General features: G+C 35.5%; 3 protein-coding genes across 4 annotated transcripts; 1 reads left to right on the top strand and 2 right to left on the bottom strand.

The window, feature by feature from the left end:
* Positions 1-20712: 20712 nt before the first annotated feature.
* On the bottom strand, positions 20713-75037 carry Gp93 (heat shock protein 90 Gp93). Of its 2 annotated transcripts, none has more exons than XM_089100450.1 (15): positions 74837-75037; positions 71130-71213; positions 67586-67746; positions 59743-59859; positions 57159-57357; positions 53972-54222; positions 48307-48473; positions 43449-43638; positions 36478-36716; positions 35074-35245; positions 32934-33173; positions 29409-29545; positions 25045-25178; positions 22964-23064; positions 20713-21066 (listed from the first exon to the last, which is right to left on the bottom strand). In XM_089100450.1, exons 1-15 carry the CDS (start codon positions 74889-74891, stop codon positions 20965-20967), a joined length of 2349 nt encoding a protein of 782 aa, XP_088956576.1. In that variant the 5' UTR covers positions 74892-75037; the 3' UTR covers positions 20713-20964. The 2 variants fall into 2 exon arrangements, with proteins under 2 accessions (XP_088956576.1, XP_088956575.1); XM_089100449.1 differs by lacking the exon at positions 29409-29545 and adding an exon at positions 28503-28639 and having other exon boundaries at positions 74837-75036.
* A 4406-nt stretch (positions 75038-79443) lies between these two features.
* JMJD6 (Bifunctional arginine demethylase and lysyl-hydroxylase PSR) lies at positions 79444-140874 on the bottom strand. The gene is made up of 7 exons (XM_089100789.1): positions 140695-140874; positions 113990-114198; positions 110254-110406; positions 107767-107963; positions 104286-104433; positions 88679-89049; positions 79444-83955 (listed from the first exon to the last, which is right to left on the bottom strand). The coding sequence occupies exons 1-7, from the start codon at positions 140765-140767 to the stop codon at positions 83916-83918; spliced, it is 1191 nt and encodes a 396-aa protein (XP_088956915.1). The 5' UTR covers positions 140768-140874; the 3' UTR covers positions 79444-83915.
* Positions 140875-141063: 189 nt separating this feature from the next.
* On the top strand, positions 141064-238766 carry LOC148944756 (uncharacterized). The gene is made up of 4 exons (XM_089099756.1): positions 141064-141200; positions 201157-202750; positions 235138-235376; positions 237082-238766. Exons 1-4 carry the CDS (start codon positions 141143-141145, stop codon positions 238050-238052), a joined length of 2862 nt encoding a protein of 953 aa, XP_088955882.1. The 5' UTR covers positions 141064-141142; the 3' UTR covers positions 238053-238766.
* Positions 238767-264292: the final 25526 nt, after the last annotated feature.

Below are 264292 nucleotides of genomic sequence, written 5' to 3'. Positions count from 1 at the left end.
CATTTCAACGAAAGAAATTCAAATGAACTTTGAAAAATCAAGAAAATGCAACTGTGACAAGGTAAACCATAAGCAAAAACTACTGAAATATTCCAACTCTTGCATTTCAACGAAAGAAATTCAAATGAACTTTGAAAAATCAAGAGAATGCAACTGTGACAAGGTAAACCATAAGCAAACACTTCTGAAATATTCCACCTCTTGCTTTTCAACAAAAGAAATTCAAAATGAGCTTTGAAAAATCAAGAAAATGTAACTGTGATAAGGAAAACCATAACCAAACACCACTGAAATAGACCAACTCTTGCATTTCAACGAAAGAAATTCGAAATGAACTTTGAAAAATCAAGAAAATGTAACTGTGACAAGGTAAACCAGAACCAAACACTACTGAAATATTACAACTCTTGCATTTCAACGAAAGAAATTAAAAATTATCTTTGAAAAATCAAGAAAATGTAAATGTTAAAAGGTAAACCAAAAGCACACAATACTTAAATATTAAAACTCTTTAAATACAAATACATAAATTACTAATTAGAATTTAATAATAAATAAAATTTAAATTTGACTAGTTAAACCACAACAAAAAACGACTGAAATATTCCAACTCTTGCATTTCAATGAAAGAAATTCAAATGATCTTTGAAAAATAAAGAAAATGTAACTGTGACAAGGTAAACCAAGACCAAACACTACTGAAATAGTCCAACTCTTGCATTAAAATTAAATAAATTAAAAAAGAACATATAATAAACATAACACTTTAAATTGGACATTTTAAACACAGCCACCACCATAATTAAATAGTCCAACACGTGCATTACATTGAAATAATTACAAATGATAATTGAAAAATCAATAACCTGGACATGAGAAAACATACTCAAACCCCACAAGCTACAGAAATGGAAAATAAATATAAAATATAAAAATAACATTCATAATGATATATAATAAATCAGGAAAATGTAACTTTGACAAGAAAAACCACAACCAAACACTACTGAAATATTCCAACTCTTGCATTTCAACGATAGAAATTCAAAATGAACTTTGAAAAATCAAGAAAATGTAACTGTGACAAGGTAAACCACAACCGAACGCGACTGAAATATTCCAACTCTTGCATTTCAACGAAAGAAATTCAAATGAACTTTGAAAAATCAAGAAAATGTAACTGTGACAAGGTAAACCACAAGCAAACACTACTGAAATATTCCAACTCTTGCATTTCAACGAAACAAATTAAAAATGAACTTTGAAAAATAAAGAAAATGTAACTGTGACAAGGTAAACCACAACAAAACACAGCTGAAATATTCCAACTCTTGCATTTCAACGAAAGAAATTCAAATTAACTTTTAAAAATCAATAAAATTTAACTGTGACAAGGTAAACCATAATAAAACACTACTGAAATATTCCAACTCTTGCTTTTCAACGAAATAAATTAAAAAATGAAATTTTAAAAATCAATAAAATGTAAATTTGACAAGTTAAACCACAACCAAACACTAGTGAAATATTCCAACTCTTTCATTTAAAATAATGTAATACAAAATGATAATAGATATAACATTAATATGTAACTTTGACAAGTTAAACCACAACCTTACACTACTGAAATATTCCAACTTTTGCATTTCAACGAAAGATATTCAAAATAAACTTTGAAAAATCAGGAAAATGTTACTGTGACAATGTAAACCACAACCAAACGCTACTGAAATATTCCAACTCTTGCATTTCAATGAAAGAAATTAAAAATGAACTTTTAAAAATCAATAAAATGTAACTGTGACAAGGTAAACCACCACCATACACTACTGAAATATTCCAGCTCTTGCATTTCAACGAAAGAAATTCAAAATGAACTTTGAAAAATCAAGAAAATGTAACTGTGACAAGGTAAACCATAACCAAACACTACTGAAATATTCCAACTCTTGCATTTCAACGAAAGCAATTCAAAATGAACATTGAAAAATCAAGAAAATGCAACTGTGACAAGGTAAACCACAACCAAACACTACTGAAATATTCCAAGTCTTGCTTTTCAAGGAAAGAAATTCAAAATGAAATTTTAAAAATCATTAAAATGTAACTGTGACAAAATAAACCACAACCAAACACTACTGAAATATTCCAACTCTTGCACTTCAACGAAAGAAATTCAAAATGAACTTTGAAAAATCAGGAAAATGTAACTGTGACAAGGTAAACCATAACCAAACACCACTGAAATATTCCAACTCTTGCATTTCAAAGAAAGAAATTCAAAATGAACTTTGAAAAATCAAGAAAATGTAACTGTGACAAGTAAAACAACAACCAAAAAATACTGAATTTTACAATCTACGTAATTAAAAATAAAGAATTAAAAATGAACATTGAAAAATCATGAAAATGTAACTTTGACAAGGTAAACCATAAGCAAACACTACTGAAATATTCCAATTCGTGCATTTCAACGAATTAAATTCTAAATGAACTTTGAAAAATCAAGGAAATGTAACTGTGACAAGGTAAACCACATCCAAACACTACTGAAATATTCCAACTCTTGCATTTCAAAGACTGAAATTCAAAATGAAATTTGAAAAATAACTAAAATGTAAATGTGAAAAGGTAAACCACGACCAAACACTACTGAAATATTCCAACTAGTGCATTTCAATGAAATAAATTCAAATGAACTTTGAAAAATCAAGAAAATTTAACTGTGACAAGGTAAACCACAACCAAACACTTCTGAAGTATTCCAACTCTTCCTTTTCAACTAAAGAAATTCAAATGAACTTTGAAAAATCAAGAAAATGTAACTGTGACAAGGTAAACAACAACCAAACACTACTGAAATATTCCAACTCTTGCATTTCAACAAAATAAATTCAAAATGAAATTCGAAAAATCAAGAAAATGTAACTGTGACTAGTTAAACCACAACCGAACGCTACTGAAATATTCCAACTCTTGCATTTCAACAAAAGAAATTCAAAATGAACTATGAAAAATCAAGAAAATGTAACTGTGACTAGTTAAACCACGACCAAACACTACTGAAATATTCCAACTCTTGCATTTCAACAAAAGAAATTCAAAATGAACTTTGAAAAATCAAGAAAATGTAACTGTGACAAGGTAAACCACGACCAAACACTACTGAAATATTCCAACTCTTGCATTTCAAAGAAAGAAATACAAAATGAACTTTGAAAATTCAAGAAAATGTACCTGTGACACGGTACTCCACAACCAAACACTGCTGAAATATTCAAAATCTTGCATTTAAAATAAATAAATTCAAAATGACCTTTGAAAAATCAAGAAAATGTAAATGTGACAAGGTAATTCACAACCAAACACTACTGAAATATTCCAACTCTTGCATTTCAACGAAAGAAATTCAAAATGAACTTTGAAAAATCAAGAAAATGTAACTGTGACAAGGTAAACCACAACCAAACACTACTGAAATATTCCAACTCTTGCATTTCAACGAAAGAAATTCAAAATGAACTTTGAAAAATCAAGAAAATGTAACTGTGACAAGGTAAACCACAACCAAACGCCACTGAAATAGTCCAACTCTTGCACTTCAACGAAAGAAATTCGAAATGAACTTTGAAAAATCAAGAAAATGTAACTGTGACAAGGTAATCCACAACCAAACACCCCTGAAATAGTCTAACTCTGGCATTTCAACTAAAGAAATTCTAAATCAGCTTTGAAAAATCAAGAAAATGTAACTGTGACAAGGTAAACCATAACCAAACACTACTGAAATATTCCAACTCTTGCATTTCAATGAAAGAAATTCGAAATGAGCTTTGAAAAATCAAGAAAATGTAACTGTGACAAGGTAAGCCATAACCAAACACTACTGAAATATTCCAACTCTTGCATTTCAACGAAAAAAATTCAAAATGAACTTTGAAAAATCATGAAAATTTAACTGTGACGAGGTAAACCACAACCAAACACTACTGAAATATTCCAACTCTTGCATTTCAATGAAAGACATTCAAATGAACTTTGAAAAATCATGAAAATGTAATTGTGACAAGGTAAACCACAACCAAACACTACAGAAATAGTCCAACTCTTGCATTTCAACAAAGTAAATTCAAAATGAACTTTGAAAAATCAAGAAAATGTAACTTTGACAAGGTAAACCACAACCAAACACTACTGAAATAGTCCAACTCTTGCATTTCAACAAAAGAAATTCAAATGTACTTTGGAAAATCAAGAAAATTTAAGTGTGACAAGGTAAACCACAACCAAACACTACTGAAATAGTCCAACTCTTGCATTTCAACGAAAGAAATTCAAAATGAACTTTGAAAAATCATGAAAATTTAACTGTGACAATGTAAACCACAACCAAACACTACTTAAATAGTCCAACTCTTGAATTTCAACGAAATAAATTAAAAATGAGCTTTTAAAAATCATGAAAATTTAACTGTGACAAGGTAAACCAAAACCAAACACTACTGAAATAGTCCAACTCTTGCATTTCAACAAAGGAAATTCAAAATGAGCGTTGAAAAATCAAGAAAATGTAACTTTGACAAGGTAAACCACAACCGAACGCTACTGAAATATTCCAACTCTTGCATTTCAACGAAAGAAATTCAATTGAACTTTGAAAAATCAAGAAAATGTAACTGTGACAAGGTAAACCACGAACAAACACTACTGAAATATTCCAACTCTTGCATTTCAACGAAATAAATTAAAAATTATCTTTGAAAAATAAATAAAATTTAAGTGTTACAATGTAAACCACCGCAACCCTCTACTGAAATATTCAAACTCTTTAATTTCAAATAAAGAAATTCAAAATGAACTTTGAAAAATCAATAAAATTTAAGTGTGACAAGATAAACCAAAAACAACCTAAACTTATAAATTACAACTATTTATTTTCAAATTATTAAATTAAATATTATCTTTTATATATAAAGTAAATTTAACAGTGACAAGGTAAACCACAAACTAACACTACTGAAATATTCCAACTCTTGCATTTCAACAAATGAAATTCAAAATGAGCGTTGAAAAATCAAGAAAATGTAAATTTGAAAATTTAAAACACAACATACCGATACTGAAATATTACAAAACTTGAATTAAAAAAAAAGAAATAAAAAATGATAATTTAAATATAAATAAAATGAACGTTTGACAATGTAAACCACGACCAAACAAGAATGAAATATACAAACTCTTGCATTTAAACTAAAGAAATTCAAAATGAACTTTGAAAAATCTAGAAAATGTAACTGTGACAAGGTAAAACACAACCAAACACTACTGAAATATTCCAACTCTTGCATGACAAAGAAATAAATTCAGAATGAACTTTGAAAAATCAATAAAATGTAACTGTGACAATGTAAGCCACAACCAGACACTATTGAAATAGTCTAACTCTTGCATTTCAATAATTGAAATTCAGAATGAACTTTGAAAAATTAAGAAAATGTAACTGTGACAAGGTAAACCACAAACAAACACTACTGGGCTGGGCTGTGGGGTCCGGAGATGGCCTTTGGGGGTCGGGGTGGGCCTTTGTGGCGCCGGGGGACCGGTGGATGGCCTTTGGGGCACCGGTGGTCCTTTGGGAGCCCGGGGGACCTTTGAGGACCAGGGGAGGGCCTTTTGGGCAGTTGGGGACCGGTGGAGGGCCTTTGGGACCCCGTTGGTCCTTTGAGCGCTCGATGGGCCTTTGGGGCCGGGTGGAGGACCTTTGGGGCACAGGGTGGGCGTTGGGGGGTCGGGGGGGCCTGTTGGGGGCCTGGGGGGCCTTTGGGGCACAGGGAGGGCCTTTGAGGGTCTGGGTGGGCCTTTGGGGGCGCCGGTGGAGGGCCTTTGGGAGCTTGGGGGGCTTTTGAGGACCGGGGGCTTCCTTCGGGGTTGGGGTAGGAGGATCGGAACCCTTTGGGGTTGGGTTAGAGGACCTCACAACACTGTTCAAATGAAGCTTGTGTATTATAACGACCACACTCAAAACCTCTTCCAAAATCTCTTCAAAAATCTTCTTTTAAAATGTCTCTATCTGTTTCGCCGAAATAGTTCCATAACCTGTCTAAAACGGTTTCGCCCAAATAATCACTAAACGTAAATTCAGCGTGTTCCTTTGTTATTGGCATCTCTGTGCTAACGCATTTCAAATTAATAGGAAACCTTCTCGTGCGCTAAAACAATTCATCGCTAAGATGTTTCTTGCCTAATTGTTTCCATGGCCTTTGGTTATTAATATCCTTTGGAGTTCGACCAAAAGAGTTGTTCCCGAGGCAATGAAATTAATGACTTGGATCTATTCCTGGAGAAATGTTTCTAGGCCGAAATTTTTAAAGTCTGACAGATGATGTCATTGATTGATTGATCTGTCAAGAAAGGGAAAAATAATTTGTTGTTTCTAAGGGGAATTATTGATTCACGATAGGTGAATTGAGGTCGACTGCACAGGTGTTCCAAATTCCGGGAAACTCATAACATTGCCTAGCGCAATAACAACAAATACTATTTCTGGACACCATGACATTCGCGATCGATTACGCAATCAAGTTCTCGGAAATTCACTTCCCCCTCGAGTCCCAGATCAATAACATTGTTCCCGTTAGAATTCAATGCGCATGTGCAACCTTCGTTCCGGAGTTATTACACATAGAAACACCAAATACATCGACCTTGGAAAAAGAGGTCATTGACCCCATTAACCACGTGTTCTTCCCAGGGACTCTATGCCCATATATGGTGTTCGCGTGGGAGTTTTAAAAAAAAGTGTCCGGATCGGGATTCGAAGGGGTGGTGTAATCGTCGGACCTTTACCCCCTCCTCTACTCATAAGAGCTATTTATTCTAATTAACGGCCTTTTTGATTAAGGGGTCATTTTTAAAGAATTGGATTAAAATTCGAACTTTCGCTTAAAGAGCAAGGTATTGACTAGGGGGCGAACCCCCTAATATACGTATTAAAAATATATGAATATAGAAGTTCGGTACGTAAGTTAATTCGTAAGTTACGCATATTTATTACTAATAAAAACGTTCGTAAATAAAATGAAACAAGTTTCGAGAAAGCCATTTAACGAAATAAAAGTAAATTAATATGAAAATTTTGTTTTAATTATTCATGTACTGTGAGCCAATATCAAAACATGCATTTATTCAAAAACGTACACAACTTAAATTAAAAAAAACAAGTTTGTTAAACTGAAAGTAAAGAGCGACATTAAAACTTAAAACGAACAGAAATTATTACGGATACGAAAGGGACTGTCCCCTCCTCAACGCTTCGCTCTTTACGCTAAAGTTTTCATTGTTTTAAAAAATAAAGTTGTGAGACAGAGTCAAACTTTAGCGTAAAGAGCGAGGCGTTGAGGAGGGGAAAGCCCCTTTCGTGTACGGAATAATTTCTGTTTGTTTTAAGTTTTAATGTCGCTCCTTACTTTCAGTTAAAAAAACTTGTTTTTTTTTATTTTTGTGAAAAAGAATTGAAGTAATCCCAAGCCATTTCAACTTTGAGACACACTTGAGTAGCATTGTACCCACATGTAAAGGAGGAGCAGGATTAGAAATATTAAAACACAGAAACTCGCATTTTGAAGCATTACAGAAAGCCCAATCTCATTCAAAGCATTAATCAGAACATTTAGGTTCTTTGTCAGGCTTAACCTAAAATGACTAACTAGCAGAACATCATCAGCATAGGCAATGTGACTAACAGCAGCATTTTCTAATAGCACAGAAGGAGACAGCATTCGCAAACAGTCCGCAAGCACAGTTTTAAAAATACAGCACACCAACTTGCCTGACTCCCTTCTTTACTGAGATTAATCAAAAAAAACTTTACTGAAATAGGCTCGGATATATCAGACATCCATTTTAACCAAACCAACGAATTGGAATACCAATATTGAAGAACTCTTACTACGGAAGAATTAACTCCTGCTTTGACTAAGTAATGAAGTGACGGCTAGTGAACAACGTTGTGAAATGTACCCGAGACGTTACCCTAGCAAAAATAAAATGGCCTTTTATAAATTTTGCTAAGACTTGAAACTGACTAATTATACATCTGAACTCACAGCACTGAACCTTAGATCTGCACCAAAACTGGTAGAAGGAACTATCACATTTGCTGAAAGTATCATGTCACACGACATGCTCGAACTGCTCCATCAAGGAGCAGTAAACTGTAATTGGTCGATAACTGGAACACTGATCAGCGTCCTTTTCCTTTTTCAAAACTGATGTTACGATTCCCGAAAGAAAACTATCTGGAACTAACGACTGGGCTAAACACATCTGAAATAGGAGCTGAATGTGTGTTAGCAATAGTGGACATTTAATGGTGAAGTGATTTTAACACAGACCATCCATATCAGGAGCACTTGATTTCTTAACATTCTTAAAAGCCCGATAGATATCAACACTAGATATTGACAATATATGGACTTGCCAAAGAACTCGAGGAACAGCATTATGCAATAAGTAAGAAAACATGGACTGGATAGAGTGATTAAATGTAGAAGAAACACGAGTAAAATGAACAACAAAATCACTGAAATTGATAATCGAAACGGTAGCAGGCACACACTTGCTGCTGTTAATTACATTGGACCAAGACTTCCGATCCGAGGGACCATCCAAACCAGTCAGGCAGGCTTAGCGCAAAGAAGATCTAAACTGACGTTTCAAAATATTAGTCATTACAAATTATTCACCAGTTTTGGGCTGACGACCAATAACCAAAATCTAGAATCAAAATTTTGTACGTTATTAAGCTTTTTTCAATATAGTGAATACATTCCATAATAGATCTTATTCGCCGGATCTGTCGCAGTAATCCAAAACTGCAGCTATAGCAGTTTATTTACAGAGCTATTCAAGGTATCACTAGTAGCACTAGAAAACATTTCTAGCATTCGGCGACCTTACAAATCTTTGTAAAAGACGAAAAGGCACTTTCAGGCTTCATAATAACGAGCAAAGAACATACAAATGAACCTCCGAATTTACTCGTTTCCAATTCGGTTTATCAAACCATTTCTTTATGTTTAATAAAAAAGAGAAAGGACTTGTACGACAATTATCTGAGTGATAGATCATTTGAAAACAAAAGGAATGTAAAGAAAGTGGAAAAAGCATTAAAATATGAACTAAGGAGGTGTGAGGCGGTGGCCATGTAAGAAATTGCCGATTGTCCGTAAGATACAGCTAGACGGCTTATTAGTCAAATATAGCACTGGTATGTTAATAAATTCATAGGTAGTGGTCAATCCGAAATGGGCCTGGTTAAAGATAGGAATTGGGCCGCAATTAGCGATAAGGAAAAAACTAAAGAGAGATGGGCCGAACATTTTCAGAATTTGCTTAACCAAGATAGAGTTGCAGGAAAAGATATAGAGGAAAATGAAAAAGTTTGTGATACTTTGGATGTGAAGGAAGATTTGTTTTTTGAGGAGGAATTAGCGACAGCACAAAAGGATTAAAAAATAATAAGGCTCCAGGTGCTGATAGGGTGGTAAATGATTTTCTTAAATATGGTGGCTCTGAGGTTAGAAGTAAGTTACTGAATATTATTAATATGATTTTTGAAAAAGGGAAAGTACCTAATGATTTTAGGAAAACTTTAATTAAGCCACTTTATAAGAAAGGTGATAAAAGTGAGTGTGGTAATTATCAAGGGATTAGTCTGGTCTCTGTAGGAAGTAAATTACTTAGTAATATGATACTTTTTAGACTGAGAGATGCCGTAGACAAAGTTTCAAGAGAAGAACAGTGCGGTTTTAGAAAAGGTACAGGATGTATCGACCAAATTTTCACTCTCAGGCTAATAATTGAGAAGCGCCTGAGTTTTCAAACACCTTTGGTCCTCAGTTTTATAGATTATGAGCAAGCATTTGATTCTGTTGACAGAAGAGCTTTAGTAAAGGTTTTATCCTTGTATGGTATACCAGACAAATACATTAAAGTGATTAGTGCTATGTACGAGAATACCACTGCTGCGGTTAAGGTAGGAAATGAGGTTAGCAGCTGGTGTTGTATTAAATCAGGAGTTAAGCAGGGTTGTCTTCTATCCCCCTTTATATGGATTATTTTTATGGACTTAGTCTTAAAGAGCGCAGGAAAGGCAATGGGAGACCACGGAATCAAATGGGGATGAAAAATTCCCCTGGACTTAGATTATGCTGACGATTTAAGCATCCTAGATGAAAGTGTGAGCGAAATGAATGAAGTTTTAGAGGTTTCGCGAGTTCAGGGTGCTAGAATAGGTTTGAAAATAAATGTTAAGAAGACTAAGTCACTAAGGCTAGAAATAAATGAAGATGAAAAGATGACGTTGGGTAATGAAAAGATTGATCAGGTGGGCAGCTTCGCTTACCTTGGTAGTATTATTAGTAAAGATGGTGGGAGTAGTGAAGATGTTAAAAGTCAAATAGACCAGACTCAAGGTGTTTTTTCACAGTTAAAAAAAGTTTGGAAGAATAGGAAGAAAAGTCTGCAAACCAAGATTTGAATGTTGGAAGCTATAGTAATGACAGTGGTCAAATATGGCTCTGAAGCATGGACGCTCCGAAAAGCGGATGATGATTTGCTAGATGTTTTCCAGAGTAATTGCTTAAGGATTGTTCTGGGTACCCGACTGACTGACAGTATTGGACAGGACTGAATGACAGAATTGGCATGTCATCACCTTCGTATTAGCTTAAGAAACAAAACAAGTCTTGTGACGTCAGCTCTTAAACATGCCCCTTTTCGACAAGAATTCATTTTTGTTTCTATGCGGCCATGCCGCATCAAACCTGTTTCAAACATGCCACAAAGCGGCTGATCCTGTTTTCGACCGACCCCAAAAAATAGGCTTTACGAAAAATGTGGTTCAATACCGCTCTCTAGGGCTATAATGAACGAGAGGTTGAGGTGGCTAGGGCGCGTTTTGGAGATAAAGGATGACAGATTGCCGAAGATTGTTCTTTTCGGCCAACTGTCTAGGGCTAAATGGAAAGCAGGTTGTCCTCGTCTGGGGTGGGAGGACGTCATAAAGAAAGATTTAAAGGAAATGGGAACTTCATGGATGGGTGTCAAAAGGGAGGCTTTGAATAGATTGGGATGGAGGAGGAACGTGCGTAGCTGTGATGACCTCAGACGGCTTGGTGCTGCGGTGAGTTGTTAGTAGTAGTAGTAGTATTAGGGGATTATGATTTATGGCTGCTATCAATACGACTCATATTACAGTGAATAGGTCTGATGGTAATTACTTAAATTATATTAAATTTGTTTATATTTAGTAATATCTTTATCAAAATAAGAACAATTTAGTTTTATACGGATCTGAGGACAAAGAGGGTCTAGGACTCATGGTGAATTTGGTGAATAGGTCCCCCCCCAGCCATCAGACTCCCTGTAGTCATTTTCTCTCTGTTGACAGGAAAGTAAGAATCAAACGAAGCTTTTGTCTGTCGACATTTTTCCAAATATGGCGTTGAATTCCTCGTTTCTGTCGAAGACGATGTTTAAAGGTTACATAAAACGTACGAGGTTGGACGCAACATACTCAGTTCTAGAAGTGTGAATTTCGATTTTGGACGGAATATCTCATTCGCATTACAAAATTAGAATAATATCCTTATAGGCCAAGAAGCATTTGTGGGGATGAGTGATTTTATTTATTGAATGGCTTTCGTTATTTTTTTTTTTAATTTATTTGTCTATCTGAAACATGACACAATTTTGAAATTTGACCGAGTGTGGTAGTTCAATTGACTTTTAGTTAATATTAACTATTAATTAAGCCCCAAACCTGGAAGACTTCTTGAAATTCAAATATGACCAGAAAAAATGTCGACTCAGTTGTTTAACATTTTCCGACCAAGTCAAACAGATACTTGGCCTACTTACATTTGAGAATTCGCGCATATGCTTTAACAAATGCGAAACTTGGACGTTCAAAAAGCTGATTTTTTTTTTTGCGGAAATTTTGATCAGTTGCTTTGAGTAAAAACAATTAGGTATTGGGATTATGCAGTTTGGGGCTGAAAATAAACCTTATAATCACTAGACTCTAAATTTTGGTCAAATTATGTCTGGTAAAACACGAGAAGAGATAGATTTCTCGTGGGTAGCATCTCGGTATAAAAAATCATTTTATTGAATACATACGAACAGTCTATACTACCTTGTCTTGTGTAAGCAAGGCCATTTACTTAGCTGCTTGCCACCCATAGTGAATATAAGCATGAAGATCGCTTAATGTAGTGTTTTCGGCCGTCTATAGTTTAACCTCGACACTGTCCAAATATATTTTTTCTTTTTAGAGGGATCATCAACAACAGAAAGTGAACATAGTTACAATAAGATTGACTCTGAGAGGACAATTTGTTTTGCATCCATTTTTCGACTCTTCTTGTCCACATGGCGTGATTTGAACGTTATATTTTTTTCAGAAAGTTGGATATTTAATTGTCTTAGGTTTTAGTTTGACTCTGTGATATTCCGAGTGCACATCTAAATTTGCATGACGATGGCTATCAGATCTTTATATATTTAGTACCTTATCTTTTATTGTGACCAGAACCACCACTGATCGGCATGAACATGTAAGGGCGTTTGACAATAAAATCGCTTGAGCCATAATAAGATTCAGCAGCTGAAAATAATTTTCGTTAATTTGAACGACATCATTTGGTTAGATTTCGTTTTGGATAATATCAATTTCGAGAAGTGTTTCTTCATATTTCCTTAGCCTTTAAGACAATGTCTGGACTAGTGGAAAGACTTCCTCCAAAGGAACGGTTCCATGAATCCAGGATTTTCTTTTGCAAGAAATATAGATCTCAACTAAGAATTGGAAACTGCTACAAAATGAACCAGGGGCCGATCTAGAGCAAAATCTTGGGGGGGGGGGGGCAATGTGACAAAGGTTCCAAAAATTTACCAAATTGACAAAATCATTCTAAAAAGAGTGAAAACAGAAAAAAATACAAGGAGAGAGGGCGCACAAAAACTCTTGGGAATCCCCACACCTCCGCCCCCTGGATCCACCAGTGAAATGAGCACTTGTGGAATTTCAAAACAACTAGACTGTGAAAATTTATCCATGTTTAAATGAAACATAATATTTTTAATTAATTTCATTTTTATGTTCCTGGCCACCCTCAGGCCACTCAGCGTGTCCCCAGGTGGCAATAGGGGAACGTCCTACAGATATGTAGGGTACCTCCATAGGAGGCATGGACCGAGGGAGGACCTTGTCCCTGGGGTCCATAATAGAAACTGGGGCACCCTCGACCAGGGTCATAAATACAGGCGGAGGAGGAAGAAGGCCCCTCAAATGTACACTCAAAAGGGCCCACTGGTTTGTCAACAAGTCCCATGAGTTACAAAACTTCTCCCAGTAATGGTTAAATTACATGGTGATGCAGAACACCATCGCCGGAGGATCCTCTATAGGAGGACAACTGCGGCAGGGCGTAAGATCCAGATCTATGGACAACAGCCTCTGCAAAGGGCTGCCTCGACCCTTTCGGGGTACCTGCAAGACTGGGAACCTTGCGGTCAACTCTATTCCCACTTGAGGAGTGGCACCCCTCGAGGAAATTATAGCCTAGTAAACGACACAGCATTTGCACGGAATTCTGACTAAAGGACAATTTTTCTGGGCTTGGTATGTTTTGACGGGCGTCTTGGGACTGAAAAACTTCTTCCTAGCTACTTTATCTATTGTGGGCGGCCTCCCCGTAGTAGCATAATATTTGTAGGCATGAATACATAATGAGTCGGAGGTAATAGGCTTGAGATTGTCTGTGCAGGATTTCAACTCTTGTTGGTAGAAGAGCATCGTCAAGTGCTGAAAACCGTGTTGTGACCTAGATGGACCCAGGATTGCAACAAAACCTCCATTCATGGAGGTCCCAGGGACTTATTGCTGTCCGGTTCTAAGCCGGCTTAAGCACTTCGGTGTAGACTTGAGAAGATATGTGATCCCCGTCCTGCACTGGCATCCGGGATCATTGCTTTTCCTGAGGCGAAAATAGTTTCAATCATTTAAAGAACATGAAAATTGGAACTTGGAATGTTACGACGTTATAAAATGACCGTCGTATCGACATTTTGACTGACGAATTCAGATGATTTGAGCTGGACTTATTAGGAGTCTTAGAAACTCATATCTCAGGGGTAGGAAGTATAAAATTAGGTGATATAGAATTTGTTTACTCAGACATGAAGGATGGGGTATATAGACAGGGAGTAGGGCTCATGATGAATAAGGAAGCTGCTAAGTCTTGTTTAGGCTGGGAAGGACTTAATAATAGAATACTAATTGCTCATTTTATGACTAAAAAGTTCAGAGTATCAGTTATAATAGTATACGGCCCTGTAGAACCAACCGACGGAGATACTAGTGACTCAGATGAATTTTACTTACAGTTACAAGAGCAAATAGACAGGGTCCCAGGTAGAAATATGATGTTGTTACTGGGAGATTTTAACGGCCAGGTCGGTAGAAATAGGGATAGACGGTATCCTAGCCTAGTTAAATTTTGTGTAGGAATAGAAAACCGTAATGGTTACAAGCTGTTGCAATTTTGTAGATATAACAATTTAGTTATAACCAATAAGGTGTTTGGTCATAAAATGGCTCATAAGTTAACATGGTATTCACGTGACGGTAAGACAGCAAACCTCATGGATTATTTTATTGTAAACTGAAGACTGGCAGGATCAATACAAGATACTAGGGTATATAGGAGTGCCGTTATTGATGTTAAAAGTAAAGATCACCATCTAGTAGTGTCAAGGGTTAATTTAAAGCTGAAATATCGGAAGGGTAACTACCTCTCGGGAAATTATGATGTTGGTAGACTCCAGGATGAGAATTTGAGAGAAACTTTCCAGGAACAGTTGAATACTAATCTTAAGAGTTCAAAATTCGATAATGTGGAAGATGGTTGGAATAATTTTAGAAAAATAAGTTGTGAAGTTGCTGAAGACGTATTAGGGAAGAAAGCTAGAACTGCAGCTAAGAATATTAGTGAAAAAGCTTTATCTTTAATGGAACGGAGAAAGGACTTGTACAAGAATTATCTGAGTGATAGATCATCTAAAACAAAATGAAAGTAAAAAAAGTGTAGAAAGTATTGAAACATGAGCTAAGGAGGTGTGAAGTGGAGGCCATGGACAAAACTACCGAGAATCCGGAAGATGCAGCTAGACGGCATAATAGTAAAATACTGTACCGGCATGTTAACAAATTGAGAGGAAGTAGTCAATCCGGAATTGGCCCAGTTAAAGATAGGAATGGGGCCGCAATTAGCAATAAGGAAAAAACAAAAGAGAGATGGGCCGAACATTTTGAGAATTTGCTTAACCAAGATAGAGTTGCAGGAAAAGATATAGAGGAAAATGAAAAAGTTTGTGACGCCTTGGATGTGAAGGAAGATTTGTTTTGTGAGGAGGAATTAGCAACAGTACTAAAAGGATTAAAAATAATAAGGCTCCGGGTGCTGATAGGGTGGTAAATGAGTTTCTTAAATCTGGTGGCTCGGAGGTTAGAAATAAGTTACTGAAAATTATGAATATGATTTTTGAAAAAAGGGAAGTACCTAATGATTTTAGGAAAACCTTAATTAAGCCACTTTATAAGAAAGGTGATAAAAGTGAGTGTCGCAATTATCGAGGCATTAGTCTGGTCTCTGTAGGTAGTAAATTTCTTAGTAATATGTATGTATGTATAAATTTATTGCCCATCATAAATTTAAAATACAACACTGATGGAGTATAAAGAAAGAAAATGGAAAAAAAACAAATACAAATAGGGGCAATTATATGTAAGAACAAACCTATTATCAAAGACGGACAATTTCAGAGGTGCTTTCACCAATAATCTGCCTCCGATAACTCTCATTTCTTTTCTGTACCGCGGACACTGGACTTGCAACTCCATACCGCAAGGATAGTGAGCTGTTATTAGTCCAGAGAGGCGGCCTTAGCAAATATTTCGCATACTTGTAGAAACACTTCCGTATACCCCTAATATCTGAAGCAGTAAGAAGAGACCAAAATGGTGCAAGGGCAAGTAGATGCGGAACAGCAAATGTATTATAAATGCTAGCTAAGATACGGCGGTTAAATTTAAACTTTAACGCAACTAGTAAACCATATGCATTCCTAGCTTTTCTGGCTAAAAAATCTTTAAAAAGTTAACGCGGGGCGCGAAGATTTAACCCAATTGGTACACCAAGATACGTCAGTGTATCTTGTGCTTTAATAACATGTTCACCTAACTCAATATTTGTCGGGCAGTCTGAACGGCGATTGAACACCAGGAACTCAGTCTTACTCTCATTAAATCGAAGACCAATGCGTTTATACTCCCTATCGAGAAGTCCGAAATTTTCCTCAATTCCAAAGGCTATTCTATTAGTATCCCGGATTTTATCAGCATAGTTAGCTAGTGAAATATCAAAACCATTAAATATACACGTGGTTAGAACTTTCTGTTGTGGCACAACGACAGTATTATTAAACAGGGGGGGGGAGAAGTAACAGTGCCCTGTCTAATGCCCTTTTTTACTGAATTGAAGGAGTGAGTTCCACCGTACCAGGTGAGATGGTAACCTTAACTTTGGCATTTAGCTTTTTATACATATCACGTATCGATTTGATGACAGAAATATTGACTCCGCGCTTATAAGCAGTCAAGAAGATATGTGGATGTATACCGGTGTCGAAAGCTCTAGATACGTCTAACCCGGTAAAATATACTACCTTATTATTTTCATGAGCATGTAGAAGTAAATTAGCAATCAAATGGTGAGCATGGTAAGGGCCTACTCCTTTCTTGAAGCCGAATCGGTTATCCGGTGTATAACAATTATCAGATATCTAGTCAATAATTAGTGACTAAAAAACTTTGCACAAAATTGGTGACATCGTAATTGGTCTAAAAGAAGAACATTGGTCCTTGGGGTTTCCGCTTTTTAATACCGGGTTTATTACTTCAGTACTAAACAAATCAGGAACTATACCACAACAGAATATCATCTGAAAGAGTAAGGTCAGATGCTCAATCGGGAGAGGGGACCCACATCTTAGATGCTAAGCACAGAGGCCATAAACACCACAAGAATTTTTCTTTTGTAGCTTAGCAATGCATTCAGTAACCGCAGATCGAGTAACAAAAAAATTGATCTCATCAGTTGATTGGCCTAAGCAACCATCAAGCTCCATTTCATATAGCTTTGACAATTAGGGATCAGACTCGGAAAATTCACTTTTAAGTAACCATACCACTGGTCACTGTTAATTTTGAAAGCATTATAGGCTTTTGAATTATCTCTTTTGAGCATTATGTACTTCTAAAAAAATATGATACTTTTAAGATAACATGATTAATATGATACTTTTTAGACTGAGAGATGCCGTTGACAAAGCTTTAAGAGAAGAGCAGTGCTGTTTTAGAAAAGGTGGACGACGCATCAAACAAATTTTTACTCGTAGGTTGAAAATTGAGAACTGTCTGAGTTGTCAAACCCCTATGGTACTTAATTTCATAGATTATGAGCAAGCGTTCTATGCTGTTGATAGAAGAGCTTTGGTAAAGGTTTTATCCTTGTATGGTATACCAGACAAATACATTAAAGTGATTACTGCTATGTACGAGAATAACACTGCTGTGGTAAAGGTAGGAAATGAGGTTAGCAGCTGATTTTGTATTTAATCAGGAGTTAAGCAGGGTTGTGTTCTATACCCTTTTGTATGGATCGATTTGATTGAACTTATCTTAAGGAGGATGGTAAAGGCATTGGGAGAATACAAAATCAAATGGGGAGGAAAAACTCTGGTGAACTTGAATGTATACTGATTATTTAAGCATCCAAGATGAAAGTGTGAGCAAAATGAAGGAAGTTGTAGAAGTTTTGCGAGTTCAGGGTGCTAGAATTGATTTGAAAATTAATGTTAAGAAGACTAAGTCACTAAGGCTAGGAATAAGGATGAAAATATGTCGTTGGGTAATGAAAAGATTGAGCAGGTGGACAGCTTCACATACCTTGGTAGTATTATTAGTAAAGATGGCGGGAGCAGAGAAGATGTTAAAATTAGAATAGCCAAGGCTCATGGTGTTTTTTCACAGTTAAAAAAAGTTTGGAAGAATAGGAAGATAAGTCTGCAAACCAAGATTAGAATATTAGAAGCTACAGTGATCAAAAAGTGGAAAAAAAAGCGGATGAGGATTTGCTAGATGTTTTCCAGAGAAATTGCTTAAGGATTATTCTGGGTACCCGACTGACTGACCGTATTTCAAACAATAGGGTATACGAAAAATTTGGTTCAATACCGCTCTCTAGGGCTATAATGAAAGAAAGGTTGAGGTAGTTAGGGCACGTTGTGCGTATGAAGGATGACAGATTGCCGAAGATTGTTCTTTTCGGCCAACCGTCTAGGGCTAAACGGAAAGCAGGTCGTCCCCGTCTGGGGTGGGTGGACGTCATAAAGAAAGATTTAAAGGAAATGGGAATTTCGTGGGAGGGTGTAAAAAGGGAGGCTTTGAATAGATTGGGATGGAGGAGCGTGCGTAGCTGTGTTGGCCTCAGGCGGCTTGGTGCTGCGGTGAGTTGTTAGTAGTAGTTTTTATTCCCTATTTAATTTCACAATAAATAAGTTTAATAGTTTATATTTTTACCTAAAATGCATTCTATTTTCTTTTATAATCTATTAAAGTAGTTTGAGGTATGGAGCCTTCAACATAAATTTTTTTTTTTTTTTTTTGTCGCAAGTTAATTCCTAGAACAGTCCTCTTAAACAAAGCTTATAGATAGAACTAAAACAAGAAGCCCAATATTGGCTAGTTTTTGCCATCACTATTATTGTTCCCGAATAGAAGCCAGATTCTGCCTAGTTTTCGCCTTTGATCCAATTGTTACCGAATGGAATCCGGATTCTTGCTAGTTTTCGCCATCGCTCCTATCATTCCGTTCTAAGAAAATAGCGCCACTTCCGGTTAGCATTGAAATTTCTCCGAATCTGACATCTCCCCTTTTTTCTATATCCATCGTAGAATTAAGGCAGCTAAATTGTCAATACGATCCTGGCAGACTCGAGACTAAAGCAGTAGTTCCTTGGAACATTCTTCACAACAACCAAGTTTCACCAGGATACTTGTGGATATGAATATTCATCCAAAAGCTTTATGCGATTATCAGTTGGACTGTGGAATAGTTTCAAGGTACTGGTGTTTGATTTTGTAGTATATTTTGAAGTGTTGCTTTCAACCAATAAATTGTTTTGACACCAGACTTCTCCATGGGCGCCCATAAGGAAGGGGGGGCAAGAGAGGGCGCCAGCCCCCTCCTGGCTGAATGATACTGCCTTATTTTTGTTCTGAGATTTCTATCATATAGCATTAAAAGTGTCAATTAGACCGGGTTTGCCCCCCCCTGGAATTCAGCTTATGGGCGGTCATGGATTTCTCCCACCTTGGAGTCTGGTTGATTTTTAAATTTGATCAACTTGGTGGAAGTGATGAAAGACTTGAGAGCCAAGCCATGATTAATTAGAGTAAAGCCAAGACAGATAGCCTCTATGAGAGGCAAAGCTGGCATAACTTTTTCAGAGTCACATAAAAATGTTTTATTTCCCTTATTAATGATAGTCTTTCATCCACCCTAGGGTAGAACTAAGGTAGATAGGCATAGAGTAAAGGTAATTCAAAAAATTTATCAGTTCTCTGAGACATTTAAAGGCAACTGGAAACACACAAATAATTCAAAGATTTATGACCGTCCATGTCCACAGGACCTGCAGGCAAGCGGGAGACTGAAACTGTTCATATTGTATAAGCTTTGCCTATTGGAAAAGCTCAGTTGAATCGCAATGGGACTGACTGAGATTTTTGGGTTGACTCTTGACGGGCAATGTCCACTGGACTTGTAGGCAAAACACTTTACTAAGGTTCTTTCAAACACCTTAAGTTTTGCTTATTGGGAAAGGCCAGCAGAATCGTAGCGGGACGACCGATATTTTTAGGTTGACTCATGACTGACAATATCCACTGGACTTGTAGGCAAAACTGGGGACTGAAATATTTTCATACACTTTGAGCTTTGCCTTTTGGAAAAGCCCACTGGATTTAATTGAAAACTTATGGTCACCAAGTTGCTTGAACTCGCAGGGCGAATGAGCGACCTTGATTTTTCATATTGTAATGGCTTTTCGAAGCTAAAAATTGTATAAAATTTGCCAGATCACAATGGGAAGATCTTTGATATCAACTAAAGTCTAAGGGTTCAAGGTTCTCAAGGCCCGTAGTTAATATAAGGAACATAAAAACTATTGCCAACAAATTATCACAGCACAAAGTCAACCAAGGCCAACATAGCTGTGCACGCTTCTCCTCTACTTTAATCTTTTCAAAGCTGAACTCTTTACCCCTTTCCATAATGTTCCAATTTCCTTCTAACCTTTCCTTATGACCTCTCCCCACATCATTCGGGGGCGTCCTGCTTTTCGCTTGGCACCAAGTGATTATTTAGGACGATAATGATCATTTGGATGGTGAAGTACTATATACACATAGCACCATACTCAAGGACCACTGTAGGACCATACTCAAGAGTATATTGGTTGGCTGACATTATCAGAAAAGTTAAATCCTATCCGAATAGCTAAACAAACAGGATCCAAACCAAGTTATTTTTATACAAGAAACCAGTTTATTACTAATTAACTTCGACAAAAACTTCGTAATGGTTCTTGACAAATAACTTTAAAAAATTTCTTGAAGTGAACACAGAATAGAAAAAATTCAATAATAAATATTAAATTTATCAGGAATGAAAACACAAACTCATTTTATAAAACATCCAGACACTCATCCACAAGATGGCGTTCATTCACCAATGAACAGTTATACAAAATTTGTTCTCCTAAGTCAACTGACTTTCACAATTCATCGTGATCTTCGGATTTGGATTCATCCTCTTCTGCATCCTCCTCTATCTCTTCTTTTCTTCCTTCAACTTCTTCTTCTTCCTCTTCTTCAATCTTAAAGTTAAACAAAACGAATAAGTGGGAGAAACAATTAAACAGATGGACATCAAGTTTTGCTCAAAGCTAATAACCCAAGCCAATCAGGACTATGAATTGGCCTGAATCGGTCGATATTATCTTATGAACTTAGAGTTTGAAACTTCATAATGTCTTCTATGGGTGGCATTTCATATGTTTTCCTCAACTTTATAGGCGATCTTTCGACTAAATTTACTTGCCCATAAAGTGAACCGTAGGATTTTAACTTATTCTTATCAAAGAAAGTGAGGGAGGGAGAGGGAGAGGGAGGGAGGGAGGGAGAGAGAGAGAGAGAGAGAGAGAGAGAGAGAGAGAGAGAGGGAGAGAGAGAGAGAGAGAGAGAGATAGAGAGAGAGAGAGAGAGAGAGAGAGAGAGGGGGGAGAAAGAGAGAGAGAGTGGAGACAGAGAGAGAGAGGGGAGAAAGAGAGAGAGAGAGAGGGGAGACAGACAGAGAGAGAGAGTCGGTGAGGATTAAGGGTTATTAGTTATTTTTATAATCTGAAATTACATAATCTAAATCTTGGTTCTATTTCAATTCAAAGAATATCTAGCACGTATTTATTAATATTTTGTAACTATAGACATAAAATCAACAATATGTTTCTGAAAACTAGTATACCCACAAAAAACAGACTAGGTCGAAATCTGACATTTAACTTTACTGCTTGTTTGATCCATTTTATCTTTATCTCACTTTCTTTGTTGTTTTGACAGATCAATAAAAGTTTATTTACAGCAACTCTTCTTTCATAAGTTGTCTCAGACTTAGACAAAGGTTTACCCAGACGATTGGATGTTCAGCCCAAATTGAAAGAACACAGGCTTTGTAGGTACAACTATAAACAAATTCTTAAGGCCACTTTGTCTGGATAAATATCTTTGATTGTACAAAAGCAGTGTAAAAGAGCCAAAAAGGCATACACAAACGAAGAGAAACGGAGCCAATGCATGGCAACCACCCAAAAAACCGAGCCTCGCGCGCACATCCTTGTGACATCTCCTTTCGTCAGTGACTAGTTGGCTACCGGTGGGCAACTCTTGCAAGTGGCTAATCGGTCGCATCGATGGCTACTACTTAGCCAACTCTCGCATATCATGACAGAAGTCTTGTCAAGAAACACAATGCGCTATCAAACACTACTACAAGACAAGCTCGTTCGATATCCTTTTTCAAGACTTGTTTCTTCGTCATTGGTACGTTTGGACTTAAATTGTACATCTGAAGTGACAGCTGGTTAGATTTTGCCAGCATTATTTAATAAATATCTATATCAACAAACCTACTTATTTTTTTTGCCTGATCTGATGCCATGAAATGCCCTTTGTCGGACTGTCAATTTTTTTTATCAGTCCTTTAAGGGGATTCGATATCTTTACGGATCATCCTATTTCGTCCATTATAAACTTTTTTTGTTTGTGGCCAAACTACTTAGAATGATTGGACGATCTTGCCATAACTTGTCGAGCTTGGATAAAAGATCTTTTTGACAGCTCTGGGAGCTCCCTATGTCGCTATTTGCTTCAATTGAAAACCTTATTGACATAGGGAAAATAAAATTTTGATGTGTTTTTAATCAAACTTCCTATTTAAATCAAAAATTCTCAATAGCTATCAATGACAGCTAGTCTCCTGGGAGAATTCGCTAATGGACCCGTTGTCTTTGAGACAGTCAACCGACGTTGAAACTCACAAAATGATTGTTAAGGTTTCGAACCCTCTTAAGTATTCTTTGACAAAACATTTCTTTTAGAACCATTAAGTCTTAAGCCTTGTTTCAGTCATAAGCTTCCATTGCAATTTTTTCTTTCTTCGATTGCATTTTTTAAATATTTATGCATATAAGCCCATAAAGAGATAGAGGAAAAGAATACCTGTTCCTCTGGTGATATTCCTAAGGTTTGCTTCATCATAGCCTCAATGGATTTGGCGAAATCAAGTGTGTCCTTCAGCATGTAACCAGAACGCAATGTGGCTACAGAGAAAAAAACAAATTAACACGGAACAAATCCCTTATTATAAAGATCCAAAAAAAGAAGAAAAATATATGAAATTACAGGGAGAATCGTACAAATCCTGAGATAAAGGGAGAGGGGGGCCGAGTCTCTTGATTTATCTACATAGTTGAAATTGTAATACAATTATAATAATTTGCATTCTGATCTGTGGACAATTTCAATCCTCAGTAAAAATGTGAAAAGGAGGGCAACGAGACTAATCATCATTCCTACACACATGGAGGGGGGGGGACCACACCAAAATTTAAGTCCTTGGTGGCACTAGACACAAATTTTAAAATGACTACAATTCTTGTCAGGGAATTTAGGTCTAGTAAAGACCCCTGACACGGAGCTAGATTCACCATAAAACCTGCACACAAAAGAGGGAGGAGCGATTACTCTGGAGATTTTGATTCTCCGTTGAAGTAGTTCAAAAAATCAAAAAAGCAGCCTAAAAACACTTTTTTGTTTTTCGGCTCTCTCCCCCCCCCCTCTCCATCCTCTACGAGAAAATAAAAATAGAATCAAGCTTTACCAGCAAAAATATTTCAAATCAAATTTGATAAGATAGTAAAAAAATATAACCTGTAGGTATTGCGAAAATACGACGAGTAAAAACAACAAAAATACGAGGACATATAAACTCACTTTAAATACCATAGACGATAGTTAAAAAGAAATGAGGAAAAAAATTAACTAAATACGAAAAATTATCATTAGCAGAAATTAGTCAAAGAAATATATTTCTCTCCTTTTTTACATGTCTGGCATAAAAACAATGCATGATCTTATGGGCCTATTTTACAATCTATCAAACTATATATTGTTCTAATCCCTTGTTTGTTTGAAGTAAAATAAATTTACTTCAATTTACAGCTAAGGGAAAAAAAATATACACCATGGCAAATTTAACTCGCCTTCTTCTGCACTAGCCCATACCGTAGTCTGATAAGATCTTCCCGAAAATGTACACAAATGCGAACACTTTTCAAAGTCTATCACAATAACTACTAGTCGATTTTTTGGAAAATTTTCGAAAATCGAAAAACTACTAGTCGATTTTCAGTAAAAAAAAGAAGCTTCTGTTGCACTTGCTTCTCCTGAAAATTTCCTAGTTGCACTCATAATGCCCCCTCTCCATTATTTTTGAAGTAGAGTAGCATTACCCAAGTAAAGGGCCAAGACCCTTCAAAGCATTATAGTTTTTTTTTACAATGAAAAGGAATTACAATATATTTTGACAGAAAATAACAAGGGTATGCCCTATGTTGGTAGTATTGTAGCCTACCAGCCCGTTTTTCTACCCCAGTAATGAGCTGTACTATCAATGTATACAAATGTGATCTTTTGTGTTACACGATTTTTTTTTCTGTAACAAGAAGGGACCTATCATCCTGCAGCACTATATAGGCTTATACCCAGGGACGGATCCAGGATTTTTTTAGGGGAGGGGGGGAGGGGGCGCAAAATAGGTTGATACAATAACAAAAATAGGGGGGGGGGGAGCGCAAAATAGGTTGATCCAATAAACTTGCGTTAGGAGCAAGTTTAATTAACGCAAACTTGAGTTAATTAAGTAAATTACTCTACTTTAGATTATGCTAGGGGGGGGGGGGGCTTGTATCCGCCACTGCTTATACCGCCACCCCCTTCCAAACCTTGTTCTATACCTAAACTTATTTAACTCATTAGTAAAATCGGCACATAATCTTTTCTTAATCTTTATCATATTCTTATCCTGATGTTAATTAACCTTAATTAGCACCTCAACCTTAATCACAATCCTTTACAAGTTAACTGAAAAAAAAAATCGGGGATTTTCGATAGTTTAACGTCGTTTTGCACTTAGTCCTAATATGTTTCGACTCTCACAGTAAGTTGGAAAGTTCCACCTTGAAAAGATCGTCTCAGACACCTTTGCCCATGCAAAAAAAAAACAAATGAAGCCAACTTACCTGTTCTGAACATCATCAGGGCAGAATCTTTAGCTACTGGATCACTTGGGTTATCTTCAACTCGCTTGAGTAGCTCTTTGATGAGAGGGTGTCTAGGATTGATTTCCAATGTCTTCTTCTGCGAGAGGTAATAGCTACGAAACAAAAGAATTAAATAAAGAATTGGACAGAGAAAGATATAGAAATTTTTTTCTTTCAATGGAACAGAGGAATTGAAATTTTTATATTTTTGATTTTAGTTGGTCCTTTAAAAAAAGTTTGGGGCCTCAAAAAGTGTATTTTTTTAGGTTCTGGTTTTCATAATGTCCACAAGAGCAACCTTGTGGGATGGTGGACTACCCATACTTCTCCTGTATGCATATGTGACCCAAGTCACCGGCAAGGCCGCACCCAGGATTTTTTCGGAGGGGTCTTACTCAAAGATTTTTTTCGGGGGGGGGGGGGGCTATATAAAAAAACGCATAAACAATTTGCTTATATCCATTTTTGTTACGTTTTTACGAGTCAAACAAAGATTTCGGGGGGGGGGGGGGGGAAAACCCCCCTAACACCCCCTCGGGATACCCCCTTGGGCCCCGGGGCAAAATTTTAAGACCCACCAAAAGGGTCTAAAACCTTATATAGTCACTTCAACCAGACAACTGATAACTTATCGTAGAACCAAGCCCATCTAAGCATACTCATCCTCCCTCCAATTTCCTGAGGACTTTAAAACTTTACTTCCTCGCATGATGTACTACTTTTTGCTTTACCCCAGATGGATTGAAACATTTAAACCAACCCCAAAAACGATGCGTTAGATCCAAATTTTTTGACAATTAGGCGAAAATATTGGCAAGTCTTTTCTTTATAGATGACTATAGATCGCAAAAACAGTAGCATCTATTGCAAACTGAAGCAAAATTCAAGAAAAATTAGATTTTCGGTTGAAGTATACAGTTCTTATTTTGTCTTCTTTAGTTTTACCCCAGGAATGCTTACTTGCGTCAGCTTTCTTTAAGTAATATTGTGGATATTTAGAATCTAGCAACACAAGCTCTTTCGGAGAGGATTATAAACATTTTTAGACCCGTATTTCGTCTAATTTTCTCAGAGCAGGACCTACAATCTTGCAAATAACTCCCTATATTGTATTATTTCTGCTCGAATCGTATCCAAATATCTAAACTATTCCCAAAAGATGCAGTATACTAATCATGTCCTAAGCTTAACTAATAAAAAAAAAGTGCTTTGTATCACATTTACCATCCTTCTTCTAATTCTGTACCTATCTTACTTTATATTTACAAAATGCGTTTTAATTTTCATTTACTATGAGCTAGAGGTCGCTCTTTACTATCTCACAGTAGCTGGTGCAACCAAAATATTTGTAACATAATTCGTTTTTAGTGAAGCGCCAATGACGGAGAAGGCTTTAGACTTTTACAGCTAAGGAAGGGGGCAGTATCCAAAGTCTTGTTTGCAGTGAAACTTACCCTCCCTATAGTCGGTGAGATACAAGCGGCCAATAGACCATCCGAAAAATAGGAAGGGATGTTATAAATTCTACCCAAAGATCAGTCAGTTGGTTTTTGGATGCTTACATGAGAGAATCGGTCTTCTTTATTTTATTTTGCCTAAAGGCAAACCATTATAACTAATTACAGAGATTGCACTCAGTCAATAGGTTTCATTAAAAAGTGATGTCCGTTTTTGCACGTTAAATATAGGTTTACGAGTCTCACAGTAAATAAAAATAACAAATATAAACAAATTCCAAACCCACGTAACATGGCAATGATATGGCCTAGTGACTACGTTAGTAAATGTGATTTTTGGGTAAAAAAAAGTTACTTGTGAGGCAAAAACATCCATGATTAAAAATGACATTATAGTAATTAAAAAATCATAAATTTTAACTACATATCGTAAAAAAAAGAAATGACCCACATTATTGTGAATCAAAAGCAAGAGAAAAATAAGGCAATAAAAATTAAAAAAAAACTTCAATTCAATGATTTGAAAACTGAACTCCAAAAACTAACAAACAAGTATGTGTCCAATAAGAGAGTCATACTTACTCCCGCCATTTACCCGTGCCGCAGCCATTTAAACAATTGCCTGGCAAATACTTGCACTATCTGCCTTGGCTTTTCTCTTTCTACAATTAGCCACATCTTGATGCAACCTAATGTAACATGACAATGATATGGCCTAGTGACTACGTTAGCAAATGTGATTTTTGGGTAAAAAAGTTACTTGTAAGGCAAAAACATCCACGATTGAAATTGACATTAAAGTAATTAAAAAAATACAAATCTTAACTACATATAATAAGAAAAAGATATGACCCATATTATTGTGAATCAAAAGCAAGTTAAAATAAGGCAATAAAAATTAAAAAAAAACTTCAATTCAATGAATATTTTCCCGACTTTCTAAAACCATTCGTTTTATACGACAAGACGGAAAAAACAAAAGATATTACTTTTTGGTAAGCCAACATATTGCATTGACTGTGACATCAGATGCTCCAATCCACTCACTATTGTGAGCATATAGCACATGAAAAATTAAAACGGTTATATTAAGAAAGCGTCATTCCTACAGCCAGTTCCTGCATTTGTATGTGGCAGTTCCTACAATAGTAGATGGTAGTAGTAGAGCAGTAAATACAACAGCTACATGAGCAAACCCCTATCATTCTTTAAGTTGAAAACAAAACAAGACAAAAAAAGAGAAACATCACTGCTTCCCATTCGAAAGTAATATTCCTTGTTGCTCAAAATGGGGGATCGTAATTCTCCTATGCGGGGTTTCCAACCATGATGATTCCAATCGTATAGCTTTCATTTTGATCTGACACCATTTTCAGGGGGTTTAAGGCACTTTTTCAAAATTCGGAAATATTTTCTTTCGAAATAAACTTTTACTATTAAAATTAGCCCAAATAAATTTGGTAAGGCCAAGAGATTTGGTAAGATTACTTATCAAATAACAGTTAATGTTACTTGAACTTGAATCAACTTCCAACAAAGATTCTTCTTCACTTTAAAATTTCTTTCAAAACACGTTTTAAATTTTCCGTTAATTTTCCTGTCAAATTTGGCTGGAGTTCGTTCTTTACTAGGTTGCAGCTAGTGCTGCAATCATGACGGAACAGGGAAGTAATCATTCCCTGTTAAAACAAGAAAAAATTTGCCTATTCCCCCTTGGTGAACTGAAGTTAACACCATTCCTTAATAAAACATATAAAGAGCAGGGGGCGTCGTTTGGAGGTGGCAGTGGGGGGGGGGCAATTCCCCCCCCCCCAATAACGTGGACAAAAACAATTATACATCCCATGCCCTTCGACCATCCAGATATGGACCCCTCTTGCCCCCCCCCCCCCCATAAAAATGCTGGATATTCGCCCCTGACAATGAGAGGAATGCTTTCTTAATAAAACAGGTCTTCAGACAACTCAAATTGAAACTCACTCTCTCTGAACGTCGTTAGTTTTTGAATGAGTCTGGGCTGTAATAATCCTCTGCATATTTGCCGTCCAACCATATTTAGAAGCAACTAAGGCGCATGGAGTAGAGGTCAAACGGTCGCCAATTTCAGCTTTTAAGATCTAAAGCAAAGACAACACAGTAAAGCTAAAAGCCCACACAATGAATAATAAAAAAACACGACAAATTAGGAAAAGAGACAAATGAATAAATAAGAAAACAATTAGCAACAAGTAATCTGATATGATGATGAACAGGCTTGAACAATTTCTAGTCTGCCTGATTACAAACTAGGCCAGTTTAGCATTATAGAAACTTAGCCCTTTTTTGACAAGATAGTTTTCCCTGTTGTCACACATGCTTTGAATTGTTCTGCCACCCTGCATTTATTATCCAGACGGCCAAATTTTCTACAAAGCTCCTGAAACTTAACTTTTTAGGGCTGCGATTAAAGAACTCCTCCCGCTACCCATCCAGGATATCCGTTTAATGTACTAATTCATAAAAACTGACAAACCAAGCACATGAATGCTAAGGATTTGCACAAAAACAGAGATGTTTTGTGTATCAGCCCTGAAAGAGAGTCTATAACTTATATATGTGTAGTTAATCTTTAATTTATTACCCTTTTAAATAATTAAGTAAAATTAAAAATACTGTTGGGAAGCGAGGTGGGACAGAAGGAAAGGGGAATAATTGACGAGAAAAAACAGAAGACTTAAGAAAGTAGAAGTGACGAAATTATGCCTTGTTTGGCTTCACATGTCTGTTCAAATAGTTCGCTTTCTTTTATATTTAAGGCTGAACAAGTGAAACAGCGACACTCATGGACAAAGCGAGGAGAGGACAAAACAAAACCAAGCATATCAAATCCCACTGAGCGATTCTTACTCTCTTTGCACATCGTTTTGTTTTTGATGCGCGTTTGATGTGGCAATTCGTTCCATGTTACCAGTCCAACCCCATCTGGAGGCAACAAGTGCACACGGGGAGTCACTAAGAACACTCGATAATGTTGCTCTCAATATCTACGAAACATTAATCAATGAAATAATTTGACAAGACTAAATTAAAAAAAAACACATCAAGTTTATTATGCAACGCTACTGTAACATTCCCCTCCTTTTTTGTCGTACTGATATCCCATGGACAGTTACTACTAAACAATATGTTATATGGCTTATAGAAATCATACACATCATCTTACTGCTTAAAAGTCGAAGAAACTCTGATTTAATCCCAATTATTTAACACTTTTTTCCCCCCCCTCCCGCCGCGCGTGTTTGCCATACTTACCATACTTTTTGTCCCGATGAAATAAAAGAAATGTTTGTTTTTCTTGCAGGGAAATAATAAAACAGCACACTCTAGACAGGTATTAAAAAATGATGTGTCAAACTATTGACAGAAATCATATAGCATATCATTAACAGATTCAAATTTAAAAATACACAATGTATAAGACCCAATTATAGAACCCTTCTCTAAACCCGTCCCCTCTCTATTTTTGGCCTACTGAAGCCAGAAAACTCACTTTCTTCGCTGGAACATAAGGATTTTTTTTTGCCCTTGAGAGACATCAGAAAATAACAAGTTCTGGGATAGCTACTAAAAATAATATGCTATAAAACTAGTTAAAATTATACACACTATTTTATTAATCAAATTTGAAAAGACCAAGAACCTTTTGTTCTATAGATACAAACCTTGTTACTAAAGAACATTTTTTACACCTTCCCCCATTTTTTTGTTCTGTTGAGATCTTAGAAAAAAAAATGTTCTACATGGCTACTAGTAAACAATGTGCCATATTGCTCGTAAGAATAATACAGGTCAATTTAAATGAAGTGAGTTTGAAGGCCTAGTTCATACAATTTAGTTATTACAAAACAACTTCTTCAACCTCCCCCCCCCCTACCTTTCCGTTTTCTTCTCCTCTACCGACATACAGAAAAATATAAAAGCTTCTTTTTTTACTTTTGTAGAATATTAACTATTCCAAAGCGTTTAGAGTTCAGCGAAGAAAACTCATTTGTGCTTTATTCACGGTGCATTCAAGTTCAGACGAACAAAGAAAACCAGCGTGACATCCTTAGGGAGTTGAACATTGTTCACGCCTTTGACAGGTAAAAAGACTCCGATTAAAGCAATTATTCTAAGAATAGGGCTTAAAGTCAAAGATTTACTCTCTTGCACTGGATCATCCAGTAGAGTTACAGTACATCCTTGATTTTTGTACTCCCCCCCCCTCATCGTGTCGGTAGTTACGATTTGTTTCGGGAGAATAACATATTATAGATGGCTACTATTAACAATGAGCTGTATGGTTTATAAAAATGCCACACCTCAATTTTCCAAAGCATCCCCTTTATTTTGTAGCATGGTGAACAAGGATTTCCTTAATGGCCTGCCACTAATTTTGAAAATTAAATGATTACCAACTGAATGGACGATTCACACATGCAAGACACAAGAAAGAACGCCAGAGGGAAGGAGGTGGGTACTTGAGACCCATTACCCCCATCCCCCTCAGGGAGTTCAGAGATTTAATTACAATTTTCAAGTAACTTTTCATTTTTCATGTGATTCACCTGCTTTTCAGAACTGCTTTTTAATTGTCCCTGCCCCCTCCCCTTCAAAGGGAATTGTGGATTACGTGCCTGTCTCAAAAACATTGCTTCATGAGATAAAGAGTGATCAAAAATTTTATTAATTATCATCATGAGAGGATTTGATAACCCTCAAAAGAGTCTGGATATGATTCTCTGCGGCACTTATCAGGAGTGGAGCCAATTTCCCAAAATGAAGTAAAAATGGCAGCAAAAACTGAAAAATTAGCTATTCGGTACCATAAAGGTACTATATAGTACTAGAAAAGTACTTGGCCTGGGGAGGGGCAAACCGAGGTCTGGGAGAGGCAGTCACCCTCCCTGCCCCAGAGCAAATCAAGCCACAGAAATAAATAATTGTTGACTAAAGATTTTTCTTATCGAAACTTATTTACAAGAAGAAACTAGAAAACATGCAGCCAAACCCTTATTTGAAAAAAAAAAAAAAATAAATAAAAAAATAAAAACTTGCGCAATGAGAGGTTGCGTTCGAGTCGGGATGTTTCAACCCATCTGATATAGCACACCTCATAAAAGGGGTTACCTTGGAAATTATTGAAGAAATTCCGACGGTTTTGTCACCTTTATTTGCGTTATGTTATCACTACTTATGAATTTCCGTTATAATGGACACGCAATAGTAAATCTAACAAAAAAAAATGAAGAGAAAATCTACCAAAATGTTTCAACTGTCAAAACCCTTTCTTTTTTCATTGGTTAGTGGAATAAATCCAAAAGCTTAATTAAGAATCGAATGCGTTCAACTCTGAGCAGAATTATTTTTAAAAAGGTATCTTACACCTAACATTTCACAATTAACTCCAGTCTTTAAAATAATTTTAATATAATAACTAAATAACTAAATAATTAATATACAACCAAACAATTAAAATAAATAAATAACTAAATAGCTAAATAATTAAAATAACTAAATAATTAATATATAACTAAATAATTAAAATAACTAAATATATAAATAACTAAATAATTTTAGTTTCTCCATAGGTCTTTTGTCAGATAGGATGTTTTCCAGCATCGTATACATTTTTTTGTTGTCAGTAGTTTTTTTTGAATGTATGAATAATTATTTAAAAATTTGATGCGTTTATAGTTGTGTTTTTTTTGCCAATTTCCTTTTTCCTCTTTCTAATTTTATTTTTCTTTATACTCCTCTATAGTGCCTTTTGTTATGCACAGAATATTACATCAACTTATTATTATTCTAAAAATAGCACAACCATGCGCTTTATCAATCAATCAGTCAAGATTTCTCTCGACATGACCGATAAGCTTTTTAATTAAACTCTGCATCTAAATCCGTTTCACCAAAAAAAAAACAAAAAAAAGCTAAATCATAACAACTTAAATGATCATGAAGTACTTCATCAAAAAGCCATTACTTTTTATTTATTTTATTATTATATTATATTTTATTTATTATATTATTTTATTTATTTATTTATTATACTTTTTTTTATTTATTATATTATTTATTTATACTTTTTATTAGCCATTTTTTTATTTAAATTAAACAAATAAATAAATCAACCACCAGAAGCAAACTTGTTTAGGCTATACACCCTTCAAAAAAAAACCTGATATATACATCGCTATCATCGCATCAAAAAGCCATATATCAGAAAGCCTTCAGATCTTTCAGTACTTCATCAGAAAGCCTTCATATCTTTCAGTACTTCATCAGAAAGCCTTCAGATCATTTAGTACTTCACCAGAGAGCATTTTTTGGATCAAACTGTCTGCATCTAAATGCAATGCACACAAAAAAAGTTAAACCGTAACAACTTACATGATCCTTAAGTACTTCATCAGAAAGCCATTTAGTCAACGGTTCAAACTTAGCTTTCAAAGCCTCTTGTTTTTCAGCTGATTCATCATCCAGAACAACACCTTCTTTGGCAACGTTCTGAAATTTCTTCCCTTCAAATTCAGGCAATGCACCAATGCAATATTCATCAACAGCTTCAGTCAAATACAGAACTTCATACCCCTTCTTAATAAGTCGCTCAACGAACGGACTTGTTTCGACCTAGAAGACGCAAGAATAAGCGTTGAATTAGATAAGATATTAATAGCAATCAAAATAATAATGAAAGACTCATTCCATTGTCGTGATTTTCTTGTTTAGTTTGTTGTTTTTTTAGCAGCCATTTTTACAGTTTTGCTTGCTCGTCTTTTTGTTTCATATAATTTTTTTTGCGCTATTACGGTAAAAAAAAAAAAAATTACTGTTTAACCAAAAAAGAGGAAATGCAAATAAAATATCAGCGATCAAACAAACGAATGTCAGTGATCGTCGCAAACCAAAAACAGAATAACTTTTAAACTAAAAAACTAAGATTAAAAGAAAAGAAAAAAAGTACTTTACAGATATCTGACAATCTTATGAGTAGAGTAACCCAGAAAAGTTCTAGATGCCTTGTTTCTTTGCAAATTTACTGTAGAGATATGCTTTTTAGGACATTTGGAAGCAGCAACTTAATATGGACTTTATGCGGAGAAAAAAGAAGTAAAAAATTACTAATGGAATAGTGCATTGACTTTTCCCGGGGAAAGGAGAGGAATAATAACCTAAAATGTACATTTTCAGTTTTGGATTTCAAACGGCTAAGAAGAGAGCCCCTTACACTTATCAGGGGAGGGGGGGGGGGGTATCCGTTTATCTTTTTCTCTTTGAGAGTAAGTATAAATTAACGTTACAACATTCCCAATTACGAACACTTATGTGAATACCAAACATCAGAAGTGGAATGACAATTCTGAATCTTAATATTCAGTTCTGAATATTTTTTGTCAACTTAATCACTTTCTACCGCTTTCCCTTATAAGTGAACTTTATAAAGTTGCTCATAAAATAGCACCAAAGGATGATATAAAACATTGTTAACACACAGTTAACAATTGTTATCAAAGTTTGTAACACAGTAACAATTGTGAAGTTAAAAATTAAGATTGTTAACTTCACAGTCCGGTAATTCCAAAGGTAAGATGAGAAGAGATGAAGCGTAAGATGATCGTAAGATGCCGAAAAATTGATGATTCGGTTTCGCCCACCCGCGGCATGTCGGTACCGACCCGGGTATCGAAGCACGGTAGATCTCTAATTTTGCAATATTGGGATATTCATCCACAGTTGTTCTAGGATAAGGAATTTCTCAAGCTAAGACTGAAAAACAAGACTTTCTGTTCGCTAGCAATTATTTCAACTTTTGAATAGATATAAATTTTAAAATAAAATTCATGAGCAATTTCATCATCCAATTGAAACGAAAGTAATTATTGGGATTATTTGTAACTTCGATTACAGAACTATTTTGTATATTATTTATTACAAAACGAGAAAACGAAGGATAATGAAGAAAAGAAAAACGACGTTATTCACAAGAAGAAAAGTGCAAATATTCCGAACCAGACCTCTCCCCAACTGTCCATAAGGCAAAAATAAAAATAAAACGGAGACTAAATTCCTAAGATAATATGAAAGGACAAAACTTAAAAAAACACATTAACATGCAGAAAAAAAAAAATCATACTTTAAAAACAACAACAACAACAAAAAAACACGATAACGTTTTTTTTTCTAAGTTTGAGCTGCAAAAACAATACAGAGCTGCCAACTATAGGGGAGGGGGGGAGGGACAAGAGTGGGAGGAGGGGGGACAATCCACCCCTAGATTCAGAAATTGCCTTATTTGGTAGTTTTATTGAATAATAACGAACAAACAACAAAATTGTCTCCCCCTTGTTATTGAAAAATATATTTTGTTGTATCTTTACTTAAAAAAAAAAAAAAAAATGCCTGGTTCATTTTTGGTTTAATGGAATTCTTTACTTTTATTTGAAAAACTTATTTTGTGGAAAAAGTTTTTTTTAATTAATTAACAAATTAAAAACGAGTTTAGCAACAAAATAACAACAAAGACATATACCTCATCAAGAGATCCTCCGGCAATGTAGTAGATAGCTTGTTGTTTTTCCTTCATTCTTTCAACATATTCAGCAAGTGAAACAAATTCACCCTTGGACGAGGATGAACGGAACATAAGGAGCTTGGCGAGACGAGAACGGTTTGATGAATCTTCGATGACTCCTAACTTGAGGCTAAAAATAAATTGATTAATTAAAGATTAGACTTTATCAGCCATTTTAGATGAATTAGATTTACATCTAATTAAATCTTAAATCTAAATAAATTAAATACTTAAATAAATATATTTTTTTAAATAAACGATCAATTTGGTTATTAAGGCATTTTTAATAAAGTAGTTAATTTAAATATTACTAAGTGCCCCTTCTCTGTCTCAGCTGTGGCCACAAAATCCCCTGGTCCAGGAAAATACAAATTTCGCTTCTTAGATCAAATTATTTTTCGTCAAAAAACCGCCATAAAAGGAGTTTACATCTGTTTAAAGAACATACTTATACAGATGAGACAAAGTACTTTCATAATTATAAATCATTACTGAAAATGTATATGAATTACCAAAATAACAATGAAACATTAAATAAGGAAGCTTATGAATTATTAGGTATGGCAAGGCCAGAGATGGTTTGACGGGGGGGGAGGGGGTTCAATGTCCAGCCCCCAAAAATCCCAAGATGCTTACCTTTTGATTACTTCGTATTTAAATTATTAAACATATTCTTGAATTATCAATACCCCCTCCCGGAAAATTTTTTTTCCGTAAGTGTATATGATGGACATTAAAGTGTAAAAAAATTCCCCTGGACAAATCTTCGGTTATTCATACCTAAAAACTGCAATTTGCTAATATTTTTCTTCCCATTGTTTCAAAAATAAAACTTTTAGGGCAGTATCATATTTTCGCCAGAGTTGTCACGTCGAATCGTGAAAATAAATAAGCAAAACTAATTAGTTAAATTTGACAACACTGTTCATCCGTAAACAAATTCAAATATTAACAACATGTTGATTACTGAGGACGACAACGCCTTCAAAGGAAATCTAAACCTTCTTCAGGTTTACCCGCCTACCATAACTGCATAACTGTATACGGAAGTCTTTTTCATTAAAAATTCCATTTCCATGATGATAAATAATCTATTAAGCTTTCAGTAAAGCACAAATGACACTTTAGGCTTTCGGGAGGGTTTAAAGGGGAGAAAATATTCTATTCGGGGTATGTGCACAAAGACCTTTTAAGACTTTTAAGACCTTTAAGACCTTTCGGCAATTAATAATAGTTGCCTCACCAGGACAAACCTAATTTTTTTCAGTTTCAAGCAGAGAAAAGCAGTAAGAAGTTGTATGGCAATGCGTCATGTGGCTGGGGGAGTTCTGTAAGTGGAGGAGATTGTGCGTTCAGACTTACTTGGTGGAATATTCAGCCCAAAACTTCTTATAGTCTTCCTTATCCATTTTCTTCATCATATCCAAAGCTTTCCTGATCAGCTTCTTTTTAATAACTTTGATTAGCTTGTGCTGTTGAAGAGTTTCACGGGAGACATTGAGTGGCAAATCATCAGAATCAACTATACCGCGGATGAAATTCAAATAATTGGGCATCATATCTTGAAAATCATCGGTAATGAAGACACGGCGCACAAATAGCTAAAAATAAAAGCCTCAAATTATAATCTTTTTTTCCTAGATTCACACGGTTGCGGCATCACGCAAAAACAGCCGTTGTCGTGTTTTCCACGAGAAATAGCCTTTTTAGCGTTTTCCAGGAGATTAAATTTGTTTTTACTGCAAGTTCATGCACCATGAGTGTTCAACAGCACCGTTGAAATATATCAACCTACGGGCTGAAAAACAAAAAACTTTTTCACATGCTGATCAATGGTTGCGCAGGTAAAAAGGATACCAACTAATCTGGCCAACACAGTAGATTTGCTGAGTGAATTCCACACTGGAACAATGCAATTGGTGAAGAAGATGAACTTGTCATGCTTTCTGCTAATTTTTTTATGCAGTTTTATGGGATTTCTTCATGTTTTTGGTGCATGTTTTGGTGCATGTTTTGGTACAAACACACCTACTTACAAACAAACCACTTACAACACCTCGGCTGATTCGATGCCCTCGGCCGGGGGTGTAATGCCTGGCTGAGGGCAAATAACCCGATGCTTCCCGTGTTTTGTCCCCAGATTTCTCCAGATACCCATTTACAGCTGGATCGACTCTGGCTTACAGGGTCTCACTGTTGAATTAAATTCTTGATTTTTCATAAAAAAGGCACTTCGCACAAACATACGCACATACTTGCCTTTGACATTTATGACCGTGTTGCAACTCAGAAATTATCTTTAAAAGTAGGATTATGTATGACAACAGTGCCAATAATTTATCCCTTGTACTTTTTCTATTTCTATGAAAGTGTAAAAAACAAAAAATAGTATCAACTAGACACGGCTAGGTGGAAAACTGGGGTATGAAGGGGGGAGGCAAACCAAACTGAGAGGGTCAAATTGCACGTTCGAGCATCATTTTTAATAGTCAAAAGAGATCCGAGGACAGCTAGTCCCCCCCACGCCTTGTTTTTCCAACAACCGAAAAAAACCAGACGTAGAAAAAGAAACGACATTCAGCGGCCTAAACATTGTTACATGCTTGCAAAAATATCAGTTTTTTCAATAGGTGAGCTTTTATATTTTGTGAAATCTTTTTTTCTATTTTTGACTAAAGAAGTCAGAGTCCAGGGTGGACTCTGGTTGAGCTTACAGGGTCACACCATTGACCCCCGTTTCAAACCAAATAACTAGCGACACAAGGACTGCCATCGGACTGCCATTGTGGACGACATAAGGCTGCCAAATCCTCCTTTGCCATGTTTTTACTAGTTGTGTAATATTTCCGCACTAGCATAAGTATCCTCTTTTGGATTACTTACACACGATTTGGTGCATTTGAAATGCGTAGTACAATTCAATATAATAGGTATACATTTTCCGAGTCGATTTAGTCTAAAATTAAATATAAAAACAAGTTGTTTTTTTTTTAACTGAAAGTAAGGAGCGACATTAAAACGAGCAGAAATTATTCCGTATATGAAACGGGCTGTCCCCTCCTCAGAGCATCGGTCTTTGCGCTAAAGTTTTTATTGTTATAAAAAGTAAAGTTGTGACAAAGAGTCAAACTTCAGCGTAAAGAGAGAGGGGACAGCCCTCCCTCCCAAACCCAATAACAAGCGACACCAGGACTCGAACCCCCGTCCTCAGGATTTCAAGTCTAGCGCGCTAACCACTCGGTTAGGACGGTTCAAAACACGCATTACAACGCCTAATGGTTGGATTTCAATAATATTGGGTTACTGATCTGTCTAGTTACTTAGGGGAAAATATTTTCTCATTTTTTGAGGAAAAGCAACGCTTAAGACACAATAAGTACTGACTGAGAAAGAACCGCATCGTACCATACTTACAAACACACCTCGGCCGAACCGGCCGAGGTGTTGTCGAGAAAATCCCATAATTGGAAGAAGTGTTTTGCTGTAACATTTCTTTTCTGGACAAGCTGTTAACCTGCTAGAGGTAAATGATGGAGTAAAATCATTTATGGTTCCAGGCGGCTCCGTAGGATGAGGAAGGTCCTCTGGTGGTGTTGCCAGACTCATCAATAGCACCCTAAACCTCTTTCTTTATAAAACCGAGGAATTCTTTGTTGCTGTTAAGGTACACAGAATGGTTGTCTATTCAGTGTATATGCCCACAGATTACAGAAATGAAATATCGGAAGAGCGATTCAGTGAGGCATGCAGCAAATTGTCAAGCTTGGTGAGCAGATGTCTTAGTCAAGATCTTGAGTGCATCATAGCAGGCGATCTAAACTGGTGACCTTCCTGAAAGGAATTATCCTCGTGCACCATTATCCTCTAGCTTTACCATTTGCGCATCAACAGACCGAATGGGCTAATTTTACACAGGTCCATCCTAATAACTGTGCATCTGTTGCGCGCAAGGCATTTTGCGTAAAAAAAAAAGTGCAACTGTGTAAACCCAGATACACCCTGTTTTCAATTCCTCCTGAATAAAAACTGATTGAACATATGACCAGAACAGAACAGACCAGAACATAATTTACACTTTATTGAAAAAATTTAAATGTTTTTACTTTTATAACTTAAATAAATCAAATAATATTAATATTTTGATTACTAAATATCAGTATATGTATATTAAACTGATAATGCACATTCATTTGTATTTTTTTTCAGTAAAGTGCAAATTATGTTCTGGCCTTGGGAAGGCATAGGGGTTCTGAGCCCAACTTATGTTAATTTCTGTTCGTTTGAGTTTGACTTGGTTATTTATTGTAATTTCTGTTCCTTTTGGGTTTCATTTATTTATCGATGCTGATTTGTGGTAGTTTCATGCTTGGTAGATTATTTTATTTTATTTTCGCTCATTTTTGGTTTAATGGAGTTCTTTACTTTTCTTTGAAAAACTTATTTTGTGGAAAAAGTTTTTTAAATTAATTTCTGTTCGTTTTATATTGACATAGTTATAGGTGCGATTCCCTTATAGGTGCGACGCCGGGGACTAGTGGTAATTGTAATAGAAGTGGTAGCATACAAATATTAAACCTTATAATAGAAACCTTATATGCCCCCAGGGCATAACTTACAACCCTTGCCCTGAGGCTTTTTTTGGGGGGGGGGGGGGCCTCAAATACCTAATTTCAAGAACTTGAAACAACGACAACGCTTTCTATAAAACCCTCATATGCCCCCAGAGCCTAGCTTACAACCCTTGCCCTGAGGGCTGTGGGGGGGGGGGGTGTCGTCCTTAGAGATCAAATTTCCAAAACTTTCAACTACGTTGAATAAAATGGCTATCTAAAAATTTTGATTGGATGTGTTTGGGGAAAAGGTGGTTGTGAGAGGGGGGTTAATTGCCTTCAAATCACTTTCGATACTATTAAGAAGGGCACTAGCCCTTTGAATTTCCAATGGAATGAGCCCTTTTTCAAGTTTCTACGACAAAGATTTCAATAAAAACTTATATACCCCCGGGGCATAACTTATGCTCCGGGTCTTATCTCAAAGGTCTGATTAGATATGTTTGAGGAAATGGTGGGTGTGGAAGGGGTGTTAGTTGCCTTCCAATAACTTTTGACTATTAAAAAGAGCAATGGCCATTTCGATTTCCAATCGAATGAGCCCTTTTTGAAGTTTCTAAGACAACCCGTTCATAAAAACATTACATCCCCCAAGGTATAACTCACAACCCTTGCCCTGAGACCTGTGGGGGAATGTCCTCTCAAAAACATAATTTCTATCAGGAAATCAACTACGCTGAACAAAACGGCTATCTAAAAATTTTGATTGGATGTGCTTGTGGAAAAGGTGGGCGAGAGAGGGGAGTTTGTTGTCCTCCAATCATATTCGAGACTATTCAACAGGGCACTAACCCTTTGAATTTTCAATTAAATGAGCCCTTATTGAAGTTTCTATGACACAGATTTCAATAAAAACTAATATGCCCCCAGGTTATAACTTATAACCCTTGCCCTGATGACTGTGGGGGGAGTGTTCGGCTCAAAGGTATAATTTCCTGAACTTTAAACTGCGTTGAACAAAATGGCTATCTCAAAACTTTGATTGGATGTGTTTCGGAAATGGTGGGCGTGGAAGGGGTGTTAGTTGCCTTCTATTCATTTTCGACTATTAAAAAGGACACAAGCCACTTCAATTTCCAATTGGATGAGCCCTTTTCGAAGTTTCTACGACAACTTCTTCGCTACGAAGTGCTCTGGTCTAAAGAAAAAAAAATAATAAATAATACATTGTGCCAACATCGTTGTTATACGCCCCCAGGATATAACTTAAAACCCTTGCCCTGAGGTTGTGGGGGAATGACCTCCTCAAAAACATATTTTCTATCTGGAAATCAACTATGCTGAACAAAATGGATATCTCAAAATTCTGATTGGATGCGTTTCGGGAATTGGTGGGCGTGGGAGGGGTGTTAGTTGCCTTCCAATCACTTTCGACTATTAAAAAGGGCACAAGCCACTCCAATTTCCAATTGAATGAGTCCTTTTCGAAGTTTCTACGACAACTTCTTCGATACGAAGTGCCCTGGTCTAAAGGAAAAAAAAAACAATAAATAATACATTGTTCCAACATCGTTGTTATATGCCTCCAGGGCATAACTTAAAACCCTTGCCTTGAGGGTTGTGGGGGAGTGACCTCCTCAAAAACATATTTTCTATCTGGAAATCAACTACGCTTAAAAAAATGTCTATCTCAAAATTTTAATTGGATATGTTAGGGGGAATGATGGACATGGAGGGGGGGGGCTAGTTGCCTTCCAATCACTTTTAACTTTTAAAAAGGGCACGAGCTACTCCGATTTCCAATCGAATAAGCCCTTTTCGAAGTTTCTACGGCAACTCATTTGATTCGAGGTGCCCTGTTCTAAAAGAAAAAAAAATAATACATTGTGCCAACATCGTTCTTTGCTTACGCAGCGCTACTGCACTGCCTATGATAGGGACACTTCTATTTGGTTGCCTATGGGGTTATACTGCTTTGTCCTAGAATAATGGAAGAGTAAGTAAGGTCAAGACTGTGTTTATCTCAATTGCTAAAGAAGGAAACAGATGTTTTCTTCTTCTTTTTTTTCTAACCCAATAATTACCTTTAATACATTATACACATAAATAGCTAATAGGCCTAAACTCTTATGTTTAGCGTAAAAACACATAACATAATTTTGTTCTTTTCTTACACTTTGGAGGTTCTATGAAGTTATTCCTATTAGAATAGTTATTTCTACCAGAATTCCTGCAAGCATTTTATTCCTTGTTAATTCCTAGAATTCCGAAGAGGCTGTTCCTATTAGGAGTTCCAAGCCTTTAGAATTAAATAGAGTAATTATATACATTATGAAAAAGAAAAATCTTGTACATAAATTTTCTAAAGAAAATTTATTCTAATTTTTTTTCTAATCTTTAGAAAAATTATTTTCTAAAAAAATAATTTTACAACTACTTAAGTTTTATTTGGTTTATAATAGCACTATTTTTGTAAAAATAAAGTGTCACATTTTTATCGACCATTTTCGATGTATTTATCAATATAAAAAATTTAAATTGCCTTAGTTTTGTTTTTGATTTAAGTTTCTTACAGAATTCATATTATTACTACTACTACTAACAATTCACCACAGCAAGAAGCCGCCTGAGGCTAACACAGCTACGCACGCTGCTCCTCCATCCCAATCTAATCAAAGCCTACCTTTATATCCCAGGAAGTTCCCATTCCCCTTAAATCTTTCTTTATCACATCCTCTCACCTCAACTGCGGACGACCTGCTTTCCATTTCGCCCTAGACGGTTGGTCGAAAAGGAGACAATCTTCGGCAATCTGTCATCTTTCATCCTCAAAACGGGCCCTAGCCATCTGAACCTTTCACTCATTATAGCCATAGAAAATAAGATTGAACCACACTTTTCATACAGCCTACTGTTTGAAATACGGTCAGTCAGCCGGGTACCCTGAACAATCCGTAGGCAATTTCTCTGGAAAACCTCTAGCAGATCTTCATTCAATTCATATTTGCATCTTCACCAGTTCATATTGGTTTCTTTGTTTTACATTACTTTTCGCTGACGAAGTCTTTTGGTCATATAGCCGAGATATTTGCTTGGGTTAAAATTTAATCACTGTCTTCAGAAAATCCCTCAGAATAAATTTTATTTTACAAAGGAATTATACAGAAACTTTTTATGTACTCCAGTTCTATAAAGAGAATCCCTTGATAGATCTTATTCTATAAAGAGAGTATACAGGGATTTTTTATATACTCCAGTCTGTTCCCTAATTATTCTTTCCCCCTCCCCATACTAACAATCTCAGTTTTATTAAATGCTTCATAGTATATCTGATTTTATAAAGGGATTATACAGAAACTTTTTACGTACTCCACTTAGTGTCCTCCCCATACTAGAATATGTTGGGTGTTCAGCCGATTCTTAAAAAGGGATCGGAAACTTTTGCAGGGGTGGAGCTAAAAGTAAAATAATTCAAGGAATTGTAAATTCATACAGATAGTGTATTGTTCACATTGCCATAGTACATGTGTATCGATTCAGTTAAACTAAGAGTGGGTTTATGACAAAGCTTATTTCAGATTATGAATTTAGTTCCATTTCAATGAAGACGGATATTAGTCATATGACCGGTATATTTGCTTATATTATATTTTAATCACTGTCTTCAGGAAATGTCTCATAGTAGATCTTATTTTATAAAGGATATAGAGGGTCTTTTTCAAATACTTCTCTAAGTTGAAATTGAGTCTATGGGAAGGTTTACCACAAAATGCTAAGGCTCACCTTAATGTTATCGGTACGTGTGCCATACTTGTTGAAACTCTCAGATGGCTGGACTTTGGGAATGTAAAGAATGGATTTGAATGTAACTTCCCCTTCAGCGACAAAGTGGATCTTGGCAAGAGGGGGACTTGTGTCTTTGGTCAAGGATTTGTAAAATTCTTCATATTCCTTCTCGTCAACTTCGGATGGCCTGCAAATGTAATACGTGTTCAAAATGGTATCCAAATTGCAGAAGAATGTTTATTCGGAAACAAACATGGTAGGGGGGGGGGGGGGGACTACGTATCGCCAAATTAAATGAAATTTCACACAAGGGAAAATACCAGGTAACAACTCTAAACTTATTTGACATTGGGACAAGCAACATACATCCTTTGTAAAATTTTGTTTACTAATCTTAAAATTCCAAACCAATCCCCTCCCGGTATTAGCCTGTCAGTTTTGTTTTATTTTCAAGGTTTTTTTTTCTAGATTTTCTACGAGAAAAGATAACGCTTTATTGTAAACTACAACCCACAGGGTTAACTAGTCTGGGGCCACAACCCAAAAGGGTCTTTAAAATAACAACGAAACTTGAATTTAGCACACGACCTTCATCAATAGGCGTTCAAAATAATATCTATTTTTTGCAGAAACAAATATATACCATCTGAATTTTGAAGCATTGGTTGTTATGTGCGCAATTAATCATAAATCCAATCAAAATAGATTTGACAAAGAGGCTCTTCGGCCCTGATATGCAAAACACAGCAATAAAACGTTTCTGAAAGCAAATTACAGGCTAAACTTATATATCATTTATCATACGCCTCCCATAAAAGAGCTAAATTGCAGGTTACATTGCTTTTTCGAAGACAATTGAGTGAAAAAAAGAATAATTCAACTTTTATTTATTATCTGGGGAAAAAAATTACAATAAAAAGTGGCAAGTAGACAACAAACTTGAGGAAATAGGTCACTGGTAGCTAGCTACAAATGAAGAACGGAAAGTCTTGTTCAATCAATGCTTGGTTACAGAATACTAGTTATAAAGCCACAAAACATGCAGGGAAAGAGAATGTGCCATGTTGTCATTATCAAAACCTAACCCCCAAATTTGCAGGATTTCACCATCTCCCTCTACTCGCCCTCATTCAGACCTTCGGACCAACGTAAAGCAAAAATAGAATGGAATAAGCAAATACAACTAGTATTTATTTTTATAAAGTTTTGTAATTTTTTTAGCAGTGGTAGATGGCGCTGGTGGTTTGTTTAGCGGAGACAAACTTCAGGGTCCTATATTATTCATTTTCCATATTTTTCGGCTGGGACCTCGAAGCTGTTCTCATAATTAATATTTTCAATTTGTTTTGAATAAGTTACCTAATTTAGACATAAAATAAACCATTTAAAGGCATTGACCGACTCTGAGCAACTATTTTTGAACATTATTTTAAAATTACAGATTTTATGTGCAATGGATAGTTTCTCCGTAATAATGCCTAACAAAGGACCAATTCTAGGTACACTTTTTTTATTTATTATATTTTTGTTATAAAAAGAGTAGATAATATACACAAATGATTATATTTTTAACAAGTTTTAAATGCATTTCACCTCAACTAAAAGACTAGACACAATTAAACAATGCACTATTCCCCAAACATTTCTTTAGTAAAAAGATATATTATGTGTTTTTTCTTCTTTTAGATATATTAATGTCTTTTATGGAAGAAGTATTTAATGTCTACTTTTTTCAGAAAAAACGAGCCTTTTTTATGCTTGTGTCTGCATGAAATTCTACCTTGATGATATTCTATTTAATCTAGATAGGATTTGTATCAATATGGTTATACTTTTTAAGTTAAGTTTTAAGTTTTTAAGTTCCCTTAATACTGAGTGTACTGAAGACAAACTATTCTTATTTTTGAAACTGGGTGCTTTATCCTGTGCTTTAAACACTGTCCTTTAAATCTTTATAGGCAGCCATATAACTGCCAGATGGCCTTAAAGTCCACTGTAATAAATATCATCCCTGGCTTCATTTGAGTATGTTTGGATAGCTTTAGAAATGGAGGCCGTAAAACATCTTTATACTAATAATAACTCGTCTTCCCAAACACACCTCAAATAGAAAATTTGTCATTACTCACTGGACTTCTAAATATTAAATATATATATATATATATATATATATATATATATATATATATATATATATATATATATATATATATATATATATATATATATATATATATATATATATATATATATATATATATATATATATATATATATATATATATATATATATATATATATATATATATATATATATATATATATATATATATATATATATATATATATATATATATGTATATATATATATGTATATATATATATATATATATATATATATATATATATATATATATATATATATATATATAAATACAAATATATATACATATATACAAATATATATATTATCCCTGGCTTCATTTGAGTATGTTTGGATAGCTTTAGAAATGGAGGCCGTAAAACATCTTTATACTAATAATAACTCGTCTTCCCAAACACACCTCAAGTAGAAAATTTGTCATTACTCACTGGACTTCTAAATATTAAATATATATATATATATATATATATATATATATATATATATATATATATAAATATATATATATATATATATATATATATATATATATATATATATATATATATATATATATATATATATATATATATATATATATATATATATATATATATATATATATATATATATATATATATATATATATATATATAATATATAATATATATATATATAAATATCTATATATATACCAAAATATATATATATATATATATATATATATATATATATATATATATATATATATATATATATATATATATATATATATATATATATATATATATATATATATATATATATATATATATATATATATATATATATATATATATATATATATATATATATATATATATATATATATATATATATATATATATATATATATATATATATACAAATATATATACATATATACAAATATTTATATATATATATATATATATATATATATATATATATATATATATATATATATATATATATATATATATATATATATATATATATATATATATATATAAAGATACATATATACATATAAATATCACTAATATATATTAATAACCCAAACATATATATATAAATAACGCTAAAATATTAAATAACGACTAAATACATAAATAAGAGCTATCTCACTAGATGGCTCTTAAACCATTTGGTTTTTGGGAAGGTGTTGTTCAGTTTTTTTATTGGACCATACACTGAAAAGTGAATATAGGGAAATATACGAAAATATACGGACTGAAGAGAAATAAGTGAGCATGGACTGAAAACTTCAAAGGTTTAAACTTTGCGGCCTTATTCTGATATCCTAATTGCTGCTTATGCCATCAATGGAATGATCCGACTGTCACTAGAGTAATTGAATAAATGATACAAGACAATTGGTTATTACAAAACTCGATTATTTGTGCGTATTAATGCCCCAAAGGAAAGTCAAATATCAAGCTCGACTGGCTCAGATGGTAGAACAGAAGACTCCCTGTCTCTAGGTCATGGATTTTGTCCTATCCTGATGTTTTGATCCTATCTTTTATTTTTATGATATATTATAATAATATTTAATGTTAAGGGAACTTGGCAAGTGATAAATGAGGCACTACGTGGTAATAACATTATAAACCCAGTGGATGAACTTGTAGTCGGTGAAAAACAAGTTAAAGGTAAGAAAGGTGTTAGTGATGATTTTTGTAAATATTTTTCAAATGTTGGAATTGATGTTAAAAATAATGTTGCTGATAAATTAGCACCTAATTATTATTGTGATGTTTTATCATCGAATTCTGCGTACCATTCTTATGATACAAGGAATTCTGCGGACCTAGTACATGAGAGACGACACACTGCTAGGTCTAGTTTTGTATTTAGGCATGTGGATGTTTCGGTATGGAACAGTCTTCCGGAAAGCACTAGAATGGCTGAGAGTGTGTCCTCTTTTAAAAATAGGATAAAGAATTTCTTAATGAATAAGGATGGGCGAGGGGGGGGGCTGTATTCTGTCTTCTATCTTGTGCAAGTATTAGTTCGCGGTTCCCATGAGGTTTATTTATTATTTATTTATATGATTGTATTTAGTAATGAGTAAAATAGTGAGTCCTGCCATAAACAAATCTGTATAGATTTTCACGTGGAAGCTCTGTTTGATATGATTTTTTTTGTGAATATTGGTCTTTAATAAAAATGAATTTCTCTCTCAAAATAGAATAATTTAAAAGAAATATCTTTTTTTGAATATTTGTTTTTAGAATATATTAATTTTTATTAAATATTACTAATTATTAATTTTCATATTAAGAATATATTAATTATTATTATTTTGGCAAAAGCTGCCATTTTGGAAAAATGCCCGACACTGAGATTATTTCACGCGTACAGATCTATCCCGCGTACATGCTATTTTTTTCCCAATAAATGATTATTTCCGAAGTCAACACTATGTTAAGCTTACCCTGTTATGTCTCTGTTTGGGGGTCGAGTTTAAACTTACAGTGACATTTTTGTTGGAGAGTAAGAGAACGACTCCAAAATTTGTGCTGGGAAAGGGAGCAACATAATTTTCTCCGATCCTATAAAAAGAGTACACTTTTTTTTTCTTTTTCAGAATATTTTTCTTTTGTATGCCTGTCTTATGACAGGGTTCGCTGTTAATAAAAGAAAAATACAAATATGAATTGGACAAAAAGACTTGCTAAAAACACGTACTTTCTAGTCCAGATTGGTTTGGCATCATTCAACAGTTCCCAGTCCCAGGTTGTCTTCTCGACCTTTCTTGTTTTTGGCTCCTTTTCTTCTTCAACAGCACCTTCTTCATCTTCCTCTTTCTTTTCTTCAGCAGCAACTTCTTCATCTTCATCTATCGGCTCTTCAACCTGAAACAATCAACAGACTGAATATTTTTTCACCCAAGGCCTTACACACCCAAGGCCATATTCACCCAAGGCCACACTTATATTACCAGTAAAATTATGTTGAAAAGCCCAACAAGATTTAAATCAGTGGTTCCCGGTTGATTTTGGGCCATGCCCCATTTAGGCATTTCTAAAATACCGATGAAATTCTCGTGATATACAAATTTTGTTATTCAAAATTCTACGTGTATCTACCTGAAGAAAGCTTAGAAGGGCATTAACTTTGTATCTTTTTTGGGTCGTCCTCTAGGCAAATGTTATACTAATTAAAAATATTGTCTGAAAACAACACCTTTTATACAATATTCCTTGAATATTAGAACTTAATATCCATAGTTTTTGCTTAGACATTGCAGACACAAACCCTTTTGACAACCTGGATGTTCTACTTCAACCTCCCCTAATCATTCCTTGAATGTTAGAACTTAATATCCATAGTTTTTTCTTAGACATTGCAGACACAAACCCTTTTGACAGCCTGGATGTTCCACTTCAACCTCCCCTTATCATTCCCTGAATGTTAGAACTTAATATCCATAGTTTTTGCTTAGACATTGCAGACACAAACCCTTTTGACAACCTGGATGTTCTACTTCAACCTCCCCTAATCATTCCTTGAATGTTAGAACTTAATATCCATAGTTTTTGCTTAGACATTGCAGACACAAACCCTTTTGACAATCTGGATGTTCTACTTCAACCTCCCCTACTCATTCCTTGAATGTTAGAACTTAATATCCATAGTTTTTGCTTAGACATTGCAGACACAAACCCTTTTGACAACCTGGATGTTCTGCTTCAACCTCCCCTAATCATTCCTTGAATGTTAGAACTTAATATCCATTCAGCTATATCCGATGAACTTTATGCTATAAGAGATCATAAAACAATTAATTACCTTTTATATATATCTCATATGGTCTAGTGGTTTAGGATAGTTGGCTTTCAATTAATTGGTTTGGGTTCAAATCCCGGTACGGAAATTATTTTTAAACGAAATTAGATGAAATTAATTAGCTAATTTGACAAGACATAGTAGGTAACTAAGGGCAAGAGGTCGTTCTTTACTATAAACCGCTCCAACCCGGATAATGTTATTTCAATGATCGTCCTTTAATGTAAAAACTTGACAAAACTTATAAATTTCAAATCAGCATAAAAATCAGATTCTTTTGATGTATCTATTGGTATCGAAATTTTATTCTTTAGAGTTTCAGTTGCTATTGAGACGAGTCGCGTTTCCTATACAATTCGTTAACACCAACTGTTTGACTTTAATGGAAAATTTAAAACAAAACAACTTCAATTCTCATATATATACTGAACTGAAAACAAAAATATAAAAAAATTGATTTTTTTTATGGAAATACACATTAAATTTCGCGTTTAGGACCTAATAAAAATTAGAGCTAATTTTAAAATTTTAAGGTATTTTTTTTAGTTTGAATTACAAGATTCAAATTATTGCTGAGATACCATAAACATTTTTCAGTTTACGTAACATATGTAACATATAAACATATTGTAACAGTAACCTTTTCAATATGATCATAATAACTTTATATTCGTTATATGTTATGATTTGATTACAAATAAGAAAAAGCCAATGGCTTTTTCTTCTTTGGAATAGGAAGAGACGAACCTCAAAGAACCAGGCAGCTAACTGAGTCCAATATGTGTAATGGTTTGACCTCCTAATGATCGTCTTTTAATATAATACTTAACAAAACTTAAATGTTTAAAATCAGCGTAAAAATCCGATTCTTTTGATGCATCTACTGGTATTAAAATTTCGTTTTTTAAAGTTGCGGTTACTATTGAGGCGATTCACTCTTACTATACAGTTTGTTATTACGAACTGTTTGATTGCTTCAAAAATCAAATATGTTTGAGAAGACTGCATTATGAAAGACAGCAAAAATGCAGTTTTTCTTGTAAAAAGTTATTTTTGTTTTTTAATTAAAAAGGGCACTAGAACTTTTAATGTACGTTCTAATGAGCCCTCTTGTGACATTATAGGATCACTGGCTCGATAGTTCGCTACCACGAACTGTTTGAAAACTTTTGGTTAGTGGGCTATGGTTCGTATTCCACTAGGTTGCAGCTACTGCTTCAACCATGATGTGTTACGTCAGCATGCATATAATGTCGTTCTTTAATATAATCTAGTGGTTTAGGATAGTTGGCTTTCAACCAATTGGCTTGGGTTCGAATCCCGGTGTGGGAATTATTTTTAAAACAAAATCAGGTGAAATTAATTAGCTAATTTGACAAGACATAGGTAACTAAGGGCAAGAGTTCGTTCTTTACTATAAAACAGGCTCGGGTTCGATTACCGGTGTGGGAAAATTTTTAACTCTATAATCTTCGAATATTTGAACCTTTTATAATTTATAATGATGTATAATATAAATACTGTAATCTTTATTATAATTTAAAATGAGAAATTACACAGCTCTTTACTATGACAGCGAACCGTTTGATTTAATACTTAAGTTACTATGAGTTAAAGTTCCTTATTGTAACATATCTTATATGTAACTTTTATTTTATAAGTCTCCGATAGTCTAATGGTAAGCATGCCCACTTGTTACCTGGGAGAAGGGGGTTCGATTCCCCGTCGGGGAGAACTTTTAATATGTTGAATTAAAAGCAATATCTTTTCAATTTAAAATTTAAAAAAGAAACTTGTTTATTGACATTCTAGCTAAAATAATGAAGATAATATGAATGAACCACAGGGTTCAGTTTCTTTGGACTTGAGTTCGTTTTTTCACTATAAATACAAACAGGAAAAAGCCTACGGCTTTTTCTTCTTTTAAATAGTAAGAGACGAAACTCAAACAATCAATTATCTAACTAAGTCCAATGTATGGAATGGTTTGTTATTTCAGTGATCGTCTTTTAATGTAAAAAATTTTCAGGTATTTTGTTAGTTTGAATGAAAAGATTAAAATTATTGCTCAGACATCATAAATATTTTTGCAGTTTACATAATAACTTTAGCGATTCTAAACTGAAATACTAACTCAGTCCAATATATGCAATGGTGTGCTTTTCTAATGATCGTCCTTTAATATAAAATTGGATATTTTAATATATCCTATATGGTCTAGAGGTTGGGATAGCTCTCACCCAGCAGGCTTGAGTTCAATTTCCGTATGGGAAATTTTTACTTATGATGATTTCTTAAGGAACATAATTAAAATTTCTTAATGTAATAAAAATAATTTGTTTTAATTAAAAAAGGTTTTTAACCCCATTAATTTCCTTTAAAATGAGCCATTGAACAACTCTCTACGATGTTCCAGTGCCATGCTATCTGTTGAATTACTAAACTATACTATAATTAAGTGGCGTATAAAATTTAGTATAGGCTAGAGGTCGTTCTTTATTATAAAAACTATGACGACATTCAATATTTATCTAGTAGGGTTTCAGACAAGGTAATTCTAATGATGTACTTTTGTTTTGATCTGACTCTATTTTTAGGAGTTTTGTTATATTTCTTAGCATTGGACTGATCGTCTCTTACTAGATTGCTAGCTACTGCTGCAACCCGGATTCACATATATATTATTTATGAGAGGCAACCTGGCCGAGTGGTCCAAGGCACTGGTGTTAGCCACCAGTCTCTTTGGAGGCGTGGGTTCAAATTTTACCGCTGGTAAACGATTATGTTTGAAAGACTGCAGTGTGAAAAGACATCGAAAATGCAGTTTTTGGTGGAAAAATTTATTCTCTTTTAGAAATAATTTATTTTAGTTACAAAAGGTTTTTAACCCAATTAATTTCCTTTAAAATGAGCTATTGAACAACCCTCTACGATGTTCCAGTGCCAAGCTATCTCTGGAAACAAAGAAAAAAAAAAAAGAAAAAAATATCCCGTTTAGGAAGAATGTTGTAGTAGCTGCCACTTTTCTTGATTTTCAAGCCAATATATTTCCCTTTCTGTTCAAGCCAAGGGACAGAAAGTTTCCTATACAGGGGTTTCGGACAAGGCGGTTCTAATGGTGTACTTTTTGTTTTGATCTGACTCCTTTTTTAGGAACTATGGGTTTTTATATTTCTTAACATTGGACGTGATCGTCTCTTACTAGGTTGCTAGCTACCGCTGCAACCCGGATATAAAGTCATTGCAGCACTATCATGTATCTTTTCTGCTCTTGAAATGCATTTGAGTGTGACGTCATTCAACTGAATTTTTTTTCAAAATAAGGTCTCTAAAGTTTAGTCAGCCAAAGGGTGCACTTCATGCCCATGCCCTACAAAAGTATTGCCATACCCCATCGGTGGGGTCTGCACCCCACGCTGGGAATCATGGATTTTGATGTTCCATGAGCAGAACGTTCAGAATGCACATGGACGGTAAATGTATCTAGTGTCCTTGACCCGCAAATTGTCCATCGGTAACAGGTAATACTTGGCACCAGTAACCTTTTAGGGCTCTAACTGGAAAGCCATAGATACCCATGGCTCTGAGTAACCAAATATACCAAAAACATGAATCCAGGACCGTGATTTGTCATAGGACAGGGAGAGGGGGGACCAAAAGATATGACGATTTTTGCGAACAACTGACAAACCAGGAAATGATTACCCATTTTGTCTCTAATGGTCAGAGCATGGGCCGAAGCATGAATACAGAAATCAACCGATAAACAAGTTTTAAATTAGATTTACCTAAAATAAAATTTTTGATTTCAAGTGTTTGTTTTCTTAAATAATTTCTTTTTGCATTAATCCTGAATATATTTTATACTTATCATTTAGAACGAATTTACATAGAAACTTCACTAAGGATCCCATTACCCTCTAAACTTACCATAAAGCAGGAAACTACACCGTTTTATTGCCTTTTTTGAGAATGAAAGACCGTTTAAACTGCCTGAATTATTCAAAAGATGGCGGTCTAAAAAGAATGAAAAAAAAGAAGCACGTTTTTAAAATGGACTAAAAAGTAAAAAAAAAAACGTGAGAATCTATGAATATAAGGGAAAACGAGGGGAGAAAAAAGGGATTGAACTTCGCATAACATAGATATCAAATTTTTAATACATAAATACATCAAATATAAATACATAAATGAAAAAGACGATGAGTTGAGCAAAACGAGTTAAAAAGATAAAGTTATGCAAAGCCCAATCCATTTTCAGAAAAAAAAGCCCAAAAAGAGATTCTGCTCCATTTTGCTGCTCCCTTCATGACCAAATGATTTCTTCTTCTTCAAATGTCTAAAAATTGGTAGATTTTTTTTTCATGCACAGATACGTTTATAAATTTAAGTTGCGAAGCAATTCTCAAACTACTTTAAGGGGTTGCAGTGTCTACAGGATTACGAATATATTCTAATGGGTGCGAGAAAGAGACAGAGAGAGAAAGAGAGAGAGAGAGAAAGAGAGAGAGAGAGATACAATTTTAAGGGGATACACAATAAAGAAAAGTAAAAGCAAGAGTACCTGCTCTGTTTTGCTGCTCCACAAATAGATATTGAAGTTGATAAACTGAGAGTATTTTTGAACTAGATTCCTAATTGTGTCTATTTCAAGGAAATCCCACGCCTCTTCTTTCAAATGAAGGCTGATTTGAGTGCCACGCTTCAGAGTAGGGCCACGAGGGTCTTCCACAATGGAATATTGGTTCGAATCCGATTCCCATATATATTGTTTGTCATCGTTATTCTTTGTTGTTACAACAACTCGATCAGCGACTAGAATAATTAACAATATTAGGAAATAATTACAACACTGACATCACGCGTATTTCAGAAACTTGTAACTATGGGGTAGTAGAAGGTGTGGAGGAGCTCCTCACAATGTTTCTTCCTTCTTCTTCAACTCTAGATCTCTTGATAAATCCCCGTATAGTAGAGTAGTATCTATAGAGTAGTAGAGGGCTTGAAGATCACAGTTCCTCCTGATGTTTCATCCTTCTTCTTCTTCGACACTAGATCTCTTGATAGAGCCGCGTACAGCAGAGCAGTATCTATAAAGCGGTAGAAATTTGGGTAGTATAGGTAGAGCAGTATCTATAGGGTAGTAGAAGGCCTGGAGATCAGAGCTTCTCATGGTACTTCTTCCTTTTCCTTCTTCAACTCTAGATCTCTTGGTGGAGCCGCGTATGGTATAGTAGCATCTATAGGGTAGTAGAAGGTTTGGAGATCAGAACTCCTAATGATATTTCTTTATTCTTCTTCTTCAACTCCGGATGTCTTGATGGAGCCCCATATGGTAGAGTAGGCATCATCTTTCTTTGAATACATAAAGAAAATTCATTTTTGAGGCTTAATTCTTTAAAAATTAAACTGAAAGGCTGATTTTTTTTTTTTAAAACTAGAGAAAAATTCAACAGTCTATGATACACCAACTTTTTTGCAGACCAAAGGCTACTAAGCATATAGGCCTCTAAAAAAACCGAAAAGCATCTTTTTTACTTGGGGTTCTTCAACACCAATTTAATTAGTAAATGGAAACACGAGCTTTTTCGCATTTTTTTGAAAAAACGTGTTCCCGGGTTCATTGGCCACTTCCTTTCAGTTTTGCCCCTACAATACCAGATGAAAACTGGCCTTAACTTAGGATAATGGGCATTTTAGTGAATGCATCCCCTACTCTCACTTCAGATCCTTGAAATTTAGTTAAAATTGCTTAGTTGGGACACAAGGAGACTTATAGTTTCATGCTTGGGGGAGGAGGACAAGCCATTTTTTCTCAGGTATTCACAAAAGAGCATACGCTATATTTTCACATCATGTCAGCCCGTCGTCAGACAAGCTCTGTGGCTAGTTGAACTATATTCAACAACGAATTCCAAGGCTACTGCTTGTCCTACAAACGTAACTAAACCTAGATATCCAAACTTATCATTTTAGAGGACGAAAGGTGTTGTAGACGACGATAGACGACTGTTTCCGCTATTCAAGACCTCATCCAATTTTAAAATAAAAGTGTGAAGAGCCATCTAATAAAAACCTCTAGCTCCTCTACAGGGCGTTGCCAATTGCTGGGTCTTTTCTACAGGGACAGGTAGCAAGTATGCCACTGAACCGTTCGGCAGATAGTATCGAACCCCAGGGCTCAAATTGCCCAAATTTTAAAAATTTCTAAAGATATGCAATACCTGAATGTGTTCCTGTAAAGGCAGGTCATTCGGATTTAGAATTATTTCATCTTAAATTGAAAAATTAGCATCACACTTTCTACAATACAATGTAGTTTTTCTCTTATTGTTTCTCTTCCTATGAGATTCTTTTAGTCCATCTTAGGAAACTCATAGCCCCAATTTGTTTATTTTAAGTAATGCATTTCCTTTCTGCCATTTTAGACCTTTCCTTCCCTTTCTGATCTTTCCTTCCTGCCATTTTACATAGGATTTTAGCAAAGTTTTTGAAAATAAAATCCTTATCTTGCGCTAAAGGATCATAAAAAGTATATCAATAAAAAATGTAACTTGTTTCATTCAAATCGATAGCTAGAGTGAAATTGTTAACTAGAGATTACACTCAAGAGTATCCTGCGGATCCGGTACGTACGTAGGATATGGGGCTATATCCTGTTCTAAACCCCCCCCCCAACCTCCCAAAAAGTCCGTATTGTATAGATTTTGCCGATTTTTTTTTTCAGAGAATTCATCCGTTTTCGGAAGCTTTAATGGACTATACTACCCTCTAGCCTAAGTATTTTTTTTCTTTTTAACCAAATGTGATTTGAAATTTAGTTTTTTTTTTCTTTTTGGGGCCATTTTCATGTGAACAGTCATGTTTTTTTTTTAAGAAATAATATCGATTTAGAGCTCGATTGACTTTCTGGACCTAAAGAGTGCACTTTAGAGACGTTTAATGTTTAGGAACTAAACATTCTAAATAACCTATCTCCTGCATTCACTATTTTGCAGTCTCTTTTTTCTCGCCTTTTAAATAATAATTGTCAAGTAAGGCACGATTCTTAATTAATTAATTAAAAGCCGTAACAGAATTAAACTAACTGTTTCGTTTTCTGCTACTGCTTTTTTTTGTATAATCGACCCTTTGTGATTTTTCATGAATAAGAAAACTGCTTCAAAGCTGTCCGAACACACGCAAACACAGGGGCGGATCCAGGATTTTTTTTAGGGGGGAGGGGCAAAATAGGTTGAACCGATAAACTTGCCTTAGGAGAAAGTTTAATTAACGCAATCTTGCGTTAATTAAGTAAATTACACTACTTTACGTTACGAAGGGGCGCCTCTCGCCCCCCTGGATCCTTCACTGCGCAAACAGAGCTCCAATAGCAACAATTACTGTCGTGAATGCAGACAAAGACCACTCTCCGTCTCGATTCCACGTCAACCACTCTGAGTCTTGACTGAATCTATGTGAGGGGATGAAGATGAGACTCTTTCGAGATTTATTTTATGATTATAGTTTTTAAATTTATTTTGTCAATGAGGTTTTTTTTAAGTAAGTTTGCTGCCTTTTTATTTGTTTATATTGTATTTCGCTGATGACGGTTGCATATATAGCTAAGATATCGACTTAATTTTCTGGCCAAGCTAATTTTTAGGAAAATTCAGAAAATATCCTAATGTCCCAATCTGACATATATTCTAATAGTAAATGTCTCTAACTTGGGTAATGATAAAATAAATTAAAATAAAGAGATATCTCACCTAAGAAAGTTGAGTAGAATCCAACGCCAAACTGACCAATCAAATCACTTGCTTCGGCATTATTTTCACCCGAGGCTAACTTGCTTAAAAATTCGGCAGTTCCTGATTTAGCTATAGTACCCAAATTGTTAACTAGATCGGTTTTTGTCATTCCAATACCTGTATCGGTTATATGGAGAATGTGATTATCTTTGTCAGCCTAAAATATACAAAATTTGAGTAACTATAACAAAACGGGAGTTGTAGTAAATAAGACCAAAACCGTAGAAATAAAATCGCTGATAAAAACAACAAAAATAATTATACACGTGACACAAAAATATCCGAAGATCTGTTTTTGGCAAAAAATAATTTAAGAATTTTGAAGCATATTTGATTATTTTTTTTCTTTTAAAGAGGAATAAGAAGAAAGCTGAAATACAGAAGAAAAGCTACTAAAATATCTATGATATTTTATAATTATTGCAAGTGGTATAGTGCATTAATGAAGAAAAAAGAAACAGAAAAGAAGAGAAAATAAAAACAAACCAGAGCAAGAAAAACTCTCCAGTGTGGAAAATTTACTTTACAGAAGAAAAGGTACTAAACTATCCACGATTCAAGTTAGAACCATAGCTCGTCTATGCAACTTATAAAAACTAAACTAAATTCTTTCCTATCTCCGTAATGTTGTAATTTACAAAAAATAATAATAATAATAAAAAATGCACAGCGAGAGAGAAACCGTCACATTCCAGCATGAATTTAATTAAGCATTTTACAAATTCTGCTTATATGGTATACATTCTATAGGTTATGTAGTTTTTTTTTCTTTTGTTTGTATTTTACGGTTTTATATACTTTATTATTTTTGCAAGTGCTAGTGAAGAAAAAAAGAAACTGAAGAAAAAGAAAAAAACCTAAAGCAAAAAAAAACTCTTGGATGTGGGCTGGGACTTTCATCCCCATCGAATAGAGTTTAAAGCTTTCACATTCAAAGACTCTTTTTCAGTTATTAGAACTGTTCTTGGCTAAATATTTATTCTTTCATTTCTCTTTCTTAATCATAGTCTTAACTTGAAAAGAACTGGAATTGAGAAACATCACATTCTAAAATTTCCTTGCATTTTTTTTTGTTACATTAAAATTTTATTAGAAACTGTATTAGACTTGTGTCATTAAGTCTCACTTCAATCTACATTACTCTTTCTATATAAGAAGATACATCTATGATTAATATAGGTATAAGAAAAAAAAATTTAATATATAAAAATACAGAAATTATCCACAAGGTGTATTAAAATTAGTGCATTAAAATTAAAACCAACCCAAATCTTCTTTTCAATTTTGCCCCCGAGTTTTTCATGGACTTGGTCAAACTTACCTCTGAAAGGTCCATGCATTAGTCAGGATTTGAATTTGAGCCATGGGCATCATAATGCTCTTTAAGACCCGTAGTTAATAATAAACCTTTTAGTATGCTGTACTCCGATTTCTTCTACGCAAATGATACTAGGAGCGGATCTGTTTTTTTTTTTTTTTTTTTTTTTTTTTTTTTTACAACTTTCAACTTCGTAACCTCCCCTCAGAATTGTCAAGATGAACTTCGAAAATTTCCCGTATATGATTCAACTTTCAAGAAATTACAGTTCAAATTCGAATCTGTTTTTTTTTAAAGTTCCCAATTCCACCCGTTTCCTAAAAACTAAATCTATAAGTATGAACCCTGTTGGGGAGGATTTCGTGAAGGGCGAAGCGTCTTCATACATTTTTTATTATTCCCCTCCCCCTCCCTCCGGCCACTTTGTACAGAAAGGGTGGTCATAGAAACTTAGGAAGGGGCTCATTGAGTTGGAAATTGAAAGTACTAATGTCCTTTCTAAGTAATTAGACTAAAAAAGATGCAATTTTTTCCCAAAAAACTACATTTTTTTTCTCAGCACATTTGAAAATAAAAAGACAAGTCTAGCTGAGAAGGCTCAAGTCTTTGGAGCCACCACGCCAAAGCCTCTTGGGAAAGCAGGACGGAAGCGAACACTTGTCAAAACCAACACAGGTGATAGACCTATGCCCACAGAACCTTCTCTAATTCTTATGATTAACGGAGTAAATAGAAAACACCTTACTAGTATTAATTTCATCCGTAGATCCATTCTGTAATTTCCATTGATCTAGAATAACTGGGTCACAACTACTCCAAAGTGGCGTCAATTAGGGGAGGGGCAGGGGGAGCCTGTGCCCCCCTAAGATTTTCAAAAAACACCTTTCTTGTGGTTTTTTCATTAAAATGTCCTTTTTTGGTATCTTCACTAAAAAAGTAAAAAAAACAACACAGATTTGCTCCCCCCCCCCGGGATAATAAAAAATATATTTTGCCCATCCCCCTAAAATTTCGTGAATTGACGCCACTGCTACAACGGAAGTCACTGGAAATAATATCACACATTTATAACAAATTATTCTCAGAAAATCCTTAGATAAGCACTATTTATTAGAAAATTTTAATCTACCAGAAATATATCATACACACTAAACACAATTTAGAATGCAATTAAAAAGAAAAGGAAAGCGAAAACAACGTCAGATAAAAAAAAATAGAAATTACCTTGATTCTAATACTTAATTCTTCTGTGGCTGATAGTACAGATTTGTCTGTCAGAGACAAAAGACGGATCTTGTCAAGTGCGTCTGAAGCATTTGAGATTAATTCACGCAAAAATATCTGAAATAAAATTCAATGTCAAATTGCATATTGCCTCTATTTATGCTCCACCTTAAACACACATTTAGAAGAAATAAGGAGCCACTGAGAGCAAAAATCAAGAGAGGAGAGGAATTTCTACTAATACTACTACTACTAACAACTCACTGCAACACTAAGCCGCCTGAGGCAACACAGCTACGCAAGCTCCTCCTCTATTCCAATATATTCCCTCTTTACACCCTACCAGGAACTTTTCATTTCCCTTAAGTCTTTCTTTATGACTTCATTCCACCCCAATCGCGGACGACCTGTTTTCCGATTTGCCCTACACAGTTGCCCGAAAAGGACAATCTTCGGCAATCTATCACCCTTCATCCGCAGAACGCGCCATAGCCATCTCAACCTTTCTTTTATTATAGCCCTAGAAAAGCAGGATTGAACCATACTTTTCGTACAGCCTACTGTTTGACATGCGGTCAGTCAAATATGTACCCAGAACAATCCGTAGGCAATTTTTGTGAAAGACATCTAGCAATCTTCATCCGATGTTCGGAGGACCCATGCTTCAGAACCATATTTGACCACATGGCAATGACAAGGATTACGGTAAACTTATAATTTGCATTACTCACATCAAGAACCATAGACTCAAATTTCATTTCATAATTTACCGCTAAAACCGACCTAATCTGTACAATAAATCCACTTTTTACATATATTGCTAAACCACCACTACTACTACTAACAACTCACCGCAGCACCAAACCGCCTGAGGCCAACGCAGCTACGCATGCTCCTCCTCCATCCCAATCTATTCAAAACCTCCCTTTTTACACCGTCCCACGAAGTTCCCATTTCTTTAAATCTTTCTTTATCACGTCCTCCCACCCCAGACGACGACGACCTGCTTTCCGTTTAGCCCTAGACGGTTGGCCGAAAAGAACAACCTTCGGCAATCTGTCATCCTTCATCCGCAGAACGCGACCTAGCCATCTCAACCTTTCTCTTATTATAGCCCTAGAAAAGCAGGATTGAACCACACTTTTCGTACAGCCTACTGTTTGACATGCGGTCAGTCAAATATGTACCCAGAACAATAAATAAAAGTTCAAATAGGGATAAAATCCTTTTAATAGACAGTAATGATAACAGTGATAGAAATTCACAAAAATACCAGATATTTCCGTCACATATACAGTGACCGAAATATCTGGTATTTTTGTGAATTTCTATCACTGTTATCATCATCACTGTCTATTAAAAGGATTTTATCCCTATTTGAACTTTTATTTATCGTCATGGAAAGGCAGTGTGGTCTTCGAAATTATGTACCCAGAACAATCCGTGAAATTCTGTGAAAGACATCTAGCAATCTTCATCCGATTTTCGGAGTGCCCATGCTTCAGAACCATATTTGACCACATGGCAATGACAAAGGATTACGGTATATGGTTTACAATACACGAGCAAAGCGACAGAGTTTACTAGTAAAAAGCGTTTATGGCAATGACAAGGATTACGGTATATAATTTACAGTGCAAGAACAGAGAAAGAGAAAATTTACTTATGATGTATTTACTTATTTATATGATGTAGTGCATTTATCGATTATGTTTAATTTATTTACTAGAAACCAAAAACCACTTTTGCAGTTATAACACTGCTTTCCATCTATCTTAAATACCCCCCTCCTCCACCCCCCCCCCCAAAAAAAATACAGACTCAATTTTACACTATGCAAAAAGATATAATTTACGGTGCAAGAACAGAGATCAATTTACGCTGCAAGAACAGAGAACAGAATTTACTTATGATGATTTTAGCTTAAGAAATTTTGTTCTTTTTACTGACTTATTTTTATTATTTTGAGAATTATTTGAAGTATGATTTGGGTTCTATGTATTGATTTTTCTTCTGATCTCTCCATGTAGAAACAGTTACTGTAGAAGCTTAGGTGAGGGCTTCGATTTGAAAATCGGAAGTTCTAGCACTCTTTCACCAACTACAGAAATATAAACTTTCAAAAGCAAATACGTCTACAACATCAAAATAAGAATATTCAAAAGGATTTTTGAATGTAGGTGTGACACAGCAAGGACAGTCGCTTGAGAAACCAGACTATTTCAGGGTTTCTTAAAGGTAGTTTCAATAAATGATAGATCTTAACAAAGAATTGAAAATACAAAAGAATACACATTTGTTGGTGAAAAAATGACAGAACTACAAGGCTGAAGTAATTATTACTAGAGAGCATGTTGCCAACTTTAACGAAAAAATACATGATACAACATTGCAGGACAACATCACATATAGAACCAGAAGCTACATCGGAACTGGCCCAACTAACTCTAAGAAAGGAGATAGTCGAAAAAGAAAATACTTGTTGTAGGCAAAAACTGGAAATTTAACCAAAACTCTTGCAGCAAGATCCTCGTTCAATGCCTCAGTCAAGTTGTATCAACAAATGAGCCCCGTAAAAGCACCCATAGACTAAAAAGAATCTGTGGGAAGCTATGATTGTGATATTTCTAGCAATGAGCCCATGTTGACCTGCAAAAATCAATTATCAAGGTTGCAGCTGTAGCTGTAAAAGCCGCAGCTGCAATCTAGTAAAAGGGGAATTAAAATCAAGTAGTTGCGGGCATGTATCAAGCCATTGCTATTTGTAGAAAAAGTCATGACAGATAGTCCGTGTGAGTGAGAGGCAACGAAAGGTTACGAAAAGTAACTATAGTAACGAAAAGTCAAAAAATATGTTTTGAAAACAAAAACTAACTAATGAGAAAAATCGGCATCTGATACTGATTCAGGAATGGTTTATAACGAAAAGTTTACTAAATGTCAACTAAATGAAGTTTGTGGTGATTTCGAAAATATCTGATCAAGAATCAGACACTATTGAAGCCAGACGATCACAAGCCCCTGGAAGATCAAGATTATTTTTGAATGCGGCAGCTATGCCTTATAGCGAGGAAAGCAGTGCTTGCAAGATGTCTGACAGCATACCGTAATCAAAAGAAAAAGCAGAACCGATAGTTTACTGCCAAGTTTAATTGGTTCTAATTTTTCTTTTGATGACGGTGCGTGTTCAAAAAGCGACTGAAGTCAAGTTATTAGAAACTAAAATTCAACTAAGTGAAAAGAATTCCAAGCCTCAGCTGAAGTCAGTAGATAACAACAAAACTAAAGATCATAATCGGTCATCTAGCTTGTCAATTGCGTCAACGAATGAGGAGAACAGTACCAATAAAACTTATGATAAGACACCTATGCTTAATGACAAATTTAATTTTCAACATGAAAGCAAACAAGTCGACTACGTCACTGCAACCAATTCCTACCCACTTCCTCGTGATGAAAAAAAAACCGAGGAAAACTGAATGCAAAAAGTGCACTATACGCAACATCAGACGAAAAACTTAAATCCTGGCTCAACTGCACACGAGATCATTGCCCAAAGTCATATAACCAGAATAGAACTGAAGGCGATAAAAAAAAAAACAAAGACGTAAGTAAACGAGAAAACACGTCGAACAATGCTACCAATGCGTATTTGTCTCCTAATAGATTAAAAGGTACCGAGGAAAGTCGAATTCTCAAAAGTGAAGAAGAGAACAAAGTAGTAATGCGAAAAACGGGAATCCTGGCACAATTATACACACGATCCAAACCGTCATATGTAAAATATATCTAAAGCAAAGTTAGTGGAAACTAGAAATAAGAAAAGTATAGAAGAATCAAAGATTCAACAGAAGTCAGAAGATTGCACGGCAATTAAAAATCAGGATCAGTCACCAAAGACGGCAGTTGGGCAGTCGTGTAGGAAAAATAGTACTAACAAAACGCATAGCAACAATCGTTTTCCAAAATGCAAAACAAATCAGCCATACCTAAATATGAAGGTAAACGATTAGACGCACCTAGTAATGTTGCCAACGTTTACCAACCTCTTCATGCATAAGAAATAGACAATTGGAGCACTCGATCAAGATAATATTCATACGGAAGACGTGAACTGTGTCGGTTCTATGAGCAAGACCGTTGCCACAACTTTGATGATGCTGCTTTAAAAACTGGGTCGGATCAATGGGGCACCTGAGTAGGATAAATAGTGCGTAGAGAATGTAGAAAAAACAATACTTTCCCAAAAGACAAAGACAAATCAGCTGAACCGAAATGATAAAAGTAAACGAGCAGACTCACTTAACAATGCTGTCAATTTTTATCCACCTCCTCAGACAGAAACTTTTACTTTTTTCAGTTCACCACTGAGCTCCTTTTCTTACCTCCTCCAGCCCCTTAGTCTTCTGAAGTCTATAAAATGATTACCATCTTTACAATTTTTCTTTGTTGTGCATGTGATTGATTTATTTTGAGTCTATTTAATTTATTTAATGTATCTACTTTTGTCTTCTATTCATTTTTTTGTGATTGCTGTTTTAATCTTTCTAAATTTTTTTTTTTCTTTTAATTTAGTATATAATTGAATTATACGTCTTCCAGCGCTTTTACCGGCCTATGAACCTTTGGGTGGTTACTATTACTACTACACCAAGCCGCCTGAGGCCAATATAGTTACGCACGCCCCTCCTCCATCCCAATCCATTCAAAGCCTCCCTCTGTACACCCTCGCAAGAATTTCCCATTTCCATTAAGTCTTTCCTTACGACTTCCTCCCACCCCAATCGAGGACGACCTGCTTTCCGTTTAGTCCTAGACGGTTGGCCGAAAAGGAAAATATTTGGCGATCTGTCATCCTCCATCTGCAGAACGTGCCCTAGCCATATCAACCTTTCTTTGAATATAGCCTTAGAAAGTGGGATTGAACCAGTTTTCGGACAACCTACTGTTTGAAATATGGTCAGGAAGCCGGGTACCCAGGACAATCCGTAGGCATATTCTCTGGAAGACATCTGGCTAATCTTCTTCCGTTTTTCGAAGCACCCATGCTTCAGAACCATATTTGACCACTGTCATCACTGTAGATTCCAATATTTTAACCTTGCTTCGCACACTTATCTTTCTATTCTTCCAAGCTTTTTTTAACTGTGATAGAACACCCTGAACCTTGGCAATTCTACTTTTAATATCTTCACTGCACCCACCATCTTTACTAATAGTACGACAAAGGTATGTGAAGCTGTCCACCTAATCAATCTTTTGGTTACCCAACGTCGCTTTTTCGTCTTACCTTATTCCTAGCCTTTGCGACTCAAGTCTTCTGAACATTAATTTTCAACCTGACTCTAGCACCTGAACTCACACAACCTCTAAAAGTTTATTCACTTTACTCACACTTCCATCTAGGATTCTTAGATCTAAGCCCAGGAACATTTTTCTTCCTCATTTGATTCTGTGTTCTCCCATTGCCTTTCCTGTGCTCCTTAAGACAAAGCCCATCAAAAATGATCTATATGCATGGGGAATGAACACAACCCTGCTTAACTCCTAGTTAAATACGAAACCAGCTACTAACCTCATTTCCTACCTTAACCACAGTAGCGCTATTCTCTTACATAGTACTAATCACTTTTACGTATTCGTCTGGTATACTAAGCAAGGATAAGACCTTCGCCAAAACTCTTCTATCAACAGAATCGAACGCTTGCTCATAATCTATAAAACTGAGAACTAAAGGTGTTTGATGACTCAGGCACTTCTCAATTATTAACCTAAGAAGGATGATTAGGTTGACAGATGCTCTACCCTTCCTAAAACCGCACTGCTCTTCTTTCAAAACTTTGTCTAAAGCATCTCCTAGTCTAATAAGTATCATCATACTAAGTAATTTCCTACCTACAGAAACCAGGCTAATGCCTCTATAATTACCACACTCACTCTTATCAACTTTCTTATACAGGTGTTTTCCAAAATCGCTAGATACTTCTCCCTTCTCAAAAATCATGTTCATAATCTTCAGTAGCTTATTTATAACCTCAGTGCCACCATATTTAAGAAACTCATTTACCACACTATCAGCACCTGGAGCCTTATTATTTTTTAATCCTTTTAGTACTGTCGCTAGTTCTTCCTCACAAAACAAACTTTCATTTTCCTCTATATCTTTTCCTGCAACTGTATCTCGTTTTAGCACATTCTCAAAATGTTCTGCCCATCTCTCTCTAACTCTTTCCTTATCACTAATTATGGGCCCGTTCCTATCTTAAATTGGGACAAGTTCAGATTGACTACTCCATCTCAATTTATTAACATGCCAGTACAATCATTTTATTAGACGGATTTAATCCCTATCTGAACTGTTAATTGTATGTCATGGAAAGACAATGGGGTCTTCGAAAATACCTTTATACAATATTTTACTGTTATACTGTCTAGCTGTATCTTCCATATCCTCAGCAATTTATCCATGGCCTCCGTTTCACACCTCCTTAGTTCATATTTTAATGCTTTCTCCACTTTCTTTACATTCCTCTTATCTCCACATGGTCTATCATTCAGATAATTCTTGTACAAGCCCCTTCGCCTCTCTATTGAACATAAAGCATTTTCACTAATGTTCCTAACTTTCTTCCCAAAGACATTTTGCTAAAATTATTCCATTCTCTTCAACATTGTCAAATTTCATCTCTAGTTTAGTATTTGGTTTTGAAAACAAGTGTTTTTTACTTCATATTTTTCAAACAAAAGAAAAGTATGTCACCCTGCCCCCCCCCATCCATTTCCACGAGTTGCCACCACCGCGAGCACAACTTTAAAATTAACACAGCAATATATAAGGAAAACATCGAGCAAAAATTTGTCCCCCGTCCCCCTTATTTCCATGAGTTGGCACCACTGCAAATACTATTTCAAGATTAACACAACAAGATATAAGGAAAACTTCAAAGAAGAAATCATCAGGCCATAATTTGCTCTCGCTCCACTACATTTCCGCGAGTTGGCACCATTGCAATTACTACTTCAAGGTCAACACAACAAGATATAAGGAAAACGTCAAGCAGCAAGATCAATGGTTCGGATGACGAATAAAATATTGCACAAAGTACAATTACTTTCTTTCCCAAGACACCATCATCAACTTCACAAATTATTTGCCTAAAATTATTCCATCCATCTTCTACATTGTCAAGTTTTAAACTCTCCAGTTTGGTGTTCAACTGTTCCTGGGAAGTTTCTCTCAAGTTTTCATCCTGGAGTCTATCGAAGTCATAGCTTCCAGGAAGGTACTTACCCTTCCAAAATTTCAACCTTAAATTAACCCTAGAAACTACTAGATGGTGATCTTCACTTTAAACATCAATAAGAGCTCTCCTATATAACCCTAGTATCTTGCATTCATTCTGCCGGTCTTTGGTTTACAATAACATGATCAATAAGGTTAGCTGTCATACCATCATGTGAATACCATGTTGATTTGTATGTTTCTGATGCTGAAGGAAGATTCTCTTGAACTTTCTTGAACTTCTAGTAAATGCCTACAGCCGCTCTTTCTAGTTAGTAGGATTGTATTTAGTTTCCAAGTTGTTTTACTAGGGAGAAAAAATGGGACAGTGAAAGTTGACAGAATCAATGGCATAACTGAATTGTGCTTTCAAAACCAGAATTCTTACTACTAAACTAAATGTAATATAGTAACAATTTCGTTATTACAGTTGTTAGTTAGCAAGGAGAATCAAACTTCAGGATAAGCATTGAATGCAGTAAAAGTGGAAATAATAAAGAAAAATAAACAGTAATGAAATATAAGAAACATAAAAGAAATGATAAAATTTGAATCACTTACATCTTTATTTCTGTATAGTGAATTAATAATCAGCTTCATCATCCTATTCACTTCAGCTTGAAAAGCAAATTTCTCTGCCTTGTCACGTAATTCTTTGACCTGAGCGACATTAAGGCCATCTATTTTGATTGCTTCTTCTTCTCTTTTTAAAAGTTCATCATCTGAAAATAAGAATAGACAATCCAATAAAACGTTAGGACTATTATTAACCCCATTTTCCCCCTAAAACTAAAGTTATCATCTTTAATTTTAAACTTAGTGTGAATGGTTATTGTCGTTTAACCCCCCCCCCCCGAAAAATACATCCTCGCTAGAAGAAAATTATTTCCAAAAACTAACACCCCACTGAAAATCCCCCCCCCCTGCAGAAAATTCCTCCGCGAAAAATGCTCGCATGTTTCCCAATAACAAATACTATCTGTAAGTAATGGACAAATTACAAATTTAAAAAGGCACTTAAACTTAAACTTCTACATTGGGTTTCTCTAATTGTTTTGTAGTTAGGGAGGAAGATACCTCAAAGGGTGCATTTTAGTGCCAAAACATCCCAGCTCTGATTGAACCATTAAATAAAAACAAAATTAGTTCTAAGCGAGAGACGGGGGGAAGTTGGAGGTAGAAACTGATGTATGATCCCCAGGACTGTAACCAGGATTTTGTTGGACCGGGGGGGGGGGGGGGTCAGGGCAGTTTGGTACAAAAGAAACTTTAAAAAACGTGAAATTGATATCTACTGCCTTATGATTCTGGGAATATTTCTGGTCTACGATAATATTATGAAAGTAAAGAGTAACACTGAACCCCAAAATTAGCAGAATATATTCCGTATGGGAGGGAACTGCCCCTTCCTCATCCACACCTCTTTCTCATGGTCGCAGAAACTTCAGAAAGTGCACATTAGATCAATAAAAATTGAGAGTTCAAGTCTTTTTTGCCAGCCAGCCGCGGGGGGGGGGGTATTTTCCAAAGATTTCCGCGGGGGGGGGGGGGGGGTAAGCACCGGCCACCACTGTGAATATCCTAAGGAAGAAGACGGCGTCATAGACCTTGTTTAATTCATACCAACCACAATAGCTGTCCTAAAGACCATTCCAAAGCAGTGAAAGGACCTTTATATTGGTTCATATACAAAACTGACCAAGAAGAACAGTAATAATAATTCTAATTATGGTAACTTAAGAGTTTGTTCCAGGTTTGACGAAAAGTTAATAGCATTCAATAAAAATTAAATTTTTCTTTCCAGGTGAGAGCAAACTAACAGCTGGAATAATCGAAAATTAACTTTGTACTAAATTTTATAATAAATTTCTGAAAATATGGTTAAATAGCTTCCTCAGCATATTAACTTCTGCACATACATCATCAAAATCATCATTCAAAAGTGCAGTGATAGAGTTCAGTTTTTTAATTTAATACAGAAAAACTTTGCGACTTTATAGTGTCAGGTTGTTTTTATCTTTCTTGATTTATTTTGGTAAGATGTAGCCGTTTAAATGACTGAAAATGTATTCTGCATGACAGATTTTCCTTTTCTTTGTAACAGGTAATGCGCCTAATTATGCCATAAGGCATTTGCATTTTCGTTGATTAACAGTTTTTATAATTTGATATAAATAAGTCACCCAAAAAAAAAAAAAAAAAAAAAGAAAAATGGAGGCAAATGACGGATCAGAGGAGAATTAATGAATATTAATGTATCAACAGTCATATCTTACTCTTTTAAATTATTCATTTTGTTTTAATAATCAATTATACTGTGCACAAAGACATTATACCCCCACTGAAAGTATCCTTATCAGGCTCAAATAAATCATGAACTTAAACAAGCTGATGTGCAAAAGAACATTTTTCATTTGATAGAGTAGGCTACATTTCTTAATGACACATCAAAGACAAAAAAAATTGAAATTTAATTTAATAGACATTTAAACTAGCATTATAACTGCAAAACAAAGAAGGCCTTTGCCAACAATTCTTTTTCCATGGCTGCAAAAAAGAAAAAAAAGGTGTTTTTTTCAATATCAATCAAACTGACTTTAATAAATGTTTCAATAAAAGGAATAAATCTTTTTATTAGATAAAGAACAAAACAATCAAAAAATATACTGGATAATTTGATCACATGTACAGTGATAATCATCAGCAAGACAATCACTGTAGGCCTACATGTGATCAAAATATCCAGTATATTTTTTATTGTTTTGTTCACTGCCTTATAAAAGGATTTATCCCTATTCAAACTATTATTTATCATAATAGTCTTAAATTAGATAGTAGCTTAAATAAACACTTTCGAAAAAATATTAAATTCTGTTTAACAATATACTATTATTACTTTTGCAAAAAATAAAAATACATTTTTTCCAATATCCAAGATTATGACAAATTCTTTTTTCAGCATTTTTGAAATTTTAACATTTTTTACTTAACTTCTTTTATACCTAATCATGCAAATTTGGCTCTTTTAATTTTCAAATAAACAAAATACATATTTAAAAATACATTGTGGGGGAGGGGGAGTAGTAAAGCATAGCATATATTAAATACATAACCTAACCTAGGTACCTTTTTTGCCCCTTCAACCCTGAAAAACTAAAGTTTAAACATAGTTCCCGGAGTGAGCAATACCTCACAAGCAGCAGAAACCACTTTTTTCATTAGGATTTCATTAGATTCTAGATGCAGTTCATTGCCTTGTTTCTGGATTCTTAACAAATATAACAATATATTTTGCATATATTGGAATTGGTTTCAAAAGCATTGAAAGCATTAACAATATATTCTGTATATTTAAATCTGTATTTTCTAAATATGTATTAAAAATGTATTTTAAAAAAATACATTTTTTCACAAATTCTTTTTTCAGCATTTTTGAAAATTTTAAAATTTTTTGTTGCTAATCATACAAACTTGGCTCTTTTAATTTTCAAATTAAAATTTCAAAATTGGATTTTAAATTTCAAATTGGCTTTTTAATTTTCAAATTTAATTTGAAATTTTAATTTTCAAATTTTCCAATTAATTTTCACAACCCAACTTCCAACTCTCATAGACTTAGGCATAAAGCTTGGAGCCCTGCTTCAAAAGTTTATAGTTCTCACAGTGTAAGTCTTAATGATTACAGTTAAACAAACATGGCTCTTGTTTCAAAATGCAGCAATACTAGTAATTGCAGCATTCTTCAATATACGTGAATATAAATTTTAACTGGATTTCTTAATCCAAATTTGATTGCAATTTCACTACATAGGTTCTAGACATTAATAAAAACATTGTTTAACCCTAGATGATGAAAATACCTTTTTTATACTTCCATTTTTAAGTGTTTGTTTGAAGTCTGAAAATACCTACATGTCTCCAAAGAAAGTATAAATTCCAACATGATGCAAAACTCAAAAGCATTGAAAATAAAAGGCTAAAAACACTACAGAAGTCAGAGCTTGATTATTTTCACCAATTCCAAAGTCTTAATTTCTAACAACTCTGACACTAATAGTAGTAAGTAAGAAATGAATTAAACCCCAAATCATTGTTGTGTTCTTACCAGTCCGAGATCCTTCTCTAGATGCACCTAGGTCTGCCTCAACAGTTGGTAGAGTGTCATCAATTTCATCAGCTCTGACAGAGCCTAAAATTAAAATCAAAATAAACTCATTAACTGTATAGCTGATAACAAATTCTTTTCATATAATACCTGAATTTGAATGAAAACGGGAAAGAATAGAGCTTTATTAAATCCCCAAGGACATCAAAACAAAAACATTTTTCTCCCTAGATTCATCTTACATCTGTTCATGCTTGAAAACTCCAATTTTCTCAAGTGTTTCTCTTGGTTGTTTCAAAATTATGATGTTTTCAGGGCAGTGTCACTTTTTCATCAGTGTTGCCATGTTAAAACCATGAAAATAAGCAAGTAAAACCAACTAGCCAAATTTGACAACCATTCTCATTTGTAAAAATTTTAACATTAGAAGCTTGTTGATTCCCAGACAAATTTTCATTTTCCCAAAAGATAAATTTTGCTAAATTTTCATTCATGTTTTGTTGCTCTCATGTCTCTTTTTACTCTTAAAAAGTGAACTAGAACTTTCAGCTTCTAATCAAATGAATCTTCTCTGAAATTTATGAGCCTCCCTTTCATAAGAACCATATATGCCCCATGGACATAACTTACAACAACTGCCTATTGGCCCTAAGGGGTTGTGTCAACACTGGAGTTTTTGTTATCTGACTTTTGAACTATTTAAAAAAAATGTCTACCTCAAAATTTGTATTGGATGGGCTTGGGGAAAAAGAGTGTAGGGGGGGGGGGGGGCTAGTGCATTTCATTATATACATGATATTCCACAGGAGGAATTTTTAAGCAAAGGGGAATTCTCCTATAAAAAATCTCCATGGGTGGGGGCATTCAGAAATAAAGGAATACAAAAACAGGTTTTAAACTGAAAGTATGGATTTGCATTGAAACTAAAAATGAACAGAGATTATTCCCTATGTAAGAGGGGCTGTCCCATCTACCCCTTGCTAATTACATTACAAAAAAAAAATGTTGGAAACGAAATTGTTCAAGCAATAAAGGATATTGTAATTTAATACCTTTTCAAGTTCAGGTTCTTTTATTCAATAAATATAAAAAACTCTACAATCCAGAAAAATCCCAAAGGGTCTAGAGGCCCATTAACTGGGGGAAAAAATCAACACTACATATGTATCATTTGCAGGTTACTGAACTAGGCCTAGGTAAAAATGAAGAAGAAGTACTACTTGCACAAAGACAACCAATCTCCACATTGCCTAAAAACAAAAACGAATCTCCACATTGCCTAACAACAAAAACAAATCTCACTTTTTCAGCAGAATCCAGGCCTTGCAAGTCCGGAAATCCCAGCTCCTCCACATACACATTAACAATAATTTTTTCAAAGTGTTCTACATAATTTTTATTAGGCTCTTTACCTATCAGGTTCTTCATAATTTCATTAAAATCTTCTCTTTTAATTTCAAGCTCATCTAATTGTCATTTTTACTATTAGTGTTGACCCTTGATAGATACTCGGGTTGAGATCAGGCGATAATTGAGTGAACAATGGTGATGCACAGACGATCATTAAAGTGCAATAAATAGGCAATGACACGAACTTGAAATCTGTATATTACAGTCAAAATTTTTGCTAAAATTTTAACCTCACCACTGTGCAAATGGGTGTTTTCAATAGATATCACATATCAAGTACATGATAAAATAGGTTCTTCTGGAGCTCCTCATAAACAGACATGTCACATAGACTGAAGTGTAACAATAGGCCAAGTTTGAAAACCATCAATTTACATATCAATATGTGGTCTTCTAAAAGTAAAATACCATTTGTTACTGTAGTTTGTCTCATTTATTTCTGGGTTAACAAATCATCAACTGTGGCCTGGTGTCAACAAGGCATTTCTAAACAAATGGTTGTTGATTGGAATAATTACCTCCATGAAGTGTGTGTGTTTTCTGTGCAACAGAAAAACTGGGAAAATTGGATGAATTGGTCATATAATGGAAATAGATGAACCCTTGTTTGCAAAAACAAAAAATAATGAAGAATCTTACCACAACAGTGGGTGTTTGGTGGAGTGTGCTGGGAAACCTGTAGAAGATTTTTAGTAAAATAAAGAATGATATTCCCCAACATTAATACTAGTTTCTACACACATAATAGGGCATTATAATTGAGGAAATATATAAAACTTAACCAGTTTGCATGCCTTTAAAGTACAGAATGGCTGCAATATAAATCAAATGTGCCAGAGGCAAACAGTGGCTATATTTCTTCAAAATCCTTGGACAGGGGTAAGGGGTCTGAAAGTTTGAGCCAATTTTCTCAAATGAAGTGAAAATGACAGTAAAAACTAAACAATACGCCGTTTGGTACCATAAAGGTACTTTTTAGTACTATAAAGGTAAATATGTACTAAAAAAACTGATCTGTTTCTGTTGATGCTTGAATTCTGCAGGTTTATCTTAGTTTTGACAAGATTTTGGGGAAAAACTAAATTTATGCTGGGGGGGGGACTGATTTCTGGGAGGGACAGTTGCAGATTGGATGTTGAGCCCAACCAAGGAGCAGAAACTTTACTTTAACAAATTAAGCTTAACATAGAGTCAGGATCAAGAATAATTTCAGATTGTTGGAAGGGCTACAACACAACTGAGCTGGAACAAGCAGGTTTCACTCATTTGAAAGTGAACCACAAAAATAATTTTGTTGACCCAGAAACTGGCAACTCTATCCCAAAAAGTAGAGATAATGTGGGATTCTGCAAAGTGGAGGAACACATGGCACCAGGGTACATTCTACCATCATTTACATTCATACTTAGTAGAGTGCATGGGGCAGGCAGCAGTAAAGGTAGAAGGCCACATTCATTTTAACATGATTCTTGAGGACATTTCTGGATTCTGGGAGCATATTTCCAAGTTATAGTTTTTGCAATTTTGCTAATAAAGTATTCTATTTTCATCATGTTTTATTTTTTTCATTAGCATTAATCAGACTTCACTTCTTGAGTGTATTTTATATAATAGACAAGTACCAATACAGGCAAAAGATTGTTTTACCTTCATTGGCATTTCAGACCAAAATAAGCTCTAATGTCAAATCTGTTGTTGAGATTGGGGTAAATATATACCAAATCATATTATTGAGTTTCAAATAAAGTGAATACACCATTCGATGCCTTTTTTTAAGCTGATTACAAATATAATAAGCATTTCTATCGGAAATGAATTTCAGCCCCCCCCCCTATATAGGCTATACCTAACCTAACCCTGAATTGGCCTATATAGGGAGGGGGGCTGAAACTCATTTCCGATAGAAATGCTTATTATATTTGTAATCAGCATAAAAAAAAGGCATCGAATGGTGTATTCACTCTAATCCTAACTCAATAATATGATTTTGTAGAACTTTACCTCTTTGGATAACTGAGTAAAGAGCTCATTTCAAATTTCTTCTGTAGTGTGCTAGACAGATCACAAGGAACTGCATTAATTTACAATAAGCATTGGCTATTGTAGTACAATGCAATTTAAATTGGCCCTAGCCTAAGCCTATTGTGAACTAATCCATTTCCTTGTGATCTATCTAGGACATTATGAAATAGATTCTTGATGAACCTTTTGTCTTAAATTACCTTACAATTCTTGAGATATTCATAGTAAAAAGGTTCCCTGGCAAAAAAATCTAACTGTAGTGAAACATTTCTTACCTGTCAGAGCCAAGAGCCCTAATAAGACCAAAACAATTGTGTATTTCACACACATGGTGGCAGGCAAAGCTGCTTGAAAATGTTCCAATGTGCAATCCGCTTATGAATTCGACACAATCTTTTGGCTTCAGATAGGCTATTGATAAAAATTGGCAGTGTAGACAATTCTAGAATTTGCAGATGTGTACCAATTACACTTTTAACACTTCGCCTTTTCTGATTGGCTATTTTGTTTTATTTTATAGTGATACCTATAAAATTTTACAGCACACAGCTTAGATGGCAGAGCCCAAGAGCATGTTCGGGAACTAAACTACGATTGTTGACCTCTTCCGTTTCAAAGAGAATGTTTTCATTGGGTTGCAATGACGAAAATCAACTGTAATAAGCTATACTGAACGTGGGGTTGTCTAAAGTCAACCCAGTCTTTGTTCTGATAAGGTCCAATCATAGGAAGTTTGCCTTTTGCCAGTGTGGCAATATATTATAAAATTAAAATATGGGGCCTTGTCTAAGAGACAACATCATTATCTATGATTACAACTTCATGATTTTTGCCCCAATTCCCAAAAGTTCCCGAAAAACTTAAATGGATTCTTTTCAAATACTCGAATGGCCACATTTGTCGAAAAATCCATTTCCAACATTCCTAATGTGACAGCGCACTGACTCAACTTAATGACATTATCTACGAAAAGTCAACTAGGGCTCGTGGATAAAACGGTCAGAGTAGCCCTGAATATGGAGGGGGCGGAGGGGGGTAGTAAAACGCTTAAAGTTGGCTGTAGTATAGCCAACTAATAGCTATATATAGCTAACTATATATAGCTAACTAATATAACTATAGCTAACTAAATACGTTTTTTCACGAAGTGTGTTGGAAGGTTTCAACGCACACGCATTTACGTTTGTCGATAAAAAAAAAGGTTAGTAAAAATCATCTGCAGTCTGAAATTCACTGCGATTTCCCGCAAAACACAAAAATTGAGAGCTAAAGGTTTGACTGGAAACCACAGCAATTCTGTAGATTGTAAACAGCTCTCACCAGCTTTTTTGCTGAAAACCCCAAATCCAATTACGATGAAATTTTCAACGAGGAAGCGTACTCAAGACTCAACTATTGTTAAATATGCTGAAAACCCCAGATATAAATGCAATGCACATTTTCAACGAGGAAGCGCACTGTTAAATATACTGAAAACCCCGGATCCGATTGCAAAGAAAATTTTCAACGAACAACCGTACTCAAGACTCAAGTACTGTTAAATATGCTGAAAACCCCAGATCCAATTGCGATGACAATTTTCAACGAGGAAGCGTACTCAAGACTCAAGTGCTGTTAAACTGTTAAATATGGATTTCGTAGAAAAACAGATAATGGCTGTGAGAATTGTTAGTAATTCGTAAAATTTCACTGATTATTTCGTAGCAATAATAGAAGCGCAATAGCAGCAAATGGTTTAAATCTCATGTTCTGTAAGTTAAGGCAAGAGTAGATGTCATTTTTTTACATCACGCCCACGATTGTCGAACCAAGTTTTGGCATTTTTTTTATAAATTAAATACATAGTTTGAATTGAAAAAGTCTGAGGTCAGATCCTGAAATATACCTTTCACTAGATCCACGGATACTTTTGAAATTTATATAAGTCTTAAGACGAATAATAATTTTTAATGATAACTTTTTTTTGATATAATTAGGCTACCGGCATGCACTGTGCTTCAGTAATTTGACTTCTATTCCTCAAAAAATACCAAATTCCTTTCAATACCATACAATTTAATTAAGCCCAATGTTAGAAGGAATTTTCAAAGTATTTTCTAGCTCAATTTTACAAAGATCTGTGATTCTTCTTGAAAACAAAGGCCAAATTTACAACTTGGCCGTTTCCTAGCTCAATTTTAATCAGGGGTTTCCTGGCTAATTTTCAAACAATTTATAATTCTTCTTCAAAACAACGGCCGCATCTACAATTTCGGTAAAAACTTTTTCCACACCCGGATTTCGCTGTTATCCCGGAGGCAAGCCAATTTCTGTAATATTGCAGTGAAAGCTGTCAAGAATCTGACCTCTGTTTCAGTCCTGAGCTCTTTCAAGACTATTGTCTCTGGCAGACTAAGGGGTGAACGGACGTGGCCTTTCAACCGAAAGATGGCTGCAGTCAATACTAGCTTTTGAACTGGGATGAAGCTCATTTTTAGTTTTTTACGCGAACTTGTTCAAATTAAAAGATTCCCTCTAAAGCTTGGAATATTTTAAAAGCAGGTTTTGTAGTTAATTACAATAGAGCCTCAACCTCACACAACCTTGCTTAACACCTGTCACATGATGGCTTGGCAAGAGGAATTTCCATTGATGAATGTTCATTTTTTTATAAATTTAAAACGTTTACCAAGAGTATACTGGCTTTTCTACAAAACAAAACTAGGTTATCACTTGCAAACATACGCTTTTAAAGCACTGGATGAACATGTGTGTCTCGTACCATTAGTCGCGTGTCCCATTTCTTTCGCATTGTCATTAATTTCAAAACAAGCTTATTTTATATTTATTCTGCTTTTTATAGCAAAATAATGGAATTATTTTCCCTCAATTACAATCAATAAGCCTGCTATACACGCCAAAAATTGTCTTTGATCAAATAAATTAACTATAAAACTGTGCGTCCAGTGACGATTGTGAGAAAAAACAGGGACATAAAGTAATAAACCAGATTATAAATCATTTTTTTTTCTTTTTTGCCAACTGTTATCTTTCTAAGGTGAGTTGTTTTTATTTTAAGTAATTAAAAGAATAATTAATGGGTATTTAAAGCTCAGATTCTTCCAAAATACAATCCTAGCTACGCAACCTAGATCTTATTATTCAATCTAAAATCAGGGGTGAAACTTTTACACCTATACAGACCATGGATTTTTGGACAAGGCCACATACTACATACATATATTAAATTATCATCAGGTGATTACAAGAGTCCGAAAATAAAATTGAAATTAAAATAATCCACTCCTAGCACGGAAAATTTCACAGTCCCAGTAAAAAAAAAAAAAAAAAAAAAAAACCGAGAAACCAGCTTTTCGTTCAATAAATGGGGTGTTCTGTCCCATTCATTGACTAGGGAGCCAATTCAAGAAGATGCACGGGAGGGAAGAGTCAAAATATGCTTTCCAAAATACAGGGTAGGCACGGGAGAAAAAAATCAGGATGGTCAATCCCCCCTCTTCCCCCAGTTGGCACTCCTGTCATTGACTTCCTCTATTTATACTTGTGAGATCCGGAGTTAAAGTCTACCAATTCCATCTTCAGAAAACAATTGCGCTTTGTAAGTTATTTATTTGGAATACGAAATATTTATTAATAAAACATATTCCCCCAAAAAATTTAACCCTAGCCAACGGAGAGCAGATCTCAACTTATCTATACATATAAAATTGAATGTGTGCCTTTCTGTCTTATGTGCATTACTACACAGTTAATCTGATCATCAAGAAACTTTAAGAATCTGTTGAGTACACTGTTGCATGGGTTTGAGGTATAAAATCCTTTTTGCCCTGACTGAAATCAGAGGTCCATGAATACGAATACTTGACAGTTGCTTTCGTTCACATTTTCTGGATATTACTTATCCATCAATGCTCCACAGTTAAGTTAATAATCCTAACTTAAATTTTTAAATACTTTTACTTTCAAAATACAGTTGTTATTTTACATGTGTGGAAAATTTTCGGCGGGGGAGAAAAAAATTTTCGGGTGAGATTTACCAAAGGGGGAAGCGGTCCTTGATTTTCTTTACTTTTGCTTAAATGAACGATGAAAGTTCTAAGGCAGCTGCCGTCAATCCCGTATTGTATAAGCAAAAAGAAATCTAGCTGAAGGCCAGAGCTGCCAAACGTGACGAAAAACCAAAGCGTGTGAAGAGGGAAGTCTTATATACTGCATTAACTTGACAACAGGGATAATTACGTTTTTCCCGCTTATCTAATTTCTACCAGTAGCATCAATTGGGAACAGGGCATTCCCCCCTTAGATTTTGGAAAATCCCATTTTTTGGGTGGGGGGTGTTCAAAATGCCTTTTATTTGTTTCTTCATTAAAAAGAATGATTAATAAACACATATTTACCCTACCCCCACCTACACTTTGAAAAAAAAAATCGCTTTGGCCCCGCCCTTACATTTTCGTAAATTGACGCCGCAGATTTCTACCCTGTGAATGTTGATCAGATACCTAATGTCGAGTTGCGATACAATACTCAATTGTACTTAAACTCATAAGACGAACCAATAGCTTTTGCTTCTAGTTTTGAATGTTTTGTTCGCTTGCGTTTTTTTAGTTTTAAACGCGAACACGGAGCAGGAGATACAAATAGGAGCCACTCCAAATCAGAAAACGAATTAAGAGGAGAACTGTAAACTCTTTTATTAAGAAAAAAATCAGCATGAATACAATGGTCACTGACGGAATAAATAGTAACTTAGGTTAGCAAATATACACCATTAATTATCATAAAAACACTTATCTGATTAAAACTGTAACGACAGTGCCATTCCTGAAAATAACAAAATTTTAGGCATAATCCCCCCCCCCCCCACACACACACCAAAAAATTGTAACGACAGTAAAATTAAAGATACTTAAAACTACTGTCCTCCCCAAACGTAAAGTAAACGACATCCCCAAATTTAACAGCTCCCTCCCCCAAACTTAAAACTGTAACGACAGTGCTATTCCCGGAAATATCAAGTTACACATTTAGTATTACACAAACCTTTCTATAATTCTAAAAACATAACAATGATGTGTCACGCCTATGGTTGTATCTGACATTTCGACACTTAAGAGATAACCTGAAAAAATTCGCGTGCTAAGCTGTTCTCAAGGGAAGAAAGCAGGCTAGCTTAGGGTTCGATCACGCTTTGACCTCCCTAATCTATAAATACTCTGCTAATCCTCTCTTTGAGAATAGCTTAGTAAACAGTTTTGCAGTTATTTCAGATGCAAGAAAAGGTCAGATGCCAATATATCTTTTAAACAATAAAAAAAAATACTTAACAAAGTATGACCCTTTTTCGTCTACTTTCTGAAATAAGGGATCCTTTATTCGTCTGAGGAAAATACCTTATCACAAAATCTATCCAGGTTTGCACCTGGAGCAATTTCTATAGCCACCCTTACATTAAGCTAAGCGACTTCTGGAATGACCTCAATAATGAATATGTTTGGATAACTTAGGCCCTAGTTCTTCCGTAGGCGGAATCAAGATTGATGCCCAGACGAGAAGGGTAAATGAAATGCCATATTCGGTAAAGAAATTTGTTTTTACCTACGAGAACAAATGTTTGAAAAGCCAGACATACAAAGAAAATGTTTAATAAATGTTCGTTTGATCCAGATGCTTGTAGTGAAATAAAAAAGGGAAAACTCATTTGGAAATTCAAATTTTAAGCAAAGGTACCGTCGGTACGTGATTCAGTGATTTAATATGGAAAGACTGCTTAAGATAGAACGTGAGAAACTTGAGGGCCTCACCAAGTTGCCACAGTTAGGAATTCTAATCAACGTATTTGCGTCAAAAACAGATGATACACCGGAAATAGAATAGTCTTATTTTCGCTAGTTGATGTCTAATTATTCCCTTCCTCCATTAAAAAAATGTCATTCTAAAATTTAGTGGGCGAAATCTGGCCGCCGAAATGGTCCACAATCCCGCCGCTATTCTCTTTTCTTTATCTGTGGCCTTTTCACCAAATTTCAACAAAATTTGAGCTAGATGGCGGAGGAACATATTTAGGCCAATATCTGACAGCCAAAACATTTGTGACAATTCAGTCTCGCTTGCAAAATGTGGCCACCTTGACATTTCATGGCAAAAAAAACATCATTCACATCAATTTAGTCCACTTAGGAGGGATTACTTCACCCATTTAGAAGCAGTAGATTTTGTTAAAGCAGTATATATTGCTAAGATAAAGTTGAAAGCAGTATATATTGCTCCTAACTGCCATTGACACAAAATTCATCCATCATTTACAATTTAACCAAGTAACTAAAACATCAAAATTGTTTTGCTCGGGATGTGTTTCGAATTTGGACGACCACATTAAGAAACTAAGAGGAAATAAAGAATTAAATGGTTATTGTGGCAAGGACATCGTTATTGTGGCGAGGACATCGATTGAGAGGTGTCAAGGCCCCTTTTGTACTTCAGAAATGACAGAAAACCCACTGGAAAAGGGATGTTCACGCAGTAACAGGAGTAGTGTTAGGCCATATCCTATTCTTTGCCCCCAAGCAGAGGGACTGGACTCGATCTCTCAAGCAAAATACTACAAGAGATGAGATTATCCCTGCCTCACAAGACAGAAAATCTATAAAAATGTAAACAACTTGCAACACTTACTTAAGCATAACATTTTTCAGAAGTGACTTTTTTAAGCCACTAATTACCCCCCCCCCTAAAAAATAGGAAAAAAATATCTAAAGCTGTATATTGGGAAAATATCAAACTAACTGAAAACTTAGTTCTTTGCAATATTTCATTGCTTTGCTATTTTTTGATTACTTCTTAGACCGCTTTTTCTTCTTTAATCAAATTAAAAATCCCAGAGTAATTTCATATTCCCCAATTTTTGCTACATACCATTGCTTAAAACACGGTTCAATAAGTTGTCTCAACGAAAATTATTTGTAAAGGCGATTTAAGAGTAAAAATAATATTTATTTCCAAATAAAACAACTTTTTCTTAAATCGGACAATCATAATTCCTTTCAATTAACATTTTTCATTTAGGAAAAAATACGAAAGAGACAAAAAACATTGAAAAAAAAATCTTATTATTATTTATCACAAAATATGGAATTCAATAGTACAAATTTTTTAATATTGATGAAAGTAAAAAAATGAGAATCTTGAACAAAAAAGCCGTATGTCGTTTAGATCTCGAAAAAAGCTGAATTCACAAAATGCTGAAGAACATGGGATTTGCTTGGGAATTGCATGAAATTATTGTGGAAACAATGGGAGTTTTATAGGAAAGGGCAAGGCGTATCCAGGGGGAAGGGTTTAGGTGGTTTGATGGTTTAGGTGGTTACAATGAGAACTCATACGGAACCTCTATAATAAATATTATTTTTTTTCTCTTCCGTAAAAACAAAAAACAAGTAGGCACTGATGGTATGCATAGTACTCAAATGTCCATTTTAACATCATTATTATGAACAACAAGGAAAAGAAATCAACAAGCAACATGATATTAAACAAGGAACCAAAGTTATCTTCGTGGCAATTGTATAGGGCCTGCCAAAAAGGATTCAGCCAACAAAGCTACCAAGTAAGCTCTACCTCCCCTCCTCATCCAAAATGGCATTTAATAAGATTTTGAAGTGCAGGGGCAACAATCGGATTTTGCCTTTGAATTTTTTTTTTCTATTTTCAAAAATTCTATTTTCACTGAAAAGTACCCTCCCCTCTTGGATTTTGAAAAACACTCTTTTATTTTCATTAAAAAATGAAAAAAAGACCCCGACTTACTTCCTCCCCTAAATTCTTGCAAATTGAAACTCCTGATGGAGTAGAAGAGAAAAAGGAAGCAAGTAAAGAGAAAACATGTGTAAATAAGTGTTTAACCTGTTTCTGCATCTTCTTAAATATGAAGATATCCTTTTGTAAACATTTTAATAAGGTTGTGTATTTGATATCACTGCTGCACAATACTAACTTCAGAATCTGGACATAAAGTCTGAGCACGCTCAAATAAAGAGTCAAACACTTTGAGGGAAAGTTTTTGAATTCCACTTTCTTTTTGTACTAAGACTTATTACAACAATTATGAAACTTAATATCTATACATTTATCATAACAAAGCCGTAATAATTAATGAACAATCTTGTATGACAACACTGGTAAATAGTTCTGAAACCCCCTGCTGGATAACGAAAGGCTTCTGTTTTAAAATTGAGACATATAAACCTTTGAAACCTATGACTTATAATAAGCTCCCTATTACCACTCCTTTACAATGCACTTACATTAACAATGAACAATCATAAAATTAACTGAGAAGAATGATTGTTACATTTATAAAAACAGATGGAACAAGTTCATCTTCGCAATACATTTTTGTTGGTATCCTTTGAAATAATAAAACGAGTCAGCATAAAGCCCAGACATTATAATTTCCCTATCACGAAGCATGTTTTGAAGATGCTATTAAAATCATTCTACTTACCCATTAAGCAAGGGCTACATAACTGAGGAGCGATTTGAAACTATTACGCTCGATCAATCATTATTCTCCCCAAGATTAAATCGAAGTACCCTTCTCGATTTTAAAATTTTCGTAAGAATTATTCTACTTTCCCAATAAACAAAAAGGGCTACATAACTGAGAAGCGATTTAGAACTATTACGCTCGATCAATCATTATTCTCCCCAAGATTAAATCGAAGTACCCTTCTCGATTTAAAAATTTTCGTAAGAATTATTCTACTTTACCAATAAACAAAAAGGAATACATAACTGAGATGCGATTTAGAACTATTACGCTCGATCAATCATTATTCTCCCCAAGATTAAATCGAAGTACCCTCATCGATTAGAAAATTTTCGTAAGAATTATTTTAATTTCCCAACAAGCAAAAATGGCTCAGAATTAAAATTAGTAGTTTGGAACCCCTAGACCAACCTATCACTATTATCCTCAAAATTGCTCCAAAAAAATCATTCCACTTGCCCAAAAAGCAAAACGGACTACATAACTGATTAGCGATTTGCGACTATTACGCTTGATTAATCACTATCGTCCCCAAAATTAAATCGAAATACTTCTCTCAATAAAATCCCCTTTTCCCCTTGCGTAAAGGTAGCGAAAAATGAAGAGGAAAACTCGTCTAATATAAGTACATATTTTTGATTATTTAGCGAAAAAAAAAATTATATGTAATGGGATGGAATAGTAAAACAGAATTAACACTAAAGTTGAATATAGTTTTAATTCCAGAATTAATTTGTTGAAGAATTCCAATCATTCGACTTCTCAAAGGATCATGGCAAAACATCGAATTTACTACAAGGCAGTGCTTATTTCATTTCTCGCGGCGGAGTCCGAGTAAACTTTCTCCTAAAAATAAAGTGAAAATAAACAGATAATTTAGAAATGGCCCTCGATTTTGATTTGGAATTGAAATCATCTTCAATCTGTGTTCTCGAAGGTAGAAAGTGAAAAAACAAAGGCAAATAAACTGAATATCTAATAAACAATGATATTATTTCTTGCAAATCTAAAAAAAACAGGATTCAAGATTTTATTTAACAGAAATGGTCTCTTTAACTCTTAAAAGGGGCACTAGAATTTTATATTTCCAATCGGATGAACCACCTTCGAAGTCTCTACAACCACTCCTTCCATATGAATTGGCTCTCGGAAAAAAAACATTACATTAAAGGATTACGGCTCTTTGCCACATGAAACGCTAGAGCGTCGTCTTCGACGCAATCGTACAATGATCTTCAATCTGCATGCTTGGAGGCAGAACGCGGGCCCATTCAGATCAGTAGTTAAGATAGGTTCTTATACGAGTCAAATTTCGCGTTCTCTGCCAGATTTTATGTTACTAAAACTAGGTAATTAATATGTCCTAAGTATAAAACATTTTATTTATTTTCAAAAAAATTTTAGGGCCAGAAAAACAAATTTATCAATAAGAGGCAACGCTATATCGTTGCCCCTGTGTCGAGAACTAAATGTGCCTTGAACAGTCTTGGAAAGAACTAATGAAATTAAAGTGAACATTGATATATAATGATATTAATTGCTCAAAGTTCAAACTTTCAAAATTTTATTTCCCTGTAATTTTCATTTTATTTTCAATGTTGTAATAAGAAAAAAGAACATATTTGTAATAATTCGTTTTTAGTAAAGCACTAATTACGCAGAAGACTTTAGAATTTTACAGCTAGAGAACTGGAAAGTAGCCAAACTCTTGTTTGTAGTGAAAACTATATGTGCCTTGACCAGTCTTGGAAAGAACTAAAAAAAATTAAAATGAATATTTGATATTTAATTATTTTAATTGCTGAAAGCTCAATAGTTCAAAATTTTATTTCACTGCAATTTCATTTATTTTTAGTGTTGTAATAAGTACAAAAGAAAATATTTGTAATAGTTCGCTTTCAGTAAAGTGCAAACGACGCAGAAGGCAAACTCTTGTTTGTAGAGATTTTTGTTTGTTTTAACCTTGGTTAACATACAATTTAAGTTTTACTCGTTTTAAGATTTATTAATTCATTTATATTAATAGCTGTTGCAGGCTGATTTGGTATGATTGTTTATTTAATTTCTGTTCCTTTCGGGTTTCATTTATTCTTTAATAGTAATTCCTGGTCGTTTTGAGTTTGAATTATTATAGTTTTTATTTATACCGATCTTAAGTTTAATATGACCTTTACTATTCTTTGAAAAACTCCTTTTTCAGGAAAGTTGTTTTTTAATCAATTCACACTAAAAATAGAAGTAACCATATATTAGTTCACACGAATAATCTCATTTTCGTCAGGCGATGGAAAATACGGCAGCTGAATAATTTGATTCCTGGCTGAACCTAGCTTAAAGAACTAAGAATAAGCAGTGATGCTTAGCTGAGTTATATGTTAGATTATGGCAGGAGTTAAATTTCGCTTCACCAGCCTGTTTTTATGTTACTTGATGGAAAAATGTCTATATGGACAAATACTCGCTTCACTTTTGTTTCTGATCAGAGTTGCAAAGTTCTTTTCTTTAGCCCGCAAATCGTATATTACAATAAACAAGTCTTCCTAATTATCCACTGGTGAAAAGGTACTATTTTTATTCTCTATTGTATAGGTTTTTAAAGGAGCGTTCTTTCTTTCTTTGAGAATTGTTCTTGATAGATTTCAAGAAAAATTTGCTCCAGACATACCATTCGGAATTCATAAAGTGACGTCGTTTATAAATGTTGATAGTTGCGAATATTTAGTTTTCAATCCGAAACCATCAGCTCATAATCTGTCCTCAATGTCACTGAGGTTCCTCAGTAATTCGTAATGTTGCGAGTTTACGAGGGTTAGGGATTGGTATTTGTTCTACACAGCGTTTTTTTTGCGACTCAAGGTTCTGACAGATGTTAAAGAAAAGTTAAAGATTTGTTATGCGAAAATTGTACCAAAACCGTGGACTATATTCTTGCCGAGCTTTAGCTAAAATGTATTCCACGTATTGTGACCATTCTGTCTTGTTTTTAACTGGTATGTACTCGTTACTGAATAAGAAAGATTTGCGCCAGATCCGCATTGCTCATTTTAGATATTGCAAATTTTTGCTGTATCTTCCCATTTCATATCCTAATACACGTATTACTGAAACGTATGGTGCAACCGACATTATTCAATCGTTCGAATTGCTTAGTGCTAATTTAACAAGACATGCCTTTGTGTCCATCGGTCCAATTCACAACATTATCCGTGTGTCTGATAAAGGTTTATTGAATAGATCTTTACTTGAGATAAAGGTTCAGTTGTCTAAGTGTCTCTGTACTTGCTTTTTTTTTAGTGCCGGCTACTCCGCCTGCTTTGTTTAAAAGCGGGTTATAAATAAATTATTATTTTGACTAAATCGAAAACTCAAACGACAAAGGGAGATTACGTTTTTGAACAGTGAAACTCTAATCTGGGAACAGGAACTATCTATCGTTCATTTAGGTATACATCTCAGTTACTGATAAAGTCATCACTTCTTTCAAACCCAAAGGACGTATCTGAAAATTTTATGCTTCCAAGATAATTACCAAAAACCGTTTGCTAAGCTTTTTTCCAAGGGAGGATCAGTGTTACTATTACTCCTTCTACTAACAACTCACCGCAGCACCAAGCCACCTCAGGCCAACACATTTACGCACGCTCCTCCTCCATCCCAATTTATTTACAGTTTCCCTCTTTAAACCTCCCAGGAAGTTCCAATTTCCCTTAAATACTTCCCTACGACATCCTTCCATCCCATTCGGGGACGACCTGGTTTTTGTTTGGCTCTAGATGGTTGGTCAACGAGGACATCTTTGGCTATCGGTCATCCTTCATCCAAAGAATGTGTCCTAGCCATTTCAACCTTTCTCTCATTATAGCCCTAAAAAGCGATATTAAATCACATTCTACGTGCAAGTTACTGAATAAAATACGGCCAGTCAGACGGGTACCCAAAACTATCCATAGACAATTCCTCTGAAACACATCTAACAAATCAAAATGTCAGTGAACATATATGCTGCCATGTTGACCTTCCCTTTGAGAAAAGTTTTGCAAACAGTTTTAGGCAATTACCTCAGAAATATGGAAATGTCAGACAATACTTTGGGGGGACAGCGACGTCGTGCTAAATGGGGCAAATGTAGCTTAAGTTGCAAAGTTGTAACAGGCTAGCTTAGCGACTTAACTTAAAGAAATCAGAAAGGCGTATAAAGCTGGAAAAAGTGTACACATAGATGTTAAGTGCACAAGTAGAAAGGGGTATTTGGGTACATCCACGTACCCCCCTCAAATAAATTCTAGTCTTACAGATTCAGTGCGACAAAAATCCTTGTGTGCTTAATAATTTATCAAGATTAAGGAACAGTTGCAAGACCAATGTGCAATTAAAATGTTAAGCTTAACACTTACAATGGCGTGCGCTGTTATAAAAAAAAAAAAAAAAATAGAAAAACAAGTTATTTTTGGAAACACATTTTATTCATTCGCCAACACGAAACTCCTTTCTAATTGGAGAACTTTTCTTTAATAGAATCCTAGATTTAAGGAAACACATTTTATTCATTCGCCAACACGAAGCTCCTTTCTAATTGGAGAACTTTTCTTTAATAGAATCCTAGATTTAAGGAAACACATTTTATTCATTCGCCAACACGAAGCTCCTTTCTAATTGGAGAACTTTTCTTTAATAGAATCCTAGATTTAAGGAAACACATTTTATTCATTCGCCAAAACGAAGCTCCTTTCTAATTGGAGAACTTTTCTTTAATAGAATCCTAGATTTAAGGAAACACATTTTATTCATTCGCCAACACGAATCTCCTTTCTAATTGGAGAACTTTTCTTTAATAGAATCCTAGATTTAAGGAAACACATTTTATTCAGTCGCCAACACGAAGCTCCTTTCTAATTGGAGAACTTTTCTTTAATAGAATCCTAGATTTAAGGAAACACATTTTATTCATTCGCCAACACGAAACTCCTTTCTAATTGGAGAACTTTTCTTTAATAGAATCCTAGATTTAAGGAAACACATTTTATTCATTCGCCAACACGAAGCTCCTTTCTAATTGGAGAACTTTTCTTTAATAGAATCCTAGATTTAAGGAAACACATTTTATTCATTCGCCAACACGAAACTCCTTTCTAATTGGAGAACTTTTCTTTAATAGAATCCTAGATTTAAGGAAACACATTTTATTCATTCGCCAACACGAAGCTCCTTTCTAATTGGAGAACTTTTCTTTAATAGAATCCTAGATTTAAGGAAACACATTTTATTCATTCGCCAACACGAAGCTCCTTTCTAATTGGAGAACTTTTCTTTAATAGAATCCTAGATTTAAGGAAACACATTTTATTCATTCGCCAACACGAAGCTCCTTTCTAATTGGAGAACTTTTCTTTAATAGAATCCTAGATTTAAGGACAACTGCTAAAAATGCGCTTTCGGCCATATTATACTCGGGAATATTTGATCATATGCCCACAAATGAGAACAAGGAAAATTTTAAAATATCTACACAAATGAGTGAGAGGGGGACGTTCCACATAACATTTTTCCAAAAGAAACAAAGGCAACCAACCTTTTCTTCTTTGGTATCATTCTTTCCTCTTCATTGCTATCCCTGTTACTGGCAGAACTTTCATCCTCTGAACTCGAGCTACTCGAACTTGAACTCGAATCACTAGAGCTATCTGAGGCTAAACCACTATTTTCATTCAAATTCACTGTGTCTGCTATGCTAGCAAGCTCTGGTTCATGCTCTTTAAGGGCGTGATACCATTTTTTTGACAATTTTGGCCGACCACGAACTGTTTTGTGCCAACAAATTGGGAAGTTAGTTCTTGAACAAAAATTCTGAGTCACGGCAACAGTGTTATCCAAGTTTATCACAACATGCCACCAACCACCAGGGACAAAAACGGTTTCGCCAGGTTTCTGAATAATCTCAAGCTAGAAAAATCAAAGAACAGATTAGATTTACGCGTTCACGGATTCTTAACAGATGTTTTATTGTCTATATTTAAAGATATTTTTATATTCATTTCATATATGTGTAAATTTAAAAAATCGATTCTTTAATTGCCCGGCTGGTTCATCTGGAGCCATAAGTAACGTTTTTGTTCTCTGGTGAACATCAAATCCTTTTTTTCCGCTGGAATAGTAAGACTATTTGTCTGTTTGTCATAAAAAGACATTCTAACGATTAAATTAAGTTTTTTTCTAAGTTTAAGAACTGGACCACTTTCAGCTATTTATTTGGTAAATTCCAAAATGAGATTATTTTTCAAAATTTAGTTTTAAAATTCGAACACAGCTGTTGAACTTGCGACATGCAGTATGCAGCGCTATGCAGTATGAACTGGTGACGCAAGACGGACGAAATCTGATACAGACGGCAAAAGTCTCTTTTCGCGTAAAAACAGATGCTGCTTTGATGTGAGGTTGCTCTTGGCAAATTTCGATGGAAAGGTGAGAAAATCTGGAAGTTTCTTTTCACAATACACCCAGGATTACTACTAGTGATTTATCGCTATTTCTAGTGATTTTTTATATTGCCTAAAGAAATAAATCACTAAATCAGCACATAAATCGCTAGATTATTTAAGAAAATCCCTAAATCAACCGCAAAATCACTAAAATCTAGTGATTTTTTTCACCGTCCGGCAACCCTGGATACACACAGAGTTTGCAAAATGAAGTGTGCATTTTCATTCCAATAAATCCCAATACAAAAAAAAGGAGGAAAAAAACATTAAGGTAGAGGGGAGAGGAGGGTTAAATGGGTATATGAGAGTAACAGAGAATGAGAATCATTTTTATGACCCATTTTCTTTACACAGTAGGATAGCACCATGAAATATTAGGACTACCTGAGAGACAAAACGTCATCTACTGACTAAGGACTTAGAATTAAACTGTCTTACTTCGGCTTACATCGACAATTCCCCGCCCCCCCCCCCCCACACCCGACATATTAAAATTATGAGATTATTCGTGATAGTATACTCAACGCACAAGGGGCGCTAAAACCTACAATGATACTAGCTAGCTATGAATGATAGGGTATCTAAGCTCTTTTGTTCCGTGTTTCTGGAGGGATATCACTCCTAACTTTTTAGTCATATTTTTTTCATGACTTTGTCGTGCCTTTACGTTCGCCACTTATTTAAGCTTTATGTTCTTTTTCTTTGCGTATTTTCATAGAGTGGTCATTCACTTTCGTGCAAATTTCTTGAGCAAAAAAAAAAAAAAAAAAAAAAAAATCAATTGCGCAATTTCTGGTGATTTGATTATGAAAAATCGAAAAAGACAATTAGAATTCGCAACATACCGTGTTTCCTGTAATATTTAGGACACAGCTCTTTTTAATTTTCAATAGACAATCATTGCTTCGTGATATTCATCATCATGTAATTTTAGTCATGTTTCATGTCTAGTTCTTCACAGTAGGATCCTCTAACCACCTAACGCAACTACAGAGACTTGAATAGGTCAAATTATATTTACCAGTGTGGTTCCCAGCCTTTTCCTCAATAGCAACCCTTTTCGGATTTTTGAAAGGTGTTCACGAGCCACTTTCTTACCCACAATATTTGATAAACAAACCACAAAATAAAGTTTGACAATATCTTGATAATGTGATGTGCGAATATGTGCAAACTAAACAAAAGTGATGATCTTTAGTTATTAATGTGGTGACTGATCTTGCACCTACTCGGCAAGTGTTTTTGTCAAGGCCAATCTCATGTCGTCTTGAACATGCAACTTTTTCCTGGTTTATCTGCACAAGAGTTGAAAGTCCAATGTCGCAGAGGTAAGTAGATACAAATGGTACCAATATTATTTATGATATGAATGACGCATTGAGCAACAGAACTGAGATACCGAACAAATCTGAGATACCGGTTTTTGTAGATATGTTGCACACCGAGGAATCATTTTGTAGCTCTCAAAATTCATCTTTTACTTCATCGGAAGTGTCGACAATATCTAAGAATAGAAACTTATCATCTCAATGACCTTTTGACATTTCGTAGCAGTTTCTAGTTCTCTGTAAAACAGAACCTCTTCTTTGATACCCTCTAAGCGAACATGTCGGACGAAAATGAGTAATTGGGCCATGAGTAATGAGCCAAGATCAATGGCCAGATCAAGTTGAATGGAAAAGATGAGATTATTTCAAAAACAAATACTACATGACATCCCTGTCGATATGTCGGAAACACGTCTTTGAACTGCGTTTTTGGACAAATATATGTTACGGATTTTAGTTTCATTCGCTTATCCAAGAACTAGTTGAATAAACAGGATTTTATGAGGATTTCTGCAAATATACTGGGATTTTTACTTCTATTTATAAAATTTTGTAATTTTTGTTTTTTAATTTTTTCTATAAATTTTTTTTTTATTTTTTTTACAACTTCCAGAGCAATTTCGTAGGATTCTATATTACAGCTAGTTTTTAGTGTTAAAACGTGCCAGTTAAATCTAACTTTGTTTTTTCAACGCTACCTTATGTCACTTTCTTCCAATATTTTCATGATACTTTCTTACTGAGCGACATTTGAGCTTTGAGGGTTTCATACAGCACTAAGAACAGCATTGCATAAAACCACAATGTGGCCTTTTTTTTGCTGTCATTAGCAACAATCGAAAACTCTTAAAGTCAAAATTTTAAATAATTCTCCAAGACATTAATAGCTAGAAATAAAATTATACAATGCTTAAAAATGTTGAATGGACTTTGTGTAAAATTCTTTACTTAGTTCTTAAGAATTAAATGGTTAATTTTTACTATAATTTTTTTTTTACCATATTTGTAGGTGAGCCTATCAAAGGCGAATGGCGACAGGCTATTAGCAGTATTGCAACGATTTTTGGACAAAAAGAAAATAACTAACAACAAACCCGACAAAATATTAACACAGAATAAAAAGGTACCACAATGATACCAGACAACATGCAGATACCAATATACTATAAAGGTACACAAAGATAACCATAATGACTTAAATGTCAGCAGCTTAAGAAACTATTCTTAAGAAACTATAGCAAAAAATCCCTCTTACTGGTAAGGAATCAATAAATTAGTCACTCTTTATTGCATCTAAACGGCGAACAAAAAATTACGATTATCTTTCCTGCCCCCCCCCCCCTACTTGGTCACTGTTCAGTACACAACACTGGGTGAAATAATATCTTCACCCACAAAACGAAATTTTTTACCGCTCAAGATCGTTTCGTCTTGCACTTGTGGTCACGGATCGTAAGTGTTATTCCAAACAGATTTGAAGCAAAATGAGAAAAGTGCAATACGGCAGATGAATTATCACAACAAACGTAGACCTAGACTAATATTACAGCAAAACATCAAGCCGATTTATTCAAGCCGATTTTCAATTTTCCTTTTCTCTTAGAAAGTATAGAGGTAAAGCTTGGCAAAACATTAAAATAATGTCACAAATAGTTTTTTCAACCAAAATGTTTGCCATTGTAACATTGTATGTAGATTACAATAATGAAAGCAATAAATCTTAACAAATTATGAAAAGGGTGGAAAAACATGGATTTGTTTTCCTATTTCTATGGAACTTTCTTTGACTCTTTTGATAAAATCAAGCTATATTTGCTGCCTTTTACTATAATGAAGAATCGAAAGCCTAAATACTAAATGCCAATTATTAAAAAAAAAGTTAGGAAAAAACAATGTAAAAAAAAAAAAAAAAAATTAAGTGAGAACCGTGAAAAAAGTGTAAAAAAAGGGAAGTGCTTGCAAAATAGTCCAAAATAAAAATAACCGGACCCAATGGTGGAGCCAAGGAAGCTGTAGCCATATTGAAAATATTTTTATAATTGTTGGTCTTCAAACTACTAAGGCCTTATTTATGTGATTAAGAGGGATGTGACTGCAGTATGGTCCAAAATAAAAATAACCGGACCCAATGCTGGTGCCAAGGAAGCTGTAGCCATATTGAAAATATTTATATTATTGTTGGTCTTCAAACTACTAAGGCCTTATTTCTGTGATTAAGAGGGAAGTGACTGCAGTATGGTCCAAAATAAAAATAACCGGACCCAATGCTGGTGCCAAGGAAGCTGTAGCCAAATTGAAAATATTTATATTATTGTTGGTCTTCAAACTACTAAGGCCTTATTTCTGTGATTAAGAGGGACGTGACTGCAGTATGGTCCAAAATAAAAATAAACGGACCCAATGCTGGTGCCAAGGAAGCTGTAGCCATATTGAAAATATTTTTATTATTGTTGGTCTTCAAACTACTAAGGCCTTATTTCTGTGATTAAGAGGGAAGTGACTGCAGTATGGTCCAAAATAAAAATAAACGGACCCAATGCTGGTGCCAAGGAAGCTGTAGCCATATTGAAAATATTTTTATTATTGTTGGTCTTCAAACTACTAAGGCCTTATTTCTGTGATTAAGAGGGAAGTGACTGCAGTATGGTCCAAAATAAAAATAACCGGACCCAATGCTGGTGCCAAGGAAGCTGTAGCCATATTGAAAATATTTTTATTATTGTTGGTCTTCAAACTACTAAGGCCTTATGTCTCAGATTAAGAGGGAAGTGACTGCAGTATGGTCCAAAATAAAAATAACCGGACCCAATACTGGTGCCAAGGAAGCTGTAGCCATATTGAAAATATTTTTATTATTGTTGGTCTTCAAACTACTAAGGCCTTATTTATGTGATTAAGAGGGATGTGACTGCAGTATGGTCCAAAATAAAAATAACCGGACCCAATGCTGGTGCCAAGGAAGCTGTAGCCACATTGAAAATATTTTTATTATTGTTGGTCTTCAAACTACTAAGGCCTTATTTCTGTGATTAAGAGGGAAGTGACTGCAGTATGGTCCAAAATAAAAATAACCGGACCCAATGCTGGTGCCAAGGAAGCTGTAGCCACATTGAAAATATTTTTATTATTGTTGGTCTTCAAACTACTAAGGCCTTATTTCTGTGATTAAGAGGGAAGTGACTGCAGTATGGTCCAAAATAAAAATAAACGGACCCAATGCTGGTGCCAAGGAAGCTGTAGCCATATTGAAAATAATTTTATTATTGTTGGTCTTCAAACTACTAAGGCCTTATTTCTGTGATTAAGAGGGAAGTGACTGCAGTATGGTCCAAAATAAAAATAACCGGACCCAATGCTGGTGCCAAGGAAGCTGTAGCCATATTGAAAATATTTTTATTATTGTTGGTCTTCAAACTACTCAGGCCTTATTTCTGTGATTAAGAGGGAAGTGACTGCAGTATGGTCCAAAATAAAAATAACCGGACCCAATGCTGGTGCCAAGGAAGCTGTAGCCATATTGAAAATAATTTTATTATTGTTGGTCTTCAAACTACTAAGGCCTTATTTCTGGGATTAAGAGGGAAGTGACTGCAGTATGGTCCAAAATAAAAATAACCGGACCCAATGCTGGTGCCAAGGAAGCTGTAGCCATATTGAAAATATTTTTATTATTGTTGGTCTTCAAACTACTAAGGCCTTATTTCTATGATTAAGAGGGAAGTGACTGCAGTATGGTCCAAAATAAAAATAACCGGACCCAATACTGGTGCCAAGGAAGCAGTAGCCATATTGAAAATATTTTTATTATCGTTGGTCTTCAAACTACTAAGGCCTTATTTCTGTGATTAAGAGGAAAGTGACTGCAGTATGGTCCAAAATAAAAATCATTGGACCCAATACAGAAACTAAGTAAACTGTGGTGTGCCTTTCGTAGGGCATTCATGGAATATTCGTGCCATTTTTGGGCGTTAATCTACTTCAAATTAGTTGTAAATCCTCTTTCAGACTAAATCAATTAAGTAGATTAAATAGACTCTAATATATTAATAGTAAATATATATTAAAAAAGAGATAAATAACTTCTAAGAAGTCAAAGAATTTTTAACAATTTTTTTGAAAAAACTGAATGAGTGGCGCTTTCGAGCTGATTCGGGCAACTTATTTCACACAATATGACTCGCAATTAAAGGATCAAAATCTGACCTTACACAAGGAGTAAAAGGAACTTGAATATGATTTTTGGTACTGCGAAGATTATAACTATTCTGATCAGAGGTAAAAGATGGTGGAACACTTAGGGGATGGGGGAGGTCACCATGTAGTTGAGAAAAAATAAAACATGCACACGAAAGAATATAAAGTGACTCTAGATCAAGAAATGGGATAACTCCTGAATGATTAGTTTCCTTAATAACGTTTCTAGCTTTATTATAAATCTTAGAAAGAGGTTTTAACAGTGAAATAAAGGTTGACATCCATACTATTGGACAGTAAGAAGCGTAAGATTGGATCAAGCAGTGATAAAGGATTTTCAAAATTGATCCAGGAAAAGCATGTTTTAGTTTCCTTAAAATACCGAGACTCCTGCATATCTTCATTTTAATCAAGTCAATGGGACGTTTGAAAGACAGGTTTTCATCTTCAAGAATGCCCAAAAAACGAACATATCGATCTTTAGATCTATGAATTATCCCATTTGGCTGGTGAATTTCAGATAACTGAGGATAAATCTGAGAAACACGCGAAAATATAAAAAAAAACTGGACTTTGAAAAATTTAGGGTAAGGTAATTAGCATCAAGCCATAAAATTACTCTCTCAAACAAATTTTCCAGATTTAATCGAAGCTCTGATTCGCAATTTCCCCAAGTGCCAAGAATGCTGTCATCAGCAAAACAAACCATCAGACATCAGAAGATGTCTGATCAGAAGACATCAGAAGATGGAGAATTAGAGTTGACACTATGGACAAGGAAAGGCTTAGGATGACAAAACTTACAGAAATTAATAAGTTTTTGCTTTTTTACTACATAAAAAAGATCAATTACATAAATCAAAAATAGCACAGGCCCTGAAACTGATCCCTGGGGTACGCCAAAATTCACTTTTGAGGGTGAACAGAAAAGTGGATCAACAGAAATTAACCTATCATTCAAATAAGACTGAAACCAAGAAAACACATTACCCCTAGTGCCAAAATGAAACATTTTCGTCAGAAGAATTTCATGGGTTAAGGAATCTAATGCCTTACAAATATCCAGGAATATAGCAGCCGGAATTGATCCCGAATCTAATGCAGAATGTATAAAATTCAAAAGGGTCATACAGGCCTGTTCAGTAGTGCTTCATTTGGAAACCCAATTGAAAATCATGAAGAATTCATTTTAGATTTTAGAAAAGGAGACGAGAAAGCATAGCCTTTCAAAGATTTTATTTAATACTGATAAAATTGAAATTGGTCGATAATTTGCTGGATCATTTCTTGGTCCACCTTTATACCGAACAATAATCCGAGCACGCTTGAGAGCATCCGGAAAAACACCAAATTTATATGAAAGATTACGGAGTATATATAAATTATGCATGGTATCACCAACTGTATGCACATTACACATGTAAATTATCGAGTATATGCAAATTGTACACGTTGATTACCGCATATATGTGAATTACAAATGATTAGTTTGATTAGTTTCCCCACCCCTAATGTGCAAAATTAAAAATTGCTTTCGTGAGAAAAAAATTGACTAAAACTTAAAAGGAAGAAAAAGAATGTTTAATCCGAGTGCTGTAGGAAAGAGAACCTTTAATGGAAAATTTAAAAGTTCTCACATGACGAACCTTTATTAGCATTGGGTACGGCTGCTAAATGGAAGCAAATTATTTCTTTTATAAGAATTTTGATATAAATTTTCTTAACACCTAGATGCAGAAACAAAATTGATTTGATTTGAAACAAAAAAGAAACAAAAACACATTTGAAAATAGTGCATAAAGAAAATAAACCAAAAAATTTTCCTCAACTAGTCTAGAACAAATGTGGTAAAAATAATACGTTGTCTCGCTGCATTAGAGACTAGTATTTGCTACTTTAATCTTTTTGAGCAGTGGTGACCTTTCTAATTCTTACGCTTACATCTTTGCAGAGATGAAATTCGCATTAAAAAAATAAACTACCACTTTTATCATATAGAATAATTTAGAAATTAGGATATTGTAAATTGCTATTTCCTCCGAAAGAATTGTTTAAATTCTTAGTATCAAAGCGACTGTTATAACAAGATAATAAACTGGGAAAAACTCTAGTTAATGACGTCAGAATTTTCTTTCGACAATAGAAAAATGTTATGACGTCATACTCTTTTAATAGAAAAATGCATAACCTTAAGACTCCTCCTCCATAGTAAAGAAAAATATGACGTCATCCGGCTTTTTCGTGTTTATAAAGAACAAAACCATATATGAACTTTTCAGTCTCATTGTGAGCTACCAAGTGTTAGTTAATACAAATTATAATGATCTCAGAAGAATTTGATGCATTAGCCCTCTTGGCGGGTGATGAGGAATTAATTTCTTATGAAACCCTTGCATATTTGGTTAACGTTGAAAAACTGCTAGGTGAAGATATATTTGAGCAGTCACAACAGAAATTACGTGAAGAATTGAAGCCAGAAGAAAGAAACTTAGAAAAGATACCGAGTGAAAAATCCAATAAAGAACAGGCCAAAAGTTCATTTAATCCTGAAGATTGTCCCACGAGTATCAAAAATCTTTTGTCACCAGTTAAATCGTCATTCAATTCAAATTATAAGGAGCTAGAAAAACGCTGCGTCTTGAAAGAGAATGTTGATTTGATTCGTCAAGTCTTCGATTACTCAGATAGATGGACACCCAAATCTGAGCCCTCAATTAACCTAATAACACCATTGCCAGATAAAGCGATACAGAAATTGGACAAAAACAAGATTATCCGGTGAAGCGGAAGCTTGAATTAGATACTAAAGATACTGCAAATAGGCCAGAAAATAAGAAAAAATGGATACCCATAGTTTGGAATTTGAATGATTTTGATGAAACAAACAAGAAGAGAAATAACCCATTTTCTCGGAAACCTTGTAGGTACGGAAGGCGATGCCGCTATGGAAGCAAATGCTAGTTTACTCATTAATATATTTCGAAACTACCATTCCTAAGTAAATTCTTGTTGTATTTTCCCAGTTGTAAATAAAATTTTTAGTATTGCATTTTTTTCTTTTAATCGAAGTTGCAAGACCAGTAATCAACCAACTTGCCAATGAGACAAATTACAAGGATCGCCATGTACATTTTTAAAAGAACTTTTAAATTCTCCCAATAAGTTTTCTTTCCTATCACTCTCGAATTAAACTTTCTTTTTCTTCCTTTTAAGTTTTAATCAGTTTTTTTTTTCCTACGATAACAATTTTTAATTTTGCTCATTGCTTTAAAGCAACAAAATGACCAAAAGCCAGTAGAAATCTTAAAAGGAAGATCGTGAAATTCGAATTCAAAGGCTGTCCGGATGAGAAAATGTTTTTTGTTGTTTTTTTCTTCTAAGGAAGTTGACATCCGTCAAAATGGTTACGGAAAATCGGGTACCCGATTTGAGTTAGAATGGCCAACTTTGCACGAAAAAAATTCGAAGACAATGCTTAAGGCCCATTTATTTAAGCGCTATTTTAAAATAATTTTTAAAATAGTGCTTTGCTTCTTCTTTGTTTCAAAATCCAATGACCGACGGTAGTTTATCAAAGACTGATGATAAAAACACCAGTAAGACGGTGAATGTGAAATAGTAGCCTGCAGGTAACAGTAGCGTGCTGAACCATCTGTTTATTGTAGTAAATGGTTAATTTGCAATCCTTAATAATACTTATTAGCATTAATACTACAATTTTACTAGACTCAAAAGAATTTAATAGTGCCAGTTTTACTTTCATCCAAAGCAGACCATTCATGGCCTTTTTTCCTCCTCCTCTTTTTCGTATATTGAATATTCGTATATTGAATATTCGTATATTGAATTTCGTATATTGAATTTCGTATATTTCCTCCTCTACTTAAAAATTCCTACTGCCTAGAAGTAGAAACACTACAGAACTTGAAACAAAGAAGAAACAAAACGTATTTTAAAAATTAACATCTTTTGAAAATGGCTGAGTAAAAACAATGTTCCCTGAAGTTGTCCTAGAAAGTTTTTCGAAAACAAGAAAGACTTTTATAAATGCCTATCTAAACTAGAACAGCATTAGTTTAGTTCCATTTTGCTTGTAAACAAACAGAGAGCTTTTATTCACCTTGAAGTACCAAGGACATCAAAATAAAACATTTTTACTCCTTAGTCTATTCATACCTGAATATCCCAATTTTCTAAGATTTATCTTTTGATTGTTTCAAAATTATTAAGTTTTTAACGCTGTGCCAAATTTTCGCCAGTGCTGCCACGGTGAATCGTGAAAATAAATTAGCAAAATTAATTAAGTGAACTTGACAGCCCTTTTCCTCTGCAAAAATTTAAACATTTACAACCTGTTGATTCCCAAAGACGGCTGCACCTAGAAAGAAAAGCTATGCCTTCTTAAGATGCTGTATTATGGAATTCCGTTTATTTTTGGCTGATTTTCACCCATACTCTTTTTTTTTTAATTTGGCACCCGCTACTGACAAAAACTACATAACTGCAAACAAAGATCTTTGCATTAAAAATTGGATTCCGGGTTTTTAAGTATCTATATAGTTGAGTTAGTTTCCACTTAACCAATTCAGTCAGATTTAATTTTCACTGTCCTTGGTACTATAAAACCAAATTGCTGGCCAGAAAAAGGAATTTTTAATTATGGATCAAAACTTAAGCAGGCCAGCTTTTGAGCTAAACGTTAGCTTTTTCACCAGCGATGTGAAATCCCGCTGCCAAAGCAGAACTCGACCCTTTTCAAAACCTAGCGTACGCATACAAAGGAAATTTGTCTTGTTTCCAAAATTCTTGGCTTAGGAATTGATACGATCAATCCATTGTACTAAGTTGCACAATAAGTGGGCACAATATTGATTGAAGCGCTGAGGGCAGTGGACTGTATGTATTTGGTCCTATAACACCGTTTAAATAAAGAAGAGTTAAGAGTTAAATATAAGAGTCATAAGGAGGTAAAAAGAAATAAGGACGAAACATTTGATATATTAAAAATTTTGATAATAGTTGTAATCAAACAGTTCGTAGTTACGAACTGTTATTAAGGAGAGACCCAGTTCAATTGTAACCGAAACTCTGAAAAACTGGATTTTGAAAACAATATAGGCATCAAAAGAATTGGCTTATTATATTGATTGTAAATATATATATTTCATTAAGTTTAGTCTTATTCATCAAAGGCTATGAGCATGAAAAAATTTGCCTGATTTTCCAAAAAAGTGGGTACCACCACCTAAAAGTCATAGAACCTTAATGAATATTACACCATCAGATTCGGCATATCAGAGAACTCTACATTAGAGGGTTCAAGCTCCTATATGAAAAAATGTGGAATTTTGTGTTTTTGCTAGAAGAAAGATCACGGATGCATGTTTATTTTATTTTTTCCAGGGGTGATCTTGTCGACCCCGTAGTCCTAGAATATCGGGAGAGGGCTCATTCGAACGGAAATTAAAAGGTTTAGTGCCTTTTTTACGTGACAAAAAAGATTGGAGGGCAACTTGGCCTCCACCAACGTCCCTTTTTTTTCTCAAAATCGTCCGATCAAAATTGAGATAGCCATTTTGTTCTGTATAGTTGAGAGGCCAAATAACTATGGCTTTGGAGATACAATAACCCCCAACAGCCGCTGGGGAAAGCTCTTTAAGTTACAAAATTTGCCCAGTGTTTACTTATAGTATTTTTTATTGGGAAGTATGCATACATTTTTCGGGTGGGAGGAGGACGAACTTTCTGCTGGTGGAATTTTCCACGGGGATGATTTTCCATGGGGAGGGAAGCTTCCAGAGAAATCTTCCCCTAAAATGAATTTTTCAGGGGAAAATTTTACATTGGGGGAATCTTCCGAAATTCCTATACGTAATTCTTCTTATGTCTTGCTTTCTCTTTGCTGACTCAATTTTATGCGTGGAGAAGGGTAATTGTTCGGGGTAAATTTTCACCAGGATAGAATTGTCTGGAAAATAAATCCATGGGGAGGAGGAGATTTTTCCGTGGATATGTAGCCAGATTTCCTGGCACTATTAAAAAATAATCAGAAATTAAATAAAAAAAACGAACAGAAATTATTATCTCTATGGGGGGGGGGGGTTACTCCTCCTCAACACCTTGCTCTTTACGCTAAAGTTTGAATTCTGTCCCAATTTCTTATGAACAAGTCCTAAAACACTATGTTCGTTTAATTAGAACAATAAGAAGCTTTTTTTAAATACTAAAAACTTTTAGCGCAAAGAGCGAGGTGTTGAGGAGCAACCCCCTCATATACATAATAATTTCGGTTCGTTTTAAGTTTTATTGTTACTCCTTACTTTCAGTTGAGAAAGCTTTTTTTTATTTAATAGATTTAGAAACTCATGCACAAGATAATATAACATTTTAATATTCCTTTTTCCATTTTGTTATGAATCCAGTATTAACATTTATGCTGGAATAAATAGTTCGGAAGTCAACCACTGAATTAGCTCTCATAGACAATCATAGACCTAAAAAAACGTATACAGGCCATATTCTGCAAAAAAACCTTCCATCAGATCTGACCGCTAGCCCAGAGTCACGTTACATTTTAAAATTTTGGTCGTAATTTCAAGGGTTTAGCGTAGTGCTTACTCCGATTTGATCTAGAAAACAACTATGATAGTAATCTTTTGGCTATTTGACTAAATACGACCATGATTTCGGAATTTAACACGACTCCGGGTTAAAGACAAAATTTCGCAGAACCTAACCACTATTTGTTTTCCAATCTCCACGCAAACAGTGCACGAGAGTTCGAAATAAAATTTCATAAAGTCTTTTCAATTACCATAGCAGGTCTTCCCCGAATTGGGTAAGAGGATGTTACAGGGAAAGATTTTAGGAAAATTGGAACTTCTTCGGAGGCTTTAAATAAATCAGGATGGAGGAGGAGCATGCGTAGTTGTGTTTGCCTCAGTCAGTTGGGTGGTGCGGTAAGTTGTTAGTAGTAATAGTAGTATATCCCACTTTCCTGACAAAAGAGATTCCTGACGTCAATAATTTCCTGACGTCAGGAAATTCCACTTTCCTGACGTCAATAATTTATTGACGAGCCTTAATAAGTTTTGTACTCAGAAATAGATCTTAAAAATGCCTCTCTTCCTCTTCTGTAAATACATTTTTTTTGTAAAACAATGTATTTTTCGAAAAAAAAAGAAACACATAACAGTTTAACAAACCAGTGCGTAGTCCACACCAAGTTAAAATAGAATGAAAGCCCAAAAAATTCAAACCAATAAACAACTATAAAGACACTTTAAAATTGTTCATATTAATGAATATCAGAAATTTATAAATTTATTATAGAAAATTAGAAATTTATAAGCACACCCCAACTATCAAGTTCTCTTCTATGCTTGAATACCTTAAAAATAACAGAAAAAAGAAAAATTCCTATCTATAATATATTTTCCAGAATTAGTGCTACATCAAAAATAGAAAACTATTACACAAAACAAAAAGCTGTATGTCAAGCAGTTCCAGGAATTAACCTAGTTATCTAGGGTCCTAAAACCAGGGTTATCCTTCGGGAAAGGATACCAAAGCAAAGTAGTTTAAACCCAACTCTGAAGGAATATTTATGTTTCCAGCAACCACATTCTTTTGCTTCAAGAAACACACCCCTTAGTGTCCTCTCCCGAATGTATTCATCGACTAAAATTTTCCCATTAATTATTCAATAGCCTTTTCCTGTACTGTCCTTTCTTAATTTCACCTTTCTTTCTTAGAAAAAACTAGAAACATGGCTTACAAATAAACGTATTTTATATAAGATTTCAAACTACATAATTTTTTACAGTCACGAGGCATACCCCCTCATTCTGTCAGTAGCCCCAATTCGCAAAAAATCTATAGGGGGAAGGGATGGGAGCGAGCAAAATTATTTATCAAAATCTAGGTAGTGGAAGAGGGACGAACACCCACCCCCAAATGGCCACCATTGAATTCTACCTGTCTAACTCTTATGCCGAAACACTAGATTTTCACTCAGCAGGCTTTTATTCTATTTCCAAAATGGTTAAGATAATATAACAAAATAAAAAACTAAATTTAATTGTAAAATAATTGCATTTTTCTGACACCAAATTCATTGATGGAGTTGTTATGATTATTTTAGCATGTTGAATCTTTTAACTCAACATATTTTCACCTTTCAATTACTTTTCTCTTACTATAATGTGCTTTTTAACATGCCTTTTCTATCGACTGCTATTATAACCAAAACTTTTTTAAAACTTAAACTATATTTTAAAGAGGCGAATTCGACTAGCTCCATTGATTGATCGCAGTTTTTAAAAACTGGCAAAGTACAATCAAAACCAGTAATTCCTTGTATTGAGTCAACCGGTTTAGACATGTGAACTGTTTCATAGACATGTGAACTGTCTCGTTTCGTCTTGCACTTGTGGTCACTGATCGTAAGTGTTATTCCAAACAGATTTGAAGCAAAATGAGAAAAGTGCAATAGGGCAGATGAATTATCACAACAAACGTAGACCTAGACTAATATTACAGCAAAACATAACTTAACCAGAGGAACCATTCTCAGTCCAGCCCAAATCACTGGCGACCCCCTCCCCTCAACAAAAAAACAAGGGGATCCTTTGGGTGGTCACAGCTGAGCAGTTGCGAGTCAACCCATCCGAAGAAATCTTCTCTTCTTAAGTTACCCGGCGGTACCAAATCAAATCTGTCAAATGCTTGATTTGCTAGCACTTGGTAACTTGAGAAGTGAATGCCATCATTTTTCTCGGATATGATGGGAAATCGTTATGAGAAAAGACTTCAATGAAGCGTGAGCGCCATGGAAGGGAGCAAACCGCAACGATCTGGATAGAGTAGGGTGGCGGAGGAGCTTACCCAACGGTGTCACACTTAAGCCGTTTTGTGCTATGATGATTTCCTAGCAGTAGTAATAGACGGGTTTAACTTGTACTCTTTTTTTTTAATATTTAGCCAATAAAGACCCCCCCCCCTCTCCAAAAGTGCAGACAGTGTAAATATGGTGACCAAGGCAATGTTCCATAGTTCAAATATACATTTGTTTTCAGTTTCGCATAAAACCTATTAATAAGCGATTTATTTTTATTTCAGGCAATTAAAAATAAAGATAAAAGTTTAAAAACATAACCTAAATAAAAATGAAACTTACTGGTGCATATTCACGAGGCCAGTCAGGTTGTTTAACCTTGGGATAAACATATCTGAACCAGGTTATAGCTTCATCATGCTGCTTCCTCGCTACACCAGTAGGCACTCTCAATAACTCTTTGGGAGTTGTGGTCGGAAATAAGCACCATCTATAGTGAGTAAAAATGAATATAATCAAAATTGAACACCAGAAAGCAAGTGATTTGGATTCCAAATTGCAATGTATTAACTTTATTTAAACGGCAAGTCCCGAATGTTCCTTTGGTGTTCTAAGGACAACAAAAAAACTATTTTTTGCCCCCTCTGACCCATCTTAAGTCTATTTATACCTGACAACCATGGTTTTCCAAGACGTTCCTTATGATTATTTCAAAAGTATGAAGTTTTCAGGACAGTACCACATTTTCGTGAGTGTTGCCATGTTGAACCAGCAAAAATTAATTAGTTAAATTTGCATCACTTTTCGTCATTTTAAAAATAATTATTTTTTAATTACAAAGGGTTTTAGCCACATCAATTTCCTTTACAATGAACCATTAAATAACTCTCTACGATGTTCCAGTGTCAATCTATCTGAAAAAAACAAAAAAAAACAAATGCCGTATATGCAGAATATCGTGGTTGCAGCCACTTTTCTTGATTTTCAAGCCAAAATATTTCCCTTGTTGTTCAAGCCAAGGGACGGTAAGTCTCCTATGTAGAGATCTCGGACAAGGCGGTTCTAACAGTGCACTCCAAGTTTTGATCTGACTCTATTTTTAGGAGTTATGGGTTATCATATTTTTTAGTATTGGACGTGATCGTCTCTTACTACGTTACTAGCTACCACTGCAACCAGGAAAACAAAGCTATAGGACCTTATTTACTACTACTACTACTAGCAGCTCACCGCAGCACCAAGCCGCCTGAGGCCAACGCAGCTACGCACGCTTCTCATCCATCCCAATCTATTCACAGCTTCCTTCTTTACACCCTCCCAGGAAGTTCCCATTTCCTTTAAATCTATATTTTTGATATCCTCCCACCCCAACCGCGGATGACCTGCTTTCCGTTTAGCCCTAGACAGTTGACCGAAAAGAAAAATCTTCGTCAATCTGCCATCCTTCATTCGCAAAACGTGCCCTAGCCATCTCAACCTTTCTCTCATTATAGACCTAGAAAGCGGGATTGAGCCACATTTTCGTACAGTCTAGTGTTTTAAATACAATAAGTGAGCTGGGTACCCAGAAGAATTTGTAGGCAATTTCGCTGGAAAACATCTAGTAAATCTGCATCCGCTTTTCAGAGGGCCCATGCTTCCGAGCCATATCTGACCACTGTCATCGCTGTAGCTTCCAAAGTTCTTATCTTGGCTTGCAGACTTATCTTCCTATTCTTCTAAACTTTTTTAAACTGTGAAACAACACCCTGAGCCTTCGCTATTCTGTCTTCACTGCTCCCACCGTCTTTACTAATAATACTACTAAGGTAAGTGAAGCAGTCCACCTAATCAATCTTTTCGTTACCCAGCGTCACCCTTTCATCTTCACTTATTCCTAGCCTTAGTGACTTAGTCTTCTTAACATTAATTTTTAAACCTACTCTTTCTCCCTGAACTCACAAAACCTCTAAGAATTCATTCTTTTTGCTCACACTTTCATCTAGGATGCTTAAATCATCAGCATAATCTAAGTCCAGGAGATTTTTTTCTCCCCATTTGATTCCGAGGTCTCGCATTGGCTATCCCGTGCTCCTTAAGACAAAATCCATCAAAATGATCCATATAAAGGGGGATAGAACACAACCCTGCTTAACTCCTGACTTAATACGAAACCAGCTGCTAACCTCATTTCCTACCATGACCGCAGCAGTGTTATTCTCGTAACTACCACTAATCACTTTAATGTATTTGTCTGGTATACCATACAAGGATGATATCTTTGCTAAAGCTATTCTATCAACAGAATTGAACGCTTGCTCATAGCCTACAAAACTGAGGACCAACGGTGTTTAACAACTCAGGCACTTCTCAATTATTAACCTATGAGTGAAAATTTGGTCGACACATCGGCTACCATTTCTAAAACCGCGTTTTTCTCTTATACTTTTGTCTACAACAACTCTCAGTCTAAAAAGTATCATTTTATAAGTAATTTGCTACCTACAGAGACCAGACTAATGCCTCGATAATTAACACACTCAAGGTTTTCCTAAACTCGCTAGGTACTTCCCTTTTTCAAAAATCAAATTTATAATCGCCAACAACTTATTTCTAACCTCAGAGCCAACATATTTAAGAAACTCATTTCCAGTTTATTAAAAAAGCTATGTGACCCTTTCAGTTTATAACACCGTTACCGGACCTTATCAGTTTATGACAAGGCTATAGGACCCTACCAGTTTTATGAAGCTTCATATCTCTTAAATAAAGCCTGACTTTTCTCAAAAACAAGCAAAACAATCACTCTTTAAATAAAGATAATCTGCAAGCAGATACAGAGGACTTGACATCTTAGTCATAACCAATGATCAACAGTAATACAATTAATGTGAAGTAGAAGTGTGGAGTACAGAGCAAAATATTAATAGTTGATATTTGGAAAAAGGAATTCATCTTTACAAGCAATGTATTTTTAAGAAAAATATCGTCATAAATTTTTATTTTGACAATAAAAACATTCGCCACGATGCTACTCCATTACTAGAGTAACAGATGAAATTAGTGAAATAATGGATACTCCACATGTATCCATTGTGCAAAATGGATACACGCTTGAGAAAAAGTTTGTACTGGTGCATTATACAGACACTTCTATATACTACTAAAGAAGTCAAGTTTGGTTAATGCTAATGAAATAAAATAAAACAGGATGAATATAATAGTTTATAAACAAATTTGGGCTATATATTTGTACACTAGGGGTGGGGGGTGGGGTGGAGGGTAAAGCATACCATATATTACATACGTAACCTAACTAAACCAGAGACAGATACCTGGTTATAATGGTTTATGAACAAAATTATAAGAATTACATAAATGGCAAATCCCAAGATGTAATTTTAACATTCATATTAGATCACCCGTTTCACTCAATTCCACTCTAACAGCTGTTTTAGTGCCGGGTATCTGTCCCGGTATCTGTATCATCTCCCGTTTGACATTCCATATACTGTATATAAAAGTGTCCGTTTAATGTACTAGCCCCCAAAAATTGTATTAATAAGTAGCCAATTTTACGTTAGGCGGGTATAAAAATGACCAACCCAAATTGACATTTGTTATATCTATGGGATATAATTCCATCTGTAATTAGATATTTTATTTTGCTAGTAAGGCTTAAAACTCTATTACAAAAAAGTTATTAAAACAGTTTTAAAAACATAATAATGTATATAAGAAAGATCATTAAACATCAAATGATCTTCAGTATGGTCAAATATTATGGGGCCTTTAAATTTCTGAATATCAAACTATAACTGGCAAACAAGTGTTACAAGTTCACCTTTTATGTCCAAAAACTAAGGCATTCCAAGCACTGGTTCCTAAGGGATCAATGTGAATTCCTGTACCACTTCGTGCTGGACCCACAACAAACCACCGATAGGGAGGTCTCCTCTTCTCTCCAGCATATTTGAAAAGGTCATCTCGAAAGTATACAGGCACATCATAATCTTCTAACAAGCGGTTCCTTTTTGGATGCTAAAAACAATAATCTAAATATGTAAAAAGCTGAACTGAAACTGAATCGAATTAAAACTGAAATGACAAGAATAATAATTCATTTCACATAAAGAAAATGAAAAAATACTTCAAAACGAAAGAAAAATTGCAAGAAAAAAACAATATAACAAAAACTAAAAAAAAAAAAAAAAAACAAAAGAAGCCAATCATTGGCGCTTTGTACCATGGATGCAGTATAAATTAAAAACGTTAGCACAACTTCAACACATGCAGGTATTTTGTTGTTTTATTATTTTTCTGACTAATAAAACAGTGAATAATTTCAGTCTGAATCTAGCAGTCAATAAGTGAACTTATTTGATCCTTTGCCGTAGCCCCGTAACTGCTATGTAATATAAAGATGTTGTGTTAATATACTTGGATGATCCTGAAAGAATACAATTGACTGTTGGATACGACCGAGCATACAGTGGTTGCTTACCCCGCCTTTTAACGGCATATCTAAATTAAACTCTTTAAAATGATTATATTTTAAAATTATCCTGACTTTGTTGTTGACAGAGGCAAACCTATTCAATCTGATATGGAACTCCCAAACCAATAGATAAGCTCTACAAGCAATTTTCGGCAATGATGATTCCAATGGCGTTTCCAATTTTTGGCAACTTTTTATATGGAATCCATTGAAATCTCTGCTCTGGAAAATTTTCCGATGAAACACCGGCTATGGGGTCGGTTTGAGGATGATGTTATTTCTGAGTGGGAGCATGGAGGAGAGTCACTTAACTCCTTCTTAACTCCTCTAAACACTTTGGACTCTAACCTTCAGTTCACTTTAGAACTAGAACATAACCACAAACTTCCTTTTCTAGATGTTGTAATTTTCAATAAGTCTCCTGGCCTTGAATTTTCTATTTATAGAAAGCCTACGCATAACGATAGGTATTTGCATTTTTCCTCCAACCACTCTCCCTGCATAAAACGAGGAGTTGTTATTTCTTTGGTTGACCGAGTAATGAGAATATGCTCAGAGCCTCACATAGACTCAGAATTGAACTATATTAAGGACATTTTATTTTGCAATGGCTACCCTATAAAATTACTTCAGACCATTATAGACAAAAGACGAAAAAAGGCGGAAAGGAATGCAGCAAATCCACAAACCCCAACAGATACCGTCCCATTGGTGGATGAAAAGAAACTTTTCACTGTTCTACTCTACATTCCCAAATTGAGTGACAAATCGAAAAGAATCCTTAAAAACATAAACTTAATGTCGCCTTTAAGAATTCAAATATCACACAGAAATTTTTTAACAACAGCAAAGATAAAACCAGCCCCATTCTGGTAGTGGTGTTTATAGAATTCCTTGTTCTTGTGGCTGTTTTTATGTTGGTAGAACCCAAAAGCAATTGGGGGAGAGGTTATCTGAACATAAGTCCTCAATTGACAAGGCCATGAGGTTACGCCAAAGGCCGGAGGTTTTTGATTCCACCTTGGCGAAACATGTGTACAAGAGTCCACACCATTTCATTTTGTTTGACAAAACCTCGACTGTTGCACCTGTTAAAGGTCTCACGCAGGTTTTCAGGGGGGCGTTTGAAATAAAAAAGTATATTCACCAAATGGTAGCTCTCAAAACGGACACTGGACACTAGAAAAGTCCCATTTATGACAGAATTATTAATTCTGATCGTTTTTACATACATGCACAAAGTTATATTGTGCAATCGAATAAAGTCTCCGATAATAGTCAAACTGGAAAGCGATCAGCCTTTAAGAGTGCGTTGCGCAAAATGAAATTCTGAAATGCCATTTAGACTTGTGTTTTTTATTCAGTTACCCTTTCACCGTTACTAAGAAAGGGTCGTCCAATTTTAGTTTTGTGTTTTAATTTTAAGGTTTGGTTTTTATATTTTTATCAGTTTTATTCTGCACTGAGAACGGTCAAGCGGAGGTCTTGACCGAAATCTTTGCATAATTTTTCAATTTTTTCACTGGCTGTTAAATGTCCTCGTTTTCTTCCTTTCTTCGCGATTTTTTGTTTTATTATTTTGAAACTGGCCCAAATACTTTAGAAAATTGAAAAATAGCCACCCAAAATAGCATTTTTCTCATTATGACACCCCTTCCCAAGGTTTGGTGTCCATACAGCAATGTATATCTTCAAAATAATTATAAGTAAACAAGAAACGGTTTTAATCGGTAAAATTTAGTTGACGGTTAATAAATCATCTTACAGACACTTCTGACAAATGAAATTTACCGTTTGAATGTCTCCCCTATTAAAAAAAGGTAGGTTACTCACCTCTCCATAACTACTATCAAAAACGTAAAGCGGGCTATCATCATCAGTGGTGGTCATATACTGAATATAATACTTCATTTTCATTTTCACACTATAACCCTCGTTGTCTTCCCCGCATTTGAACTTTTGATTTCGATACTTCTTTGATAGCCTCTGTAAATACAAAGAATTAATTACTTGCTAATTAATAGTCAGGAACAGAATAGTCCGGCTGATTTAAGAGAGGAAAACGTATATTGTGCCAAAATTTGAGAGGGACCAGAGAGTTTACTCTAACAAGTACAAATAAACATGCGTAATCCGAGTTTTTCATGCATTTTCAAGTATGTTTGTCTAAAATTTTGGTGGGGGAGGAGTAGAGGATTACCCCCATATGCTTTGTGGCTGAGCTCCTTCTCCTAAAAAAGGTGTTATATATAATTAATTTTTTTTATGTAACCCCCTCCCCAAAAGAATCTAATACACTCCTCCTTACTTCTAAGGATTTAACCTAAGTATGTAGCGAGACCTCATTAAGCCTAAAATAATAACCCAATCCTCCATTAAAAAAGGAAATATTCGGGGTAATACACATGATATTTCAATTTTTCTGAAACTTGTTCTATCATGCTTTATAGGCCTTCATCTTTAAATACTGCTAAACATTCTATAAGTGTGCAACTTATTCCAAAAGCTTTCTTATCCACTTTTCATTTATTAGACACATTTACGGGCAAAGTCACTTTCTAGGACTATTCAGTTTTGTTTTAGGTCTAATATCCAGACTCTAAAAACCAACTCTAAACAAACACTAAATGTCAGAGAAACTAAACTAAGAAAAATGACACAAGTTATATTTCCCAAAGATGGTAAGGCCTAAGAAAATATAGCACAAGGGCTTGTTTTTGCAAGGACAACAAAACAAAAGCAAAAAATGGAGTAGTTTTAGGGAAGTAAAAAATATTTATCTTTTATTTTAATAGAACTTATAAGAGGTCCTTCTGCTGTCCATAAGGACCTTCTACTGTACATAAAGGAAAGATGACCGGTGATCCTTCGAAATTGTCCATGATTTGTTCAACAAAACCAGAAATAGCCCAAAGAAGAAAAGATACACTATGGAAATGATTCTAAATATCATAATTCTAACGGTTCATACTGAACAATTTTTGGGGATCCCAATGCACTGTCTGCTCATGGACAGCAAACAAAACATCATGCAAAATCGTTGTACTATTAGAATAACACAAGTAATATCAATAGTAGGTGTGTAGTGCAGGATCGTTACGAGTCAAAATGTTTGACGGGGGGGGGGGGGGAGCAAGAGATTTTACCGACGGGCTTGTCATTTTTACCGGCTGTTTGTTTTTTTTTGTCAATAATTAGCATAATGTCCGTTTCGAATACAACACGTAAAGTCACTGCACGAGTCGGTAAAACCGCCGCATTTACCGACCAAGATTCAGCCTAAATATCATGATACTATTTAACTGCTCTTTCTTTAACCAAATGGAAAATTGTGGCACCATATGTAAACTCACGGCAGGAGTCGGTAAAACTGCTGCGATTACCGACCAAGTTCGAGTTTTCTGTAGATGACACGTCAGTATTTTCGTGGTCTTTATTTAACCGAACAAAGAATTTTAGCGGCGTCGATAAAATCATCGCGCTTCGCTTCAAGATTATACCGACTTGTTCTTTTTACAGAATGACCAAAACATTGTTTTGGTCATTCTGTCCCTTCTTCATTCCCACCTCCACCTCATGGTCATTGAAATTTCGGAGGATGCTCATTCGGTCAGAAATTGAGAGTTCTGGTCCTTCTTTATAAGTCGAAAGTAATTGGAGACCAACCAGCCGGAAGAGAGGGGAGGGGTAAATGCCTAGCCTCGTATGAACTATGGTCAAAACGGTGAAGGTTCCTCTGATTTCAATGTGTCTTGCAGATGCGTATGAGAGTGTATGTGGTAAAGGGAATGAAGAATGTCTCACCAAAGTATCTGAACAGTGTGCATGAATCACAGTCAAAATGCAAAAGGGTCTAATTGATGTGTATGTGAGTGTATGAATGAAATGATGATGTGTATGAAGAGCACAAGAGCACAGTCTGAAAAAAAAAAAGAGAAACCATGGTCAAAATGTAGAGGGTCTACACTTCTACATAGGCTAAATTCACGCAATATGGACCTCCAAAAGTATGAAGGAAAGAAAGGGTGAGGTGGTGGCATGAGTGGACAGGAATGGCCGTAAGGTTGAAATTTCAGTATGACGTAGCCTGCAGTAAAAAAATACTTGAAAGTAAAAAAATGAGGCAGAGATATCATTTAAAAACTGCAATACACATACCCGGAAGCTGCTGGTCCATTGCTAAATCTCTAAAACTTTTTTTGGGAGGGGGGGGGGTATAGCCCTTTTCTACAGATTACATTCCGTTAAAAATGCAATCCCAGTCGAACCAGTGGATTTTTTTTTCACTTATCAAAAATATTCAGGTCCCCTCTCTTGAGATTTGTTCTCTGATCGACCTGAAATCTTAATGAAAAGTAGTCTCTAATCTTGGAATACTGAAAAGCAAAAAAATTATTTTGAATTTCTTTTTGAGAGGCATAGGGCAGAAACCAAAGATTTACAGATTAGAAAATTGCTGCTCCAAAAAAAATATTATACAAGGAATTTGCAATGCTTTTTCTAATGAAACATTCTTGCTGAAAATTAACTTTTCAAATTTTGGTTACAAAAAGCCATGGTTTTCTCCTACTAGGCTACAGCTATTGCAGCATATGTGATATTGAAAAGACGAAAAGCACAACAGTGACAAACGTATTTTATACAGAAATTCCACAAGTAAAATAAGAAAACAAGACAAGTTTGGAGTCATATGGCATTTTATAATGGCCTTGCCAAGACGAATTTACAAAAAAACAAAGAAAACGAATAAAAAAAAAAACAAAAAAAAAAACATATAGATCTAGGTATTAGTTTCAAATGAGCCTGTAAACAGCTTTCTAAGACACTCCAGTGCCCAACTATTGCCAGAGAAAACAGAAAAAGTAAAAGTAAATGTCAGTAAAACACGGGCTAAATTTGATTTTCTTGATCTGTCAAAACGGGGGTCAAAGGCTACCATTTAAGGTTTTTTTTTCAAACTGAAAATATACAACACAAAAAAAATTCTGTTCCTAGGTATCACTACATTATAGTCATAACCAGTCACTGTTATTTTTTTTTCAAAAATTTTCTCCAATTTGTCTTGCGGAGTTCATTGATTTGGCATTTGTTCTATGTATTTACAAATATATAAATAATTAAATAACCTAAAAAACAAAATATATAAAAACTGTATAGTGCCAAACTTCATTATTGATAAATTAACCTAATTTATTCATTAATAATTAATTAAAGTATTTACTAATAATTATTAAATATATATTAGATTATCAATTGGGTCAATATATAAAATAATTATTAATTAACTAAAAAAATAATTCAGTAGATTAAATTAATATAAATTAACAGAAATAAACAAAAAAAAAGGAATAAACAAAACTAAAGAGTGCCAAAACTATCAAAAAAATTAAATTGTAAATACATTAGTTCAATTTCTTAATTATTAAATAATATATTGATTAATAGTGAATGTAGTAAATTAAATTAATGTCAAATAAACAAATGAATAAAAATAAAAAATAAGTAAAGAATAAATTAAAACTACATAGTGGCAAAATTACTAAAAGAATCAGAAAAACAACTACTCTACCTCCAGAGTCCATTTGGCATTAGCATCCCAAGAATCTTGAATGCCAGTAATAACTACAGGTTGATAGGTCTTTTCAAATTTCTCGATGAATTCTCCAGTTGAAACATTATGAACAGAAATCCTTTCAACATTATCTTCTATTTTGTGTGGACTGCAGTCAAAGGTTAGTGCATAATTCTGTTCTGTCCAGAGACTTGGTGTGCTTAATTCTATACAAAAAGAAATAGGTAAGAAAAAAAAAGAGAATTGTCAGCAATTAAATATAAAAAAGCAAGCAGATCAAGGATTAAATAGTAAATGTAACTAAATTAGTTCTTTTTTGCAGATTTTGCAGAGCAGTGTTGTCAGTTAGGGCTCTAGATTCTTTGAGGTTTTTACTTTAATTGATTTCAAGACCACATTATGATACAATTTCTGTTCAACTACATTTGGTCCCTACCTTTTCTAAAAAACTTATTGTTTTTAGATGTCACAAACTTTCATAGGTCATCGAAAATCAAGAAACATAGGAACAGACTGCTATTCTTAAAGAGTGGGAGTACTATAAGAGTTTGGGCTGGGTTGGGGTAAGGCCGTTGTGTCCAGTACACACAAGGAAATTATGGGACAAGGGAGAAGAAACAATCGCTTCTTTGAAAATGCAGAGACACATGTTAAATACTTATTGGAGGGGGGGGGGGGGTTTTAAAATACTAAAGACACATTGCCTCCCTGTGTAAGTGGCTTGCTGTATTTCTCAGCAAATGCAGAGATAAGGGATGACTAATCCCCTCACTCTTCAAAATTCATAGCACCCTGATGGAGAGAGGATGGAGGGGGGCCTCAAATGACATAAAAACAAATTCCCCCCTCTCTGTGTAGGTGCAAACGTGTATACCCCAGCAAGTGAGATGACAAGGAAATAAGACCCCCTCCCCACCTTTTTTTGAAAAGGCAAAGAAAAAATGTTAAAACACCAAAAAATTCACCAGGACTTTCTCTATGACTTTACTATTGTTCCCAAAAGCAGGTGTGTAAACTATAGAAGTAATTGAAACAAACATACGTTCCAGATTGTTAGGAACATTGATAATACCACTCCAACACAAAATTTACCCACCATGTTCACAGAAAAGAATAGGCCAAAACTCTTTGTCTAGCTGAGTGTGGAAGACGTGGAATTCACTTCCATCAGAAATAGTTGCAAGAACCATGGTCCAGTCTTTCAAAAGTAGTTTAGCCTCTACAGATTTCTATACTAGGTAATATTACAATCAATTTTGAGAATATTTTTACTTTTTGTATTAGCTGATTTGTGACCAGTATGTTTTCAGTTATTTTGTAGGCTTACTTGTTGGTATGTTTCAGTTATTATCGGATATGTTTCAATTAGTTTGGTATGTTGCTGTATGTTTCAGTTATTATGTTTTCAGAGTGTGTTACTTTTCATAGAATTGTGTGTCTGTACTATGTTGTCAACATTGTCATAGACTTTTGTATAATTGTTTAGTGTGACAAGCTTACTGTATTTTGGTATTAATAAATAAATAGAAACGAGTGTTTAATTCAGCCAATAGAAGAGCTTTAGTGAAGGACCTATCCTTGTATGGTATAAAAGCAATTAGTGCTAGGTACAAGAACAACATTGTTGTGGTTAAGATAGGAAATGTGGTTATTAGCCAGTTTTCTACAGAATTAGGAAATAAGCAGTGTCACATTCTATTCCCATTTATATGGATTATTTTGATGGACTTTGTCCTAAGGAACACAGCAAAGGCTATGGGAGACCACGGAATCAAATGGGAGGAAAAAGTCTCCTGGACTTGGATTATGCTGATGATTTAAGCATCCTAGATGAAAGTGTGAGCAAAATGAATGAAGTTTTAGAGGTTTTGCGAGTTCAGGGTGCTAGAATTGGTTTGAAAATTAATGTTAGGAAGACTAAGTCACTAAGGCTAGGAATAAGTGAAGATGAAAAAGCGACGTTGGGTAATGAAAAAATTAATCAGGTGGGCAGCTTCACTTACCTTGGTAGTATTATTAGTAAAGATGGTGGGAACAGCGAAGATGTTAAAAATAAAATAGCCAAGGCTCAGGGTGTTTTTTCACAGTTAAAAAAAGTCTGGAAGAATAGGAAGATAAGTCTGCAAACCAAGATTAGAATAATTGGTATAAGTGTTTGGCTGAATAATTTAAAAACCTACATAATAAGCTTTTATAACCCTAATGGCCAAACGACAGATGCCAAGGATTTCTTTAATTATATACATAATTCTAATATGTTAAATAATATCATTATTTGTGGTGATTTCAATGCCCACAGCCTTTTGTGGGGGAATAAACCAGCAAATAAAGCTGGTAAATTTATTGAGCATATGACTTCAAATAATAATGAATTAGCTGTTGCTACCCCTCCAAACCTGAATACATATTTTAAACCCAAAAGTGGCAAATTCTCCACAATTGACCTACAAATTGTGTCTTTAAATTTTTTGAACAAAATTTACATAAATAAAATTGATAGTCTATGTACATACCACATTGCTTTAGTTTGCTCCCTAAATGAACCTGCTGAAACTTCATCTCATACCTCCAAATATATCAACACTAAAGCAAATTGGTCTATTTTCCAAAATAAGCTAAATGATGAAATTACAAGTTTCACCCAAAGTTCATGCATTTCTAACACAACAGTTGACACACATGCTGAAGCCTTGACATCTTTACTAATAAATACAGCTAATCATGCGATCCCCAGGACAACACCTAAGAAAACAGTCCCTAAACAAATTCCTAAAGCATGGTGGACAAATGAGTGCCTAAATAAATGGAGGATAAAAAAGGCAGCTAGGACAGAATTCATAAAAGAACCAACACCTACTACATATTTAAAAAAATTACAAGCAGAATCTAATCTAAAAAGGACTATAATAGATGCTAAGTATAAATACTGGAATAATTTTGCAAATAATCTCTCCAGAGAAACGCATGAGCCAATTATACATAAAGTCATAAGCCACATATGTGGGAAAAAGACTTCTCCCAACCCACTCCTGTCTGAGCTTATACATAATAATACCCATTATGACAATGATATTGAAAAGGCTAACCTATTTGCAACTTTTTTTGTTAATAAGCAAACATCAAATAATCAAAGCAAACTGTCCACAATTCCTATGAACCCTAGTTACCAACCACGCCCAGGATCCGAGTACATAACTAATCCATTTTCAATCCAGGAATTGAATAATGCAATACATCATATTAGGTCCAAAACTAGCAGCAGCTATGACAATATACACCCCACATGGATAAAGAATCTCACACCTTCATACAAAAAAAAACTGATAAATTGTTATAATCATGCTTGGGCATCTTCTATGTTCACCAATATATGGAAATGTTCGTCCCTCCTACCAATCCTAAAGAAAAATAAACCAAAAGATAACCCTGAGTCTTATAGGCCCATAATGATTACACCTGTGATGGGGAAAATAATGGAGAAAATTATTTATCACAGACTCCTCTGGTTTGTTGAGAAAAATAACATGATCCCACACACTCAAACTGGATTCAGGAAATACCACTTCTCAACAGATGCTTTCATTTTGCTAACAAATGCAATAAATGAATCTTTCTCAAAAAATAATGTCCTAGTGGCAGCTTTCCTAGATTTTGAAGGAGCATATGACAATGTAAACCACCAAATCCTTTTAAATAAACTTGCAAACATTGGAGTACCTCCTAAGCTAGTATCCTTTATTAAATCCTTCATATAAGTACGAAGTTTCATTGTTTGTGTTGGTTAAGCCTCTTCACCCCAAAAGACAATATCCAAAGGCCTAGCTCAGGGAGCAGTCCTCAGTTGCCTCCTATTTGCCCTATATCTCTGGGACATGAACCTACCCCACACGAATCTACAATATGCTGATGATCTGGTGCTATGGTCATCTGGCAACACCTTTCAGATAGCACAGTCAAATCTGCAAAAGTAACTTTTCCAGTTTGAAAAATTCTCTCAACATTCAGATTTACCCATTACACCCACCAAGTCAAAAATAATCCAATTTCACCGGAAGCGAAACCATGTTAATGCAAAACTAACTCTAAATAAAACAACTATTCCAGAAGATAATCATATTAATTACCTAGGTCTCATGCTTCACCAAAAACTTAATTTCCACCTCCACATTTCAAACACAATAAAAAAATGCTATAGAAAAACAAATATACTAAAAAGACTTCTTTCCACACCCTGGGGCTGTAAGAAGAAAACCTTACTCCAGTTTTATAAATCACATTTAAGACCCCATATTGACTTTGGGCTCATTGTCTATGGTGCATGTGCAAAGACCCAGATGCAAAAAATTGAAACAACACAAAATGATATAATACGTCTCATATTTGGACTTAGGAAACCCACAAGCACCAAGTTTCTGCTTATGGAGAGTGGATTAACAACAATAAGGGAGAGACGTAGCTTTCTCTCGATAAAACATCTTACAAAAATTGAATCAAATAGCTCACACACATTACATAATTGGTTAAGAAATCCAGCCATGTATAGAGGTATTGCAGATGAGTATGCCAATATTCAAAAGAAGTTCCCAGTACCAGCAAAGTCTATTGCACCTACTTTCCCCCAATCCCCTCCATGGAATTGGTCATTTCCCATAATAAATACTGAATTTTCAAAATGGAATAAACATTTAACCCCCATTGCTTTTGTTCAGAATAAATTTGCAGAACTCAATAAAATTACCTATAAAAATCACTTCCAAATATTTGTTGATGGGTCAAAAATGAATGAGAAGGTTGCAAGTGGTGTTTTCCTTCCTCACCTGAATATTGCAATGGGTGAGAGATTATTTAATAATTTGTCTATAATGTCTGCTGAGTTAAATGCCATAATCATGGCATTAGAACACCTTAAGCAAAACCAACCTTTGATTGAAAATTCGAATAATATTATCATCTTTTCCGACTCTTTATCAAGCCTTGAGTTGCTGGCCTCAGCTCCTCAATATATGTTGGACATTGACACTTATTATTGTCTCAGTATTATTGATAATCTTGCTTCAAGTGGCATAAAAACTTACTTTCAGTACATTCCTAGCCACTCTGGCATGAGTGGTAATCATCAGGTTGATGAAATAGCAAACAATGCTATAAATATTGACCAGCCAAGTGGGAGACCAATCCAACTTAGAGATATTTACCGATAGAGGCTATCAGATATTGATTTTAATAAGATTAATCCTATTTTTTCCCCCTTTCCCAATAAGTATCTTTCAAAAATTTATCATCAAATTCGTTCTGGAACAAATGGACTAAATTTCCTTGCATTCTCATATAAGCTTTCTAATTCAAGTGGTTCAATTCCCCTGTCCCCTCTTTGCAGGCATTGTAATATGAATAATGAAACAATTGACCATTGCCTATTTGAATGTAATATGCTGACGTCTGCACAACATACCTTGCTTTCTAAACTGTTAAAATACTTCAAACACCACAAAATCCCACTATCAGCCAAAAGCCTAGCCAACTATACCTGCACACAGAGCATAGAAATCAACATCTGTCATCTTATATTTGAACTCCTAGAGTCGAAAGATCTGCTGAAAGATATCTGAATATATCTAATAAATATGAGGCAATCAAGCCAGTAGCTCTGTAGCCCACAGAGTGAAGCAAAAGGAAAAGGGCTAAATAGTTTTTACTGAAAAGCCCGCCCGCTTGCTGTTAAATAGAAGAAGAAGAATATTAGAAGCTACAGTGATGACAGTGGTCAAATATGGCTCTGAAGCATGGACGCTCCGAAAAGCGGATGAAGATTTGCTAGATGTTTTCCAGAGAAATTGCTTAAGGATAGTTCTGGGTACCCGGATGACTGACCGTATTTCAAACAATAGGCAATACGAAAAATGTGGTTCAATACCGCTCTCTAGGGCTATAATGAAAGAAAGGTTTAGATGGCTAGGGCATTTTGTGTGGATGAAGGATGAAAGATTGCTGAAGGTTGTTCTTTTCAGCCAACCATCTAGGGTTAAACGGAAAGCAGGTCGTCCCTGTCTGGGGTGGGAGGACGTCATAAAGAAAGACTTAATGGAAATCGGAACATCGTTGGAGAGTGCAAAGAGGAAGTCTTAGAATAGATTGGGGTGGAGGAGGAGCGTGCGTAGCTGTGTTGGCCTCAGGCAGCTTGGTGCTGCGGTGAGTTGTTAATAGTAGTAGTAATAGTAAAGAGGTAATCTTGTGCAATGAGAAGATTGATAAAGTGGATAGAACCACTTCCCTGGGTATTATTTTTGGTTAAGATGGTAAAGATGTAAATAATAGAATGGCCAAGGCCCCAGGTGTTTTTTCATACTTCGGAAAGTTTGCAAGAATAGGAAGATAATCCTGCCAACCAAGATTAAGACAATGGAAGTTACAGCGATGATAGTGGTCAAGTTTGGTTCTGAAAATTGGGCACTTTGGAAGATTTGTTAGATATTTTCCAGAGGAATCATCTAGATATTGTTGGGTACCCATTTGACTGACAGTAGTATTTCAAAAATTAAGCTGCGCAAAGAATATTGTCCTATACCACTTGCTTGGGCTAAAACAAGAGAAAGAAGTTGGAAGAGGTTATAAGAAAGGCTTTAAAGCAAATAAAATGTCATTGCTTTAAAGAAGGAATGAAGCTTCTTTCAAAGAGAGAAGCTTTGAATAGATTAGGACAGAGGAGTGTGTAGAGCTGGGTTGGCATCAGGCGGTATGGTGTTTTAGTGAGTTGTTATTGCTAGTAGCAGTAATAATTGAACATCAACTATTATAATATGCAGGAAGTTGATTTTTAAGCCAAAATATCCAAACTTCTGCACATTCTAGAATGTTTTCACGAAATTTACAATGGAGAGGGTCGTTTTAATCCATTGGATGAGGGAAAAAATTCCACTCATTCTTTTGTGTGGAGAAGACCTTTTACTGTTTTGCAATCAATCAACATGGACATAATTTATGTCTAGTAACAAAAAAAAAAAAAAAAAAAAAAAAAAAAAAAAAAAAAAAGAAATACTGCTATGAAGTCTATGGGAAAGAGCTTAAAACATAAACATACTCTTTAACTGAGCAATAATTTAATTACAATTACTGAAATGCATTTTTATCAATGCCTCAAATCAAATATCATATATGTGAAGAATTTGATCAGTGAAGGCCAATGTCCTAGCTTTCTGAAAACACATTGTTTATGCTAATTCCCAAGTGAAATAATAGTGAAACATTCTCGTACAAAGTACCATTTCTGCAAATTGGGAGATAATTAAAATGCTGGTACCCCAAATATTAGCCACCTTATCATAGCCAGAAATTGGCAGAAAAGTAAAGTATTCTGCCAATTCCCTATTCTTCTGAAAATGTTAAAACAGTGCCTTGACAAATAGACCTGCAACTGTATCTCCCATGGTGTGATCATACCACTTCTGCTTGACATGATGACCATTTCTGTAAGTACACATCATGTTAGATCTATTTAATAGTTGAAGTTATAGTACAAAGGGGTTTTCATTAGCAAAGGAAAAAAAAGGTACTGAAAGTTTGTTCGAACTGAAGAAGGATTTTGGCATTAGTATTTTTACAAATAAAATGGCTTGTGGCAATCAAGGTTGAATTAGAAGGGGGTTGAGGTATTCCTCCTCCCCTAGATTTTGAATGGTGTTTTTTGGTATGTTCATTAAAAAAAAATCTTTAACAACCCTTGCAATTCTTTTTTGTAAATTTTCCTTAATGGTGGTAATCACCACACAATAGAAGAATGTGCAAAGTCTCTCTTTACATCACATTGACCTAAAATCAAAAGTTCTTATGAATAATGAGCCTTGGGTAACATATTAGAAAGGAGGTGGTCCGTGGGTGCACCATGTGTTTGAACATTTTGTTCAAAATGTTCTTACAGTGCTGTTGGGTGGGCACCAAACACTTCATTAGCATTCCACTTAAAATGGATTCTAGCCTGGCTTACTATTCCACTTTGTGGTTCCCCATTATTGTGCCAAAAATTCGGACACATCTTTGACAGTGCACAAGATCTCACAAGTTTTGGATTGCTAGACCACCCTTTAATCTGTAACCTGTTGCTTGCACACCTTACAGGGACTGCAATGCTCCCCACAACAGTCAAATCATGTAATGACACAACACATATTTATCTAAAGCCTTATTCTACTCATTGTAAAAAAAAAAACTTTTCATGCTTACATTTTACTCAATGAATGGCCAGAATTTTTTATAAAGAGATCCGCTGAGAAATGTTTCTAGTCAGTATTGAGGTTTATTAAGACTCACTAATTTCAGAAAATCCTGTAGCACTGACAAGGACAAGTGATCCAGAATCTACTTTCTAAGATATTTTCAGTAATATGCTGTTCTTCTGAATCCAAACACAAAACATGCAAGGTAGTGAGGGAGGGTGGCTAATGATACCTCAACATCCCATGTTTTAACATTGTGGAAACACATTTTGACTCTTTTTACCCTCTTGATGATGGACTCTGAAAGCTTGAGCTATGATGTATTCCCCAACCTTTATTTTAAGGGGAGCCTCTCCTTCGCCCTTAATAATAGGGAAGGGTTTAGAATCCCTTTGTATCCCTTGCTTGGGCTTCTATAATTAGGCCCAAAATATGGAAGCATGCAACAAACTTTATAGTTGATTAAAACAGCACAAGTACTTAAGAGGTCCTGCCAAATTTGTTTTTGCATAATGTAGAATGTACAATAGTGAATATTTTGAATTTCCCAAAAACTGTTTGTGTACAATGTGTTTTAACCATTAGCATAAAACTTGAATTTTAGAGAAAAGTTTATATAATAGTTAGTTGGTGATGACCCCTTGGGGTACGGCATTAGTGGTACTAGGATGCAATTGTCATGGTAGCAACTGCTGTATCTGGAAAAAAGTTCTGAATAGGGATCAAATGGTATTATTATTATTTTTCTTTTAATTTAATTCAAGAGGTCAAACACAAAACTGTAGCCCTTAGTTCTCATCAACAACCAGGTTGTACAACAAAATTGAAAACAAATTTAACCAAACTAGTAAGCTTTTACATATGGCAAAGGCTTGTATCTAACGTCATTAGCAGGAAGGGGTTGTGATGGCGGCAAGAGCACCAATTCACAAAAAATACTGGGAGGGGGCAAGGGTTTTCTTCAATTTTGTTTTGATGAAAATACAAAAATGGGTGTTTTTAAAATCTGCCGGAAGCAAATAACTTAGTATAATATTTTCTAGACTTAAGAGATACCAAAGATAAAGTTTTAGGAGAAGAATAGTGTGGTCTTAGGAAGAGGAGAGGGTGCATTGACAAAATTTTAACTCAAGACTATTAATTGAGAAGCACCTGAGTCACCAGACCCCTTTAGTCTTTATAGATTATGAGCAAGCATTTGATTTAGCCAATAGAAAATCTTCAGCAAAGGTCCTTATAATACAGTATACCCGATATCTATCCTTTTAATACAGTATACCCGATAAATACATTAAAGTGGTTAGTGTTGTGTAGAATAATAACATTACTGTGGTTAAGGTTAACCACAACAAGGGTAGCCTATTATTCTACAAAGCACTAGACATGAATTTTCTAGTGTTTGAACAAAGTGTTAATTCAACTTGAAGAATAGTGTCTTAAGTAGAATATCTAATGCTTATATATGATTCGGGGTATATGTTAGCACATTTGGGAGGGGTGCCGGGGGGGGGAGTCAATTTTTAATGCAGATGAATGTTATATTTGGGGTAAATATTTTGCTGTTCATATTATTGACTTATGAATAAAGAAAATATAACACTTGATACCTTTTTTTATGCTCTTTACAAATATTATAATTGCTTCTCTTACAAATTCAAATTAAGCTCTTTTTCAACCCTTGAAAATGACCAAAAAAATTCTAGTTTTTGGACATACAAAAGGCTTAAACCATGCATTTCAAACTTACTACTTGATAATAAATCCATTTTTTAAAATTATATAATCCACAAACATTGATTTATCATGATTAAGTTGAATAAAATATACAAAACAATTTTTCCTTTTTTCTATCCGCCATGTTTCTTCTGTCAACTTCGATATTTTCTGACAAATAGGTGAAACAGCAGTTTTTAATTGGCCTAACAGAACAAGAAGAAAAACAGCAAAATTCTTTTAATTTTTTTAAAAATCAACTTAATCTTGACAAATCAATGCTTATGAATTATACAACTTTTACAAAATGGATTTATAATGAAATAGTAAGTTTGAAACAAATGTTATGACCCATTTTTATATAAAAAAATATAGAATGAAATTATTATTTTCAAGGGTCCTAAAATGCTTAAAATTGAATATGCAAGAAAAGCAATTATTATATTCAGAAAGTGCATAAAAAATGGCGTCTAGTGCTATGTTCAATTTATTTTTAGGTCAATCAAATGAACAACAAAATATTTACCATATTTGGATTCAGGATGCAATTCTGACTTTAAAGGCAAGAGTTTTTTTTTAGCTAGGTAAGTAATTTAAATCTCCAATTTTACTGGATTCAGAATGAGAATCTGGTTATTAATATATGTCTTTTTCTTAGTTACCCCCTGTGTGAGGTAATCAGGGAATTTACCAGAGAACCTTACTACTTGGAGAGACTGTTCATATGCACACTGAATGGTATGTTCATGCTTTAGCTAGCAGATAATTGAGAAAATGACAAATTTACTGGTTTTTACCATAGGCTTAGCCTAGCCTAATAAATCTCAACGAAAACCTTTGGGAGGGCAAAAAATTTTAAATTTGAAAAGACGTGGCTAAAATTAGTAAGATAAATTTGAGGTTTTCTGGCATAAACAGCAACACTTTAAGCGTCCTGGAGTACTGGTTCTGCCTGCCTACCAGTGGGTAAAGGCAGGCGTACTTAGCAGCCCCCATCCCTGGGGGTGTAAGAGGGGACTCATCAGGTGAGACCTATACCAATTTTACCTTGTAAATTGCCTACAGTAGTCAATCCTTGGGTTAACGCCACTTATACTGTTGATGCTTGATGTTTTGTGCTGGTTGCTCTATATTCTTCAAATTTCACAATCCCCTGCTTTGTAATTTGGAATTTGTTACTAGATTGTGGACAATATCCTGCCTTATACCCAAACTGTCTTATACCACTGCTTATTCTGTTCCTGTTTTGTTGTTTACATCAGGTAAGAAATGAAAAGTCAACTCAAGCCACCTCGTGAAACTAAGGTCTGACAGCTCACTCCAATTCTCTGGATCAGAATCTGTTTCAGAGTAACTACTCATGCTCACTAACCACATAAATAGCATAAAAATCAAACATAAAATGCTAGCAGATTCACTGCAACCTGACAATCTTAAATCTTCAGTGAAAGGGTTACTTGAAGACCTTATATTTGCTAAGATCTCTTCCCAGGTAGATGAGGCAGTGGTTAAAATGAAAGAGGAACAGACATTCATGCAACATGATGTCACTATCTTTTCAGATAAGCTGGATGCAATCAAACAGGATGTGTATACTGGCCTCAACCTAGATCTCAGTAATCTAGTGGATAAAACCCTTGAAAGTTATAACAGACGCGTATTTTCTGTTTAATCGTCTTTGGCTACTTTAGAGTCATCCAGGAAAGACTTTGAAAGCTATTTCCAGCCTATTTAGTTCAACCTGGCAAGACTAAATGACCATTTTGAACAGCAGGCTTTAAGCAACCAAATTATTGTCTTTGGGGTGAAAGAAGATGCCTCCATTGAAAACACTGAAAGTCGATTCTTGTCACTATGTGCTGGGATATTTCCTGGCATACCAATTATTCAGTCTGATGTTGTATCAGCCAAAAGAATTGGCAAACCATCTTCAAAACCCAGACCCATAATTGTAAAATTTTCCAACTTAGGAGTTCGTCAACTGCTTGTCAGACAAAAGAAGTATTTGAAAGGATCTGGGATACTATTTTCTGAGACGCTTACAAAACCACGCTTACAACTTCTTTCATATGCCAAGTCAAAGCTTGGCTTACGTAATGTTTGGTCCAATAAAGGTGATATCCTGTATAAAACCAAATCTGGAAGAATGATTACGTTCAATGATCAGAATAAAATGATTTGTGCACAGCAAATGCAGAAAATAAAGTTGATGAATTTGAATCCATTTTGTTACAACGCAATGAATCGATCCTGCAGGAATTTAGTTTATGGTCTTACAAAATTCTGTATTATTCTTTACTGTCTTCACTTAATTTTGACTGGTGCCATATTACACTTTGGGCCAATAGTTTGGATGATATGTCCCTTCCCACTAATATTTCTTTATCTTTGTTTGTCATTCTGTCACCTTCATGTTGCCTGATTTACATTATATTCTTGTCGTGTCAATATACTTGTAACTCACATAATGTCAACTGGTCACACATTACAGTTTGTGCTAATACTTATAATAATATGTGCCTTCCCACTGATTTTTCTTTATGTTTGTTTATGATCCATCATGTAGCTTGGCTTCTATAATATTTTTGTCATGTCAGCACACTTGCAGCTCACATAATTTTGACTGGTGCCATATTACATTTTGGGCAAATATTATGAATAATATATGCCATCCCACTATTATTTTTTTTTTATGTTAGTTTGTGATCCTATAACCTTTATGCACGCTGATTTCTTTCATATTTTTGTCATTTCAGCATAATTGCAGCTCATATAATCTTGACTGGTTCCACATTATACTTTGGGCCAATACTTTGATGAATATGTGCCACCTGCCACTATTATTTCCTTATCTAGGTTTGTGATCCTATCGCCTTCCTGTAGCCTGAATTCTATTATATTTTTATCATGTCAGCACACATGCAACTCACATAATTTTGACTGGTCCCATATTATACTTTGGGCCAATACTTTGAATAATATATGTCATCTCATTGATATTTCTTTATCTTTGTTTGTGATCCTATCACGTGTAGCCTCAATTCTATCATATTTTTTTCCTGTCAGTACATATGTAGCTCACATAATTTTTTACTACCCATATTATACTTTGGGCTAATATTTGGAATAATATGTGTCATTCCATTGATATTTATTTATATTTGTTTGTGATCCTATCACCTTCATGTAGGCTGATTACTATCATATTTTTTTTTCGTGTCAGCATACTTACAGCTTACATAATTTTTACTGGTCCCACATTATAAATTGAGCCAATACTTTGAATAAAATGAGCCATCCTACTGATATCTCTTTATGTTTGTTTGAGATCCTTTCACCTTCATGTTGCCTAATTTCCATTATATGTTTGTCAATCGAGGAAACCTGCAGCTAATGTAATAGCAACAGATGTCACTCTATACTACGGCCTGATACTTTAAATAATTTGTGCAATTCCATAAATATTTTTATGTATGGATTTATTGTATGTGATAATTATGGGTGATTTCTCTTTTCTTTTGAATTCTTCTATTCTTAATTCAATTATATTTGATCAACCAAGTAGGGCTGGTAAACCAGAAGCACACACATTTGACCCTCTCCTTGAATCTATGGTTAATTCCAGGTGCAATTATCACACTACCATTGATTATTGTGATAAAATTAATTAAAAAGAACTTTCTGAAAAATAAGTTTTTAAAAGAAAAGTAAAGGCCATTTTAAACTTAAGCTCAGGAGATACACATACCTGTTAAAATTCAAACTCAAAACGACCAGAAATTACTATTAAAGAATAAATGAAACCCAAGACTAACATAAATTCAATAAACAATCATAGCAAAAAACATACAACAATTAATAATATAAATTAATAAATAGATCTTAAAGCGAGTAATGCTTAGATTGAATATGAAAATCAAGCTTAAAACGAAAACAAATTTTTTGCTATTAAAGTATAAATGAAACTTAAAACGAACAGAAATTAAATAAAAAATCAATGCAAACAAACATACAATATATATTAATGTACATTAATAAATAAGTCTTAAAACGAGTGAAACTTAAAAAGAATATGCAAATCAAGTTTGAATCGAATAAAAATAACTACAAACAAGAGTTTGGGTATCGCCTCACTGCAGAAGCCTAAAACCTACTGGGTCATTGGCGCTTTACTGAAAACAATTCTTTGAAATTCACTTTTGTAACTTTAAGAAATCAAAAATTAATTAAGATTTTAGGGAATAAATATCAGCATAGGTATATTAAATTGACAATGCACATTTTTTTTTCAGTAAACTCATTTGAATTTTTTTTCAGTAAAGTACATATTATATTCTGGCTGTTAGAAAGAAATGGGGTTTTAAACCCTACTCATATTAATATATGCTCGTTTTGAGTTTGACTCTAATATTTATTTTAATTTTTATTCGTTATGGGTTTCATTTATTTATTGATACTGATTTGGGGTAGTTGTATGCTTCGTAGATTATATGATAGTCTGGACGCCAGGTGTTGAAAATGTGATACAAACCACGACGAAATGGGGCTGCAAAGAGAATTAGCCTACCCTCCAACCCCTAAATTGACCATTCGAATTAAAAAATACCAATGACACTTGCTTGCGAGGGGTGGAACACTCCGAAACTTGACATTTTATTATGTTTTGGTGTTTCATGCAAGAAAATGCATGTTCCACAAAGTTTGTGTTGCAGTTTTCCGCTCAAATAGAAATGCCTAGAAGCCATAAAATGTTTTCATAACAAACTAACACGATTAGTTAGAAAAAATGGCAGAGTTGAAAAAAATGGCAAAACTATATGAGTCTTGAACAGTCTTGGAAAGTATAAACAAAATCAAATTGAATATTAGATATATAATGATATTAATTGTTGAAAGATCCATGAGTTTAAGATTTTTTTTCACTGTAATTTTTATTTTTATTTTCAATGCTGTAAGAAATAGAAAATAATAAATTTGTAATATACGAGTAATTCGTTTTCAGTGAAGTACCAATGACACAGAAGGGTTTAGGTTTTTACAGTTAAAGAAGGGGGCAGTATCCAAATTTTGTTTGTAGTGAAACTATATTTGTCTTGACAAATCTTGAAAAGAACTAATAAATTAATCTGAATATTTGATGCATAATGATATTAATTGCTAAAAGCTCATCAGTTCAAAATTTTACTGTAATTTTAAAATTTATTTTAAAATCTAAAAAAATTTATTTTTAAAAAAATATATTACTTGTTGTATGTTTTTGCTATGATTGTTTATTTAATTTCTGTTCGTTTTGGGTTTCAATTATTCTTTAATAGTAATTTCTGGTCCTTTTGAGTTTGAATTTTAACAGGTATTTGTATCTGCTGAGCGTAAGTTTAAAATGGCATATAATTTTCTTTGAAAAACTTAATTTTAGGTAAGTTGTTTTTTAATTAATTTTTGTTCGTTTTTGATTGCAAAAAGTTTCAAGTTTTTATGGCATGAGGGGGGGGGGGGTACTTACTGTCCAATTATTCTTGACTTTAAAAAACAGATCTAGAACTTTCAATTTAAATCGAATGAGGCTTTTTTCAAAGTCTATACGATTACCTCTTTGATAAAAACCTTATATATGAACAATAGACAGCTTTCATAACTTGTTGACAGCGATTGACAACAATGAATTTATTGAAAAAATTGCTTCTATAAGGGGGTTTAGACCATTGCACTTGCTTACAAAAAGGGATCATCACTGTTTGGAACTGACCTTAATAGGAATTTGTGTGCCAAAGCAATTTCGCATCTATCACAGAGTATGTATTTTAACCTTATAATTGGATAATTATAATGGGTTTCCTATGTGTTCTTCCCAAACAAAATCCCTTGCCATGAGTTAAGAACCCCCATTAATAATTATGCCCTAGGGCATAACTTACCACGCCTCCCCCCGGGCCCTGATGGGCTGTGTCGACACCGGAGTTTTTTTTTATTAGAACTCTGGAATCTTTTAGCAAAATTTCTATCTCTAAATTGTGATCTGATGCATTTATGGCTTGGAGGAGGGAGGGGGCTAGTTATCCTCCAATCTCTTTTGACTCTTAAAAAGTAAACAAGAACTTTCAATTTTCAGTCAAATGAGCCGTCTCTAAAGCTTATACGAGCATCCTTTTCATAAGAAATAATGGGAAGGATTCAGAGAATCCTTAATTTACAACCCTTGCCTTGAGGGCTGTGGGGGAGTTGTCATCCTCAAAGACCAAATTTCCAGAACTTAAAAATACGTTTAATTAAGTGGCTGTCTAAAAATTTTTATTGGATATGTTTGGGACTATTGTCTAAAACTTAGTAACATAAGAAAATTAATCTAAAAAACTAAAATAGCTTTACACAAGAGATAACCATTCACAAGCAGTATATAGAGCTATCCTGCCATTTGCGCTGCAAATGCGAGGATATTACGGGGTTGGACAGACCTATCCTCCCATTTGCACTGGAAATGAGAGGAAATCAGGGCGTCTGGTTTAATACTAAGGGGTGGACGGGCAGGGCTGGCTGTACACAACAAAATGAGGAGTTTTTAGAAAAAAAAACAATAAAACTTTAAAGCCTTATGGTCTTTTTGACCTTTGGTTTTGTATTGTCTAAAATTTCGAGACAGACAGAAATTAATTAAAAAAACTGAAATAACATTACGAAAGGGATAAACATTAACACGTACTCTGTAGGGCTATCATCACAGCTGCACAACTAGTGACAGGATATTAGGGGGTCGGGTTTAATCCTAAAGGGTGGGCAGATGGGGCTGGCTTTGAAAAAACCTCCTGTTGGTGGCCCTATTTCCACTAATCCTTGTGCACAACTAAAAAACAATAAAACATCAAAACCTTATTGCCTTTATGACCTTTAGTTTTCTATTGTCTAAAACTTAGTAACATAAGAAAATTAATTTAAAAAACTGAATTTATTTATTAATTTACATTAATATCTATGGTATGTTTGTTTGCATTGATTGCTTATTAATGATTGTTTGATTGTTTATATGCCCCCAGGGCATAACTTACAACGCCTACCCCTGGGCCCTGGTGGGCTGTGTCAACACCGGAGTTTTTTGTTATCAGAACTTTGAACTATTTTAACAAAATGTCTATATCAAAATTTTTGTCTGATGCGTTTAGGGCGAGGAGGAGGGAGAGGGGCTAGTTGCCCTTAAATCTCTTTTTACTCTTAAAAAGTGAACAATAACTTTCAATTTTCAATCAAATGAGCCCTCTCTAAAGTTTATAGGAGCATCCCTTCTATAAGAAATAATATGAGAGATTCGGAGAATCCTTAAATTATAACCCTTGCCCTGAGGGCTTTGGGGGAGTTGTAATCCTCAAAAACCTAATTTCCAGAACTTAAAACTACGTTTAATAAAATGGCTGTCTTAAAATTTTGATTGGATGTGTTTGGGGAAAAGGTGGGCATACGAGGGGGGTTAGTTACCATCAAATCACTGTCGACTATTACAAAGGATACTAGCCCTCGGAATTTCCAATCGAATGAGCATTTTTTGAAGTTTCTATGACACCGCCTTCTATAAAAACCTTATATGCCCCCAGGGTATAACTTAAAACCCTTGCGTTCAGGGTTTTTGGGGAGTGTCCTCTTCAAAAACATATTTTCTATCTGAAAATCTACTACGTTGAATAAAATGGTTATCTAAAAATTTTGATTGGATGTGTTAGGGGGAATGATGGGCGAAAGGGGGGGGGGGGGCTAGTTGCCCTCCAATCACTTTCGACTATTAAAAGGGCACTAGCCCTTTGAAATTCCAATCGAATGAGCCTTTTTTGAAGTTTTTACGACAACGCATTCTATAAAAACCTTATATGCCCCCAGGGCATAACTTAAAACCCTTGTCCAAAGGGTTGAGGGGGATTGTCCTCCTCAAAAACCTATTTTCTATCTGGAAATCAACTACGCTGAACAAAACGGCTATCTCAAAATTTTGATTGGATGTGTTTGGGGGAATGATGGGCGTGGGGGGGGGGGGGGCTAGTTGCCCTCCAATCACTTTTGACTATTAAAAAGGGCACTAGCCCTTTGAATTTCTAGTTGAATGAGCCTTTTTTGAAGCTTCTACGACAACGTCTTCTATAAAAAACCTTATATGCCCCCAGGGCATAACTTAAAACCCTTGCCCTGAGGGTTGTGGGGGATTGTCCTCCTCAAAAACATATTTTCTAACTGGAAATCAACTATTCTGAACAAAATGGCTATCTCAAAATTTTGATTGAATGGGTTTGGGGGAATGATGAGCGTGGGGAGGGGGGCTAGTTGCCCTCCAATCACTTTCGACTATTAAAAAGGGCACTAGCCCTTTGAATTTCTAATCGAATGAATCTTTTTTGAAGTTTCTACTACAACGCCTTCTATAAAAACCTTATTTGGCCCCAGGGCATAACTTAAAGCCCTTGCCCAGAAGGTTTTGGGGGAGTGTCCTCCTCAAAAACATATTTTCTAGCTGGAAATCAACTACGCTGAACAAAATGGCTATCTCAAATTTAGTTTGGATGTGTTTGGGGGAATGATGGGCGTGGGGGGGGGGTCTAGTTGCCCTCCAATCCCTTTCGACTATTAAAAAGGGCACTAGCCCTTTGAATTTCCAATTGAATGAGCCTTTTTTGAAGTTTCTATGACAACGCCTTCTATAAAAACCTCATATGCCCCCAGGGCATAACTTAAAACCCTTGCCGTAAGGGTTGTGGGGGAGTTTCCTCCTTAGAACTATATTTTCTATCTCGAAATCCACTAAGTTGAATAAAATGGCCCAAATAACATCACTTTTCGACTATTAAAAAGGGAACTAGTCCTTTGAATTTCTAATCGAATGAGCCTTATTTGAAGTTTCTGTGACAACGCCTTCTATAAAAAACCTTATATGCCCTCAGGGCATGACTTGTAACCCTTGCACCGAGGGCTGTGGGGGAGTGTCCTCCTCAAAAACATATTTTCTATCTGGAAATTAACTATGCTGAACAAAATGACTATCTCAAAATTTTGATTGGATGTGTTTGGGGGACTAATGGGCGTGGGAGGGGGGCTAGGTCCCCTCCAATCACTTTTGACTATTAAAAAGGGCACCAGCCCTTTGAATTTCCAATCGAATGAGCCTTTTTTGAAGTTCCTACAACAACGCCTTCTATAGAAACCTTATATGCCCCCAGGGTATAACTTAAAACCCTTCCCCTGAGGGTTATGGGGGATATTTTCTATCTGGAAATCAACTACGCTGAACAAAATGACTATCTCAAATTTTGATTGGATGTGTTTGGGGGAATGAGAGGCGTGGGGAGGGGCTAGTTCCCCTCCAATCACTTACGACTATTAAAAAAAGCACTAGCCCGTTGAATTTCCAATCGAATAAGCCTGTTTTGAAGCTTCTACGACAACACCTTCTATAAAAACCTTATATGCCCCCAGGGCATAACTTAAAACCCTTGCCCTGAGGGTTGTGGGGAGTTTCCTCTTCAAAAATATATTTTCTATCTGGAAATTAACTATGCTGAACAAAATGGCCCAAATAACATCACTTTCGACTATAAAAAGGGCACTAGCCCTTTGAATTTCTAATAGAATGAGCCTTTTTTGAAGTTTCTACAACAACGCCTTCTATAAAAAACCTTATATGCCCCCAAGGTATAACTTAAAACCCTTGCCCTGAGGGTTGTGTGGGACTGTCCTCCTCAAAAATATATTTTCCATCTGGAAATCAAATATGCTGAACGAAATGGCTATCTCAAAAATTTTGATTGGATGTGTTTGGGGCAATGTGGGGGAGGGGAGGTGCGCGTGGTGCCCTTCATTCTCTTTCGACTATTGAAAGTATAACAGGCTCTTGTACTTTCAAATTAAAATTACCTGTTTTGATGTTTATACGTCACCAGCTTCTTCCTAAACCTGATATGCCCCCATATTCGAACTTAAAAACCTATCTATGAAGTTTCTAGGGGATTGTCCTCCTCAAAAACATATTTTCTATCTATAAATAAACTACGCTGAACAAAATGGCTATCTCAAAATTTTGATTTGATGTGTTTGGGGGAATGATGGGCGTTACGGGGGGGCTAGTTGCACTCCAATCACTTTCGACAATTAAAAAGAGCACTAGCCCTTTAATTTCCAATCGATTGAGCCTGTTTTGAAGTTTCTACAACAACGCCTTATGTAAAAACCTTATCTGCCTCCAGTGTATAACTCATAACCCCTGCCCAGAGGGTTGTGGAGGAATGTCCTCAAAAACATATTTTCTATCTGGAAACCAACTACGCTAAACAAAATGGCTATCTCAAAATTTTGATTGGATGCTTTTGTGGGAATAATGGGCATGGGGGGGGGCTAGTTGCCCCCTAATCACTTTCAACTATTAAAAAGGGCACGAGCTCTTTTTGAATTTCCAATTAAATGAGCATTTCTTTAAGTTTCTACAACAATATCTTCTATAAAAACCTTATATACCCCAAGGGCAAAACTTAAAACCGTTGCCCCTAGGGTTGTGGGGGAGTATCCTTCTCAAAAATATATTTTCTATTTTGAAATCAACTATGATGAAAAAAATGCCTATCTCAACATTTTGTGTATCGGTGTTTAGGGGACGCAGGGGCGTGGGGGGGAGGGGGGCTAGTTACACTCCAATCACTTTTGATTATTAGAAAGGGCCCTAGCCCTTTAATTTCCAATTGATTGAGCCTGTTTTGAAGTTTCTACGACAATTTTATCCTATCTGATTTTTTACTTTTGCATTAGAAACTGTCAGAGCCCAAAGTGTTTTGAGATTATTAGTAATGTGAAGACCAAGCCGCCAAAAAGAAGAGACACGGGGAATAGAGAAAAAACCACAGTTAAGAGGAAGACTCGCACTCAAATTAAATGAAGTACATTCACGCTTATCAACATTCAACATAAGCCCAATTTGTCTGAACTGGTCTGAGATCCAGCTGACAGAATGTGAGAGCCCAGCCCTAGAACGACTGACAAGGAGAACATTGTCTGCATAAGCAAGATACAAGACGTCAATTCCATGAGAAATGAAAGTCGAAGGCAAAGATGAAAGAATAGGAGTAATACATAACTTAAAAATGGTTGGAGAAAGCACACCACCTTGACGGACCCCAAGCCAAAGAAACACCTTTGAATTAGAAACTACTCTATTACATTTTACCCAAATAAAAGAGTTAGAATACCAGTACTGTAACAAAACAGCAATAGAAAGGTTAATATTATTGGAAAAAAGTGAATGGAGTGCATGTGAGTGGACTCTAGTTTGAACAACTTTGAACAAACTACTTAGATAAATGCATTTCTTTTTATGAACAATTGAATCTAAAGGCATTAAATATTTTGGTGCTTGATAACCAAGTTCAAAACTGTAAATATTGTTAAAAAAATATCCATCCAACACTTCAGCATTGATCTGCAGAACTGAATGCTGGGAGTTTATATCTTAGTTTTTGTAAGTAGGCTATTGTTTTGTGTATTTTTTTGTAATTAATTACTTTTACTTTAATTGACATACTTTTTCCATTGCCTTTAGAAAAACGTTTGTCTCTAAACTTCATTAAATAAAAAAAACAAGTTTTTTCATACTGAAAGTGAGGAGCAACATTAAACCTTAAAACGAACAGAAATTATTATGTATATTAGGGGGGTTGCTCCCCCTTCTAAACACCTTGCTCTTCATGCTACAGTTTTTCGGCCCTTTAAAAAAAGCTACCTATTGTTCTAATCAAACTACCCTTGTGTTTCAGCTGTTTTTAAAGAATTGGGACAAAATTTAAGCGTAAAGAGCAAGGTGCTGAGGAGGGGGCAACTCCCCCCATATATGTAATAATTTCTGTTCGTTTTAAGTTTTAATGTTGCTCCTTATTTCCTTTTGAAAAAAAAAATAATTAATTTCTGACTGTTTTTTTAAATAATGCCAGGATATTTGGGCCCTACTCCACAGAAAAATCCCCTTTCCCACAGAAATATCATCTGGACAATTCAATCCTGGCAAAAAACCTGTCCTGGTCAATTACCGTTAGCATCTCCATGGCTAAATTTGAATCGGTAAAGAAAAAGCAAGACATACAGGCCTAAAGACATTTGTATAGGAATTCTGGCAAATTCACCCAGTGCAAAATTTCCCCTGAAAATGTCACTCCCTGGGAACTTCCCTCTCCATAGAAAATTCTCCCTGTGCAAAATCCTTCCAGCATAAAATTTGTCATCCCCTCCCCACTGAAAAAATGTATGCATACTTCCCAATAACAAATAAAACAATAGGTGAATTTTATAGCTTAAAAACCTTTCCCCATGGACTGTAGGGGGTCATTTTATCTCTAGAGATATAGATATTGGGTCTTTCAAGTATGCTGAAGAAAAAAGTTACCTCAAAATTGTCATTGGATGATTTTGGGAAAAAGTGGTATGGGAGCGGGCCTAGTTGTCCTCCCAGTTTTTTGGTTCCTTAAAAGGGGTGCTGCAACTTTTAATTTTCGTTAGAACCAACCCTCTTTCGACGTTTTAAGCCCACTGGATCGATCGATGCGATTACCCATGGAAAAAAAAACAAAAAAAACATGCATCCATGAACTTTCTTTTGGCAAAAATTACAAAATTAAACATTTTTTCTGATATGAGCTTGAAGCCTTTACAGTAGTCTTCTTTGACATGCTGAATCCAATGGTGTGATTTTCATAAAAATTTTATAACTTTGAGGGTGTCTTTCTCCCTTTTTTCAAAAATCAGACAAATTTTCTCAGGCTCGCAGCTTTTGATGGGTAAAATTAAACTTAATGAAACTTATATATTTGAAATCAGCATAATTAGCCAATTCTTTTGATATATCACTTGGTATCAAAATTTGTTTTTTAGAGTTTTGGTTATAATTGAGCCAGGTTACTTACAGTTTGTTACCACAAACTGTTTGATTACCACTCAAAATCCAAACAGAGATCATTGAAATAATAGGCCTGTTCTTTTGCACTAAGATCTTACATCTAAGATCTCACATCTTTCTGCATAGATTTCCATTCTTTTAACTCATCTTTGTTCTAAGATGTTACAACTCACTGATGCTAGCAAAAAGTGTGAAAGACGCCATCTTTCTGCCATATAGAACAATGAGGATAGAACTTTGATGATATAATCATCAATGTTCTTAGACCACTGATCAGACCAGAATGATGAAAGAAGTTTGCAAAAGAACACTAGCCTATAAGATGTAAGATCTTAGTGCTGAGATTTCACTTTTAAGCATTCTTTGTCAAAAGATGTAAGATCTTAGCACAAAGATGAGTAAAACAACAGGCCTAATGATTGTTTTTTCTGTGTCACCAGAAGTGTTGTATTCAATAAAACTTTACAGTTTCATGAAATGCAATTAAACAAATAAAAAAAGTTTTTCAACTAAAGTAAGGTACTTGAAAGTTCTTCGTATAAATAGAAAAAAAAAATTACCATATAGAATTGCCTAAAATTAAGTTCCTAGCAGTATTTACCACCCCAAAGAAATTTCCTGGTGGGGCTGATGATGACCTGCCTAGTATTTTCCGCCTCTGTGCTGGTATATATGGGAATGTAACATATTAGCTGAATAGATAAACAATTTAATTAATTCCTACTTCTCCCCCCCCCCTACCTCTTTCAACATTTACCTGAAGCCTCATGAAGAGGAAGCAGTTTGTCCATTAGAATGTACTTTTTTAGGAATCTATCCTACCCCCACCTAAACAATGACACATCTCCCCCTATTGCAGCTGATATGCAATTACAGAACACCAAACATCACCTATTTTCATTACAAATAAAGCGAATCAACTTCGTTAAATCCAGTACTGCCACCGTGTGGCATTACTTCTTTTGCAACTGGGAAGCCTAAAATACATTTATTGGTACTTTTAAATCAATTAGCCTCTCTGAATTTTAAATTGATTGAAAATTCATCCTCTTCGGGGTAAAGTTGTAGTTTGGTGCCCTAAAATAGCAAGAAAACAAGACTTTCCCAGGCCCAATCTGTATGGTCACTTAAAAAAGAGCTTTAAGTTCATGTTTGGATAAAGTCCCTTCCAGCTATTTTGGACCATTGGTTTGATACAATCACCCCTGTGAAAAACAAAACAAATAAACATGCATAGACAATGTTTCTTCTGAAAAAAAAGCAAAATTCCACATTTTGAAAAGTGGAGCTTGAAACCACAATGGGAGGGTTCTCAGATATGACGCTAAATTTATATGGTTTTATTATATCACTTTCATCCTAGCTAAATTATATGGTCCACTGTGCTCCTAATGTGCAAATATATACCCTGAATTTTTGCCAGCAAAGTTTTGAATTACAAAATCCATCACTATTTTTGTTGACAACATTTGAAAAACTTGAAATGTTAGGAAAACAGTTTATATTTGTGTTGGCCAATAAATGAGGTTTGAACAGGAGTATACCCAATGGATGATATCTAAAAATTTCTATTCTATAGAATGTAAGAATAATATCCAACCATACTTAGTTATTGCCAATATTATCCAACTAGTTAGCTATCTGAAAAATCCTTTGAAGCAAATAAGAAATTATCCAACTAGGAAAATAATTGAAGTTTGAGAGAAAAATAGTTTAATCTTGCTAGCCAAATGCCATAAATTATAAGAGCCTACTTAGTATCTCTAGCTAGTTGGATAATACTTTAACTTAATGCTTCTGATATATATCTAACTAGACAGATAAGTAAATTCTTCATGCAAACTAGTGATAATATCACTGCAAACTAGTAAATTTTTTCTCTTAGACATAGCCTAAACATCTAACTTGGTGGATAACACTTTGTCTTAGCCCTTCTGATATTAATCCAACTAGGTAGGTAAGTAACTTCCTGCTTAGTTAAATAGAAATCAAAAGATTTAAGACTTGGCATTATTCACCTACTTAGATATTCTTGCTGTGCCTATGAGAAACAATTTATCTAGCTAGTTGGATATTAACCCCAAACTCTATAATAGAATTTACTTATCCTCCTAGTTGGATATATATCAGGAGTGTTAAGACTTGGTATTATCCACCTAGTTAGATGTTCATGCTATGCCTAAGAGAAATGAATTATCTGGCTAGTTGGATATTAACCCCAAACTGCTTAGAGAATCTTCTTAGCTGCCTAGTTGGATCTACATTAGAAACACTAAGCAACATTATTATCCAACTAGGTAGATATTCTCTCTGCCTAAGAGAAACACTTTATCTGGCTAGTTGGATATTAACCCCAAACTGCTTAGAAAATCTTCTTATCTGCCTAGTTGGATATATATCAGCAACACTAAGCTACATTATTATCCACCTAGTTAGATATTCTTGCTGTGCCTAAGAGAAACAATTTATCTGGCTAGTTGGATATTATTCCAAAACTGTATAATGGAATTTAGTTATCCTCCTAGTTGGATATGTATCAGGAGTGTTAAGACCTGGTATTATCCACCTAATTAGATGTTCATGCTATGCCTAACAGAAATGAATTATCTGGCTAGTTGGATACTAACCCCAAACTGCTTAGAGAATTAGTTGCCTGGTTGGATCTATATTAGAAACACTAAGCAACATTATTCTCCAACTAGGTAGATATTCTCTCTGCCTAAGAGAAACAAATTATCTGGCTAGTTGGATATTAACCCCCAAACTGCTTAGAAAATATTCTTATCTGTCTAGTTGGATATATATCAGAAACACTAAGCTACATTATTATCCACCTAGTAAGATATTCTTGCTGTGCCTAAGAGAAAAAATTTATCTGGCTAGTTGGATATTAGGCTATTCCAAAACTGTATAATGGAATTTAGTTATCCTCCTAGTTGGATATATATCAGGAGTGTTAAGACCTGGTATTATCCACCTAGTTAGATGTTCATGCTATGCCTAAGAGAAATGAATTATCTGGCTAGTTGGATAGTAACCCCAAACTGCTTAGAGAATCTTCTTATCTGCCTAGTTGGATATATATCAGAAACACTAAGCTACATTATTATCCAACTAGGTAGATATTCTTGCTGTGCCTAAGAGAAACAATTTATCTGGCTAGTTGGATATTATCCCAAAACTGTATAATGGAATTTACTTATCCTCTTAGTTGGATATATATCAGGAGTTTTAAGACTTAGTATTATGTACCTAGTTAGATATTCATGCTATGCCTAAGAGAAATGAATTATCTGGCTAGTTGGATACTAACCCCAAACTGCTTAGAGAAACTTCTTATCTACCTAGTTGGATATATATCCCAAACACTGCGCTATGTTATTATCCAACTAGGTAGATATTCTGTATATTGGATAGACTGTCAAATATTAAGCTAGGTAGGTAAAGGTTTAAGTCTTAAAAATGATACTATCTGTCTAGCATGATATTTTATCTTGATACTAAGTGTAGTTGGATATTATTCTTACATTCTATAGGCCTAGAATGTAATTTTTTTTAAGAATATCCATTGGGCACCTTCCGGTTTGAACTGTTACAAATAAGTATTCTTGGAATATACTACTCTTGAAAAACTTATTTATAAACTAGTGATATATTTTTAACCACTTTTCAATAACTTAACTACTGTTGATAACTTCTTTGTGTGGTTACAAAAATGAAATACCTTTGGGCCCTTTTAAGGGCTCAAGATACAATTTGCAACAGAAACGATTATTGAATTATGAAAGAGCATAAAAAACGTATCAAATCATGTTTTCACTTTCATCCTAGCTAAATTAGGCTATAGAAATTTGCCAAAAGTCTATGACTTGGCCTACCTGGTCTAGCTTTCTTTTTAGCTTCAGAAATCCTTTTGCGGGTCCGCTTGTCCAGATCTTTCTTTTCCATCATGTTTACGATATGATTGTACTAATGTTCCAGATTAAGCTATAGAAAATCCGAGTAGCGTTCCTTCTTCTCTCTTCTATTTAACAGCAGTTCCAGAAAAAACTGGTGGTACAAGCGCTTTACTTCTTCCCGAAATGTTTGACGGCTGAAAGTGTACTAGGATCTACGAATATTTACGATAACGTGTATTATACTTTAGATGCGATTAACCACCTCTAAAGAACAAATTTATTTTCTAAAATTCTTATTGATAAAAATTAACGTTCAAAATTTTGGTTACAGTCTGATATTGTGATTAGTTTTATTTAACCCTTTTCAAAAATCAGAAATGCAATGGCAGTAAATTTTTGAATTTAGGAGATAATTTTGTCCTTTATAATGGATGAGCCTGGTGGGCGAATACCGGTATTTTCTCTGGATTCTTCGTTTTCACAAGGTATACGATGACTTATATCTTCTTGGCTCCTTTATTAGGTATTTCCCTACTCATGAGGGCCCTTTTATAGCCATGGTCGGCATGGGCACAAGCTAATCTTGAGGGCATTTTTATTAACCATTTCTTATTAGCCTGAGACACTTTGGTAAATGTATACAACATTCCATAACTTCCAGACGGAAAAGGTGAACACTAGCCTACTCAATTCCTTTTTATGCTCTTTACAATTACAGTAGGCTAATCAACTCACTGACAGGTAGCCTATGTCCCCCCTGGTAGTCTTATAAAGGCTATAGCCCAAGGATTATATAAAATTGCAAACTTATTATTCTGTGTTTCTTTCCATTATCACACACTTTCTAAAATCATTTCAAATAAAATTTTGGTAGGCTAAATTATGCTTTCAATCATGCATAGAGTTAAATTACAGATTAAGAAGATAACCAGTTTAATGTAGAAGCTATAGAATAGTTATATGACTAGACTAATGCATTGGGGGAGTAAATTTTTAAGGCTATACAGGCTGACACCATAAGGAGAGGGGATGCATTTGCAAGTGGATTGATTAGCCTAGTAAATTTGGAAAGAGCATTAAATAGAGAGGTAAAATCCTAGTTGGGGGGGCTGTTGTTCTCTTTAAAAGTATTTGTCTTGGATGGTTAAAACTTTCAGGGATGAATTCAAGGTCTAGAACATACCTTGGGAAGGTATTGCCAAGCTACTAGGCTATTTCTACCCTTCTTTTATCTCATGGCCCTAGGAGATTGCATACATGTCAGGCACATTGCAGGTATTCATTTCATGTTCAGACAAGTCACCTATACCTATAGCTGATCCAGTTCTGACTAAACACATTTACCTAAGTTTTGAGTAATAAATCTCTTTTTCATTGGCTTTAATTTTTGAAATTGCAATTTGTGGTATTTTATTAGAGTTTTAAAGAAGAAGAATAATGGTTGGATAAATATTTTCTTTCTTAAGTCTCATATTTGGTCTTAGAATACCCACAAGCACCAAGTTTCTGCTTATGGAGAGTGGATTAACAACAATAAGGGAGAGACGTAGCTTTCTCTTGACAAAACATCTTACAAAAATTAAATTAAATAGCTCACACGCCCTATATAATTGGCTAAGAAATCCAGCCATGTATAGAGGCATTGCAGATGAGTATGCCAACATTCAGAAGAAGTTCCTTGTGCCCGCAAAGTATATTACACCTACTTGTCCCCAATCCCCTCCATGGAATTGGTCAAGTCCCATAATAAATACTGATTTCTCAAAGTGGAATAAGGATTTAACCCCCATTGCTTTCGTCCAGAAAAAATTTGGTGAACTTAATACAATTACCTATAAAAATCACTTCCAAATATTTGTTGATGGGTCAAAAATGAATGAAAAGGTTGCAAGTGGTGTTTTCCTTCCTCACCTGAAAATTGCAATGGGCAAGAGATTGTTTAATAATTTATCTATAATTTCTGCTGAGTTAAATGCCATAATCATGGCATTAGAACACCTTAAGCAAAACCAACCTTTGATTGAAAATTTGAATAATATTATCATCTATTCTGACTCTTTATCAAGCCTTGAGTTGCTGGCCTCAGCTCCTCAATATAAGTTGGACATTGACACAGAGCCTAGCCAACTATACCTGCACACAGAGTATAGAAATCGACATCTATCATCTTATATTTGAACTCCTAGAGTCGAAAGATCTGCTGAAAGATATCTGAATATATCTAATAAATATGAGGCAATCAAGCCAGTAGCTCTGTAGCCCACAGAGTGAAGCAAAAGGAAAAGGGCTAAATAGTGTTACTGAAAAGCCCGCCTGCTGTTAAATAGAAGAAAGAAGAAGAAACAGCGAAACCTTATAAGAAAAGTAAAACCAATCTTTGATTGAAAATTTGAATAATATTATCATCTATTCCGACTCTTTATCAAGCCTTGAGTTGCTGGCCTCAGCTCCTCAATATAAGTTGGACATTGACACTTATGATTGTCTCAGTATTATTGATAATCTTGCTTCAAGTGGTATAAACACTTACTTTCAGTACATTCCTAGCCACTCTGGCATAAGTGGTAATCATCATGTTGATGAAATAGCAAAAAATGCTATAAATATTGACCAGCCAAGTGGGAGACCAATCCCAATTAGAGATATTTACCGATGGAGGCTATCAGATATTAATTTTAATAAGATTAATCCTATCCTTTCCCCCTTTCCCAATAAGTATCTTTCTAAAATTTATCATAAAATTCGTTCTGGAACAAATGGACTAAATTTCCTTGCATTCTCATATAAGCTTTCTAATTCAAGTGGTTCAATTCCCCTGTCCCCTCTTTGCAGGCATTGTAATATGAATAATGAAACAATTGACCATTGCCTATTTGAATGTAATATGCTGACGTCTGCACAACATACCTTGCTTTCTAAACTGTTAAAATACTTCAAACACCACAAAATCCCACTATCAGTCAAGAGCCTAGCCAACTATACCTGCACACAGAGCATAGAAATAGACATCTATCATCTTATATTTGAACTCCTAGAGTTGAAAGATCTACTGAAAGATATCTGAATATATCTAATAAATATGAGGCAATCAAGCCAGTAGCTCTGTAGCCCACAGAGTGAAGCAAAAGGAAAAGGGCTAAATAGTTTTACTGAAAAGCCCGCCTGCTGTTAAATAGAAGAAGAAGAAGAAATCGAAATATATTTTCTTGTGATTGTGACCTGTCATCAACAACAACAGCAACCGTACAAGAAAATCGAAATATATTTTCTTGATTATTATCGCTTCTAATCAGTAGTTGTACCAAACATATCCTGCTCAAGTCATCCTCAGGGCTATACTGTGGTGTTTATCCTTCCAATAGAATAGTGCAGAGTGTTTGATACCATATTTTTTCACTTCTTTTTTTTTTTTTTTATTTGTGTTTAATGTTTTTTCAAATAGGCATTTTTTAGACGTCCTCCAAAAAAAAACGTCCCCCCAGATCCCAAATCAAATTCCATAGTGAAAGATACCCATCCTGGCTGGTCAAGCACATTATCTGAAAGTTCTAATGATGGCTCCGATTCGGAGAATAGGACAATGATAACTGTAGGTCCTAATGCAACCATAAATGATGATAATGGGTTTCAAGAGGTCCTCTCTAGAAGCTCTAAAAAAAGAAAAAAAATCTCCCCAATTAAAAGCATTTCCCCTCTCCCTGCCCAAGATCCTCCCTCCAAAAACTTAAGAATTTACCTTAAAATTACTCACACTAACCACTTTGAAATAAAAATGATCACTGCAATAATAGTTGCAATTTTTAAATTGCTAAAATCAATGTTCTCTCTTAACATTAACCGTGATGGATCTCTGCTAATAGCTGTAGAAGATCAGAAATCAGCAGATACAATAATTAACCTTAAATCCCTTCTGAATATCCCAATTATTGCATCTAATTGGAACCCAAAACAATCACCAACAAAAATTGTAGTTTATAATGTTCCCCCAGAGATATCTACTCAGGAGTTAAAAGAAGGCCTCTCAGATAGGGCTGGAAACACAATCCCAGTTGAGGATGTTACCCAACTTGGAAAACCTAACTCTACTGGCCTAAAAACTAGTAGATCCTTCTTATTCACACTAAAGGATAAAATTGATAGCCCAGAAAAATTATTCCTATTTGGGCAAATCAAACCACACAAGGAATACAAACCTAAGCCTATTCAGTGTCAGAAGTGTTTCAAACTGGGACACACAACAAACAAATGCAATGAAATTCTCCAAGAGTGTAGTAGTTGTAAATTTTTCCATCCTAAAGGACTGACAACTTGCAAAAACACCCAGCCTACATGCATCAATTGCAAAGGTCCACATGAATCTACAAATAAATCATTATTCCCTGCATACAAGAAAAGAGCTCTAACACTCCAAATATCAACAGAGAAGGCCATCACATACCCATTTGCAGCAATGGAAGCAAATGCTTCCAAACAATACCAAATAAAGACTGTAATGAAACCAACCAAAACCCCCAAGTCAAATGCCCCAAATGCATCAAGCACCCCATATAAAACAACATCTTCTAAGCCCCCTAGCTCAAATCCCTATCAGAAGGAATCACCAAGCCAGCAAGCCTTGTTTTTTGGTGAGATGAGGCCAGCCTGGCCCTCCCTCCCAAGAAGAAACAAACCAGAAACACTACCAGGAATCAATCCCTTAACTAACAAACAGGATGCACTACCAAAAAAGCAATCCCCAAATATATGCTTATTCATTCTAAACTGTAATGCAGTTCAGGCCATGAACATACATCAACTACAGAAAACAAAAATTATTGCAGAATTGGCAAAAATCTACATCCCAGATGATATGCTAATTTAAGCAAAAAAAAAATCTTGCTTTACTTTTAACAAAGCTGAACATTGATACACAGTCATATGAAGAATAAATCAACAACACAACATTTATCAATACTCTAATGGAATGTAAGATCACTCACAGAAAATAAGCTAAATGAACTAATATCATTTATGAATAATAATTCCATTAATATTGCTTGCCTCCAGGAAACTCATTTAACCCAAAATCAACAAATTAAGTCTCTGGGATACACTATCCTGAGAAAGGATAGATCTTCAGAGAGAAAAGGAGGTGGTGTAGCTTTATTAGTTAATAATAATATAAAATTTTGTGGCATCAATTTTCCAGATTTTGAAAATGATGTTGATGTAATTGGTATAAGTGTTTGGCTGAATAATTTAAAAACCTACATAATAAGCTTTTATAACCCTAATGGCCAAACTTCAGATGCCAAGGATTTCTTTAATTATATAAATAATTCTAATATGTTAAAAAACATCATTATTTGTGGTGATTTCAATGCCCACAGCCTTTTGTGGGGGAATAAACCAGCAAATAAAGCTGGTAAATTTATTGAGCATATGACTTCAAATAATAATGAATTAGCTGTTGCTACCCCTCCAAACCTAAATACATATTTTAACCCCAAAAGTGCCAAATTCTCCACAATTGACCTACAAATTGTGTCTTTAAATTTTTTGACCAAAATTTACATAAATAAAATTGATAGTCTGTGTACAGACCACTTTGCTATAGTTTGCTCCCTAAATGAACCTGCTGAAACTTCATCTCATACCTCCAAATATATCAACACTAAAGCAAATTGGTCTATTTTCCAAAATAAGCTAAATGATGAAATTACAAGTTTCACCAAAAGTTCATGCATTTCTAACACAACAGTTGACACACATGCTGAAGCCTTGACATCTTTACTAATAAATACAGCTAATCATGCTATCCCCAGGACAACACCTAAGAAAACATTCCCTAAACAAATTCCTAAAGCATGGTGGACAAATGAGTGCCTAAATAAATGGAAGATAAAAAAGGCAGCTAGGACAGAATTCATAAAAAAACCAACACCTACTACATATTTAAAAAAATTACAAGCAGAATCTAATCTAAAAAGGACTATAATAGATGCTAAATATAAATACTGGAATAATTTTGCAAATAATCTCTCCAGAGAAACGCATGAGCCAATTATACATAAAGTAATAAGCCACATATGTGTGAAAAAGACTTCTCCAAACACAATCCTGTATGATCTTATACATAATAATACCCATTATGAAAATGATATTGAAAAGGCTAACCTATTTGCAACTCTTTTTGTTAATAAGCTAACATCAAACAATCAAAGCAATCTGTCCACAATTCCTATGAACCCTAGTTACCAACCACGCCCAGGATCCGAGTAAATAACTAATCCATTTTCAATCCAGGAATTGAATAATGCAATACATCATATTAGGTCCAAAACTAGCAGCAGCTATGACAATATACACCCTACATAGATAAAGAATCTCACACCTTCATACAAACAAGAACTGCTAAATTGTTATAATCACGCTTGGGCATCCTCTAGGTTCCCCAATATATGGAAATGTTCGTCCCTCCTACCAATCCTAAAGAAAAATAAACCAAAAGATAACCCTGAGTCTTATAGGCCCATAATGATTACACCTGTGATGGGGAAAATAATGGAGAAAATGATTTATCACAGACTCCTCTGGTTTGTTGAGAATAATAACATGATCCCACACACTCAAACTGGATTCAGGAAATACCACTCCTCAACAGATGCTTTCATTTTGCTAACAAATGCAATAAATTAATATTTCTCAAAAAATAATATAATAGTGTCAGCTTTCCTTGATTTTGAAGTAGCATATGACAATGTGAAACACAAAATCATTTTAAATAAACTTGCAAACCTAGTAGTACCTCCCAAGCTAGTATCCTTTATTAAATCCTTCATAGAAGTGCGAAGTTTCATTGTTTGTGTTGGTTCAGCCTCTTCACCCCAAAAGACAATATCCAAAGGCCTACCTCAGGGAGCAGTCCTCAGTTGCCTCCTATTTGCCCTATATCTCTGGGACATGAACCTACCCCATACGAATCTACAATATGCTGATGATCTGGTGCTATGGTCATCTGGCAACACCTTTCAGATAGCACAGTCAAATCTGCAAAAGTCACTTTTCCAGTTTGAAAAATTCTCTCAACATTCAGATTTACCCATTGCACCCACCAAGTCAAAAATAATCCAATTTCACAGGAAGCGAAACCATGTTAATGCAAAACTAACTCTAAATAAAACAACCATTCCAGAAGATAATAATATTAATTACTTAGGTCTCATGCTTGACCAAAAACTTAATTTCCACCTCCACATTTCAAACACAATAAAAAAATGTTATAGAAAAGCAAATATACTAAAAAGACTTCTTTCCACACCCTGGGGTTGTAAGGAGAAAACCTTACTCCAGTTTTATAAATCACATATAAGACCCCATATTGACTATGGGCTCATTGTATATGGTGCATGTGCAAAGACCCAGATGCAAAAAATTGAAAAAACACAAAATGATATAATACGTCTCATATTTGGTCTTAGGAAACCCACAAGCACCAAGTTCCTGCTTATGGAGAGTGGATTAACAACAATAAGGGATAGACGTAGCTTTCTCTTGATAAAACATCTTACAAAAATTGAATCAAATAGCTCACACACATTACATAATTGGTTAAGAAATCCAGCCATGTATAGAGGCATTGCAGATGAGTATGCCAATATTCAAAAGAAGTTCCCTGTACCAGCAAAGTCTATTGCACCTACTTTCCCCCAATCCCCTCCATGGAATTGGTCATTTCCCATAATAAATACTGAATTTTCAAAATGGAATAAAGATTTAACCCCCATTGCTTTTGTTCAGAAAAAATTTACAGAACTTAATACAATTACCTATAAAAATCACTTCCAAATGTTTGTTGATGGGTCAAAAATGAATGAGAAGGTTGCAAGTGGTGTTTTCCTTCCTCACCTGAAAATTGCAATGGGCGAGAGATTATTTAATAATCTATCTATAATGTCTGCTGAGTTAAATGCCATAATCATGGCATTAGAACACCTTAAGCAAAACCAATCTTTGATTGAAAAATTGAATAATATTATCATCTATTCCGACTCTTTATCAAGCCTTGAGTTGCTGGCCTCAGCTCCTCAATATAAGTTGGACATTGACACTTATCATTGTCTCAATATTATTGATAATCTTGCTTCAAGTGGCATAAACACTTACTTTCAGTACATTCCTAGCCACTCTGGCATAAGTGGTAATCATCAGGTTGATGAAATAGCAAAAAATGCTATAAATATTGACCAGCCAAGTGGGAGACCAATCCCAATTAGAGACATTTACCGATGGAGGCTATCAGATATTCATTTTAATAAGATTAATCCTATCCTTTCCCCCTTTCCCAATAAGTGTCTTTCTAAAATTTATCATAGAATTCGTTCTGGAACAAATGGACTAAATTTCCTTGCATTCTCATATAAGATTTCTAATTTAAGCGGTTCAATTCCCCTGTCCCCTCTTTGCAGGCATTGTAATATGAATAATGAATCAATTGACCATTGCCTATTTGAATGTAATATGCTGACGTCTGCACAACATACCTTGCTTTCTAAACTGTTAAAATACTTCAAACACCACAAAATCCCACTATCAGTCAAGAGCCTAGCCAACTATACCTGCACACAGAGCATATAAATCGACATCTATCATCTTATATTTGAACTCCTAGAGTCAAAAGATCTGCTGAAAGATATCTGAATATATCTAATAAATATGAGGCAATCAAGCCAGTAGCTCTGTAGCCCACAGAGTGAAGCAGAAGGAAAAGGGCTAAATAGTTTTACTGAAAAGCCCGCCTGCTGTTAAATAGAAGAAGAAGAAGATTATTATCTTCTTCTTCTATTTAACAGCAGGCGGGCTTTTCAGTAAAACTATTTAGCCCTTTTCCTTCTGCTTCACTCTGTGGGCTACAGAGCTACTGGCTCTTCTAATCAGCAGTTGTACTAAACCAATTCTGCTCAAGTCATCCTCAGGGCTATACTGTGGTGTTTATCCTCCCCATAGTATAGTGCAGACGGTTTGATATCATCTATTTTCCCTTCTTGTTTTAGTTTTATTTTTGTGTTTAAAGCTTTTTCCAATAGGCAATGATTAGAAGTCCTCCAAAAAATAAAGTCCCCCCAGATCCCAAATCAAATTCAAGTGAAAGTGTCATAGTGAAAGATACCCATCCTGGCTGGTCAAGCACGCTATCTCAAAGTTCTAATGATAGCTCCAATTCGGAGAATAGGACAATGATAAGTGTAGGGGCTAATGTAACCATAAATGATGATAATAGGTTTCAAGAGGTCCTCTCTAGAAGTTCTAAAAAAAGGAAAAAAAATCTCCCCAATTAAAAGCATTTCCCCTCTCCCTGCCCAAGATCCTCCCTCCAAAAACTTAGGAATTTACCTTAAAATTACTCCCACTACCCCCTTTGAAATAAAAATGATCACTGCAAGAAGAGTTGCAATTTTTAAATTGCTAAAATCAATGTTCTCTCTTAACATTAACCGTGATGGATCTCTGCTAATAGCTGAAGAAGATCAGAAATCAGCAGGTACAATAATTAACCTAAAATCCCTTCTGAATACCCCAATTATTGCATCTAATTGGAACCCAAAACAATCACCAACAAAAATAGTAGTCTATAATGTTCCCCCAGAGATATCTACTCAGGAGTTAAAAGAAGGCCTTTCAGATAGGGCTGGAAACACAATCCCAGTTGAGGATGTTACCCAACTTGGAAAAACCAACTCTAATGGCCTAAAAACTAGTAGATCCTTCTTATTCACACTGAAGGATAAAATTGATATCCCAGAAAAATTATTGCTATTTGGGCAAATCAAACCACACAAGGAATACAAACCTAAGCCTATTCAGTGTCAGAAGTGTTTCAAACTGGGACACACAACAAACAAATGCAATGAAATTCTCCAAGAGTGTAGTAATTGTAAATCTTTCCATCCTAAAGAGCTGACAACTTGCAATAACACTCAGCCTACATGCATCAATTGCAAAGGCTCACATGAATCTACAAATAAATCATTATGTCCTGCATACAAGAAAAGAGCTCTAACACTCCAAATATCAACAGAGAAGGCAATCCCATACCCCTTTGCAGCAATGGAAGCAAATGCTGCCCAACAATACCAAATAAAGCCTGTAATGAAACCAACCAAAACCCCCACGTCAAATGCCCCCACTGCCTCACGCACCCCATATACAACACCATCTTCTAAGCCCCCTAGCTCAAATCCCTATCAGAAGCAATCACCAAGCCAACAACCCTCCTTGTCCGTTTAGATGAGTCCAGCCTGTCCCTCCCTCCCAAGAAGAAACAAACCAGAAACACTAACAGGAATTAATCCATTAACCAACAAACAGGATGCACTACCAAAAATGCAATCCCCAAATATATGCTTATTCATTCTAAACTTTAATGCAGTTCAGGTCATGAACATACATCAACTACATAAAACAAAAATTATTGCAGAATTGGCAAAAATTTACATCCCAGATGATATACTCATTCAAGCAAAAAAAAATCTTGCTTTACTCTTAACAAAGCTGAACATTGATACACATTCATATGAAGAATAAATCAACAACACAACATTTATCAATACTCCAATGGAAAGTAAGATCACTCACAGAAAATAAGCTAAATGAACTAACATCATTTATGAATAATAATTCAATTAATATTGCTTGCCTCCAAGAAACTCATTTAACCCAAAATCAACAAATGAAGTCTCTGGGATATACTATCCTGAGAAAGGATAGATCTTCAGAGAGAAAAGGAGGTGGTGTAGCTTTATTAGTTAATAATAATATAAAATTTTGTGGCATCAATTTTCCAGATTTTGAAAATGATGTTGATGTAATTGGTATCAGTGTTTGGCTGAATAATTTAAAAACCTACATAATAAGCTTTTATAACCCTAATGGCAAAACTACAGATGCCAAGGATTTCTTTAATTATATAAATAATTCTAATATGTTAAAAAATATAATTATTTGTGGAGATTTCAATGCCCACAGCCTTTTGTGGGGGAATAAACCAGCAAAAAAAGCTGGTAAATTTATTGAGCATATGACTTCAAATAATAATGAATTAGTTGTTGCTACCCCTCCAAACCTGAATACTTATTTCAACCCCAAAAGTGGCAATTTCTCCACAATTGACCTACAAATTGTGTCTTTAAATTTTTTGAACAAAATTTACATAAATAAAATTGATACTCTATGTACAGACCACTTTGCTATAGTTTGCTCCCTAAATGAACCTGCTGAAACTTTATCTCATACCTCCAAATATATCAACACTAAAGCAAATTGGTATATTTTCCAAAATAAGCTAAATGATGAAATTACAAGTTTCACCCAAAGTTCATGCATTTCTAACACAACATTTGACACATGCTGAAGCATTGACATCTTTACTAATAAATACAGCTAATCATGCTATCCCCAGGACAACACCTAAGAAAAAATTCCCTAAACAAATTCCTAAAGCATGGTGGACAAATGAGTGCCTAAATAAATGGAGGATAAAAAAGGCAGCTATGACAGAATTCATAAAAAAACCAACACCTACTAAATATTTAAAAAAATTACAAGCAGAATCTAATCTAAAAAGGACTATAATAGATGCTAAATATAAATACTGGAATAATTTTGCAAATAATCTCTCCAGAGAAACAAATGAGCCAATTATACATAAAGTCATAAGCCAGATATGTGGGAAAAAGACTTCTCCCAACCCACTCCTGTATGAGCTTATACATAATAATACCCATTATGACAATGATAATGAAAAGTCTAACCTATTTGCAACTCTTTTTGTTAATAAGCTAACATCAAATAATCAAAGCAAACTGTCCACAATTCCTATGAACCCTAGTTACCAACCACGCCCAGGATCCGAGTACATAACTAATCCATTTTCAATCCAGGAATTGAACAATGCAATACATCATATTAGGACCAAAACTAGCGGTAGCTATGACAATATACACCCTACATGGATAAAGAATCTCACACCTTCATAAAAACAAGAACTGCTAAATTGTTATAATCACGCTTGGGCATCTTCTAGGTTCCCCAATATATGGAAATGTTCATCCCTCCTACCAATCCTAAAGAAAAATAAACCAAAAGATAACCCTGAGTCTTATAGGCCCATAATGATTACACCTGTGATGGGGAAAATAATGGAGAAAATGATTGATCACAGACTCCTCTGGTTTGTTGAGAAAAATAACATGATCCCACACACTCAAACTGGATTCAGGAAATACCACTCCTCAACAGATGCTTTCATTTTGCTAACAAATGCAATAAATGAATCTTTCTCAAAAAATAATATCCTAGTGGCACCTTTCCTAGATTTTGAAGGAGCTTATGACAATGTGAACCACCAAATCCTTTTAAATAAACTTGCAAACCTTGGAGTACCTCCTAAGCTAGTATCCTTTATTAAATCCTTCATAGAAGTGCGAAGTTTCATTGTTTGTGTTGGTTCAGCCTCTTCACCCCAAAAGACAATATCCAAAGGCCTACCTCAGGGAGCAGTCCTCAGTTGCCTCCTTTTTGCCCTATATCTCTGGGACATGAACCTACCCCACACGAATCTACAATATGCTGATGATCTGGTGCTATGGTCATCTGGCAACACCTTTCAGATAGCACAGTAAAATCTGCAAAAGTCACTTTTCCAGTTTGAAAAATTCTCTCAACATTCAGATTTACCCATTGCACCCACCAAGTCAAAAATAATCCAATTTCACCGGACGCGAAACCATGTTAATGCAAAACTAACTCTAAATAAAACAACTATTCCAGAAGATAATAATATTAATTACCTAGGTCTAATGCTTGACCAAAAACTTAATTTCCACCTCCACATTTCAAACACAATAAAAAAATGTTATAGAAAAGCAAATATACTAAAAAGACTTCTTTCCACACCCTGGGGTTGTAAGGAGAAAACCTTACTCCAGTTTTATAAATCACATATAAGACCCCATATTGACTATGGGCTCATTGTCTATGGTGCATGTGCAAAGACCCAGATGCAAAAAATTGAAACAACACAAAATGATATAATACGTCTCATATTTGGTCTTAGGAAACCCACAAGCACCAAGTTTCTGCTTATGGAGAGTGGATTAACAACAATAAGGGAGAGACGTAGCTTTCTCTTGATAAAACATCTTACAAAAATTGAATCAAATAGCTCACACACATTACATAATTGGTTAAGAAATCCAGCCATGTATAGAGGTATTGCAGATGAGTATGCCAATATTCAAAAGAAGTTCCCTGTACCAGCAAAGTCTATTGCACGTACTTTCCCCCAATCCCCTCCATGGAATTGGTCATTTCCTATAATAAATATTGAATTTTCAAAATAGAATAAAGATTTAACCCCCATTGCTTTTGTCCAAAAAAATTTGCTGAACTTAATATAATTACCTATAAAAATCACTTCCAAATATTTGTTGATGGGTCAAAAATCAATGAGAAGGTTGCAAGTGGTGTTTTCCTTCCTCACCTGAAAATTGCAATGGGCGAGAGATTATTTAATAATTTATCTATAATGTCTGCTGAGTTAAATGCCATAATCATGGCATTAGAACACCTTAAGCAAAACCAACCTTTGATTGAAAATTCGAATAATATTATCATCTATTCCGACTCTTTATCAAGCCTTGAGTTGCTGGCCTCAGCTCCTCAATATAAGTTGGACATTGACACTTATCATTGTCTCAGTATTATTGATAATCTTGCTTGAAGTGGCATAAAAAGTTATTTTCAGTACATTCCTAGCCACTCTGGCATAAGTGGTAATCATCAGGTTGATGAAATAGCAAAAAAATGCTATAAATATTGACCAGCCAAGTGGGAGACCAATCACCATTAGAGATATTTACCGATGGAGACTATCAGATATTAATTTTAATAAGATTAATCATATCCTTTCAACCTATCACAATAAGTATCTTTCTAAAATTTATCATAGAATTCTTTATTTAACAAATTTAACAAATATCCTTGCATTTTGATATAAGATTTCTAATTCAAGTGGCTCAATTCCCCTGTCCCCTCTTTGCAGGCATTGTAATATGAATAATGAAACAATCGACCATTGCCTATTTGAATGTAATATGCTGACGTCTGCACATCATACCTTGCTTTGTAAACTCTTAAAATACTTCAAACACCACAAAATCCAACTATCAGCCAAGAGCCTAGCCAACTATACCTGCACACAGAGCATAGAAATTGACACCTATCATCTTATATTTGAACTCCTAGAGTCAAAAGATCTGCTTAAAGATATTTGAATATATCTAATAAATATGAGGCAATCAAGCCAGTAGCTCTGTAGCCCACAGAGTGAAGCAAAAGGAAAAGGGCTAAATAGTTTTACTGAAAAGCCCGCCTGCTGCTAAATAGAAGAAGAGAAGAAGAAGAAGTTTCAATTATTGTGCCTTAACTATTTGCATTTTAAATTACTGTGCCTTATTAAAGCAGTGAGAATTTGGCTTGTAGGGTCAATATGAGTAACCAAGAACCCCAATTGGGGGGTCCACCAATATCAGGTGCTTAACAGTCAACACCCTATATGATCATTCAACCAAACACCAGTGTTGGTGGACAATATGGAAGTAATGTTCAGTATGTTTCAGCACCTATCTCATACAGCCAGTATCAGGCTTGCCATTTTTCTCAACAGGGGTAGTGGCAGCCCCAGCAACAAGTTGTTCATGTCCCAGTAAAGAACTCTAAGGGACAACCTAGTGCAGTCATCATCAGTGGCTATAATCTACCTATCAATAACAGGTTCCAGGTTCTTGGCAATAATAATGTCTTCCCATCATTACCAGCAGACTGATGAAGATATGTTAAGTGTTAATCCTATGTTGGTAGAAGGAATAATAGACAGTAGTGAGAATGCTATGTACAAGAATAACACTGCTGTGGTTAAGGTAGGAAATGAGGTTAGCAGCTGGTTTTTTATTAAATCAGGAGTTAAGCATGGTTGTGTTTGAATCTCCTTTATATGGATTATTTTGATGGACTTTGTCCTAAGGAGCACAGGAAAGGCAATGGGAGACCATGGAATCAAATGGGGAGGAAAATGTCTCCTGGACTTAGATTATGCTGATGATTTAAGCATCCTAGATGAAAGTGTGAGCAAAATGAATGAAGTTTTAGAGGTTTTGCAAGTTCAGGGTGCTAGAATAGGTTTAAAAATTAAAGTTAAAAAGACTAAGTCACTAAGGCTAGGAATAAGTGAAGATGAAAAGGTGACCTTGGGTAATGAAAAGATTGATCAGGTGGGCATCTTCACTTACCTTGATAAGATTATTAGTAAAGATGGTGTGTGGAATGAAGATATTGAAAGTAAAATAGCCAAGGCCCAGGTTGTTTTTTCACAGCTAAAAAAAGTTTGAAAAAACTGAAAGATAAGCCTGTGAGCCAAGTTTAGAATATTGGAAACTACGGTGATGACAGTAGTCAAATATGGCTCTGAAGCATGGGCGCTCAGAAAAGCAGATGAAGATTTGCTAGATGTTTTCCAGAGAAATTGCTTAAGAATTGTTCTGGGTACCTGGCTGACTGACCATAGGCTATTTCAAACAATAGGCTATTTGAAAAATGTGGTTCAGTCTGTTCTCTAGGGCTATAATGAAAGAAAGGTGGAGGTGGATAGGGCACATTGTGAAGATGAAGGATGACAGATTGCCAAAGATTGTTCTTTTTGGCCAACCATCTAGGGCTAAATGGAAAGCAGGTTGTCCTTGTCTGGGGTGGGAGGATGTCATAAAGAAAGATTTAAAGGAAATGGGAACTTTGTGGGTGGGTGTAAAAAGGGAGGCTTTAAATAGATTGGGATGGAGGAGGAGCATACGTAGTTGTGTTGGCCTCAGGTGGCTTGGTGCTGTGGTGAATTTTTAGTAGTAGTAGTAGTAGTGAGGATGGAAAAATTAGATTCCCAAGTCTGAGATTGAACCCTTCTTTGGGAAGGAAACAAGTAAGATCCCCTGGTGTGAGTACACAGAGCAAAAAATAACAAACAAGAAACAGAGTCAGCAGTTACAAACCTTTGTGATATTCCTGTAAATGAATTGTTTCTGACAAGAGTAGAATTGTTTCTGACAAGCAGACTGCAAAGAATCCCTCAGCCACAGCTCATTGAGTCAGAAAAGTAACCATAATACATCAACAGCAGATATTCTTATACCTATTGTTTCGGCCTTGGCTGTCACACCTGAAATTTTTCAAATACAGGACATCAGAATAAATCATTTATGCAAAGTTATCTGAACTTTGACCAGGGTAAAATTTGACAGTCTCAAAATTAAAGCACTATTTTAAATTCTCACTACAATGAACAGAACAACTAATTGTCTGAAGATAGTAACATGGAACTCACAATCATTTCTTAGTAATAAAAAAGGAATCTTCCTAAATAGAAGGGGTCATGAAAATATTGACATCTTCTGTATAAAAGAAACTTGGCTTCAGAATAAAATAGTTCAAAAACTATATCCCTACCAAACTGTAAGGAAGGACAGAAGCAGTGGTAATGGTGGTGATATAATGATTGAAATACATAAAAATATACATTTTGTTCTACTTACAATACATTCTATGGACTCTATGAGTGACAAAGGAATTGAGGTAATTGGGTGCAATATATGGTAAAAAAAAAACTATATATAATTAATATTTATAATCCTTCAGGGAACAATGACATTGGTACTGACTTACTTACTTTGGTCAGTGAAATCCCAAACAATTGTGACTATATTAGCCTATTGTAGGGGACCTGAATGCTCATAGTAGTGTATGCTGTTACTGCCCAATTATAAACCAGTGTGGAATATCTACTCCTAAGTAGCACATGATGTTTATTGACTCCCAAAGGGTTAAGAACAAGGTATAATTCCCAGAGGTTAACATATACCACCATTGATCTTCAGTTTTGTAGCCCCAATATTGCAACTATAGCAAATATATCTGTTTTAGATTCAGCATCTTTTATAAGTGACCATAATTGTATCTTAATTGAATTAGCCCAACATCTATCACCACAAAATGAAACACCACCAAAATATAACTTGAATAAAGCAAAATGGAATGAATATACAATGAAGTGCAGACAAACTGACATAAAGGAAATTGTAAGCCATGGTATAAGTAGCCTAGTTGTGACCATATAAACATTTTCCAAAGTGAAATTTTTAAAATTGCAGACAGTGCAGTGCCAAAAATTGTTTGCAGCAACAAACATAAATGGTCTAAATGGTGGAATGAAAGTTGTGAACAAGCAAAGAAAGATTTCAATAATCTTAAACAATAATCAACAATAATCTTAAAAAGAAGTATAATTGTGCAATCTGTATTGAAAATCTCATAGAACTTAAGAAGGCAAGAGCCAGTTTTAGACAAATTATAATTAAAGCAAAAGAAGAGTCATGGAAGAAGTTCCTTGATGGTCTTGACATTCAAAAACCATCCTCCAATGTTTTCAGATTTATAAAGTCAATGATGGGTACTCCACCAGCTTGCTCCAATCCTCCTCTACATTTGAATGGTAATGCACTAGTCACAGAGGAAGAAAAAGGTAAGGCAGGATTGGAACTTCTCAAATGCACTGTTGGTCACCATGACTCAGACTCTGAGGGAGATGTATCTACTATTTGGAAAATAAACCACATCAACAACCAGAGTAATGAAGAGCCTTATAATGATCCATTTACAATTGTTGAGCTGGATAGTGTGATAAGTAGATTGCCAGCTACTGCACCAGGCAATGATGGAATTTACCCCATTTCATTAAAAATCTATATGAGACTTGGGTAACAACTCTTTTAGACATCATAAATGATCAATGGCTCCATAATGAATTTCCTGAAATATGGAAAGAAGGTGTTGCAGTTATGCTACCCAAGTACGGCAAGGACCTAACCAGTTTAAATAGCTATAGATTTATTACCCTGTTGCCAGTTATTGGTAAAGTTTCTGAGAGACTTATAAAAAATAGAATAAATTACATCACAACAGAGAAAAAGAATTTAAATGATCTTCAATGTGGATTTGTCAAACATCATAGCACAACTGAAAACTTGGTAATGTTTCAAAAAACTGCACTGCACTGCCTCCAGAACAAATTGACTATGGTTGCAGTATTCTTAGATCTGAAGGGTGCCTTTGATAGCATTGTTCATAGGAAAATTCAGTACTGGTGCATTAAACGTACTCTTTTATGTACTACTAAAGAAGTCAAGTTTGGTTAATGCTAATGAACTAAAATAAACAAAATTTGGGCTATATATTTGCACATTAGGGGGTGGGGTGGGATGTGGGGTGTAAAGCATACCATATATTAAATACGCAATCTAACCTAGGTACCGCCCCCCCCCCGAAGCCTAAAACAACAGTTTAAATATTGTAAGCACAATGAAAACTGCTCTATGCATTCCAATTCTTAATAGTCGTCTATTGAAATAACCAGTCTGGCGGGTATCTGTCCTGCTGTCTGTAGCCTTTTCAGTTTGACATTCCATATACAGTATATAAAAGAGTACGTTTAATGCACTAGTACCAAAAATTCTTAATACCCTTATAGAAGCCAAATTTAAGGGAAGGATACTTGCAGTAATTTATAGTTTCTTAACCAAACATAATATCAAGGTCAAAGTTGGAAAAGACACTACAGTTGACCAAATAACACCTAAGAGATCAGTTCCCCAAGGCTCTGCATTGGGTCCCAATTTATTTAATTATAGTGTCATTGACATACCCATAGATGATGGATCTACTCACCCATCTGTCTTTGCTGATGATATAGCTTTATGGACCACAGGAAGAACAATTGAAGAAGTAAAAGATGATTTACGAAGTTCACTTTGAGCTCTGGAAACCTGGGTCTGCAATGCTGACATTGAATTTTCCTTGGAAAAAACAGTAGCCGTGTTAATCACAAATAAAAAACTTGTCACAAAGCCAACATTACTTCTTGATGGGCATCAAATTAAATTTGTAGAAGAGACTAAATTTATTGGCCTCAAAATTGATCCTAAGTTATCTTGGATAAATCATGTTAATGATGTAAGCAGATTGTGCCAAAAAAGACTGAATGTGATGAAAATGCTTACCAGACCCAAACATGGAGTATAAGCTCCTTTCCTTGTGACTGCCAATATGTTTGTCCAAAAATTGAATATGGCTTGCAGATATATGGTCTGTCAGGGATTAGTTCTCTGAAAAAAACTTGACACAATCCAAAATTCAGCACTTCAGATTGTCTTTGGAGCCAGGAAAACAATGCCAACAAAATTTCTGCAAAGTTAAGCTGGAGCACCATTAATTTTGACCCATATGAAAATTCAAGCACTAAGTTATCTTCAAAAGGTTTGGATCAGTAACAGTAGTCCTATTAAAACCAGAATCATCAAGACTGGTAGAATACTTTCAAAAAATCCAGCTAGAAAAAGGAATAAGCAGTATTGCATTGAATTCGCTCTTTCATTGTTACATGAAGAAGATGTTAGACTGAACCTAACAATGGTATTGAAGGTTCCCCCAGTGATACAAATCCCCCTTGGACACTGAAATCATTTATCAGGAAGCACTGAATTTCCTGAAATCATAATACCACATGTACTTCCTTTATTTAAGAGACTTACAGAATCCCTTATAAGTATCATGTCCAGGTGTTCACTGATGGTTCAAAAGACAACCAGGGAGTCGATTTGGCATGTTTAATACCTAGTTTGCAAATAAGTAAAAAGTATCTCCCCCCTCTATCTTCAATTTTTCAGGCAGAGTGCATTGCATTTCAAATTGCCATCAATGTGATCAGAAGTTACTGCCAAAAGCATGAACTGTATGTAATATTTTGTGACTCTAAGAGTGTTCTAACAGCAATTCTAAAATTTCATCTAAAAAAGAATAAAAGTTTTGTAATTCATTAATGCTACTCTGCCTCTATGTTGCTTGTTTCATTGAATAGTGGCTGGTCAATATCTTTACAATGGTTGCCTGGCCATGCTGGGATCCTCAGTAATGAGGCTGTAGACAAAGTAGCGAAAGAAGCCATATTGGATGGGGAAGTTTTAACGCCAGACACACCAAATGAAATTAGCCAAATTGCTAATATAATAAAAAAGATAACAAGAAATGGCTGATTATTGCTATATAATACAGCAACAAGCAGAATCAGCAAAGACAGCTTGACCTCAACCAAATTAAATCTTGGAATTTACCATCATCTTAACCAACAAAGAGGAAGAGCTGCTTTACATATAAGATCATGGCATTGTGGTACAGGAAGTTACATGGGACGTTTTTACAGTGAAAATCCCAATTGTGAAAATTGTAGAATAAATGAAACATTGGAACTTATTTTAATAATAATAATATATTGTGAAAACAGGCTTGCACCTCTATCTACAAAAATTTAAATAATCAAATGCTTTATCACTATGATGATTATCAATCTTGTTCTTAAATGCATTGACTGAATCTGAGTTAACAGTGTCTGATGGTAGTGCATTCCACCCGGAGACAATGCAGTTGCTGAATGCCCATCTACCAACATCTCTTCTGAAATGTTCTTCAGTTAGCTTAAACTTGTGACCTCTCAGGTTATTATTCTTGAATGTTATTATCTCTTCTGGAGGGACATTGTCATAGTATCTGTTGCAAATTTTGTACACTTCAATAAGATCTCCTCTCAAAAAGCGGTATGAGAGACTTGGGAGTGACAATTTTTTCACATAGTCTTGGTATGATAAATCTATAAGTGATGGAACGAATTACTTAGCCCTCCTTTGGATTTTTCTATTGCATTGCTGTCTTTTTGAAAAAATGGTCTGGTTGTTGCATGACCGTATTCGATCATTGGTCTCACTAAGGATTTGAAGAGTATAGAAAACAGCGTTGAGTCAGTAAGAGAGAAATTTCTTCAAATAATTCCCAAGACTTGTGATGACTTAGAGATGATTGACTCATAGTGCTTGGTGAAAGTCTTGTCAATGTCTATTGTCACTCCCAAATCTCGCACTTCTTCTTGTATAGGTATCTGTTGCCCTTCTAAGCAGAAGTACCAAGAAATGTGTTTTGGGCCTAGACGAATGTGACTATTTTTTCTGTATTCACATCCATGTTCCTTTTTTTTTATCCATTCTGCTATTTTGTTTAAGTGTTGCTGTAGTATTTCTGTATCTTCAAAGCTTGTTATTGCGCGAAAGATTTTTGTGTCATCTACATAAAGCATTATCTCTGAATCTATGTTATTTAGGAGGTCATTTATGTAAATATTAAATAGTAAAGGCCTCAGAACACTACCTTGAACTACTCCACTTGTGACTTTTATCTCATTGCTGCTAAGGTATCCCTCCAGTTTCACTTGCGGAGATCTTCCTTTCAGAAAGCTGAGAACCCACTTTAGAATAGTATAGCCAACACCAATAGACTGTAGTTTTCGAAAAGGTTGAATTTGTGAGACTTTATCAAAGGCTTTTCTGAGATCTAAGTATAAAATATCTACCTGCATCCCACTATCCAAATATTTTCTCCAGGCGTTTGTAGCAACAAGTAGCTGGCTTTCTGCTGATCTTTTCTTGAGAAATCCAAACTTTGCGGGTGACATGAGGCTTCTTTTGAGTAGGGACTGTAATATATTATTGTGGAGTAAAGATTCTAGTATTTTGCATGTGATAAAGGTTAAACTGATAGGTCTGTAATTACTTGGATCTGATTTGCTTCCTTTTTTGAAGAGGGGTTCCATGTACCAGGCAGGTTCCCTGTTTGTAGCGACTTGACAAAAATGTAGTGCAATGGCGCTGCAATTTCTTGTGCCAGCTCTTTGAGCACTCTAGGATGTAGGCCATCTGGACCTTCTGATTTGTTAGGGTTTATATTTTTTATTTTTTTGAAGACCATTTGTATTGTCAGTTCTATTTCTTCAAATTTGCCTGCATCTAGGGGCTGACATTCCTCTTGACTTTCATCTTTGTCCCTCTCTGTTGTGAAAACTGTGGAAAACTGCTGATTTAGTAGGTTGGCTTTAGCTATTGGGTCACTGATTGTTAAATTTGTTGCTGAGTTTCTAAGATTGGGAATAACCGGCAGTTCTTTTCTTTTTAAGTTCACGAAGTTCTAAAACACCTTGGGGTTGATCTTTGAGTTTCCAGCTACTTTCCTCTCCTTTTCGCTTGCTTCTTGTCTAGTGGCTCTCCTGACTTTGTTGGCGATTCTGCGATAATTTCTACGATTACTTTCGGTATCAGTCTGCTTGAGCGTCTCCCAGGCTTGCTGCTGGGTTTTTATTAGGTCAAGGATCTCTCGTTTTAGAGGCGGTCGTTTAAATATTTTGACTATTGGTACATACTTCTTTGTGAGTTCTATGATTACGGATGCAAACTTTCTGTACATGCCATCTACTAGATCTGTGTTATTTAGTATTTCAGTCCAGTTGAAAACTTCTAGCTCTGTTTGCATGGTATTGTAATCACCTTTTGAATACATCCACCTCTCTCTTTTTTTCTCATAGTTTCGCAACTTATAATCACCTCTAAGTAAATTGTAGCATGGTCCGATTTTCCAACGGGAGGACCTATAGTAAGTTCTTTTATTAGTTCCGTATTACTGCATAGGACTAGGTCCAGTAGTGTTGGCTTGTCGCTTCCTCGGATTCTTGTTGGTTTTTTAATACGCTGTTCTAGGTAATTATCGTTCACTATATTCAGAAATTCCCTCTGTGAGGGTGACCCGCTGTGCTCTAGGAGGTGTGGAAGGTCCCAATCTATGCTAGGGTAATTGAAATCTCCAATGATGAGAGTTGGTTCTGTTAATCTTTGACATATAGCGTGAATATCTTTAAAGAGTACTTGGTCATTCACAGCTGTACTATTTGGACTTCTATATACAACAGCCAAATTTAGAGTTGCTTGGTTTGTGTTTGATATCTGAAGCTGAATAATTTCCTGTCCATTTGTTGTTGATGATACTTTCTGGACTGATAAATTGTCTAAGACGTAGCAAATAATTCCCCAACCTTCTTCTTGATCTATGTTCAAGGTGTGGCTTTTGTAGCTGTTGATGGCCAACTCTGGTAAAGTTGGGATATATTGACAGTGTTTAGGCTTAGCTTCGACCACTGCTGCTATGTCTGGGTTCTTTGCTGCAATTTCTACTTTTAATTCTGATAATTTGTTTGGTAGTGAATCAGCATTTAAATATAGTATCTTTAGTGTTTTTACTTTAGTAGCTTTTTTGTTAGGCTTGAAGGATGGTGGCTTTGGTTATTCTACTTCATATTTGCTGTTGCTCTTTGTAGGAGTCTTTACCTCGCCTCCAATGGCTCTGCATCTCCATTTGACGATCGCATTGTCTCCATTTGATGTTTGATTGCCCATCATATGTAAACTATAGGAAAAAGATTATGGACTTTTTTGCATTGTATGCTTTACCATTGCAGATAAATCATGCTACATGGAATAGCGAACATTTAATAACAATAATTAATCTCATATTGGAATTTTTGTCCATGACTGATAAACTTGGAAATGAGTAGTGCCTATCTATAAAATTGTATACAGTGCCATCTTTTAATTTGCAGCAGTTGGAAGTTTACTGCACATTGAAAAAGAGAAATAACATGAAATGTGGTCACAGGGTCCGTGAAGACGTGAGGTGACCTCAAATCAACTCAACTCAATATTAGAGTTTTAAGCTATATCAAGAGTTTTTTTTTGCCCTAAATTTAAGAAATAGATTTATAAATCTTTAAAATCTTACAAATCAGGACTAAGCAAAGGTATAAGCCTCTAAACACTTTTCTTGTGCCTCATTTGAGCTCTTTCCCCCTGATGCAAGTCACCCTCTAGAACTAGGGTATGATATGCTTGATAAGGCTATAAAGAAGAGGGTATGTGCTGATAAACATTGTAGCCTTGAACAGAAAGCTCAAAAGGCTGAAGAGGCTGCTAGATGGGAAGACTCTTGGTCAGTGTACAAAATCACCAATGAGATAGTTGGAAAATGTCCAAAGACTGATGGACCTGTCAAAGATGAGTCTGGATGACTTCTTACTAACCATGATAAAGTGAACAAGCCCTGAGCAATGCATTTTGAAAAGTTATTAAATAGACCATCATCTGCTGATCCTGCAGTTATACCAGACACACCATTTCTAAATCTAGCCTGTGATATCAAAGTACCCTCTGGTGAGGAGATACTAAAGGCAGCTAAGAAGCTGAAGTCTTCAAAGCCTCCTGGGGAAGACCAGATTGCAGCTCAAATGATTAAATGTGCAGTAGCTGCATGCATAATTGTGTGGACCATGTTTTTCTCTATAATTTAGAGAACAGAAGAAATTCACAAGGATTAGACCAGAAGCACCCATCGAAATATTCAAAAAAGGCAACATTGCAAAATCTGGAGAGGTATCAGCCTTGTATCAATACCTAGCAAACTATTGACAACTATAGTCCTTAACAGAATCCAACCAGCATTGAACAAACATCTTCAGGAGGAGCAGCATGGATCCCAGCCAAACCCATCATGCACCAATCTTGTATTTATTCTTAGAATGTTGCTAGAAGAAGCAAATGAATGGTGCAGTAAGCTGTACTTGGTCTTCATAGATTTCAAGAAAGCTTTCGATTTGGCAGATTGCCAAACTCTTTGGAAGGTTCTCCAATATTACAGTATTTCTTATAAGCTCATCCAAATCATTGAAGCCTTCTACAAAGACACAGAATGCTGCATGAAATCAAGTTAAGGGAGTACCTGTTGCTTTTGCATCATGACAGGAGTGAAACAAGGTTATGTGCTATCACCACTGCTATTTATCCTCATCATTGGTTATATTCTCTGGACGTGCAATGAACATAGAATCTAGTCTGATAATAAGTTTGATAAGTGGCTGCCACATGGTACCAGAAGAGGAGGATGTCCCAAATGCACCGTACAACATAGCTATCAAGCTGACCTCACAAATCTCAATGCCTGAATCCAACCCAAATGGAAAGATTCCTGCTTGACCACAACAATGAGAGATGACTGGCAACTCTTCTTGGATTCCTTAAGTACCTCTGAAGGCACAGGAGGATCTAAGGTAAGGTCATTTGAACAAAAGATCCATTTTGCAAGGTTACACTTTTACAATACAAATATATTAAAAGGTGATCAAAGGTGAGTGCCCTTTGGAGAAAGAAGGAGAAGAACTAGGTGGTTCAACATGCCTTTCCAGGAGATCATTACTACTATGGATGCGTTCCTGATAGTTCCATTCATCCAGCTCAACTACTTTCCAAGATAGCAAAGATTCCCAAAACTAGAATTTTACCAAAAGGAATTTAAGTAGTGTGTTCACCTTGTCCCCATATTAGTTATGTAATCTTTATATATTTCCCAATTTTTTTTTATAATTAGTCCTATATTAACTTATGTATTTTCTTACTATGTATTAGATATATGTAGAAACTTATGTATCATATGTTGTTGCTGTCATACTCGAAGATCATACCTGACATTTTTTAAATCCTGAAATAATTGTCCAAACTATTTTTTAGGTTCTTCTCAAAGGTAGCATCAGATGGGTAATGTATATTCAATCACACTGTTATGCTCCTGATCTGCATTGTCTGCTGATCCTCCTGAAATTTGAACCTAAAAGAGTACCAAACAAATTTTTTTTTGAATTACTTACATATTACAACAATTAGTCACTGGGCCTTGGGGAACCTTTTGTGGAAAAAAAAATTATTTGGAGCTATGGCCAAATTTTTCTTTTTCCTATTGACTTGCAACTTAAATCATCAAAAACTGGGCAAATGTGACCCAATTGCAAAAATAAAATAAAAGGGTTGGCCCAAAAAAGGGCAATTTTTTCTGAGCTGCTTGTTACCTAAATTTGTAGTTTGTTCGTCAAAGGGGACCCAAATTTGGAAACAAACTTTAGGCTAGGGCCTGACCAATATGTATTTTTGGGGTCAATACTGATACCAATACATACTTACATGTTTCTCTTTGGTCTATTGCACACAAAAGAACAGTCTCAATAATTCACTGTGGATTCCAAATAATACAAAAAAGATTTATTTAGAAAAATTTTTGAAAAACAATTAAAGCAAATAAAGTTCTAGTCTGGAAAGTGATTAATACGCCCAGTCCAAATGGGGCAAGTTGTAATGCTGAAAGCACATTTTTTCAGTATTTTCTCCATTCAGAGACCTTTGTTTGTCATCATATCTGTTTCCAACTGTGTTGAAAACTCTATTGCTTCAACGCGTAGTAAAGCTTGAAGAGAATTCCCTTCTCTGGATCCTTGATTTTCTTTATTTGTGTAATCAATATGTTCATTTATTTGATGACTCTGGTAATTGTATTCTTTCTTCCTCAACGCGTGTTCTGAGTGGAGTTCCTCAGGGAAGTGTCTTGGGTCCTACACTATTTAATATCTTCATCAATGATGCTCCTTCTATTATGAGCAGTAAATCAACTCTTTATGCAGATGACCTGAAGCCTCTTGGACCAGCTTTGTCCTCTGAAGATCATGCCCTGCTACAAAATAATCTTCAACTGCTGAGTCAATGGGCTGATGCCTGGCTTCTTGAATTCAATGTTGCCAAGTGCCATATCATTCACTTTGCCAAACTGAATCCTTGCTGCTCTTATTTTTTCTTCTTTTCACCCACTCTCTTCTGTAAATAATGAGCAAGATGTTGGTGTCACCATTGACAATGAACTAAAATTCAGCACTCATGCTAAGAGGTCTGCTGCTGGGGCTAGTTTGACATTGGGACTGATTTAGAGTACTACTTCCTCCTGTTCCCCTAAAGTCATCTTTATGAAAAGTCATCATGTTCCCCTAAAGTCATCTAAAGTCATCAGTCTTCTTTATGAGGGACTTTTGCGTCCTAAGCTTGTATTTGGGATGTCTCTTGCCTCTCCATATTTTAAAAAAGTCTAAAAGTTCTTGAAGATGTGCAGAGATATGCTACTAAAGTGATATCTGGCATGCAAGAGCTTTTCTATCCTGTAAGACTGTCAAAGCGGAGTCTCCTTACACTTGTTTACAGGAAAAATAGAAGGGATGCCGTTTTAGCCTTTAAGTTATTGAGGGCTAATATTCTACCAGCATTATTCCCTACTGTTGGTACCAATTCAAGAACTAGAGGTCATCACCTGAAACTTGTCAAGCAGTCTACAATTTCTAGAGTCTGTACTCAATTCTTCTCAACACTTATTGTCAACAATTCAAACAAATTATCTAATGAAACAGTTACTGCTGAATCCGTTGATGTTTGTAAACGAAGGTTAGATACCAAGTGGTCCTCCAGAGAGTGTAAACTCAATTGGGATGCTACTGAAGATGGAACAGCACCTGGTCACCAGTGAACCTTGCATACAACTAGTCATCATTCCAGAGCTCTACAAGGAGAAATTCTTAGATTGCTCCTAGCTGCAATTTAAGGTAAGTTGTGCCAGACTTTTGTAACAACTGCTGTTATTTTGTTACCACTGTGACAGACAGCTTTTTTTCCTTTCAATAACAGCCTCACTCATGTACCTTTCCAGTTCCTGATTAATATTATCTGTTGCCTCTTCTTCCCTCACTTGTTGAAGTTGCAAGCATGTTATCAAACATGCAGTTAATCAAACTTCCTGTGCTTACTTTCCTTCGTTCTGGGTCTTCCTCCTCTTCTGTTGCAGTTGCTCATTTTGTCTCTTCCAATGTCTGACTCTGTGTTTCTTCTTTTAGCTGCTATTTTGCATTACTGAGTGCCTCCTGATTTAGGGGTCAGTGCTTATATCTTGAATCCAGGTGACAAGCAAGAACAGCTTCTCTGGTTGTAGGTTTTTGAACTCACCATATATTTTGGACATTGCTGCACCAGGTGTGTATTGACAACAAATACACTTTGACTTCATTTGACTCACCTCTGTTGCTCTCTCCACTATGGTTAGACTTAGCTGGTGGCTCCACCCCCAAGGACTGGACAAAGCAAAAAATTCCTGAGTAAATCTGGCACCCAAAAATATCAGCTGGTTGATATATATTGTTCAGACCCTACTTTTGACTGGGGACACCAGTCCCCTAGAAATAGAACTGAATACAATATTTCTCAATTAGCTTGAAACTCTTAGTTATTTGGTACCAAACTCTAAGTAAGGAGCAACACAGCTCAATAGTAACCCAAACTCTAAAAAATAGAATTTTGGTATAAATAGATACATCAAAAGAATCAGCTTGTTATGCTGATTCCAAATATATAAGATGTATTAAGTTTAGTGTTACCCATCTAGAGCTATTTGCCTGCGAAAATTTGCCTGATTTTTTTTTGAAAAAAAGGGGGGCATCCCCTAAAAGTCAAGGGATCTTAATGAAAATCGCATCACCATATTCAGCATATCCAAGAACCCTATTGCAAAAGTTTCAAGCTCCCATCTGCAAATGTGGAATTTTGTATATTTTAGTGAAAGAAAGATCATGGATGTGTGTTTATTTGTTTCTTTTCCTCAGGGGTGATTGCATCAAAACAATAGTCCTAGAATATCGGGAAAGGGCTTGTTTGAAAGGAAATTAAAAGCTCTGGTCCCCTTTCTAAGTGACCAAAAAGATTGGAGGGAAACTAGCCCCCCTCCGACCCCCCTTTTCCCTCGAAGTTGTCCAGTCAAAATTTTGAGATAACCAATTTGTTCAGTATAGTTGAAAAGCCCAACAACTATGCCTTTGGAGATAACATAAGCCCCCACAGTCCCTGGGGAAAGGTCTTTAAGTTATCAATTTTGCCCATTGTTTATGTACAGTATTTATTATTTGGAAGTATGTATACATTATCTGGGTGGAGTGGGGATTTGAATTTTCTGCTTGAGAGATTTTCCACAGGGAGAATTTGCCAGGGGGTGAACTTTCTAGGGGAAATTTCACCGGGTTGGAGTTGTCTAGAGTATCTTTCCATAGGAAGAGGGAATTTTCACAGGAAACATTCTTTCGAGGGAATTTTCCACGGAAGCAAATTTCTACTGCGGGGGCGGGTTATTTGCGGGAAAACTTTTCCATGGAGGAAAGGATTCCCGGCATGATTTTAAAAACGGATCTTTTCAAATGAAAGTGTGCTAGGAACTTTTTTTCCTGAAACCATCTGTAAGAAACTTTTTCGGGGGGGGGGGGGAAATTTCAGCTAGAATGAAATTGTCTGAGAGTAATTTTCCTGGCGGGGGGGGGGGGGTATTTTACGTTGGAATAATTTTCCTTGGAGGAATTGTCTGTGAGGAGAACGAATTTTCCATGTATGAGGAGCCGGTTTTCTCAGCATTATTTAAAAATGATCAGAAATTAAATAAAAAAATTAATTTTTTTTTCAACTGAAAGTAAGGAGGAACTTCAAAACTTATGAACGGACGGAAATTATTACTTTTATGAGGGGGGCTGACATCTCCTCAAATACCTTGCTCTTTATGCTAAAGTTTTACTTTTTGTCCCAATTCTTTAAGAACAACTCCTGAAACACATGGGCTGTTTAATTAGAATAATAAGCTTTTTTAAATGTTATAAAAAAAACTTTAGCGTAACAAGCGAGGCATTGAGGAGAGGGCAACCCCCTTATATAAGTAATAATTTCTGTTTGTTTTAGGTTTTGAGGTTGCTCCTTACTTTCAGTTGAATAAAACTCGTTTTTTTAAATTTAATTCCAATGAATTTTTTTTGAATAAATTAATAGTTTTCTAAGTATAATTTAAAATACTTGAGAGGGCAGGTCAACTCCACCCTCAAAGAGGAATGATTTGTAGAGTAGTTCATAAAATCATGTTTTCAAGTATTAGAGCTAGAAATTTGGAAACTTCTTTTGCGTCAGTCATGGCTAATCCCCAATTACCTTTATTGGTTAGATATGGCTCAATAAATGCCACCAATATACATTTTTAAGCCTAGATTTTTCTAAATTCCCCGGGGGTTGTACTGACTAGTCTTGGAGAGATTTTTCTGGGCCTATAATGTATCTGCAACAGCTGTATAAACCTTGTGAGTTCAGGAAGGTGAGTCCTAGAATTTCTCCCTTCTTGTTTATTCCCCTTTTTGGCCTTTCTAAAGCTATTACAAGATAGCAGTATGGCCTGGTCAAAGATACCCATCATCTGATTACTTTGTTTGGATGAGTTGAAAATTTTTATTTCAATAAGTGCCCTCTCAAGCAAAGATTTTACAAATAAAACTGGATATTTCTAGCATGGGATAACGCATGGGGTCCCTTGCTTCCTTGTATAATGTCTGAATGCATTTTAAATTCAGTGATTTACTTTGTGGATTAGGATTTTAAAAGAATCTATTCAGTTGATTTATGTAAGATAGTCTATATACAGAGCAGGCACGTAAGCAGGAATTTGTTTCGGGGGGGGGGCAATTTCTTTCGGGGAGGGGGGGGCAAATCCTTCAAACCCATTATTCTGTGAGAAAAATCAGAAAATTATGGGAAAATGAATGAATCGTGAGATTTCGGGGGGGGGGGGGGGAGCCGGGCTCGGAGCCCCCCCTGCGTACGTCCCTGATACAGAGGGCAATATTTCTGTAATGATTACTTATTCCCTCCTGCAGTTGGCTTGTTGATTAGATTTAATCATCTGGCTTATTAATAGTTAATCAGGGACATACAAGGGGAAGGGGGGGCTAAAAAGTTAACATGCCAAAATCCAGTTCAAATTAACAATATTCTGTGCACTAAACCTCAATATTTCCGCTAGTAGCCTAAATAAATACAAATGCATAGAAACAGGTATTGTCAAGCAATAGCAATCCTACTTTTATAAATCATTAGATCTGTTTCATAATTAGGCAGCTAATTAAGCAGTTTTGCTATAAGTAGTGTGCTAATAGGCACCACAGAACCTACATTAAAAATTACATGGAATTGCTATTGATTGAAAACATACATTCAACCGTACATTCACGCCTACAAGAATATGGTCAAAAGTGTAATAGATTTGAACCATACAAGAAACTGGTTTTTCGTTATTGATAAGAATTGCACAATGAATGTATCGTTTGACGTAGACATTTTTTAGGAGCCAATAAGAGACAGCGATGGTTGTTCAATATGCGATAATTCAATTCGTGATTGGATTTGAATAAAAGGAACGTCTTTTATTACAATTCTGATTAATAAGATAACTGAATTAAAATAGAATAGTTTATTTGAGAGGATATTAGTAGAGAAAAATTATAGTTGAATTTACATTATTAGAGAATAATGACGGAGATGGCAGCAGTAACGACATAAGATTACCCAATGAGGCTGTGGAAATAACCGGAGGTTGTAGACTATGCCTTGAATGGGACGATATGTATGTTTGATACGTGATATCATTAAGCAAATTTAAGCAGGAGGAACAACTATGTTTTGCTGGAAAAGTGAATATTGTCCATATAAATAAACTTCGGACAGCATTAGATGTCCTATCGAAATATATTGATGAGAACAAAATGCATAAGTGAATATTATTATTGTAATTATGCTTAATAAAATTGTTTATAAATCAATGGTCTTTTTCTTTCTATAGTAGACTAGCGTATATTTTTTAGAGTAGAAAAAAATTCTGGTTAGTCTGAAGTTGGTTGTGAGAGTGTTAGGACTTTAAAAAAATGGATAGATTTGAAAAAGAGTAAATCATGAGGAATCTAGTGCTTATGGAAAAACGTTTGATTCTAGATGACGATTTTCTAGAGCTGTCTATTCAAAGGAAGATATTTTCTAGGGGAATGCTTGTCGATATAATGAAAACTGATTCTCCATCATTAGACTATTGTACGAAGCTTCTACATCGTGGCCCAAATGCATTTACACAATTTATTGATATATTGATCACGACATGGCAAAATGATATCAGCCATATGTTTTTAAACATTACTTTAGAAATTTAGGAATTTTTTCTCATGAGAAAGATGGTGTTCAAGGATGATTTACTCCTCTCTCTCTATCTTAGACAATTTTTTGTTGTTGCTAGCTCAGTTTCATTGTGGCGGTGAGAGTGTCAAGTCATGAAAAAATGTTCCATACATGTCCACTATGTATGTATACACTGGGCAGCTGGTCATCATGTGAGAATTGCACAATGCTTGATGAGTATGATGAAAAGTGTAGATTATGCAACACATGTAAATTGCATTGAGGATATTCTGTATAAATTAAGGAATGTAATTCCTGTCTTGAGGAGGTTTGTTACTCATACCCTATAGGACCCCTGTGCCTGAACTGTCATTTCGGTAAATGTAATCAATGGGAAAATACCTATGCCGGTGTGATTGGACAAAATCCTAATCGTGATTTTAGTTTATTGCTACGAGATTGGTATCGTCCTACTTTTAGATTGTTCTGGGAGGAGGAGCCGGGTCAACGATTCAACTGCTGGAACAACAAAAGAATATGGTTTCTACGTCATCATTGTGAAGACAATGGGTTTTATGATTATAAGCCCACTGATTTTTATTTGGTTGTGACGGAATGTGATTCGCCAATTGAGGACACTGTTTGTGAAATAGCTTCAAATAAGAAAATTGAAACATGTGAATTCTATAGAATGAATGAGAATAGTATCATTGACTATACAAAGAGATATGACAAGAGTGTAGTTACACTCTACTTTACAAAATGTGACCCTGACATTGCAGTACATCAGAATCAGTATACTGTGAATTCAGATAATCTACGTGCATTAGTTGTTGTCGACAAATACCTATACCTAGTAGAAGATGAAATCTAAAGAGTAGAAAAGTCGTTTTATCATGTATATAAATTTTTATCTTTTATTAATAAACAATTTCACATACATTCTTAGAACATTTTATTCGTAGGGCACTAAAATCAATATTGAATACTCTTGTAAGTATATTTTCCACTAGAGTCGTTTAATCGAGGTAGGTCAACGCAGATTTTGAGAAATTGCTTGTAGGTATAGCCATGACATCTGAACATGAAAAAGAGTATTTCATGAGAGCCACATGTCTTGGTCGTTTATTCCTTTACCATTATTTGATTTTGAACACTAGTTTTCCCACTGATTTCAATAAAGTTGCTGATGTATGGAGTGTAGAATTTATACGATAGGCCAAGAGGATCAAAAAATTCAAAATTCTTCGCCGTTTGAAGGATGCATAGCCAATGGACAGTCTTCAATGTCGATGGACTGCTATTAACAATGATTAAGGTATTGTTAACAATTGGAATCTCTTCAATGAAGTCCGGAGGTATGCAAGAGGACTTTTACTGGGACATGTATGGATCCATACTAAATACATTGGTTATTCTGCTTGTGTTCATTGTGCTAGGTCTAGTAGTACACTGCCCTCGGGTGGGATTTCTCAACAGGTTTCAAATTGACTCAGTGATATTAGCGTGATACTCTCAGTCAAAGCATCGGCAATTGTACACTCTAAACGTACATTCCCTGTTCGTACTATGCTTATATCCTGAGTCCCCGACAAGTCCAAAACAATTACCCCATAATTTTTTGAAAACATTGAATCGGTTATTCCATTTTCAAATAATTGAGAGTCATGATCTAGGGATTGCATGGTCAACTCGTATAGAGTTCTATAGGATTTTTTGTCAAATGATAGAGTGTACAGTGGAATACCATTCACTTTACACACAAGGCTAGATAGACCAAAAAAATTAAAATCATGGGGGGATTCAGTCCAGGATCCAACGGCACTGCCACTCTTCACAAAGGCCAAAGCCAACTTTGATGGGATTTCTCCATTGATAATTGATGAATTGCTATAGCTACGAGAGCCAGTGGTAATGTGACGTTGATTGGTGATTGTATGGGGGACAAAAAGTTTAATGTTGTTACCATTGGCTCTTAGCTTTTCCACTGTCAATGCAACAGAGCTCATAACCTGTTGTTTTCGGACGTGGAAAATTGCCGATGTGATAATGACATTTGCATCGGGTGCTGCAGGAAGTGTTTTTCTCAAAATGAAATTCGATGGGGCCAGCTGTAACTTTATGTCAATCTTGACATTGGGGGGTAGCCATTGGGATATATTGAATGTATCATGATTTAATTTTCCTACCAGATGATACTCCTGGGTCACTGCAGTAGTCAACTCGCCATCAGTATCAACACCTGATCGATATTCATAGCCCAATGACTGTCCTCTCAACTCCTTGTATGCCTTTGGTGTCATCATCATAAATTGTATGTAACTTGGATAGTTGGATAAATTATTGCTAGTGCTCACCAATGTTCCATTAATAAATACATTAATTTGTTTGAACAGATTTTGTAGAATACAGTTATCGTTCAAGAGAACATCGCCAGCCTTTGGACTTGTATTATCTGACTTTTTCTTCACCACAACATTTGAATCAATAAATGTTGAGGACAAATCAATGAAATAGTCTTCATTGGAAAATATTTCAAAGTGTATATTTTCCGAGAGGGATTGTTGGGGGTGAAATTGTTCATAGTAGCCATACTTGACACTGACATCAACATTTTCAGCATTGAATAGATTCAATGAGGAACTAATTGATGGATATGACGCGCTGATGATGTGAATGACGCACACGCATCCTTTTCAATCCCTCCCCATTTTGCCGAGATTTTAATTGCTCACCAACGGCTCTTGCTGAAGATCTAATATTTTCCTTAACACTCTCCTTGAAATTCTTGCCCGACCCCCAGTCCTGTAGTGTGGATGCAGCAAAATTTGATGCAGTAGGTACAAGATATTTTCTGGCAAGGGGTAGTGCAGAACGAAATAGCCTAGCAAACCAGCTACCAAGACCATAGCCAGACATTGTAGAACGCCCCTTGTAGTAGTCCAATCCATTGTCTATTTGACGGGGACTCAGAGCACCAACATAACAATTGATATCGGGACAGACAAATGGAATTCTTCTATTGTTCATTTTAGGTGATTGTACTGTCGCTGACAATGGGTCAAAAATGACATGTAATCACTGCTAATCCTTTTGTTATTGCTAGAGGATCACCCAATTCACTTCTTAGTGTTAACTGACAGAGTTCCAAATACGAAGTGTTTACAGGAACATACTGAAGATGCTTTATATTATAGTGATGAACAAGTTTATGAGTTGTTTTTCGTTCAAGAACACGTAGGAGGGGTACATTTGAATTACCAACTCTCGATGTTTCCACAAAGGATGCATAGAGTAATATGCAACAGTCCGACGCGAGACCAGGTGGATAATCAGCAAAAATAACTTGATCCATCCCGTAAACGGTTCCAGCATTTTCCCATTGATCATATTCTGTTTAAAGCCAAGAACGACTCTCAGATTATCATTGAGAATAATTATTTCAGTGTCAACAGGTGAGCTAATGTAAATCCTATCATGTTCCAATGAATAATTAAAATGGAATGTACCATTCCTACGGTATGAGATTTTTCTATTGATTGTACGACACAAATCTCTCATATCATCATATTCAATATATTTCAATTTGTCATGTGGATATTCGCTCGATTTAAGTGCTTCAACCCATTCATAGTCGACAAAGAGTGTCCAATCGAATGGTATAACTTTTATATCATACACACGATCCTTTCTCAGGATGTCATATGTATTTCTGAGAATACATTCGACAAGAGCCACTTAATACGCACCGTCAAATTTGATGACGGGGAGAGTTTTGTCCAAAATCATTTGTCGTATTGAAGTTATTTTAGAGAGGATCGGACACATTGGACATAAAAGTTACAAAAAAATCAATAAGTATTGTCATTATCTCCAACACCAATCCAAGAATCAAAACCAGAGTTGTATCCTAGGCACCGAACAAGTAACTGTTTCTTACCCCTGCGAGTACGTGTCTTTAATATCTTTTCAATTTGATAGATTTCACTATTATTTTTAACTTTTTGTAGTTCATAGTCATAAAACCCGCCGAGAATCTCTTCATCTTTGGTATCACGCAAACGATAAGTTACGGATTTAGTGTCTAGGGTTTTTGCCACCTTAAAAAGTTCTGTGGAGCACAAGTAAGTTCCGTTTTCAAAAACATTAGTTATTCTATTATTTCAAATGGCATCAACGACATTGAATTTACATTTCTTCTTGAAAATCATTTCACTAGCATATTTTTTAAGAAAGGCGTCAATTGTATCTATATCAAAATGATGAACTTCCATTGGGGATTTGTTCGACAATCTTCGATGAGGACGTTAATTATAGATGAATATGATTTTACATAAATCATGAATAAAATCCGGTGTATTTTTAAATGTACAATATCTCGAAATTAAAAGTCAAATAGTTCTTATCAATTGTTCGGCCAATGCAGTCTTTATAGGACTATGACTATGATACAGCAGTGTGCTATATTTCACTAGTACGTTTGCAATATGAGGGTTAACAAATTCACTACCACGATCCGTTTGAATTTTTTTATACGAATCCTGTTCGAGAATACTTTCAATGGCCAGAGCAACTTCAACGCCTCTCTTTGATCGCAATGGAATTGCATATGCATAACGACTATAAATAGTGATTCTAAGCAAAGAGTACTAGTACGATGTATTGTAATGTCGTTGAATTTCATCTACAGTCGAGAGATCTTATTACATTATACGTAACGAGGAAAAAAATTCGGTTTTTCGATATAGATTAGCACGAAGTTTATGATTTCTATACAGAATGTAACTTGAATTAATTTTGTATATAGTCTTTTACACTTTTAGCGTTAATACCAGTGACTTTGGAAAGAGTGGTGGGTGAACTTAAACTCCCCGCCTCACCAATATTTTCATAAACACTTTTCAGAACTTCAACCATTTTGAACGTAAACACGTAGTGTAATGTCCGCTACCCTTTTGTATACTAGTTGTGGATGGTGATGGTGACATGATACGTTTTCGCTTTTTCCTCCCCATCATTGTCAAGTTTCCACTAGGTGTGCTAGTATATTCCAAGATTGATTTAAAATCTTCTTCTTCTTCTTCTTCATGTTTTAATGATGTTGTTGATGATGATGATGATGCATGTTCATTTAATTTTTTTAGAATTTGTCAATTGCTAATAAGACTTTTGGGGAAGTTTAATGTATTTACAAAGTTGTATAGATGAGCGTCAAATGATAATAGTCCTTTACGATTTGTAACCATATCACAGATTAAATCAAGTAGATTATAGCTCTTGCCCTGAATTATAATCCCTTTCCCATTGTTCTCAACTTGAATATGATCTTGACCCCTTTCCATGAGATAGGTTAGGAGTCGTTTACTTTGTTCATGATATGAGTGGGGCATTAGATTTCCAATTTTCAATACAATTGAATCCAATTCCTCCTTCTTTAATTGTGTTCCAGCAGCAGAATCCTGAGGAGATGATTCTTTTTTGTGATCAATACCATTGGGCTTCGAGCGATAGGGTTTATGTTTGTCCACTCGGCGAAGTGCATCTTGAAGTAAAAGCAGTTTTTATCATCCTCAATATTCTCGTTGTCTAGGAATTTACTCAGATTGTTCTCAAAGTGTTCCACGGGTGAGAGAGTGAGGGCTATTTGAGTCAATTTGTAGATCTTGGTTAATCTCTCACTAGAAAAGCTGTTTATGAGTCTTGAAGTTACTGGTAGCAACAGGGTGTAAAAGCTACCTCCCTCCTGAATAAGGCGTTTCGTTTTAAAATTCTTTACTTTCTTTTTAGAGGCCCATGTAAGTACAATGGAACGATGTTGCTTTGCCTGTTGCTTAACTACTTTTGGCAGTTGAACATTGCCCTCGGTCAAATTTAAACAAAGTTCAGATATTAGATTAATGAAATCATTGTCAACACCATGTTTGAGTATGGCTTTCCTAAGCGAGGGTTTTGAACTGTTTAGAACTGAAAATAAAGGTCAATTTCTATGTAGTTTCTTCAGTGTCATGATAACAACTAATAGGTCGTTTTTGTGTTCACAGGGAGATATTCTGTAATTTCATTGTCGAAAATATTTGTGACCACACGCAGATCCTCGGGTGTATTTTGATTAAGATCCAATCGGATATAGCCGTAGGGTTTACTAGTTGCCTGATTGTATGCTGAGAGCAGAAATTTAGTTGAGCCTGGATAGATTTGTTTATTGAGAGTAATTAGGGAGCTGGAATCACGAACAACTCTGTAGATGATATAGTAGGTACAGTTCAATACAAGTGTTCGCATACATTTGCTCTGATGAAAGAGATTGTGTAGAACCAGAGTGATGGAAATCTGTTCGTGATGAGAGCGAACAGTGAACAGTTGCTGTGTTTCCTTAGATTATCCCTCAATAGATTCTCCAGGACCGTCAATAACCAGCAAAGAGTTTCGCTTAACAATGCTGAAAAGATCTATTCCCTCTTTGAATTGTAACTGTACCAATCCCGCCGTGTCAATCGCTTTTATTTTATCGTAGGACTCCTGCCAAAACTGTAGCAGTAGTAGATTTTTTTCGGCTTTTCCACAAACATTTTACCGCAATTTTTAATTATTTTAGTTAAGAGTGTGTTTTGCCGGACATTGACGGCTCACACAGAAACGATCTGAAAGGTGTTTTAAATTGATACATGATCCTTTCAATAGTTCACCTAGACAACTAATTGTAGGCAATGGCTTTCTAATTACTAAATAATTTCACTACTACTACTACTCCGTTCAAGAATGAGAAGAAGAAGACGAATAAAGAATCATATTTTCTTTTATTAAACATAAAAAAGTAACAACACTTAAAAATACTACATTGAAAAAAGCACATTAAACATGAAAAAATACACTTTTTTAAATTATTTATAATAAAAAATACAACATTTACATAGACACAGAGAAAAAACACTTAAATAATTACACTTTTTTTTGTTTATTTATTTATAGAAAAAATACACCATTTATTATAATAATGCACTTGAAATAATATCATTTTTATTTACAGCATTTGGTATGGGATCCCCCCCGGGGGGTGGCCGCTGCGGCGGCCGGGGGGGGCCCGCTGGGGCTGGCCGGGAAGTGCCGTGCCCCCCCCCCTCGGCCGCCGCAGCGGCCGTCCCCGGGGGGGGGGGGTCCCATACCAAATGCTGCAAATAAAAATGATATTATTTCAAGTGCATTATTCTAATAAATGTTGTATTTTTTCTATAATTAAATAAACAAAAAAAAGTGTTTTTATTTAAGTGTTTTTTCTTTGTGTCTATGTAAATGTTGTATTTTTTATTATAAATAATTTTAAAAAAAAGTGTATTTTTTCATGTTTAATGGGCTTTTTTCCATGTGGTATTTTTTAAGTGTTGTTACTTTTTTATGTTTAATAAAAGAAAATATGATTCTTTATTCGTCTTCTTCTTCTCATTCTTGAACGGAGTAGTAGTAGTAGGGAAATTATTTAGTCATTAGACAGCTATAGTCTACAGTTAGTTGTCTAGGTGAACTGTTGAAGGGAACATGTATCAATTTAAAACACCATTCAGATTGTTTCTGTGTGGGCCGTCAATGTCGGGCAAAACAACACTCTTAACTAAAATAATTAAAAATTGCGGTAAAATGTTTGTGGAAAAGCCAAAAAAAATCTACTACTGCTACAGTATTTGGCAGGAATCATACCATAAAATAAAAGTAATTGGCACGACGGGATTGGTGCAGATACAATTCATACAGGGACTTGATGTTTTTCAGCATTATTGAACCAAACTCTTGGCTGATCATTGACGATCTGGCTGAATCTATTGAACAATGTTCCAAGGAAATGCTACAACTGTTCACTGTTCGCTCTCGTCATGAACAGATTTCCGTTACTCTGGTTCTCCACAATCTCTTTCATCAGAGCAAATGTATGCGAACACTTGCATTGAACTTCACCTACTATATCATCTACAGAGTTGTTCGTGATTGTAGCTCGCTAATAACTCAATAAACAAATATATCCAAGCGCCCCTAAATTTCTGCCCTCAGCATACAATCAGGCAACTAATAAACCCTACGGCTATATCCTATTGGATCTTAATCAAAATACACCCGAGGATCTACGTGTGGTCACAGATATTTTCGACAATGAAATTACAGTATATCTCCCCTGAACACTAAAATGACCTATTAGTTGCTATCATGACACTGAAGAAACTACATGAAAATAGACATATGTTTTTAGTTCTAAGCACTTCAAAACCCTCGCTTAGGAAAGCCATACTCAAACATGGTATTGACAATGATTTCATTAATCTAATATCTAAACTTTTTTTAGATTTGACCAAGTGCAATATTAAAATACCATAGGTATTTAAGCAATAGGCAAGAAAAAACCGTTCTATTGTACGTACATGTGTATATAAAACGAAAGGAAATAAGTTTAAAAAGAAACGACATCTTGAGGCGGGCGGTAGCTTTTTCACACTTTTACTGCCAATAATTGCAGGACTTGTAAACAGTTTTCTCTAGAGAGAGAATGGCAAAACCCTATAAATTGACTCCAATAGAACTTGCTCTCTCACCCGGGAACGCTTTGAGAACAATCTGAGTAAATTCCTTGACAACGAGAATATTGAGGATGATAAAAAACTGCTTTTACTTCAAGATGCACTTCGCCGAGTGAACAAACATAAGCCCTATCGGTCGAAGGCCAATGGTCACAAAAAAAGACTCATCTCCTAAGGATTCTTCTGATGGAACACAATTAAAGAAGGAGTATTTGGATTAAATTTTATTGAAATTTTGAAATCTAAGCCCCATATAATATCTTGAAAAAATTACACGACTCCTAATCTATCTATTGGAAAGTGGTCAAGATCATATTCAAGTTGAGAGCAATGGGAAAGGGATTATAATTCAGGGCAAGAGCTATGATCTACTTGATTTAATCTATGATATGGTTACAAATCTTAAAGGACTATTATCATTTGACGCCCATCTATACAACTTTCTAAAAACATTAAATGTCCCTAAAAGTATTATTACCAATAGAAAAATTCTAAAAAAATTAAATGATAATGCACCATCATCATCAACAACAACACCATTAAAATATGAACAAGAAGAAGAAGAAGAAGATTTTAAATCAATCTTGGAAAATACTAGCAAACCTAGTGGAAACTTGACAATGATGGGTAGGAAAATGCGAAAACGTATCATGTCACCATCACCATCCACAACTAGTATACAAAAGGGTAGCGGGCGTTACACAACGTGTTTACGTTCAAAATGGTTGAAGTTCTGAAAGGTGTTTATGAAAATATGGGCGAGGCAGGGAGTTTAAGTTCCCTCACCACTATTTCCAAAGTCACTGGGGTTCACACTAAAAGTGTACAAGACTATATATAAAATGAATCAAGTTACACCCTACATAGAAATCATAGACTTCGTCCTAATCATTATCAAAAGCTAAAGCCTTTTACCCATTGCATATAATGCAAGCAGATCTCCTAACTAGATGAGATTGAACGACGTCACAATACACCGTAAAAGAACATTCTACTTGCAATCAGTGTTTATAGTCGTTATACATATGCAATTCTATTGGAATCAAAGAGAGCTATTAACATTACTCAGGTTATAGAAAGTATTATCGAAAAGGCTTCTTATTAGCAAATTCAAATGGATCGTGGTAGTGAATTTGTTAATTTTCACGTTGAAAAAGCACTAGTGAAATATAGTACACTTCTCTATAACCTTCATATCACTATTAAGTCTTCATCGGCAGGGAAGGTGATATTAACTCTTCTAATTTTAATTTCAAGATATTTTACATTGAAAAATACACCAGTTTTTCTTCAGGATTTAGATAAAATCATGTTGATTTATAATCAACGACCTCATCGATCATTGTCCAATTCAACCCCTACGGAAGTTCATCATTCTGATCATGATACAATTGACACCTTTCTTAAACAATATTCCAATGAAACGATTGTCAAGAAGAAAAATAAATTCAATGTTGGTGATACTCTTCGAGTTAATAGAACAACTAATGTTTTTGAAAAGGGGAATTACTTGTGGTCCACCGAACTTTTTAAAGTGGCAAAAATCCTAGACACTAAACCCATAACTTATCGTTTGCGCGATACCAAAGATGAAGAGATTCTCGGCGGCTTTTATGACTGAACTACAAAAAGTTAAAAATAATAGTGAAATCTATCAAATTGAAAAGATATTAAAGACACGTACTCGCAGGGGTAAGAAACAGTTACTTGTTCGGTGGCTAGGATACAACTCTGGTTTTGATTCTTGGATCGGTGTTGAAGATATTGACAATGCCCATTGATTTCTATGTAACTTTTCTGTCCAATATTTCCGATCCTCTCTACAATGACTTTATTACGACAAGTGATTTTTGAACGAAAATCTCCCCCGCCATCAAATTTGACGGTGCGTATGAAGTGGCTCATGTCGACTGTATTCTGAAAAATACCTATGACATCCTGAGAAAGGATTGTGTGTATGATATAAAAGTTATACCATTCGATTGGACACTCTTTGTCGACTATGAATGGGTTGAAGCACTTAAATCTAGCGAATATCCACATGCCAAATTGAAATATATTGAATATGATAATATGAGAGATTTGTGTCGTACAATCAATAGAAAAATCTCGTAAGAATGGTACATTCTATTTTCATTATTCATTGGAACACGAAAGGATTTACATTACCTCACCTGTTGACACTAAAGTAATTATTCTCAATGATAATTTGAGAGACGTTTTTGGCTTTAAACAGAATATGATCAACGGGAAAAATGCTGGCACTGTTTACCGGATGGATCAAGTTACTTTTGTTGATTATCCACCTGGTTTCACCTCGGACTCTTGCATATTTCTCTATGCATCCTTTGTGGAAACAACGAGATTTGGTAATTCAAATGTCCCCCTCCTACGTGTTCTTTAACGAAAAACAACTCATGAACTTGTTCATCACTATAATATAAAGCATCTTCAGTATGTTCCTGTAAACACTTCGTATTTGGAACTCTGTCAGTTAAGAAGTGAATTGGGTGATCCTCTAGCAATAACAAAAGGCTTAGCAGTGTTTACATGTCATTTTCGACCTATTGTTGGCGACAGCACAATCACCTAAAATGAACAATAGAAGAATTCCATTTCTCTGTCCCGATAACGATTGTTATGTTGGTGCTCTGAGTCCACGTCAAATAGGCAATGGATTGGACTGCTACAAGGGGCTTACTACAATGTCTGGCTATGGTCTTGGTAGCTGGTTTGCTAGGCTATTTCGTTCTGCACTACCCCTTGCCAGAAAATATCTTGTGCCTGCTGCATCAAATTTTGCTGCCTCCAACCTACAGGACTGGGGGTCGGGCAAGAATTTCAAGGAGAGTGTTAAGGAAAATATTAGATCTTCAGCAAGAGCCGTTGGTGAGAAACTAAAATCTCGGCAAAATGGGGAGGGATTGAAAAGGATGCGTGCGCGTCATTAACTCATCAGTCTCAACCCAGGCGGGAAGCGAAGGACATCAACAAGGACTTTGAGGAATAAAACAAGGAAGACCAATAAGCAGCAGAAGAAAAAGAAAAAGATTGTTAGATCAAAGAAGGACTTCTTCTCTTAAGATGACTTATCTCCCCCACAAGGAATCATATCCATCAATTAGCTCCTCATTGAATCTATTCAATGCTGAAAATGTTGATGTCAGTGTCAAGTACGGCTACTTTAAACAGTTTCATCCCCAACAACCCCTCTCGGAAAATAAACACTTTCAAATATTTTCCAATGAAGACTATTTCATTGATTTGTTATCAACATTTATTGATTTAAATGTTGTGGTGAAGAAAAAGTCAGATAATACAACTCCAACTGCTGGCGATGGTCTCTCCTACGAGAACTGTATTCTACACAACCTATTCAAACAAATTAATGTATTTATTAATGGTACATTGGTGAGCACTAGTAATAATTTATCCAACTATGCAAGTTACATACAATTTATGATGATGACACCGAAGGCATACAAAGAGTTGAGAGGATCGTCATTGGGCTATGAATATCGACAGGTGTTGATACTGATGGCGAGTTGACTACTGCAGTGACCCAGGAGTACCATCTGGTTGGAAAATTAAATCATGAGATATTCAATATATCCCAATGGCTACCCCCCAATGTCAAGATTGACATAGGGTTACAGCTGGCCCAATCGAATTTCATTTTGATAAACACACTTCCAGCAGCACCCGATGAAAATGTCATTATCACATCGGCAATTCTCCACGTCTGAAAACAACAGGTTATGAGCTCTGTTGCATTGGAAGTGGAAAAGCTAAGAGCCAATGGTAACAACATTAAACTTCTTGTCCCCCATACGATCACCAATCAATGTCACATTGCCACCGGCTCTCGTAGCTATAGCGATTCATCATTTATCAATGGAGAAATCCCATCAAAATTGGCTTTGGCCTTTGTAAAGAGTGGCAGTGCCGTTGGATCCTGGTCTGAATCCCCCCCCCCATGATTTTAATTTTTCGGTCTATCTAGCCTTGTGTGTAAAGTGAATGGTATTCCACTGTACACTCTATCATTTGACAAAAATCCTATAGAACTCTTTACGAGTCGACCATGCAATCCCTAGATTTTGACTCTCCATTATTTTAAAATGGAATAATTGATTCAATATTTTCAAAAAATCATAGGATAATTGTTTTGTACTTGTCTGGGACTCAGGATATGAGCATATTACGAACAGGGAATGTACGTTTAGAGTGTACATTTGCCGATGCTTTGACTGAGAGCATCACGCTAGTATCACTGAGTCAATTTGAAACCTATTGGGAGATCCCACCCGACGGCATTGTTCTACTAGACTTAGCACCATGAACACAAACCAAATAATTAACGTATTTAGTATGGATCCATACATGTCCCAGTACAAGTCCTATTGCATACCTTCGGACTTCATTGAAAATATTCCAAGTGTTAACAATACGTTAATCATTGTTAATAACAGTCTATCTACTTTGAAGACCGGTCATTGGCTATGTATCTTTCAAACGGCAAAGAATATTGAATTTTTGATCCTCTTGGCCTATCGCATAAATTCTACACTCCCTATATCAGCAACTTCATTGAAAAGACTGGGAAAACCATTATTCAAAATCAACGAAGAGTGCAGGATTTAACGACTAAGACATGTGGCTTTCATGCACTACTCTTTTTGATGTTCAGATGTCGTGGCTATACCTACAAGCAGTTTCTCAAAATCTGCGATTACTTACCTCGATTGTACGACTTTCTAGTGGAAAATATACTTACAAGCTTATTTAATATTGATTTTAGTGCCCTACGAATAAAATGTTCTAAAAATGTATGTGAATTTGTTTATTACTAAATGATAAAAATTTATATAAATGATAAAACGACTTTTCTACTCTTTAGATTTCATCTTCTACTAGGTATAGGTATTTGTCGACAACAACTAGTGCAGGTGGATTATCTGAATTCACAGTGTACTGATCCTGATGTACTGCAATGTCAGGCTCACATTTTCTACAGTAGAGTGTAACTTCATTGTTGTCATATCTCTTTGTATAGTCAATTATACTATTCTCATTAATTCTATAGAATTCACATGTTTCAATTTGTTTATTTGAAGCAATTTTACAAACAGTGTCCTCAAGTGTCGAATCACATTCCATCACAGCCAAATAAAAATCAGTGGGCTTATAATCATAACACACATTGTCTTCACAACGATGCCGTAGAAACCATATTCTTTTGTTGTTCCAACAGTTGAATCGCTGACCTGGCTCCTCCTCCCAGAACAATCTAAAACCACGACGATACCAATCTCGTATTAATAAACTAAAATCACGCTTAGGATCCTTTCAATCATACCGGGATACGTATTCTCCAACTGATTACATTTATCATAGTGACAGTTGGAGCAAAGGTGCCCACTAGGATGAGAGTCACCCACCTCTTCAAGATAGGGATTACAACCTTTAATTTGTACAGCATATCCTCTATGCAATTTACATGGGTTGCATAATCTACAGTTTTACTCATACTCATCAATCATTGTGCAATTCTCAGATGATGACCAGCTGCCTAATGTATACATACATAGCGGACATGTCTGGAACATTTTTTTCATGTGTTGACACTCTCACTGCCACAATGAAACTGAGCTAGCAACAACAAAAAATTGTCTGAGATAGTGAGAGAGGAGTAAATCATCCTTGAGCACCATCTTTCTCATGAAATAAAAGTCCTAAATTTCTAAACTAATGTTTAATAGCATATCCACAATATCATTTTGCCATGTCGTGATCAATATATCAATAAATTGTGTAAATGCATTTGGACCACGATGTAGAAGCTTCATACAATAATCTAATGATGGAGAATCAGTTTTCATTATATCGACAAGCATTCCCCGAGAAAATATCTTCCTTTGAATAGACAGCTCTAGAAAATCATCATCTAGAATCAAACGTTTTTCCATACGCACTAGATTCCTCATGATTCGCTCTTTCTCAAATCTATCCATTTTTTAGAGTCCTAACACTCTCACAACCAACTTCAGACTAACCAGAATTGTTTTTTTTTCTACTCTAAAAAATATACGCTTGTCTACTATAGAAAAAAAAATACCTTTGATTTGGGAACAATTTAATTGAACATAATTACAATAATAATATTCACCGATGAATTTTGTTCTCATCAATATATTTTGATAGCACATCTAATGCTGACCGAAGTTTATTTATATGCACAATATTCACTTTTCCAGCAAAACACGTATCTAGCATACATATCGTCCCATTCAAGGCATAGTCTACAGCCACCGGTTATTTCCACAGCCACATTTGGTACTCGTATATCATTGCTGCTACCGGCTCCATCATTAATCTCCAATAATGTAAATGCAACACTCATTTTTCTCTACTAATATCCTCTCAAATAAACTATTCTATCTGAATTCAATTCTCTTACTAATATGAATTGTAAAGAAAACCATTCCTTTTATTCAAATCCCAATCACGAATCAAGTTATCGTATATTAAGCAACCATCGATGTCTCTTATTGGCTCCTAAAAGATGTCTACGTCAAACGATACATTCTTATACAATTCGCATCAATAACGAAAAAACAGTTTCTTGTACGGTTCATATCTATTACACTTTTGACCTTCTTGTAGGCGTGAATGTATGGTTGAATGTAGGTTTTCAATCAATAGCAATTCCATGTATTTTTTCATGTAGGTTCAGTGGTGCCTATTATCACACTACTGCTATATGCAAGTCCCTGCATGTAAATTTGGTTGAGCTCAAGTAAAAGCTCTACTTTAACAAAAATATGCAAGTCTTTTTTGTTAAGAAAAGCTAATTTACGAAGTTGAATCATTTAAAGAATTGGGAATATTTACTGCATTCCCAGTACGATTACAGTTCAGGGGTGCCAATTCATGGAAATGTGGGTGCCAAGAAATTTTGAATTGAGATACAAAAAAAAATGAATTTTTCAAGATTTAAGGGAGCCATTTTATTGTTCTGTCTCGTTTTTTTTTAATGAAATAACCACAAACCAGTGATTTTCAAAATCTAGGGTACAAATGCCCTGCCTACCAACCATCTCACTCTCCCAATTCCCACCCTATTCTAGTACTATGAAAAACCATGATTTTCAATTCAGATTCATTGTCACATTACTAATATGGATACATAATAGCTTACCGTTGCTTGATAAAGCTTGCCGTATTTTGGTATTAATCAAAAAAACTTTTTGCACAAAATAAGTGTTTCCAAAAAAAAGTAAAGAACTCCATTAAACCAAAAGTGAACAAAAATAGAATCAAATGACCTACCAAGCATACAACTACCACAAATCAGAATTAATAAATAAATGAAACCGAAAACAAATAGAAATTAAAATAAGTCAAACTCAAAATGAGCAATAATTAATCTGAGTAGGGCTCTAAACCGTGTGCTTTCTATAAGCCAGAATATAATTTGTAATTTACTGAAAAAAATTCAAATCTATTTACTGAAAAAAATGTGCATTGTCAGTTTAATATACATATGCTGATATTTATTCCTTAAAATCTTAATTAATTTTCGGTTTCTTAAAGTTATAAAAGTAAAAACATTAAACAAATTATTTTAAGTGAAGTACAAATTATATTCTGGCTTTTAGAAATCATAGGGTTTAGAATCCTACTCAGATTAATGTCTGTTCGTTTTGAGTTTGACTTATTTTAATTTCTGTTTGTTTTGGGGTTAATTTATTTATTAATACTGATTTGTGGTAGTTGTATGCTTGGTAGATTATTTGATTCTATTTTTGATCATTTTTGGTTTAATGGAGTTCATTACTTTTTTTTGAAATAGTTATTTTGTGCAAAAAGTTTTTTTGATTAATTTCTGTTTGTTTTATATTGGCATAGTCTTTTTCAGGGAGAAAGAGTGAACCCCTTCTGAAGTTAAACAACCATCCCTTCCATAAAAAACCTTTAATACCCCCTGGGGATAACTTACAACCCTTGCCCCTAATCTCTTGGGTTTGTTTCGACCCCCAAAGCCTTGTTATATGATATTTGTACTATTTTGAATAGGATGGCTATCTCAAAATTTCTATTAGACGCATTTCGGGACAATATGACGTGTGTGTAGGGGGAAGAGGGTAGCTGCTCTCTGATCACTTTGACTCTTAAAAAAGGGCACTAGAGTGTCTGATTACCAATCCAATGAATCCCCTTTGAAGTTTATATGACCACCCTTTCTATAAAAATCCTATATTTTCCCTGGGCAAAACTTACAACCCTTGCCCTGAGGGCTGGGGGGATTTTTTATTCTCAAAGACATAATTTCCAGACCTTTCTGATAGTCTTAACAAAATGGCTGCATCGAAATTTTGATTGGTAGTGTTTGAGACAATGATAGGTGTGGAGGGAGACATTTGCCCTCCTATCACTTTTGACTAATAAAAAAGTCACTGGTCCTCTCAATTTCCAATCAAATGAGCCCTTTGAAGCTTCTACGACAAAAACTTCTATAAAAACATTAAATGCCCCAAAGGCATAACTTACGACCCTTGTCCTGAGGGCTGGGGGGAGGGTTGCCATCCTCAAAGGCATAATTTCCAGACCTTTCAGCTACGTTGAACAAAATGGCTATCTGAAAATTTTGACTGGATGTGTTTGGGGAAATGGTGAGTGTGAGAGGGGGGTTAGTTACCCTTCAATCACTTTCGGCTATTAAAAAGGGCACCAGCCCTCTCAATTTCCAATTGAATGAGCCCCTTTTGAAGTTTCTACGACAACGCTGTCTATGAGAACCATATATGCCCCCTGGGCATAAATTATAACCTTTGCCCTCGGGGCTCTTGGGGTTTGTTATCCTCAAATACATAATTCCCAGAAATTTCAACTACGTTGAACAAAATGACCATCTCCAAACTTCGATTGAATTTTGTTTGGGGTAATTGAGGGGGTGAGAGGGAGGTTAATTGCTCTACTATCAGTTTTGACCATTAAAAAGAACACCAGTCATTTTAATATCCAATTGAATGAGCCTTTTTTTGTGTTTCTACCACAAAAATTTCTATAAAACCATATATGCCCCCGGGGCATAACTTACAATACTTGCCCTGAGGGTTGTGGGGGGGGGGAGCTTGTCATCTCCAAAGATCTAGTTTCCAGAAGTTTCAACTACGTTGAACAAAATGAATATCTCAAAATTTTGATTGAATGTGTTTGGGGAAATGGGGGGCGTGAGAGGGGGGTTAGTTGTTCTTTAATCACCTTCGACTATTAAAAAGGGCTCTAGCCTTTTCAATTTCCAATCGAATGAGGTTCTTTTGAAGTTTCTACGACAACTCATTCTACAAAAACTTCATATGCCCCAATGGCATAACTTACAACCCTTGCCCTGAGGGCTGTGGGGGGGTTGTCGTCCTGAAAAACCTAATTTCCAGAATTTTCAACTAAGTTGAAAAAAATGGCTAAATCACAATACTGACTGTGTGTGTTTGAGGAAATGGCGAACGTGAGAGGGGGGTTAATTGCCCTCCAATGACTTTCTACTATTAAAAAGGGCACTAGCCATTTCAATTTTCAATCGAATAAGCCCTTTTTGAAGTTTCTACAACAACGCTTTCTATATGCCCCCAGGGCATAACTTACAACCCTTGCCCTGAGGGCTGTGTGTGTGGGGGGGGTGTCATCCTTAAAGACCTAATTTTAAAAATTTTCAACTACGTTGAACAAAATGGCTATCTCAAAATTTGATTGGATGTGTTTGAGGAAAAAGTGGGCTTGAGAGGGGGGTTAGTTGCCATCGAATCACTTTCGACTATTAAAGGGAGCACTAGCCCTTTGAATTTCCAATCGAATGAGCCCTTTTTGAAGCTTATATGAGAACGATTTCAATGATAACCGTATATGCCCCCATAGCATAACTTATAACCCTTGCCCTGAGGGCTGTTTGGGGAGGGGGTTGTTATCCTCAAAGACCTAATTTTCAGAACTTTCAACTTCGTTGAACAAAATGGCTATCTCAAAGTTTTGGTTGGATGTGTTTGGGAAAAGGTGGGTGTGAGAGGGGGGTTAGTTGCCCTCCAATCACTTTCGACTATTAAAAAGGGCTCTTGCTGTTTGAATTTCCAATCGAATGAGCTCTTTTTGAAGTTTTTACGACAACGCTTTCTATAAAAATCTTATATGCCCCCAGGGCATAACTTATAACCCTTGCCCTGAGGGTTGTGGGGGAGTGTCCTCCTCAAAAATATAGTTTCTATCTGGAAATCAACTATGCTGAACAAAATGGCTATCTCAAAATTTTGATTGGAAGTGTTTGGGGAAATGGTGGGCGTAAAAGTTGCCTTCCAATCACTTTCGACTATTAAAAAGGGCATAAGCCACTTCAATTTCCGATCGAATGAGTCCTTTTCGAAGTTTTTACGAGAACTCCTTCGATATGAGGTGCCCCGGTCTATAAAAAAATAAATAAATAATGCATTGTGCCAACATCGTTCTTTACTTAGGCAGCGCTATTCCGCTGCCTATGATTAATAAATAAATAAATAATCGTATTAGGATTATGGAGGCTATGACTTTCCATGCTTTCTTTACACAGTGAGATTTCCAGCTCAACTGATGATCAAAATGATCCTCAGGCATTTTTTACTTTGGTGATTATGAGGTGACCATACATTTTTAGAGTAACAGGAACTTCCCATTTCCTCCTACTTGTGAGTGCAACAACCTCACTCTTTTCAGGAGCAAATCTTAGTTTATGCTTTTGTGACCAGACCTGAATATTTTTCAGCATCCAGCATTGTCCCAGTTAAGGAGGGTCTTCAGACATTTACCATTTTGGGAAGATGCTGGATTATCAAGCATCAAGCAATCAATTAATTCAACCAGTAAATTCACAACAAAAACTTCAACATAGAATGTTGAGGCTCTATGGCCAGGAAAAAAATAGAGGAAAGACAGAAATTAGACAAATACTAAAAAAAGGAAGAAAAGTATTTTCAATATAATGCATTTCAACCTTTCAAAGACTCAACACGCACACACACACGCACAAACACACACACACATATACAGACACACACACACAGACACAGACACACACACACACACACACACACACACACACACACACACACACACACACTACATACATACATACACACACACACACACACACACACACACACACACAGACACACACACACACAGACACACACACACAGACGCACACAAACACAGACAAAGACACACACACACACACAGGCACACACACACACAGACACACACACACACGCACACACACACACACAGACACACACACAGACACACACACACACTACTACACACACCACTACACATACTACACATAGTATGTGTAGGAAAAATGTGTTTTAGCTTCCTCAAAATTCCAAGACTCCTTGAGATCATCATATTAATTAGTCCAATATGATGCTTGAATGAATGGTTTTCATCGAGGAGAATACCGAGAAAACGGACATAGCGATTCTTAGGTCTACTGAGAGAGCCCCTTGAAAGCTGGATATTAGTTAACTCAGGGCACGCATGAGAAATACGGGAAAAAAAATGACATCAATATTTAGGGCATGGAAATTTGCAACAAACCAAATAACGACTCTCTCAAAAAGCTCAACTAATTTGGGAAGAATCTCAGACTCAGTTCCTACTACAGTACCAACGGTACTGTCATCAGCAAAAGCAACGAGAGTGTCCACATCCTGCGAGAGTGATGGATTTTCTTTAGCATTGAAAGATTCACGATGACATAGGGACAGCAAATTGTAGGTTTTTGTTTCTTAACCGCAACTATTAGGTCATTAACATAAATCAAAAACAGAAACGGTTAAAGAACAGAGCCTTGAGGAACACAAAACTCGACTTCAGACGAAAAGCGGGAAAGGGAATCTATGGAGATAGTTCTACCTGACAAATAGGAATCAAACCAAGCATGAGCCTGTCCTCTTACACCATTGTGTGATAGCTTATACAGCAGACTCTCGTGAATTAAAGAATCAAAAGCCTTACGGCCATCCAGGAATATAGCATAAACCAGAGTCAAGCGCGGTGTGGAGAAAGTTCAAAAGAGTTACACATGCCTGCTCCATAGAATGTTTAGCTTGGGAGCCAAACTGAAAATCATGAAAAATTCTTTTAGCCTCTAGAAAAGCAAGTAGACAGGAAAGCATGGTCTTTTCAAAAATTTTGCTAAAAACAGACAGCAAAGATATAGGTCGATAATTGGCTGGATCATTTCGTCATATAAAACAATTACTTTAGCTCGCTTAAGAGAACTGGGGAAAATCCAATTTTCAAAAGAAAGATTTATAAGCTTCGTCAATAGAAAAATAATTGAAGGAAGAATGAACTTAACTACCATAAGCTGCGTTTTCAGACACCGTGGGTCTCAACACGGGGTGGACACGTGTAGTGCAACAAGCGTTTTTAAAATGTGGGTTCTACTCCCAACGAACAGGGTTGAAACCGGCTTTGCTGAAAACGCTTTATAGCAGGACTGAAGGCAAGAATTCAAAATTTGTAATAGGGAATTTTAAACGTACATAGACTCCAGTAACTTGAGGTTTAAGAAAAAAAAAGATCGAAAAGAATAAAGATATTTATTCGTTAGTTATGCTTCAGATTTTCACTTTTTTCCATAAAGATAATTCTAGTTTTATAAGCTGTTCCTATTATTGCATTTCAACCATATCTTAAAGGGATTCATAAATTGATCATATTGTGAAAGATTGAATTTATGGTGTTTTCAGCACAATGACAAAGGCCATGAAAAAATTGATCAACAGATTCTAATGAACAAAATTCATTAACTGCAAACTCGGGTTTGTAGTTCATTTTTAAATTCTAGCGCCAATTACTGTGAAACCCGTGTTTGAACTTGGTACTAAAGCAGGTTCCAGAAACCGGGGTTTGAAGACGATAGAAAACACGTTGGCTTAAAACAGTTGAGAACAGATTGGTGTAGAACCAAGACTTCTGAAAACGACTGGTGCAGAGTTGGGTTTTAACCCGTGTTGGAACCTGGTGCCTGAAAACGCAGCAATAGTTGGAATCCAGTCAGGGCCAGACGAAGAAGAACCTTTCAAGCTATTTGCAATCCTGGCTACTTCAACATCAGAAACAGGATATAAAACCATCGATTTGAGACTAGGCAGACCAAGATAGGATTTATAATCTGGTTGTGACTGTGAAGACCTGACTGAAGAAGCAGTGGTTTTCCCAATATGGGCAAAATATGATGTAAATGCTTTTTGAACAGATGGAACACCCTCAACAACCACATCACCAACTAAAAGATTTGGAGGGATAGAAGGAGCCGGAGGAGAACGTTTGAGGACGGAATTGATCACTTGCCAAGTTTTTCGGATATCCTTCGCACAATCCGAGAATTTTTGTAATAATAAAGGAATGGATTCTTTTATTATGAGTTCAGACAGGGCATTGTCAAATGCCCCTTTTGTGTCTAGAAATATGCCTTAAATATGCTCCTTATTTCCAAGAGCTTGTTCTATATACCATGCTGAATACCGTGCAACTGTTGGACACGTGCAACTGGATGTAGCATCCAGTTTTAAAACCCATTCGTTTTAGTAATCAAATTTCGAGATTCTAAATACTTGGTCCTTGGACTACTAATCAGGTATCAACTTATTAATCACTCCGTCACTAGTTGAAAAGATGCTAGCACAATCAGTCAGTAAGATCAAGGGTTTGGACAATCATTTTTAGAATAACACTTTCGACTGTTGGCCTAGATTTGCTTTCCAAATCTATTGGAGCCATTGTTCTCTCTTAGAATATCAGATGGTTAGCTAAGTCTGTGTTGCTAGACAGCTCCGGATATAAAGGCCATATGGCTCCAATGTTCTATTATTATTCATTTTATTTTCTTGCCAGAGGCACTTCATATGGAAGGGGTGGTCCTATAAACTTCGGAGGGGGTTCGTTCGATTGGAAATCGGAAGTTACAGTGTCCTTTTTAAGAGTCAAAACTGATCGGAGGGTAGCTAGCTCCCCCCAAGCCCTTTTTCCCCAAAACCATCCAATAAACATTTTAAAATAGCTGTTTTGTTGAAGATAGTTCAGACATCAAATAAAAAAACTCCGGGGTCAACACAAACCGCCAGAGCCCGGGAGCAAGTGTTAAGTTATGCCCCGGGTGCATATAAGGTTTTTTATGTAAGGGGTGGTCGTATAAACTTCAGAGGTGGTTCATTTGATTGGAAATTGAACATTCTAGTTACCTTTTTATGAGTCAAAAGTGATGAGAGGGCATCTACCCCCCTTCCCCCCCCCCCACACCCTCTTTTCCCCAAATGCAACCGATAAAAATTTTAAGATAGCCAGTTTGTTTGAAATAGTCAGACAATCAGATAATAAAAACTTCGTGATCAACACACCCCCCCCCCTCCCAGGGCAAGGGGAAGGGTTGTAACTTATGCCCTGGGGGCATATAAGGTTTTCATGGAAGAAATGGTCATATGAACCTCAGAGGGGATTCAAATGATTAGAAATTGAAAGTTATAATTCCCTTTTTAAGAGTCAAAAGTGATCCAATGGCAACTAACCCCCTCTACCCCCCCCCCCCCCAAAGCTCTTTCCCCAAATGTGTCCGATCGAATTTTTTATATAGCCATTTTGTTCAAAATAAACCAAAGATCATATAAAAAATACTCAAGGGATAACACAGCCCTCTAGAACTTGGGGGCAAGCGTCTTAAATGATGCCCAGGGTATATAAGGTTTTTTATGGAAAGGATGATCGTATAAACATTAGAGGCGGCTCATTTGATTTTAAATTGGAATTTCTAGTGCCCTTTTTAAGAGTCAAAAGTGATCGGAGAGTAACTAGCCCCCCACGCTCCCTAATGTGATTTTTCCCCGAATGTATCCGATCAAAATATTGAGATAGCTTTTTTGTTCAAAATAGTTTAAAGATCCAATAACAAGAACTCAGGGGTTGACACAGCCCCGAGGGGAAGTGTTGTAAGTTATGCCTCGGGGGCAGATAAGGTTTTATGTAAAGAGTGGTCGTATAAACATCAGAGCTGGCTCATTTGGTCGGAAATTGAAAGTTCTAGTTTCCTTTTTAAGAGTCATCAAAAGTGAAAGGAGGGCATCTACCCCTCCCTCCCCCCCCCTCACACACACCCTCTTTTCCCAAACTCATTCAATAAAATTTTGAGATAGCCATTTTGTTTGAAATAGTCCAACGATCAGATAATAAAAACTCCGGGATCAACATACCCCCCCCCCGAGGCCGGGGGAAGGGTTTTAACTTATGCTTGGGGGTATATAAAGTTTTATGGAAAAGGTAAACTTCGGAGGGGCTCAAATGACTAGAAATTGAAAGTTTTAGTTTATTTTTTGAGAGTCAAAATTTATCTGAGGGCAGCTAGCCCCCCCCCCCCCCAACAACAACAACCATCTTTTCTCCATATATGTCCGTTTGAATTTTTGAGATTTTCGTCTTTTCCGAAATAGACAAAAAGATCATATAATAAAAATTCCGGTGTTTACTCAACCCCCCAGAACCCGCAGGCAAGTGTTGTAAATTATAGCCCCGTGGTATATAAGGTTGACACTTTCTTCAATGACGGATAAAAAAGCCAATTTTATTGGTGTCCAAAAACTTGATTAAAAATAATAATAAAAAATTATCTTTATGGCAAACGAGCTGATTGCTTCTGGAAGAAACTCTGAACAAATGTCAAGCCGCTTTGTTCCCAAGGTCCATTAGATTATTGTGGGAAATTTTTGTAATAGTATCTCTGACACTGTCACACTTCACAACAATAATTTTCATACTTCCTTATATTGGGTAGGTCCTAATGCAAAGGTAGATATGGTCGCGGATGCCGTCCACGTCGTTGGATTATTCTACGGTCTATAACAAGACACTTGAGTGATGAAGTTCGGCCTTGTCCGACCCTTGTTAATATCCAGCTATTTGGTGCAAGAACTGAGATTTCAGGCACTCTAAATTAGGTTATAAGACTCATTACCATGGGTGTACGGAAGGGGGCAGAGGGGGAAGCTGCCTACCATGGGTGTACGGAAGGGGGGCAGAGGGAGCAGCTGCCCCCCCTAGAAATCCAAATTTACATTAGATATTGCGGAAAAAGCAGATGGTAGAAAAAGCAGTTGAAAAAGGTTGATGGCTAAAAAGCAGTTGATAAAAGGTAGATGGTTGAAAAAGCTGGAAATAAACCGCTTTAATGACAATAAAAATCAAACAAGAAGCAATTACCCATAATATCTTGGAAAGATATAATTATAATCCAAGAAGATTAATTAATGCTGAATCTTATTGATGATTTATGATTTTTGGTGATAACTTATTAATAAAGATTTCATAGGTATGATAGAACTTGCTGGCAATGTAAGGTTTTGTAAACTGCCAATATAACATCAGCTCACCACCCTTCATCAAAGAATTGGCTACCCCCCCCCCTAGAGAATAAGCTACGTACGTCCATGCTCATTACAGCTTTGAACTCTTGTGTCATATCAATAAGACGCATTAATTTATAATGGAATATTCACAGTATCATGTATTTTCGTAAGCTCCTTGCACCTTTTCTACCATTCCACGAGAAAAGGTATTTAAAGCAACCAAAACCGGTTGTTTATACCTGATTCTCTATTACTACCGTTAACACCATTCTTGTTAGATATGCGGTGGCCTGATGGTTGTTGGTCGTTAGATGTGTGTTAGACCTTTCTTGCACACAAGATAAGAGTTATTAATAATGAAATAAACTTACAATGAATATACTAATCTTTACAAAGGCTCCTTAGCCTGTAAAAGAGGGGGAAAACATACGAGCCGTTCAGCCATGAATTCAGAGAAAGAAAAAAAGGATTATAAAATTTTAACATCACCAAACAAAAAAAAATGAAATTGAAAAAAAGAGAGAAAAAATTGATTCAATAAATTACTCCAATCAATCCTACACAAAAAAAGAAAAAAAGTCGAAGTAAAAAAATGTTTAACTGTTTTTTTTAACAAGTTATAATTGTGGCACCTCTACACTGGCGGATCCAGGGGCCGGGGGGCCCTGGGCCCCTCCCAGTATTTTTCTGGTGCCCTCTTTCTTTTTTTCACTCTTTTTTTTTAGAATGAATTCGTCAATCTTATCAATTATTGGCACCTTTGTCACATTTGGCCCCCCAAGATTTTGCTCATTGGCACCCATGTCGCAATCCTCCCCCCTAAGACTTTGCTCTAGATCCACCCCTACACCTCCAAGCTGATTCAGAATTCATTTTCCATACGATTTGATTCGCCGTTACCGTAGTCAAGCCTGACCTTATATCAAACAGTTCGTGGTAACGAACTGTAAGTAAGGAGCGACCCGGCTCAATGGTAACCGAAACTCTAAAAAACGGGATTTTGATACCAATAGATACATCAAAATAAACAGATTTTAATTCTGATTTCAAATATATAAGTTTCATTAAGTTTAATTTTACCCATCAAAAGTAACGAGACTGAGAAAATTTGGCTTATTTTCAAAAAAAGGGAGAAAGACTCCCTTAAAAGCCAAAGAACCTTAATGAAAATCACTCAATCATATTCAGCGTATCAAAGAACCCTGCTGTAGAGGTATCAAGCTCATATCAGAAAAATTTGGAATCTTGTAATTTTTTGCCAGGAGAAGATCACGGATGCGTGTTTATTTCTTTCTTTGTTTGTTTTTGTTTATTTTTTTCCCAGGGGTGATCGTATCGACCCAGTGGTCCTAGAAGATCGTAGGAGGGCTCATTCGAATGGAAATTAAAAGCTCTAGTTCTCTTTATAAATAACAAAAAAAAATGGAGGGCAACTAGGCCCCCTCCCACGCTTATTTTTTTCCCAAAGTCACCCGATCAAAATTTTGAGATAGCCATTTTGTTCAGCATGGTCGAAAATATGATAAAAATGTCTTTTAGGATGACTTGATCCCCCAAAGTCCCCAGGGGGAGGGCTGAAAGTTATGAACTTTACTCAATGTTAACATATAGTATTGGTTATTGGGAAGTATACAGACTTTTTAAGAGGAGATTTTTTCTGGTAGGTGGGGGAAGGAGAGGGTCGGGGGCTATATGGAAGGATCTTTCCATGAAGGAAGTTTTCATGGGGGAAGGGACATTGCTATGAAGGGGGCGCCGGATTTCCTAGCATTATTAAAGAAAAAGATCAGGAATTAAATAAAAAAAAAACAAGTTTTTCAACTGATCAACTGATTGTGATTAAGAGGTCATTTTTAAAGAACTGGAAAAAAAATTCGAACTATAGTTTAAAGAGCAGGGTATTGACTAGGGGGCGAACCCCCTAATATACGTGTTAAAAATTTATGAATATAGAAGTTCGTTACGTAAGTTAATTCTAAGTTACGTATATTTATTACTAATAAAAACGTTCGTAAATAAAATTAAACAAGTTTCGAGAAAGCCATTTAACCAAATATAATATGCAAATTTTATTTTAATTATTCATGTACGGTGAGCCAAAATCAAAACCTGCATTAATTCAAAAATGTTCGAAAATTAAATAAAAAAAACAAGTTTTTTTAACTGAAAGTAAGGAACGACGTTAAAACTTAAAACGAACAGAAATTATTCCGTATATGAAGGGGCTGTCCCCTCCTCAACGCCTCGCTCTTTACGCTAAAGTTTGACTTTCTCACAACTCTATTTTTTTAAACAATAAAAAAACTTTAGCGTAAAGAGCGAGGCGTTGAGAAGGGGACAACCCCCTTCATATACAGAATAATTTCTGTTCGTTTTAAGTTTTAACGTCGTTCCTTACTTTCAGTTTAAAAAAAAACTTGTTTTTTTTATTTAATAGCGAGTAGAAGGGATCTTAATAGGATTTGTATTACGAAGATGGTGTTGCAATGCCTTTTCTACTATATTATCTGATATGTATTCAGGCAAAAAATCTGCTAAATTGAGATTAGATAGAATCCTCATAATGTCTTTGATAATATTTTTAGACTAAGATATTAATTTTTCTACAAAAAAAAATATATATATAATTCCAAGTAATTATGACAGCTATATTTTGCATCACAAATAAAATATAACATAATGAGAATAAAAATTCACCCTGCCAATATGTCACAATCATCTGGTAAAAGACAGTAAAAAACGTATTGACTTGGCCTGATATCTCAAAACCTTTTGTTCCAACGTGCTGTGATTTGTAAAATTCAATTCAATCAGCGCGTTTATTTTGCGGGAAAAAACGCGCAAATATACTTGGAAAATCGTAGGTGTGATCATATGAAAAATCGCAACTGTCTTTGCCTTGTGTAAAAGAAGATGAAATCAGTCCATTTGCTGCAATTGAACTTCTATTATTGCTACGCGTTTGAAAATTTTAAACACGTGCGGATTTGCGTTGCTCCGCAAATATATTGGAAAAAGTTGTTCACGATCCGTAAAGTCGTTGCAGTGTTCCATAAAAGACCGTATATTGGAACCAACGGCCATGTGGATTGGATATTAAATTTCCAAATGAAATGCTACCGGCTCTTTTTCACGGTAATTCAATTGGACTCAGGGCCAATTAACAAACAAGAGCCTGTGAAGAATATTTCTGAATGATGATAACAGTCAATTTTCAATGCAATTGGGAAAAATAGCAAGATAACAAAGGAAAAATCTAAAAAGTTTCGAATAAAAAGAATAAACGTATGAGTAATCAAGGTAATAGGAGTTTGAATTATTTTCACTATTTTTCAGAAATGCTTAGATTTACTTTTCAAAAAACACATGGAGGATCCACTCCTACCTTTCCTCCGACATTGATTAATAAAAGGAGTTGATCCATACAAAGGTATAAATATCTCTGTGTACGCATTTGTGCATTATGTTTGTTAAATAATCGCTCCTTTTTAGGATCAGTTTTGTTTTGAACAATTACCCCAAATATAAATTTCCTTTGTATCTTATATTTATAGTGAACTTGTTTTATTCTAGATGGACAACTGTTGATGAACCCGAGAACCTTAGAACTGGACTGTGCTGGTCAAAATCAAGGAGACATTGACAAAGAATCCAGTGCAAAGATATCCAGTACTCAGTACTTCAAATCCATATCCCAAATCCCAACATCAGAACAAGCTTTCCCACAAGTGTCTTCCCATTATAATCCAATCGGTAACAGCACAAGCGATCATTTTACCCCAGCTATGAGTGAAAATTCGTTACTGACGCTGGAGCAGCTTTTGTCTGACCACTCACCATCTAGACAAGAAGTTCACTTGCAAAGAAGCTCATCTAATTCAGCATCAACATATTCATTGGCGTGTGATCTCAAGACGAATTTAGTGTCATCAAATGCAACATCTAATGGCTCAGATGTGAATCCAGTTTCACCGTCTTTGAGTGAGATATTGAATCAGAATTCGGTTGATAAATATCTACATGATACTCAAAGCTTCAATCATTTTCCTGGTCCAAAATCTCCCACCATAGCAGAGCTATTGAGCAGAGCTTGTAGTCCTTCAGCAAATGGGTTTGATGGACAAAGTACTGGAGTTTCTTTCAGCAATGGGCATTGTCCATCAGAAAAACCTGGTGGCAAAGCACTTAGTCTGCCACATACAAATCCAGCTTGTACAGCCACTACTGCTAGTAATGGTTACCATGAAGAAAACGATCAGGAATATGAGGGACATAAGGTAGATTCACCTGATTCATTTTTGGATAAACAAAATGACTCCCCGCCTCCTTTCTCTTGTAGAGATAGCTCCCCAGGCTTTGAAGAACTGATTGAAAAAACTTCACCAAGAATAAGGGATGATCCGCATCTAATGGAAGATGATGCAAGAGATGAACCAATTAAACAAGATCCAATAGATATTACGGAATATGTTGAGGTGTTAACAACTTACAAATGTAAATTTTGTCAGTTCAATTGCTCTGATACAGCCATCATGTTGTCCCACATTCAGGCAGCTCATAATTCTGAAATGAAGAAATCTGTCCAAAATGACAAACCACTTCCTCAAGAACAACCTCCATCTGACAATAGCAGCAAAAGTCGTTTGAAAGACGAGCAAGCTCTCTCTCAATCAAATAAAAATAAAATTGTTAAGAAGAAAAGCAGTTCTGAATCTAGACAAGGCTCTAATCACTCATCCCAAGAAGTTAATGAGGCAGCTACAGAACCACCACAGCAAACCCCAGCTTTGAAATCCCCTCCTCCAAATTTATCAAAAAAAGTTGTAAAGAAGCGGAAAACAACCAAAGTCAAGCCTATCTTGCCGAAACCAGGGTCTCAGGCTGGACCACCAAGTATTTTAAACCAAATTGGTCCACCAAGTGTCCTCGGACCACCGCCAAGTGTTTTCCCTCCGTCAAGTGTTCATACTCCCTCCAATATGACAGTTAAAGTTGAATATGAACCCCCTCCTCCAGCCAATGAGGAGCCGTCAAAAGAATCTCAAGTTTTTATTTGTGGTGTTTGTAGAGCGTTCTTCCTTGCAGAAGAAGACTGTGAAGACCACGTAAACTCAGTGCATAAATCTGGACCTATTCAAAAGCAGACTGAAGACGTGATTTTTTTTGGGTACGTTACTTTTCTTTGCAATTTATGTTATTTGTAATTGAATCAGTAGCAACTGTAGGGCAAAACAATGTCAGTAAATCCAAACTTTCTGGAAAAAAATAATAAAATAGTTAAGTTTTAAACAACAAATATAACACAGAGTATTCTTAGTATACCTACATTCAGCAAAGGATACCCCTCCCCTTAGAGCTCAGAACCGTGTGTACCTATGACCCTAAGTTTTGATAGTCTTTGTTCCTCAATACTTATCGGTGAGACACTTTGTTGGCAGTAGTGTTAGCAAAGTGTTTAACACTTTTTTAGCAGTATTAATGGCGTTAGTAATAGACATCTTTGGTGTTCAACAATGGTTTCTGATTTTCAGTTTAAACAGGTCAATGCTTTATCGTCTTCCTTTTATGTTGGCAAAATTCTACTGTGTGGGGGGGGGGGGCCCAAGGACCCTTCTTAGGTTGAGAGGAGACCCATGACAACTAGAGTTACCATTACTTACTTATATTTACAGATTTGTTTGTATTTTTAGAATCTGCTAGAAGCTTAAGGTGGCCACTGCTCTGAATTGTAAATCTGCATAATCAGGATAATTGCCCAATTGTGGGCTCTTCAGCAATAATAAATACATAAAATCTTGTAAATATCTTATTTTACAAACATGTATTCACAGAGGGGGGTTGAGCAGGGATTCCCTGTAAGATTAACCCAAAGAAAGCCTGACAGTCGCAAGCTCTTCAAGTGCTTTCAGACACTTAAAGTCTTTTGAAAGTATATTCCAGCATACCTGCAAAAGGGGGAGCTTCCTTAAGGTCATTTCAACCACTCCCCCACTAAGAGAATTGTGTTTTATTGTGTCTTTGGTTACACCCCATAAACAATTTCCTGGGACCCTCCCAGCCTTGATCTACTGTGGATTGAGAGGAGTTAAAACACGTGATTAAAACATTTTTTAATCTACTTTTTTCGCAATCGCTCCAGGAAGGGTATCATCAGTGGCGTCGTTCCGGGGGAGGAGGATGCAACTACCCCCAATAATTTCGGGAGAAAATTATTACATAGCCCATGCCCCTTGACTCTCCGGATGTAGACCCCTCCCCCCAGTAAAAACGTTGGAACTACGCCACTCGGTATCATTTTGACTAAATGTCAAAATGATAAAGTCAAAAAGACTAGATTTTCTTTTAATTGACTAGATTTTCTATTGCAGTTTCGCATCAACTTCAAAATCGGGAATGAGAATGTTTCTAATACTCATTGCTTTTGTAGGCTGAAGGAATTTTTAGTGGTTGAGGCAGTTTTTTGAGCAGTATTGAAAACAGTTTTCACGCAGGAATTGTGATGAGGTGGAAAATTGTAATTTTATTTTGAATTCAGATTAACAGTTAAATGAAAATCACTTACCGTATTTTTTGACCAAAATAAATTCAATTTTGGACTCATATACCAAAATATTCAAACTCCGTGCCGTTATATAAAGAAGAAATGATCAAAAATAGGGTTTTTTTTTAAGGCTAAACGAAAATACTACAAAAAACACACAAGCGTATCTTTTGTAAGGACAACCGCCTCTCTTCTTCAGGGAGAACAAAACAATATTTTCAAGGAAAATGCCAAAAAAGACAAAGAAAAAAGTAGAAAGGACCCTAGTACTCGTGACGGGAGTCCATATATGGGCATAGACTCCCTAGGGAGATGGTTTTCTCACTGAGAATAAAAAAAACAGGATTTTTCTCACTTGAAAAACAGGATTGTTCTCACTTTTATGGATGTTTCTTGGACGGTTATGTGTGTTGGTCAATTTATTTGATGTTTTTCATGGATGTCAACATCAATTTAATGATGTTTTATGGTTTTTGTCAGTGAGAATGAAAAAACAGGATTTTTCTCACTTTTATGGATGTTTTTTGGATGTTCTCACTTTGATGGACGTTTCTTGAATGTTCTCAGTTTGATGGATGTTTCTTGGATGTTCTCACTTTGATGGATGTTTCTTGGATGTTCTCACTTTGATGGATGTTTCTTGGATGTTCTCTCTGATGGATGTTTCTTGGATTTTCTCACTTTGATGTATGTTTCTTGCATGTTCTTACTTAAATGGATGTTTCTTGGGTGTTCTTACTTTGATGGATGTTTCTTGGATGTTCTCACTTTGATGGATGTTTCTTGGATGTTCTCACTTTGATGTATGTTTCTTGGATGTTATCACTTTTATGGATGTTTCTTGGATGTTCTCACTTTGATGGATTTTTCTTGGATGTTCTCACTTTGATGGATGTTTCTTGGATGTTCTCACTTTGATGGATATTTCTTGGATGTTCTCACTTTGATGGATGTTTTCTTGGATGTTCTCACTTTGATGGATGTTTCTTGGATGGTTATGAGTAACACATGAGACATGACACGTGACACATGACACAACACATGAGACATGACACGACACATGACGAATGACACATGACATAAGAATGACGTAATCAACTAGGACAAATGGATTTTCTGAGAAATTGATTACATAATCGGTAGAACCCTATCAGGAGGTCGTGACGGGGGTCCATATATGGACATATAATGACTTACTCGACTAGGACAAATGGATTTCTGAGAAATTGATTACATAATCAGTAGAACCCTATCAGAAGGTCATGACGGGAGTCCATATATGGACATAGAATGACCTAATCGACTAGGACAGTTGGATATCTGAGAAATTGGTTACATAATCGGTAGAACCCTATCAGGAGGTCATGACGGGAGTCCATATATGGGCATTGAATGACGTAATCGACTAGGACAGTTGGAATATTTCAGTACTGTTTTGTCGTGGTTTACCTTGTCACAGTTACATTTTCTTGATTTTTCAAAGTTCATTTTGAATTTCTTTCGTTGAAATGCATGAGTTGGAATATTTCAGTAGTGTTTTGTCGTGGTTTACCTTGTCACAGTTACATTGTCTTTATTTTTCAAAGTTCATTTTGAATTTCTTTCATTGAAATGCAAGAGTTGGATTATTTCACTAGTGTTTTGTCGATGTTTACCTTGTCACAGTTACATTGTCTTGATTTTTCAAAGTTCATTTTGAATTTCTTTCGTTGAAGTGCATGATTTGGAATATTTCAGTAGTGTTTTGTCGTGGTTTACCTTGTCACAGTTACATTGTCTTGATTTTTCAAAGTTCATTTTGGTTTTCTTTCATTGAATTGCAAGAGTTGGAATATTTCAGTAGTGTTTTGTCATGGTTTACCTTGTCACAGTTACATTCCCTTGATTTTTCAAAGTTCATTTTGAATTTCTTTCGTTGAAATGCAAGAGTTGGAATATTTCAGTAGTGTTTTGTTGTGCTTTATCTTGTCACAGTTACATTTTCTTGATTTTTCAAACTTCATTTTGAGTTTCTTTAATTTAAATGCAAGAGTTGGATTATTTCAGTTGTGTTTTGTTGGGGTTTACCTTTTCAGAGTTACCTTCTCTTTATTTTTCAAAGTTAATTTCGAATTTCTTTAATTGAAATACAAGAGTTAGAATATTTCAGTAGTGTTTTGTCATGTTTTACCCTGTAAAAGTTACATTCTATTGATTTTTCAAAGTTCATTTGAATTTCTTTCATTGAAATGTGAGAGTTGGATTATTTCAGTAGTGTTTTGTCATGGTTTACCTTGTCACAGTTATATTTTATTAATTTTTCAAAGTTCATTTAGAATATCTTTCACTGAAATGCAAGAGTTGGTTTATTTCAGTAGTGTTTTGTCATGATTTACCTTGTCACAGATACATTCTCTTGATTTTTCAAAGTTCATTTTGGATTTCATTCGTTGAAATGCAAGAGTTGGAATATTTCAGTAGTAATCTGTCATTGTTTACCGTGTCACAGTTACATTCTCTTGATTTTTCAAAGTTCATTTTGAATTTCTATCATTGAAATGCAAGAGTTGGAATATTTCAGTAGTGTTTTGTCGTGGTATTCCTTGTCACAGTTACATTCTCTTGATCTTTCAAAGATCATTTTGGTTTTCTTTCGTTGAAGTGCAAAAGTTGGAATATTTCAGTAGTGTTTTGATGTGGTTTACCTTGTCACAGTTATGTTCTCTTAATTTTCCAAAGTTTATTTTGGATTTCTTTCGTTTAAATGCAAGAGTTGGAATATTTCAATAGTGTTTTGTTGTGGTTTACCTAGTCACAGTTACATTCTCTTAATTTTTCAAAGTTCATTTTGGATTTGTTTCGTTGAAATGCAAGAGTTGGAATATTTTAGTAGTGTTTTGTCATGGTTTACCTTGTCACAGTTACATTTTCTTAATTTTTCAAAGTTCATTTGGAATTTCTTTCGTTGAAATGCAAGAGTTGGAATATTTCAGTAGTGTTTTGTCATGGATTACCTTGTCACAGATACATTCTCTTGATTTTTCAAAGTTCATTTTGGATTTCTTTCGTTGAAATGCAAGAGTTGGAATATTTCAGTAGTAATCTGTCATTGTTTACCATGTCACAGTTTCATTCTCTAGATTTTTCAAAGTTCATTTTGAATTTCTATCATTGAAATGCAAGAGTTGGAATATTTCAGTAGTGTTTTGTCGTGGTATACCTTGTCACAGTTACATTCTCTTGATTTTTCAAAAGATAATTTTGGTTTTTTTTCGTTGAAATGCAAGAGTTGGAATATTTCAGTAGTGTTTTGATGTGGTTTACCTTGTCACAGTTATTTTCTCTTAATTTTCCAAAGTTCATTTTGGATTTCTTTCGATGAAATGCAAGAGTTGGAATATTTCAATAGTGTTTTGTTGTGGTTTACCTAGTCACAGTTACATTTTCTTAATGTTTCAAAGTTCATTTTGGATTTCTTTCGTTGAAATGCAAGAGTTGGAATATTTCAGTAGTGTTTTGTCATGGTTTACCTTGTCATAGTTACATTCTCTTGATTTTTCAAAGTTCTTTTTGAATTTCTTTCATTGAAATTCCTGAGTTGTAATATTTCAGTAATGTTTTGTCATGCTTTATCTAGTCACAGTTACATTCTATTAATTTTTCAAAGTTCATTTTGTATTTATTTCCTTGAAATGCAAGAGTTGGAATATTTCAGAAGTGTTTTGTCATGGTTTACCTTGTCAAAGATACAATCTATTGATTTTTCAAAGTTCATTGTGTATTTCTTTCATTGAAATGCAAGACTTGGAATATTTCAGTAGTGTTTTGTCGTGATTTATCTTGTCACAGTTACATTCTCTTGATTTTTCAAAGTTCATTGTGGATTTCTTTCATTGAAATGCAAGAGATGGAATATTTCAGTAGTGTTTTGTTGTGCTTTACCTTGTCACAGCTACATTCTCTTAATTTTTCAAAGTTCATTTTTAATTTATTTCATTGAAATGCAAGAGTTGGAATATTTCAGTAGTGTTTTGTCATGGTTTACCTTGTCACAGTTACATTCTCTTGATTTTTCAAAGATCATTTGAATTTCTTTCATTGAAATGCAAGAGTTGGATTATTTCAGTAGTGGTTTGTTGTGCTTTACCTTGTCACAGTTACATTCTCTTAATCTTTCAACAGTTCATTTTGAATATCTTTCGTTGAATTGCAAGAGTTGGAATATTTTAGTAGTGTTTTGTCATGGTTTACCTTGTCACAATTACATTCTCTTGATTTTTCAAAGTTCAGTTCGAATTTGTTTCGTTGAAATGCAAGAGTTGGAATATTTCGCTAATGATTTGTCGTGGTTTACCTTGTAACAGTTACATTCTCTTAATTTTTCAAAGTTTATTTTGAATTTCTTTCGTTGAAATTTAAGAGTTGGAATATTTCAGTAGTGTTTTTTCATGGTTTACCTTGTCACAGATACATTCTCTTGATTTTTCAAAGTTCATTTCGAATTTCTTTCATTGAAATGTAAGAGTTGGAATATGTCAGTAGTGTTTTGTCGTGGTTTACTTTGTCATAGTTACATTATCTTGATTTTTCAAAGTTCATTTGAATTTCTTAAATTGTAATGCAAGAGTTGGATTATTTCAGTAGTGTTTTGTCGTGCTTTAACATGTCACAGTTACATTCTCTTGATTTTTCAAAGTTTATTTTCGATTTCCTTCATTTAAATGCAAGAGTTGGAATATTTCAGTAGTGTTTTGTTATGGTTTACCTTGTCACAGATACATTCTCTTAATTTTTCAAAATTCATTTTGAATTTCTATTGTTGAAATGCAAGAATTAGAATATTTCAGTAGTGTTTTGCTGTGGTTTACCTTGTCACAGTTACATTCTCTTGATTTTTCAAAGTTAATTCTGAATTTCTTTCATTGAAATGCAAGAGCTGGAATATTTCAGTAGTGTTTTGTCATGGTTTACCCTGTCACCGTCTACATTATCTTGATTTTTCAAAGTTCATTTTGAATTTCTTTCGTTGAAATGCAAGAGTTGGAATATTTCAGTAGTTATTTGTTGTGGTTTACCTTGTCACAGTTACATTTTCTTGATTTTTCAAAGTTCATTTCGGTTTTCTTTCATTGAAATGCAAGAGTTGGAATATTTCAGTAGTGTTTTGTCGGAGTTCACCTTGTCACAGTTAAATTAGCGTGATTTTTCAAAGTTCATTTTGTGTTTCTTTAGTTGAAATGCAAGAGTTGGAATATTTAAGAAGCGTTTTGTAGTGGTTTACATTATCACGGTTACATTCTCTTGATTTTTCAAAGTTTTTTTTGAATTTCTTTTATTGAAATGAAAGAGTGGGATTATTTCAGTAGTGTTTTGTCGCGGTTTACCATGTCACAGTTACATTCCCTTGATTTTTCAAAGTTCATTTTCAATTTCTCTCATTGAAATGCAAGAGTTGGAATATTTCAGTAGTGTTTTGTTGTGGTTTACCTTGTCACAGTTACATTTTCTTGATTTTTCAAAGTTCATTTCGGTTTTCTTTCATTGAAATGCAAGAGTTGGAATATTTCAGTAGTGTTTTGTCGTGGTTTACCTTGTCACAGTTACATTCGCTTGATTTTTCAAAGTTCATTTTGGGTTTCTTTAGTTTAAATACAAGAGTTGGAATATTTCAGTAGTGTTTTGTCGTGGTTTACCTTGTCACACTTACATTCTCTCGATTTTTCAAAGTTTATTTTGAATTTCTCTCATTGAAATGCAAGTTTGATTATTTCAGTAGTTTTTTGTTGTGGTTTACCTTGTAACACTTACATTTTCTTGATTTTTCAGTTCATTTTGGATTTCTTTCATTGAAATGCAAGAGTTAGAATGTTTCAGTAGTGTTTTGTCGTGGTTTACCTTACCAGACTTACATTCTCTTGATTTTTCAAAGTTCATTTTGGATTTCTCTCGTTGAAATGCAAGAGTTGGAATATTTCAATAGTGTTTTGTCGTGGTTTACCTTGTCAAAGTTACATTCTCTTGATTTTTCAAAGTTCATTTTGAATTTCTTTCGTTGAAATGCAAGAGTTGGAATATTTCAGTTGTGTTTGGTTGTGGTTTACCTTGTCACAGTTACATTTTCTTGATTTTTCAAAGTTCATTTTGAATTTCTTTCATTGAAATGCAAGAGTTGGAATATTTCAGTAGTGTTTTGTCGTGGTTTACCTTGTCAGAGTTACATTCTCTTGATTTTGTCAAAGTTCATTTTGAATTTCTTTCGTTGAAATGCAAGAGTTGGAATATTTCAGTAGTGTTTGGTTGTGGTTTACCTTGTCACAGTTACATTCTCTTGATTTTTCAAAGTTAATTTTGGATTTCTTTCATTGAAATGCAAGAGTTGTAATATTTCAGTAGTGTTTTCTCGTGGTTTACCTTACCACAGTTACATTCTCTTAATTTTTCAAAGTTCATTTTGGATTTCTTTCGTTGAAATGCAAGAGTTGGATTATTTCAGTAGTGTTTTGTCATGGTTTACCTTGTCATAGTTACATTCTCTTGATTTTTCAAAGTTCTTTTTGAATTTCTTTCATTGAAATGCAAGAGTTGGAATATTTCAGTAGTGTTTTGTCATGGTTTACCTTGTCACAGTTACATTCTCTTAAATTTTCAAAGTTCATTTTGAATTTCTTTCGTTGAAATGCAAGAGTTGGAATATTTCAGTAGTGTCTTGTCGTGGTTTACCTTGTCACAGTTACATTCTCTTGATTTTTCCAAGTTCATTTTGGATTTCTTTCATTGAAATGCAAGAGTTGGAATAATTAAGTAGTTATCTGTCATTGTTTACCATGTCACAGTTACATTCTCTTGATTTTTCAAAGTTCATTTTGAATTTCTATCATTGAAATGCAAGAGTTGGAATATTTCAGTAGTGTTTTGTCGTGGTTTACCTAGTCACAGTTACATTTTCTTGATTTTTCAAAGATCATTATAGGTTTCTTTTGTTGAAATGCAAGAGTTGGAATATTTAGTTATGTTTTGTCGCGGTTTACCTTGTCACAGTTACATTCTCTTGATTTTTCAAAGCTCACTTTGAATTTTTATCATTGAAATGCAAGAGTTAGAATATTTCAGTAGTGTTTTGTCGTGGTTTACCCTGTCACAGTTACATTCTCATGATTTTTCAAAGATCATTTTGGGTTTTTTTCGTTGAAATGCAAAAGTTGGAATATTTCAGTAGTGTTTTGATGTGGTTTACCTTGTCACAGTTATTTTCTCTTAATTTTCCAAAGTTCATTTTGGATTTCTTTCGATGAAATGCAAGAGTTGGAATATTTCAATAGTGTTTTGTTGTGGTTTACCTAGTCACAGTTACATTTTCTTAATTTTTCAAAGTTCATTTTGGATTTCTTTCGTTGAAATGCAAGAGTTGGAATATTTCAGTAGTGTTTTGTCATGGTTTACCTTGTCAAAGTCACATTTTCTTAATTTTTCAAAGTTCATTTTGTATTTCTTTCTTTGAAATGCAAGAGTTGGAATATTTCAGTAGTGTTTTGTCATGGTTTACCTTGTCACAGTTACATTCTATTGATTTTTCAAAGTTCATTGTGGATTTCTTTCATTGAAATGCAAGAGTTGGAATATTTCATTAGTGTTTTGTCGTGGTTTATCTTGTCACAGTTACATTCTCTTGATTTTTCAAAGTTCATTTTGGATTTCTTTCATTGAAATGCAAGAGTTGGAATATTTCAGTAGTGTTTTGTCATGGTTTACCTTGTCACAGTTACATTCTCTTGATTTTTTAAAGTTCATTTTGGATTTCTTTCGTTGAAATGCATGAGTTGGAATATTTCATTAGTGTTTTGTCATGGTTTACCTTGTCACAGATACATTCTATTAATTTTTCAAAGTTCATTACGAATTTCAGTCATTGAAATGAAAGAGTTGGAATATTTCAGTAGTGCTTTGTCATGATTTAACTTGTCACAATTACATTCTCTAGATTTTTAAATGTTCACTTGAATTTCTTTCATTTAAATTCAAGAGTCGGATTATTTCAGTAGTGGTTTGTTGTGCTTTACCTTGTCACGGTTATATCCTCTTAATTTTTTAAAGTTCATTTTTAATTTCTTTCGTTGAAATGCAAGAGTTGGAATATTTCAGTAGTGTTTTGCCATGGTTTACCTTGTCACAGTTACATTCTCTTGATTTTTCAAAGTTCATTTATTTTGAATTTCTTTCATTGAAATGTAAGAGTTGGAATATTTCACTAGTGTTTTATCGTGGTTTACCTTGTCACAGTTACATTCTCTTAATTTTTCAAAGTTCATTTTGAATTTCTTTCGTTGAAATGAAAGAGTTGGAATAATTCAGTAATGTTCTGTCATGGTTTAACTTGTCACAGATACATTCACTTGATTTTTAAAAGTTCATTTCGAATTTCTTTCATTGAAATGTAAGGGTTGGAATATTTCAGTAGTATTTTGTCGTGGTTTACTTTGTCATAGTTACATTCTCTTGATTTTTCAAAGTTCATTTGAATTTCTTACATTGTAATGCAAGAGTTGGATTATTTCAGTAGTGTTTTTTCGTGGTTTACCTTGTCACAGTTACATTCCCTTGATTTTTCAAAGTTCATTTTCGATTTTCTTCGTTGAAATACAAGAGTTGGAATATTTCAGTAGTGTTTTGTCATGGTTTACCTTGTCACAGTTACATTCTCTTAATTTTTCAAAGTTCATTTTGAATTTCTTTCGTTGAAATGCAAGAGTTGGAATATTTCAGTAGTGTTTTGTTGTGGTTTACATTGTCACAGTTACACTTTCTTGATTTTTCAAAGTTCATTTTGAATTTCTTTCGTTGAAATGCAATACTTGGAAAATTTCAGTAGTGTTTTGTTGTGGTTTACCTTGTCACACTTACATTCTCTTGATTTTTCAAAGTTCATTTCGAATTTCTTTCATTGAAATGCAAGAGTTGGAATATTTTAGTAGTGTTCTGTCGTGTTTTACCCTGTCACAGTTACATTCTCTTGATTTTTCAAAGTTCATTTGAATTTCTTTCGTTGAAATGTGAGAGTTGGATTATTTCAGGAGTGTTTTGTCATGGTTTACCTTGTCACAGTTACATTCTATTAATTTTTCAAAGTTCATTTTGAATTTCTTTCACTGAAATGCAAGAGTTGGATTATTTCAGTAGTGTTTTGTCATGGTTTACCTTGTCACAGATACATTTTCTTGATTTTTCAAAGTTCATTTTGGATTTCTTTCGTTGAAATGCAAGAGTTGGATTATTTCAGTAGTAATCTGTCATTGTTTACCATGTCACAGTTACATTCTCTTTATTTTTCAAAGTTCATTTTGAATTTCTATCATTGAAATGCAAGAGTTGGAATATTTCAGTAGTGTTTTGTCGTGGTTTACCTTGTCACAGTTACATTCTCTTGATTTTTCAAAGATCATTTTGGGTTTCTTTCGTTGAAATGCAAGAGTTGGAATATTTCAGTAGTGTTTTGTCATGGTTTACCTTGTCATAGTTACATTCTATTAAATTTTAAAAATTCATTTTGGATTTCTTTCGTTGAAATGCAAGAGTTGGATTATTTCAGGAGTGTTTTGTCGTGGTTTAACTTGTCACAGATACATTCTCTTGATTCTTCAAAGTTCATTTTGGATTTCTTTCTATGAAATGCAATAGTTGGAATATTTCAATAGTGATCTGTCATTGTTTACCATGTCACAGTTACATTCTCTAGATTTTTCAAAGTTCATTTTGAATTTCTATCGTTGAAATGCAAGAGTTGGAACATTTCAGTAGTGTTTTGATGTGGTTTAGCTTGTCACAGTTACTTTCTCTTAATTTTTCATTGTTCATTTTGGTTTTCTTTCATTGAAATTCAAAAGTTTGAATATTTCAGTAGTGTTTTGATGTTGTTTACCTTGTCATGGTTATGTTATCTTAATTTTAAAAAGTTAATTTTGAATTTCTTTCTATGAAATACAATAGTTGGAATATTTCAATAGTGTATTGTCGTGGTTTACATAGTCGCAGTTACATTCTCTTAATTTTCAAAGTTCATTTTGGATTTCTTTAGTTGAAATGCAAGAGTTGGAATATTTCAGTAGTGTTTTGTCATGGTTTACCTTGTCAAAGTCACATTTTCTTAATTTTTCAAAGTTCTTTTTGAATTTCTTTCATTGAAATTCATGAGTTGGAATATTTCAGTAGTGTTTTGTCATGGTTTACCTAGTCACATTTACATTCTATTAATTTTGAATTTATTTCCTTGAAATACAATAGTTGGAATATTTCAGATGTGTTTTGTCATGGTTTACCTTGTCACAGTTACATTCTATTAATTTTTCAAAGTTCATTGTGGATTTCTTTCATTGAAATGCAAGAGTTGGAATATTTCATTAGTGTTTTGTCGTGGTTTATCTTGTCACAGTTACATTCTCTTGATTTTTCAAAGTTCATTGTGGATTTCTTTCATTGAAATGCAAGAGTTGGAATATTTCAGTAGTGTTTTGGTGTGCTTTACCTTGTCACAGCTACATTCTCTTAATTTTTCAAAGTTCATTTTTAATTTATTTCATTGAAATGCAAGAGTTGGAATATTTCAGTAGTGTTTTGTCATGGTTTACCTTGTCACAGTTACATTCTCTTGATTTTTCAAAGCTCATTTGAATTTATTTCATTGAAATGCAAGAGTTGGATTATTTCAGTAGTGGTTTGTTGTGCTTTACCTTGTCACAGTTACATTCTCTTAATCTTTCAACAGTTCATTTTGATTTTCTTTCGTTGAAACGCAAGAGTTGGAATATTTTAGTAGTGTTTTGTCATGGTTTTCCTTGTCAAAGTTACATTCTCTTGATTTTTCGAAGTTTAGTTTGAATTTCTTTCGTTGAAATGAAAGAGTTGGAATATTTCACTAGTGATTTGTCGTGGTTTACCTTGTCACAGTTACATTCTCTTTATTTTTAAAAGTTCATTTGAATTTCTTTCGTTGAAATGTAAGAGTTGGAATATTTCAGTAGTGTTTTGTCATGGTTTACCTTGTCACAGATACATTCTCTTGATTTTTCAAAGTTCATTTCGAATTTCTTTCATTGAAATGCAAGAGTTGGAATATGTCACTAGTGTTTTGTCGTGGTTTACTTTGTCACAGTTACATTCTCTTGATTTTTCAAAGTTCATATGAATTTCTTACATTGTAATGCAAGAGTTGGATTATTTCAGTAGTGTTTTGTCGTGGTTTACCATGTCACAGTTACAGTCCCTTGATTTTTCAAAGTTCATTTTCGATTTTCTTCGTTGAAATGCAAGAGTTGGAATATTTCAGTAGTGTTTTGTTATGGTTTACCTTGTCACAGTTACATTCTCTTAATTTTTCAAAATTCATTTTGAATTTCTATCGTTGAAATGCAAGAATTGGAATATTTCAGTAGTGTTTTGCTGTGGTTTACCTTGTCACAGTTACATTTTTTTGATTTTTCAAAGTTCAGTTTGAATTTCTTTCATTGAAATGCAAGAGTTGGAATATTTCAGTAGTGTTTTGTCATGGTTTACCTTGTCACAGTTACATTTTCTTGATTTTTCAAAGTTCATTTTGGATTTCTTTCGTTGAAATGCAAGAGTTGGAATATTTCAGTAGTGTTTTGTTGTGTTTTACCTTGTCACAGTTACATTATCTTGATTTTTCAAAGTTCATTTTGGTTTTCTTTCATTTAAATGCATGAGTTGGAATATTTCAGTAGTGTCTTGTCGTAGTTCACCTTGTCACAGTTAAATTCGCGTGATTTTTCAAGTTCATTTTGGGTTTCTTTAGTTGAAATACAAGAGTTGGAACATTTAAGAAGCGTTTTGTCGTGGTTTACATTATCACAGTTACAATTTCTTGATTTCTCAAAATTCATTTTGAATTTCTATCATTGAAATGAAAGAGTGGGTTTATTTCAGTAGGGTTTTGTCGTGGTTTACCATGTCACAGTTACATTCCCTTGATTTTTCAAAGTTCATTTTGAATTTCTCTCATTGAAATGCAAGAGTTGGAATATTTCAGTAGTGTTTTGTTGTGGTTTACCTTGTCACAGTTACATTTTCTTGATTTTTCAAAGTTCATTTAGGTTTTCATTCATTGAAATGCAAGAGTTGGAATATTTCAGTAGTGTTTTGTCGTGGTTTACCTTGTCACAGTTACATTCGCTTGATTTTTCAAAGTTCATTTTGGGTTTCTTTAGTTTAAATACAAGAGTTGGAATATTTCAGAAGCGTTTTGTCATGGTTAACCTTGTCACAGTTTCATTCTCGTGATTTTTCAAAGTTCATTTTGGATTTCTTTGATAGAAATGCTAGAGTTGGAACATTTCAGTAGTTTTTTGTCGTGGTTTACCTTGTCAAAGTTACATTCTCTCGATTTTTCAAAGATTATTTTGAATTTATCTCTTTGAAATGCAAGAGTTTGAATATTTCAGTAGTTTTTTGTTGTGGTTTACCTTGTCACACTTACATTTTCTTGATTTGTCAAAGTTCATTTTGGATTTCTTTCATTGAAATGCAAGAGTTGGAATATTTCAGTAGTGTTTTGTCGTGGTTTACCTTACCAGACTTACATTCTCTTGATTTTTCAAAGTTCATTTTGGATTTCTCTCGTTGAAATGCAAGAGTTGGAATATTTCAATAGTGTTTTGTCGTGGTTTACCTTGTCAAAGTTACATTCTCTTGATTTTTTAAAGTTCATTTTGAATTTCTTTTGTTGAAATGCAAAAGTTGGAATATTTCAGTTGTGTTTGGTTGTGGTTTACCTTGTCACAGTTACATTTTCTTGATTTTTCAAAGTTCATTTTGAATTTCTTTCATTGAAATGCAAGAGTTGGAATATTTCAGTAGTGTTTTGTAGTGGTTTACCTTGTCACAGTTACATTCTCTTGATTTTGTCAAAGTTCATTTTGAATTTCTTTCGTTGAAATGCAAGAGTTGGAATATTTCAGTAGTGTTTGGTTGTGGTTTACCTTGTCACAGTTACATTCTCTTGATTTTTCAAAGTTCCTTTTGGATTTCTTTCATTGAAATGCAAGAGTTGGAATATTTCAGTAGTGTTTTATCGTGGTTTACCTTACCACACTTACATTCTCTTGATTTTTCAAAGCTCATTTTGGATTTCTTTCATTGAAATGCAAGAGTTGGAATATTTCAGTAGTGTTTTGTCATGGTTTACCTTGTCATAGTTACATTCTCTTGATTTTTCAAAGTTCATTTTGAATTTTTTTCATTGAAATGCAAGAGTTGGAATATTTCAGTAATGTTTTGTCATGGTATACCTTGTCAAAGTTACATTCTATTAAATTTTCAAAGTTCATTTTGAATTTCTTTCGTTGAAATGCAAGAGTTGGAATATTTCAGTAGTGTTTTGTCATGGTTTACCTTGTCACAGATACATTCTCTTGATTTTTCAAAGTTCATTTTGTATTTCATTCGTTGAAATGCAAGAGTTGGAATATTTCAGTAGTAATCTGTCATTGTTTACCATGTCACAGTTACATTCTCTTGATTTTTCAAAGTTCATTTTGAATTTCTATCATTGAAATGCAAGAGTTGGAATATTTCAGTAGTGTTTTGTCGTGGTTTACCTTGTCACAGTTACATTCTCTTGATTTTTCAAAGATCATTTTGGTTTTCTTTCGTTGAAATGCAAGAGTTGGAATATTTCAGTAATGTTTTGTTGCGGTTTACCTTGTCACAGTTACATTCTCTTAATTTTTCAAAAAAAATTTCTTAATTTTTTTGTTCTGTAAATTTTGGCCTGTAAGTAAAGAAACAGAAATACATATTAAAATGTAAGCTTGGTACAGCAAGTTAGGGAACATATCTGCACACAGGAAAGTGGGGAATTCTCCTCTGATACTGGTATTAAGGGTTGTAACTGGTCTAAATGTAATTTTTTCTTGTTCAGACCCCCCTCTCCCTTGCTCGAGTAAAAGTTTTTTGCAAAATTGCCTCTGGTTAAAGAAGAAATCTCTTGGCAAATTGACAGTAAGACAGAGTAAGGTAAATAATGTGAAAACAACTGAAGTAGCGTTTCACTTTTTTTTATATAGATATAGAAAAACCATCAAACTGATTTTAAGCTTTAGCAAAGATATGGACCCCAATTTATTTATGTTTTTGCAAGTTTAGAATGCAAGTTTTTAGGTTTCTCAATGATTCAGCAGTTCTTTGATCTAAAAAAAATCAATTAGGTAGTAACAAACAAATTTGTTTTGCGTAAATCATTAGGAGTCACTATATACGTGGGACACACAGGCATAACGCCTGTATTCAATGCCTTCAGGGGGGGGAGTGCAATGTGTGTTTGGGGGCAAATCATCCGACAATCCGTGTTTTCTCCCCAGATTTCTTCAGGTACCCATTTAGAGCTGGGTCGACACTGGCTGAGCTTGCAGGGTCACACGGCCCCCGTTTCAAATCAAATAACCGGCGACAACAGGACTCGAAACCCTGACCTCATGAATCTAAGTGTTGGGCGCTAACCACTCGGTTAGGACGGCTCGGAAGTAATAAGTCACTTTTAAAGTACATTGGCTTTATTTAGACCAGAATTATTGTTTCGCAGCACAAAATAACACTACAAGTTTAAATCGTTCGAATAAGAATGAGCACACTGCTAGTATTTGAAAAATATTTGAATTATCGACCTTTGAGTTGTACTACAACAAACAGAAACCAATAAAATAAAAAGTACTCTACTGTTTGCCCAAACTAGTAAATAGGATAAATAACCAGACAAAACAGGCAATACTAAACATTACAAGAATATTACAACCTAAATTAAAAAAAAATATATAACAAAAATGAATATAGACAAGTTTCTGATGCGTTTTTAAAAGGTTTCTTTGTAGCCTCCCCTGAAAAATTTCTTCTGTAAGTTTGATGTACTTTTACAATGCAGCAGTAAAAAATTGAATTGAAATGCCGCCATCTTAAAGATTTGTTCCTATGTAATATAATGACTTATAATTGTGTGTTTGATAAAAAAAAAATTTCATATTCTAGTTTATAACCTTCTTTTAATGTTTAGTATTGCCTGTTTTGTCTGGATAGAAACAACTCAATCCTACCCATAATCGGTTTCCCTTGTTTTTCAAGATAGTGGATGGGGTCAGAATCTATAGTTAAAGATTTTCGACCAGGTTCAAGATAGGGGAGGGGATCAGGGGCAGAATCTATAGTTAAAGATTTTCCACCAGGATTATTCTAATGATATACTTTTCTCACCCTCTTCCCCCCTACAGAAAAGGTTTCTCTATGTGCCTATATTACAATAGCTTGGCCATGGAATACATTAAAATAATAAATTCTTCAAGGAAATCATAAATTCACTTGTCGAGTGTGTTCTACATTGTCCGGGAGTGCCGTTAAATGAAGCTTTAAAATAAATGTCAATAACATTTTCTTTAATAAGAAGGGAGGCATCACCTCCGTGCACACTTGCACAATAAAGGCACGTAGAGAAACCATTCGATCTTATATGCACATTTCGATATTATATGCAAAACTTCCAATAATTGAATAATATTGCTCTTGCCACATCTCTAATTTTCAAAACACGGCAAGGCAGTAGTAGAATGCTAATATTGAATTTGCATGCGCCCCTAGGAATTCCCATACTATTTGCGTACGCCTCTACACCTTTTCAAAGAGTCAGAACTCCCTCACACAGTTTGACGTAGACATATTTTTTTTTTAAGTTGGCAAGGTATAATATGGTCAAACATGTTTTGAGAGTACCCGCGCGTGTGACACTACACTTACACGTGAACATTCTAAAAAGCTGGCAAAGATTACATTATTGATGTCAATTGCACATTGGAATTACACTTCAGCTTCACGTGCACATTTTTTTTTAAAGCTGGCATGATATAACGTGATCCAACATGTTTTGTGAGTATTGTCAAAATTATATAAGTTAACCGAACCGGTTTTTGAGACAACACTCATTTTTTAGGAGCCAATCATAGACATTGGTGCTTGCTCAATATACGGTAACTCGAGTGGTGACTGGTTAAAAATAAAGGACTAGTTTTTTATTCATCCTTGAGATTTTTGTATAAAATGTTCATACATTACGATTTAATTTTCATGATGTTTTGATATATTCTAGATAATACATTGATTATTATTAACTTTGAAACAATGAATCCGTCAATTTTTAATGTGAGTAAAGCTTACTGAATTTTTTAATTTATTTCCAGATAAAAAAAATCACTTTACCTGTGAATTCAAATTTCAGGGGCATAGGCCCTCCTCCCCTCCAACAATACAAACCCTAAAATATGATGAGTATACTCGCTAGAAAACACAAAGTACGCTTTTTTTCTATTATGTAAACAAAAACATCTCCTCCACTGCTCTGTCTACGAGCAAAATTCGTTAGTGTTAGTTATTTCGTTCAAAAAAAATGTCCCTTTTTTTCCCAATTATCAAAAATTCTTTTTTCCGGTCTAAAAACCACATGTGTTTATAAGTACAGAGAGTCCCTTTTGAAGCCAGAGTTCAAACGTGTCTTATCTGAGTTATGAAAACAAAAGGTTGATAATTAAAACAGCGATTTGTGTCATTCTCGTGAGAAAACTTAGAATTTATATAAAACCAAATCGTTTTCAAATATTTTCTTGGGGAGAAAATTTTAAGTTTTGTATTAATTTGTATTTTAGCTCACATTTAACAAACAGTCGTAGTTAGGTGAAAGTATGCATAAATATCTTAATTTATAGTCTAATTGCATGGCTACTAAAGGAACAATGAGCATTTGTTTTTATTTTTATTTTTTTGTGCTTTCACAAGAAAATAGCTCGCATTTAACGAACTTAGCTGGAGTTAGTTGAAAGTGTGCTTAAATATCTTCATTTTTTCTTCTAAAAAGGAGAATCGTTTTTCCATGCTAAATTTTTCTTCTTTTTAAGGAGGAGGAAGATTAGTATAATTACTCCCCCTCCGAAAAGAGACCAAGATGGGGTGATAACGCATCAATGCAAGCTGCTAGACCATCCGTCATTAGATATGCTAGCTCCATTACAAGCTCTCTGGTTCAGCCAGGAGCCTCTCAAGCCGGTGTCAGCGCTGCACAAACCTCTATGCAACCTGGCAGAAAATTGAAGAGAGAGCGGATAGATTCTCATAATACATCAACCTCATCTATGCAAGATACGGACATCACCGCCCCATCCAACACACACGTGCAGTCTGAATTTGGCAATGTAAGTATTTTTTACCTAATGTACTTTACGTTATTGCTATTACAAATAGTAGATTTTTTAAAACGAGTAGATTTGTAGGAAAAAATTAATCTGATCGCTATTTTTTATGGATGACTAGATTTGTAGGAAAAAAGAGTCAATTTTTTTTTAATGAGTTATTAAGACAATTGTTGAGTTTTTTTTATTTTATTTTTTTATAATTATTGACAATTATTGAATTATTGAGATTTTTTTTTACCATATTTTATTGCTATTAGTCAAATGTTGCAATGTGTTTGCGTGAACGTGTGTGTGTGTATGTGTGTGTGAGCGGTGCATGTGCCGCTTATTTTTCTGTCTACCCGATAATTCATGGACATAGTATAATGAATATTGCAAATTCAATAACGACGTAATGATTTTCACTATTTTGTTGTGTGTTTGTGTGTGTGTGCGTGTGTGTGTGTTTGTGTTTGTGTGAGCGGTACATGCGCCGCGTCTACTCGATAATTAATTGAGATAGTATAATGAATATTGCAAGTTCAATAGCGGCACAATGAGTTTCACTATTTTGTTGTGTGTGTGTGTGTTTGTGTGTGTTTTGTGGTGGTGTGTGGGGTGTGTGTCTTTTAGGGGTTATGTGCGGGGGTGTCTGTGTTTGTGTGTGTGTGTTATTGTGTGTGTGTGAACGGTGCATGCGCTGCTTATTTTCTCTGTCTACCCGATAATTCATGGAGATAGTATAATGAATATTGCAAATTCAATAATGACGTAATGATTTTCACTATTTTGTTTGGTGTTTGTGCGTGTCTGTGTGTTGCCTCTGTGTACGTCTCGTCTCTGTGTGTGTGTGTATGTGTGAGCGGTGCATGCGCCGCGTCTACTCGATAATTCATTGAGATAGTATAATGAATATTGCAAATTCAATAACAACGTAATGATATCCGACTAGGAAAAAAAATAATTTGCTATAATTATGATAAAACTTTCCTAAAAAAAAAATTGTTTGATAAATCCGACTAAGAAAAAAAAATAGTGTGCTATAATTATGATAAAACTTTCCTCAAAGAAAAAAATTGTTTGATAAATCCAACTAAGAAATAAATAGTGTGCTATAATTATGATAAAACTTTCCTAAAAAAATAAATAAAATGTTTGATAAATCCAACTAAGAAAAAAAAATAGTGTGCTATAATTGTGATAAAACTTTCGTCAAAGAAAAAAAAACAATCCATTCATTTTCTAGTTACAGGGGGAAACTACGAAAACAACTGACTTCCCTGGCCCAGGACTTCAAAGTATCATGGACAGTTGTCCCCTATCATCGGATGATGATGTTATTGAAGGTACGTTATTCTGTAATCCCATGGATTTTGAATTTAAAACAGAAGAAATAGACAGCTTTATGCAAATTGTTGGATCTACTGCTGCCTGGGACTTTTCTGATAATGATTTTAAAGTTAGCGAATTGGATCCTCTGCAAATAGGTGTAGAACATGAAAATAGTGTCACATCCCCGGAACTACGTGAATTTTATTTGTTAGAGTCTGCTCTAGGTCACTTACAAATATAGGGTAGATTTTAACCCTCCCGAGGAAAACGTGGTTGACGGGAGCGTCATTTTAACGAACCCTGTAAATGTTCTCCATACGTACTTTGACTAAATTCGAGCATAGATTGAGATTCAGATTAAGAAATGGGGGGGTCAAGGGGGGATTAATGCTTCGGTAAATCAAAAAGTTTAGTTACAAAAGAGTACATCTGGGGACATTTTTTATTTTAACTTTTCAACTGGCAACCAAGCTTTTTACCCTGGTCTAAATGAATTTGAGGGCAACTTTTTCAACTAGGTAAATAAATTAATTTTGACTTTGGACACATTTAACGAAAGGGGAAGCGGGTCCACACTTGTATACATTGAACACATGGATCTGAATCTCAGTAGATTTAAAAAAAACACTATTTTGAGGGGAGGGTGGGGTAGAAGAATAAAATGCCACCCAGATTTGTCGGCTACCAAAGCGGTTCAGAGTTTCGATTTTGACACGGGGCTGCAATGCTTTAAATATGCATTTTTAGCAGCAGCCTATAAAACATTAAAAGATGAGTCTTCAATGAAAAATCTAGACGGACTTACGCGTAACAGTGGGGAAAATTTCCCTAAAGTAAATTTTGGTTGTTTAGAGGGGAAGTATCCGGTGTCCTTGAAAGAAATAACCATATTTGAAAAAGCAAATGAAAATCTTTGGTTGGGGGTGGTTGTTCTCCAGTATGACACGGAATTTGTAAAGGGGGAAAGAAACCAAATAAAAAAGGAGTTTTATATTCAGTTAGGACACCGATGGTAGATATTGTTAAAAATTGGGTTTGGGTTATTTATGAGCCACCCAAAGATATAAATTCCTATGGTCATTTTTTCCCCGTTACAGCAATAAGTCGACTCCTATCCCAAAGCATGAAGAAAGGAGAATGTCACTTTTGCCCCATGTGCCTTTCCTCATTTAGATCTGAGCGAACATTCTCGGATCACATGAGACATTGCAAAATTCATGGCAATCAAAGAATTGAAATGCCGACAGAAGGCAAAGATACTTTACAATTTAAAAATTTCAAAAATTCCCTGCTACAAGTTGATAAAGTATCTTTGGACTGTGAATCAAGACTGGTGGAGGTATCAGACCCATCAAGGCCAAATATAGTCAAGGAGCACAAACTAGTTGCGTGTTCCTATGCGCATGCCCGTCACGATTGCAATAATAAAATGCAGCCGGAAGAATTTTTTTGGGCTATGGATTAGGAGGGTAGCATGGAAAAGTTATTGGTATCCTTAATAAAAACAGCAAACAGTACAATTTCACGATTGCGTCACACCAACTACCCAATGATATTATCAGATAAGGAGCAACTGGCAATAGAAAAAGGGACTATTTGTTGGGTTTTTAGGGGTCTTCTTGCCCAAAAAGATGTAGTCCAGTATCATAATCACCTTACTGACCCCAATTCAACGGGAAAAAGTAACTTTCGGGGGTGGGCTCACAATTCATGTAATTTAAAAATTAAACAGCAACTCTCTTCCGGTTTTTATACATAATTCTATCTACGATCTGAAGTATGTGCTATCAGTAATGGCACTTCTTCAAAGAAATGGAACAGTAAATGATGCATGGTAGATACACAGCTTTACTAATACAATCATTCCTGAAGCGGCTGAAAAGTGGCTCGTTTCATACTTTATGTGGAGATTTGTAGAACATGACATTATGAATATGAATAAAATTCTATTTTTAAATTCCCAAAGTTTTCTCACTAAATCATTGAGCGAATTAATTCAGGTGTAGAAAAACGATGACGGCTGCAACGCTTACCCCATTCTCAAGTAACTATTTACAAATCATTTATATGATTTGTTGACGGTCAAGGGCATCTATCCTTATGATTATTATTGTTCCATGTCGAAATTTGCCGAGGAAACTATCCATCGATCGAATCGTGTTACGAAAGTCTACACGATCGTAGGCTCCCCCGATGAATACAGTTTTGCTAAAAAAAAAAGTGTGGGCAGAGGGAGGGTGTAAAAATTGGTTTGACTACTGCAAGCTGTATTTGTCGAATGATGTGTTAACTCTGTTAGACATTATGTGTAAAAATATGGACAAAATCTATGGGGAATTTAATCTTGATTTGGGGTATTATTTTTCACCTCCTCATTTGGTGATGGACCTCATCCTAAAAATTAGCGGGAATAAAGTTGGGCTAATGACTGACATTGATCAGCACCTGTTCATCGAAAGGTCGATGAGGGGTGGATATGTTTTTCACGGGGATCGTATCTTGGAAACTAATCCAACTGGAGAGAAGACGGGGACAAAATCGGATGCAGTTTTCCTTGATAATTGTTCACTCTACCCCTCAGCCATATCCCGATGTGCGCGTCCTTCCGGTGACTGTAAATGCCTCAACTACCATCAAGCTTCCCATTTCCCCAGAAGGTACGGCGCTGAGGAGAATGGGCTGGTTAAATGGTTTTTTGAAATCGAGTGGGAGATACCAGTTGACCGAAACGATTCAGCAATGAATTTTGTTTTTCCGTGCATCAATAGACCTGTGACTAATGACCCTTTAAACCCTTACAATAGGTGTTTATTCGAGGTGGACGGATTGCATTGGTCACCTTCAAAGCCAAAACTTATTGCTGACCTTCTTCAGAAAAAAAATATTGTTTTACATGACGTGACTTTTAAATGGATGTACAACAACGGTTTCAAGGTCAAAAAGGTTCACAGAGCCCTCCAGTTTTCATAGAATCCATATCTGAACACGTTTGTTGAAACTTTTGTCAACAAACGTTCTGAAGAACAAACGAAAGCCGAACAAGAAATTTATAAGTACATTTTGAATTCAACTTTTGGCAAAATGTTTGAGAGAGTTCGCAATAGGAATCGTTGTGACATCGTGACCGATCCCGAACAATTTGCTCGAATTATTGCCGATCCAAATTACACTTCCTTCACAATCATTGGCCCGGACATGGTACTATTGAATAGAAAAAAAAAGAAGCATTGTCCTGAATAAAAATATTGCAGCAGGCAGTGGAGATCTCTAAAAAGCTCATGTTGGAATTCTACTACAATTTGTCTAGGGTACAGTGGCCAGAGAAGGGGCAAGTAGAGGTCTGATACAGTGACACAGATTCTCTACTGTTAAAAGTAAAAACCCCAAATCTAATTGATGATTTGGCGCACCGTGAAATTATCAGCTCACGGATGGACTGCACCAATTGGAGTGGGCTTTACACAGAGCTAGTGAAACGTCGGTTGCTAAATCAGCTTTTATTTTTTAAATCAGAAACGGGAAGTGACATAATTTCCCGTGGTATGTTTGTAAGTCCAAAGGTGTACTTTATACAGACACACGACAGGGAAATCAAGAAATGTTGCAGAGGAATATTCACGTGCTATGTGGAAAAGAATTTTGACATGTACATGCATAGGAATTGTACTGCTGAAAAAACCAATTCCACGAGAAAAATTGCTGGCAATTCTTCCTCTCAACTAGAGGAACTTTACTGTAAATGTAGAAAAAATTGCCATGATTACCATTTCTGACAAGGTCTATGTTTGTCAAGACGGTTTGACTACCCTCCCCCTTGGGCACTATTTAACTTCAGACCGGGCCGAATGTGTTATCCATAGGGAAAGTCTCGGTTTGAATAAAGTCCAATAAATTTATCCCAAAACCTTGGGGAGGGGGGCTTGCGGCCCGGGGGGGGGGGGCCTGCCGCCAGCGGGGGGCGTACCGCCACTACCAAAGCTATCTTGTTTTTTTTACTTAGAGCAGTTTTTTTTGTGTTTTTTGTAAATATACATGTTGCATTGAAAAGAAAAAAAGTTATGTTATTTTAAGTGCTTTTTCTAGTACATTTTTTTTTATAAATAAATTAAAAAAGTGTATTTTTCTTTGTTTTCTGTAAAGTGCTGGTTTTTTATAATACAAGAAATATGATTCTTTACTGATTTTTTGTTCTTGACCGCAGACTAGTAGTAGGGGAAATTATTTAGTCATTAGACAACTATAGTCCACAGTTAGTTGTCCAGGTGAACTGTTGAAGGGAACGTGTATCAATTTAAAGCACCATTCAGATCGTTTCTGTGTGGGCCGTCAATGTCGGGCAAAACAATACTCTTAATTAAAATAATTAAAAATTGTGATAAAATGTTTGTGGAAAAGCCAAAAAAAATATACTATTGTTACAGTATTTGGCAGGAGTCATACGATGAAATAAAAGCAGTTGCCACGACGGGATTGGTGCAGATACAATTCATACAGGGACTTGATGTTTTCAACATTATTGAAGCAAACTCTTGGCTGATTATTGACGATCTGGCTGAATCTATTGAACAATGGTCCCAGGAAATGCTGCAATTGTTCACCGTTCGCTCTCATCATGAACAGATTTCCGTTACTCTGGTTCTACAGAATCTATTTCATCAGAGCTAATATATGCGAACACTTGCATTGAAATGCACCTACTATATCATCTACAGAGTTGTTCGTGATTCTAGCTCCGTAATAACTCTCAATAAACAAATGTATCCAGGCGCCCCTAAATTTCTGCTCTCGGCATACAATCAGGCAACTAATAAACCCTACGGTTATATCCTATTGGATCTTAATCAAAATACACCCGAGGATCTGCATGTAGTCACAGATATTTTCGACAATGAAATTACAGTATATCTCCCCGTGAACACTAAAAAGACCTATTAGTTGCTATCGTGACACTGAAGAAACTACATGAAAATAGACATCTGTTTTCAATTCTAAGCACTTCAAAACCTTCGCTTAGGAAAGCCATACTCAAACATGGTATTGACAATGATTTCATTAATCTAATATCTGAACTTTGTTTAAATTTGACCGAGCGCAATGTTCAACTGCCAGAAGTAGTTAAGCAGCAGGCAAAGCAACATTGTTCAATTTTTCGTACATTGGCCTCTAAAAATAAAATAAAGAATTTTAAAAATAAATGTCTTCTTCAGGCGGGCGGTAGCTTTTTCACACTTTTGCTAGCGATAATTTCAGGACTTGTAAACAGTTTTCTCTAGATGGCAAAACCCTATAAATTGACTCCAATAGAACTTGCTCTCTCACCCGTGGAACACTTTGAGAGCAATCTGAGTAAATTCATTGACAACGAGAATATTGAGGATGATAAAAAACTGCTTTTACTTCAAAATGCACTTCGCCGAGTGGACAAACATAAGCCCTATCGTACGAAGGCAACTGCTGGTATTGATCACAAAAAAGAATCATCTCCTCAAGAGTCTGCTGCTGGAACAAAATTAAAGAAGAAGGAATTGGATTCATTTGTTTTGAAATTTGGAAATCTAAGGCCCCACTCATATCGTTAACAAAGTAAACGACTCCTAACCTATCTCATGGAAAGTGGTCAAGATCATATTCAAGTTGAGAGCAATGGGAAAGGGATTATAATTCAAGGCAAGAGCTATAATCTACTTGATTTAATCTATGATATGGTTACAAATCGTAAAGAACTATTATCATTTGACGATCATCTATGCAATTTTCTAAATAGATTAAACTTTCCCAAAAGCCTTATTAGCAATAGACAAATTCTAAAAAAATTAAATGAGCATGCATCATCAACAACAACAACACCATTAAAATATGAAGAGGAAGAAGAATAAGATTTTAAATCAATCTTGGAAAATACTAGCACATCTAGTGGAAAAAACTTGACACCAATCTATTCAAAGCCTCCCTCTTTACACCCTCCCAGGAAGATTCCTAAGAGTGTACAAATCGTATTTGAAGGAAAAATTGTTTGGTCAAATTGAAAATTGTTGCCAAATTCAAAGCAAATTTGCACTTAATTTTTGGTTTTAAATTGGCCTACTTTTCAGTAAAACATGAATTCTGTATTTTGCAACTAGGGTAGTTAAAATTTCTTGGTAGATGCTATGCTTTAATTCAAAGTTGTTTTGCTATGCGAATTCGCATAGCATTTGCATTCGTATTATTTAAATTTTTTAGCATTATCTTCGGGCTTAATTCTAACCAAATGAGCTTAATTCTAACCAAGAGCACAGCACTGAAGATATTGGGGTGGATGATTCCTGGAAATATTCAAGACATTTATGCATTGAAAACGCGGTATTAAATATACTACATAAATAGGCAGTAGAATTTAACTACCCGGTTGAAGAGTTAGAGAAGCTTTCAGAAATGCTTCTGCAATTTGATTTAGAACCCAGAGAGGTAATTTGAAGTTCATGCCCCTATAGTACAGGCAAACTAGCCAAAATATGGCTACAAATTGCAAAATATAGCCCCAACAAATTGCAACAGAAATTATTTTTATACCATATTGTAGAGAAAAAAACTTAACAACATATCCAAAGTTACATATTTTAGGTCGACTCAAAGCTAGTTTTTTTTTTTTTTTGCTTTTCGTGTCATTTTTTCAGTTTTTTCATAAAAAAAAATGAACTACCGGTAAATGTTCGGTTTTCTGTTTATGAAGTACCGCAATGATGTAAAATGAAGAGCTGAGCCCGAAAATGAAAACAAATTTGATGTACAATGTACCAGAAAAAAGTTTCATAATCATCAATATGTGATTTTACGCTTCCCATCGTTGTGACCTCTTTTTCACCATACTATCAGAAGGCAACTATTCTGACATAAAATGATGAGCTGAGCCCAAAAATCCAATTAATCTGATGTAATGTCTACTAAAGAAACCGTTTCATATTCATCAATATGCACTTTTTGATTTCCAGTTAACGCTTAATGCTATAAGACCAGAAGGGAACTACACCACTTTGATGTCCTTCGTATGCAATAAATAATATCAATGTTTCGTTCCACGCTTTTAATTCCCAAGTTCAAGTTCCATTTATGTCCATAAATAACAATAACAAAAGCAATATCCCAAAGAGCAAAAACAATATACCACGCAATCAATTCTACAGCCTGAAGAAATATTGGAACTCAGAAACCTGTACACAAAGCTTATGAACAAAGAAGCGGCCGTTGCGGATATAGAAGGAAGCCCTTCCCTAGAAAAATAGCGGAATTCATGATAGGAAGAGACTGGAACTGCTCCAGTACAGAACCTCAAAACTATGGTTTCAATACTCCGATATAGTATCCGCACTGCAAAATTTCTTAAGAGCCGATTGATCTGGGTCATGGGATCTCCACTTAAAATCCACCTCTGACGTGCTACCTTATCTGGCGGCATCTGGGCACAAAAATTACAAAAAATCCTGCTAGCCTTGCCTCCAGCGAATGGCCAAGCTCCAAGAAACCCATTCTGCCGTTTATCAAGCCTTCCAGAATGGGATTCATGTGATCAAATGTTCCGATAGATTCTGGACTGGGCTCTCCATGGATCTTGTCACTGAGCTGGAACTCATGCGTTGTCACAAAACGGCTAGTGGCCTTACCGATGGAAGTGGTATGACAGAGGTTCAAAGATCTTTATGGGTTCTATCCCAACCAGTCTACTCTGCATTGAATCTTCTGATGGAGGGTTTGCCACAGGTTTTGTATGGAACTAGTTAACAACATAAGGAAACGTCCGAGGTGAGGCAACTAAGAGATTGTAATGACACCCAGATTGTTATTGGTTTCCTAGAAAAAGGATCACCATTTAATGGGGATCTTCAACTAAGAAACATCACCAACGGTCTGACAGCCTACGAATCTGCTAACGTTGATTCTGCTAGAGATTTACACCTAAAAATCATTGACTCCATGTCTGGAAAGCTGGTCGCTGATTTTGTGTTTCGACGAAAACAACAGGCAGTTCAATTTACTACGAAGCAGAATCCAGGTGGAGATTACAAAAGACTGGACCCCGCTCTCCTTTTTCAGAGGTTCATCACGCTAGCAAAGAGAATCAATCTCACAGAATCTGAGTACTTTCAACACGAACTGTGTTCCTATCCGGAATCATTCTTAGACTGTTCTTGCCAGCTCCGGTCTCTAAACAAGCCAGAGTTTGCCAAGGCTATAGCACAGGCTTGCAATCTTGAGGAGCGCTCTACTCCCCATTCCAAAGGCATTCGATATATAATCGACAATGGAGCTCTTCTGCACAGGATTCCATGGGCCAGAACGAACGATGCCCCGAAATCCTTGACCATTATGCTACTTACGAGACCCAAAAGCATGCATCAACCACTATTGTACTAGACGGCTACAATGGCATGGCTGCTATAAAGATTATGACAACGTCGAAGAGAAGTTTCATAATCGGCCGCGAGATCTTCTTCGCATAGCATATACAGCTGGAGGTAAAAAAGGTTGAGTTCTTGTCCTGCAAGAAAAACAAGGCCAGGTTTATCTGCACGTGGACTTTTTATGTCCGATCAAAGGGTATCGTCGTAGTCCAGGCAACAAATAACGCAGATGTCCCAGATATGAAAGTGCAGTTCATTCTCCCCCATATTAAACCACAACCGTCACCGGAGATGATTCCGATATTTTGGTTCTAGTCTATTATCATGGAGTCTTATCAAGAAAGAAACTATTCTTTGCCTCTGAGCCAAAGCTCCCTGAATATGGGATATTCACCAATTGTAAAAGAAGGTGGGACAAGCGACATACCATGTGATTCTTTTTACTCGTGTCTTCTTACGCTATGATTCTACTTCACAGATCCACAGTGCGGTGAAAGGCCTTGCTCCGAAGAAGCTACTGGCAGATGTCGATTTTCGTACATCAGCTGCAGTTTTCATGCTTAAGTCAGCTTCGAAGGAGGAAGTAAGGGTTGTTAGAGACAACGCTCTGCTCATGATATGAGGCTCATCATAACGGAGAAATTTGAACAAGGTCTGCAGGGAAGCTTTTGAAAAGAAGAGGATTGCTGCTAGCACGTCCGTCCACCCAGACAGTTACCACCAATTTCTGATACGGCTGAATTCTATAGTTACATGGTTTTCTCTAAGTTCAGGTATGGAGTGGCGATCCTGATTCTGAACTTAAATCTGAGAAATGGGATTAGAAAAATAAAGATGACTTCTTTCATCTATTAACTACTGATGTCCCACCAGCCAATCATCAGCTTCTAAAAATCGTGAAGTGCTCCTGTCAACTGGAATGTAGCTCAACGAGATGTAGCGGATTTAAAAACAGCTTAGCTTGCACTGCAGCGTGTAAAACGTGCAAAAAGACAGAATGTTCTAACTCTCCAAGACTCGAAAGCTATAACAATGAGGAGACCGTCGAAGCTTAGATATGTGAATTAAAAGAATAACTGTGAATACTAGTTGGAGTTTATTCTGTCTTTCAAATGTTCATGAAGTTGATTAGATAATTTTATCAGTCGTGAAGACTAGTCAGTGTGTTGATAATATTTTATTCTAAGAGGGATTTTAAATGTCGGCTTCTGAAAACTAGTTTCATAGATGATTTCCCTTTTCTATTATTTTTAATGTTTGATAAACATCTTGCAATCACTTTTTTTAAGCCGACCCATCAGGTGATGGCGCCAGCGATGATCCGATTCAGGCTAATTAATTATTAGATCTAAAAACTGACAATTTAGCCAGCGAAAGATGGTCTTGGAAAAAAAAATGGGGGACGACGACAAGAAGCGTATAAATCTCATATTGATGATTATGAAACTTTTTTATGCATCGTAAACCAAATTTGACTCCACTTTTCCATTCATCTCGTCTTTATACATCGGAATAATAATTCAGTTCAAGAAAAATGAACAATTATCGGAACTTAATTTTTTTTCTTAGGAAACTGAGAAAAGTGATACGATACGCAAAAAAACTAGTTTTGTGTCGACCTAGAATGTGAAACTTTGGACATGTTGATCAGTTTTTTTCCTCTACAACATGGTGTAAAAATCATTTCTGTTGCAATTATTTTTTACCAACAATCGACGAATTGGTGGACAATAAGTACCAAAAGAAACATGTCAAATGAAAATTAACATGTCAAATTGACAATTGACAAATTAATCAGGTTAATTTGATTTATGTTAGAAAATTTGGCCTCTGATAGTATGGTGAAAAAGAGGTCACAATGATGAGAAGGGTAAAATCACATATTGATGATTATGAAACTTTTTTCTGGTACATTGTACATCAAATTTGCTTTCATTTTTGGGCTCAGCTTTTCATTATTCGGTACTTCATATACAGAAAAATGAACATTTACCGACAGTTCATTTTTTTTAGAAAAAAACTGAAAAATTGACACGAAAAGCAAAAAAAAACTAATTTTGTGTCGACCTAGAATGTGCAACTTTGGATATGTTGTTCAGTTTCTTTCTCTTTTTTTTCTCCACAGTATGGGGTAAAAATCATTTTCGTTGCAATTTGTTGGGGGTCTCTAGTTTGCAAACTAGGGGGGCAAACTCTAGTTTGCCTCTACTACTAGTGCTTAAACGAGTAAAATAAAGTCACATAAGTAAAATTTAGACAAGCGGAAATTAATGTGTAAGAATTTTTCTTTTAATGAAGCCACGTTATGTGTATCCGTACACTTGGGGAGAAATAAGTTAAGTTTTGCTTAAAATTTGGCTAAGATTCGGCTTAGATCTTGACCTCAAAATGTAGGCTAACCACAGAGCCGTGTTTTCAAACAGTTCGTGGTAACGAACTGTAAGTAAGGGGCGACCCGGCTCAATAGTAACCGAAACTCTAAAAAACGGAATTTTGACACCGATAGATACATCAAAAGAATCGGATTTTTATGCTGATGTAAATATATGTTTCATCAAAAGTTACGTGCTTGAGAAAATTTGTCTTAGGCTTATTTTCCAGAAAGGGGGAAACACCCCCTAAAAGTCATAGGACCTTAATGGAAATAGCACCGTCAGGTTCAGTATATCAGAGAACCCTACAGTAGAGGTTTCCAGATTCTATCTGCAAAAATGTGCAGTTTTGTATTTTTTTGCCAGAAGAGAGATCACGGATGCGTGTTTATTTGTTTATTTGTTATTGTGTTTTTTTTTTTCAGGGTGATGGTATCGACCCAGTGGTCCTAGAATATCGTGGGAGGGCTCATTCGAACGGAAATTAAAAGTTCTAGTGCGCTTTTTAAGTGACAAAAAAATGGAGGGCAACTAGGCCTCCTCCCACGCTCATTTTTTTCCAAAGTCACCTGATCAAAAGTTTGAGATAGCCATTTTGTTTAGCATGGTCAAAAAATATAATAACTATGTCTTTGAGGATGATTAATCCCCCACAATCCCCGGGGGAACGGTTACAAGTTATGCACTTTGCCCAATGTTTACATATAGTATTGGTTATTGGGAAGTATACAGAGGGATTTTTTCTGGTATTAGGGGAGGGGGGGGGGAGATAAATCGGAGGTTACGTGGGAGGATCTTTCAATGGAGGAAATTTTCATGGGGGAAGAGACATTGCTATGAAGAGGGCACCGGATTTTCCAGCATTATTTAAAAAAACGATCAGAAATTAAATATAAAAAAAAGATTTTCAACGGAAAGTAAGGAGCAACATCAAAACTTAAAACGAACATAAATTATTACGTATATGATAGGGTTCGCCCCTTAGTCAATGCCTCGCTCTTTACGCTAAAGTTTTTTTTAGTACTATCTAATAGCTATTTATTTTAATTAACGGCCTTTGGGATTAAGGGGTCATTCTTAAAGAATTGGAACAAAATTTGAACTTTAGCGTCAAGAACGAAGTATTGGCTAGGGGGGGGACCCCTTAATGTACGTAATAAAAATATACGAATATAGAAGTTCGTTACGTAAGTTAATTCATAAGTTACGTATATTTATTACTAATAAAAACGTTTGTAAATAAAATTGAACAACTTTCGAGAAAGCCATTTAATAAAAAAAAGAGTAAAATTAATGTGGAAGTTTTGTTTTACTTTTTCATGTACGGTGAGCCAAAATCAAAACCTGTATTGATTCAAAAACGTTCAGAAATTAAATAAAAAAGACAGTTTTTTTTTACTGAAAGTAAGGAGCGACATTAAAACTTAAAACGAAAAGAAATTATTTGGTATATGAAAGGGGATGTCCCCTCCTCAGTGCTTCGCTTTTTACACAAAACTTTGACTGTTTCTCACAACTCTATTTTTTAAAACTATACAAAAAAAAAATTAGCGTTAAGAGCGAGGCATTGAGGAGGGGACAGCCCCTTTCATATACGGAATAATTTCTGTTCGTTTTAAGTTTTAATGTCGCTCCTTACTTTCAGTTAAAAAAAACTTGTTTTTTTATTTAATTGCTGCTAAGATCTTTGAAGATACAGCTCATATAATGCAATTATAGTTATATTTTCTCTGGTTTTTCAGTTGTAATCGACCGCCATGCAAGCGAACATTTAAAAATAGGGAAGCATGTGATTTTCATATTTCTTGCCATATTGGTATCCGGAAGCGTCCAGCTGAAGGAGGCGAAGACTATGGAAAAGTGAGCAAAGCGAAGAAGCTGAAGAGGATTTTCATGTGTGCTGTAGATAAGTGCAAAGCAAGCTTTCATTATTGGCAAAATTGTGCCCAACATGCATGGACCGAACATAAAATTGACACTGGTAAGTGGGTTCAAAAAATGTAGCTCTGTTCTGCTTTCTAGGGCTATAGTGAGAGAAAGATTGGGATGGCTAGGTCACGATGGGACAAGTGGTGCAACCTCAAACCCCGAACAGTCGTGATTTTGATAAATTTTCCATGATATTCCAATATATTCCAATATAAATATCTTAATTCTCGTTTAATTTGACTCTTTTGTAGTGTTCTATGACCCCCCCCCCCCCCAAATGAAACCCTCCCTAAACAAATTTATCTTTATGGGGCTGACAGTGTTGTGTAAGCAGTTTTTATTTTGTCTGCCTTAACCCTATTCGTGTATCCAATTGATAATTTACTTCAAGAAAAAGAAAGGTTTAAAATAAGGTGAACCAGTGGCCCTGGTTGAATTCCCCGGCGGGAATCGAAAGACCGTCAACAACAGCCTATCCTAGAAAGCGGAGGTCTAAAATAGGTTAAAGCTCTATTTTGTTCTGAAATTTTCTAGTTTGGCCTTCGGAAATGTAATTCCCTCTCCCTCCGTCTCCAGAGGGAGTATATGGGGTGCCTCCTCAGCTACAATTTCAGTGTAAATCGTGCTACCCCCTAGAAAAAGTTGTTATGAATACACCCTGTTTATATCTTCAAAATTACCTTTAAAGACTTCATCAGTAAAAGTATGAATGGGCCCCGTTTTTCTCCCTAAATTTTCTCCTTAGCCTATGGGGACTGAAGTTTCCTCCATCTACTGGCCCTTCCTCCAGCCCCCGTGGGTGCTCTTGGAGCGAACATCTGTTATAATTAAGAATAGCATTTCAATAGTTTAGCTGTCGAATGAACTTCTGTTTTCTGCTGGCCGTGTCTGATAATATCTTATAACATGTTGCATAATTCTTTTTTTTTTTCTTTTTTTTTACTTTAATAGCTCAAATACTTCTTTTTGCAATACAATAAATATAATTTTACAAAAAACTTCCAAGCTTTCAATCTGTAGAAATAAATTGTATTGTAAAATCCTAGTCATATGACAACCAAAGAAAAGACTATAAATATCTTACATGGCAAGACAAGTCGACGGTCACTGGTAGTTTTTGCTTTAAATTTATTTCATTATTTTAATAAATTAGATATATTATTACCGGTAGATCTAAAATATGGGCATATTTATATATAGCGTATCTATAATATAGGTGTATCTATAAATGGTATACAGCTTCTCGGACTAAATTGGTATATAATATAGGGTTATCTATAAATGGTATATAGTATAGATGACAACCAAAGAAAGGACTATAAATATCTTACATGGCAAAACAAGTCGACGGTCACTGGTCGTTTTTGCTTTAAAATTATTTCATAATTTTAATAAATTAGATATATTATTACTGGTACATCTAAAATATAGGCATATCTATAATATAGGTGTATCTATAATTGGTATATAATATAGGGTTATCTATAAATGGTATATAATATGAGTGTATCTAATAATGGTATATAATAAAGGTGTATGTATAATTGGTATGTAATATAGGGTTATCTATAAATGGTATATAATATAGGTGTATCTATAAATGGTATATTCTTTTAGTCAAAATTTAAGCGTGTTTAGTGCTATATTTGGCCTTTCATATCCCTGTCCATTCTGTACATGTATGAAAATGTTTTTTAATTTATTTATTTTTTCGTCCAATTCCGAGAACTACTTCTTATTACATTACTTTTTTCCAGGTCTTTTATGTTGTAATCACTGTAACTACAAAACAGTTTCAAAATTCAACATGAAAATGCATACAGAAACTCACAACCCAAACCCGCCTGAAAAAAATCATATTTGCACAGAATGCTCAAATGGATTCAGCTCAAAAAGCGCTCTCGACACCCATGTACAAAATGTACACCATCCAGAAATTCACACATGTCTGGATTGTGGTGAGACCGGTGGCTCTTTAAAACAGTTGGAAAGGCACGCACTTGTACATCAAGACCAAAGACCATTTGAGTGTAATCATTGTCCCTATAAAGCAAAGAGGAAGTCTGATTTGAATCTTCACGAAAGACAGCAACACAACCCAGAGAAATTGTATAAATGTGAGTTGTGCCCCTTTAAAACGTCGGACCAGAGTCATATGCAGAGACACAAAGCTGTGCACACAAATCACAGAAAATATAAGTGTTCCTATTGCCCAATGACGTTCGTGGCTTGTACTAATTTGAAAATACATACGGGAATTAAGCATCCCGGTCAACCGGTGAAAATGTACATGTGCGGTGTTTGTAGTTTTAAGAGCCGAGCTGAAGAGGCTCTTGAAAAACATATCCAAGATACAAAGCACACCGTAACCTCCGAGCCAGAACCTCCTCATCCTCACGTAGAGAATGGACACACTAAAGCTTATAATGCTCAGTACTTTACTCAGGTATCAACAACTCTTAATGGTAGCCAATCATCTTCCTGTGAAAGTAACTCTGTTTATGTAACAAATAATGGTCAATATCCCTTACTTTTCACAAATGGTGGTAAAGTTTATGTTCTAAGTAATACTTTAAATTCGAAAAGTGGATCCATTGACGTTAGCTGTGGTGTTGAGGTTCATAAAAAAAATGGCGCCACTGCTGATACCGAGGATAAAGAAGATAATGAGTGTTTAGGGGCTAAGAGTGTTGGTGTTGTATTAAGTACTGACAGTGTTATCTCCTAGTTTTGGCTCGGTGTAATTTTAATTTTTTTTTTTTTTGTGTGTGTGTTCAGTACCTGTTTAATTGTACGTATATTGTCGACCTTTTGCCTTTCTCGTCCTATCTTGGTTAATATATATGTGAAAGGAGGCTTAATCGGAGGTATTTTTTTTATCTGTAACAGAAATTCATTATGACCATATTGTAGTACTTCGAGTCCACGACCTCCTAGGCACTATTCAGTCAAACCTCATTCGTTTCATGTTCACTGAGTAGAGTAACACATAGAGATTTTTTGGTAACCAGGTGTAAGAGCATACGTCTGGTGTTAGTCAAATAATAATAAAAGAATGAGACCATAAATATAAGGTTAATAGAATAATTTGATTTGTCATAAATAATTTTATTTTGTACAGAGTTAAATAAAACTATGCGTTAAATAAACGTAATACGTTAAAACGTATTTATGCCATTAACTTGATTTGCAGAGAGTTGCTAAAGACGATGGATATGTTATATTGGAAAATGAATTTCATTAGGGAAATGGGGGATATCCTGAATTGTTGGGGAAGATTTGTTATAAAGCCCAATTACTGGGGTGTTGCATTAATATCAGTTTCAAAAATATGCAGGGTGTCAATATATCCCACTCGTAATTTATTGATTGAGCCATGTGCAAAGCAAATGATTACAAAGACATAGTATTAGTTGACGATACTACTAACAACTCACTCTTCAAAACCTCCCTCTTTACACCCTCTCAAGAAATTCAAATTCCCTTCAAATCTTTCCTTGTGACCTCCTCCCACTCAATTAGGGGACAGCTTGCTTTTCTTTGGGTCGTAGATGTTTTGCTTCTGTAGTAGAACTGAGGCGGTAAAATCAAGAAAAATTGGTATTATTCATAAACTTAATCAACTTGTGACTATGCCGTGGTATAGGCATACAACTTTCCAAAAAAAAACCAAAACTATGGTAAAGATGGTACAAAGATGACACGGTGTAGTACAGGCATAAAACTTTGCCCCCCCCCCTCCCAAAAAAAACATATCAAAGATAGAAAAAAATATATTAGGGTGTAGTACATGCATAAAACTTTGGCAAAAAATGAAAAATACCAAAACTATAGTAAAGTTTGCTTCTGTAGTAGAACTGAGGCGGTAAAATCAAGAAAAATTGGTATCATTCATAAACTTAATCAACTTGTGACTATGCCGTGGTATAGGCATACAACTTTCCAAAAAAAACGAAACTATGGCAAAGATGGTACAAAGATGACACGGTGTAGTACAGGCATAAAACTTTGCCCCCCTCCCCCCCCTCCCAAAAAAAACATCAAAGATAGAAAAAAATATATTAGGGTGTAGTACATGCATAAAACTTTGGCAAAAAATTTAAAATACCAAAACTATAGTAAAGATGCAATTGGCATGGTAAAGGCATAAAACTATGACGAGGATAGGGCATGGCGCTTATTGTTGTGTTTTCAACTGGTATTATTTAAGAATAGGTTTTAATCAAAAATACCCAATATATCATCGGCAGCGCAATAGTGCTGCCTAAGTAAAGAACGATGTTGGCACAATGTATTATTTGTTTTTTTCCTTTAGACCAGGGCACTTCGTATTGAATGAGTTGTCGTAGAAACTTCGAAAGGGGCTCGTTCGATTCGAAATTGGAGTGGCTAGTGCACTTTTTAGTAGCCGAAAGTGATTGGAAGGCAACTAATGCCCCTTCCAAGCCCACCATTTCCCCAAACACATCCAATCAAAATTTTGAGATACACATTTTGTTCAACATAGTTTAAAGATCTGGAAATTATGTCTTTGAGCAGGACACTCCTCCCACAGCCCTCAGGGCAAGGGTTGTAAGCTATGACCTGTGGGCATATAAGGTTTTTATAGAAAGCGTTGTCGTAGAAACTTTCAAAAGGGATCATTCTATTGGAAATTCAGAGGGCTAGTGCCCTTTTCAATAGTCGAAATTGATTGGTGGGCAAGTAACCCCCCTCTCACACGCACCAGCTCCCCAAACACATCCAATCAAAATTTTGAGATAGACATTTTGTTTAACGTAGTTGAAAGGTCCGGAAATTATGTCTTTGAGCATGACACTCCCCCTACAGCCCTCAGGGTAAGGGCTGTAAGTTATGCCCTGGGGGCATACAAGGTTTTTCGAATCCAAATTTTGAGATAGATATTTTGTTCAACGTATTTGAAAGGTCCGGAAATTATGTCTTGGAGGATGACACTCCCCTACAGCCCTCAGGGCAAGGGTTGTAATTTATGCCCTGGGGGCATATAAGGTTTTTATAGAAAGCGTTGTCGTAAAACTTCAAAAAGGCCTCATTCAATTGAGAATTGAGAGGGCTAGTTCCCTTATCAATAGTCAAAAGTGATCGGAGGGTGAATTGGGGCCCCCCCCCCCTCCCACGCCCGTCATTTCCCCGAACACTTTCGATCATTATTTTGATATAGCCATTTTGTTGAACGTAGTTGAAGGGTCCGGAAATTGTGTCTTTGAGTATGACAACCCCCCACAGCCCTCAGGGCTAAGGTTGTAATTATGCTTATAAGGTTTTATAGAAAGTGTTGTCGTAAAAACTTCAAAAAGGGCTCATTCGATTGGAAATTGTGATGGCTATGGCCCTTTTTAATAGTCGAAAGTAATCGGAGGGAGAAACACCCCCCCCACGCCCCTCATTTCGCCAAACACGGTTTTTTCAACGTAGTTGAAATGTAAAAAAATTATGTTTTTGAGGATGACACCTCCCCCCACAGCCCTCGGAACAAGGGTTGTAACTTATGCCCTTGGGATATATAAGGTTTTTATAGAAAGTGTTGTCGTAGAAACTTCAAAAAGTGCTCATTCGATTGGAAATTGAGAGGACTAGTGCTTTTTTTGTTAGTCGAATTTGACCAGAGGGCAAATGAACCCCCCCCCCCCCCGCCCGTCATTTCCCCAAACACTTCCAATCAAAATTTTGATATAGCCAGTTTGTTCAACGCATTAGAAAGGTCTGAAAATTATGTCTTTGAGGATGACAACTCCCCCCTTCCCCACAGCCCTCAGGGCAAGGGTTGTAAGTTATGCCCTGGGGGCATATAAGGTTTTTATAGACAGCATGGTCATATGAACTTCCTCTGGGGGCTGATTGGATTGGTAATCAGACGCTCAAGTGCTTTTTTTAAGAGTCAAAGTGATCGGAGGGCAGCCCCCCCCCCCCAAACACACACGTCGTAGTGTCCTGAAATGCATCTAATAGAAATTTTAAGATAGCCATTCTATTCAAAATAGTCTGAATATCATATAACAAGGCTTTTGGGGTTGAAACAAACCCCAGAGATTAGGAGCAATGGTTGTAAATTATGCCCAGGGGTTATTTAAGGTTTTTTGGAAGGGATGATTGTTCAACTTTAGAAGAGGTTCATTTGGTTTAAAATTGGAAGTTCTTGTTCCTTTTGAAGCGTCAAAAGCGAAGGAGGGCATTTAGACCCTCCCCCGACAACCCCTCTTCTCACAAAATGCATCTGATTTAAATTATGAGATAGCGATTTTTTTGAAAAAAGTTCAAAATACAAATAACAATGTCTCTAGAGGTGAAATAGCCCCTCATTGCCCTGAGGATAAGGGTGTAAATTATGCCATGAGGGCATATAAGATTCTTATGGAATGGGCGGTCATATACACTTCAGATGGGGTTTATTTGATTTGAAATTGGAAGTTATAGTACCCTTTTTAAGTGTCAAAGGGATTTGAGAGCAAACAGCCCCCTCCCCCCCTCCACACTCATTATTTATCTTAACATCTCCTATCAAAATTTGGAGGTAACAATTTTATTCATCGTAGTTGAAGGTTTCGGAAATTATGTCTGTAAGGAAGACACCCCACCCCCCCCCCCTACACCTCTTAGGGAAAGGGTTGTAAATTATGCCCTGTTTGAATATGAAGTCCTTATAGAAAATTTGGTTATACATGCTTAGGAGGAGACTCATTGGATCAGTAATCATACGTTCTAGTGACCCTTATAAGAATCAAAATGATCAGAGCACAGCTACCCCCCCCCCTTTACACACAAACATGTGGTGTTTTTCTCAGATGTATCCAATAGATATTTGAGACAGTCCTTTTATTCAAAATATCATATAACAAGGCTTTTGAGGTTGATACAAACTACCAGAGCCTGAGGGCGATGGTTTTAAGTTATGCCCCTGGGGCTTTTAAGGTTCATATGGAAAGGATGATTGTGTAAACTTTAAAGGAGGCTCACTTAGTTGCAATTGGAAGTTCTAGTTCCCTTTTGAGAGTCAATAGTGATGAAGGCCAACAAGCTCCTCACCCAACTACCCCTCTTTTCACCAAATGCATCTGATTGAAAGTGTGAGATGACAATTTTGAATAAAGTAGTCCAAAGAGCATATGACAATGCCTCCAGGGTTGACACAACCTTCAGAGCCTTTGGACAAGAGCTTTAAGTTATGCTCTGGGGGCATCTAAGGTTTTTATGGAATGGGTGGTCGTATTAAATTCAGATGGGTCTCATTTGGTTTTAAATTGGAAGTTATAGTGCCCTTTTAAGAGTCAAAGTGATTTGAGAGAACCCCCCAAGCCCATTATTTCACATAGTAAATATCCAAACAAAGTTTTGAGGCATCAATTTTTTTTCAGCATTGTCGAAAGGTTCAGTAATTATGCGTAGCAATACTTGTATTAGCAGTAGTAGAATTAGTAGGAGTATGCACATAGCACCTTTTTTCAATATACCCTTCAACACATAATGAAATTTTTAACTTAATACCATCAACCGGTCCTGAAGCATTGCTTATACGTCCTCTTGAACAACCTATATGGGCATAGTGTATTTCGATTTATTTCAATACAGTTACAATATTATTTTCGCCTTAATACCCTTAGGTTTATTAGTAGTAGCAGTAGCACCAGTGAATATAGTAGTGGTAGTAGGAGTAAAGTTAATAGTAGTAGTTATAGCATTGGTAGTAGTAGTAGTGGTAGTTGTAGGAGTAGAAGTATTAGTATTATGATACACATATTGTCTTTTGGTTATAGCAACATCTCCCACAACACGCTTTGTAAGGTTTAATTGTAATTCCTAAGATATTGCTGATATGCCCTTTTGACGACCTGCATACGGATGGCAGTTTGTCGTTCGTACAACAGAAATATTCTCTGAAAAATTCCACCTTCATAGGTTGTCGATTTTTAGCTAGCCAGAAAACACCGTGTGTATACATTTAATGCTGCTTCTACGGCTACTGTAACTAACGACACTAGTCGGCATTAAGTTAAAACTTTTAGGGAACGTTTAGGAATAGTTTCAATTAAACGAAAAAACTATATGCATGTAGCTATTAAAAGAGCATATAAACGCTATAGGGCATATAAGGACATAGGCAGCGATGCTCTATTATAGCTATGAATATGATTGGTATTTTAAAGGAGCTAATTTGATTGAAAATTAAAGTTCTAGTGCCCTCTTAAGAGTCAAAAGTATTTTTAATTTTCCAGACACAATCAAAACTTCAAGACGGCCATTTTGTTCAGCATAGCTGAATGGTCTAGTAACTATATTTCTACGGCTATTGGGTAGGTCAACCCTCACAGTTATGTAATTTGCCCATTATGCTTAAAAACTAAATGTTGCTTTATAATTAAATCAAAACACACTGTTTGTATGCTAGTGTCCAAAAAGACATCTCAGCAATGTACCAAGAACGACTGATGGTTTTGAGTTCAAATTTTCGGGGCTACTTCTATTACTACTTCTGCTCTTAAAATTTTACTAAATTAAAAGAGTGTAAGTGTATCCAGGCTGTGAAAGAGCATAAATATAATTTTTGGGAATGGTATTAACTTTTTCTATCAGGTCAAATAGAGGATGAATATGACTAAATTAATCACTACTATTTGTGTCATGATTCTCAAAAGAGTTTATGTTGTTAAAAATTACTTCATGGAATTTCCCCTTCATGGAGATTCTCTTTCCCCATGAAAAATTTCTCCATGAAAAGAATTTCCGGCGTAGCCCAATCCCCCCGCCCCCCCCCCCCCCACCAGAAAAAATTCCCCTGGAAACGTCTGTATACTTATCAATAACCAATACTTTATATGAAGAATGGGCATAGTTTGTAACTTGCAGCCTTTCTCCCGCGGCTTGTGGGGAATTAAGTCATCTTCAGAGACATAGTTATTACGTATATCAACTATGTTTAACAAGATCGCTATATCAAAATTATGATCAGGAAATTTTGAAAACAAATGAGCGTGGGAGGGTGTCTAGTTGCCCTCCAATTTTTTTGGCAACTTAAAAAGGACATTAAAACTTTTAGCCCTCTCGCAAACTTCTAGGACCACCGGGTCGATACAATCATCCCTGGAGAAAAAAAAAAATAAACTCGCATCCGTGATCTTTCTTCTGGCAACAAAATTACAAAATTCCACATTCGTGCAGATAGGAGCTTGAAACCTCTACAGTATGGTTCTCTGATACGCTGACTCTGATGGTAGGATTTTCATTAAGGTTCTATTACTTTTAAGGGGTATTTCCTCCTTTTTTCAAAGGTGTGCGCCTGGGCGATTGCAATTGCTCTAGAAACAATACTTGGCCAAGATTCCCAGACAGATCGAGGGAGTGAATTTGTCAATCCATATGTAAACAAAATTCTATTGAAATATGGTACAGAGTTGTATCATAGTCATAGCCAAATCAAGGCTGCGCTGGCTGAACGATTGATTAGAACCATTCGTTTTCTCATTTCCAGATATTTTACACTCAAAAATACTGCCACATTTATTTTTGATTTGGATAAAACAATGCATGTTTACAATCAACGTCCTTATCGCTCCCTGACCAATCTTAGTCCTCTTGAAGTTCCTCATGGTGACAATACACTTGACACTTTTCTCAAACAATATTCTTCTTTGGCAATGAAAGTAGAATTAAAAGCAAATGCTCTATCGGTGATACAGTTCTAATCAATCGTACAAGCACTATTTTTGAAAAGGTAAATTACCTATGGTGTGCTGAACTTTTTAAAGTTTCAAAGGTTCTAGAGACTAAACCCGTGACCTATTGACTACGAGCCAGCAAAGATGATGAGATTTTGGGAGGATTTTATGACTGTGAATTACAAAAAGTTAAGGACAGAGGTTTTTATCAAATTGAAAAAGTGTTAAAAACCCGAACACAGAATGGTAAAAAAAAAACAGTTGCTTCTTCGCTGGCTTGGGTACAACTGTGAAATTGATTCTTGGATAGGTGTTGAAGACGTACACAGTGCCCAATGATTTCTATTTGACATTCATGTCCAATGTATCTGATCTGCCCTATGAAGATTTGAATAAAACAAGTGATTTTTGGACTAAACTCTCCGCTGCCATAAAATTTGAAAGTAGATATGAAGTTGTTGTTGTCTATTTTATTATCAAGAATACACATGACGTTCTAAGAAAGGAGACCCCATATGAGATTACAGTAAGACCCTTTGACTTCGGTGATGAAGGTGCGGTGGAAGCTTTAGACTCTGATGATTACCCTATTGCTACCATACCCTGTAGGGAATACAACAATATGAATGAGCTGCGTCGAGCTATCAACAAAAAATTTGCAAGTCAAAAAAAAGGGTGGTTTCACTTTCAACTATTCGACAGAACAAAGAAGAACTTATATTACCAATCCATTTGAGAATGAAAGAATTTTCCTCAAGAAGAACTTACGTGATATTCTCTGTTTTAAAGATCGTGTTATTAAAGCAGAATGTTTCAGTGGCAAGGAACATGTTATCTATGCAGACTATGCACCTAGTTTCTCCTCGGACAGCTGTATATTTGTTTACAGATTATTTGTGGAACCGTCGAGAATTGGTAATTCAAATGTTCCCCTTCTACGTGTTCTAGAGAAAAAAGGTTTTGAAACAATGTTCACCACTACAATATATGTAAGACATCTCCAGAATGTTCCTGTGAACACTTCGTATCCTATGGAACTGTGTCAGTTTACACTGAGAAGTGATCTCGGTGATCTTTTAGCTATAATAAAGGGTTTGTGTGTCATTACATATAATTTTTGACCCATTGCTTAAGATGAACAATAAAAGAATTCCATTTGTTTGTCCTGACATTGATTGTTATGTTGCTACTCTGAGACCTCGTAAAATAGGTCATGGGTTGGATTATTACAAGGGTCGTACTACAACGTCTTGCTATGGTCTTGGTAGTTGGTTTACTAGGCTATTTCGTTCTGCACTGTCCCTTGCCAGAAAATATATTGTACCTGATGCATCAAATTCTGCTGCTTCAACGCTACAGGACTGGGGCTTGGGTAAAAATTTCAACGAGAGTCTTGAGGAAAATATTAGATATTCAACAAGAGCTGTTGGCGAACAATCAAAATCTCAGCAAAATAGGAAGGGGTTAAAAAGGGTGTATGGTAGTTATTCACTCATCAGTTTCTACCCAAGCGGGAAGCGAAAGACATCAACAACGACTTTGAAGAAAAAAAGGAGCAATAAGGAGAAGAAGAAAAAGATTGTCAAGAAAGAAGAAGAAGAAAAAAGATCAAAGAAAGATTTCTTCTCTTAAGATGAACTATCTCCCCCACAAAGAATGGCATCCATCAATCACCTCGTCATTGAATCTATTCCGTGCTGAAAATGTTGATGTTAGTGTCAAGTATGGCTACTATGAGCAATTTCATCCTCAACAACCCCTATCGGAAAATATACACTTTCAAATATTTTCCAATGAAGATTATTTCATTGATTTATCATAAACATTTATTGATTTAAATGTTGTGGCGAAGAAAAAGTCTGACAATCTACTCCTGCCGCTGCCGACGGTCTATCCTATGGAAACTGTATCCTACACAACTTGTTCAGACAAATTAATGTATTCATTAAGGGAACATTGGTGAGCACTAGCAACAATTTGTCAAACTATGCAAGCTACATACAATTTGTGTTGATGACTCCAAAGTCATACAAGGAGTTGAGAGGACAGGCAATGGGTTATTAATATAGATTGAATGTTGATACTGAACTGCTGCAGTGACCAAAGAGTATTATTTAGTTGGAAAATTAAATCATTAAATATTTAATATATCTCAATGGTTGCCTCCCAACGTTAAAATTGACATAAAGTTACAACTAGCTCCAGCCAGTTTCATTTTGAGAAAAACACTTGCTGCAGCACCTGAAGCAAATGTCAATGTCATTTCATCCATTCTTCATGTTCAGAAACAGCAGGTTGAAAGCTGTGTTGCATTGGTAGTGGAAAAACTGAGAGCCAATGGTAACAATGTCAAACTTCTTGTTCCCCATACGATCACCAATCAACGTCAAATTCCCACTGGTTCTCGTAGTTATACCGATTCGTCATTTATCAATGGAGAAATCCCGTCAAAACTTGCCTTGGCCTTTGTGAAAAGTGATAGTGCCGTTGGATCCTGGACCGCATCCCCCCACGATTTTAATTTTTTGGCTTATCCAGTCTTGTGTGCAAAATGAATGGGATTCCCTTGTACACTTTAGTATTAGATAAAAAATCTTACAGAACTCTGTATGAATTAACTTTGCAATCACTTGACCACGATTCACAACTATTTGAAAATGGAATAACCAATTCAATGTTTTTAAAACATCGTGGTGCAATTGCTTTAGATCTGTGTGGCACCCAAGATATGAGTGTTGTTAGAAGTGGGAATGTACGTTTAGAGTGCACATTCGCTGACGCTTTAACTGAAAGTATCACGTTAATATTACTGAGTCAATTTGAAACCTATTGGGAGATCACCCCCGACGATAATATTCTACTAGACTTGGCACCATGAACACAAATCAAGTAATTGATGTTTTTAACTTGGGCTCGTTCATGTCCGAATACAAATCCTACTGTATACCCTCTGATTTCCTTGAAAAAATTCAAAGTGATAACCAATACCATTATCATTGTTAATAGCAGTCCGTCGAATATAAGAAATAGTGGTCACTGGCTATGCATATTTCAAACTAGGAAAAGTATTGAATTTTCGATCCTCTTGGCCTGCCATATACATTCTACACCTCTCATATCAGCACTTTTATTGAAAGCAAGGGGAAATCGATTGTTCAAAACCAGAATAGAGTAAAAGATTTGTCGACCAAAAGTAGCAAGTAGGTGGCAAGAAACTACGCTTCCGTCGCTTATGGGTATTGCTATCTGGTTCTTATGATATGCTTATCCGCGCGCTGTACAGTGAACAATGGATTTGTATTTTCGCCGGTTCTAAATTTTTTGCAATTTAACTGTGCTAATGGAGTGAATGAAAACGAAATACTGAAGTTTGGAAAGGAGTTTTTTTTTTGTTTTGTTTTTTTACTTGCCGAGTATAATCGAAGCTAAAAAAAAACTCCTCTATGATGCTGCCGTACCTGGGACTGAGCTTCCGAGAAGACAGGGGCCGAAGACTAAGGAAAGGCATCTGAAGGATAATTTAAGCATATTCGTGAAATGTGACGATGAAGAGATAGACCTACCGACGTTTGTAATTCGTTCTCCAAATGACGTACTTGTCATCCCTGCTTTTGTTCAGTAGTGTTTGAACGCAAAGTTGAATAAAATGGAACACTTCCTAAAGACTGTCTCTAGTAAGTTCGATTCCTGTGATAAACACTTTTGACCATTGCCTGCCCGTGCAGCGCCGCCAACTGACTCTCACGTCACTCTCGTTTGCTCTAAAGTGTCGCAAACCCTAAATGATCCGATAAAACGTAAAGAAGTGCTCGATAAAGTAAGCCGTCATGATGCAGTTGCCAAGCTGAGTTTACGAGGTGACAAATGGCTGATTAATGTTGAAAAATCTGCTGCTGAAGAATTCAAAGACTCTATTTCAGTGATTTTAGCAGAACCTTCATCTAAGGTGATCACTAAGTGGTTTTTTGGGATAGTCAGAGGAATTTTGAAGGATTTAGACCTCTCATTCTTTCCCGGATATCCAGGTGTGGTGGAAGCTATGCATCTCCGTGACACTGGTACGATTAATTTTGAGTTTTGTGACTCCATGTCAAAAGCCAAGGCTATACAAAATGGTGTTAAACTTGGGTATGAAAACTTATCTTGGAAGAATATCTGTCGGCACCTCAGTGCAGTCTCAAATGCCGTTCGCCAGACCATAGAGTTTCTGATTGTACCAGTTTGGTTGCGAAGTGTGCACGCTCTGCTGGCCCTCATATTTCCACCAAAGATTCTCCCTGCCAGCTTGATACAAAATGTGCCAGTTGTGGTGAAAATCATGCCTCCTTTAGTCATAGATGCAAAGTGCTGAGAGATAGGATTGCCAAGAAGAAGTGATTGTGCCCATTTCGGCTGTTTCGTTTAATATAAATAGTACTCGTTTAAATAAGCATGTGATTGATGAATTGTGTGACCGGTTTGACATAGTATGCCTTCAAAAACACCTCCTGATTTTTACCAGTATTAACGTGTTAAAAAGAAGTCGTAATCATTCCGTTTTTACAACTAATGCTAGGGTCCCTTTTGGTAGACCTTCTGGAGGCCTTGCGTGCGTTTTTAAGAATAACCTGAGTTTTTTTCTCTCCAGTGTGTTTTCATAGTGATAATTCTATCCTTGCGGTTCAATTTGGGGCTCTATAAAAGTTCCTTACCATTTGCTTCAAGTTACAGACCGTTTTTTTCAAATGATAAGCAGTATCTTGATGAATATTATGATAAAATAATTTGGCGCTTAAAACAAACAGAGGAGACTGCTGTTCTTCTAGAAAAGATTAAAGTTAAAACTAGAAAACCAGAATGAGTTGTAAATAAAAAAGCTAAGGTTTGGCTACGAATATGGGTTTCTTGCGGTCGGCCAAATCGAGGAGTTGTCCTCGATCTGAAGCAAAGTACCAAGTGTGCATATAAAAAACGTTTACGGCAGTCTAGGGTTTCTGGTTTTGATTTTCCTGCGTCGAAAAAGAAGTGGTCTTATGTTCTGAATTCAGATAAGCTTAGTAGTGAGTTTTCTGAAAGTCCTATAGCAGTTCATAATTGGGTTTCGTATTATGATGATATTTTCGACAAGGTTAATCGGGAAGTTGAAATGTTTTTTAGTAGTCTTGTTGAGTCGTGTTTGCCTAGTCGTATTTCTCAGAGTAACGTATTACCGATCTCTACTGTTGATATTGGTCAAGCTATTAAGAACATGAAATCTAGCTCTGTTGATCAAGACTGAATTTTTTCTCATCATCTGAAAGTAGTTGGCCCAACTTTGATAGCTCAGCTTCAGCTACTGATTCAAATGTGTTTATCTACTTTTATGGTTCCCGAAAGTTTTCTCTGTGGCACAGTCACTTCGGTTTTGGAGCTTGGAAAAAGTTCGTCAGAGAGTAGTTCATATCAACCAATTACTGTTTCATGTAATCTTATAAACATTTTTGAATATGTTCTTCTCCCTTTCATTTCAGAAAATGTTAATTTTGGTGAAAACTAATTTGGCTTTCAAAAAAGGCTAGTATGTCAGCACGCCCATCGTGTTCTAGCTTTCCGCCTGTTGCAATCTGCTAATAATAAATCTCCTCTTCATATCTGTGCTCTTGATCTTTCGAAAGCTTTCGATAGTATAGTCCACTCACAAGCACTCTATTCACTTTTTTCTAATAATATTAACCTTTCTATTGTTGTTTGCTACGGTACTGGTATTCTAACTCTTTTATTTGGGTAAAATGTAATGGAGTAGTTTCTGATTAAAAGGTGTTTCTTCGGCGTGGGGTCCGTCAAGGGGGTGTGCTTTTCCCAACTATTTTTAAGTTGTGTATTCCTCCTATCCTTTCATCTTTGCCTTTGATTTCTGATGGAATTGGTGTCTCGTATCTCGCTTATGCGGACGATGTGCTCCTTGTCAGTCATTCTTCCTCTATTCCCTGTGCCTCTTCTTTTCGGTGGCTTGGTCTTCACACTACTAATAATCTCATAACACTTCGGGCTCTGACAGTTTCTAATGCTAAGAAATAAATTCAGATTGGATATTCAAAAATTGTTAAAAACAGAGGGAGGTACAATAAAAAAGCACTCGGGAAAAGATATTCTTCATTTTGTGATCATTCGATTCTTTTCTTATCTGGGTTTCTTCCAATTCTGAAGCCTAAAGATCTCAAATCTATCGGGACTTATTATTTTAAATTTTCTCGGTACCTTTTGTGCCTCCCTCCGTGGTTCTGGAACTAGCATCTAACATCGCGATTCGGCCTCCCTGATTTATGGGGAAAAGCGGATGTGCTTGCGGGAAAGCTGTCGGAATTTGCAGGTCTTACTGCGCACCATAATTTACGTCGTTTTATGTAAATAATTGTTAAGTGTGCAAGTTTGCTTTTTTGTTTTTTGTTTTTGATGTACTCCATTTCTTTTTGTTCATAGTGGGTAATACATAAATTATTATTATTATTAAAACAAGAGAAAATACGCTTGGCTTTCATCCTCTGTAAAACTTGTCATGCATACAATCCTCTAAACCAAGAAATAAAAAGAAGGTATACGTAGTGACTCATCAATAACTCCCCACGTTAAATTTTTGGCCCTGGATTCATTTCTGAAAGTGTCATTCACCTAACTCAACTACTTTCCAAGACAGCAACAGGTCCCTAAAATACATTTTACCTCATATTTTCATAATGTTCCCTTTTCTGTCCCTTTGAGAGTATGGGCCCCATCCAAAACAAATTTTTAGGCCCCTGGGTTTTAAGTTTTTTATTTCATAAGAAATAGCTATCGCAAGCCGAGATGGGCCATTCGCACTTTAAAATGATGCGTAGGCCTGAAGTCTTTACAGAATTTTATCAGTTTGAGAGCAGACTTTGAAGGGGTTTGTTTTGGTCGTTGCTTCTTCATCACCTTACTGCGTTCTCACTTTCAATTTCCAAGATGAATGGTTACGCCAAAAAGTTTTTGACTTTTTTTTAATTCGATTTTGATCTGCTTCTTCTTCAATGGTTGCTGGAAATGCTGAAAAGACGATAGGAGGAGTGGGCGAAGGCACAGGCAGAGATCACACCAGGTAACAGTTGCGTCTTTTGCACTGAAATAATTTAATTTGAATTTTTTTTATTTCGCTAGCACTTTTTCTATAATCGTTTCGTAAAACAGTGCAAAAAAGAAAGATTTTGACTTAAAATTGGCGAAATGAGTGCAATTCCTGTCCATGGAATTGCCGTGAGGCAAAAAAGAGCTAAAAAACTACGAAAGTGGGCACACTGGCGACCCTGCTATAAATCAGAATTTGAAGTTTTGTATTCAATAAGATTATAATATTTCACCGAGATTATCATGTGCAATTACAAGATACTTACAATGCTACCTAGTGGTAATTATTTCTTTTGTAAAATTGAAGACACCGCTGTCCTATATTGTGCCAATTTTTCACTCTAAATGGTTATATAAACGCTAGTTCAACATATCCAATGATCATCGTAAATCCTAAGAAACAAAAGAAGGAATACTGCTTGAGAAACTTTTAAATAAAATCTTAATCGCAGACTTGCGTTATAACACAGTACGGAACGCTTCAATAAATTATACTGCTACACAGCGTCTCATGAGAAAATAAGGTTCCAAAATATAACTGCAAGCGTTTTTCTGTATTGATCAACCCAAGTAACCGTAGGGGAAGCTCAAGTTATTAGATTTAGTTATTTTGATTAATACATTAGATTTACGCATTAGGAGGTGTTCAGCCCCCTCTTTATTTTTGAGATCACACAATAAAGTTATCCAAATTTATCAAAATATATTATTCTTTTGTTAGTCATAAGCAAATTTCTAAACATAAATAATAAATCTACGCATCTAATTCCAGTGTTTCGTAGGCTACTCTGCTTTTTTTCTTGTTTTTTTTTTCATTTACCCAAAAGGATGTGCATATTATCCACTGTTTATCTTGTAATATTAAATATCTTATTTTCTTCTTTAAATCGCAGTAGGGGAGGGTGGGGTTGGTTCGGACAAAATTTTTTGGTTGGGTGCAGCTTCTGTCCCAATCAGTATCCATCTTCCGTTTTCATCTTAAAAGAAAGAAATTGTGTCCAAGATTTGTCAGGAATTTTGGTAGACTTTTATCTTTCGTCTTTAGACAAAAAAAATCCAACAATAAAAAAAATAATTGTCCGAAGTTACCCCACGGTGTGGGGTGGGTTCGGACATGGTGTGGGGTTACTTCGAACAGCAGTAATACGGGTTCGGCAACCTCACTGATTAAATAAAAAAAACGCCATTTACTGAAAATTTGAATATGTATAAAAGTAAAACAAGCAAAATGAAAGTTGAAGAAAAAAAATCAAGTAAATTAAACCAAAGTTCACAGGGGCTCAATCTGACGTTGTAGCTGCTGAGATAACATTGAAAAGTGAGTCCTCACTTTTTCCGTTCAGTCCCTCCAGTGGCAGTTGGTCATGGAAGAGAAAGAACAATGTCGTTTGAAGAGACGAAGGCTTTGTCCTCAATATCCGGAAAAATGAACCGTGCTCCATTTCTGCAAAGGAACAAGACTTCTAGATCGCTTCCAGTTTTTCCTTTTATCTGGCCAACGTAGAAGATATCTGACTTCTTCGATTTGCCCAATTTGAATTTTACCAGAACATAGCTATCCGTTTGAGCTTGGTCAATATGCTTGCGGACCGCGCTGTTCTTACGTTTCTTTGTAGATGGCGCCGGCTTGGCCTTCTTTTCCTTTTTAGCTACGATCTCTTCTTTCTCAGGGGTGTCAGTGAGAATACGGGTCCTCTCTCTGTTGCGATTCCCACGTCCCGGAACAGTAACAGCCCCCACTCGGGGAAAAGGTCTTACTTCTTTGGGTGACCTTATGAAAGAAGAAATTGGTGGTCCAGCTTCGGAGTTGGCTTGCGACGAAGGGCTCTGCGAACTGGTTGTTTGGTCTAGCGGCCTATCCGTCACAAAGGATGGGGCAAAAGCTCCGTCTGGGAATACATTGCGATTGAATGGAAAGATTCCAGCTGCTCGAAACGCAGAGACTATGTTGGATGCACTGAACTTCTCCAGGAAAGGAACCCTGCTGAGTGAGGCTACTTCATAAATTGAAATGCGCTGTCCGGGATGCAACTGCAGCCATTCATTGAAGAGCTCTTTCAGTGCACCCTTGAAAGGAGAAAGCACTGCTAAGTCAAGTGGCTGAAGCTTGTGGGAGCAGTGGGGTGGGAATGTCAACAGTGTCACGTGATTTTGCTTACAGTCTTCGATCACACGTACATCCAGATGGCTATCATGGTTGTCCATGAGCAGTAGGATGGGAGTCTCTTCATCTGGCTTGTTTTTTTTCGTGAAGTGTCGCATAGCCTCCAAGAACAAGTCGCCGTTGACCCAACCACTAGGGTGCGCAAGCCCAAGGCAACCAGGGGGGCCTTCGTTTGTCATTCTAGGTATGAAATTCACTCGTGGAAAAAGGAAGACCGGTGGAATAGTCGCTCCAGACGCACTGGCGAAACATACAGCAGTCATGTTTTGACCTCTTTCTGCAGACACAGTCCGACCAACCTGTTTTTGTCTAGTTGGTGCTAGGACTTTCGGTGGTGTAAGCATAGTGACTATACCTGTCTCGTCAACGTTCCAGATGTGATCAGCCGTCACTTTGGCTCCAAACCTTCCATAGACATCAAGAAGCTTGTCAAAAAACGTCTGAACGACAGTTTTGTTGAAGCCGGAGGCTCTCGCCTGACTTGTGGCTTCTGGCTTCCTCACCGAGATGTCTGAATTCCGCTTCAGAAACGCAAGAAGCCAGTCCTTTGACGCTGCTTCATTGAAACACCAGTTTTCTGGTACAGAAATGTTATTCGCACGGGCGTAAGAGTAAGCAAATTTTCGTGCTTCAGTTGTTGTCAGTCCATGGTTCATTCTCGAACAAGTGCGAAAGTAGTCGGCTAGTTTTCGCTCGTGTTCGCTTTCAAAAACTTGCCTGTTATGTTTTGGTATCGTCGGGAAGTTTATCTGCAGTGGCCCAGGCTCTTCGTTGACACTTTTATCCGCTTCTCCTGTCTGCGGCCTCGAGCACCTGACATAGTCCAGTAGTGTGGACTTCTTTATGCCGAAGTTTTCTGCAATTTGTCTCAATGTTCCTTCCTTTGTCAGATAAGCCCCAATTGCTTTCTTCATGTTTTCTAGGTTAACGGGAGGGTCTTGTCGCTTCCTTTTGTATGATTGAGGCATTCTGAAAGACACTGTTTTTAGTAACAAGTAATAAAACGCATATTAACAGGTACACGATTTGAAAAAAATAGGAAAAGTTGGAAATACTGACCACAAAAAAGTGTCTGGGGTGGGTTCGGACAATGTCCGAATCCACCCCACTACCGTTGTCCGAAGCAACCCCACCCGCGATAAAAAGTCTGAAACCTCACTGACGCTGTAACTACTATAGATGCCACCAAAAACTAAAATTTAAACAACTTAGCAATGCCATAGTTAAACGCTGCAACTGTCAGCAAAATTCAATGACTAGTAAAAACGGCCAAATAAAATCCCAAACAAAGAAAGATACAGGACGCCACACCAACCTTTTTACGGTTTTTCTCAAATATTTGAAAAACGATTGCACGTGTGATGACAAAACTACATACTCAAGTAGGGTACTAGATGGCACGTCTATGGTATTTTTTTGGTGAATTTTAGAGGGCGTTGTAGGAAGAGAGGCTCTTGTCCAGACTCACCCCGTGTCCGAACCAACCCCACTCTCCCCTACCTTGTTTTTCTTCCATTTCTTCAGAAATATGAATTTGCACAGATTCATCTGATATATTTTCTTTCGTCATGGTTTTCATGAACTAGGTTACTCCTGTTGAATCCAGAATGTAACTAAAATCTGACAAAATATTGACCTAAAAAAAAGCAGTTTATTAAATCTGGCTCTGATTATTCCTCAATATATCCTATAAGAAATCAGATTGTTGTTCATATTGATCTTATATTGCAAGTATTTATATTGCAAAATTTTTTCATATTGGAAGAATTGCAACACAGCCTAATCTGTTACAATGAATGAACGGAAAAAAGAAGATTTTCTTTTTGGAAAAGAGAAGATTTTGCGAAAGCTTTAAAATTGAAAAAAAAATTAGTTTCTGTGATAGTAATCAATTATGGTGGCTCTCAGCTCTGTCCTCTTAATAACTGGAAATCTAGAGTTCTTTTTACCACTTTAATTTCTTCAATGTTGTAGAATGTCATCATTGATCAGATAATCTTCATCATATTGACAAGAAAATCAGTCAGTTGCGTACGCAGAAGGAGGGGAATGGGGTTAAGATTATTACTATATCCAACAATTTCCTTTACTTTTATATAACTTCTTTCGGTTTTGTTTTCTTTTAATCTGGTTTGGTCCAGGAAGGCGTCATAACATCCAACCGTCAGGACATCCAACGTCATAACATCCACAAAATCCGTCATAACATCGACAAAAAAATCCGTCAAAACCACCAACCGTCACAACATCCAAAATTTTAAAACTTTAGTTTTTTGAGGTTTAGGGGGGAAAGGTACCTAGGTTAAGTTAGGTTACGTATTTAATATATACTGTGCGTAACCCCCACCCCCTGATGTGCAAATATGTAGCCGAAATTTGTTCCTAAACGATTATATACTTATTACTATTATATAAACTTTAAAAAAAAATTTTGATGTTGTGACGGTTGGTGGTTCTGACGGTTGGATGTTATGACGTTTGTTGTTTGTGACGGTTGTTCGAAATGGTAGCACCCCGTTTGGTCCTTTATCCGCAAGATTTCATATTGAAAAAGACATAGCAAATGTAATCTGTCAAAGTAAATGTATTAAATCTTTATTCTGTTTAATGATTTGGAAAAAAATATTTGACAGAAACGCCAATATAATAAGATTAAATTTTTAATAATAAAAGCTGCGATACTCCTCTTTTTTTAACAATCAGTAATGAGCTATTTTTCTGCACGGTGACCTGTTGATCAGTCAGTCACGTATGTGGAAGGAAGGCAAGATTTTTACGATACCCCAAATTCTCTTCGATACCCCCATACCCCAAATTCTCTGTGCTGCTTGTCACTGTTTGAAAGGCGTGAAATAAATGGTCGTCGAAAGTCGACATACAAGGAATGAAGGGGGAGCAATGCTCTCGAAATTCTCCCCGAAATTCTCTATATTTTTCATGCAGCTTGTCTTTTTTTAATTGGTTTGAAAACTGTTTATTTTATTTTATTATTTGTAAAAAGATACTTGGCGAAAACACTAAAAAAATAAGGGTACTTGTAAATTAAAAGAAACACATCCAAGAAGAGAAGTTACATTAATCCTAATGGAATATAACCTTCAATTAACCTTTAGTTTAAATAATAATATAATTTGCACATTAGGGGTTGGGGTGGGGATAAAGTTTTGATAGCGCCGCTAATCTAACCCCCACCCGTCCCTAATGTACAAATATATAGCCCAGATTTTACAAGTCCAATATATTCTGTCACCCGTCAATTGTCTTTATGGCTAAGGAGCCGGTTTTCCGAGATCTAAGCTAATCGCAATTCTTGAGTGTGTTTCGTTTAATTAACAAGCACCAAAATAACTACTGCAATAGTAAAAATCTGATAGTCCCCTTTCTGTCAAAATACCAAGGACACTAAAAGCAAAACATGAATCTTTAAATTGGTTAATCGGAAACTTACACGACCATATACGTCTCAAAAAACTTGAAAAACCTGGGAACTTAATCCGGGAAAAAAACTTACATATGCTGTGATGCAGTTTTAGCGCTTAGCTGGCGTCAAATTTGAATTAAGGAACGTGTGTGAAAAATCAGCAGAGAATGAACGAAATAATTTATCATCATGTAGTTCTAGTACCTGTAACTTTCCTGATTGCTCTAGCAAAAGACAAACAATATAAAGCCACAAATCTAAGCTACGGATTAATATGGATACTATTAAAATTATTCAAAGTTAAACACTTCAAATTATTAGTTAAAAGACTTAAAAGACTTTTAAATTAGTTAAAATTAGTTAAAAGACTTACCCACAAAAACATTTTCTTTTTTTTGGAAAGGCCAATTAAGCTAGTTTGTTATATTTATCCTGTTAGTTCAATATTGATAAATCAGTAAAATCTTTGTTTTTTTTTGTGATTGTGACAACACGACTTTTAATTCTTGCTTATTCCGACTAGCCTATCTTTATTTAATAGTACTACCAGGGGCGTTGTTTGGGGGAGGGCGTCAGGAGGGTCAGTGGCCCCAATAATTTAGAGAACAAATGATTATTTAGCCCATGCGGCTTGACCATCTGGATATGGACCCTTCTCCCTCCCCAATGAAAATGCTGGAGCTACACCCCTGAGCTCTATTGAACATAACGGTTGTACCAACCTGATTATTGTTGTATTGATCGAAGTTGCAGATAAAATGGGTGTTAAAACCGTTTTGTTGGGCTTATTTATAAACAGGAAAAGTTTCCGCTTGTTTTTTTTCCATGAGTCAGTATGGCAACAAAGGAAAGAATTTACACAACAACAAAAATGAATACACCTAAAAAAAAATCGGAGGCAATCCTTGTTTTCAGGTATGAATAGACCTAAGATGAAGCCAGGGGGCAAAAAAGGTTTCCATTTTGATGTCCTTGATACTTGAAGTAATTTAAATCATTGATACCAGCATGTAGTAGTAATGATATGAAAGTTTCGTGATTAGAAACCAAATTAAGCTAAATCGTGTTAATACAGCCAAAAACTCGTGTTTTTTCTTAGGCGTTTTGACACAAGTTTTCTTTGGTCGGTTTCCGCTTTTGTTTCATATGTATGAAACGTTTTTCATTCTGGAGTCCAAAACACTAGTTGGAAGTTGAGCTCTCCATTCTTGTTTTTAAATTGGACAGATTAAGGAAAACTTAAGCAGTTTTGGCTTTGATTAAGGTAACAGTTAATGTAGGACGCAAAAATAAGGTTTCCGCTTTTGTTTCATATGTATGAAACGTTTTTCATTCTGGAGTCCAAAACACTAGTTGGAAGTTGAGCTCTCCATTCTTGTTTTTAAATTGGACAGATTAAGGAAAACTTAAGCAGTTTCGGCTTTGATTAAGGTAACAGTTAATATAGGACGCAAAAATAACGTTTCCGCTTTTGTTTCATATGTATGGAACGTTTTTCATTCTGGAGTCCAAAACACTAGTTGGTAGTTCAGCTCTCCAATCTTGTCTTTAAATCGGACAGATTAAGGAAAACTTAAGCAGTTTCGGCTTTGATTAAGGTAACAGTTAATGTAGGACGCAAAAATAACAGTAAAATTGTCTTTTCTTGGGATATCTGATTTGCTTCATTTGGAAATACAGATAATACATTTTTAGGAAACTTTTGATGATAAAAGATTGAATAATAATTTCTGTAGAAATAAGAATAAGAACACGAAAAAAAATTCGGATAATAGGAATTGTCAAATTTTACCACATGCACTCTATGTCCGTATTTTTTTAAAACTAAAAAATACGGTCAGTGATCAGCTATCTGTCAGCATTTTTACGTGAAAATCATTCATGTGCGCACATGGAAAGAGGAGGGGGGGGGGGGGGTCAAGATCCTTACAATTTCTCTAGGACTGGTCTTATAGATTGATTTATATAATTGTAATGTCGGTAACTTCCTGCCAATCACAATACAACCACAGCAAGCTAAGGTGTCAGTAAAAATACAATGAAGCATCAGTGTTTTGAGTGATCACAAGAGAGCATACATTATTTTCCATTATTTTCCATCAATACCTGAAGCATCAGTGTTTTGAGTGATCACAAGAGAGCATACATTATTTTCCTTGTTTATGTGCGAAGGAATTCGGAAATTTTTCAGTATATACATTTCGCATATGCACATAGATAGGCTTCATTGAAAGGTGAGCAATTTTCTTTTTGTCAGTCTTACCGTATTCTGTCTCAAGGTTGGGGCACCGCTTTGATACTTTCAGCAAATCTTTTTTTAAGGGGCTGGAAGCTAAGTGGAATTGTAATTTCGTGTTTGGGGAAGGTGGAAATACATTTTTCTTTGGTTTTCATAAAAGAGTACAGACAGGGCCATATCCAGGATTTTCGTTCGAGGGAGGGGGATGTATAACAAACAAGACTTTAAAAAAACGCAACAAAATTTGTTTTCATGTTTTTTTGTTACTTTTGTACGAGTTTGAAAAAAAATTCGGGAGGACGAGAGTCAAACCGGGTAACCCATCCCCTCTTGTAGATATGGGCCTGAGTATTGGCTATGGTTTTTCCCTTTTTATGCTTTATCCCGACAGGTTCTTTGGCTAGTCTTTTTTTCGACTTCGGTTTGGTTCAATATCTAAAATTATTATGTTCTTAATGCTGGTAAAATACAGTCACTAAAACTTTTACTGTTCCTTTGTTGTCCCTTTTCCTGACTGAATATTGCACACTTTTGCATAATTTTGCGCAGGTGGAATTAAGTCTACTTGAGTCCATGAGGAATCAGGTGCAATTTAACTTTTCGTTCATTTTACTGGCTAAAAAATTGTAGAAATGATCACGGGGGAACCAAAAGGCCTTAAAAAGGCGCAGTTACTTGACCTCCCTCTTTGACGTAGAGTTAAGGAATGAAGTGATTGGCTTATGAAAATATGTCCCTAATGTAAACATATTAAATGTTATCGCAATTTTTACTACTGCTGCCAAGCCATTTCTCTTTTTCTCTTTGGCTATAGTGTCAAGCTAGTACTGTAGTGAGGGTAATGTTTTGTTTTTTTAGGGAGAACAATTCGGCCTGCAGGTAATTCAAAAGATGTCATGTCACACTATAAAATTTTACACGAGAGGGAAAAACTGAATAATGCTAACAAAAATCCGATGATCTTGAGGGCTAAAGACTACTGTTGGATCTCGAGATAACAGGCTTATCAAGCAATTCTCGCATAGCTGTCATTGATTGCCTTGCAGTGTGATGTTACACAATCGTTTTGGAATGACCACACCACGAATTCATGATTACTATATTTTTGATTACTTGATTACTTGATTTCTATATTTTTGCTTTGAAATTTCTATTATACACCTAGACCCCGGCACCGCGCCGATAAGGGAAGATCGGCGGTGGCGGGGCCAAAAATAGCAGCAGCAGTTCATTGTTGCCGGCAAACATTTGTGTTTTGATCAGTCTTTATCAAATCCCAGCTTTAATTTATATCAGACTTGGGCCTATTCACGAGTTAGAAACTTCACGAGTTGCTGGCTGGACGCTGGTTTTCTTCGTTATTCAACACGAGAAGTAGAAATCTGGTAGAAACGAAATGGCTGTGGCATTTCAGAACCCTTGCATAATAGTTGAAATATCTAACAGCTATGTATTCCTAAGAGAATTAATCATCAAAATTAGTAGTATTTTTTTCATCGAGCAACTGTCACCATTGAGAAGAACTGTCACCATTTACATCACAGCTGGGTTGGTACGAAAATCTTTCCCCTTAGCCTTCATACCATCAAACATCCAGAAGGGATTCGGAAGGTAGAAGCATCCAGAAGGGAGGGAGTCGGGGTATATGCCCTTCCAAGCCCGATCGATTTGATAATGAAGATGTGTGCTCTTAAAAACAGACCAACCAAATGTTTTTTAGCCCATGAAGCTGATGGCAAATTTCCAAGCTCATCAGAGGCTCTAACTCCAGTCCCATCCCTACCTGCACTGCCATCCTATCACCCAATGCTCTCACTAAGCATGTGATTTTCCAGCCACTGTGAAATAGGATAGTCGCACCTGAATAAGTACAACCACATCCCAGCACCACCAAGAAAGCAAAATGCTTCAAGGAAGAAAGGAGGGCGGAGCAAAAGTGTTCACTGATATATCAGTGAAAGCCAAGGTTGAAGCTGCCGTTGCTACAAGGAAGGCAAAGAAAAGGTGGAAAAAAAATTGAAGCAACAAAAGCAAGCAAAATAAAGAAGCAGGCTGTGAAGAGATTTGATGAGAAGACAGCATTGAGGGTGAAAATGAAGCCTAAAAGGTTCAGACAGTGACTCTTGATGACAACTCAGACAGTTCTCTTGGGTAAGATAGTGAAAAGGAATGTGAACTTATTTTTCATTTGGATTGCTTTTGGCAAGTTTGTAAAAGTCATCTATGAGGGCCATTAGGGAGAAAGTAGAACCTACAACAGAGGTCAGTGTGACAACTATGAGTGGTGAGAGAGGTAATGTGTGAAAGTGGCTGGAACAGGTAGATCATATTTACTACATGAAAGAGGATTTAGGGCAAAAACACCCAGTACTTGGACAGTGTGTGATCTTGTACGAAGCTTTTGACAAAAATGTATCTTCCCTAAACAAGGACAGCAGTTTATTTATCTTGGACCTAATGAAGATAGTTGGGATTGGCTGAATACAATCTTGTTGCCAAGCCTTATTAAATATGATTACTCTTTTTCATAACACATGTCAGTGATTGAATCTGTCCATAACTGAGATACTTCAATTTTAAGATCTTTTGTTCAAGGTTAGGCCTGTTTTCCAAGATTTGATTCCAGCTAAAAATTTGCAATTGCAATTAGGCCTCTACTATTAACTGTCTGTAAATTTAAAATAGTTACCATTATATATGGGTGAAATATTCAAATAGATGAAATACTTATAAGAAAATTTAGACAGATTTAGCAGAGAAAAATTAATTTTCCAGGTGGTATAATAGATATAACTGTTGAGATGGTGATTAGGGAGACCTACATTTGTAGTTTCCTTCCCATTCATTTCTGTTGATGTCTGAAATAGGTCCCCGTCCTGTAATTAGACACTTCCTAGTCTGTTCCTAATTATTACACCTCCAGTGGTTTTATGACAAATAAGGAAAAAAATTAAATGTCGTCGATGTTAAATTCAATCTCTGGCAGACATTCAAGAATAACCTGGATTCTTGGGGTGGCTTCCGCCGACATGGACGTCGTTGGGATAAGGACTGGCTGAAGATTGCAGAAGACAGAAGAGGCTGCTGCTGACAGATCGTGTTGGACTACGTCAGTCTTCCCATCGTCCATTGGTGCCGGGCAGGAGGGATCATCTACTGGTTCCCGCCGAAAGTAAAAAAAAGTAGGCAAGATGTTAAATTCAGAATTTAACAGTTAGGAACTTGAGAATTTTCAGAACCTACCGTCTATGGTAACACTGCTATGTCACAGAATCAAAACCTCAGTATTTACAAACACATGCCTATGGCGAGGACTCAAGAAATATTGATTCTTTGCTATACCAAGGTGTCTTGAAATAGCGAGGTCCTTAAATTTCAAGTTCCTAACTGGACTTTAATCTGGCGTCTGTTCGAAGTCTATTCAATGGATGTGCTACAAGAACTAGTGCTGAATAAAAACTCACCCTGGAAGCACAAGGAATTCTTGAAAACTATTTGTGTGCGCACTTGTTTGTTTAATTTTGAAAACCACACTTGATTTCTAAGCAGGGAAATCGAAATCCTTAGCCACATTGCGGTTGACGCAATAAATAATTGGCTCAAATTAATTCAAGTGCGGACCACTGCCACCTCAGCTGACGGCGGTGCACCGGCAGTGTTACAACACTTCGGTGGCGGCCGACCGGGTCTCTCGTCGGCAGAGTTCGCAGAATGTGCCAGCACGGCACCAGGATCTATATATAGCATTGGGAATGCCGATTAGACCAGGTAGGCCCCCCTAAAATTCAGCTTATGGGCACCCATGCATCTTGTACTTGTCATTATTCCTTTAAAATTCACGCTTCCAGGAAAAATGGATAACTTTATAATTTAACTTCTTTTTAGAACAAGTGATAAAGAACCTAATTGACTTTTTGGTACTTGTTAATTAAACGAAACACACTCAATAATTACGCTCTGTAAGATCTGAGAAAACCGGTCTCTTAGCCTCAAAGACAAGTGACGGGTGACAGAATGCATTGGACTTGCATATAATTGGAGCTATATATTTGAACATTAGAAGGGGTGTGTGTGAAGTATAGCGGGTTTGCGTGCAAAATATTAGCTTGAATTATTCTGCATGTTATGAAGTAACAATTGTTTTTTAACTTCACACTGTCCAAATACTTTACCCCTACGCCCTAATTTGAAAATATATAGATAAAGTATCACATTTTTATCATATTAATGAATATTTCATTGGGATTACTTACTTTCTTACTTTACTTTCGGCAGGAACCAGACGATGAACTGTCCTGCCCGGCACCAAAGGATCTTGGAATGACTTCTGACGACGACTTGGACCTGTCGGCTGCAGCTTCTCCGGCGATCT

The sequence above is a fragment of the Artemia sp. Qi Xiang Cuo genome, chromosome 14 (genome assembly GCF_049724085.1).
Source record: "Artemia sp. Qi Xiang Cuo chromosome 14, ASM4972408v1, whole genome shotgun sequence".
Classification (NCBI taxonomy): Eukaryota; Metazoa; Arthropoda; class Branchiopoda; order Anostraca; family Artemiidae; genus Artemia; species Artemia sp. Qi Xiang Cuo.
Note: the sequence above shows the minus strand (reverse complement) of the source record. Positions and strands in the feature narration are given on the sequence as shown.

Coding starts and splice junctions, on each gene's coding strand:
- Gp93 (XM_089100450.1), bottom strand. CDS start 74,891: ATGTGTGTGAAATACACAATTGTTTTGGTCTTATTAGGGCTCTTGGCT. Junction 59,860..67,585: donor CACTATACAGAAATAAAGAT/GTAAGTGATTCA, acceptor ATTTTATTTCAG/ATATTTTTGCGTGAATTAAT. Junction 43,639..48,306: donor AAACCAATCTGGACTAGAAA/GTACGTGTTTTT, acceptor TTACATTTGCAG/GCCATCCGAAGTTGACGAGA.
- JMJD6 (XM_089100789.1), bottom strand. CDS start 140,767: ATGATGGAAAAGAAAGATCTGGACAAGCGGACCCGCAAAAGGATTTCT. Junction 110,407..113,989: donor ATGCCAAATGGACTCTGGAG/GTAGAGTAGTTG, acceptor TTGTATTTACAG/AGGCTATCAAAGAAGTATCG. Junction 83,956..88,678: donor ATGATACCAAAGAAGAAAAG/GTTGGTTGCCTT, acceptor CTTTATTTTTAG/GAGAAAGTTTACTCGGACTC.
- LOC148944756 (XM_089099756.1), top strand. CDS start 141,143: ATGGATGAGCCTGGTGGGCGAATACCGGTATTTTCTCTGGATTCTTCG. Junction 202,751..235,137: donor GAAGACGTGATTTTTTTTGG/GTACGTTACTTT, acceptor CTGGTTTTTCAG/TTGTAATCGACCGCCATGCA. Junction 235,377..237,081: donor CGAACATAAAATTGACACTG/GTAAGTGGGTTC, acceptor ACTTTTTTCCAG/GTCTTTTATGTTGTAATCAC.